The sequence below is a fragment of the Lepisosteus oculatus genome, chromosome 17 (genome assembly GCF_040954835.1).
Source record: "Lepisosteus oculatus isolate fLepOcu1 chromosome 17, fLepOcu1.hap2, whole genome shotgun sequence".
Taxonomy (NCBI): domain Eukaryota; kingdom Metazoa; phylum Chordata; class Actinopteri; order Semionotiformes; family Lepisosteidae; genus Lepisosteus; species Lepisosteus oculatus.
The window spans coordinates 1,271,186-1,556,380 of NC_090712.1; the positions used below are offsets into that span (position 1 = coordinate 1,271,186).

General features: G+C 45.2%; 11 protein-coding genes, 3 long non-coding RNA genes and 2 other non-coding genes across 24 annotated transcripts; 6 read left to right on the forward strand and 10 right to left on the reverse strand.

The window, feature by feature from the left end:
• Positions 1-10,955: 10,955 nt before the first annotated feature.
• On the forward strand, positions 10,956-14,909 carry LOC107079320 (uncharacterized). The gene is made up of 5 exons (XR_011182327.1): positions 10,956-11,050; positions 11,807-12,028; positions 12,674-12,757; positions 13,662-13,852; positions 14,124-14,909. It is a non-coding gene; the product is annotated as an uncharacterized protein (transcript).
• A 319-nt stretch (positions 14,910-15,228) lies between these two features.
• On the reverse strand, positions 15,229-48,684 carry adss2 (adenylosuccinate synthase 2). The gene is made up of 13 exons (XM_069180032.1): positions 48,421-48,684; positions 31,924-32,026; positions 30,796-30,864; positions 30,225-30,275; positions 29,012-29,078; positions 28,070-28,177; positions 27,294-27,375; positions 25,760-25,886; positions 24,107-24,261; positions 22,407-22,531; positions 21,972-22,069; positions 21,699-21,848; positions 15,229-19,711 (listed from the first exon to the last, which is right to left on the reverse strand). Exons 1-13 carry the CDS (start codon positions 48,598-48,600, stop codon positions 19,659-19,661), a joined length of 1,368 nt encoding a protein of 455 aa, XP_069036133.1. The 5' UTR covers positions 48,601-48,684; the 3' UTR covers positions 15,229-19,658.
• A 23-nt stretch (positions 48,685-48,707) lies between these two features.
• Positions 48,708-69,107, forward strand: catspere (catsper channel auxiliary subunit epsilon). 4 transcript variants are annotated; one of them, XM_015362433.2, is made up of 23 exons: positions 48,710-49,014; positions 49,231-49,307; positions 49,525-49,573; positions 50,731-50,804; positions 51,924-51,993; positions 52,287-52,372; positions 52,545-52,569; positions 53,438-53,515; positions 54,225-54,328; positions 54,952-55,453; positions 55,827-56,307; positions 56,445-56,884; positions 57,775-57,833; positions 58,426-58,504; positions 58,858-58,910; positions 59,539-59,592; positions 59,705-59,738; positions 60,510-60,589; positions 61,215-61,314; positions 61,717-61,812; positions 62,062-62,219; positions 67,264-67,317; positions 68,754-69,107. In XM_015362433.2, the coding sequence occupies exons 1-23, from the start codon at positions 48,988-48,990 to the stop codon at positions 68,887-68,889; spliced, it is 2,916 nt and encodes a 971-aa protein (XP_015217919.2). In that variant the 5' UTR covers positions 48,710-48,987; the 3' UTR covers positions 68,890-69,107. The 4 variants fall into 4 exon arrangements, with proteins under 4 accessions (XP_069036132.1, XP_015217919.2, XP_015217920.2 ...); XM_015362434.2 differs by having other exon boundaries at positions 52,287-52,345; XM_015362435.2 differs by lacking the exons at positions 58,858-58,910; positions 59,539-59,592; positions 59,705-59,738.
• Positions 66,513-66,586, reverse strand: trnan-guu (transfer RNA asparagine (anticodon GUU)). The gene has a single exon. It is a non-coding gene; the product is annotated as a tRNA-Asn (tRNA).
• A 1,785-nt stretch (positions 69,108-70,892) lies between the features above and the next one.
• Positions 70,893-104,373, forward strand: desi2 (desumoylating isopeptidase 2). 2 transcript variants are annotated; one of them, XM_069179996.1, is made up of 5 exons: positions 70,893-71,864; positions 92,459-92,531; positions 94,183-94,276; positions 96,641-96,782; positions 103,107-104,373. In XM_069179996.1, exons 1-5 carry the CDS (start codon positions 71,826-71,828, stop codon positions 103,350-103,352), a joined length of 594 nt encoding a protein of 197 aa, XP_069036097.1. In that variant the 5' UTR covers positions 70,893-71,825; the 3' UTR covers positions 103,353-104,373. The 2 variants fall into 2 exon arrangements, with proteins under 2 accessions (XP_069036097.1, XP_069036098.1); XM_069179997.1 differs by lacking the exon at positions 70,893-71,864 and adding an exon at positions 81,324-81,327 and having other exon boundaries at positions 92,458-92,531.
• LOC138223898 (uncharacterized) lies at positions 99,119-110,783 on the reverse strand. The gene is made up of 3 exons (XR_011182321.1): positions 110,624-110,783; positions 101,615-101,682; positions 99,119-99,216 (listed from the first exon to the last, which is right to left on the reverse strand). It is a non-coding gene; the product is annotated as an uncharacterized lncRNA (long non-coding RNA).
• Positions 110,784-111,464: 681 nt separating this feature from the next.
• Positions 111,465-115,066, forward strand: LOC107079318 (sperm acrosome-associated protein 5-like). Its single transcript, XM_015362440.2, has 5 exons — positions 111,465-111,667; positions 112,247-112,564; positions 113,675-113,741; positions 113,901-113,945; positions 114,646-115,066. Exons 1-5 carry the CDS (start codon positions 111,505-111,507, stop codon positions 114,713-114,715), a joined length of 663 nt encoding a protein of 220 aa, XP_015217926.1. The 5' UTR covers positions 111,465-111,504; the 3' UTR covers positions 114,716-115,066.
• LOC107079321 (uncharacterized) lies at positions 114,865-116,365 on the reverse strand. Its single transcript, XR_001480278.2, has 2 exons — positions 116,188-116,365; positions 114,865-115,599 (listed from the first exon to the last, which is right to left on the reverse strand). It is a non-coding gene; the product is annotated as an uncharacterized lncRNA (long non-coding RNA).
• LOC102691238 (zinc finger protein 436-like) lies at positions 115,553-118,549 on the forward strand. Its single transcript, XM_015362439.2, has 2 exons — positions 115,553-115,634; positions 116,781-118,549. The coding sequence occupies exons 1-2, from the start codon at positions 115,616-115,618 to the stop codon at positions 118,178-118,180; spliced, it is 1,419 nt and encodes a 472-aa protein (XP_015217925.2). The 5' UTR covers positions 115,553-115,615; the 3' UTR covers positions 118,181-118,549.
• Positions 118,543-122,703, reverse strand: lhb (luteinizing hormone subunit beta). Of its 2 annotated transcripts, none has more exons than XM_015362445.2 (3): positions 122,621-122,703; positions 121,343-121,600; positions 118,543-119,033 (listed from the first exon to the last, which is right to left on the reverse strand). In XM_015362445.2, the coding sequence occupies exons 2-3, from the start codon at positions 121,571-121,573 to the stop codon at positions 118,794-118,796; spliced, it is 471 nt and encodes a 156-aa protein (XP_015217931.2). In that variant the 5' UTR covers positions 121,574-121,600; positions 122,621-122,703; the 3' UTR covers positions 118,543-118,793. The 2 variants fall into 2 exon arrangements, with proteins under 2 accessions (XP_015217931.2, XP_069036100.1); XM_069179999.1 differs by having other exon boundaries at positions 121,343-121,532; positions 122,621-122,667.
• A 2,524-nt stretch (positions 122,704-125,227) lies between these two features.
• On the forward strand, positions 125,228-129,085 carry cox20 (cytochrome c oxidase assembly factor COX20). The gene is made up of 4 exons (XM_006638441.3): positions 125,228-125,425; positions 125,936-126,050; positions 126,441-126,504; positions 127,256-129,085. Exons 1-4 carry the CDS (start codon positions 125,393-125,395, stop codon positions 127,395-127,397), a joined length of 354 nt encoding a protein of 117 aa, XP_006638504.2. The 5' UTR covers positions 125,228-125,392; the 3' UTR covers positions 127,398-129,085.
• On the reverse strand, positions 129,054-132,692 carry LOC138223897 (small integral membrane protein 28). The gene is made up of 2 exons (XM_069179998.1): positions 132,250-132,692; positions 129,054-130,036 (listed from the first exon to the last, which is right to left on the reverse strand). The coding sequence occupies exons 1-2, from the start codon at positions 132,355-132,357 to the stop codon at positions 129,638-129,640; spliced, it is 507 nt and encodes a 168-aa protein (XP_069036099.1). The 5' UTR covers positions 132,358-132,692; the 3' UTR covers positions 129,054-129,637.
• A 6,080-nt stretch (positions 132,693-138,772) lies between these two features.
• On the reverse strand, positions 138,773-196,746 carry arfgef3 (ARFGEF family member 3). Its single transcript, XM_069179798.1, has 34 exons — positions 196,293-196,746; positions 193,221-193,272; positions 186,324-186,405; positions 185,032-185,163; positions 182,606-182,674; positions 176,825-176,947; positions 175,411-175,456; positions 175,061-175,145; positions 174,511-174,615; positions 173,740-174,064; positions 172,662-172,774; positions 171,150-172,069; positions 168,867-169,033; positions 167,408-167,573; positions 166,755-166,862; positions 165,601-165,816; positions 163,207-163,317; positions 162,367-162,517; positions 161,443-161,736; positions 159,919-160,052; positions 159,628-159,773; positions 158,674-158,853; positions 157,735-157,876; positions 157,453-157,575; positions 156,366-156,469; positions 155,458-155,602; positions 155,160-155,288; positions 154,105-154,281; positions 153,555-153,669; positions 152,982-153,084; positions 150,736-150,867; positions 147,860-147,990; positions 145,080-146,301; positions 138,773-144,696 (listed from the first exon to the last, which is right to left on the reverse strand). Exons 1-34 carry the CDS (start codon positions 196,378-196,380, stop codon positions 144,505-144,507), a joined length of 6,528 nt encoding a protein of 2,175 aa, XP_069035899.1. The 5' UTR covers positions 196,381-196,746; the 3' UTR covers positions 138,773-144,504.
• Positions 196,747-211,945: 15,199 nt separating this feature from the next.
• perp (p53 apoptosis effector related to pmp22) lies at positions 211,946-227,065 on the reverse strand. Of its 2 annotated transcripts, none has more exons than XM_015362517.2 (3): positions 226,763-227,065; positions 216,627-216,767; positions 211,946-213,398 (listed from the first exon to the last, which is right to left on the reverse strand). In XM_015362517.2, exons 1-3 carry the CDS (start codon positions 226,962-226,964, stop codon positions 213,184-213,186), a joined length of 558 nt encoding a protein of 185 aa, XP_015218003.2. In that variant the 5' UTR covers positions 226,965-227,065; the 3' UTR covers positions 211,946-213,183. The 2 variants fall into 2 exon arrangements, with proteins under 2 accessions (XP_015218003.2, XP_015218002.1); XM_015362516.2 differs by lacking the exon at positions 226,763-227,065 and adding an exon at positions 223,042-223,438.
• Positions 227,066-239,246: 12,181 nt separating this feature from the next.
• Positions 239,247-241,822, reverse strand: LOC138223899 (uncharacterized). The gene is made up of 4 exons (XR_011182324.1): positions 241,810-241,822; positions 241,623-241,688; positions 240,326-240,846; positions 239,247-240,075 (listed from the first exon to the last, which is right to left on the reverse strand). It is a non-coding gene; the product is annotated as an uncharacterized lncRNA (long non-coding RNA).
• Positions 241,823-243,235: 1,413 nt separating this feature from the next.
• Positions 243,236-264,599, reverse strand: tnfaip3 (tumor necrosis factor, alpha-induced protein 3). 3 transcript variants are annotated; one of them, XM_069179908.1, is made up of 10 exons: positions 264,518-264,599; positions 262,763-263,975; positions 259,527-259,868; positions 252,026-252,216; positions 250,778-250,919; positions 249,478-249,648; positions 248,620-248,800; positions 247,288-248,138; positions 246,526-246,740; positions 243,236-245,972 (listed from the first exon to the last, which is right to left on the reverse strand). In XM_069179908.1, the coding sequence occupies exons 3-10, from the start codon at positions 259,831-259,833 to the stop codon at positions 245,718-245,720; spliced, it is 2,313 nt and encodes a 770-aa protein (XP_069036009.1). In that variant the 5' UTR covers positions 259,834-259,868; positions 262,763-263,975; positions 264,518-264,599; the 3' UTR covers positions 243,236-245,717. The 3 variants fall into 3 exon arrangements, with proteins under 3 accessions (XP_069036009.1, XP_069036007.1, XP_069036008.1); XM_069179906.1 differs by having other exon boundaries at positions 261,987-263,975; XM_069179907.1 differs by lacking the exon at positions 262,763-263,975 and having other exon boundaries at positions 264,518-264,596.
• Between the last annotated feature and the right edge of the window lie 20,596 nt (positions 264,600-285,195).

Below are 285,195 nucleotides of genomic sequence, written 5' to 3' on the forward strand. Positions count from 1 at the left end.
CAGCAGGCCTGCCCCTGTGAACTGCTGCACTCCGGGCTGAAACGAGAAGTGCTACAGGAACACTATTAGCTGTTTTTAATTTAAACAGAGTTATTATCACATGCATTCCCAAACACACAACGCTGCCCCTTGCAGAAATGCAGCAGCTAGGTTCTGTGGTTGATTGTTCAGAATGTTAAACTCCCTGTGCGGGAAAAGCCTGACATTACTCTAATCCTTCTCTGGGTGTCGGGTTACTTCCTGTTATCTCATCGAAGCCAACTTTGTGCTTCGTGAATGAAAAGTGTAGTATTACCCAGAGGTTCTGTGATTGAACCTGATTTTGCCAATGATCACGTGATGTCAAAACATGATCAATTATTGGTAAAACATTCAATGATGAATGTAGGACAGAGAACGGGAAGCACATATTTACACAAAGAGTTGTGGGGGTATGGAACGAGCTATCCAGCCACGTTTATGAAGCCAAGGCCCTGATGCACTTCAAAACACAAGTGGATGAGTTGCTCAGGTGAACACTATCTACTAACTCACACAGGCTAGATGGGCCAAATAGCCCCCTCTCATCTGTAAACTGTTCTTATTGTGAATTCTTGTGCACTCCTGGTGGGCAGATTAGCAGAGTTTGACTGTGTTCCTTCCATGTGTGTCTCTACGTTTGTTAACGCCGCCCCAGCTGCCTTAATTCCTGCAAAGCAAAGTCTAAAGACCTCTTTAGAATGTCAAACTCATTATGAAGCTAACTCTTGATAATTGAGATCATGAAACTAACGCCTGAACATTGAGCAGATGGGTGCAGATTGGTCACATTTCTAAGAATTAGTCCTGTACCGCAATGTGTTATTCTGTTTAAAGATTGACTGGGTCATTTGCCTGTTTTATAGCAGTGGGACTTTGCAGTAGATCTGACAGAGGCGAAGCTTCCTAAACAGGTCACAGACAGAGGCAGAAGAGTTTGAGAACAGAGACCGGGGGTCCAGGCTTGTCTCTCTCCCTGGGGCAGCGTTTTAATGAGACCCTCCAGGCTGCCAGGATCGGAGCACGATTCCCATGGCTGGGGGACAGCGAGAGTGGCTGCCAGCTCGTGAGGTCGCTGAAACCGGCCTGAGGTTTGCAATAATAACGGCTTCAATAATCCAGCCACCGGCTTCCCAGTCTCAGGAGCGGACACACTTGCTCCAGTTTCGAAGTGTAGCTGCCTGATGTCCAGAGAGCAGCTGCACAGGGGGTGGGGGTGGGGAACAAGCTGCCCAGCCCTGTCATCAGAGCAGAGACCCCGGCTTCTCTCAAGACACAGCTGGATGAGTCCTTCACAGCAATCAGCTAATAACCAAACAAGCTAGACAGGCCAAATGACTTTCTCTTGTCAATAACCTTTATGCACGTATTTCATTACAAACTGCACGTTTGCAGTGCAAATGAAGTGATTAGCTTCCTCCCCCAGATTTAAACAGGTGATGACTCTGCTACCTGTGGCAGGAGGCCGAGGTGTACCCTGCAGTCAGTGCCGCCAGATCCCGTGGTTAATGAGGGGTGGGTGTGGGCATATAGACCTGCATCACACGCAGACTCGCAGCTAGAAACACTAACGACTCTGCTCTCCTCCACACAGCTGCGTGCATCATCGTTACTCCTTCTGCATCTCTGAGGATTGCTGACAAAGTGCACAATACAAACAAACCACCATCAGCTACCACCATATGGACTCCATTCTTAAATTGCTGGGAAAAAAGAAACAATTGTACTAGCATCTGTCACGCAGTGCACAGAAGCTTTCTGTCTTCAGTACTTTTTACTGTAGAAAGTAGGGGAAAAAAGCTTTTTTTGGACAGTAAAAATAGTTCTCTGTGTAGCTCTAATGGAAGTGGCACTTACAATAGAATAGCGGTTCTGTAAAAAACAGCAGAAGAAGGCAACCTTGTGTAAGACAGTGAGTGGAATGGAATCAGAGCCTGAGAGCTGTTTCTTTCAATCAGAAACATCATCAGTTGCTGCCAGTGTTAGCACACACCCCATCTCTTACCCTTACTGGCCGAGAACAGAAGAACGTGGGAGAGGGTACAGACAAGAAGAGGCCATTTTACCCAGATACTTTCATCGGGGGAAGTTTCCATGATAAATTTCCATTTTTTAGTTTTCTTTTTGTATCAGTATTTTGTTTTGTTTTTTCACATTAGAGGTCTATTTGTGAAGAAGGCTGCTTTTCACGATTTCCATCTTAAGAATAGAAAAAAAGACTCTTCTAAATCATAATAGTTCCTGACGTTTCTAGAGCACATTCCAGCCCAAAGATCCCTCAGTGTGTAAAATACTGAGTAAGACACAGCAGTGAGAAGCTGTAGGCCGGCCGGGCTGTTCTTAAGAATCTGGAGAATTAAAGACCTGTAAACCTCTCTGAAGACCATTGGAGAAGCAGGCACATCATGAAGGGCCAGAGACAGAACAGAGCAGCATCCAGCTGCTGGGACCCCTTCGTGACTGACCAGCGCTCCCCTCAGCGTGAAAGGGTTAAAGACGAACACATTGTCAATAGACTGTACCTCCTGTTATTCTCCTCATGCTTATCTCAGTTTTTCCTGGACCACAACAACTTTCTTTGTGTTTGTTTGTTTTTTTTTGTGATTGAATATATTTGTTGTATAAACGGGACTGAACCGACAGCGTTTTTCAATAATTAAAATCAGTTTAAATTACAGCTAGGTATTGTTTCCAGCTGACACCTCTGCGCTGAGCCCGCCTGCAGTGTGTGAGGCTGTAAGCAAATCTGTGGTGGCCGATATGCTGGACACAGGAAGCAAAGTCCCAGAACTCTTTTGCAAACTGAAAAAAAATCAACAGCGGCAGAAGTAAAGTTCTTTGTTTCCCTCTTTGGTGTATTTTAATATTCTCTTGAACACCACTCTGTTCCAGCCCTGTGAAAGGGCAATGTGGAGGTCAGCCCAGAAAACAATACCCAAGCCCCAGTCTGCACACAGAAACCACTCCCGACATCGTCAGGAGGTCACTGGTCAGATGCTCTACCTTGCCCAGTCTCACAGCACCTCAGCTCACGAGGAGACTGACCGGACAGCATGCTGCTTTCAGACGTCATCTTGTCATCTTTGTATTTCTTCATCAGAAAAAAAAACCGTGGCTCACTGTTGGCTCCACATCCCCTTTGTGAAAATTTGTTTTTCTGGGGGGAGCAAACATCATGGTTATTTAAATTCAGGTCGAATATCGGACAAATCTGCTGATACATATACATTTCAAACTCTAAAAAAAACAACAACTGTGATGCAAAAATGTTTGAATAACAGCCCATCGTTAGTTTCACTAAACTATGCATACAAGTGTAACAGATTCAAAAATGAAAAAAAAACATTCATTAATATATTTCTTATTCTCAGTTATAAGAAGGACAACAAAGCTCCCAGCTTTTACTGTGCAGTAGGAAGGCTTGTGAAATATGTCTCCTGGCAGGAGCTGTCTGTGCCTGTGATCTCTGCTTCTCCAGCTGATTACTGGTCGTGAGAAAGGAGTGTGCCACCTGCTCCCCTGGGTCCCAGACACGACCTTCTCCACTGAGCCGCTGGAGATCCCCTTATGGGGATTGTGGGGCCTGTGGGGTCTGTGGGGCCGAACTTTCCAGACCCATTGGGTCTCTGTGCTCTTTATCAGCTCTGACCCCCTTCCATTCCCACACCGTGTTCAGCTGGATTGACAGGGGCACGTGTGTTCAGTGGCCGACAAATACAGAACAGAAAACATAAACTCTCAATATCTTTTATCCAGGTGTTAATCCATGACTGACTCCCAGGGATTAAGACATTTAAACCCAAGTTTAAACCACACTTTGCTTTGTGGTTGAATTGATTGCAAACATAGGGACAAAGCAAAGCCTGTCCCCCCCAGTGTCTGGGCAGATCTGGTGCAGAGGGCTGATGTCTATTCCAGGGACACAGATGTGGCCCGGAAAACTTCACTTCTGTGGTGTTTTTAAAACGGGTGCTTTAAGGCGGCTGTATTCTCTGCCTATTATGAGTCGTGATAACATCAGTTAGAATGCAATCGTGTTGCTTTTAAAAGGAAAATGTTTGCCCACGTGTTTATACAAGACTGCACCAGCAACAGAGAGACAGCAGCCTCCCAACACTAATCTAGTCAGCAGAAAGGGGCTGCAGGGAAGAACAGGAGCTCAGCCCGCGGAGATTCGTTTAGTTCAGGAGCACAGATGACGAGACTAGGGCAAGTAAAGCAGTTTAGGACGGATTCAGCACCCTTTCCCCTGGACAGCTCCGTTGGCAGGAGACTTACAAGACACTGACTCCATATTAAAATGCACACAGACAGCTTCTTCTGAGCACAGTATAATATTGTTACTAATTGTTCTTGTGATTATGATTATTATTATTATGATACGCATTGGTAATCAACAGTGGCGTTGTGGGACACCATTGGGGCTCTGCCCAGATGGGGCCCTGTGGTCCTGTCTTGCGCCTCAGGCACACAGGAGTGGCTCCAGACCAGAGGACCGCTGGCCCAGCGCGCTGCTGCGAGGAGCGTCACTGCCGGCGAGATCGCAGGCGCGGTGGTGACCCTCGACCTGCCCCTCTTACTGCTGTTCAGACGCCTGACCGCCCCCGGGGCTCTCGGGCTCTCTCTGTCCTCGCCTGGCTGGAGAACAGGCGCACACCCCGGCCACAGGGCTGCATCTGTCGGGCGGGCGGGCAGCTGCACAGCCCCGGCCGGACGCGCCCGGCACCTGTCCACAGCGCTCCAGCGCCCGGGCACCGAGCGAGCGAAGACCCGCCGCGCCTCGCCGTCCCTGCGCGTCCGAGAGAGGCGTCAGAGTTTGCTGCGCTTTTAGCTGCCTTTTGGTTTATTTATACTTTATTAATTTTTTATTTGATTGAATAAACCAAATCAACCAAACCAAACAAAACCAGAAGATTGAAGGAACCCATTTTGCGTGCTGCATTATAGTGTGTTTTGTCCGTTTGACGAATGAGCTGAATCGGTGATTGTACATGCCGTTTCTTTGAGCCTAGTTAATTAAAAAAATGACATCTGTACTCCTCACAGGCAGTTTCCAAGTTGGATGAAATGACAAGCTTGCAGATAGCTGGGGGCGTGTTTTATATCCAGACAAGGAACAATGAGTTCACCCCACTGTCAGAAGTGCGTTCTAACGCTTCCGGAGGTTTTGGTCGTTGTTAATTTTAGGAAACTAGTACAGTACAAAGGTTAGTGTAAATGGCTGTTGAATGTGAACATGCATTTCAAGGGAAAGCACTGCTTCAGGTCAGCCTGGGGAAGACTGCTGCGTCCCCCCACCGCCGTCTCCAGAGACGTCAGACTGGCCCTCCACCTCCCTGTCCTCGCCCCCCCTACTGTCAGCTCCACAGCTGCTGCCCCTCCGCCCTCCCTCCCGGGGGGCTCGCAGAAGGGCAGGTCAGGGATCAGCCAGGCCTCGCCTGGTGCAGCAGCTGCTCTCTTTCTCAGGACAGAGGAGGCGACCGCAACAGCCGCCACAGCAGCAACAACATCTGGTCGGACAAGGGGGTTACCAGGCGGCTGCCCGAGCACGTGTGCCGCCCGGACCACACAGGCCCGCGCCGAGCCAGACTGGACTCTTTGTGCGCCGTCAGAGGGGACATCTGTGCGGCCTCGGCAGCGTCTGTCTCACGCCACGGCGTCTCCTGGTGCAGGACGGGTGAAGCCCACAGAAAAACACACCGAGATTTTTAACCATGCTGCCAGTTAAATCGGCGCCCTCGCATCGAAACAGTTATTCAGAGAAATAAAAAGAAACACTGTTTCTGAATCAGTTCACAGTAAAGCTGCCAGGACTGCACACTTACTGCAAATAGCAGGGCGGGTGGGAGCTGTGCTTTGTGGATACTCTGAGTTTATTAAACACTCGTTCCTCTTATTATATTCCGTCAGGGGAAGGTGGAGAAATGAAACCGATTTGTAATGAATTCATTTCCTTGTTTTGCTCCGCAGAAGGAACAGTGTACTAAGAAGAGTAGTGGAATATTAATACAGGTGTCCAAAAATCATACCTAAAAGGGGAAGATAGCTCACAAACCATTTTAATATTCTTGATGAAAACATCTGGTATCACTTTATTTTAAAATCATTATCCTTGTTCCTGCAGGGGAATTTTAATAAGTGTCATACCTGCTGGAAGGCAGCTACAGCCTCCACGTTGCCTGAGGCGCATCATTTCTGCACCCACTATCTGAGCATTATTATTATTAATTATTATTATTATAGCTCTGGTGATCAATGATACCACAACCGGACAATAAGAATGAGGAATTCAGACATTGCCTTTTTTTCCGAGACAGGCCGGCGTGTCGAAGGCCGTGTGGCTCTGACGTGTCACCACACCAGTCTTCCGGGGGTAAACGAGGAGCTGGGACGCGAGCTGGCCTCGGCAGACCCTTCCTCGGGGCGGGTGGGCGGACTCCGGCTCTGGGGCTCGAGTGGTTTCGTGTTGTTTTCCTGTGGTCTTTGCGACAATGGAGCAGTAGCTGGAAAACAATGAGCGCCGGTTAAACACAGCAGGATTCAAATGTGCGGTTAGAGAAATGAACCACACCGGAATACGAGCTCGGGCACAGGCAAATCCTGGCCGGCGGGATCGGAAGAGGCTGTGGATTCCGAAGCTGCTGTCCCAGCTGGATCTGGGAGGAGTCCGGCGGGACTGGCCAGCGCGTTCAGAGCGCAGAGGCCCCGGCTCGCTGTTCTCTCCTCATGGACGCTTATCCATTTCCTTCTGTTTCAACACATTCCAGGACAGCGTGGGGAGGTTGTCTGGGATTATCTTCCCTTGGTAGAGTATTGTAAAGTGCTGAATAAATAACAATGACTAATAATAAGAGGAAGTTCTGTTGAATAGGACTTCATCATGAGACCACCAAGGAGAGAGTTACTCCAGGGTCCTCTTCATTTTCTTGAGTACTAATCTAATGATGGTATCTCTAACCAGGAGTGCCCACCGAGTAAATCACTATATAAGGCACTAACTTCAGGGGGTGTGGTTATTATAAGGGTGAATTATGGCTTTTACCTTAGACACTACAAAGGCCAGGTAAAGTGTGTAGTGTGCTCAGAGCTTATATCACAGCAGCTGCAGTGAGGTCTATGGTGATCGCTTCAACAGGGTGCACTACCTTTATGTCTGTACAGAAGCTTTGTTTGTCCAAAACGGCCATTATTTTAGTTCCTCTTGACACTGTTGTATGTAAATACTGTGAGCTCATTAACCCTGTTACTTATTAAAGTAATACACACCTTGATGCTAAAACAAGGGTTTTTCCTCACTTAACTGTAGTAATCCACTGTAGGTTTTTTTCCCACCCCTGACACAGAATCGAAATTGTTCTGGGAGAGATTGCTAATCACTTGGCTGTCACTGGAGTCTTAGCATGGGACTCGAAGAAGGAAATGGAAAAGCTACAGAAGAGGAGTCCTGGAGAGTGGAGCTCTGCATTCATGTTCCATATCCTGATAATAATGACATAAACAAATGCAACATTATTTACTTTGTTTTCTAATAACTCATTGGACCTGCGGCCTACACTAGCAATCATGCAAGTGTGATAGTTCCATTCCAGGAAGCCGATCCCTGGATAAGAGCCTAGGGCAGACACAGCCCATCCCAGGAGCTCAGGGCTCAGGGTGGGACTCTACCCCTGGATGGGACATCAATCCATCACAGAGCTTCAGTGAAAAGCACAATTTAGAGCAGCCAGTCCACACTGGCCGACTTGTCTTTAGGAAACTGGGGTCTAGAGACAAGACCCACACACATATGAGGAAAACATACAAACTCCACACAGATGGAATACATCTTGGGACCCTGGAGCTATGAGGCCTCCGTGATCCTGTACAACAGTTCAGGTTTAGTGAAGGTCGGCACTTCCAGACCGTCAGGAAGGCTCTCATTTCAGATGCCACTAATTAAGGTCACACTTTCCATCAGCTTCTCAGTGCAGGCAGGGCTGCTGAAACCAGTACAGCCTGAGAGCTGTCTGCAGCCCTGCACAGCTTTGTGGGAAACACACCTCACAGCCAGACCCCTGCACCTCCCAGTCCACTGCACTGCAGAACTGTTACAGCTGCTTGGCTATTTCACTGATGAGCGAAGGCATCAATAGAAGAAAGAATATCTGAAATCTGCTTCATGAAAGCCTTATATTTAAAGATAAATGGAAAGAAAGCATAAAACCCACGAGTCTTGAGTGGATTATGTGAAAGCTCTGCTCTGCTATGTCCACATCCTGAGCAGGGGACGTCGAGGTGTCACATAAAGGTTTTACGAATATTTTTACTGTGGTCTCATTCCTGTCCTTCTGCAATCTGTAATCAGATCTTGGAATGAATGACGCCCTTTGTTCCATTTAGTCCGGATGCCGTGTTATCTCTGAAATTTGTTTTTTATTTTTATTTAGTCAAATGCACAAGACAGGCTTTGCTTTTTGATGAAAATAAGGGGGCGGAGAGTCTGGCTGAGTTCTCACCTGCAGCCGAGCCACTGCTCTGGGCCAGAGGGTCTCAGCTCTGGCCTCCACTGCACAGGGGATTAATTTCAGAGCTCGATGCATTGCTGAAAAACAGATACCGAGTTTCACGGCAGTAGTATCATCATCACAGTTTCAGTCCTTTTCTTAGAAACACCTGCCTCACTCTTCACACAGTTCCCTTTGTAGTGTCTCCAGACTCCCACTTTTTCCTGATCGTGTCCTTGTTTTTGCTCCTCCTGCAACCACATTGTAGCTCGTACGTGCAAGGCTGAGAAACACAGCATCGGGTGTCTTTTTCTGAATCACCACTGCCCCTTTCCCAGCAGGACGCACTGGACCAGCCCACCTCTGGATTCAGACCTGAATTCCAGTCTCTCCTTTCTGAGCCACGCTCTCTGTGCGGGTATTGCAGTGAGCAGTTCTATTCCTGTGTCTGTACACTGAGGCAACACATCTGCTAGCATTGGAATGTGCTTTTACACCTTTTTATGTATTACTTAAATACTAATGCATCTCAGGCTGGTTTGTGTCACAAATTTCTCCCGGTCATAAATCAGATTATTTTGCTATGTAGTACAAATGTAACAAATAAACAACAGAACATTACTTTGGATTTATAAGACCTGTTCTAAGAACGTCCACAAAAACATTAGGAACATAAACCAAAATCAGTTTTTTTTCTACCCCAGAAACATGAATAGCTACGGAACAGAGCGCTTTCTAATGGAGAGCAGATCGTTATTTACAGTAAGATGGCTCCCTCTAGTGTTTAAATGTACAAATTGTCACCAGCGAAAGAAATTGGATTTTATTTAGTTTTTTATCTGTGAAGTGAACCTAGGATGGGAAACGGGTATTCATTTAAATTTTAAAATGAATTAAAAAACTAAGAAGACACAAACACCCACATATAAAATAATTTGATTATCTTTTTAAGCAACCTCATCAATAACCTCACCGACAGTTAAAGAACCCTGCAACTCACAACTGGCAGCCCACTGAAGCTCAGCAGGTGTGACCCTGATCAGTACCTGGTTGGGAGACCTCCTGGGAAAAACTAGTTGCCGCTGGAAGAGGTGTTAGTGGGAGGCGCTCACCCTGCGGTCCATGTGGGTCCTTATGCCCCAGTATAGTGATGGGGACACTATACTATAAACAGGCGCTGTCCTTCGGAAGAGACGTACAGTAAAAGCGAGGTCCTGACTCTCTGTGGTCATTAAAAATCCCAGGGCGTTTCTCGAAAAGAGTAGGGGCCATTGACCCTTATCAATCATGGCCTCCTAATAATCTCCATCTCTGAACTGGCTTCATTACTCGGCTCTCCTCCCCACTGAGAGCTGGTGTGTGGGGAGCGACTGACGCATCATCCAGGTGGGGCTGCACACTGGTGGTGGTGGAGGGGATCCCCATTACCTGTAAAGCGCTTTGAGTGGAGTGTCCAGAAAAGCGCCAAGCACAAAGAATTATTACAACTGTACTGCTGAATTCAGGAGAATGTCCATTAAAACTAGGAATTCTGTGCTAACGTCAGAAACGGACTCTACGTGTAGGCGGCTGTTTTACAGATAATAGATCAAACTGCCTTTCAAAGCTGAACTAATATATGTAAGTTATTAACTGACGTTCGGGAGGGATAACAAGTCAATTTAGCACAGCTGAGCCTGATCATCTTCAATCCGAGACTCGCTGCATAAACTGAGCTCCACCGCCTCCCTTCACATCCCTCCTCCAGCCCATCTCCCCGTGCAGCTGTCCCCCGGCTCACCGAGTCTGAATGGGGATCAGGCCTCCTCGTCCTGTAGCCAGGAGGCTGCCCGTTAACCAGGCGGGCTGAGCCAATCTTTTCTCACCCGGTATTTAAAACCTTCACAAAGCATTTAGTCCTTGCGAGCTGTCGTCCCTAGCGAATTGTAGTAAGGAACCAGAATTGTTTAACCTCAACTGAACATAGTTTTACTAGGAACGAGTAAAGGTTTATTCCATGCTGAAAAAAATAAGAAAACATAACGTTTCGTCCGTGGAGCCTTCTTCAGGTGTGAGGAAGAAGGTTTCACAGCCGAAACGTCGTGTTTCCTTTCTTCTCTTTTCAGCAGGGAATAAACCTTTACTTGTTCCTTTGCAGCCTACGCATGCTGACGCAGCTCCCCACCTGAACTACTATAGTTTTGCTAGAACAACCTAAATGACTGTATGTTTGTGCGTGTTTTGATGCTCTATTATACGTCCGTAAAGATCTGTGGATCAGTGCATGTTGGGTGACCAGTAAAAATCTATAGATGCGCAGATCGGAAGCTTTCTTCACGGCTTTGGACAGAACAGCCGTCTAACACCGACAATAACCCGCTGCCAGCCCGTCCCCGGGGAGGTGACCCACTGAGGCAGCAGATCGGGTTGCTTTTTCGCCGAAACCGAGGCAGCAGAAGTGCTGAGTCACAGGTTCTCACTGGCACCGGAGCACAAGGCGAGCAGGAGGCGGTGAAAGCGATCGATCAGGCTCTTCCTTCGATATGAATCAATGATCTACTAGCAAACAAGTAGGTGGAACGTACCGAATGGTCTCCAGTTCCATGTACCCTTTCTTACATTGGTATATTTTATACCTTTGTTTGGAGTCAAAATTGCTTGATACACCTGTAAATAGCACCGCTCCACTCAGGAACATTAGAAGACATCAGAGTCTGCTTGCAGCTCACGGGTCACGAGTTTAATTGAATTCAGTAGTGGTGTGTGAAGCTGTTTTTATACATCTTTTATAGCACCGGGATAATCTCAAAATCATTATAATCGTTATCTCATGCCTGCACTTTCTGTGTAGCCTAGTGGTGATTCGAACTACTGCTGACCTCGCATCTATAAAAAGTTGTTTAAAACGCTTCTTTTGTTATCAATATGTCCTTGTAATTCTGACACAACCTGTAGACTGCAGGCAGCCACAAACTGTTAAAGAAAACAGTACGTTTTTAGAAAGGCAAAAGTGGAAAGTCATCCAGTTGCTGGATGAGGTGTTTCTCCATAAGAGTAGGGGTGTTATCCCGGCATCCTGGCCACATTTCCCCCTGTTCTTTACCAACCAGTTGCCCTGTGCTTGTGTGCTGGGTTCTGGGTAGCTCTGTGTTCACAGCCCATGTCTGCGCGTCCCAGAGTCGCTGTCCAAACCCCTCTCCAGCCACAGCGCCATTCCTAGACAAACAGGAGATGGCTTCAAACAGCCGGCAGCCATCTGAGCTCAAGTGATGGAATCATATTTATTCTGACTGTTGTGGCAAAGATCCGATTATCCCCCCCTCAAGGAAAACATCAGCTGCTCTTGAAGCCCATCTGGTCGTGCGCCTGTGCGGTCTCATCAGGTAGAGATCCGAAGCAGGATCGCAGGATCTCAGGATCGAAGAGGATTCATTCCAGCAGAGCGATTGTCGATCCTGATCTTGCCTGTCGGTCATGTCCGGACCACGGCTGGCAGGAACCGTCCCAAGCTGTGTGCTTCCTCTGGGACCTGCTGCACCTTCAGCAGGGTAGGCTGAACTTCCAGGTTCTTTTACAGTTCCAAGTACATGAATACTTCGGTTTGTGCACTTCTGTTATTATAATTAAACTTAACATTATACATATTATAAACTATCTGCAATTTCCCTCAGGGGATCAATAAAGCATCTACTAAATATCTGTTGAACTGGGTTCTCATCTCTCCTATGGGCTTTAGCAATTCAGACTGTAGCTTGAACGGCAGCAGGAAGCCTGAAGTGCACAAGAGCTACCAGGGAATTGTGGGATTGCACACTGCTCTGCATTACTTCCATGATATTGATATCAGCCTCATGCATGACTTTCTACAGTGGGTACTGCCTGCTGCACAAGGCCACCTGTTTACTGCTGTTTTGTGTACAATGTTCCAGCTCACTTTGAAGAATTTATTTTTAATATGACAACATTATGTACATTTTTGGTAAGAAAGTCCGCTGTATCTGTATGTGCTAAAGATTGGCTGCAGGACCTCTTGTTTACAGAGAGATGCTTTGCAGACAGTAGGTACTGCTCACATGCACACCTGCCATGCACTGCTCTGGACAGCAGGGGGCAGCGTTCTAACAGTGGACAGGCAAGATCTCATCACTCAACTGTCCCACCGCTGCGTTTTTAGCAGTTAACTTGTTCCGCAGAGCTGGCCGACGTGGGAGAGACGTGGGTGGGCTGTATCCAGGGCAGCTGGGACGGGTCCACACTGAAGCCTCTTGCAAACACAGGTAACTAACACAACAATCATCATCTACATACACCACGCAAACAACAGGTCCCTCTCAGAGTCGCACTCTGCTCTGTCCCCACGTGCTTCATAAGACCAAAATCTCCACACAGGAGCCCTGCTGGTGAACCTCTCACCCCTTCAACAATTCACTTGTGAGCTCAGTGATGCTAAATGTTCTTCACACCAAGACTACAGAAGAAACAGTGCATATACCGTCTAAGGAAGGAACGTTTTCAGTAGAAGTAATTCTTCAGCCATCTCGGTTGCTCAGACCCTTACTGTGCAAGCTCTCCACTGCACTCTTTCTCCTCCTCTCCCTCATCGCTCTGCACAGCTGAAGAGCCTCCACAGCCACAATACCAGTCTGGCTCTTCTGCATGGAGTCAACCTTTCTCCAGGCTCCTTTGTAAATGTTTGTTCGGCAGCTAATTTAAGTTCACTTTATTGGCCATATACAGTTTCTTGCATTAGGAATTTGTCTTTTCACATACCCCAACTTGCTCTCCATGAGACACACAGGCACACAGACGAGGAGAGAGAAGTTGGGGGTCAGAGCGCAGGGTCAGCCATTTATATGGCGCCCCTGGAGCAGTTGGGGTTCAGGGCCTTCCTTGGAGGCCCAACGGAGTAGGATTCCTCTGCCAGCGGGACTTGAATCGGCAACCTTCCACCCACAGGCGCAGATCCTGAGCCACAGTGCCCTTTTTAAAAAAAAATAAATTAAATTTGGTACAGACTTCGCCTGTAAAGTTTTAAAGAGCATTGATTTTGAAACCTGGATGTGACAAAATAAGAGACGACCAAGTCTGTGTGTGAAACTGAATGTTAATTGTTGTATGGTCGTACTGGCTGCCTGGACCTGTGCAGGTCTGGTCTATGCTCACTGTGTCCCACTGGGGCAGATTTCAACCTTCCCGCCCCGACTACACCACCCTGCCCCAGCCTCCTGCAGGAGACCGCAGCCCAGAGAGGAGCTTCGACCAGTGGACCCTACGGCGCCTCCTCCTGGCCCGCCAGAGCAGCAGAGCCCAGGCCCCGCCCACGGCAGCTACAGCCTATCAGGAGGCCCTTGGCTCCCAGTCTCTGCTCTCCTGTGAGTACAGCTCGTCTCCCACTGCTGGAGCCGCCTGGTTACGGCTACAGGGCTCCCAGCACACAGGCCTCCCCGAGCCTCAGACTGCTCCTCCGCGCAGGGGAGGAACCTGGAAGTGCTTCAGTAAAACTCCAGCTGAAAAGCAATGAAGTAAAGCACAGGAACAGTATGTGTTGACTATTATTATCCTGCACAGTGAGGACAAATACAGGAGGAATGACTGGGTATTTAATGCCTCTGAATTTTTTTTCTCAATGACAAACTTCTGCAGACCAGGACGAGAGAAAATACCCCCCCCATCAACCCCTCCTGCACCTGTTGGGGAGCTGCAGAGGCCATCGCAGACCTGCAGGGAGAGACTCCCTCTCCGCCAGTAAAACCACAGCACTTCTCAGCAGACAGGAGAGAGAGCGAGAGGGCTTTGACCTCTCAGTCCCCTGCTTGCTTGGACTTGGGTCATGTCAAAGAAGACTATCAAAAACAAACGTGTGGGCTATCTTCATTTTATCACAGTGATGTATAAACATGACAGACCTCTCCTGAGGCAGTGCAGCAGTGGGCTGGGAGAGCAGGCTGGGGCTTGTGAAAGTGTCGCACTGAGGAGCAGGCAGGGCAGAGGCAGAATACACCAGTTTTCTCATGCTTAATGATAACAGCTTATAACGAAGGGCATGATATCATGTAGAATAATTTATTAGCTGTAAATGGATAGTATATTTTTTACAGCTTCCTCAAGAAAAGTACATCCGTCTCTTCATTACTCCGACTCTTTTACCTGACTAATGGCTATAACAGGGTTTTAAAAATGTACATAGAAAGACACAAACCCCAAATCATCTATAGCTTTTTTTTGGTTTGAAGTTTCTCATTTATTTAAAATAGTTCATTCATTTTGTGTGTGACAGGGTTAGGTCTGAAGCTGGCTGTTGTCAATACCTGACGTATTAAATTGAACAATTACTTTTCCCTTGTGTATTCTGCTGCTTCGCACATGACCCTTTGACTCAAAAAGCACTGAAATTATGAAAACAAGGGTGAAATGTGACTTAAGGAAGGTACAGTATATACACACGTAAGGCCACAGAGTACACCTGTACACATCACCACCAGCTTTTAGAGGGCAGCAGGAACGAGAAGAGGTTTTATATATATATAGAAAATATATTTTATATATACACACACCAGATACAGCAAACTAAAGCAAATGCAAAGCAGGGTAACTTGAAGAGTTGTGTCTTATCTTGCAATAATGAATAATGTTTTCAGGACAGAAGAACAGATTTTCCAAGCTGAGAGGTCACACAAAGATGCTTAAGAGAAGCCCAAGGAGTTTAGAAAAAAACACTCAGACTCGAAACCAAAGCCCACACTTCCACTGAATTCACCCATTTAAACGCTTACATGCCAAAACACATTAAAATACATTCAGGCAGCTACAGGACAAGAAAACAAGGTTTTGCTCTGGAGATAAGTTTTTAGAAGCAAATTGTATACAGGCGCCGGGTGTTTGCTGGACTTACCCACAAATACACATTCAAAGCTGACTTTTGAGAAGCCAAAGTTTTTCATGAAACACAAGGTACAGGGTCCCTTTTTAAATGTATGAAGTTCCAGATTATGACTGGCGATGAATTAAACAGAGCAAATTAAAACATGACATAGCAGAAGTTTTTCACAAAAACAAACCTTGGAAACATTTTATTTCTGCCCCTATTCACATAAAAGCTGTGTGTAAGAGTAAGAATTTTAAAGGGGAACTGCAGTCTCAATTTCTCAGACCGGTTTTTAAAATCTTTGTTAGCAAAACAAATTAATTTAAGTTATCGCAAAATTTTACAAATTAAGCGCAAAGTTGTGAATTTAGTGAAAGTAGTGCATCACTGGCATTGTTGTCACAAACCCCTGGTCTCGCCACGATGAGAGCAGAGCTCACGAGAATTGTGACATGAAGCGGCCCTTCCTGCTCACTAGTCACTGATGACTGATGTACTGTGATTGTACAGCAGAAATTTCACCGCAGAAACGTTCCAGTGTGATCTGCATGTAGAGTTAACAAGTACTTGTCTGCAAAACCGTCTAAGAATCGAGAGCAATATTTCTATTGGATCAAAAGAGATGTATTCACAAGCCTGCTTCTTTACACTGTAATAGAGCCCAACACGTCACCAGAAGTATTTTTGCCTCATTCTGAATCGCAGAATATGGTGCTGCGCATGCCTGTAAATTATTTTATGATGTAAATTGGAGGTTTTACACATCACTGTGTGCATTTTAGTTTCATTGTGGTGTGAAAAGATTCACCAATGCTGAGTCTTTCTAACCCCAAAATATAAAAATAACATTGCAGTTCCCCTTTAAGAAAACACCCTACCCACCCACAAAATTCCAAAACAGCCTGACATTTTTGGTCCCTTCTTACACTTAATTTTAGCCAAAGAGCACAATTTTAAGATTCACATAGAAATGAAGCCAAAGAAAAGAGGGAGAGGTAGTGGAATTCATGGGGACGAGGCCTCGTTTTCTGCAGTTGAATAAGCCATCAGTCCCATCCGGAACTAGAGACCAGGAAAATCACTCCTATCATCTCCTATGAAATTTACTGCTACCACGATAAACAAATATTGTTGAGATTTCAGAATTTGGTGTTTTGGTTAAAGTGACAAAGCAAAATAGTTTATTTTGTTTAAAAGAAGCAATCTGTAAGAAACCATCATTTGGGCAATATCTCAAGGAGACCTGAAGAAAAGAACGGCCTACTTAAAAGCAGCCGGCCACTTGTGTAATGAGACAAATTATCTGACTTGGTCAAATGGAACATCACCAGAATCGGTTAAACAAAATATTTTATTTCACCCAACCTGTAAGGAAACAGTTGTGATCTGAAAACTGCCAGCACATAAATTTCAGGTTAAAAAAAGCTAGACTGCACACTCTCTACCCCCCCAGAACAGATTTTTTTCCCCCAAACTCCTCCTGCAAAACAGTGGTAGTTCCCACAATTCAGAGTTGGGGACTACTCCGGGCTCTGGAGAGGCCCAGTCGATCTTCTTACAGGTTCTTACTAAATCTCCTGTTATCCAAAGACCAGGAACACCTGTTTCAGAACACCTTCGATTCAGCGCATAATGGTTCGGTCAAGGATTCACTGGTCCTTGAGATCCCTACTTAACCGAACATACCACCTGCTCAATTAATGTTGTGAAAATCCCAGGCCTCCTGGAAATGGATTTAAAAGCTGGAACCTAGAAGAACCTGCTGGGGCTCCTCAGGACCAGGGTTGAAGACCCATTGTTTAGAGTATATAAGTCATGCCCTTTAAGAATAATGCATATTTGCCCCACGTACAATATGTTTAAGACATCACGAAAAAGATTAATGAAATTCTGTAGTCCATCAGCCTGTAAAAGCACATCAGACATTCCACGCATATTTTTAATAGACTTAGTACTTGAATAACAGTTCTGTTTATTCAGCTCCTCCGTGACACCTGAGGGAAACTATGGAAATGGACCTGTATAGCACACATCCAAACATGCTGGACCTTGGGGCGATCCATTCAAAACCTCTACACGGACCTTTAACGAGACAAACTTCTAGAGCTACTACAGTACATACAGGTCTTCTCAGGACCACAATGAGGCAGGAATAGCCGTCGTGTCCTGAGTACATAACATCCCCCGGAAAAACTGGCAACAATAACTGAGCCTGAACACTATGAACACAATGTAACAGGAAAGTCAAAACTAGTTGACAACGAGCTGGGCTTTATTCCACAAGCTTTTAAGATGAATACGATCAGCTATTTTTTTAAGAATGATTTTCCGTTGCTACTGAACATCTGACAGAAAAAAAGTTTTAACAGCAACAAGTTCTACAGTCTGTCAGGTTCCACTGGATGAATGCTGTTGTAACTGTTAATTGCAGTGTGCATGGCATGGCTGTGTAAAAAGATTCAGAGTTTAACACGAGGATGGACTGTAATCAACACATGATTCTAACCTTAGACAGGGAAACCATCATTCCCGAGCAGGATTCTAAGCCGTTTTGGTGTGATTTGTTTATTTCTGTGGATGCTGTTTTTGTCGATCAGAAAAAGATGATGATGTGAACTGAAAAGAGCCTTTCCTACAGCACCTTTAGCTTCTCATGATAAACCGATTATTTCCTGACAGGAAAAGAAGTCTGCTGGTAGTGCACACTTGGTTTGTTTGGGAGCAATGGGGGCAAAGTGTCCAAAGAGCTAGAAAACCACATCCCATACAAAACTCACAGAAACAACTGCATAACTTCCCAAAACATCCCTTAATGCGCTTTATTTATGACAATGAATATAACCCAAGGATTTTATTTTGCATTTAAGGCTGCTAATTCCAAGACTCCAATGATATACCACATATAAATATTTTATTCTTAGAAGCAGTGCACTTCTAAAAATAAGAGCATTAGAAATATATTTAAAAAAACATCACCATAAATGGACATCTTTTGTTATGCCAATCCCGACAAACCTCCTCTCTTATAGCCTTAGAGCCTGACATTTTGAACATGGCTGCTTTTCTCTACTACTGCCAATACCAAACTTGGTCAACATCATCACAAGCCTCCAGAACAAGTGAGGCATCAACACCTTTGCCAAAGGGGGTTTGATATCTCATTCCAGGAAACCATATGAAAAATGTTGTACAACTATATGGCTTAATGCTGTCAAACAAGAAACATGGAAGGGGTGAAGGGAGAAAAATCCGAATGCTATAGTATTCCCGATTTCTTGGAAAAAGCAGGTGATGCAGCCCTTGATGAACTAGATGAAGAACAAGAGGCACAACATACAGAAAACATACTCCGCAAACTACATTTAAAAAAATTAACAGCACCTGAAGGTCCCTTAGTGAATCCTTCAGATTTTAAAACCCCTGCAACCTCTTAGTTTATCAGAAATAGTAAGTTTCCCGTTTTTAAAATAGCCCACCTGGGTGCACAGCGATTTCTGGGGAGGGCTCTCCGTTTGGGAAAACGGGAAGTGCGGGCACCAAACACCGCACCCATCGTGAGCGCTGCTGAAGCTCTCGTCTGTCTGCCGAGAGAGGGGACGGACGGCGGCGACACAAAGGCGCGCCGCCCGATGAGAAACAGACACCATTACTGAGAGGCTGCCGGGGGGCCCTGCTCCTGCGAGCCGCCACTTCAGCAAGCTCAGCTCGGAGCACCGAATTGATTCCGGCAAGCGGAGGGCGTCTGTACTGGTGTGATCACTGGCAGTCCCACCCTGGAACGGAACTCCATTTAGAGTCACCTGGTGTCTGCTACAGAGGGGTGGAAATAAGAAACACTGCACAGCAGTTTGATACAGCAGCTCAAGGGCCTGACGTGAATTTTACTGAAGGTGCAGAAAAGCAGCTACATATATAGCTTTGCTCCGTGCCTATCAATGCACTTCACTTAAGGTAAAGAGGAGCTAGCTCAGCACACTTGATCAGGCCCAAACTGCAGTGCAACCGGAGTCTTATTTCAGGCACCCCAGAGAAACCCTCCAGCCCAATCCCGCTCGGTTACCCATCAGGTGATGTTGAAAAGACGCGTCTATGTGTGAAAACAGGTACGCTGCTGCAGGCACACTTGGATCGAGTGCCTGTAGAACGTAGTTGGTGATCTATGATGCTGCTGCTGAAAACTAAGAAGTCCCAACACTGGCGAATGGCGACATGCTGCCAGGCCTGCGTGCCTCTGACCCGGCGGGGTCCGCTGGTCGTGCGCCGCCGTCACCGACTGCGAGCCAGGTCCGGGGAGTGCGTCTCCGTCCCAGTCTTCAGAACAGCTGGACCATCGACTCCCGTGACTGCCCCACTCCGATCCACTTCACTGAGGACAACAGGCCAGAGGAACTGGTTAGCAACAGGGTGGGATGCACACTGTTATGTTTTACACTGACAGATGGCATTGCTACTCCATGCCCCAGCTCAGCTCAATGAGTCAGCACCGGCGTGGGAGGACTGAAGATCTGCAGAACAGACCACGAGTGTCCTTTCAGCCTGCAAGAAAGTTGAGAACAAGGAAAAACTTTTCATGCCCTGTTTGTTTCTTATCAGTCTTGCTAACAGTTAGGTAAGGGACTCGAAAGCCCAAAGAGGAAGAAAGGGGTAAGCACAGCTTTTTTTAAACCCCTGACTAAGTGGAACTCATTTCTCTGATAAAGCTAAGGGAAGGCTGTACTTAGTCATTCCTCTGCAGATTTAGGCTGCTGGGTACATGCATGTCTGTCTGACGCGGTATCTAGCTCCACTTTCCACACACGTCAGACCTGTCACACTGCAAGGAAGAATGACAACGCTGATGATTTCGAATAATGGGCAGACTCTGTGTACCCTGCTGTCACTTGTTAAACTCTAGTGCAAAGGTCACAAAGCCTGTGAACATCAGCCCCCATCATTGCCCTATTTCTTTTCTACAGATTCTGGAACTGCCAATTACTTCGTGCACTCCTTGAATCTGGATTGCCAGACTTGGCCAATCGGTCTCCTCTGACACATGGCACTGTGTCAGCCCGCTGTTGACATGACTCAGGCTGACCTGGAGGCAGCTGGATCGTAGAGCCCGAACTGCGCAGAGCATGTGTCGATTGGCTGAGTGACCTGTGAGCCTGGCCTGACCCTTAAACCTTTTTGTTTTTAAACGGATCTTGCGCTCTCACAAGGCCATTAGTCATAAACTAGGGAAATCTCTTCTCCTAATCAGTACAGGACACAGCTATTCTAGGAAATTCAGACAGCTTTCCCATAATGTGCAGTGCTGGTAAACCACACTTGCCTTGATTTTGGCCTCACTGCTACAATAAGACAACTTTAAAGTAAAGGGGTAAAGTATTTAAAAAAACAGATACAAAATACAGAAGGCAAAATCCTATGACTTCCTCCTTGTAGAAAGAAACTTTTTGGTACCGTAATTAACCGTGACTTAAAAAGTAGCCAACAATTTCATACAACATGTAAATGCCATGCAAAGAAAATAAATTGGCAACCTTGTAAGATGATTAAATCGAAAAATGATTAAATCTACAGAGCTGCCCCTGAACCCGATCTCAGGCAGTTTGATGCCTTATGCCATCCTGCCCTAGGACACAACACTGGTGCCCATGACACACTCGTCACAGGGAGCTTTACTCTTTGCCTTCTCTGCCTCATTTGTTTAAATACATTTACCCTCCTATCACAGACCACTGAACCTCTGTGTACACTCCTACAGTTTAAGAACACATTCCTGTTCTGTTACTTTTTTATTGACTGTTCTGTTCATTTACTGCTCTGTTTCTAGCGCCACAAAGGTATGAGCCCCTCAGCCAGGCTGTCACTGTAAATGGGAATACATTCTCTGCTGACTTATCTGGTGAAATCAAGCGTTATTTAAATGAACTGTCTGCACTTGACTTCAGAAATAAAACGGTCACAAAGCAGCTGGCAGTAACTTAAAAGCATGACTTTCCTCAGGAGTTCTAGAGCGATGAGAAAATGCCTTTACAACTAGCGTGTGTGAGAACTGTGGTCAAAGAGAGATCCTGATCCTTCTGGCTCTGTTGTACTGCGTGAGAATGCAGACCCAAAAAAAGAACAGTCAGCAGCCTTAGATCAATGAGCCCCAGTCATTCAGAAAAACGTGCCTCAGCCTATGCGTCTACCACACAAAGCCACGTCTGCTAACAGAGTACTCCTGTCTTCAGCTATGAGGGTCACAGCTTTACAGAACAAACCCAGGAATCGGGCAAGCCGGTGCAGCAACAACTCGGCGAATGCAAAAATTCACAGCTCTGTTGCAAGGCAGTAAATATAGTCAGACTTGGAACAAAGCCCCTCACCAGGCACACTAAGGTGTTTTTCAACGAAGCGCACATATTTTTGCGCATTTTCCGGCAGCTCCTCGAAGGTCCGGGCCCCAGAAATATCGGTGTTCCAGCCGGGAAAAGTCTCGTACTGCACCTCCACTTTCTGCAAGACTTCCTGGTTCGCTGCAGGAACGGGGAAACAGGGGGAAAACGAGTCAGGGCCGGCTCTCTGCGCAACCTTTATTACACCCCAGTTTCTGATGTAAACTTCATGCGCTAAAGGTCTTAGGTGTCATTTTGACTCACCTGGAAAATGAGGTATTAGTTCGTTGTCTACTTTGTAGGCAACACCAACTTTAATCTCCGGAAACACATCCAAGATGTCCAATTTGGTTAGAGCTAAACTGAGAGACAACAGGGAGAGTAGATGATTAATTATTTAAATGGTAATTTCCTTAATTTCAATACTATTTCAGTATTGCATAATTTTAAACACTATTATCTCAATAATAGATGTAAGTAAGTTATCAGGAAATAACTGAAATCTTGTGCTTCACAGACCTTCACAGAATAGTAAGATATCTTATCTGCAGCTTCAATTTAAAGTTCTAATGCCTTCTTCTTCTTGTATTAAAACATTGTCATTATTTCTTCTGTTGCCTGACTCGGATTATAAACGCGATAGAGCCCTTCACAGTACGTGAACTGGGGTGAATTTGGGCTCCTCTCTTCCAGACTCACGCAGTGAAGCCGTTGATCATGTGGGCGTATTTCAGCAGCACCAGGTCCAGCCAGCCACACCTCCTCTTGCGCCCTGTGGTGACCCCGACCTCCTTCCCCCGTTTCTGAAGCAGCTCGCCCACTTCCTGCAGGGGAAGAATCACCCAGGCCGTCTTCAGCACATGCTGACCACTATGGCTTTTCAACAGGAAAACACAGCTTCCCTTGCACAGTACTGAGCCTGTGACCCACATCTATGACAGATTCTGCAACTACTGACATTTTTAAAACTTAAAGATCTTTTCAGTATCACTTACAATGTATAATTTAGTTTTACTCTTGGTTACTGTAAGCCAATGCCAATGCTGAACTTGTTTTTTTATTTCGCTTGTGCTGCTGTAGGGTACTTTGAACTACCTGAGGAATACTCAAAACATTATGGCTTTCGATATCTCCAATAGGTTAAAGGGGAACTGCAGTCCCAATTTCTCAGAATGGTTATAAACAAAACAAACTAATGTTACAAAATTAATTAAATGTATTTAAAATTAATTAATAAAATTTAAGGTAACAAAATAAATTAATGGAAGGTATTACTAAATTTTACAAATGCCAAATGAAGCACAAAATTGTGAACTTTATGAAAGTATTGCGTGGTCTCCATCTGGTCTCAAGCCCCTGGTCTCGCCACAGCGAGAGCACGATGTGATGCAGATTCCTGCTCACTAGCCACTGTAATGACTAGTGTACTATGAGGTCGTGCAGCAGATATTTCACCGCAGGAATGTTCCAACAGGAGCTGCATGCAGAGTTAACACGTAGTAGTTGTCAGCAAAACTGTTTTGAAGTCGAAAGCAATTTCTATTGGATTAAAAGATATGTACCCACAAGTCTGGATGTTCACAATGTCATATGGCAGCAACACCTCACTGGAGGTTGTTCTGAATTGCAGAACATGGCGCTGCGCATACCTGGAACTTTAATCTGTTTTCTGATGTAAAATGGAGGGTTTTACAAGCTACTGTGTAGATTTTACTGTTATTGTGGTTTGAAATGCACTGATCAATGCTGATTCTTTCTAATCCTGAAATATGAAAATAGCTTTGCTGGTCATTGCGTTAAAGGGGAACTTCAAAGTTAATTGCCCCTTTCGCCACATGGGGGCAGGTTTCCGCCATCCTAACATATCAGCCTGGTGCCTTCTGCAGGAAGCACAGTATATGTCATAGAAAAATACCACAGACATTTCATTACATAAAGAGTTCACATATAGGAGTACACTACTCCCGTACATTTTCCAGTAGAACACACTTACTAAACATTGTATCCTAGCAATGGTAAGGAGGAATAATAACTGCTCATCTTAATACACAGAATATTTGATTACAGCACCGTTTCTCTTATTAAAAGGGATTATTAATAATAAGGGATTATTAAATGTCTTTTAGTCACATATCCCACATTTTTTTGTGAAAATCCTTTATGATGTCAAAGAAAATAAACACTTCTAGAATCCTATTTTTTTGCCGAATGACTCGTGCTCAAACTTGGTGCTTATTGAAATGAATTGGCCAAGCCTATAAAAACAATATTTCACAGGAAGCAAGTAAAAAAAGCTAACTGCAATCCATCTGGTTGGAAAGGGGGTAAGGGGCTAATGAACACGCAAAGCAGGCACACAGGACTCTGAAGCACCACTGAAGTCCGGGCAGTAACCTCACATTGTTCTGCTCCGTAGGGAAGGCCCCAATCCCTACTCTGGTGGTGTAGGCCTTCACCACCCCGTAGACATGGCCCACGTTCTGGGGGGGCATCCCCAGGCCCGTGCACACGCCCCCCACCGTGCAGTTGGAGGACGTCACAAAGGGGTAAGTGCCTGGAACGACAAGCGTCGGAAAAAATCATCACGGCGTTTACCACTCAGCACGGCAGCTGCTTGTCCAGCTCTGCAGCACATCTACACAGGCAGCAGCCTCATTCTGCAATCTGTGGTGCTGCTCGTTACCGGGCTGATTAGCGCAGTGCTGTAACAGACTGGATCAATGAGCAGGCCTGGGTCACAGATACAGATTCCTGATTCCTGTGTGTTCCCAGATACTGTGGCTGGTATTTTTTTTTAACATGCTTTAATAGTTATTTCCAAAGTGGTCCCTTCTCCACAGTCTCATTAAAGGACGCAGGTTTCAAAGAATAAGTCTAATAAAATGACCACCTGTTTTAGAATTGAAGCCTGCCCATGAGCACCAGACAGATTTTTCAGGAATATTTCTAAAGATCGCTGAACCTTTCAAAAGATTAAAAAACCTCAGATCTTTTGTTATGTTCATGCAACAAGTGCTGTGCCTCTTCTTTGGTTGTTTTGGTTAAACCCGGATTCCAGCGCTGCTAGTGGAAATTCTCTCATTTCCTGGAGGGAAGCAGTCTAATTTTAATCTTGGACTGCTCGAGTTCTCAGGCTCTGCAGAATATAATTCGTCTTTACTCTCATCGTGACAATACTGCCCTTTTCCCCCCAAAGTGTTCAGTCCTCAGATTTGCCAGCGATCGATCACTTCACTCCCCCAGGGCCTGTCGTTTTATATTCCTTCACTGTAAGGGTGGAGACATTGTCTGGGCACGCCCACTGTTCTTTACTTCCACCGTGAAAGCGCTAATTAATTTCTTCTTGTCAGCTTGCTAAGGAAGTTCAAGTAGGGAGCTGCGTCAGCATGCGTAGGCTGCAAAAGAACAAGTAAAGGTTTATTCCCTGCTGAAAAGAAAAGAAACAATGTTTCGGCTGTGGAGCCTGAAGAAGGCTCTTTTCTTTTCAGCCTGGGATAAACCTTCACTTGTTACTTTGCAGCTTGTTAAAAGACCAGATTTGGTCACTACAGAGCCCGAGCGTCTGACTGCTCAGGTTATTGCAATCTGCGCTTTCCTGGTATCTATGCAACCAAGTCATGTCCATGTCTTTCCCACTGTGATGGGATATGTATTCTGATAAACAACCACACAGGGAAATCACTTGCTCACAGAACTTCAGTGAAGACAACCAAGAAGCATTAGTGTACTAATCCCCTTCATAAATATGGGAGCAAAATGACTTAAAAATGTTACCCAGCAGCAAGTGGTAACAGTTGTCCATCGAAAAAGCAAGCATGGGTAAGGAGCACTTCAGAAGAGACATATTGTTTAAACAGAGGAAATGTCCCCCTGTTCCTATAGTTAGATCTGCAGCGTTCAGCTCTATACACCTCAACAAAGATCCTCATCCTTTTATTCTTAATGCAGTTATTCAGTACTCCCTACTTCATGGATAGCACGGAGAAGCACTTGGACTCCTCTTACTATGGAGGAGCACTCCGATTAAGGGAGTGAGGGACTTTACCACTTACCGAAGTCTATATCTAGGAGAGCTGCGTTAGCCCCTTCCACCAGGATCTTCTTGGACGGCCCGTGCAGAGCCTGGTACATGAAATACACCCCATCTTGCACCATCGGCTTGATCTTCTCCATGTATATCTGCCAGCCGAACACACAGCACAGTCACAGCCAAACCTCAAGCACGTGTTTACTCCACACTGCACTGGCCAGTTTCACTGGGCTGTTTTGTGGCATGTGAGAATCACCGAGCATTTGTCACCTGATGTCATACCCATTTACAATTACTCATTCTTCACCTACTAGGTTTACTGGTTACGGCGGCACAGGAGAGACAGGGACAACACGCTTGCATCGCCAGGTCAAGCCATGTGTTTCGTTTTCCGTTGCTCGATTTCTGGTCCAGAACATTCACTTCAATTTCAGATCTCATTTTAAGTGCCCTTCTCCAACAGGCTTTGGAAAGGCCAAAATAAAAACTCAAATAAGTGCAGCAGCAGGCTGGCTTGTTAGAAGGGGTGTATGGGATATAATGACACACTACTTGAATTATCCATTAGATCTCAGTGTGTTTCGTCTTGCACAAAAGAAAGTGGCGATTTACCAATTGCTTGTAACTCAGTGGTGCTGCTCTTGAACACCATTTGACACATCTGAAGCCAAAGCAATGCTTTATCAACTATTTCTTCCTTAGCAGCAGCTACAGTATATCTGTGAGATGCAAACTGTGAAAATGTACAAAGCGACATTAAGACTCATCTCACCAGGATAAGATCATTAGAACTAAATGCTTTTACTATAAGACACATACACGTGACTATGCAATAATGAGGGTTGCATCCTAACTAACGCCCAGTATAAATATTTCCTCTAAGAAAAGGACTTAAAAATCCCGAATCTCGACTCCCTAGAGGCTCAACCAATAAAGGCGTGTGCCTGAACCCTAACCGATTGGCTGAGTGCCGCTGTGATGCCAGCGAAGAGCAGTCCCAAAGCGGGCGGGTTCGAGGAATCGGTCTACACCTCCTCGCATCCTGTGACATCCCTGTGTGGGGTTCACAGCCGCCAAGGTGTCAAAAACACTGAACTGGCAATTCCACATCAGGTATGAACATAACAAATATAATGTGAGTCTAAATTAAAAAAAATCACAAACCTTTTATACCAATTTTAATTTTAAAGTCACTGTAACAACTGAAGAACCCTCAAAAGTCCTCCACTTAATTCTAATCACTATTATTTTATATGATTAATTATATTACTAATCATTCCTATAATTAATTGCATCTGTATAGAGCTTTTCATCCCACAGTGTTTGACATGTAAGAGGGGATCCAGCTCAACTACCACTGGAGTGCTGCCACACCTCAGTGATCAGCAGAGACATTGGAATCAATATGCATGCGTTTTCTTTGTGGACAATAATCCAAAATAAATCTGAGCATGACTATCAATTTAAAAATTCACCCCAACACACATTGCTTCTCCAGCATGCTGCTGTTATTCAGGACATTTTCCATGTGCTAACCTGAACCGTGTCAAACTCACCTTCAATTTTGCTAGCTCTCCATCTATATCAATTTCCAGGGTCGGGTACATTGATTTGTACTGCTGGGCTAAGACTTTAAACCTGCAGGGCAGAAACAACAGTGATAAGTTTTGCTCACAGACAGCATGTTTTCAGTAGGTAAGACAGTTGTGACATAAATGCAGGTGCGTAGTTGCTAACCGTACCACACACTGACATAGGACGTTTTCTTTGAGCAAATCAAGATTTCTTCCAGTCTGGCCTAGCATCTAATTATTTCAACCTGTAAAGATGGTTTGTTATCTCAAGAATTGTATTTTCAGATGGAGAAAATGCATGTCAAAAAATATAAACATTCAATTACCTTATTTTCAAATTAATCTTCTCATGACGTATGTTTTTCTAACTACCTGCACATTCTTTTTGCTTCTGTTTAGTGCTACACCAGATGAATGTCATTTACACCAGCAGGGCTCCTTCCTCAAGGAAGGTGATCCTGATTGCCAAAGTTTTCTGTTCTACCACAAGCATGGCGAGTTTTGGGCTGCTGTGGTAAAGGTGCTCTCTCTCCCAGTGCAAGCTGGGCTCCATGATCCAGACGTCACTGGTTCAAGCCTAGGTCACATCAGTAGCTGCCTGCGACTGGGATTGCTAGCTGCACTAGCTGCCTGTGACTGGAATATCCCTAGAGCCAGCTGGTTCCCAGTAACATCAGTAAGGGGCACACCTCTCCTTAAGTCAGGGCTGGTCCTCACTGGGTCCATCCTAGCTTAACTAGGACCCCCAGTGAGATTACCTTTCAGAGAAGTCCCCAAAGTCAGACAACAGGTCGCATATCCTCAGGCCACTGCGAGCAGCTTTGGCGGAGTACACAGGCCCAATGCCCTTTTTCGTTGTTCCCAAGCTGGGAAGGGAAAAAGAATAACACTTTGTTAACAACACATATGAAAAGCGGGACACTCCAGCCCTCTGCTGTTCTCCATCACCGTCACAGAACTTGTGGTTGCATTTGTTCACTTCTTTCATAGGATGAGTGTTTGATCTCTTTTGCACTCAGTATATGTTGCATATTGATGGATAATTCATGTAGCAGAACAGATGTGTTCAAATGCCAGTCAAGGGTTGGCTATAGGTTACTATGAGAAACAGGTAACAGAAACTCACATGGTTAGAAATCAGTTAAATTTAGTAGACTGGTATCATATTGTTAAGCAAATAAATTAAAGCCACAAATTCTGCATTTAAAAGTTTAAGACACTTTTTCTATTTTTCATGTCTCTGAAATCACAATGTAAACTGAAAACCAGGGAGAGGACGTTCAGCTGGCAAGTTATCAGTATGGCTTCCTTTTAACCGATACCTTATGTTGTTGGCTTTTGATAACACTTTGCTTCTCAGTGGTCGATTTGTTTGCAGACTAAATTTCATGACATCAGCAAGCACCCCTTCACAAGCAGCGTAGTGGACTGTTTAACGTGTTTCTTTCAGCTTGTCTTAAATAATAATTTCTTCTTGGATCATATTATTCATTTACACTTGAGACCAAAGCATAGGCTTTTAAGCAGCACTAGCAGGGCTCTGGTCTCTTCATAAAAGGAAAAACCTCGCCTCCTTCCTGCATGTTCTCTCTCTCCGAGCAGTGTGCAGAGTTCAGAACGACCTGCTCGCTGTTGTTCTACTGCCCAGGAAGTGTGGAACAGAAACAGTAAGTGTGTTAGGGGAGCTGGAAGGGACTCACTTCTTCCCTGCTTGCAGCTGTCTCTGCTGCTCCTGGACACCATCAACTGCCTGGTGGAAATCAAACACTGTGGGTAGAAACGGACAAGATCAAGTCAGCCAAGAGCCACCGGGTTCCCAACCTGCACGAGAGTGAAGCCCAGCAAGGCTCTGTCTTGTCGGGCCCTGGGCTCGGTGCAACACTGGAATGACAATTCTTCACACAGCCCTGGCCTTTCTTGCAGATCTCCTAGATCAAGACATCTTTCAAAACACGTTTTTATCTGTAAATAAATGATGACTACAAAAGGTTTCTTAGCTTCTGAAGTCTTTTAAGATATATTTTTGGGAGGACACGATATATTACAACTGAACGCACTGGAGTGAGGTTCTGAATGTTTATTACGAAGGAGGGGGAGATATCTGCCCTCCCAGGACAGCAGTAGCTTCAGGGTAGCTCACACTGGACTGACGGGGTCCTCTCCTTCCTTTTAAATCACATCTTTTTGTCATATACTGTCAAGCTGCGTTTCCCCATGTTTGGTGGGGCACGCTCACAGCAAAGGAATTAAACAAAATCTCACCTGCTTCACAACTCTGTGGAAAATGTTATTCATAGGACAGCAGCAATGGTTCACAGGTGATAAGATTATTGAAAATTGAAAAACCCAAATTTCTTTGCCAGTTTTATCTATAAAACACTCAAGGAAGCCATGGCCACATTCCTTCTAGGAACAGGAATATAATAATATTCTAAATAAGACGAATCTATTAACCGTAATAAAATTCTGTGGTTTAAATTACTGTTGACACCTAAGTTATTAGAGGGGGTTGATATTGTTTGAAAACTCACAAAATAAACAGTTGTAACTGTCTTAATCAATGCTTGCTGCAGTTGTTTTTGTTTGGTTGATAATGACTGCTCTGTGTAACAGCCCCATTTTAGCAGAAGAATTATGTTATCTTGCAGTCTACTGCCCTACATATTCTTATCAAACTGGGTTTGCTGTGGTATACACTGAAAGCTATGCCATTTAATTACACTGACGTCATCTTACATCAGGGATAAATACAGAAAATTTGTATTATAATTTTGTACCATCTCTTAAAGGAGAAACATATTTGTAGAATACCAATCAATTTAAAGAAGGCTTTCCATTCTTTCACAACTCTTATGTTGTGAACTATAGATCTATAGAACTATAGATCATTTCTGGCGATTTGCCCACACTTACCGATATGAGCTCTGTCAGAGATGATAAGTCTCTTCTCCCAGCCTTCCAGACCTACAGAGAGGGAACAAAACATCTCTGTGACACAGCAGACTGCAACTCCCACCCCTCCAATTAACTAATGAAGAGCTTCAGAACGAACCAGTTCTTTTATTGTGAGGCTGACTAAGGTTGCACAGCTTCAGCATCACACTCCCCAAGCTTTCAGACACTCAAATAATAATGTATGATGTAAATGCTAGCTAAACAACAGAGCCAGACCAGACTATCACACGTGTGAACCCGTGTTCTTACCAGAGTGGTCCAGTGCCTCAATCTGACCACTGCAACAAACTGAGGAGAGAACGCTTCTGAAGGATGAACTTACTAAAGCTAAGATACGCCCCTTAACACTTTCAAGCATTGAAAGATTAAAGTGCCAATTTTAAATTATTCCCCCTCTGCTGCAATACCGGCTGTCCTGTTTGAATGCCGCAGTGACAGCCCAGTTCTGAAAGTCCTCTATTGTCCACTATCAAAACACAGAGCTCATTCATGGACAAACCTTTTCGAAGGTCATCAGGAACCAACTCACCTTTTCCCTTTCGGGCATTTTTTTCTGCCTCTTCGAAGAGACCAGGCAAGTGAATCACCACTCCATTGCCTAGGATCAGAAAGGAACAAGAAAACTGGAGCAGTTCTTTTTGGGAGAGTAAACCAAACACCTAGGTAATCCTGTATAAACCTGATGTTTTAGAGGTCCAACTCTGTTTGGCTGCTGGAATACTGAGATTACAGTTGTAAACTTCAAAACCCTGACTGATGAAGGGTTTCTTACAAACAAGGTCACATATTCGCTTTAATTCTGAAATGCATCCAAGCACTAAGTTGAAAATGTCACGAAGCTAAAATAAATCTTCCTCCCATTGTGGTAGAACCTCTTAATAATTAAAGCATTTAAAATTTGGTTCGATGATTTGTAATTCTCTCTGTTATAGCAACCTAGAGTGCACTTTCTTGTTTAAACAGCACCACAGACACAGCCCTGAACTAATGGGACACAGAGGCATACCGGGGACTGTAAATATTCAATTTCCCTTAAGCTACTCCCAATCTAATGACTCACAGGAGCACTGCTTTACAATCGGCTTTAAAGGAAAAGGGTAAATTCTACAAGGCATTAAATAAGAGTGTGTAAGGATTTATTTTGAAAAAAAATTCCAAGCCCTGCAAAACATTTCTTCACTCCGAACGTGTGAGCAACCAAGATTTGCCATGTGATCTCTACTTTGTAAGACATAATAATTACTTATCAAAAGTCCTTCAACTTGTGTGCAAATGTATTTCTACTGATGCACGACTGCTGGACGAGTAGCCAGACTCACTAAGGGTACAGCAGCACGGTTAATAACTCCCTGTTTATAAGGAAATGCAAGACCACGGGCATTTGTTTCACTTTATGCACGCAGACCTATAAATGTAATGCAACCCAACTGAATGAATGAAGTTTCTATTAGGAGTTGGTTATTAACTGAAAATAACAGCTGGTCCAACAACTTCAAAGTGTGCAAAAACAAAGTTAGTTACTAGTGCGCCCTGTAAGACTAAAGCAAGATAAAAACACAGTCCGGCATCAGGTATGGCCATGGGCAGGCCCCGCTGCTCCAGCGGTGTCCGGGGCTGGAGTGGGCGAGGCGCCCGGGCGGCCTGCAGGGCTGCTCACCGATGAAGCCGGTCACGTTGGGGTTGATGATGCCGCTGGGAAGCAGGTGGAAGTCGTACTCCACAGAGTCCACCACCACCGTGTGCCCGGCGTTGTTCCCTCCCTGCGCACACAAAGACGAGGACAGTGAGGCTGGGCCCAGTGGGCATCCTAGTGGACCACCCAATAGACAAGCAACAACATCAGAAGGGCTCTAAAAACTGTTGAGCCTGGACCAATAAACTAAGATGACTTGAATTAGGTGGCTTAAAGGTCAAACTGAATGAGAATCTTCTGCCACCATGGCCCTTGAGAACTAGAGTTGGGTATAAATGTTTCAGCTACACAAAGAGCATGCACATCTACAAGCACACAAAAACAGCTCACATCACTATAGAACACAACAGCACCTAGAAGCGCATACGTCTACAGATACAAGAAAATGCATTTAACTTCTGAGCGATTTCTAAATCAGTTGTGCATCCTTCATAAGATAGCACAAAACAGTCTCAGAAAACACTTCTATCAAGTCTTCATGTAACTACAACTATGCTACAACTATGTTCCAGGGTCTTCTGTACTGCATGACAGAGATACAGAGCATAGTGCAAGTTAAATCTGGCAGAACCACATATTAATCAGTATCAAAGATTAGTGGCAATTCTAACACGTCTGCAGATAATGCTTCTAATTCTTCTGCGTACATCACATTGTGTTTTCAGAATCGCAGCCAGCACAAGTCAACCTTGTTAATGGCACCGACCGAATGCATAATGAAAAGTAAGAACAGCGCGTTCTGACCACCGCCTGCGTCATAAATCAATAGGGGATGCTGTATGTGCTCTGCCTGAGGGAGGGCTATTTCTGCACACTCACATTCCCAGGCCAAGTATAGAGGTGCATAGATGCCTCTCCTTTTTTGCTGCACTTCCAATGTCTGCAACCCAGAGCTGAAATTTAATTACATAACACTCCAATGTTGCTCAAGGGGGTCCAATGTCACAGACTTGCTTTTCACTCAGTGGAAGTGAATTGGAAAAGCCATCAGAGGCGAGCTGTGAATTTTAATCGCAGCACGAGCTGCAAACACTTCAGCTGGCAGTGGAAACGAGACTCCCACTGCACAGCACTGGGAGCCATCTGAGGTTTCACCAGCGGCAGGGTCTTGTAAAGATCACACCGAGGAATCAGAAATGTGCCGCCATGATGAAATATCTGAGTTTAATGTGCCTAACATTGCAACTTTACTCAATAAAAGCCACCAAGATCAAATAAGCAGACACTACAGCAACCCTGGTATTGGAGGGACAGTGTTATCTGCAGGTTTTCATTCCAGCATGACTCTTGATGAGCTAGTTAAGCCGGTTACTTGATTAAATGGACCAGTAATTGAATTAACTAGATCAGGTTTAACAGCTTCTCGCAGCTCATCAGGTGCTGCTGCTTTAGAGAGACCTTGAACACCTGCAGACACAGGGCCCCCCTCCAGGACCAGGCTTAGACACCACTGCACTACGGGTTACAGACAAGTGACTCAAAGACCGAAGGGCCCAAACTGCTAGAACAGCAGCAGACTGAATTTCACCTCTGGCTCTGGTACCAGTCCTCTGATCTGATTCACACTGGGCTGCTCCAGGGGCACCGTATAAATGGCTGACCCTGCGCACTGACCCCAAGCCTCTCTCTCCCTGGCTGTGTGCCTGTGTGTCTCATAGAGAGCAAGCTGGGATATGCGAAAAGATAAATTCCTAATGCAAGAAATTGTATATGGCTAAAAAAAATGTGATCTTATCTTAAGTGATCATTTAGACTACAAAAGCAGGAGGGTTTTTGCTCTGCTATCACAAAACACTCCAGAAGAAGCTCTTTTATACAGAAGAATGAAAGGAATGGATGGTTTAACGTGCTGTGAAAGTGTGCATGAACTTAACAGGTTAATGACATAAAATCCTGCGGCTTATCAACCTTGATAAACATACTGGGGGACATTGAATCACCATCTTCACATCTTCTCATTTAAAAAGACGTTTCTATTTATTTCGAGGATCGAAGGTGTGAAAGCCTGAAGGGAGGCTTGTGGGAAACAAGGGAACTGTGTTCAGAGGAGAAACAGAGCAGGGAGGAGCCAGCAGCAACACAGTGCCCATCGAGAAAGAGGAAGAGATATGGTGATGTCAGGGAAATGTGGTTTCTGTGAAGCTCCTGTTACTATGCTTAGAAAATGTACATAATGATTGTTTTCGTGTGCCCAGCAATGCACTGTATCAGTAGTTTTCCCTAGACACAAAAGGCAGTAAAACGCCAGACCTGAGTGCTAAGAAAACATGGAGAAATACCCAGGACAATACGGACTGCTGGGAGCCTCAAAAGCTCAAAGGTTTGTTTCAGCTTGGCTGGTGTTGCGGAATGAAACAAACATAGCGGTTAAATGTAAGGTCATCAACTTCTTGATACGCTCCCCAAGAGCTACAGGAGATGGGACGCCAAGGATTAACTCCAGTTTGCTAAAATACTGGTACAAAATTCTGCAAGGACAATTTCGGATATCCAGTTGCAGCTGGATGCTCTCTGAGCCCACTGGGAAGCTAGGCAGGGCAAAGTAAATTCCTAAGACAAGACAGAAACATTGTCACTGAAGGAACATGTGTTAGAATGGGCTGGGTAAGGCCAGTGTGAGTGTATAGTAAATACTAGCAATTTCCAAAGAAACAGTGGAACTGGTTGAGGTACTGCCCATCTTGTCTGATCATCTAAACTGCCTCCACTTTGCTCAAAAAAGGAACTACACAACCCTGCACTAAACTACATAACTTTCACATACGTTAACAGATTCAGTGTAACCTAGCATCTGCACAGGTGAAATGCCATCATCTGGTAAAATGTGTTAGCAGAGGAAAATGATATATTTGATTAAACAACATGAGATAACCCCTTTGGGGTGAGAAGTGCTATTCAAATGCAATCAACAGTTATTTCTTAACTCCTGACCTGGAAAAACGAACAGAAAAAAGTGCCATGTGATCACAGTTGCTCCACCTGACCTCGCAGGACCCTGACCTCTGTCCCCCCCACATCCTGAGGGCCTGCAGGTCACGGTGGACACTGCGGACCCACAGGAGCCGTCAATCAGGAGGTGAGGTGGCTGACAGCTGCGACAAGGACCTGACAAACGACTCGCAGATCACTGCTCATTTTTTTCCTTCGCCCCTTTCAAAAACAGAGGAGGGAAACAAAAACTAAAAGAGGCTGTTGATGGGGAAAGACAAGGCTCCTGGGGACCACAGTCCCTTGGTTGAAAAGAGAAAAGGAGTCAGATTGCAGACACCACTACAGACGCAGGTAACCTTTGGATTTTGGACAGTTTTCTCATAAATCAGCCAGGACAGGTGCCTGCCTGCCATCCTGAGATGGGTTTTTAATTGCCATCTCCCCAGGACAGAGCCAGAGAGTGGCGGCAGCTGTGCATTCCCGTTTGAATCTGTCAGATCCGGCCCAGAGCCCCACTGACAGGTGTGAACTGACGCTGTCTGCTCTTCCGTCACAGCTCGTGGAAAAACGTCATCCTGCTGCCAGCTCCCCCACCCCTCGCCCTCCCCAGCCTAGATGCAGTCACAGTGCCTGGTTTGCACGCTGCTCCTCCACAGAACTGGTAAAATCCCCCTTCATCCGCTATTCGATTTGCGGAACACAGGCAGGTGCTCCAAATCCCAGCAGGATCGTGGAAACTAATGAGACTCCTGCTGTGAAGCAATGGCATCCGTCTCGCGTGATGAGCGCTGCCGGCCCTTCCTGGAGCACCTGGAGAACGCCGGCATTCCTCCAGCCAAACCTCTCGGAGGCACGCGTCATCAAGAGGAAGACCACCCAGCACAGGAGAGTGAGGAGATGGCTCACCCAGCTCAGTACTTCCCCACTCCTATTCGCCCCCAACGCAGGAGGCAGGGGGCCTCCGTGTAAGATCACTGACCAAATCCTCACTCCTGGTCTCAGCTGGGGGCCCAGCCGGCCGGCTGGTGTCGGTTTGCCTCATGGGAACACCCGACCCCTCTTCAGAAACGCCCATTTAAGGCGCTCGAGGCTGAGCCGACTCTTCAGGGGCCCGGGTGTCGAATAATACCTCCTCCACAGACCCATGTGCTCGTGCGGAGAGCAAAGGACTGGGATCAGCTTGGAGCTCACAGGCACCGTTTCTACTGGACAGAGAATCCTCTGCTGTCTTGACCTCTGCAGTGTCATGAAGGACGTTCCCAAGAACACTAACATTCACCGAGCATGGTTTATTTCTCCCCCGAAAAATACAGGTCATGTCTTCGAACAAACTTGAAAATCCCCAGCCGATTCAGTAAGTCGAGGACAGAACTTAAATTCTCTTACGTCAGACAGCTATGCATTTCCTCATTATGGGCTGGAGCCTGTACTGTCATTTTTTAAGGAACAAGTAATAGGTTTATTCAAGGCTGAAAAGAGAAAGAAAACACGTTTCGGCTGTGAAGCCTTCTTCAGGTGTGAGAAAGACAGGGCAGACAGCAGAGATTAAATAGCACAGAAGGATAAAAGCTGGGAGAGAGGAGGAGGCAGGAGGGGCAGAGAGGTCACTCAGGAAGTGCAAAGTGCAGAGGGGTGAAGAAAGGTCTGAAGTCAAAACCTGCATGAGAATAGAGATGATCACACAAAAACAAGTCGGTCATTGAGAGAAGGGGGAAGGTGTGAACCTAGTTTCAGGATGAGTTTCGTTTCTGTTGTCTTTCTGCTGTGGGAGTTGAGAAACCCTTCTTTGGGAACAGAGACAGAGAGACCGGTGTGATCATGGTCATCTGAGGTGAAATGAGAAACTACGGGCTTGGAGAAATCTTTCATCTTCACAGGCCTAACATGTTCTCTGAAGAGGTCTCCTTCCGGTTTCCCCAACGTAGATAGCTGCTACGCATGCTGACTCAGCTTCCCATCTGAACAATGTCATTTTTTAGACATCTATCAAGTCTGCAAAAAAACTGCCTCAACGCTGCAGGAGCGTGAGCTGCTTCTCAAGCTGAGCGATAAGGACGATAAATTGCAAAGGCAAAATGGGCCATGAAAACAAACTGATACGTATATTAAGGTGGCAATTTGTATTTACGATACAATCTGTGTGTGAGGGTTGATTTAAAAGCTTACACGGTTGAGTCTAAACTGAGTAGAACTGCAGCAGAGACGCACGAAAATGGGCTTTTTATTTCCCCACGCCAAGTTCAGGCTCACACAGCTGAGCGAAAGGCTCTTTAAGCGTAGACAGGGCATTCATCCACTCAGATCAGAAAGGTAGGAACAAGGCCTTCACAATTTGCTTTCCATCACCAGATTTATGAGGATCGACCTGCTCCTGGCTGAAAGCGCATTAGCGTGGATTGTGAAGCGCAGGGCTCCCCGGCCCTCCCTCCAGGGGGCTGCCGCATGTAAACACGCCGGCGAGCCGGAACGCGATCTCGGCGGGCGCTCGGTCGCTCGGTCGCACAGCGCCGTGGCGGAGGGCACCGGTACAGGTCTATTTTTACCGCGGCGTTACAGGGCTCTGAACCAGATCTGCACACGAGACAAAATCTCTACACGTCCAACTGCTTTCAACACTTCCTGCACGGAAGAGACGGGGAAATAACTCCAGCTCGGTCTCTCCTTAACACTGCAGTATCCAGCTCAGACTGGGAGTGGAAGACACCTGCTACACACAGGAGAGGAGCATACATAGACATCTCTGGCTATTAGTACAGACCAAGGGCCTCAGGGCCTTCTTATTTACCTAACCTTTTAAAATCCAAATTAGCAAATAATTGTTCTTCTTTTCACTCTCGTCCAGTGTCAAGTTAGCAATTCTTCATAAACTCTGCCCCGTAAAGCAACTCGATCTCTCAGGCAGCACTGCCCTGGTCCCAGTCCAGATCTCTACCAGCGATCTCTGGACAACAAGGCCAAGTCTGCTTGGACTGAACTCCCTTACCAATTACTGCCATGAAGAGTCTGCCCTGAACAAAAACACACCGCCGAAATGAGTTTAAAAGCCCTCATCCACAGCAAACACGCAAAAGGGATAAATGGTGCAGAATATTCACACAGGAAATAAGAAGAGTGCTCTACAGGGACTACAGGAGTCCTTGTAGGTGTGCTCATAATCAGCTGCTCTCTGTGCTTGAAAGTTGATCCGATAGGGCTTGCTGCAAAATGTACGTCACATCAACTGACTTTCGTCACTCTTGTCCCAGGTTCTGTAGAGCAGTCAGCATGGTTTACCCAAAATGCGAAATCTTGAATCAATTCTTCTCTCTCTCTCTCCTTGTGTTGCAGATCAATGAAATCCATTCCAGTCATCAAGACTTTTTACTAGTGGTGTAACTCTTAAAAGTGTTGTCGTATTCCCTTAGCCCTGTAAATACAGTATTCGAGCAGAAGTGGGGTATAGGTAGGTGTACTGTATTGGAGGTGGATGACTGATGTGGAGGTGCAGAGACCACGTTTTGGTCACAAGATACAGAATTCTGACCATGTCTTCATTAAAACCTTCACATCATGAACTCCAGGTAGACTTTGGTATGAACAGACTACTGTGATGACAAAATTAAAACAATTTTTGCAACGGAAACAGTCTATGGAGCATGCCCATGTGTCTTTGTTATATATACACTGTAAAGGTATTGTTAGTCTCTGAAAGCCTTGTGTAATTAATGAGTCAGGAGGCATGATAGGTGGGATAGAGAAGAAAGCTTCAGAGGTTTTAAAAATAGGTAAGTCGTTAATATTTTATACAAATATTTGCTCCTGAGGCTCCTTCCATAAAAAGGAATACCTAATTTGGGATACAGTAAATGCGTACTGTTAAAGTAGCCTCTTCTGATCTACACATCACTCAGTTCATTCGTGCCAACTTTCAGAAGGTGTCCCAGTAAGACATCGTCAAAACGACCTACATGTGAGGAGGCGCGGTAGTTAACATTTCTGCCTCACAGCTGCAGGGTCCTGGGATCGATTCCAGCTTGGGAGGTGCATCTGAACCGAGCCTGCTTGCTCTCCGGGTCCATGTGGGTTTTCGGCAGGCAGCTCGGTGCTGTCCCACCCCCCAGAGCTGCGTCGCTGCTCTAAACTGTCCCTTGTCAGGGTGGAGGGTTGGAAGGAGATCTCATACTTTCAGGCTTTGTTGCCAGTGCATCCAGTCCCACCTTTTTGACTCCAGAGAAGCACCATTTAAAAGGGAACTGCAACACTTTTTTATTTCAGGGTTAGAAAATCAATATTGATGAATGCATTTAAAACCACAAAAAAAGTAGAACCCACATAGTAACTTGTAAAACCTCAACATCACAATATAGATTAAATTTCCAGGTATGTACAGCGCCATGTTCTGCAATTCAGAAGAGGCAACAAAACATCCAGTGATATGAAGTGGCTCTATTACACTGTAAACAAGCAGGCTTGCAAAGACATTTCCTTTAATCCAATAGAAATATTGCAATCGATCTTGAGACAGTTTTGTTGACAAACACTACTTGTTAACTCTGCATGGAGATCACATTGAAACATTTCTGAGGTGAAATGTCTGCTGCACAACTTGTACTTAATCATCACAGTGACTAGTGAGCAGGAAGGGCCACATCACATCTCAATTCCTCTGAACCTGAATACGAGTTTCCAATATCAGGCCGACTAACAGCATCACAAAGTTCCAGATTTTGTTTTTCATTCGAAATTTGCCAAATGTTTCTATAATGTGAATGAATTTATTTTGTTACCAAGATTTAATAACGGTCAGCGAAATTTAGACTGCAGTTCCCCTTTAATGAGTGCCATGGAGTTGAATGGCCTGATCTCCTTAAGGTCTTGAGGATGTGAGGTTTCAGGAAACATTGCAAAAGGAGTACTGGTAGGAAAACTGAAACCTAGGACATGCCAAAACCTGCCTGTGGCCACATCACAAACATACAGTCCTAGCAATGCTGTTACTTGAGCTGCTCTGCGTAGAGAAACAATTAACCTGACTAGTCTCAGCTTGTTTGGAAAGGCAGGTCTTGAATGTTGGCTAGAACCATGCATGACAGCTGGAGTAAAACATGTGCATGACTGTTATTCAGTGCTGTCATTATGTGTAAATTCAAAGTGTCCAACTTTGAAATTCAAATATTCAAGTTAGAGATCTTTTCATGACTGCCTTGTGTCTAAAATGTTAATGGACAGGTTTCACCAGTAAACCAAAGGCCATGTGGCATGTCATCCTGAATGCAAAATACACCAGAAACAGCTAACAGAAGGTGACAACTTTGCTGTATGTAAGAACAGTACAAAACAAATAAACACTATTTGATGGTTATAAATGTAAAACCCCCAACAAACACTATAAGAGGATCTGATTCAAGTATTCCAAATCCTCAGAGACTCTGAGGGAATCAACTTAATGGACTACATTCCAAGATGAGCAATGAAATATGGACCCAAAGTCACAAGTGGAAAATTAATTGCATTTAGGACTGAAAATGAACTCAACTCTCTTGGAATCCCTCAAGAAACGACAAGATGTTCTAGGATTGTTTAGCTACAACACCCCAAATTGATGAAGCTCAGCTGAATTACATTATCTCCTCGCATTCAGAAGTGCTTGATGTTCTTAAGGATGGTATGACAGAGGACCCTGTGATCACAGACAGCTGTTGGACAGAGATATTGACTTCAGCAGAAGACACTCATGAGTGCAATGTACTGCTGCTTAAAAGAGCTATGCACCAGAACAAAGTTAAATCTAACCTGCAGTGAGTGTGGGAAATTACCTTTAGATCTCAAGTGTACCTGGTTGTTCTCCTCTGGATGAACAATATATTTTCTATAACATGGTGACCAAAATTGGACACAATATTCTAAAGGAGGCCTTACTAGTTCATTATACTATTTTGACATCATAAAATGCTTTTAGCTATAAATCTCATATTTTATATGCCTTTTTAAATGCTTCCCAATTCCTTCTGTACCCTTGCACCTTTTTTTAAATGTTGCATAAAATTAAGTCCTAAAACTGAAAATCTGAATCTCAGCTTGGGTTGTTCTGTGTGAAAATCAGTGCTTGATAATATGTGCCAGGCAGGGACTGAAGTGCAAACCTTCCCAAATTCCTGTCTAATTTGCTCTGACAAGAGTAAAACTAGCTCAAAGCACAGAGAACAGGACGAGATGTCTCACTTCACATCACCCTCAGTACTATTGTTCTTCTTCAGCCTTGCACACTGCGCTTGCAGACAAACGTGCTGGATTTCAGACACTCCTCCAGTCTGGTCACAGAATGCACACAGAATGAAAATAAGCCACTGAACAGCACCCAAGCACATCCGAGTATAATGTATATACCCAGCTTGTTTGTTGTTGATGTTAAGGACAGTGATCTGAGGCTCAAGCATCCTTTAATTAAAATCTAAAATTAAAATGTTTATATTATACAAGATAACCCACCCAATTTCAATTGGCATGTGCATCTTCATGTCTCAGCTCTCAGACAAAAGATGGTTACCAGGCTCTTCTGGCCCGCCCTCCAACAGAGCCGCTCACTTGACATTACAGGCTCTGCAGAGACGGACAGGAGGAGCATCACCGATTGGAGGGGAGGCATGTCCCTCAATGATGTCATCTCAAGCCAGTAGGCGCCCAGGTGGCTACAGAGGTCCCTGTTTTGTTGGGAGTCAAGAGATCCCCAGCCACTTAATCCCCATGGTTGCATCCTTACCCAACCACAAGATGCTTACCCTTTGCTTCAAATAGATTCAGTTACTACAAATAAGCAATTGCACAGAGAACAGATCCTTATGAAAATAATGTTACTAATTGCACAATAATATCTAGTAACACAGCAAAGGCCAAATGCTTTGGGGAAAGAGCACTCAGCGTGCCTTTATGTCCCAGTGTGCAATATTTCAAACCACTAACACAAATTCCAGAGTTTGCTTTGATTTCAAAGTGGCTTAATCATGTTGATCACCCTAATTTAATTTAAAATAATCTAGCATGACATTTAATAAGCCAGGACAGCATTGAAGCTCTGAGCAAAGAATTTACAACAACACAACTTTCATTTTCTTCCAACAGCTGAGGAACAACCCTGTTAAATAACTACATCTCAGTTTCAGTTTAGGGATTTCACTCAGGGTGAACCAAATGGTCTTCTCTTATCGTTATCACTTATTTAATGGCTGTCTGGCAATAAGAACAATTATGAAGAAGAGAAGACCCTTTGGTTTGTGCATCTCTTTTAATCTCAACAAGACCTTTTTCTGAAGGAAGGCAGGGTATCGGCTTCAACAACGAGCCATCTCTAGCCCCATGAGCACCACACTCTCTCGCCACCCTCTGCCTACATCACCTTCTCCAGCCTCACCTGTTGCCTGTATGCTGTATTAACAGTAATAAAATTATGGCTCGTTCTTTAAGACTAAAAATGAAATCACTCACAGCAAGGAAACTAACACAATAATCATATGAATCATACAACAAAATAATTTAAAATTCATACGTAGTTTTAATATCACCAATAAATAACGTATGTTAAATACGTTATTCATTATAAAGTCTAAGAGTGAATTTATTGGTTGCTATTGGCAATGAAAACACAGGTATGAATAATATTCATTAAATAAAGGAGAACAAAATATACTCTGAAGCACGAGGATTAACAAGGGAAATTAATTCAATGCAATATGATTTTCAGAACACAGATGGCTAAAGATATTAAAGCAAAAACCACCACTATGTGAAACATGCTTTCAATTCAATTCAGTACTTGAGATATAAAAATAAATGGGATTGAACTGACATGCTTTCACAACTAACACCATGACAGACTAACAGCCTGTTTGCAAAGACAGACCACACCTCAAAGGCTTGGGGTGCCAACGGTGACATCTGAGAGCACAATATCTCCAGAAATACAGAACCTTCTTACACCTGGAAGAACTAGATTCTGGATGAAACTTCTGTACTTCTTTACTTATACACCTCACCTGACATTTACGATTACTGTTATGATGAGAGAGGTGTATTTATCGAGGATGGCTGGATTTAGCTGGGCAGACTTACTTCAGCATGTTTGATTTCTCAAGCACTGATAACACTGTGTGCTTTGTCACATGTATAAGTTGACTAAGAGAGGGAATTACTCAAGCTGTGCAGTAATCTTTTTGTTATGTAATAGTGGAATTGCTCGAATGCTAGCAGACTACAATCAATATACGCGCTGAAGACAGGGCTCTGACAGTGTTAAAAATAGACTGTGTGCTAATACAGACCTTGAGTCAGACAAGGCTGAAGCTGCAGGCACAGGGGCCTGTTGGAGATCAGACGGGCGAGTGAGGAATGAGGGATCACAGAGCAAAATCAAAGAGGAAAAAAAGGCTAGAGTTTGAAACCTAAACTGTTAATGTTAATGTACACTGGAACAGGCCAAACAGCCCTGATCCATTTCTGTCAGTGAATATCATGCACCACTGCTCAGTGGAAAGACTGAGCAACAGAACGACGTGCATCGCCTGACGGGTTGGTGGTGAGATTCCCGAAGAGTCCTTCACGACGTGACTCATGCTAAGCAACAGTTCGCAACGCAATTTCACACCTCTTCCCTCCCAAGACTGCAACCATTTTGTTCACTAGATATTTTAGCTGGAATCATCTATTAAAATACGACAGAGCTCTCCATTCTCTATTTTCCACAGCTAAGGTGAGCCTGAACTTTCTTCAGCAACATGCTTATATGTTTCTCCTATTCTGCTGTAGCAGGCAAAGAGGTGGCGGCGGCTTAAGCTTGTGCATAAGAGAACAGGAATACAGCCACAGTCAGGCACCTGCAAACACTCTACTGAGTGGAAACACAGCTACTGCAGGAAACTTCTGAAATCTATAAACCCCCACTGAAACGCAACACACAAAAATAAAGTGAAAAAAACAACCTTTTTAACTCCTAGAAGAAAGATGCTTGGTTCAGAGGAAAATCATGGTAGAGCCAAACTGAAAATGTCTCAAAAGTCTCTAAGCAGGCCTTGATACAGCAAGTTACGTTGCAGTGATGACACCGGGAATCCAGCAGTCCTCTGACAGCAATAAGGCTTGTGGGTGGCCGGGTAGATTATTTAGCTGCCCAAATTTTTCAATTTTACTGAAATAAAAAATAGTGCAGTCTTATTGTTTAATTGCCTCTTAACTATTTGGTACAGCTCTGGGGACAAACCTGTACTGCCCTCTGCAATGACAGCGCCGCCCGCTGGCCCTGCACAGAACAGCACGGCCGCAGTGTCACGGCCCGCCTGCCTGACAGGAGCACTTGTCCTTCGCAACGCGCCACAGCAGGGAGACACGGGCAGCTGGTGGGGGGCGCAGCACTGTAAGCTGATCACAGATCGGAAGAGAACCCCCCCCCCCACAGCTGTGCAGCTGATCGAGGAAGGCCGGGCTGACCAGAGTGTAACGAATCTAAGTTCACAAGTGTCACTGGGCGGAAGGGGGCTCTTCAAAGGCTAACAGCATAGGAAGGGCTGCAACTGCCAACCTGGTTCCATTTATTTCCAATGTTACTTAAGTGCAGGTGCTGTCAAATCCAAAATTCAGCTGCGGCTATTTAAGTCTGCATTAATTCAGTGGATGTTTAATTTCATAGATGTTTCTTATCACCAAGGGTGCAAGAGAGTCCCTTTCACGTATAAAACAAAGGTTAGTCTCATGAAACTGAAGCTCGTACTTTATCAGGTGGAATGAATCAAATGACTCCTGAGAATATATAATTATGGCAAACACACCTGTGTGTCATCGGACTGTGGTGAACGACGGAAGGCCTGCATTTATTCGATGTTATTTTAAAGACGACTAGGCTAATTTGGTCAGTCTACTGCGCCCAAGCTTCACGTTTGAAATGTGAGCGAGCATGCCATCAGCCACTTTTTTACAGACAAGTGACATCTGAAGGGATAACTATTCTTATAGGCAGCAGGCATCCACTGTGCACTGCAGGATTTCTGAGCTGCATGTCTGTACAAACTGTTACAATAAACCACAATGTCAACCAAGTGTGCAGGATACTGAACTGAACTGTTTTAAAACAGGGTGCCGGAAAAGAGCTTGCACCTCATAACTCCTGAACTACAACAAACTGCTTTTCTTGTTTTATTGTACTACATGATGCACTGCTTAATTTATGGCAGAGGGACAGACTGGCTGAAATAAAACCAACAATGTGCATGTGATAAGTGAATACAGTAAGGCAGGTGCCCTTCCTGGCTATGGGGCTCACATATGGTTAAAGAAAACTCAGTCTGCCTTTATACCTGCAACCCCCTATCAAGACTCCTGCCGATTCACAAAGAAGCAAGCACCAGAGGACATGTGCATCTCTCCCCATCCAGTCTCTCCACACTTCTCTGCAAAAAAAGAAAGCTGAACCAGGAGACTTATCTCCTGCTTCCATTTCCTATTTCAATTTCAGTCTCTCGCTTCTGAGGGAAATGAAGTCCACTCAAGCCTTGCAAATGATCAAATGTCGCAGCACGCTGCTTTGCAAAGAAATGTTTTTTGATGTCCTTAGCTTCAATTTGTTTCTGGTTCTGCAAATTAACAAAACAAAAACTGCTTGGGACAAGACATAGCGGTGATGGACAATAAAATGATCTTAAAGAGTTTCACTTTGCATACAAACAAACCAGCACCTGTTTCACCCTAAAGCACATGAGAAGCAGAAAGTGCACAGGGACTAGTTGTGAGCTGTAGCTCATGCCCACTCTAGCCTTTATTGTATTGACACAGTAAGCGTGTAACGACAAAGACGTGGACAGTCTAAAACAACAGTGTTCTCATGTTAGTATGGTTAAGTGGTAACCCCCTGAAATTAACATCCCCTCCTTTTCTAAAAGGCTACTCAGGCTCTTTTGAAGTACTGTGGGATATTAATGCCCTTGGGAATCCTAAAGATCCGGAGATGGAACATGTCACAAAACCACCAACATTTTAGTCCTGTGATTAGCACCCACATCCCCACCAGCAACTGGTCTGTAAAATAAGTCCCACCCGAAATACAAGCACAGCCCCACCCCCAGTGCAGCTCAGTTCCTGCAATCTCGGGAAATTCTCCAAATTCACCAAAATAAAGTGGCGGGCTCTGCACAACAGAGAGAAATGGATAACCACCCAATTGCGACAACTTTGTTTAACACGACAGATAAGACTAGACCATTGGGGTGCCCTCTGGTACAGGAAACGTTACCAACTTCCCTGGGCATTTCAAACACAAGCTTCTTTTCGTTTTGATGTAGGTTTGGTTCCAAAGCGAGTAAAACTCTTTGTGCCACACAGTACTTGGGAAATATTGCAAACAAGAGGAAGCCATTTAACAACGTCTGACTCATTTGGTAACTCAGCGTTGAAGCAAATCAGCAGGCTCTTCCTGGACGAGCCCACAGTCTGAGCTCCTTGTGTCAGTCCTGATCCTGACACAGGCCTGTGTGCTGTCTCAATATGGATCCCTTAGAATCTGAAATACAGGACCTAGACCAAATCACCTCTCAATCTCCTTTATTCTAGACAGAGGTTCTTTAACCTGTATGCATAGAACAATGCCCTGACACAAGCAATCATTCATGCTGCTCTTCTCTGAACTCTTTCCAAGGCTGTGATATCCTTTTTGGATTGTGGTGACTAAATCCAAACAACTTCCCAAGTGAGGTCTTTTCATGACCACATTGTAAAACACCACATTTTATTCTATACCAGGGTTTTCTGTTCACTTTTTGACTGCTTCCCCACATTGTCTAAATAGAAGAGTCGACAAAAAACCCAGATCCCTTTCGTGTGCAACTTCCTACAGTGTTCCTATTGCCAGTGGGAATCCCTTCGCACTTAGATACTGTACTACTGCAAACTGCTTTGGTTGTGTGCTGATCCAATCCATAGCTCTGTCTACATCTTTTTTTGTAGCGGTTTTGCTGCTGGTTGTGTGTGGCTCACTTTTATATCATCTGCAAGTCTAACACTCATTAGAGATGTGAATTTTTTGGAAGAGCTAGGGGCCTAATTAGGAATCCTGCAGCATACCACTGCTTCGGTCTTAGATCCCAGAAAGAGGTTAGACTATACTATATTTGAATTAAACTAACCTTTATCACTCCTAACTGAATTTATCTAGCACATCAAGACCTCATAAACATATAACATATACCACAATAATACAACAACAGTACAAACATTTAACAGAGCTCATCCAGTATTAAACAGGCAGTTAGCTTATAAACGGTCTAAACACAATGATGATAAGAAGATACCTAAATGCAAATAATTTATTTTTCTAAAAAGAGTGGATAAGGCGGGTCATCTAAGATTTGATGTGCGAGATTAATGTCACTCCGTTAGACATGTTTTTGAGTTCAAGGATGTCTCCTTTGAGGTACTGTTTCCTGATAGTTAACCAGTTACCTTGAGGTCCTATGCTTTTAATTTGAGGAGTAATATTTTGTAAAAGACCTTTATGAATGTCATGAAAATTTAAACACGCCATGTTGCTTTAGTGTTATCAATTGTCCTCGCTGCGTGTTGAAAGAATTCCAGTAAGTGTGTTAAACATGACCTTCCCTAGTTGAATCACGACCTTTGCACTAATAACTTTCAAGGGAAGATTTTTCTTGCCGTGAAGAGAAGCCTTAACAAGAAACCTCAAACTGGTCACAGTCCTCTTCAGTTACGAAAAACGTGGAACATTTTTTTTTTTATCCAAAACGCTCACTTCAGGGCATAAATGCTACAATGGTCTGACGCCACTCAAGTCAAGAGTTTTTGACTCCCTGAGAAAGTTAATTAAGTACATTGTACTTAAGGTTAAAGACGAGTCATGTTAATGGGAGAATTACAAAAAAAAAAGGAAAACCGGTAGGTTTAGTTAATCCTTAGCAACATCGACGCAAAAAAACGATCTCCCAGACGACACGCTTGCCAGCCCGGTGTGAGAGTCAAACACAACCTGACACCACCAGCACGCCAATGGGGAAGATTTCACAGCACTTCTAGCGGGCCCGTTCAGGTATGCCCACTCTGCACGCAAGACCCAACTCCGCTCCCCGGTACGGGACTCGGCGAGCTGCGCCCTGCATTCGCGCCAGACCGGCTCCGCTGGCCCGACAGCCCCGCTCCGCAGCGAGCTGGACGAGGCGACACTCGTCTTCTGTGCTGCGACGTGATGTTGCGCCGTTGAAGCTGCGCGCCGCAACACACCGCCGGTCCAGTAAACAAACACAAACACAAACACGGAAACAAGCGTCGAGTCAAGCCCGAAGCGGCGAGCCCAAGGTGACATTAGCAATCAAGCTGCGCTCGCCTGGGGTTTCCCTAACTCATGGCACGCCGTGACCTTCCGATGGAGCGCAGCCACACCGCATTGCTGTTCCCGCAGCCGCCGTGCCGGGGAGCGGGGAAGCCGGACGGGGCTGCACCCTGCCCGGCTCGCCCTTCCTGGCTGCGGCCGGGAGCTCCGGCTCTGCGCACACTACCCCTCACCTGACATCGGCAGACGATATCCGCGTCCTGGGCCAGCAGGTCCACCACCTTGCCCTTGCCCTCGTCGCCCCACTGGGCGCCCAGCACCACCGTCACTTGGTTGCCGACGCCCCGGTTCACCACGCCGGTACCGGCTCCGTTCCGAGCCCCCGCCGAGTCTGCGCTCCCGCCGTCCGACATGCCCGCCCGCCCGTCTGTCTGTCTCGGTCTCCGTCTCCCGGCAGCGAGGCTGTGCGGCAGTGTCGCTCGCGCACGCGCACGCTCGGGAGCGCGCGGGAAGAGCGCCTGCCGGGCGCCCCCCACTGGCACACCCCGGTATCGACGGAATCGCGCCCCCCTGTTTGTTTCGGGTTTTTGCTGCCGTTTCTTTGTGCTGTGCAGCGGCAGAAAGGAGTCTGGATTAAATGACCGACTGTTTGAGCGTCGATTGATGTCGCTGCCGCAAAAACGCCAGAAAACCGCGCATACATGCCCGAACCTCGCCGCGATCTGGCGATCTGAGTCGCAGTCACAGGCGCCCACACATACTGGGAGCTGACAGAACTGCTCCCTTCAGTTTCAGTTAGGATGCGAGAGATGAAGATGTTGAGAAAGGTCCGAGCTGGGGTCCACTTGTGAGACGGCCGTCAAGGCTGCGGGCCTGGCCGTTGTCGTGGCAACAGCGGCGGGCAGGGGCGCCCTCGCGCGGGAAGGGAGCGGGAGAGCGAGTTTCCCCCCGGGGCAGGGAGCAAGCGGCGTGCACGTTTAACACCCGAAAAGAAAGAAAATATTAATTTTCTTCTGTCAGTTAAGCCTTCCTTTGTCTTGTAGACGATGGGGAAGCCAACGATTCTAATGGTTTCCGCGGTGTTGCTTTTGAATGTCGAGTTCAGCCTGGAGGTGTGGAGGTGAGGCAGTTTAAACGGAGGGCCCACAACCTGATAATGACGTAGGAATACATCAAGAACTTCTCCATCTTTTTTTTGAATTTATTTAATTGTATTTTAAATAACCTAGGGATTTTGTGGCATATTAAGGTTTTGGGATATTTTAAATGAGAGTAGCAACGTGCAAAATGGCTCGTTTGTAACAAATTTATTGCTTCAGTGTTTTCTTTCTATGTAGATACAGAAATATCATGGATGATGAACTTTTATTCATAACCAAAGCCTCTGTGAGTATGTGGTATTACGCTATGAGTCGTCACACCAGCCTATACTGTATCTTAAGCCCTGCTCCCTATACAGTCGTTGTACGATATGGATATTCTTCAGTGATTTCTACATCAAATATTGTAAAGTGAGAAGTGAAAAATCTGTCGGATAATGAACCCAAGAACATGAAGGTTACAGATGAGAGGAGGCCCGTCCAGCCCGTTGGGTGGCCAGTAGCTAATTGATCCCAGGACCTCATCCAGCTGAAGGGTATCTGCTGGGCAGCCTGTTCCAGACACCCACAACTCCTTGTGTAAAGACGTGCCTCCCGTTCTCAGTTTTAAATGCACTTCCATGAAGTTTTCACTCGTGTCCCTGGGTTATTTCACTGTTGCTGTTCATCTGAATATTTTCACTGTGTCTGTGCATTCTGAATAAATCCGCTGGCTTGACTTTCTCAGTGCCTTTGAGGGTTTCGAATACTTGTCTCCATTGTACTCTGTTCAAAACAAAGGGTTCAGCCTGTCGGTGGAGGATAACTTCTTTCAATCCCTGGAATGTATCTGGTTGCTGTTCTCTGTACTTCCACAGCAGCAGTATCTTCAATATACAGTTTATGTTTAAGTATACAATATATTCTTATTTGAGTCTAGGGTACATTTCTGATGCAATTTCAAGATCTATACACCAACTCAAAAAAACTTGTCCCACGTTACGGTACAGTACTGCATGATATTTGACTCATGGACGCTAAATCCTTTGTAGTTGTGACAGCAGTGACTTCTGGCGTTTTCCTGTTTGCCTGGCCAATCTTGAAACCCACCCAAGACTAAAAGCCTTTTCAATTCATTCAGCCCATCAGTGAAGGACGCTACTTAACATGTAGAAAAATTCATGGTTTGTTTCAGAGTTAATACTTTATGTCAGACGGTTTTGATATCTTAATGATTTGGGGTTTCCGAATACCCATTATGTGGGACTGAACTTGATTTTAGTCACATAAATCATATTTTGATTTAGCGGTAGTTTGGAAAAAATGAGTAAGAAGCTTTGAAAATCAGTCCCGCAGGTGTTCAAAGACTTATGGTAGAAATCACATAATATACAGTTAATATTATGTTATAATGTTAATATACAGTGTATGTGATAGCATGTAACCTGGATCTGCAATGTCCAGATTCTTCTAGAGTATGAGGGATCCTCCTTCACAGAGTGGAGCTACCCAGAATTCTGTGAAGTGGACAATAAGAAGTAAGCCTTAACTCTGCTTGGCTGTTTGATTTTATTGCCTAGGTGCTGCTGGGGGTATTTAGCACATATACAGGGTTAGTCAAAATGCTGTCGACAACTTTGACACTTTATTACAAATTAATTACATGGGTCTCGTGATAACAGGACAAAATGATTTCTCCACAGGTGATGTCATTGTGGAGACTGTGCGACTGCAGCACCATCTGTGGAGGAGAAAACAAAACTTTAGTAAATTAACTGCCATTTATACTTGTCGACAACATTTTGACTAACTCTGAATATCCTTTGTATCTGTAGCACAGCAAGCACCTGCCAGCTTCCACCAGACAGTTTTACCTTACATGCACAGCAGCAAGACAACTAAGGGAAACAGATCAGTTCAACAATTGAAACTATTCTAGGGTGTGGCACTGATTAGAGAGTCCTGCTGCTCTTAGGGCAGTTGCTCACACTGGGATAATATGGGCTACTGAATCTTCGGGCCTTGAGAAAAAAACCCACTTTGCTATTTGGGAATACTTTTAGTTTTAAAACATTTAATGCAACTGCTGTCTTTTCTTTATGTGTGACTGAAATAGGTGTAATTTGCTTGTCTAGTGTGTAACTAATTAATTAGAGGGGTTGTTCAGAGGTATTAAAAACACAGTAAGAAAGGATAGATGTTTGATCTTTTCACTTTGTGCAAATATTCATTCGTTTGCTGCTTGATGTTTCTCTTTGCAAATGTGACCAGGCAGCTTGGATGTGTTTGGATGTGCTTTGCCATCAGGGTCATTTAATATACTGTAAACTAAAGATTATTAAGACACCAAATACAGGAACCAGTGCACACCAATGCAGGAACAGAACGATTTTCAAACATATTGCTCTGCCACAAAATATACACCACACTTTTTCTAACCTCAAATACTTTTCAAAAAATGTTTAAGTACACATTCGTCTTTCTCTACTTTTAACATCTACTGCTAGATCATTCACCTTTGATCATTTATAACCATTTTATGTACAGACAGGGAGCACAGTTTCCAACAGAGATGTAAAACAATCAATTTAATCTCCCTTTCAGCTAATTTGAATGTGTAAAACGATGAATGAGATATTGTTAATTTCTTTCTGCAGCTCTCCCAAAGCAGTCCTGACATGCAGGATTGCTGGATACCATAAGGTTAAACCATTAGTCTCTGAAAATGTAAGTATTAGTTGTTACTAATACAGATTGAGTAAAGTTTGCAAGATTATTTTGCTATTACAGTATTAAACATTATGTTTAATGATTATGTTTAATTATGCTGGAAGTTTTCTTATGCTGGTAACAAATACATCAGAGCTAAGATAAGTTTAATAAACACGTTTAGATTAGCGTCGTGGCTCATCACAGATAAGGCATGGAGTATCCTGTGTGCATAGTCAAGCAGTTACTTATTTAAACAGTCTGAAACATTCTTAAACAAAGGTTTATAATAGAGTTTGTTACAAATCCAGGCTTTTGAGGAAGAGGAAAGGCACCTTCACATCGGGGACTCCTTTTTTTGTTTTTCATGGTATGTAGCAAAGGCGCCAGACAGCAGGTAGGTGGTCGTTTCCTCAGTTGTTGACACATTGGTGGTGGATGAAGATGACCAGATACAGAAGCCTGGTGGAACGCCAGCTGTAGCCTGTTTGGTCTAAAACACACAAAGTAAATTGTGATGCTTCTGGTTGCCTTCATGATCCTAAATGCTTGTCTTTATCTTGTAACAGCTCAGAAAAAGCAACCCAAATGCAGGTAAGAAAACTGACTCAACAGGATCTCTTCAAGACCTTATTTATAACAATTGTAGCAGATTTTGCATCCCGCAATTAAAAGAGAAAGGATACAAACCACTTAACAAACCTGTACATTCCATCGCTGCACATGTCACTACAAACTGAGCTGAAGTTATATAAGTAACATAAAAAATGCCAAAATGTTTAAACAGGTCCATATATGTGCTTGAATAGGTGAATAATTCATGTAATTATTATTTGTAGAAAGGGGGTAAATAAAATCCATGTCAAAATTCTGCAAAGAATGCCTTTTCATTCAGTGATCTGTGCCTCCAGTTCATGCCACAATGTTCATGTAATCTGGATGGCATGAAGACCTACTTAATAGACAGAATTATTAAGACATACAAGTTAACGCATTAAAACTATAAATTAATGAAAAATAGTTCTGCTGTTTTTCAGCATGCTTCATCGTAGGCCTGGTGCTCTCTTTTCGTGGTGTCATAGATGCCAAAGCCTTCCTGTCCTTCTCAGCACGCCTGGGTCTACCTCTAGATCTGAAAACTGCTCTCTGATGACATGTTGGATGAGGATAAGTGTTATCCAGTGCTGCCATAAACACTTCCTTCTCTGCGCTCTGGTCTAGTCCTGCTCTTCCTCGGCCTCATTATTTGTAACGAAGAACCAAGTCTTCCTAAAATTGCCAGACATAAGCAATGCCCCATTCACTGTCATCACTGGCAAAGGGAAAGGAGCGATGGGTGTGGCCTGTATGCCTTGAATGACATCCTGCCATGGGAGGTGGTATAGGCTGGTATTCATGCAGGGGATGCAGGTAAGAAAGAGTTGTCATGGCTTTAACGAGTCTTGAATGTTTTCTTGTTTAGATACTGAGAGTGTGGGTGATGGATCCCGAGAATGCCGATCCTGCTGAAATCAATCAGACAGCACTTTCCCCCTCAGTAGTAAGCAAAGTCTTTACTGTGTCTTAAAGATGAAGAAATTCCTAAGACTTTTTTATGAGTTGCTACTTCAAACTCAGTGTTTCCCATTTTATATTTATAGTTGTAGCTATCTGCATGTAACACTCTGCAGTCTCTGTGTTAACTGCGGGGTGTTTGCCAAGTCTGGAATTTAGTCTTAAGTATATTTGAGTTTCCCTTGCAGCTTCTACAGTGTTTGATAATCCTCCTAATTTGATGTCAGCTGCAAACCTGACTGATTTAGTTTACAGTGGCAGAACTGAACACAGAACAGTGGACCTGAACCGGTCCCTGTGGTACACCCCATTTTGAACATTCACTCCTTAACTGTGCTTTATTATCCATCCATGAATTAGGAATTCATTCTTAATCCAAAATATGTGCATTAACCAGAATTCCTGCTACCTGTTATTTGAGAACTCTTTATGAAGAACTTTACTAAAAGCCTTCTGAAATCTAAATATTATATGCACTATATTCTATTCTATTGCTGCTGCAGTTTATTCAAAGATCTCAAACAGAAAACATGGTAGGTTATCAAGTTAATATTTCCCCAGGAAACATTGTTACATTCCGTGAAAATTCATTTTAATGTTTCTTTGAAATTAGTTTTTCATGATGCTCTTATTTAAGGGAAGCAGCAGTGAATTCTTTGGGCTTGGGGACTATGAATTTCTTTCTCATCTTGCAGCAATCTTCCTTCATCAGTAAGCAGTTCTTCACCCTGGGGCAGGATCCTATAATTAAATGGTCTCCAACAAAGTCAGTCCAAGGGGATTTTAACTTTGTAAAGGGGTAGGTACTGTAGTAAATTAGTTATTGCTGCCACTGCTGAGCAGGCAGCCAGTGAGATCACACACCACCCAAATGAGCTAAACGTTTCCCTCTGGGGTTTGAAAGCTGCTTGGACATGCCAAAGTCAGTCATGCCAAATTAATAATAATAAATAATTGCTTACACATATATAGCGCTTTTCTGGAGACTCCGCTCAAAGCGCTTTACAGGTAATGGGGATCCCCTCCACCTCCACCAGTGTGCAGCCCCACCTGGATGATGCGACGGCAGCCATAGTGCGCCAGAACGCTCCCCACACATCAGCTCTCAGTGGGGAGGAGAGCAGAATAATGAAGCCAATTCATAGATGGGGATTATTAGGAGGCCATGATTGGTAATTGGTACCATAATAAACCATAATACCATAATAAACTATAATTGGTAAATGTTGATACACTGCTAGAGACAAAGAAAATTCTTTGCTCATATCTGGGTTAAAGTTCTGGGCCAAAACCTGACATTTAATTAGAAGTTGGAAAGGGCAAATATAGTACAATACCGGTAAAAACAAGTCACATTCACTTTTGACTTTTAGAGATGTAAAAGTGAGAGATCATGTGCGGGACTTCTCTCGACTGCTGCAGGTACTGGGAAATCCACCTCACAGACAACGAGGTGCAAAGTTTGCCGAACTTCTGGATTGAGGGGAAGGCGGTGGGCTATCAGAACTGCTTCATCGCCTCCGGCTACCACACCTTCCACGACGTGGAGCCCCTGCTGCCCCCTGGGGGCCGGGAGGTGCCCCTGCGCCTGCCTCGGGGCAGCCAGCTCTCGGTGGCCTGGGAGAGCTGCTCCCTGAGCACCGCGCTGCTCCTCTCGGACTTCGGCACCTTCATCACCCACGACGCCTTCGGCACCCTGGCGGAGATCCTGGTTGCCCCCCACCTGCTGGCTGCCCCTGCCGAGGGGCACTTCACCTTGACAGACGCGGTCATCGTGGAGGGCAGCATCCTCTTCCTCATGGACGGCTCCGTGTACTGGAGGAGCTACGACAGGCTGCTGAGGAAGAGGGAGGAAGACCTGCCCAGCAGCGGAGTGCAGGGGCTGCAGTACAGGCCTACCTGCTGGCAGAGTTATCCGCTTCGGGTGAGGAGAGCATCACTCTTCGGCAACTTATTACAACTGCATTTCTTTCTTTTTGATCATTCAGTTTCCTACATTATTTGGTTTTCTAACATTATTTCCTAATTATATGTTATTCCCTAGTGTTTTTACAGCTTTCAGACAGACTGTACAACACAGTCCCATGTGATAAAATACAAAATGAAACAATTTTCTTTGTCATTTGTAAGGGATCAGACTTTCTACGGTTTTCTTGCCTTAATACCAGCTTTTCTAAGTCAAAGAAATAAAAGTTGAAGCTTAAAGCAACACTGCACATCGACAGTGTTCACAATGATGGGTTATTACTGCTTGTTTTCGTAGCGGATAAAAAAATGCTGTTTTTCTTTTCTTCCAGGACATAGAACTAAGCATCATCGCAGTGTGGACAGAAGACCAGTTGTATCTGGGCAGATCGACTTTTTACAAGAAGGCGGACCGAGCCCTCTTGGCCCAAATCTTGCGCCTTCCCTCTTCCTGTAACGTCACCATTGCCGCTGTAGCTTTTGGGTCCCGCCCTCCTGAGGTTGGTGTGCTGGTGGAGGCCTGTGGCGCGCACGACTCCTCTGATGCCAGGCTGTTCCTCGTCCTCTACGACGAGGAGGCAGGCTCCTGGTTCCAGAGCGCCTTTCTGGGGCGGCTGAAGCCGGGCTCCCTGTCGGGAGGCCCCTTCCGCCTGAGGTTCGTCCAGTCCGCCCTGCCCTCCGTGCTGCTCTGGAACAAGGAGGCCCTCTATTACAGCTCCCGAAACAACAGCGAGTACGGCCTCCTTCGCACCCCCCGCTCAGCGAACCTCACGGCGGAGTCTGGCGGCAGCAGCATCCACCAAGTCATTTTGGGTTAAGTGTGCCACTTCAGCAGCAGGGCTTACCAGGCCAGAGAACAGGAGGCCCTGCATAGGGAGTCCAGGGGAGTTCTCTTTTGTCTAGTCGTGATGCGCACTCATTGATCCCTTTTGCTTGCTCCCTCCCTGCAGATCTGTCCTGGAACGTGGTGGTGAAGATGGAGAACAACGCCCTGTATTTCTGCAAGGTGGGCATGGACGAGCTGGTCAGGCTGCACATGTGGGCGCGGCCCGGCACCAACATGGCCCTCTACCTCGGGCCGAAGGGCCAGATGAAAGTGCTGAGGCAGGTGGAGTCGGCCATTGAGGTCCACATGTACCCTCTCAGCATGGAGGTGAAGAGCGCGGTGCTGGGCACAGCCCACACATGCGCCTACTTCACCTTCCAGCACAGCATGGACATCCCAGCCTATTACCTGGACATGGGGGAGCAGATGGAGCTGTGGGCTCAGATCGTCTACCCCGAAAACATGGGTGTGAACATACAGATCTCTGGGCACAGGCTGGACCTGCTGCACGTAGCCACCCGAACACGCTTCGAGATAGCCAGTCAAGTCTGCACAAAGAACACGGTAAAAGCACAGCGACCAACACTTTCATTGTCCTACTCCTTTCACTTCGTGATAAAACATCCGCCAGGTGTTTGTTCTGTCTTCATTTCTAAATCTTTCTGGGTTTTGTTTACTGCTTCTTCAGTGTTTGCTAATCCTCTGAATTGAGTATCACCTGCAAATTTGATCAGTTTACTAACTATTCTGGCATTGATATAAATCAGTGGGTCTAGTACAGATCCCTGTAGCACTCCACTATCACCCAGTTTTATCTTTTTCATGTGGAAAACAATTATGAAGGGATCTCCTAATGGAGTTTTAGCCAGTTCATTGAAGTTAACAGTTGATCGAACTGTTATTTTGTGACCGAAAAATCGCTTTTTAGATTTATAATAGTGAAGAACACAAATATTAATCACAAGGAACACAAGACAATGTGTCAGTTTAGTTTGATTGGTAAATGTGATGGATTAGCTAGACCAACACTTTTAATTAGTTGCACGTGTAGAGTTTTCCTTGAATAGTAGTGATAAAGCTTTTGAAGACTCTTCTTAGGGTGAACTACAGAATACTCAATGACAAGCTGGGTTTCTTCTCACTGTAAGATGCATCAGTAACACTCAAAATTGCAATAATAGTAGCAAACACTAGTGGAGGCTTTGAGTAGCTCTTGAAACTTGCAAAATGAAGTATGAGTGATAACCATAACATTTTTGACAATATTATCATGAGTAGTTGCAGTAGCATTATAAGAGGCATTTATTATTCTGGGTGATTATGCAAAACACCTATCCATTATTTAATTACTTATGTTTCGTATTTGTATTTATCTAAATTGCTACCTGATGCACTTTTCTTCTTGATTGTTCTGCAATGACAGTGTACTTTTTATGTATTTATTGTTCCCTCAGACAATTAAACTGTACCATTGGCGGGACTACAGCAAATCAGAGAACTACAGAGAAGAAGTGCAAGTCTTTTCTCTTTTGTGTCCTTTTTTTACCTCTGCTCTGTTGCTATAAACACAAATTTAGCTAAAACCCTACAAGGGCGCTGGCTCAAGCTAGGTCTCCATTCTAAATTCCCACTTCACTGCCCCAGAGGAAGCGATGGATGTGACTGTATCTGGCAGACAGATGTGCACAGTCCTTCTCATGCTCAGATGCACATCTGGTATGTCCCCAGTGTCAGATTCTAACTGCCTTGTGTAGCTCTATATGTCAAACCATTTTGCACTCTCCTGCCAGTCCCTTGTTTGCTTTTGAAAATCTTGTGTTGCAGTCTTTAATTTAGTGGGATTTAAAGACAATCACATTGATCAGTCTGAAGAGCTGCAGTTCAACATGTCTGTCCCGAGAGACACCTGCAGCGTAGCACCATATTTTCCTCATTTTCACTCCTGCTGTTCTAAAGGTTTCACATCAGGTGTTCTTCCAAGCAGCACACCTGCGATCACAGGATTCAGACACTGTTTACCATCAAGCCTGTGAGTTGCCAGTGCTGTATGCTGTCAGGGCTCTAGAAACAAATCCTTAGCGGACAATTCTATGTGTTTGTTTCAGAAGCCAAACAAGTGGCATTGTCACTCTGGAGGTGGTGCCAAATTTACCAGGCAACACCTGCAACCTGCCTTCCAACCGGGTGAGTACCACGAGGGGAATGATTTTGCACTGAAACAGAAGAGAGAAATAAATAGTTTTAGAAAGTTAAGTAAAAAAAATTAGAAGGTTTTCAAGTTCCTAGTTTTGAAATCAGAGGTAAGTTATATTTCAGTATGTGTCAGGGCAGAAATTGCACTAATGAATTGATAGTTTCATTGTGTGTTTTACAACTGTAAAACTGAATTGTCAGACATGTGAAACTGAGAGACATTAGTTATAGAGTTAGACTGTGAAATGAAAGCTTACCTCTGTGAACTGAGCGCTTCCAAGAGGACAGAGGTACTGCATCTGAATTCACATGTGCACTGCTTTAAAAGTCCTTTCCATTATCAGATATCACATATTAAAGTTGGCTGTCCTCCAAAAAGACACATACGCATCAGTAGGTAAGTGATTTGTTAGTTTTTTTTAATTGAGCTCTGCATATTTTCTACTTGTATATAAAATACTCTAAGATAAGATCACTTTATTAGCCATATACAATTTCTTGGATTAGGAATTTGTCTTTTCAAATACCCCAGCTTGCTCTCCATGAGACACACAGACAGGGAGAGAGAAGCTTGGGGTCAGAGCGCAGGGTCAGCCATTTATACGGCGCCCCTGGAGCAGTTGGGGTGAAGGGCCCTGCTCAGGGGTCCAACAGAGTAGGATTCCTCTGCTGGCTGCGGCAATTAAGAATTATTTTTTGCTAAACAAGGACCCGAGCCTGAAATATGCTCTCCTTGCTTGAACAGCCCCTTGATAGTACAGTAGATTACTGCACAGAGCACAATGGTCTGTGAAAAAGTGAAATATATTAGTTTCAGTATGCCACTCGAATTTGTGCTGCCTGTTAGCAAGCCATGAATGGTCTCAAAAATCAGTGAAGGCCTTGTAATTCACCTCATGGTGTACAGTTCCAGTAAAGATCAGACCTTGACAACTTAAAAGCTCTTAACTAGTGGAGTTCATTCTTCAGTCTGCGTCACACTCTCTACAGTGGTAAAACTCATATTTATTGAATTTTCTTCTCAGGCCATGGGGAACTCCTTGTGAAAAACTTGATTTAAAAAACTACAGCATTCCTGGGTGAGTAACAATTCCATGTTATGGGCATCTGAGCTCTTTTGAATGATTACCAATCAGCTCTGTGCACTTGCTTGGGTGTTTGAACTACTGTATGCATCTGTGTTTTCTGCAGATCGGTGCTGAGCAATCCACAGGATCAGGATCTCGTAAGATTGATGCTGTGTCTTGATGGGGTCCAGGACGCACAGTTTCACAGTACAATAATCCCTAAATAGAATCTAAATAAAAACAATAACATGTTGTGAAAGAGTTCTTGAATCTCCACTGTCAACATATCATTGAAGGTCATTGCTGAAAAGTCTGAGATTAATCTGATGCCAGAATTAAATCCTATAGGTTCTGGTATAGAAAATACAAAAACAAACTTCATAATGTTGGCATGTTTTCCTAATTTATTAAAATAAATCATTAATAGTTATTATTATGATGATTTTTCAGAAATATAAAAACATATTGGAAGGGAAAAGATTTAAGAATCCTAAAAGCAGTGCTACTTAACTCACACCCCAATCCCCTCCATTACACAGTTTTGCTGCAAACATCTCCTTTTATTACTCAGCTGATAATTAGCATGATGGATCAATACAGGAATTAAGGAGTTGGTTGAATGAAATTACTGCAATAGTTCAGATTGGAAGAGCCACAAGGTGATATAGATAATAAGGATAGAAGAGGGAAGAGTTCCATTTGATCAAAAAAGGCTCATGCTTCAAAAAACAACTTTTTCAACTTGGTTTTGAAAGTAGTAGTTAACTGATCCAAGGATCTTGGCCACCCTTTCCTTCAAGGACCCAGGGTTTTGACTTTATCTGCGTAGCTGGGTTGGGTATTCCAGACTCCTGTTTATGTTCCAACGTTGTTCTGAAGAGGTGCACTGGGTTGATGTTGTCAAGATTAGTGTCTTCTAATTTTTCCAGGTGGTTGACTATGACTGGGAATACCTTGGCTGTTTGTTCAGGATCTACTATGCAACCCCTTTTCTGCCAGGCATAGACCTGTAAGTTGGGAATTCGGACAGTCTGAAAGCCGAGAGAATATAAAAGTACAAAAGACACAAGCCATCTTCTACTGGACTGGAGGACTCCTGTCTGAGGATGGCCAACAGAGAATTTCACTCATCAGCCAGGGTGGAAATGTAGAGAAACGGACGGGCGCACACTGTTCCTGCCATTGACCTCCATTGTGTTATCAGTCTTGCGTCCTGCTACAGTCTTCTGTTTTCCGTTCCAACCTGACAGTTCACTTAATCATTTTCTTATTTATATATATTTCATGTTTCCTGAGCAGTTTACTACTTTAAAAACATTCACTTTGTTAAAGGTACAGGTAACTTAAAAACTCTTAGGGCCCAGTTAGAAGTACTGTATTGGATTTATTCAGTTAATTAAATATTTTGAGCAACTGTAACTGAGACACAGCTGGAACAAAAGCCAGAAGACACTAAACGAGTCTGGTTCCCCTGTTCTGTCCCAGCCACACTCACATACCGGTCCTAAGTGATCTTGTTACAGTCTTTAAAGTCTATAGTCCTAGTAGTCTTTAAATTGCATCATTGTGCCCTCTAGGGGTGACTCCATCGTCCCTTACTCCCTTGATAACAATTTGATTTATTTTGCTTATAGCTATGACGGTGACACCTTTTTAAAAAGTGTTGAAGCCAACTTCATAGTCTGGGAAGAAAATGGCAGAACAGACTACTCCTTCAATGCCTCCATGGAGACGGTACTTCTTGTATTCCCACTCGAGACTTCCTGTAAAATGACAGAGTCTGGATTCATTGAGAAAAGTGAAGCTTTTGACACTCATAAATACCAATTTATACCTAAACTGTGTGCGTATTGGTCAGAGCCGCACCGTTATGGCGTGAAATCTAGTATAGTAAAACAAAGCTAACAACACTGAGTTTTATGCCAGTATATCCTCATTAAAGAGGAGCATGCCATGAGTCACCACCTGAAATGTAGCAGGTACACACGTTTCCTTCATTGGTCTCTAAAAAAGGTCTTCTCCAGAGGGAGATGTCCTTGGCAGTTCCTGGGCCAGAGCAGAGTAGGGCTTGTTCTGAGGTCAGCAGTAACGAACATGTTTGCATGAGCTCTTAGCTCTGTCTTCCTGGTCCTGCAGGTGGGCTGCCTTCGTGAGGCACAGACTTGGAGCTCCATGCTGGCAGGAAACGGCAGTTTCTCATCAAGCACACCAGGAGAAGCCTGGGGACCACATGTAAGGGAACGAAGGGTTGGGTTGAACGCATCAGGGTTAAAATGTTCAGTCATTTCCGCGCCCTGTGCCGTCCTGAAGCCTTGGGAAGAAGGGATAATGATCAGGGAAAATACTGTTCTGTCCTGGGCACACCTGGGCTGCGTGAGACTGCTCTTCTCACTGGCTCTTAAAGTTTCGCCCTCTCTGAGACAGGGGTCTGCAGTCGCCCTGGCCCTACTTCATCTCACTCTGCATTCCTCTCCTCCCCAGAACTACAGGAGCTGTTTTGAGGTGACCCCTGGTGTGCTGGGGGAGCTCAGCCAGCCCTATGAGATCCTCAACAGAAGTGGCAACAACTTCATCACCTGGTCTCAGGTGCAGAGTGGCATCTATGTGTTCAGCGTCAAGATCCTGGATCCAAACTTCAGGTGACTGAGGCTCCTTGCATTTCTTAAAACCTTAAAAAAAAAAACTTTTCTGTTATTACTAAACCTAAATGTTATTGGTAGTTCAGGTGGGTAGCTGCGTCAGCATGCGTAGGCTGCAAAGGGACAAGTAATGGGTTTATTCTATGGTGAAAAAAAGAAGAAAGAAAACACAACATTTCGGCTGTGGAGTCTTGTTCGGGTGTGAGAAAGACAGGGCAGACAGCAAAGATTCAATAGCACAGGAGAACAAAAGCTGGGAGAGTGGCGTAGGCGGGAGCAGGGGAGAGGCCACCCAGGTGGTGCGAAGTGGGGAGAGGTGAAGAGAGGGGTGAAGTCGAAACCTGCATGAGAATAGAGATGATCACACAAAAACAAGTCTGTCGTTGAGAGAAGGGGGAAGGTGTGAACCAAGTTTCAGGATGAGTTTCGTTTCTGTTGTTTTTCTGCTGTGGGAGTTGAGAAACCCTTCTTTGGGAACAGAGACAGAGAGACCGGTGTGATCATGGCCGTCAGAGGTGAAATGAGAAACTATGGGCTCGGAGAAATCTTAAATCTTCACAGCCCTAACATGTTCGCTGAAGCCGTCTCCTAGCCTCCTTCCGGTTTCCCCAACGTAGATGGCTGGGCATTTCCTTCAAGAGGTTTCTGGAGGTATCAGAGGTCGCCAGGGTGATCTGGAATCGTCCTGGGGGGCCTTGAATGAGTGTGGTGTTAGATATGTACTTGCAGGTGTCACAGCGAGCTCTGTTGCAGGGGAAAGTGCCTGGTGTGGATGGTTGCTGAGGACGGTCAAGGGAGCTGTGAACAAGAAGGTTGTGCAGATTAGGTGATCAGCGATATGAGATGATGGGGCGGTCAGAAAAGAGGGCCCCAGTGGAGGGATCATCCTGTAGGATGGAAAAGTTGTCGTTAATGGTTCTGGGGATAGACAGTGTGTTGGGGTGGAAGGGAAGCACCAAAGAAATGCAGTTTTTAGGCCGGGGGTTCCTGATCGAGTTGATGGTCCGGGGGCTGTTATTGGCTCAGATGAGGACCCTGTCAATAATGTGGGTGGGGTATCCTCTGTTGATGAAAAAGGAGTGCATTTTGAGTGCTTGGTTCTGGAAATCCATGTCATCACTGCCGAGTTGTCATAGCCGAAGGAACTGTGAAAAGGGGAGAGAGTTTTTAGTGTGTTTGGGGTGAAATGAGCTGTACAGGAGATAGCTGTGTGAATCTGTGGGTTTGTAATAGACTGAAGTAGAGAGTCGGATGATTAATGGATAGGTTTATGTCTAGAAATGGAAGAGTTGTGGAAGATATGTTAACTGTATATTTGAGGGATGGGTGGAAGTTGGTGAAGTGATGCAGGAAGTGCTCTAACTGGTCATTAGAGCATGTGGCAGCACCAATGCAGTCAGCGATGTTTCGCTTGTAGAGGTCAGAGACAAAGCCAGTGTAGGAAGTGAAAAGACGTTCTTCTACCCAACCAACAAAAATATTGGCATAGCTGGGTCCCATCCTGGTGCCCATGGCAACTCCACTAACCTGCTGTTAAAAAAGGTTTTTGAGGGCTGTAAGATGTTAGAATAAGAATAACTAAATGTTATTAGTAAAACTAAATCATCCTGAAGTAAGGCTAGATCTGTTTGTAAATTTTACTTTATTTTACTATGCAAACTAACTCTTAAAAAACAGGTAAGACGAAAGGTGTGTTATTCAGCAGTTATGTAGACTAAATTACAAGTAGATACAAGCAATAGATTTGTTCCCTGCTAAAAAGAGAAGAAAGGAAACACAACGTTTTGGCTGTAAAACCTTCTTCCTCACACCTGAAGAAGGCTCCACAGCCGAAACGTTGCGTTTTATTTCTTCTCTTTTCAGCAGGGAATAAACCTATTGCTTGTTCCTTTTCAGACTACGCTTGCTGACGCAGCTCCCCACCTGAACTACTTCTACATTACAAGTAGTCAGCTGAGATGAAAAGGGTCATTCCCATTAAGAGTAATATATTTATATGATAATTCTTAACTGCACTACACAGTGGTGACAGGTACAGTATACCGCCACTAAGTTATTACATTAAATTACATTAACTCAATTTATTCTGTCATTGTGAAGAAAGAACAAAAAGCACCTGACATGGCAGATGCACATCTCACTCTGAGTAAAATTATCATCAGATTAAAACGTGCTGAGTCCAAAACAAATCAGATGGTTATGAAAGAAGTGGGATATTAGTGAAAATGAATTAATTTGATCTTTAACGTTTTTCTCCTTAGAGATGACAATTTAAGATCTAAAATGACTGATTTTGAAAGATAAAAAATATATAGAGTAGTTCAGGTGGGGAGCTGCGTCAGCATGCGTAGTCTGCAAAGGAACAAGTAATGGGTTTATTCCCTGCTGAAAAGAGAAGAAAGAAAACGCAACGTTTCGGCTGTGGAGCCTTCTTCAGGTGTGTTGTGCCCATGGCATGTTGGGATAGGTTCTTGTTCCCCTGTGACCCTGTATTGGATGAAGAGGCTAGAAAGTGATTGAATTGAACACCTGAAGAAGACTTCACAGCCGAAACGTTGTGTTTTCTCTCTTCTCTTTTCAGCAGGGAATAAACCCATTACTTGTTCCTATAGATAGAGTAGATACAGTACATAAACAGGTATTCTGTCGATTTTTCTCGGTAAAAACGTTCTGTTGGTGACGCCACAAGGTGGCAGTAGAGTTTTTCTTTAGCGCTAATCACTTTAATGAAGATTAATAATTGATCATGATTTAAACACAGCTGTGATATAGTGACAGCTACCCAGCTATACAAAATAAAGTCCGGCTCAGTTTCTATAGACATTTATTAGCATTGCCTAGACCAGCTTAAAATACATATTGATAAGAGGCAAGTTTTAAAAAAAAGATCTTTTAGATGTAGTTTTTCTCCAATCAATAGGCACATCAGATCAATTAAGCACATCAGATCAGGCCTCCAGGCTTTAAATAAAATGTTCCTCCATTCTCATATTTCTGATTGATTTTATTCTCAAGGCTGAAAAAGGCTAAGGAGTCTGAATTTGCAAGGCTGCAAAGGGAATTTGGAGAAGCTGCCATTATACTGAGTTAATGGATCAGCCCTGTATTTGGTAATGACTGATACCACTGACTCACCCTCCAGGAATTAAGTGGAGCTCTTTGGTCAGTGATATTTAATACTCCAATGATGACATGAAAGCTCCTGTAGCACTTATGGGAGAGGCATTCAGGGAGATGGAGGTGAAAAATAATCAAATTGACCAACAACCCCTGAGGATGTTCAACAAGCAGAGATCGTTAAACCTACTATGTCTGCCTTCGTGGAGACACTGTTAAATGAGGATCAACCCATGGAACTAATTTTTTCCCCTACAAAAATTCAGAAAGGCTTGTTTATGAATTTCTCAGCAGCAGTCTGTGCTGATTTGTGTTTCAAATCTGTTGTCATTTTAGATTAAAGGAATCTCGGGAGCTCTGGATTCCTCCCACAGTCTAAGAACATACACATAGATAAATTGGCTTCTGGGACAATCGGCCCTGGTGCGAGTGTGTGAGTGTTTGTGTCGGTGTGTGCCTTGTGATGGACTGATGTCCCATCCAGGGTGTACCCCGCCTTGTGCCCATGGCTTGCTGGGATAGGTTTTGCTCCCCCGTGACCCTGTGTTGGATGAAGAGGCTAGAAAGTGATCGAATGGACTCTGTGGAGTCAGGACACTTCAGCCTTCTCGTATTCAATTTCTGGACCTGTTTCCCTGTTTGGCTGTCTGGGTCTGTGTACAAAGTACACAACAGTCCGTCAGCATTGTGCATCCAGACTCTCCAGCTGTTCAAACCAAGACCTTGCAATGTTTCAGAACAAGAGACCTTGATCAACTGCTGCAAGATCTTACTTTAGAACTTGAAATGTTAGAAATAATTAATAATTAATTATAATTTCTTACACTTATATAGCACTTTTCTGGACACTCCACTCAAAGCGCTTTACAGGTAATGGGGATCCCCTCCACCACCACCAATGTGCAGCCCCACCTGGATGATGCGACGGCAGCCATAGTGCGCCAGAACGCTCACCACACACCAGCTCTCAGTGCGGAGGAGAGCAGAGTAATGAAGCCAGTTCATAGATGGGGATTATTAGGAGGCCATGATTGATAAGGGCCAATGGGAAATTTGGCCAGGATGCCGGGGTTACACCCCTACTGTTTTCGAGAAAAGCCCAAGGATTTTTAATGACCACAGAGAGTCAGGACCTCGCTTTTACATCTCATCCGAAGGATGGAAAACTGAGACGTGCGTCCCTGGGTGGGCTTGAACCACCAACCTTTCGGTTAACAGCCGAACGCGCTAACTGATTACGCCACAGAGACTGACGTAGACAGTAGATTGCTCCTTGTGTAATCCTGGATGTGTAATCACAGCCAGGAAAAATAGATATGTTTGAAGTAAATCAAAAACCTTAAAGTGTGATAAGATTTCTCACCTGGTGCTGTACTCCTGAAGCGGCTAACAAAGCTAACCTGTTGGATTTTCTGTTGTACTTCAGGGCTCAGTCTTGGGTCTGTTTTAACTCACCAGTTGCAGGCTGCCTCATGCAGTTTTAAAATGGTGGTGCAGGTTACCACTTCTGTGTTGAAGACACTCATGTGTACTGTTGTATATGGGTGCTTGTGAATGTTTCCTGAGTCAAGAACTTCAGGAATTTAGGTTAGTGATTAAATCTGAGCATAGTTTTGAAAGAAAGAAACAGATTTCTTTGACAAGAAAGGTAATGAGTGGATTCACTAGAGACCCTGTGGGAGGTGAAGCAGTCTGCTTTTTCCACTCTGTGAGCAGTGACAGAAGAGACATATTAAGAAAATGAAAGAATGTAACATTTGTGAGACACATCAATTTACATTATTCCATTACACTCTTTACATGACATTTCCAAAGTACCACATTTGTCACAATCAGTGTTTTCTCGCTATTTGCACAGGGTGACCAGTTTTTAATCAGTGGAACTCTGTGTGACTCTTAACGATTTCTGACTCAATTATCTTTTCAGTTTCTGCGACCTGCAAGCTGTATTTGCTGTACAGACCTATGGGGTTGTCACAAGGTAAGAGTGGAAGGAAGATTTCTAAAATATCTAAAACAAATTCAAAAAAAAAAAATCAGACTTGAAGGTTCATCCATTCTGTTTACTTCTCATGTTATTCATGTTCATTGCAGACATTGGGTCCAGAACAGACTCTCTGAGGGGTAATCCATCAGATTAGGCGAAGTTGAATAGGCTTTTTTTTTCAGTTATTTATGAAATAACGTCTGACTGGGCAGGCTGTGTTTTGCAATGTCTGCATGCCCTGTGGCAGTAGCATTCTGACTTGTGACCATACCTCTGTGCATGACTACAGTACACTCTTGTTTTTCACAACAAAACCTGTCTGTAATGCGTTGGTATTGCTGTAAGAGCAGTCCTTTGGAGTGGAATGTTACAGAAAACAAGAAAACGCCACTGAGCAAATTCTTCCGTTTCGCCTTTTGCAAAAAGAAGGCAGCACCACATGACAACAAGAGGCAGACTTACATACATTCTCATGGGATAAGGTGTCTAGATTGCCCACAAGGCAAACTCCCCCACACCCTTTGGGCATGTAATTACACAATGAACACTTAATAAGAAAGCATGAGGAAAGTGTTCACCAGCTGTGGGGGGCGCTGATGGGGCTCGGTGGGCTTGAGCTGGGCAGGGTACACACAGCCCCTTGTGTAACAGTGAGCCCTGGCATGTTCTGGGCACTAGTGGGGTGTCTACACTGAGAGCAGCCATCAGCCCTCCAGTGGTGCTGACTGTCCACTGTGCACAAAGCAGTTTGCAGCCAGTGCCAAGGGTGACTGGCTCAACACAAGGTGCTTGAGAGGTGTTGTGCCAACCCATATTCTCACTGCACTGGCACAGAGTGTGTAACCATACCCTGTGTTCATTCACAACTGGCAAGTCAAATTCGGCAGCAAATAAAATGAGAAACATAACTGTTGATTCCGAATTCATAAAAAGATTTCTTTTTGAATTAGCGGTCTTGTACCAGCAGCAATGCTCGCATTGGAATGTGCACAATCTCTGTTAAAGTTCTTAAGGCCTGCCTCTAAGGTGCATTGATTTTTGTCTGTGTTTCTTTAACATGCTGAAGATGTTGCCACACCCAGACATGTTTGTATAAACCTTGTGGTCCACATGACGTTATGAATTTATTTCAAATGTCATGTTTTTTTCAAATTGCAAACAGGAGGAAGTACCAATACAAATACAAAAATTCAAAATAAGGCCAAAATACAATAAAAGCCAAACTAATCAAATTCTGTAGCTGTGTCTTTATTGTTTTCCTGTTCTTTTCAGTTAGAGTAAGTTATATGATTTCATCAAAGCCCTGTGTGATTGGGGATATAGCTCATCAAGGGTTTTCGGTAATTCCTCCTTTGACCAACAGGGACACAAATGTGGTTTGAATTTTTCTGACAGCTATCTTGATAACTCATGGGTGTTTGTCGTTGCAGCAATTTTGGAGTATTTACCGGAACTACAGCAATGATGGTCACATTGATTGTTACTGGGGTATTGATCTGCACCTACTTTCGATACATAAAAGTTTTTCGGGAAATGTTAAATAACCCAGTTGTAGACAAACAGTAATGTTAAATATCCCACTTAACTGTGTGAAGGCAAACAGTGATGATTAGCTTGTCACTTGAAGGAAATGGATGGATTGTTATTCATAATAAAAAAATGAACATTTCTTCTTATATAGAGATAACTTTGAATGTACAAGAAAGGTTTTCACAAGTGACATGAATTTGTTACAGTTAAGTTGTACATTTAATAGTTCAATAAAGTACTCTTTTCTCCATTAATTTTGTTTTAATGTCTGATTTGCTCTTTTTACACATACATTTCTTAAAGCAAAATGATATAAGAGACTAAGAAAAATCAAGGCAATTTTAACCAAGTTCTACTTAAACTGGGACCATTAATTTGAAAACTTCTGAATGACCAATTGAAAGGTTTACAGAAAATGAGATATACAATCATTCAACTATGACTAAAAGCCTCTTCGAGGAGCTTTCTTAAAAACCCACGTGGCACCCAATCTGCTTTAAAGGAAGGAATATAAATAAGAAGCAAAAATATCTGTCCCGCCTAAACATAGCCGTGCTGTGATTCCTGTGATGTATTTGGTACGCATTGAGCCGAGACTGTCTGGGCAGGACTGAGTCATGTGGTGAGTCAAGGTTTTCAGGGTTTCATCGTGGCCTCATTAAGTCCAGACACGCAAGCCTGGTCGTGGAGCTCAGGAAAACCCACCGACCTGGATCAGCAGAGCTGCTCCTCCAGTACACTGATCCAGGTATCCAGAAACCTCAGAGGTCCGGACAGAGGCAACCCACCGGGCGCCTTCAGAATGAACAGGGCGACAGGGATCCGAGGTCTCAAAACAGAACAGGCGGCACATCCTTACCCAAAGCTGGAACAAGCTTCCCAGCCATGACTTTCAAGCCATCTGGCTTCCTGTCAACAAATGTCTAGAAGATGAACTAGCTACTAGCTACTGTAAAGCCTAACGGCCTCCTCCTGTTTGTAATTATTCTTATGTCTAATGAGTCATTAGCAGCTTCTAAACCCCTTTCTCTTCATGTACAGATCTTTTGTTAGATGTGACAATTATTAGATTCTTTGTTGGTCCAAATCTAAAGAAAATAAAACACTATGGAAGCATTCACTTATAATAAAACTAAAAGAGTATCAGATTCTTCAAACACAAGTGTAACAGAGTTTCTTTGTTAAAAATATATATTTGATTTTACAGCTAGGATACTATTTAAGCCACAGCTGTGCAAATACCACTGCATTTTTTTAGTTAGAACTATTTAATTCATTAGAGGTCCAAATTAGAATATTTTTTATGTGATCTTTTATATAACCAGATAAGTGAATTAACAAATTGCCATTTACAATATAATGACAATGGCAATCCGTCAGTTCACTTTTTGTACTGTACAATGCCAGAACACGTACTTAAATTACTATTTTTTATGAAGAAATAGAAAAGAGTGAAGATCTATTGGCCTTCGGCGGGAGTAAGGTTACCTGTGAAAGAGAAAAACCCATCTTGTAGACAGAATAGTAAGTCATTACCTTATTAATTTAACCAGTGAGCGCAACAAGATTTTTAAACAGACTTTATTCTGGAGCACCGATTGACAATTCAGAATTTAGCAGCAATTACCCGAGGGCAAGAAAATGTTCACAACCATATCTGGAAGTCTGAGAAGGCAAACACACTGGCTCAGCACACTCGGTTAGCGCCAGTCCCGTTTTATCAAAGCAAGCCACCCGGACCAGTGAAATCAGAGTGGTTCCACTTCTGACACGTTTCTGGTTCCCAGTGACAGTGTGGAGTTGGTCTGACCCTACTGCCCCTTTTTCCACACAGTTACCACCTTCTGTCAGCCCAGCTCTGGTCCCGAACGGAGCCTTTTATCCTGTTCTATCCTGCCCAGTGCAAGCTGACGGAGGTGTGAATTTTACTTTCACCCCTTCTGCGTTTATAGAGGACTTCACCTCTAAACAACGGAACAGGTAAGGCTTGAGACGTAAGGCCGAAACACATCTACACGTTACGTCTGCTGTTTTTATTAGATACTTTATTGATCCCGTGAGGGAAATTGCAGTTTACTGAGGTAAGATTCAGATCGACTAACATATAGCAGACAATACGAATTGTCCCCATATATTTTGCTATACGTATTGGAAGTAATTCCCTAACGGCGGTACTTGGAATAGATACCGTTAGCTATTTCGTTTCTGGATACATTTATAGCGAAATGCAAAGTGGGAGTCCGTGAAGAGCCACCCTCACCCACCCCCAGCCTATAGGACGTGAGGGACGCACATCGATCTTGAAACGCAGCGCACTGTTCCAATTTGCGAGCTCACGAGGTACATCCAGGTTTGAAGCAAACTGAATCAGCGCTGCAAACAGGAACTCGGCGAGTTCAGAAGCAACACTTCGGACGCTGAAACTCCACCGCCATTGACGGCGCTCGCTCGCTTCCAGTCCTCCACAGAGAGGGCGGGAATTTCAGGCCAGGGCAGCAGATCGCCGAGCTGCCCACCAGGCCAAACAAACTGATCGCCGATTTCAAGCTCGGGGATTCCAAGAAAAAGCCGCTTCCCACAGCCTCGCGCTGGAGTGGAGCTATTGGGGCGCGTTTCGGCGGAAAGCGCGGCTGAACAACAAAAAAAAAAAGAAATTTTTTTCATATCGAGTCCACCCGACTCCACTTTCGTCGCCGAGCGCGTTTTTTCTGGCGGCTCTGGATGGCAGTACCTAACGGAAAACGTGTATGTTGCTCCGGAAACCCCGTCCCGCGTCGCTCGCCTGTCGCTGTGCCCGGCTGCCTGCTGCCCCGGCTGTAGCCGCCGAGCGCTTCTCCGGCTGGGGCCGCGGGAGCCGCATGCGGGAGCCCGGCGCCGAACTAGGAGGAGTCGGGGTCGGGGAGGAGTGACTGGACGGGAGCGCGGAGGAAGGGGCTGTTTCGGCGCCGCCGGCGATCTCCTTCGGCGGCAGGATGGCCAGCGAGCCGGTGATCCTGAACGTGTACGACATGGTGAGTACGAGCATCGCCCGGCGGAGCTGCCGTGCCCCCCGGCAGAGCTCTCTCCCGCCGGGGCGCCGGCGCTGGAGGCGGTCCGGCCGAGGAACTCGTGCCGGTGGCCGTTCAGAAAACCTCCCCCGTCCCCACGGTCATCTGCCGGCTGTCGGCACCCCACTCCCCACACTGCTGGTTCTTTGCGATCAGGACGAAGTGAGTGACTGCGAAGCCCTGCGTGGAGTGAGGAGGAGGAGGAGGGTATACAGGCAGTGTTCGGTCCTTGTCTGACCTCGCGTGAAGTGTTTAACTAGACAGCCAGCTCGGACGCGCGGCGAGGGGGGTCCCCACCCGTGGAGTGGGGTGGGCGAGTGTCGCAAGTGATGACAGAAGAGTTGCTCTGGCTGGAAACGAGCCTCTGCCGAAGCCGAGGAAAACCCAAGGCGCCTCCGTGGAAACGGGGCTTTGAGATGCGAAACGCAACTTTCTGAAGTCTCCGGCGTGTGTGTACGAGAAGGGCGGCCCACTTCAGGGGGAGGTCGCGGGGTGGGGGATGCGTGTATCGGTCCGGTCACTCCGCCAGTGGGACTTTCAGTGACTCTACCTCTCGTTGCAGTGTTACGGTTCGCCGATCACCGACCTGTGCCGGACATTTTTATTAGGTTGTAAGAAAATGTTCGTCCACCGAGTTTTCCCCCACTCGAGGGAATCCCGTTTGTCAGTGTCGGCTTGTCACGAAGGGGAGAGGAATTCTCACTCCGAAAATCGCGAGTGTTTTTCTGTTCCTTCGGAGCTGGGAGCGTGTGCGTGGCGCTCAGTTTCCGTCCTTTCTAATCTGCAAGGGTCCGGGCTGTTTGACTGCTTAGTCACTCCTGCAGTCTATCAGATGAGCGCTTAGTGTCCAGTCCCACATTTAAGCAGAAATGCGAAAACAGCTGTTTTTGACCGCCATCTGCCCGTGTCGTCGACTTGAAGACAAGTCGTATCTAGGCTCTGCTTTCAACCTCCTGTTGAAATGTCGCTCATTTCACTTTCAGTTAACAAATGCTTAAGTGTGATTGTGATGTCAATGTAAAAAAAAAACAAGGAGGGGTCGTATTCATTAACCTCGGGGCTGTGGGTACTGACCCGAGCCCTCACTGGACCCGGCTGTCTCGGGGCTGTGGGTTCTGACCCGAGCCCTCACTGGACCGGCTGTCTCGGGGGTGTGGGTTCTTACCCGAGCCCTCACTGGACCCGGCTGTCTCGGGGGTGTGGGTTCTTACCCGAGCCCTCACTGGACCCGGCTGTCTCGGGGGTGTGGGTTCTTACCCGAGCCCTCACTGGACCCGGCTGTCTCGGGGGTGTGGGTTCTTACCCGAGCCCTCACTGGACCCGGCTGTCTCGGGGGTGTGGGTTCTGACCCGAGCCCTCACTGGACCGGCTGTCTCGGGGGTGTGGGTTCTGACCCGAGCCCTCACTGGACCCGGCTGTCTCGGGGGTGTGGGTTCTGACCCGAGCCCTCACTGGACCCGGCTGTCTCGGGGGTGTGGGTTCTGACCCGAGCCCTCACTGGACCCGGCTGTCTCGGGGGTGTGGGTTCTGACCCGAGCCCTCACTGGACCCGGCTGTCTCGGGGGTGTGGGTTCTGACCCGAGCCCTCACTGGACCCGGCTGTCTCCGGGGTGTGGGTTCTGACCCGAGCCCTCACTGGACCCGGCTGTCTCGGGGGTGTGGGTTCTGACCCGAGCCCTCACTGGACCCGGCTGTCTCCGGGGTGTGGGTTCTGACCCGAGCCCTCACTGGACCCGGCTGTCTCGGGGCTGTGGGTTCTGACCCGAGCCCTCACTGGACCCGGCTGTGTTTGGTGTGTAGGGTCTGCTTTACTCCCAGGTGAGGCTTGTATTAAGCCCCTGTTTAGAAAGCTGTTGATTTATATATTTTTTTCTTGATCCCTCTGGGCACACAGGGCCTGAAACTTAAACTTCCTCTGTGATGAGTCTGGAGTCTCCGTTTCACCCTTTACTCGTGTTACAGTTCTCGTCATGACCTCTGGCACGATGTTTAGCTGAGCTCAAACCACTGAATGTCAGCCCCCTTTTCTCTCCAGTTCACCTGGACCTCAGAAACACACCTCTGCCAGCACACCTCTGTCGGACAGCCCTGGATGTGTTTGTCTGGGAGGGCAAAAAATTATCATGTTTAATTGCACTTCTAAGCAGGATGAAATACAGTGGAGTCAATCTTGAAAAATCTCTATGAAAGTGACTTCATAGAAAAATACTGAACTTTGACAAATATGAAGGAGCAGTGTAGCCTATCATTAAGTAAGAAGAAAAATCAAATGTGGTTATTTAATTGCTTTTTTTATGAATGCAGTTGCTTGCCCCGTGAGTTGAGATAGCTGCCTGCAGTGTGGCTGACATTGCCGCTGAATTATACAGCGCAGCCTGCGATCGAGAAGTAAGAGCAGGCTGTCCGTCTGCTTTTATTGGAAGAACTGGCAAGTTATCTTCTAGCAGGGGCCCTGTGGGTAAATCTGTGAGATGAGTCACACATCGCGCGCCTGCACAGTGAAGAATCTGTTGGCCTTTTTTTTTTAACAGGAGTCAGGGCCAAGTGTAGCCAGTCCAGTCCTTCAACCACAGCCCACAAACCTGGTCTTGCCACAGAGCTCCCCGTTCCTCTCCTAGTCCTTTCTTGTGGTCGTGTTGCACCTCCAAGACTGGTCTGGGCGGCCTTTTAACGGTTCAGTCTTTTCGAGCGTTGGTCTGGCATTTCCTTATTCTTATATTTTTATGGGCACAAGGCAAAGCCAACAGCATGTCTGTGGGATAAAGTGTTGGTCTGTCGGTCTGTCTGGGCGATCTGAGCCATCGCGTCAGGCGTGGTCTGGAAGCTCGTTTCCTGTAGGCGTGCAGGATAGGAATGAAGTTTGAGAAGAGGGAATTTGATCTATAAGCTATGAAACACTGGGATGTCTGCTTCCCTTCGGTAATTTTAACTCCGGTGTTAGTATTTTCTATTTTGTGCTGTTTATCTATTAGAATTCAGGAGAAACATTTTACTGAAGCCTTTCAAGGTCTGTTTCATGACTAATTTGTGCTTTGCCAATGTCATTGTTGTTTTTTTCCTCATACCGTTCTTCAAATCCCAGCAGCAGTGCCACCAGCAAGTCTGGGCCTGGTCAGTTCTGGGATGGGAGACCTCCTCCAAGGGAATGGTGTGTCATGTAGACAAGTGCTGGGCATTGCAGGCTGGTAGTGAAAAATAAAGCATAAATACAAAATGGGAAATGCTGTGCTAGAAGAGGCTAATTAGGAAAAAGGATTTGGATGTTTATGGTGACATGTCATGTACTGTACATCTGCTTGCTAGACAATGTGCAGAAGAATTGAAAAGTCAAACAAAATGCTAGAACATACAATTATAAGCTTACAATATAAATCAAGGGATCATGCAGTTGTCTTATACACTCAAAAGGCTGCTTCTCATTTAGAGTATTGTGTACAATTTTGGTCCCAGGGTTGTAGAAAACCTATTGCTGCTGTGGAATAATTTCATGAAAGAGCAGCCAGATATATTCTGGAGCTTAAAGGAACATCCCACACAGACCGGCTGAAGGACCTGATCCTTTTAAGTCTTGAACAGAGGCGACTATGTGAGGACCTGACAGAAGCATTCACAATCCTCCAAGACACTGAGAAAGTTAACCCAGCCGATTTATTCAGAATGAAAACTGAAACTCAAACTCGAAGACACAAGTAAAAACCTTGTGGATGTGCACTTGAAACCAAGAACTGGAGGCGCGTCCTTACACAAAGGGGTGTGAGAGTATGGAACAAGCTGCCCAGGCATGTTGATGAAGCCAATACACTGTTTCTCTCAAGAAACTGCTGGATGAAATTCAGGGATCAACTAACTACCAGCTACCAAAACATCCAGATGGGCCAAATAGCCTCCTTTCTTGTACCTGTTCATATATTCTTGTGTTTTCAGTCTAGGCTGTTGGTGGACCAGTAGGTGGTGCTCTCCCCTGTGGACCAGTTTTCCAAACCAGTGCCCCGGCTCGTGACTGGGGACACTGTGCTATTGGAGGTGCCATTTTCCTGATGAGATGTTGAAGACTGGTCGTATTTACCTGCTCGTTAAAGGTCCTGTGGCAACTGTTCAAAAGAGTAGGGGTATTGAACATGGTCATCTGACTGAAGTCCACTCTGGGGTTTGAAGAAGCTGGCCATCTCTAAACCTCCATCAGTTTGGTGGGTGAAACACCTGATCTGCAGTGCAGTGGGGCAGCTGGTGCATCACCGAGGTGGTGCTGCATTTCAAGTGGTTTAGAATCCTTTGGGATGAAAAGCTACATAGATGCAGTTAATTATTGCCATAATCATCCCAAACCACTTCATATATAGGAGGAGACCCACTTCATCCAGCATTAAAGTGTGTCTCTCATTTGTTACTCAGATAAACTGCATCATGTCAGATGCTCACCATAAAATGCAAGTTGAACTGTGGTACATTTCTGTGCTGACTGGGGGCTGATTTTAAACCAGTGGAGAGAGAAGCTTCTGTGAGGGCCCTTCAGTCAGAGTGTGTGTGTGTTTTTTTTTTTCCTTCTCTTGAGCACATAGGAGGCACAACACTAACTAGCTGTCAGACGGGATCTGGGTTTTGTTGCTGCTCGTCAGTGTAAATTGCTGCCTTGGTTGGTTGCTATGGCTTTTCGCCTGTCGTGACTGCTTCAAACCCTGTTTGTTAGCTCAAGTGTGGTAATTAGAGAGCCGGCGTTGATTTCTGCTCCTCTTTGGCTCTGGAACTCCACAAATGGCAAAGAAGCCGAAATATTGTCCAGAACATCCTGTAGACATTTTGTATTTGTTTGACTACAGAGCTTGACAGTGGCTAGTCATGAGGACCTCTGGGCCATATCTTTTTAAATAGCACTTCACTTTTACTGTTGTGTTTAATGTTGTCGTCCCTGGCAGGCATAGGTCTTCGTTCCAAATTTTTGATGTTTCCGAGTTTTTCTTACGTTGAACTTGATTGTACCGGTACAATGGAATTCTTACTAGCAGAAAGTCTCTCGATTGTTAAAAAAGAGGTATAAAATGCGTAGTGCAAACAGTAAACAATGTACAAGTAAACAGTTTGAATGTAAGCAATGCAGACATGTAAACAATGACTGCAGATGTGCAATAAATAAAATTACGATGAGGTAGATGGTGTAGGTGTGGTCCGAGGGGCATGGCCACATGTGTTTGGCAATCGCACTGCTTGTGGGTAGAAGCTATTGAGGAATCTAGTGGTAAGTGTGCGTATGCTCTTATATCTCTTGCCTGAGGGCAGTGGGGTAAAGAGCTCATGCCCGGGGTGGTACTGTCCTCTGTGACGGCCAGAATTCTACCACGGCAGCGGTCCTCATAGAGCTGTTTAATCTCTGTGAGACCACAACCCATGATCTTCTGGGCCACATTCACCACTCTCTGCAGTGACTTCCTCTCTCGAGAAGAGGTGTTGCCGTACCACACGGTGATCCCGTTGGTGAGGATGCTCTCGATGGTGCAGCAGTAGAAGTTCACCAACACGGTTACTGGCATCCCCCATCGCTTGAGGCACCTCAGGAAATAGAGGCGCTGTTGAGCCTTCTTCAAGATAATGTCCGTGTTCACGGTCCAGGTTAGATCATTAGGAAGGTGAATTCCCCAAAACGTAAAGCTGGTGACTGTTTCCACTTCCGTTCCACCAATACTGAGGGGCTGTGAGTGTGTGGCCTGTGTCTCCGAAAGTCCACTATTAGCTCTTTTGTTTTACTCACGATCATGTCCAGGTTATTGCTATGACATCACCTCAGCAGCTGTATGACTTCATCCCTGTAAGTGGACTCGTCATCATCGCTGATCAGGCCTATTATAGTGGTGTCATCCGCAAATGTAATGATGCGGTCGTTGCTGTGTCTTGCTGTGAGTGAATAGGGAGTACAAACTTGACTCAGACAGCAGCCTTGTGGGGTGCCAGTGCTCAGGGTGAGTGGTGTTTTATTACCAATCCCCACCCAATCCGCACCACCTGTGGTCTCTCGATTAGGAAGTCCAGCAGCCAGTTGCACGCGGAGTTGCACAGTCCTAGTCCCCTGAGCGTTGTCACCAGTTGGCTGGGTACGATGGAATTGAACGCTGAACTGATCGGACTCGGTCTACCAGTTTGCGCTTGAGGTGGCTCTGTGGCTCCGGTAGAGAGAGCAACAACCACAGGAAACCTTGTTCTCACTCATGCGAAACGAACAAGACAGCGTGGCAAACCCCTGGTTTCATGTCCTCATCTCCTCGCACCTGAACCCTGATGCCCGGTGCCACGTGCACGTTGTGTTGGTTTTCGCAGCTGTGTAGACGTTCAGAGCTCCGAAGTGCACCAGAATGGATCGCGCTGAGCAAAGCATTTATTCTGTGGCGGGTTTTTTTTTCCTTCCCGGGAGGAAGCCCAATCTATGATTTCGTTTTCTGTGTTGTTCGACATGTAATTGTCTGTCTGTTGCTTCTCCGAAAAAAAAGTCTTTATTCACATCTGCTGCAGAGTCTCCGGCTTAACAAAAGCTTCAAGCTGTGGAGAAACTAAATTAAGTGGTGATCAGACTAAATGTGGGCCTTCAAATATTTAGCAAAGTGTGTTGTAAAATTACTTTCACCTTGACTGGGGTCTGCTTTTATGGACCAGATGACGCCGTAGGCAAACAGCCGGTTGGGGCCCTTCATGAAGAGACGGGGGGCTTCCCCGAGTGTCGGCACACAGCCCTTTCGTTGGTCCAGCCCACCGTTCGCTACGGAGCAGGCTGTCAGAGGAAGGGGCGGCCTGCTGATCTCCAGGGGCTTGTTTCCTTTCACTGAGCCTTTGGAGATCCAGCTGACCAGGCTGCTGTCGGCCTGCGTGGAGGTGAGCTGAAGGATGCTGGCTGGGCTGTCCAGTGTTCCCCCGGGGCAGGAGGATTGCCCGGACACATGGGGAATTTCCATGATGTAATCAAAGGAAGTACTTTTACCTTTCAACTGTCCGTGGTTTTAATTTAAAGGGCCATTTTCATGCTTACTGCGGTCATAGGTGTTTCTTTAGGGTGACATTATGGAATTCCGAAGTAAAAAGCAATCATCTTTGTTTGCGTGAAGGTGGTGCATGTACCTGTGATGAGAATACAGTTGCCCAGCCCAGAAGCACGGGGGGGTAGATCAGTGCTTTTCAGGGCACAGTAGAACATGCTGCAAACATGCATACACCCCACAGAAGGTGCCCAAGTCCAGAATCATATCCAGGACATAAGAGCCTTGGGGCAGCAACACTAATTGTCCCACTACAATGTTGCTGCAATTGTTTGTAACTTCAGTACAGCTTATTTTAAAATTCGAGAAGCCTTTGAACAGCCTCCACCCTGTAGTAAGTAGTTCTTATAGGAACACTCGGGATTAAATATCCATCAAGGTCTTAACTGCAATTGCACATTACCTGTACCATAGAGCTATACTGAATTAAAGACAAGGCCTCTATCCAAACTGCTTAATACTGTGTATTTCAAAGGCTGATCGTAGTGCAAATTGAGAATGATTTCCTTAAATGGAGAGAACTGTAGTTTCTTCATGTCATGTCACACTTCCTAAGGATTTTCAGCTTCTAATAAGCTCGTTAGCGTAGAATTTATTATCTTGCCTAGGTTTACGGCCTGATTTGCATTCCCTGTCTATTGATTTCCCTGGTGATCTAGATACCTGTGAAGGGGAATTAACGAAAATGTCTTTGTGTTTGTAACCTGCAAGCTGAGGCGAAATTGAATGCGTCAGAGCTGTGTCTGTGACCGCAGACCGCCAGGCATGTGGTAGAGGCCGTATTGCTTGTAAACGTGGGTGAGGTTGTGGCCTTAGCTGGGGACAGAGGTTCGTATCCAGCTGGATGGAGACATTACTCTTTCTTTTGAGAGCTGGGTTTGTCTTCAGCTTAAATGAAGTCTGAGTGAAGTAAGTCTTGTGTCTTCTTTCTTGGTTGTAACGCAGATGTGAATGCTGTCAATCCTGGCTGATGTGGGGATAGTAATTTTGTTTTACACGCCTTTATTATTTAAAGCGGCTTGCATCTGACCTCTGGCCTGGGCATGAAGAACACCATGTGTTCTGTACCCTGGGCTACAGCCCTGTGTAGCCAAGAGGTCCCGATGCCCCAGTCAGAGGGAGAGCTCTCTCCCCAGAGCCACTTCTTTCAACCTCCAGGACCCGGTGCAACGTTTAACGATTTTCTTCATAAAAATAACCTTTTACAAATGAAGTTCATTGAATCTTCCTCCATTGTCACCCAGAGGGATTTCTGTATTTAAAAGGCCCACTGGGGAGGACTTCATCTTCACCAGTCCAGCCTGGTATGGATGAGTTATGAGCCATCACCCCAGTGACAAGGACTGAAAGGAGTCTGGGCTGAAATGGCTTCTTACAGCGGATGGAACTCTGGGTATCAGGAAATGGAGAAAATCCTGCTCATTTAGCTGTAATGAGGTCTTGAGGGAAAGGAAGGGGGCTGTGGAATACAGAGGAGAGTGCTTTTGTCACTCCCTCTTGGAGAGGGACAAGTCATACATACAAATCGCACTAATCCCTGTTTCATCCCAGATCAAACCAAGTTACGATAAATCCTCTTATTGTTTAATTATACTCCTGGATTTGACATCACTTTGCTCAGTTCCTATAGAGGTGGAGTAAGAAAATCTTTTCTTTGCATGCTGCAGAAGTAGCATAACATTCCATTAGAACATAAAATGGATTACAAACCAGAGGAAGCCCTTTGATCTCTTTCATCCATTTGGTAGTATGTGGTTGACCCAAGCATCTCATCCAGCTGTTTTTTGAAAGAAGCATCAGCTACATAACAGGGTATCCTCTTCCACACTCCTGTACTCAAATCCTGTGCATAAAGATGTGCCTTCTATCCTCCTGTTTAAAAGCAGTTCCTCATACCTTCCACCGATTTCATTCTGTTCATTTGCATACCCCGGAGATACTTTTTAGACCAGGGGTGCCCAACCTTGTTAATGTAAGATCTACTTTTTCATTTGCCAATCCAGTGCGGTCTACCAGTGTGAATTTGAAGCTCTGATATAGGAAAAACAGACTGTGGACACATCGGGACAATAACGATACCCATCACTAAAATGACAGCAAATAAAAGCAAGTGACTCATGCTACAGTGAACAAGTAATGTTCCCCAGTTTAGAAAAAAGAATATCCTACTATGAGCATTGGCACTGAGAAGCTTACTGGAGAACTCTTGTAATTTTTTTGAACGTGTTGACACTGCTGATCATGTCTCTTGGCAATAACCAAGAGAACGTTCTTGGGTGGCACACACAATAATCTTTATTTAAAGAGCTCCTGTAGCCTTTTTTTCCAGTGTCAGCCAGCACTCAGGGAAGAGACTTTTACAACCCATTCGCCAAGGGTTAAACACACAAGGGCAGTAAAATGTACGACATTACATGCACAGATCTGAATGAATCAAAAAAAGTAGTCAAATAGCCCGTTTATTTTTTGCCAAACCTTCTTGCGATCGATCGACTGGCAAGCTCTCCGATGCGAGCGACTGGCAGGGCACCCCTGCTTTAGACATTCAGACCCTTTCATGTGTAAAACCAGTGAAACAGCCACTGAACGTCACTAATGCGTTTCGCGCTGCGTGAGGTGTGACAGCTGCTTCGCTCACTCAAAAATAACAGCCTTGCTGTTCGAACTCGCAGCATGTTTTTCTTAAGAACACGCCGAGCTGAACTGCTGTCTTTGGGAATCCCCTGCTGCCTTGCTGCAGAAAGGCTGGCTGACAGTGCCGTGCACATCAGTGCTGCTTGTGGGTTCAGTTGCTTTTAAGCAAGTTCCCGGAGATGTGCATCACCCTTTCAGACTGCGAGACAATAGCAGCTATAGCTGCTATAGCAGCTCAGGCTATAGGATATAAATAAAAATGCTTGTGATAGTGGTTTTTTGAGTGTAGCAGAGCACAGCTGCAGAACTAGAAACAGATTGTGGAAGTGAATGAACAGGCGATTTAATTTATAAAGTAAGAGATGTGTTCTCCACTAGGAAATAGCTATTTGAAAAACTACAATATATTTAAGATTATTATCATATTAGGTTCTATGTTTGGAACAAAGCTGTACATTTAGAGCTTGTGTGTATTTGTCGAACTGCCCTTCGGTTCCCGGGTCAGTTGTTTCTGTTCTTGTGAGGCAGAAAGTGCACCTGTTGAGCAATCAGTGTTCTTTTTGAATAGTTTTCTTACACTGTTTTACCTCACTGGCACGTGCAGGTGACTCATTAACATTTGCAGCTGTTTCTGAAGCGATCCTGAATAATTTATCCAGGTGGAAGTATATTAGCTTATTCTAGGTCAGGTGGGGAGCTGCGTCAGCATGTGTAGTCTGCAAAGGAGCAAGTAATGGGTTTATTCCATGCTGAAAAGAGAAGAGAGAAAACGCAACGTTTCGGCTGTGAAGCCTTCTTCAGATGTGAGGGTGACTGTTTAGTGATGGATTCATTTTTCCTGGCTGTGATATCTTTGCCATCTGCATTTCGTAAAGTCGGACCCATGAAGCTGGCTTGTGCTAGCCACCAGCGAAGCCCCTAGGACTCGCCCATCAAAAGCTTGAAAAGCTGAAGCGTCTCTGAACATGACCTCACTAAATCAAGGAACAGTCGCCCTCACACCTGAAGAAGGCTTCACAGCCGAAACGTTGCGTTTTCTCTCTTCTCTTTTCAGCAGGGAATAGACCTATTAGCTTATTCTTGTCAGTCTTCCAAAAGAAGAATTATTTATGAAAATGCATGAAACATATCGGGGGAAAAACGTAATGGAATTATCTTGTGTACCTGGACCTGAACTTGTTTTTCACCCATAGATGTGTCATTAAAAAAGAAAAGCTTTAATAGATTGGCGAATGAGGCTAAAAAACCAGTTCCTGCAGTGACACCTGGACACGCCCTTGAAGGAAGACAATACTGTAACATTGGCAGTGATTTCCTTTGAGTTTGAATTGCTGAGATAATGAAGCGGCCCCAGGGCAGTTCGTTCTCCACCTCGCCTTGTGATTTGGCTCCTCTGTGACGTGGCGGTCTTTCTCTTCCTGTTTGTGGTTTAAACACGGGCTCGGGTTATAACCTGCTTAGCTGGAGCCACAGTTTTTTTGGAGGGGTATTTGTGCTCGTGAAAGAATGTGAACCTTCATTTTCGTTTTGGGAGCTCACTATTCTGCGTGGTGTTTTTTTAATGAGGAAACTGATCTTGAACACTGCTGTCCTGGCCAGTCCTACCTCACCTCAGACTTTGGTTGAACATGCCTCTTGTGCCTGAATAATATGGTAAAGCTCCAGACTTTATAACTGCAGCTTGTGGGGCAGAGCAGAATTTAGGGAGGTGATGTTCATAGAGCCCTGTTGTCCTGTAGTGGCCCATAGTTTGATGTGTGAATAAAGGGGACAAAGCTGAGCTGAATTGTTTTATTTAAGCCAGTGTGGAAACAACCACATTGACTTGTGTGGGTTTATATCTTGATTTTGACTGATTCTTGTTACTGACTCTGCTGGTTTGCATATTGTGGAGGTGCTTTGTGCCAGATTCAGTATGCCACAGAGACCTTCAGTACTTTTTAGATGTGCTCTGTTGAAGGACTTCACTCTGAGATGAGCTCTAGAATACAGACTGGGCTGTAACTGGGCTCTGTTGTCATCAGCCTGGTGCCAGGCCAGTAGGCAGACAGACAGACAGACGCTGCTGCTCAACAGGGCGACGATTCCCAGTTCCCAAGAGGAAGGTCCTGAAGACGAGCACTGGGTTTTTAAACCTCAGCTTCCGCTTTCACAATGAGGCCTGGCTGTTAAAGAAAGGCATTTCAAACTTCTGTCTCTCTGCTAGTTGACCAGACTTAGTCTCAGTTCCCAATCCAAGGTCTTGTGCTGTAGCTGAAAAACGAGAGAGCCATCACTTCCAAAACACCTCCTAGGACCTTAACTCCAGCTGTTACTTTAAAAGAGGGCTGGTAGGAAGTTATTGATCTGATTTACAGGAAGTATTGTTGAGTGAATTATTCACTCTGTTTTCTTAGTCTGGCACTGAAAACGTGTGTGAGGTGTGAATGTTGTAGAATATGGTTACTGTTTTACAGTTCCCAGGTTAATAACAATAATTGCTTACACTTATATAGCACTTTCATGATTGGTAAGTGCCAATGGGAAATTTGGCCAGGACGCCAGGGTTACACACCTACTCTTTTCGAGAAACGCCCTGAGATTTTTAATGACCACAGAGTCATACAGGTTATGCAGGGTCCTGCTATTGGACAAATATTGTAAAATATGGGTCACTGTGTTATTCCCTGTTGTAACTTGTTTTATTAGATTAACAGTGCCTTTGTTAATCTAGTCATTATTCCTTGATAATATGAATAGTTATTAACATGGTTATAATTAGATATTAACAATAATAAAAATATAAATATATATGTGCGGTCTTGACACACAAATCTGGAAGCGTGAAGCAAGGACAAGCGCAGGAGTATGTGGCAGATTTTCCTTGCTGATTATGTGTGGCCTGAAGCAGACAGCTGGTCTTTATTCCACGGGCACAGAAGTATCATGGGGAAACTGGTTGTTTACTGTATGTTAATAAGACAGGTATCTGTAATGTCAGCCTTTTGGAATGTAACTTCTCGAGGTTCAGCTGAGTTTTGTTTTCCCGCTTGTGCGTTAAACCAAGAGAGGCTGATGTGAATTCCTGTTTTCTGGGGATGTGCTCCCAGGTCCACCATAGCTGGGGAGGCCACCTGTCTCGCTGCCTTTAAACCATCCAATACAGAAGGGCAGTGATTGGACAGCACTCTGTTTGACTGCCACTTGAGCCTGTAGACCAGTCCAGGCACCGGCAGAACCGGCGAGCGGGGTCTCGAGCTCGCAGGCCCGGTCCAGGCGCCGACAGAACCAGTGAGGAGGGTCTCGAACTCGTAGTCCGGTTCAGGACCCAGGAGAACCAGTGAGTGAAGTCTCGAATACACGGCCCGGTCCAGGACCCAGCAGAACCAGTGAGCGAGGTCTCGAATACACGGCCCGGTCCAGGACCTGGGAGAACCACTAAGCGGGGTCTCAAGCTTGCAGGCCCAGTCCAGAACCCGGCAGAATCAGTGAGCGGGGTCTCGAACTCGCAGGCCCGTTCCAGGACCCGGCAGAACCAGTGAGCGGGGTCTCGAGCTCGCAGGCCCGGTCCAGAACCCGGCAGAACCAGTGAGCTCTTCAGCTGTAGTGAACTTTGCAAAAGGCACAGATTTGATCGTGTTGTGGAAAGGTCAGAGATGATACAAGCTTTAAATTCAGAGCCATTCGCACACCCTGTGAGTGGGGTGAGCAAAGGGTTGTGTGCCCAGAGTTCCCCTATGAAGTGGACCTGAGCAGAGCGCTAGTTCTGCAGCTGAAGATCTGTCAGGTGCCGTATCCTCTGTGGAAGGATCTGATTACTGATCAATATACATGGCTGCTGAAGGAGCTGATGGCGGATTGGAACTTGACAGGTACCTCCGTCTCTCCATTAAGTAGCCAGCAACACTAGACAGGCGGAGAGCCCTGGAGCTGGAGCTCTGTTGTGCCATTGTTGTATTTAAACTCTTTAGCTGTGCATATATCTTTTAATCTTCAATTTCCATATTTAACATGTAAGGAAACCATTTTGAGCCATGTCCTAAATGGACAGTGTGGGAATAATAAAGGTATTGAAGGTTATCTGATATGCAACAACCAGTCGTGCTTTTGCCATGCAAATGTGCATCTCTGTATGCAAAAGCATGACACTGTACGTTTGATGGTGGAGTTTTTTTTACAATTGGCAGAGGTATACTGGTTTGAAGTGCAGGAGGTGGGAAGGATGTAGCAGGTACAAGAAGGCTGAGTGATGGAACAGCTGTTCCTGTGATCTCAAAGACCAGTGGAGCTTCTGCACGTTTTTGGTGTCTGATTCAGTGTTTGCCTGAAGATAGAAAGCAGTTGATCGTGAATGTATCATATGCAACACTCTACTCGGATGTACCTGCTGAGCAATAGCTCATGTACAGTACAATATGTACTTTAATATGTAGAATAATTCATGAGATTGTAGGGGAGGAAAAGAACAGTTTCTTTGTTGCACAGTGTAACTGCTGTGTGAGAGCACTGGCCAGTTGCTTGGCTGTTATGTGATGGATTTATTTTTCCTGGCTGCGATATCTTCGCCAGCTGCGTTTCGTATAGTCGGACCCGTGAAGCTGGCCTTCGCTAGCCACCAGCGAAGCCCCTAGGACTCGCCCATCAAAAGCTTGAAAAGCTGAAGCGTCTCTGAACATGTCCTCACTAAATCAAAGCACAGGAAGGGCTGAGGCTCCTGGACAAGCCCAGAGCTTCCCAGAGCTCCCAGCAAACTGCTCCGGCTCCCCAAGAAGCCTTCAGGGACTCCCTCTGCCTTTTAAGGTTTTATCAAAGAGGAAGAAGAGGAAAAAAATCTGTTCCTTTCTCTGGGGTTGAGTGTCAGTTGCACAGCAACGTCTTCATCATGAATCTGAGTTAACCTTTCAAGTACTGCAGACAAAGGAGACTCCAAGTCATGGGAGCTGTAATCTACTTAAGAGAATGTACAACATCTCTACAAAGATAGAGCAAATGTAGGAAACGCGACACCCCAGGATTTGGGTCCTGGGTTGAATTTTGGACTCGGATGCCTGTATTTTCTCCTTTTCTCCAGGTGCTCAGGTTTTGTCCCTCTGTTTGATGAGCTGGTCTAAAATGTCACGTTCTCTGTGACCCAGTGACCCAGACCTCAGTCCCGCCTTGTGACTTCTGTCCCTGGGATAAACTCCCCTGTGTCTCAGCCCAACCAGTATCAGCGGCGTCCTGATAAAGGATAGATCGGTGAATCAGATACCTTTCCAGGAATTATTCTGGGTTCTTCTCAGCTACTTTTATTAGTTTCTGTTTCGGTTAAAAAGCTAAAAGAAAAATGGCTGCTTTGTCTGCTGAAGTTTGAAAATTCCCTTAGCAGTTGAAAGATTCCAGCCATCTATGGCCTTTAGGCGCTGTGCTTTTCTTTTAAGTAAAAGTGTTTATAAATGGAGTTAATCTTGGAATTGGCATTCGCAGAGGCTCAGACTTGTGTGAGCCTTGAGATTAAGAGTAAACAGTGAAGAAACAGGATTAGAAAGTGCCGGCACTAGACAGCCAGAGATCAAAGCTTTCTTTAAAACAAACCAAATAAGAAATGAATGGAAATCTGGGACTGTGGAGCCCTTCAGCACAGGAACTGCACCCCTGAGCCCCACACTGAAGTGCTTGTGCTACTGTGTACCTGCACATTTACAGAACGTTACACCGAGTGATGAAGCTTTGAATACCGTGTATGTCTTAAGAGGATCTCTCTCCAAACTTTTTACTCCATCCTTTGACCTCCAAAGAAAATCCACTGGAAATTAGGACTCGTGCACTGTTTCTCTTTTTTGTATGCACACCGTTTGGCTAAAGCATGTCCTTTTAAATTGCTAGTGGTTAAGATCAGTGTGCTCCTTTTTTTTTGTGAGTTTTGATTGACGTTTCTGGATTGGTGTTTCTGTTTCTGTTTTTCATTCCTGCCAAGCAGCCCGATGTTATCAATGTACAGTAATTCAGGTGGGGAGCTGCATCAGTATGCGTAGGCTGCAAAGGAACAAGTAATAGGCTTATTCCATGCCTTTTCAGCATGGAATAATGTTATCAATGCCATTCTCTGCAGAAAGGCTGTGACAATATACATTTCTACACGGAAAGGCATACAGGAATTGCATTACTGCCCCTTTTCTGTTTTACTGTATGAATAGGGAGGCTTTTTCCAGTCCTCGATCTGATTGGTTGGTGGAAAGTTTCATAGACCAGATGTGCAGGTCAAAATCTGAGATTTCAGAGAAGATGGATCTGCTTTATGTTGTAACGGAAACCGAAAGTAAGATACAGTACCGCTGCTCTGAATAACCCTGGTTAAAGCTGTAAGACGCCAATATAAGGGCCCCAGCGTGCCAGTGCTGAAGGGCAGATGCAGATCTTGATTTAAAATGGTCAGGCAAGCAATGTTACATGGAATTATAAACTCAATTTTTTATGCGTCTGTATTACAAATCGCTAATAGTCAAGAAACAAAGCAAGATCTGAAACATCCACTGTAAGACAACGGAATTTGGAATTATAGGATCTTTTACAAGGGCTCCTTTGGGTTTTTCTTTCCTGAATGCAGTAATGGGATTCATGTTAGTAACTACAAACCACCCTTCTGTGGTTGTTGCAAAACAAAGGTTGCATCTCCTCACCATATTACTGTGGATTGGTACATACTGGATTAGGAGAATGAGTGAGGGAGTATCTTATTAGCTCCACAAAGTTGCAGAGGTTGCAGAGTGTGCTATCGATAATACGAGACTTTAAGTATTTTAAAATGTTTATTTCATTTCTCAGAAAAAAATAGCATCAGTGCTCTTTAACAGAATTGGTTTCTCATTTTGAAACATGACATGGCCAAATGATTTGGACTGGACGAGCGGCATTCAGGTCACGAGACAGCTGGATGGGGCCACATTTGCTCTGAGGGGAGAATTTGTTCCATGTTTACTCTAAATGAACTGGAAAGAAAGTCTAATCTTATCTGCAGGCTGCATGGGTGCTCTGTTTCTGGCTAGATTTGAAATTTCAGACAGTTCAGGTTGCGAAATGGAGAGCCCATTCAGTTACGGAAATCTCATTTGAATGTCATGCTCTTATTCTCTTTTATAATTCCCCTTGGTTTGTTTAAGAGTTATTTTATACTTCCTTCAGTTCTACGTTTGGACATTCCTAAGGCTGGCTATCAGATTGTTTTGTTTTGAGAGCACTGAATGCCAATGCAGTCAGGTTACGCATGATGAGGAATTCGCTGGTGTGAATTCTTTTGGCTACCATTTTACAGGTTAAAGTGCCGCAATCAGTAGTAATAATAATAATAATAATAATAATAATAATAATTGCTTACACTTATATAGCGCTTTTCTGGACACTCCACTCAAAGCGCTTTACAGGTAATGGGGATCCCCTCCACCACCACCAGTGTGCAGCATCCACCTAATCAGATCTTCCGAAGTATTCAGAGCAGTTTGCTAAAATTTACTTCTCTGTTCCCCTCAGTTTGTTTGCTTTGAAATTTTGCAGGGGGTTTCCCTCCATCTTTTAGGAGACTTTGCGAGGAGAAGTTTTGTTTTGCCATCAGGACTGTTTGTTGATCTTCCTGCAAACCAGTCTGACCCGCTTCTCCTTAGCCGGAGCCCGAGGGGTGACTGTTGCGGGCTGTGGAGCCGCGGGGTAGCCGTGAGGTCTTCTGTGACGGCGCCGCCTGTCCAGATAGAGTCAGGAAACAGCTGCTTGAGTGCCGGTATCACAGGGGTCTCTGATGCTGACGTCTCTGGAAATCAAGTCAGGAAACAAGACGATTTAATCTACCGGGTCATCCACAGGGGCCGTGACGGTGCCTTTCCAGGGAAGCACGAGCTTCGCCTGAACGGCTCTCGTTTTGAAATGTGCTGTGTCCCAAGCGCGTCAGAAAGGGGGAGCTGGGATGATGTTTCTGATAGGAGATGCGGACCAGAGCTAGTCTCTGTTTAGATTATTTACTGCCACACACGTCTCTTTCGACACTAAGGAACTGCCAGATGGCAGCATGAGCAGATACAGAGCTTTTATCTTCATAAAGTCTCGGCTTATTGTCATGCAAGAACTTGCACATACTGCATACAGATGCTTATGGAAAAAGTTTGTCAGGGACAGATTTCTTGCACTGTCTGTGTTAAAACAAGGGTTCATCGCTTTAGTGACTCACTGATGCTAGATTTACATGTTAAAAGGGATAAAACAGACTCTGCACATCTCAGGTGTTAAAAGAATGGAAAATGATTGAGTGGTCAGAATAATGCAGTTTAAAAAAAATTGTTTTGGGAGCTAGAACAGGCTACCTAGCCATGCTGTTGAAGCCGGGTTCCTGGGTTTCTACAAGAAACAGCTGAATGAGATCTGTAGAACCATTGGCTACAAGCATCCAGAAGCGCAGATGGGTGAAATGACCTTCGCTCAAGTGTATCTTTTGTTTTGTAGTTACGAAATTCCTTCCTTCGTAGAAATTGTCCACTACATTGTGCTTTATTAGTTTGCCTCTTGACACTTGGAGCATAGTTTAGGAAAAGGAGAGCTGTTGGATGATCAAAGGCTAGGACTGATTTTGTTTAATGTCTAACAGGCACAACCCCTTGCTGTCTGTAAACTCAAGTATGGTTTTGACTACATGCTGATGTGACCAGGAATGTGTCACAGGTGAGCGTAGCACTCTTGCACCACACATTGCTCTCAGATTTCCACGCGGATGGCTTTAATCAAGCATAATTTGTCAGTAAGTGTATGAGTCTTTCATCATACCTAGCATTACCGTGCAGGGGCCAAAGATATTTTTCTTTTTGTAAAACTACAGTCCTTTGTTTCCATGGTTACACTGGGGTAGAGGGCTACTGTCTTCTAGTTTCAAACAGCCTGACTGAAGCCAGTGTCTGCAAAACCAGCTCCTTCAGTGGCCCTCTGAGCAGTGTGGTGATCAGGACTCTGTCACACTACAGCAGTATGAGCCCCCGGAGAGACACTATCTGACATTTCTGAATGGTGCTCCCATGAAATGGTCAGTTAACACCCTGAGCTGCGATTACTCTGTCTTTGCAGACAGTCCTCAAGAGGACCACTGTCATCTCTATCCAAGTATCCAAGGGCACTGCTGGCAGGACTGGCGGCTTTTAACAATCACTCGAGCAAGTCTGGACCTCAGACTAGTTTGTCCGCATTGTGTAACTTTTCTCAGGCCTGAATTAGATCAAATATTTCAGCCAATCACGAATTTCAAACTCCGTACCTAATGGCAACTTTTCATGTGTTTGGATTGGATTTAGGAGCAACAGGCAAATGGAAAGGATCGGAGCACTGGTGGAGGTTACAGTTTAATTCTGGGCTGCACATCCGATGATATGACAAGGTATATCGGATTATATACCCACCCATGTAGGGATCGGCAGTTGCCTTAGCTTAACTCTCAGCAGGGACCCCTGTGCAAACAGAGGGCAGAAGAGCAAGGGCAGGCAGGCTCACCCATTGAGACATTAGTCTGCTAGTGCACTGCAAGTTCCATAGAAACGTACAGGAGGACCAGCACTGATCGGAGGAGAGGTGCGCCCCTCACTGATGCATTTAGGGGGGATTCAGTCATAATCCCACAGATGGTAGCTTCGCACCATTGGCTCCTCAGCCAAGCACACGCACCAGATGTCTGAACCTGCGGTTCCTCTCGTACTGAGCAGGATTACTATTGCAGCAACACATCATCAGTAGGGTAAAACTAACCTGTCTCACGACGGTCTAAAGCCAGCTCACGTTCCCTATTAGTGGGTGAACAGTCCAGCGCTTGGTGAATTCTGCCTCACAATGATGGGAAGAGCCGACGTCGAAGGATCAAAAGGCGACGTCGCTGTAAGCGCTTGGCGGCCACGAGCCAGTTAACCCCGCGGTAACTTTTCTGACACCTCCTTCTTCAAGCCCCAAAAGCCAGAGGGAAAGGCTTCCTGGGAAGGCGTCGCTGTTTCATGATGGTGTTCCTCTGAGCTGGCAGCGCCTCCGCTTGGAGAATCCCTGTCACGGGCAGCGAGTGGCGGGACCCAGGCTCGAACCTGCGGCACCTGAATCGGAATGCAAGGGCCTTGAAGGCGACCTGCAGTCCCGATTTCCCAGACCGGTTATTATATCTTGGTCACAAAATAAATTTAATGGACGGTATAGGAAGATGTTACAAATTTCCAATTAAGCACACAATCGTGAACTTTGTGAAAGTAGTGTAAGTCACCATGTCGCAAAACCCAGTCTTGCAAAGAGGTTGCAAGAATTGTGATGTGAAGGGGCCCTTCCTGCTCACTAGTCTCTGTAATGACTAATATATTGGATGTAAAAGCGAATAAGGACATGTTTTGCAGCAGACATTTCACCGCAGGAATGTTCCAATGTGATCTGCTTGCAGAGTTGACAAGTAAGCAGTTATTTGTTGGTAAAACCATCTCGAAATTGAGAGCAATATTTCTATTGGGTTTAAAGAGCTGTATTCACAAGCCTGCTTTGTTTCCAAAGTAATAGGGCCACTTCATGTCACCAGACGTTTTGTTGCGCTTCACATACCTGGAATTTACGCCTATTTTATTATATAAACTGGAGGTTTTACATGTTACTGTGTACATTTTACTTTCTTTGTGGTTTGAAATGCACTCGGCAATGCAGATTCTTTCCAGCCCAGAAATATAAAGATAGTGTTGCAGTTTCCCCTTGAACTGGTTCAAGCTGATCCACTCACAAGCTCCCCCATTGCGAGGAGCTACTGTAATTCTCAAGCAGGTGTTTTTGGTTCTGCAAATTGTCAAAAACTGATACATGACCTGATGTTATAAGGCCTTATCTATTGAACAGTTTCTCGTGTAATTGGTTGCTTCCAGTTTTAGGAGCTCAAAGGTTAACCAGTTTTACTCTGTTTTGTTTCAGTATTGGATCAATGAATTTACTGCTTCTTTGGGAATTGGCGTCTTTCACTCAGGAATAGAAGTCTATGGCAGAGGTAAGAGTTCTTACTGTAATTAATGATGTATTAAAATGAAATGAGTCACTGAGATGAAATAGCGTTCACACTTTTTAAAAACAATGCAATTAAAATCTGTGTTTCTCATTAGTTGAGCGTAGGCAGGTCTCTGGCAGTAGCAGAGGCTTGAAGAAAAGCTGTAATGGCTTTTGCTAAGAGTTCCATCAGTATTATAGTATATATCAGGATGAAAAATGTCCAGAACTTATCTGTGAACAGTGTAATGCTCCATTCAATTGAATTTTTTTGAGATCTGTTTTTTTTAATCTGAGTGTAAATGTAGATGTGTCATATTCAACAGGCACTTTTCTTGCATAAGAATTTGGAGTAGGAGTCCTTGTCTGTGTTTACGGTCATTATCATGAGAAAACAAACAGTTCTCACCCGCAGTTCAGCTTTCTGAGGCTTTTGCCTGCTGAGGAGAAGTGTATTGATATTGATCCTTAACTCTGTCTCCTGTTCGTGCAGCAGTGCAACAGTTCCTGAAACAATCATATTGCAGTGTCTGTGAGGAAAGACCCGTGCAGCTGTTCATGGGCTTTTATCAGTAACTTACCTTTAACTGCAGGAGTGGTAGGAACTGGAGTTCAGTGAGTTTGGTAAAAAAAATACCTTCAATTAAAGTTATTGCCTTTTTTGGCACAGCATCGTTATGTTGAGAACACACAGCCTAAAATTCCATCAGAGGTATGTTTATCACTACAAAGCACAATAATACTTTTAAAGGTTTGGAGAATTAAGACTGCTCTGTCTTGAGTAAAAAAACGTGAGTAGGCCTGTCAACTAATGTGTGAACCGGTGTACTCTGACTGTGGTTGAGTTTGTGTGTGACTTAGTGACGATTTGTATGCGACACACAGTCTGTCCCTGCAGGGACCCTGATTAATTAACACTACTTTCTGACAGGCTAGATTAGTGCACCAGAGGGATATGGCTCTAGAAATTTCAAGCTGTTGAGCTGCAGCACCTCATCAATCAATGCCTCAGATTGTGGACTGTCAGGGGAAGTGGAGTCATTTTAAGAATTAAAGAAGTTGAAGCCCTCTAAATTTTGGGAAGTGTACCTTTCTACTGATTTAGAATGGATAGTAAAACATCATATCACCGTTATCTTTTAGAAAAGCTTGTGAATATAAGAGGAAATTGAATTAATGTATATAGAGGAAAGGATTTTCATTTCTGCCATTGCCTAAGGAGCAGTCTTTCTCATAACTTGCAAGTGACAGGCAGCAGATGCAGAACTGGCCAGCCTTGTGTGTAAGGCAGGGCCTGAAGCAGATGCTGATGTCCTTGCAACAGGAATAGGTGACATTGGGAGCACCTGCATGCGAATTTGAGTGGGAGTGCACTGGACTTCTGCAGTGGAAAAGGCAGTTTGGTTTGAGAGTGGGGAGTGATTCTGTCAAGAGGTTTTTCCTGTGCTGAAGAGTACTCATCCGTAACTTTATTCAAACTTGACATTTTTTTTTTAAACTGAAGTCAGCGGCCTGCCTATCCTTTTGAGCTGCTGAACTTGAACGGGGAATACTGAAAAATGACCCTGCCGCAGTAAAACGCAAAGAACGAAGAGACCTGTTTGAACAAAGAGACCTGTCACTTGCTGCATTGGCCGCCTGTCTTGTCCCTCCAGAATTCGCCTACGGCGGCCACCCCTACCCGTTTTCAGGGATATTTGAAATCACTCCTGGGGATGCGACGGATCTCGGAGACACTTTCAAATTCAAGTGAGTACTGGGAGCAGTGAGTACTGGGAGCAGGGTGGGCTTGAAGGAGAATGTTCGAAAACCGCGCTCTTTAGATCAAATCCCTGCTTTTGTATGCTTGTTTTTTTTTTAATATTAATTAAATGTAAAAAAGTACACTTATTACTAAATCAATTGCTGTGCACATTTGTTGGGGGGGGGTGGTGAATGGCTTTTTTGTCATTATAGAAATTTTATAAACATTGTCATATCAAAATAATGTTTAAATGGGCTTGAAATATTTTTTCTCCACTTAATAGCCTGACTCTAGTGCACCCTACATTATTCTGAAAGTGTTGGTTTCTCTACAGTATGAAATGTGCTAGCAGAGGAGGTCTGCAGTACTGCTCTTTATAGTGGGAAAACTCTTCTCTATGCAAATAAGAGCTGCGTGTTACTGGCACTTCCATGATAAAAGCTGTGCTTTAATGTCCCTGCCAGGACAGAGAGGAGCCAGTGTTCTTCTATTCCAGCTGCAGTATCACTGAGAAGTGCTCCAGCGGGGGCTTCCAGAGCCATTGCTGCTCTCAACAGCAACCAGAAGGTTGAAATGTTAATACTAAAGTAGTTTCTTCAGTAAAGTAAATCAGTGAATGCAAAGGCTGATTCCTGAATCGTGCTGGGAACGACCCAGAGCCAGAAAAAGGGTGAGAATGAATGTTGCACACATTAGAGGGAAGCAACCAATACAGGATAGTGTTTCTTATCTGTGAATAGATCAGATAATAGTTGCGTTGGTGCAGAATTAGTTTTTCATCCCTTCAAATAAACCCCATTTATTTTTCCAGAATTATGTTTTAGTTTGCATGCTGTCTTTTACCTCTTTAAATGCTTACGATAGCTTTCCTAAAACAGGGGGCAAAGCTCTCTTTGGATTAAGTTTGAAGAGCTTGCTTTTGGTCCCAATTATCAAGAGAGACAAAAAAAGTACAAATACTGTTAAATCATTCATTAACAGCAGCTTTTTTCTCTCTCGACTAAATCGATTTTTATCTTCATGCAAACAAGTGCACATAAACCCTATACTCGAGGGAGTGTCCAGGTCAATGTCTGGTCTGGAGGATGGATATATACCAATATATTATTTTTAAAAAGCTGTATATTAACAAAGAGCAGTTTGTTTCTGGTAGGTGGAATCCATCTTTCTTTCCTGTCTGTGCTGTGTGCGTGGTGTTCTGCATCTCTCCCAGACTCAGACCTTGTAACCTCGGGTTTCTGGAGCGTTAAAAAGGAAAAAGGAGAGGAGTTTGGCACGCAGCGCCGAGAATCTGCCCCCTTGTGGTCAGCCAAGGCAGCTGGGTAATTCAGTCAGGCCACGTGAGCGGCCTCGTGCCCTGCTGTGAGGAGTGTGTCCGTGTGTTTCAGGGTTGAGTGGGCTGTTCTTTTTTTTTTTTGTCTGCCCCCGTGGAGATCGAATGTGTTCAAACAGGCACGTGGCATCAGCTTTTATAGTCTGAGTGATCAGGAACTCGACGGTGAGGATGAAAACGATGGATCTGAGCTATAACTTCCAGCACCTGCAGCAGGACAGTCACAGGCAGCCCTGAGGCACTTGGCTGTTTCACTTTTCAGCCCTGGAGACTTGCTGTAAACAAGGGCAAATCAACATTCAAGAACTTTTGTCAGAAAGAAAATTCTTAAGTTATCAGGCCCAATGTGGGTGCCGTCATTATCCCCCGATTGCTCCTCGTGCACTGGGAGCTGAAAGAAAAGGTGAAGTCGGCCCCAGACCCAACAGTGCCTCGATCTAGATTCTGTACTGCTGAGTGGACTATAGCACATGTGACTCTCCCCCCCAGATGAGACCGCAGTCCGTCACAGGGATCGCCTCTCAGCCATACTGGTCCCCAAATATACAGCTGGGTGTCCTGGAGCAACTGGGGTACAATACCTCACTCAAGGCACACCAGCAGCGACCCGAACCCACTCATACCTGTCATTACCTGTCAATAATGAGTCCAAAGGCTCACCCTCTATTCCTGGTGCCTCCATTCTACAGAAAGCCAATTAGAAATATATGAAGGGTCCATGCAGTCATCATTAGTGTCATTCTGCTACACAGAAACTCAGAGCTCTCATCAGAGACCCCTTCCACAGCACTTTGATCTGTTCCACTCTAGACACCTATGCCCAGCAGCAGAAGCATCATGTTTTAAGCTTTCTACTTTATCTGAGGTGCTTTTCTCTGCCTTAACAAGGACATTGTTAACCAGGTTGTTTTTCTGCTTTGCCTGCCCAATTTGCGTGACAGCCTGGGCTGCGAGGGGCTTGAAGCGATCCGGATGCTGTGCACTCGAAGCCTGATGCGTTTTCCTGCTCCCTCTCTTCCGCCTCTGTCTCTCTCAGAGAAGCCATTGTGCTGGGGAGCACCGACTTCACGGAGGATGACATTGAGAAGATTGTGGAAGAGCTGGGGAAAGAGTACAAGGGCAACGCCTACCACCTCATGCACAAGAACTGTAACCACTTCTCCTCGGCTCTCTCGGAGGTAAGTCCCCCCGCCGGCAGCCAGACTGCGTGTCTCCACCGGGCTGGGAGGAAGGAGAGGAAGGCATAGGGACCAGCAGTGCTGTCGGCCAAGACCACTGGACTGTACCGCTGTTTCAGTCCAGATTTAGAAGTGCATTAAGGAACTAGCTCTGTCTCCGGCTGGAGAAAGGCTGGAAAGCAGCAGTACAGTTCTGAACTTTTGCTCCAGCTGTGTTCTGTGGAATTTTCTTGGGAAGCCTGAGGCACTTTTTCCTGCTTTCAGGAGTGCAGGAGTGTGGGAAACCTCTGCGTTTAACAGGGAATTAAGGTGGTCTTATCCAGCAACAGAATGTGCCCTCCCTGCTCTCTTATTAGTCTGAAAGAATAAAGCAAAGTATTTAAACTTCAAATAACATGTTTTACAAAAATTCATTCAAAAAAATTACATTAAAAAAATTTAGTACTATGTGATAAGCGTGTAGGCAGCCTGTCGAAGAGGTGTGTTCCAGTTTGAACTCGTTTTTAGTTCAGCGTTTTAAACAAAAGGCTGCATTTTGTGTCTAACACGGCAGGTATAGGTCACTGGGGATCTTCACTGAAGCAGTGTAAGGCAGTATTACTGAACTGCACACTGGCAGGGAATTTCAGATTAAATCAGTTGTTCGTGTTCAGCAAGTCAATTCAGGTTCATAATTTAAATATCTTATTGGAGAGCAAACTTGATCTTTTTATTTTGGATTTATTTATTGAACATTTCTGTTTAAGACCTTGGTCTCTGGTTTAGACTTGGTTTATTTTTAAGAACTTGAATAGGAATGTATATGTATTATGCATCCACCTTTCTGACTTGGAAGGCATGTGAACCAAGCGATGCCCGTTGCACTGCTGGAATGGCAGATCTGGGTTAATCTCTCTGGCTGTTTGTGTTTGGATTCCTGCTGCAGAGTTAATCACAGGCTTGGCTTGGACACTGCTGGAAAACACCAGGCTTGGGCAGCTCTGGTTAGGGAGAGATGGGTTCTTTATTGTTTCCTCCTCTGGTTTCTGTAGAGAACTGAGGAGAAAGTCTGTTAACCTTTTACACAATTGCATGTGTTTAAACACGTATCTAAACTTAAATGCAAATGCGTCGGTGGTAAATATGATGAAGTGATTTATTGTGTCCCGAGCATGACTCATTTTCATTTAATTAAAATTTAAATAATTTGAAGAAGAGAGATATGGAGTTATGTTCAGTGATGCAACCTATTTCACATAGTAGTACATAGTAGCTTAGGTATAGTGGCTACACTCTGTGTATATGATAAATGAGTGAAAACATTTTAATGTACAGTACCAGGATAGTGAAATACATGCAGGTAGGGGCAGGTGGATTTTCTAAATCAGTTTCACTGCATTGCTGTAACTGACAGGTGTCATCAGATACGGAAGATTAATCTAACCCTGGATTATCAGGTGAGCCGTACGCCTTAGCTGAAAAAAGAGAGAGGTACAAAAGAATGTCCTGAAGCATGCCCAGCTTTGCAGAACCAGACAAGACTGGGATCTCGACACAGTAATCGGCGGGCTGTGATTACACTGCAGACAGGGCCAGGAGAGAGGAGTCTGTGCTGTCTGGCCAGACGACTGTGCTAAATTGGTGCTTACATTTTCTTTGGATCCACCAGTGAGAGCTCTGGAAACTTGTCGTACAGCACTTTCGCATTCCGAGAGGGTTTGTCTTCTGGTATTTGCATTAATAAACATTTTTTAACATACTCCGTATCCGTTTCATGGAGATTGAGGACTTTCAGATGAAGGTAATTATCGGAAAGGCCCTGCTTAGTAACACGAAACTTTGTGTACAGTTCATCTGTACAATTACTTGTCTCTTGGTGTTCTTTTTTTATTGTGTTGTGAAGACGGATAAATATCTGCAGGAAGTTCCCTTACTGTTAGTGATTGTGTCCTATTACTTTGTCCTGGTTAAAAGTGATTAGCTGTGCAAATGCTGAACTTGGTGTGCTTTTATCTAATTTCCATCTTAGTATTTTCATCTCACTGCTCCTCCAGTTGTGTAATTGGGGAATTTCTGACTTTAACTATAGCCTGTATGTGTCCAATACTAAGCTGTTAAAATGTAAAATGTTTTTTTTAATAAGCTTCACTTGTTCCAAAGGGAAGGCAGGAGGCAGTGTACCTGTAATAATAAATAACATAATTGATTTTAAAGGTAACTTTGAAAGGCAGAAGCAAAGCTCAGTCCATTTAAAACATTATTCCTCAGAGCAAATCTTTGCATCACAGATTTACATTACCTGTACTCCTCCAATTAAGAGCATCCCGCCACCGAAAGCACATTCCCAGTGAAGAAATGGAATAAGAGGCCAATTGCTTCTTTGCCTCCTCCAGATCTCGCAATGTCCTCTCGGGGGTTTGTTCCAGTGGCTGCGCTGAGCGTTGCAGTGTGGTTACTGGAGTACAGAATATGGGTACATGACGTTTCATGTAGACAAAGGCAGGGTTTTTCATGAAGAGAGCAATAGGAGAAAATAGAAAACAGAAAACAGTGAGATAGGAGCATTTCTTCTCTTATTTACTTTGTCTAGATGGGCAATTAAAAAAGGCAAGCAAAGTGGTAGGATCTATAATTAAAAGCATAGAATTTAAATCAAGAAAACTTAAAACTATGACACACTAGTAGAGCCGCACTTAGGATATCGTGGACAGTTTTGCTTCCCACGTGATAGAAAAGATATTGCTGCTCTGGAGCAGCCAGATGTGTTCTGGGACTTAGGGGAATGTGCTTCAGGGAGAGGCTGGAGGCGCTGTAGCGTCAGTAATGTTAAATGGAGAAGACCACAAGGGGACCCGTTACACTTCTTCACTTCTTCACCAAAGTCAACCCAGCGACTGCTCGAGAATGAACATGGAAACGTGAAGCAAAGGACCCGAGAGAAAGGAAAGCTACTTTGGAACCAGCTACCCAGCCACGTTGTTGAAGCCGATATCATGGCTTCTTTCATCAAACAGCTGGATCAGAGAGCTGCTAACTTCGAGACACGCTGGGGGGACCGACTGGCTCCTCCTGTTTGTTACCTTTCTTGTGTTCTTACAGATATGAGCAGGTTTCTGATTACAGAAAAAGGCTTAATCCGCATGTCCTAATGTGAAATACCATTCATGTTTTTTTGGTATTTTTTAAATAACTCTATCAAGTTCATATTTAGTATAAACCCCATTTGTGGGAGACAGGTAGCAAATTAAAATTGCAGTCATCTTCATGTGCACAGATTACTTATTCTCTGCAACATCTGTGCTATATTATGCGTTATGCTTGTTTACAGCCATACAGTTCAAAACCTGCTTCCTACTGAGGTTTAAAGGCATCTCAATTGACAGGTGCACAGCTGGGATTTCCTGTGAGGTTCAGGAGCGATTTCTGTTTCGCTGTGCTGTGGGAGTCATGAGCGGACTTGAGAAGGATTAACCCAGAAAGTGAAGTAGAGGGTGTGTGCTGGCAATGTCGTAGCAAGAATACCGTTCAGCAGTCCTCTCACTGGCTCGCACTGGAGTTCTCTGTCAGAAACCCTTCTAACCAACAGGATTCGTTTTTTAAGATTATTCTTCAAAATCTAAAAATATAAGACTGGGACTCGTCTTCCTCTCATTGTGCTTTGTTGTGAAACGTTTCTCAGCAAACTATGAAATCCAAAGCAGAGGGACAGTGAGATCTAACAAGGGGGGAAAGGGAGTTCTTGTATCACAGAATTGTATTTTTTCCATATCTCATCCCCAAATTAAAGTTTTTTAGCTGCGACGAATTATCTCCTGAACGCCCGTGTGTTCAGTCTTGTCCTTTTCTCCCTTATAAGTTTCAGCTTCTTCACCTTGTGAAAAAGCCTAAATATTGATACTTACACTTCAGGTCCACATCTGCTTTTCTTTTACAATGTGTCACATTTTACTCTGATTGTGCTTTGTTTGGATTTACAAACAAGCGGGTGCCTCTCCATGAGGAGTTTCAGAGCAGGGCGTCGCTGAACAGGGGTCTCTGGGGCCACTGTGGGGTCCCTGTGGGGGCTCTTTCGTCTGTGTGCAGGAAACGGCACTGTTCAGGAAAGCACTGCCCGAGACATGGCCAGCCGCAGAAGGCCGTGCTCCCTGGATATCTGACAGTAGAGATGCACTGTGTTACAGCTCTCAAAACACTCAGAAATCATCTGAAGCTTCAAATGTCATAAACACAACATGCCATGTAAATATCCCCTTGGAAACATGGTTAGTGTTAATATTTAGGCTTGTTTCCTTCGGGTATTCACTTGACCTCGAAAATGCTTGGATGCACATCAGGAGAGCAGTATATTCAGGGTAATGCAACTTCAGCCCTTGTTGTTTGCATGGTTGAGGTCTTTGTGTGCAAGAGAGAGTTGTGAGAAGGGAATTTATCCATTGAAGGGATTCTCGCAGAGCATGTGAGATTACCGGAGGAGCCCGACTCTGTGATCACTGCAGGACGCACTGTAGACATGCCTGTGCTCTGCCCTGGTACGTGACAGCACACATCTGCTTCCTTGTACATGTATGTTACTGATGCCACCTTGCCATGTGCAGTGCACAGTTCAGGGTTTTAAATTCTGTGCTCTGCGCAAGCACTGCCTCTGTTATTTAACAGTGTGACATATTTCCTTTTAAAAAAACACAGTAAAAATAGTTTGTCACCAATGAGTCTTTTTCAGTATTCAGTCATCAGCTAGCAACCAGAGAAGAGCAGTGGGTCGAATGGCCAGCTCTTGTTTGTAACCTTCTTTTGTTCTTGGACCGCAATTGCAAGGTTTGCAGTGGAAAGTGTTTTTGGTTTTTGGTACCTACGTTTTGTTCTTGCCTGGAAGATGTTGGTCCGTTCCTCTCTTGTCCTCTCCTCACTCACACCCTGTGCTCTAGGAAAAGAAGGTAGAGCTGGAGCAGAGCTGAGCCCCTCTGGAGCAGCACCAGACCCTGTACTTCTTCTGAAAGTCAGAAACAAGACCAGACCAGCAGAATCCTACAAATTCAACTGATTCCATTCTAAATTCTAATCACTAATCAATTAGAATTACTAATGAGAATTGCTAATTAATTCTGATACAACTTCTCCTACTGGTAGAATTAACAGCAGATCAAAAACGCATACTTGCTCCAGATTAGACATTTGATGTAATAAGAACTTTGGGCACAGTTGATGTGCTTATGAAGCAGTCAGTACAGAGACAGAGTATTAATATTAAGGCTATATAATATTAAAGCTGTGCCCAGGCTGTTTTAACACCTACATAACAGAGAGGACTCCAAGGCACAGCACAGAGTGCAGCTTACATTTCTGATGGATTCGGTCACAAAACCAACATTGCCATTTCATCAGCGCCTTTAGTTTATGTCTGTTTAAACAGCACTAAGGATGATGTTGGAGTTCTTGAAAATGCACGGGTGTATCAAGAGCAGAGGGAGACACTAATGCCTGTCTGGAGTCAACATCACTGCGGGTTTGGATAATGCCAGCTTTGCTACATTAATTACTAGCTCTTTCGCAAAAACCCCAGAACTGTCAGCTTTTTCCTCCGCAGAGTACGGTCATGGGCTTATAAATGTGTTGCTAAGCACCTTTTCTGAAGCGATTCTTCTCATAGAGGAAATACTGTTGTATTGGGTTTTCCTTTCGTTTTTTGGATTTGCGGTGTCACGTGGTTTTTTAACTCAAGTTGACACGTGGAGCCATTGACAGTGAGCTTTCCGAAGCCACAGAGACTCTCAGATCCCAGGAAGTATGCAGTGCACTTTAATCACTGCTGAGGAGTTCCCCAGGGGGACACCCCTTCCCCGGGGCAGAGCTGGGGCGTGGTGTCCGGCGCTTGTGAGACAGAGACGTTCCGAGAGGCCAGATACCACTGCCTGCCATCTGGAGTGACTCCACGAATGGACATTTCCAGGAATAAGTGTGGGATGGGGAAAGGGATGCACTTGATTGCGTGCCGGGTATTGTGTGTTTAGGTATAAGTATAAACTACATGTGGTATACACTTGCATTGTTTAATTTTGTGTGTGTGATTGTACAAAAATGACATTTTGTTTTTGTGCAGAATTAGCTGAAGGGTAATTTGTTTCATTTGGTCCTTTATTTTTGCATAATGTGCGTTGCGTAATATCCTTCCAGCCAGTGTTGTCCGTAAATCGCTGATAGATGGCACAGAATGACCTTTCACCTTTTTTATCTTGGCTCAGCAGGCGGCAGACCCTGTGGGAGGGCGACAGGACTGTGACAGCCGGGCTGCAGCTTGTCGGGAGGTTGTTCTGTTACCGCTACAGGCCTGTGCCCTGTGTGTTTCAGATCCTGTGCGGCAGGGAGATCCCGCGCTGGGTGAACCGGCTGGCCTACTTCAGCTCCTGCATCCCCTTCCTGCAGAGCTGCCTGCCCAAGGAGTGGCTCACGCCCGCCGCCCTGCAGACCAGCGTCAGCCAGGAGCTCCAGGGGGAGCTGGAGGAGGCGGAGGGCGTCGCCGGCGCCGCGGCCCGCCCCTCGCCCTCCAGCTCCGCGGCGGCGCAGCCCCGGCCGGGCCACCACGCCCAGCGGTAGGCCCCGCCCCCCTGGGCGCCGCGGGCTGGACTGAGCGCGGCGCGGTGGGGGCTCGTGCCGCACATTCCCTTTTGTAACGCTGAAAACAGAAACTGTCACTTTTTTAGCTCCTTTGCCTTTCGTTTATATACTCAGGATACTGCTGTTTTAACCCTTATAATCAGTGTTTGGTTTTCTCACGTTGTTTATTTGGAGGTCGAATTCACTCGGTGGTCTGACGTTTTTCACAGCCCGAGAAGTTCAGTGTCCTTTTCTTGGAGAACTGTTGTTTACACCCGACGTATGTAAAGAAAGAAAAGCGGCCGCGCTTCCTGACACTTAACACTCTTTTCTAAAGACAAACACAATGACATCAAACTTGGTGCCTGAAGACTTGATTTCGCTGCCCTGAGCTCTGCACTCCTTCTCTGCCCCCTGCCAGGCAGGAGAAAGACGTTTGTTCAGGTCGGCAGGTTTTTACTGACACAAAGAGCCGACTCCAGCGTTTTACACCAACCGTTTTTTAGGCCATTCTGCATAGGGACCGAACAAGATTTGTATGAGGTGCGAATTTAAAACCGTTTTGTTTTCAAAAGCGAAGGTGAGTATTGTTCACTAGTTGACCTTTTTGACTTTTTTTTTTCTACCAGCGCCAATGTGAGTGCTGTTTTTCACTTTGATACAAAGGGACACACTTTCTACACCGTGATGATGATGGGTTATGTGAACATACTTGAACATGGGCAAAGAGTGTGTGAAAGCCTTTTCGAGGCTGTAGTTTCTGAGACCGCAGTGTCTGGACGTCCACCCCAGTTTCGCGGGACCCTGACATCGCTGGACGTTTAGGGTGGCTGTTGGAGAGACAGGCTAAGGAAAGCCCAGCGGACTGTCAACAGGTTCAGTAAATAGCTGGAGGGCTACGTCTGAGTTTACAATAGTAAACCATTAGCTTTGTCCTACCACGGACAGCACTTTGACTGATGGCGTTATCAGCCTCCCACACTTGTATTTTTGTTAAATAAAGTGTGTTGATTTACTGCAAGTCGTGCAGTGTGTCTGGCTGTTTTCTGTTCCCAGCAAGGGGTTGTTGTTTTTTTGGTGTAGCTGACCGATGCTCTTGCACTCACCCAGATCCACCTGCGCAAAGCAAAATAATTATACCATTTTTACAGTTTCTTCAGACTCCATTGCAGTTTGTCCATCACATCAGATGACGACCATGTTAAAGGCAGCTGGTCGGGACACCGCGGTGAGGGAGGCAGCTTTGTAGGCTTGTGTTGTGCCAGTGAAGCATCGACCCGGCTCAGAATACAGCAGATATGAGCCATCGAGCGTCTGTGTGTACTTGGAGCCACTTCAGGCCAGTTCCCACTTACTCAGTGTATACTGAATCAGTGGTTATGACCGATCTAAGTGACAGACTAGCGTCTTTCACTGCTGGTGCTGAGTAATGAACTAAGCGCATTTCTGCCGCACTCATCCCTCTGTAGTCACCCAGGTTCAGCTGAAGAGGTCTTGTTCTGCAGATGGCTCTGTGGGGACCAAGGCGCACCGCCAACAGATTTGTCCCGAGGCCTGTCTCCTGGCCAGCTCCTCCTCTTCCATCGCGAACGGAGAGAGTGTAGCGGATGGCAGCAGGGGGACGGGACTGAGTCTCCTCTGATCGCCCTCAACTGAACGTGTGCTTTCTGTGACGGGTGCAGCTTGGCGTTGAACACAGTGCTGGACAGAGGGATCACATGTTCTTGCTTTTACATGCACGACAGTTCGGGGTTGTATCTTCAGCCCATTAGTGCGCTGCTTACTTGGCACAGGTACCTTTGGTGCTGCAGAAAGCACTGCAGGATATAACCAGTCGCGCAAGACCAGCTTGCTCATGTTAAAAGCCGAGCAAAAACCAGCAATTGACGTCAGCAGCAGTTTTGTCAAGGCTGGTCTTCTGGCCCATTGGGGACGCAACCAGGTTCAAATAAAGGGGAGGGAGGAGACTCATTCCTCAGACGGGTTTTTCACTCATTGGAAGAGTCTGGCTCATTCCCCCTGAAAGCCTGCCTGCACCAGAGCGGCGGTAATGTCTGGCTGATAGATGGTGGTGAGATCAGCGCCTGTCTGTAGCGCATATTCTCCCTCATTGTGTCTCATGGTGATAAGTGTCAACAAAACATCGTGCTGTTTAGACTTCCGCAGAGTAATATATTTTCACCTCCTTTGCTTTTTAGTGCAGTGCCACAGCCTTGCAAAACACTGTTTTGGGTTGCACATTGTGAACGATTTTTATATTAGCTAAATGTGCTAAAGGAACAAGTAAAGGTTTATTCCATGCTGAAAAGAGCAGAAAAAAAAACGTTTTGGCTGGGGAGCCTTCTTCGAAGAAGACAAGTTATGTTTCTTTTCTTTGTTCCTTTGCAGCCTATGCATGCTGACGCAGCTAACTACTTAAAACGTGTTTTATTCATTAGAAGGATATATCAAGCCGTTAGGCTTCTGGACATCACCCTATATTAAAATAATACAAATTAGCACATTCATTTTGACAACATAAAAGACATTGTGCAGTTTTCAGAGGGCCAGGTTTTTTAGGATTGTAATGGAAACCTGTGAGATTCCCTCTGTTATCCAATATCCACTCATTCCTGAATGTCAACCAGTTTTCTATGGTAAATTGACAATAGCATTGTTTTTTACATAAAGTTACAGTTTGATCAATTGCCTGTATTGCTGTTTATCAGAGCTCCCACAGCCACGAGTGCATGAGTGTGTAACAGCCCCAGTCACACCAGCGGTGTTTCAGAGCTGAAGTGTCGGTTTCTCTGAGGTAGACTGCACTAGCCCCTCCTAAACCTCCCCCTTTTCACATTCCTAGTTCATTTGAACTTTCTGGGTTTCCTCCTCTTTTCAGAAGGAGAGTTTGTGATCTGTGTACTTTATCTGCTTCACACCAGAAGGTCTGCAGGTTTCATCACTGACGGAAAAGGTACCTTCAGTAGCAGGGCTGCATCCATATTGTTGGAATCTGTGTGCCAATTTAATGATGAGCCACAACATTCTCTCCAGCGCAATATTCTACTTCTCCTGACATGAGATGTTAAATGTTAAATTTGGAAGTATTCTGCTCGTGTTTGAAGCTCTGAGAGTACAATGTGCTGTGAGTAATCACTTCTGCACCCGAGCCCTCCCAATTCTTCTCTGTTTCAAGGGCAGGTTGTCATGTGAGAGCTCTCATAAGCGTCTTTCCTTTGTTAGCCAACATAATCCTCTTCTGAGTCATTCCTAAGCTTGTGAAAACTTACAGCGTTCACAGCTTTCCATTAAATCCCCACCTTTTCCTTCAGGAAGACATGGGAAGAAGCAGTTAGGAAGGTTCCCTGATAAGCGGGTTTTTAGCTGGAGGAGACACAGTAAGTAGTTCTGTGTCTGGGAGTGAGATGTGGGGGAAATGCTGTACCTGTCTTTAACGCAGCTAACCTCTGCACTGTAGAGAAAAACAGAGAAGGTGCTTTGAGAAAATTCTCAACATCAAACTGAGATTGTAGTGGGTTTTGAATATCTTTGGTGCACAAATACCAGCACGTGTCTCAATCAGTCTTTTCCAAGTTAACATTCTATAATGTCATTGAATTATTTACTATATTTGATTTGGACTAACATTCTATATCAGTAAATCCTATGATATTAGAAAATTAAGAGCGGACTAATAACAGGTACATAATACTCACAAATTCTACCAAGACATTGCTCTCTATTGATAGTTTTATTCTCTAATCAGGTAGGCTGTGACAGGAGATATGTAATATGTGGTGTTTAGATTGGAAATTGGTTATTAATCAGAAAAGGGAGAGTACAGATAAGGGGTGAACATGGAATACTGCTCTTCTTAATTTATAGAAATCATCTAGATTCCACACAAGCACAGGATTTTGCAGGCCGGTGGCAAAAAGGTCAACTATAAATACTAATTAAATTAATTAATAAAATAGGAAACTCTGAGCTAAAAGAGGCTGCTTATGAAAAGAGCTTAGAAAGCTGTGTTTGCTCGGTCATTTACATCTTCTAGACTTAAGTAAGGAAACTTAAAGAGGTTAACAAAACGCTAGGGTATATAGTTAAAAGTGTAACATTTCAATCAAGGGATTTTAAATTGTACAATGTGCTTGTAAGACCTCATTTAGAATATTGCGTTTTCATTTAGAATACAATTGGATCACCACATGAAAAAGATATTCTGGAATCAGTCGTGAGAAGAGCAACCAGATACATTTTGTGAAGTGATCCTGCTCTGACAGGCTGAAAGTAACGTACAGTTTTCATCTTGAAGAGAGAAGACCACGAAGGGGCCTGATACAAGTTCTCAAAGTCTTCAAAGACACTAAGAGAGTCAGCCAGCAGAATGAACAGTGTAAAGTGAACCAGAGGACACAAGAAGCAACTACGGGGAAGAGCATTTAAACCCAAGAACAGGAGGAACTTGGTTGCCCAAAGAGTTGTGAGGTCTTGAATCAACTGCTTGGTTATATTATTGAATGTGGCGCCTAAACTCCTTTCTGGAAGCAGCTGGAATTAGATCCTGGGATCAATTAACTACTTCTAACCAAGCTGGCTGAATGTCCTTGTCTCACGTGTAACCGTTCCTATGCCCTTACAAATCAAGCACTACAACTACTGTACTTCAGTCCCACTACTCCCTAAAGGTCTAGCACAGTCCTGTTTTTTTTTTATTCAGGCTTGACATTCAACCCACATGTGCAGCATATTGTCAAAAAATCTTTCTATCACCTCAAAAACATCACTAGACTACGTCCTATGTTATCGCTAACTGTGGCTGAAAAGCAGATCAACACATTTGTCTTCTCCCAAATTGACTACTGTAATAATAATAATAATAATAATAATAATAATAATAATTGCTTACACGTATATAGCGCTTTTCTGGACACTCCACTCAAAGTGCTTTACAGGTAATGGGGATCCCCTCCACCACCACCAGTGTGCAGCCCCACCTGGATGATCCGACAGCAGCCATAGTGCACCAGTCCACTCCCCACACACCAGCTCTCAGTGGGGAGGAGAGCAGAGTAATGAAGCCAGTTCATAGATGGGGATTATTAGGAGGCCATGACTGGTAAAGGCCAAGGGGAAATTTGGCCAGGACGCCGGGGTTACACCCCTACTCTTTTCGAGAAATGCCTTGAGATTTTTAATGAGCACAGAATCAGGACCTCGGTTTTACATCTCATCCGAAGGATGGTGCCTTTTTTACAGTATAGTGTCCCCATCACTATACATGAGGCATGAGGACCCACACAGACCGCAGGGTGAGCTCTTCCAGCAGCATCCTTAGTTTTTCCCAGGAGGTCTCCCATCCAGGTACTGACCAGGCTCACACCTGCTGAGCTCCAGTGGGCTGCCAGCTGTGAGTTGCAGAGTGATATGGCTGCTGGTGCTCTACTGTAATGCTCTACTCGCTGGGTATCTAAATCCACATTGAACAAACTCCTAACAAGCCCGTCTACACTCTAGGGGTGACAGGGCCTTCTCCTGTTATGCCCCCAAGCTCTGGAACTTCCTCCCCAAGGATATCAGAGAGTCACCGTCTCTGAACTCCTTCAAATCCAGACTCAAAACCTTCTTCTTTAGAAGAGTCTTTACTGAACTGGTTCTGTTCTTTACCCCTCTACACATCTACACATTCTCATTGTGTTTATCTTGTGTATGTTTTTAACTGTTGTTGTTGCTGTTGTCTTTCTCTAAAGCGCTTTGAGAAGCAACCTTTAAAGGCACTATATAAAATAAAGTTTAATTTTATTATTATTTATATTTTGTTTTGGAGGCCTTGTTTTCCCACCATAATCAATCTCCTAGTTTAACAATATTATAGAGGTAGGTAGTGAGCTTTAAAAGTGTCATGGACAAAAGTTAATGTACACAGTCTTTATAAAAGGAAAAAAGCATGTTAATTAAAATGGGTCTCATATTTGTAACAAGTCACAGGTAGCTTTACAGTGCCATCTAGTGAAATATTTGCAATAGCACAAATCCTCCTCACAGATCGTTGAGTGCTGGGTACTGTTGGAGAAAGCATTTTAAACGTTTTTATTCGGCTGTGATAATTCAGTTTCTGAGAGCTGTGTTCTACATGCAAAAGCTAAAACACCAATATTTTCAGTATGGAACATAAACAACTGCAGGGACTAAAATATAGCCAGCATCTATTCCACCCTGGAACTCACAACTGGCAGCCAACTGAATCTCAGCAGGTGTGAGCCTGGTTAGTACCTAGATGGGAGACCTCTTGGGAAAAGCTAAGGTTGCTGGTGCTAGTGGGACCTGTAAGGGGTGCTCACCCTGGGGTCCATGTGGGTCCTAATACCCTAGTACAGTGACGGGGACACTATACTGTAAAACGGCGCCATCCTTCAAATGAGTCATAAAAGCGAGGTCCTGGCTCTCTGTGGTCTTTAAATATTCCCAGTGTTTCTTGAAAAGAGTAGGGGTGTAACCCCGGCGTCCTGGCCAAATTTCCCCCTGGCCCTTACCAATCATGACCTCCTAATAATCCCCATCTCTGAACTGGCTTCATCACTCTGCTCTCCTCCTCACAGAGCTGGTGTGTGTGGGGGGTGTACTGGCACACTCTGGTGGGGCTGCACACTGGCGCTTTGAGTGGAGTGTCCAGAAAAGTGAAAGGATTATTTATTATTAAAATATACAAAAATCCTGGAAAGACATTTTAAAAGGCAGTAAAAAATAAGGGTAGAGTAAAAAATAAGGGTATCAAAAATTCCTAAATAACATCAAGGTATGAATTCTAGATTATCACTGCGGATCCCTCGGCTGTTGATGCTATTTTCAGTTTGGCAGCTGTGGACTTTACCCGTTCAATCGCAAAATGTGTGTGTGTGTTTTATTTTCAGGAGGGAGGGATTCTAAATGATCACCTCTGAAGTAGAACAAGAATTATTAATTAAAATCACCACAAGCGGTAAACACCGATCAGTTTTGGATGACCATTTCAAAACAGATTCTGAAAGTGTCTCACACTGCACCCTGCAGCTATTGATAAATTGATGTTGATTAAGATAGTTTCTCGGGCGCAGGGTAGGTGACAAATTAACAACACAATGAACCAACTGATCATAGCATTTGTGGTTGACATTTCATAGCTGTTCTGGAATGACAGATATTATAATTTTGGCAAAAAATAAAAATGATAATAATGAAAACCTGTATCTTTCCTGTCTGTCATTAAAATAAAAAAAATAACTGCAGTATAGGTTTGGAAGTATTTTTCCTACCTGTCTTCTGATGTCTCTGGTGAAGTTCATTTCTTGATGACCGGTGTGGGGAGATTTAAGCTGTGTTTCGTGAGCCACATTTTACAGCCTCACTTAACTTCACCTTGAACAGACCTGATCATTATTTCAAATGGAAGAGGTCTGAAAAAAGGTTTTCAAAACCTTCCGTGAGAGAGGAACCCATAGTTCAGACCTTTCTCCTATATGTCTTTATCGTTTGCTTTGTCTTCAGAAAGATCTATTGGTGAAATAAATAGGTTTAGTTTCCTATTGTTAAACCCTCAGAACACTGATGACAATTGGGAATTAAGATCATCAGATTTCATAATAACACTGTGCACTTCACCTTTGCCATGAACAGAAATGTACATTTCTTCACATTACCTTTTGCACACTCCTTGTCATGCAAAAATTCCTAAATAACATCACTTCTGCAACCGTTACGAAACCCAGCTTGGATGACCATGAACACTGTGCAAGATCGTCCACAAAACTGCTTGTTTTGGCCTCAAACTCCTGGATAAGAATAGCTGTTCTCTTGCGCTGATCTCAGATTTCCAGAAGGTGACGTCAGTCCAGTACTTTATGCTCATTCCCGATATTATAGACTTGCATGAACTGTTAGGCAATGCCATGTTCCGAGGGGCTTACAATACACTGGAAAGAGATCTGGTGTAATTACAGGTATTTACCTTTTCACCTGCTCAAATACACTAAATTATACCCTTCAACTGTTATCCCTCCCATTGAAAGATGCCCAAAGGAACTTGATCTTGTGGGCTGGCTCTATGGGGAGATGCATGCCAGGGGGTCTGAGAGTATATTAAGGGTCACAAGTGACAGCGCTGTATCAATCCACAGGAAGACAACAAGGCTGCAAGATGAAGTCTCTCTCTGGTGCAGTGGCACTGGCCCTCCTAGCTGCTGTGACGCTCATGTCACCCACCACCGACGCCAAGGTTTTCACCAAGTGTGAACTCCTGCAGAGGATGAAGCCTGAAATGCCCAAGACCATGCCCAACATCGAGGAGATCATGGCAAAAGGTAGGGTTTGTTTGTCTCTTAACCTACACTGGGGGCTCCCAAGCTATTTAAAACAGAAGCAAACCAATTCAGCATGCAATGATCCCAATGCATGAACTGAAAACTGAATATAAGTGGTTCTACAAGAGAAAGGTTGATAAGTTAGTGTAGCCAGAAAACTTCCACAAATGAACTTTGCTTTACTTAGGAGTCCAGATTAAAGTGTGATTGCAGAGCCTCAGAATAATCAAATACTGTTGCAATTATTTTTAAAAGAGAAGATTCAGTAAAAAAAAACATGTTCAAGAGCTGAATGTACTGCTTTAATAAATATCTACTTGGACAACTCTTGGTATCTTTAAAAACATTATGAAGCTACATTAAAACCATAGGATGGCACAGTGAAAATGAAGATAAAAGAAAAGATACATTTCTATAAAATTCAGAAGAAAGTCAACTCAAAACAGCTGATTCACTATTGCAAACTTTCAAACCATTTACCAAGCACTGGCACTGAAGCAGCAGTCAGGCCCAGCCATGTGTCTGAAGCTGAAGGCTCTGATGCAGAACTCTCTGCCTCCCGATTCCTTCACTTCACAGCTATCTGCAAGGTGGAGAAGACCACTGGCTTCGACACCACCCGTGTCAACCCCTCCAAGACCCTGACCCTGCCTCCCGAGGTGCTGAAGCTGGTGGGCCTGGGCGGAGGACTAGGGGACGGCAGCAGGCAGAACCAGTCAGCGCCAGGCGGGCTGCCGGCCGGACCCCGACCCGGCAGCCCTAACGGGCCCCCCAATCCACCCCCCGGAAACTCCATCAATTTAGGGGACCTGTTCGGGATCTTCCAGCTCAGCAACCGTTTTGCCTGCAGCGACGGAATCACTCCCTCGCACAACGTGTGCAGCATGGACTGCAACAGTAAGTAGCACTTCGGTCCCCCAGCTGTGCCTTTCAGGGTGACCTGACACGTGCTGCAGCTCTGCTCCTGCTGTGGGGGCTGCACTGCATTGCAAGTTCCAGGTGTGGCAGCTGCTGCTGGGCAGTTAAATCTCCCAGTGATGCCTAAGCGGGGTGAAGGCAGGTGGGAGGCGGTTCCCCTCTTCGGGAGACTGGGAAGAGAGTCCGAGTCCAGGCTACAGAGGTAAAACCATCATTAGGCCCTTATTTCAGCTGAACTCAAGGCAGAGTAGCAGAGGAGGAAGAAAACGTTTCTCTCTTTTTCTTTCTCTGTCAGTTTCCCTGGCTGAGCTCACTTCATTCTCACAGCCCCCCCTCATCCAGCAACTGGATGACTTTCCATTCTTGCCTTTCTAAAAACGTACTGTTTTCTTTAACAGTTTGTGGCTGCCTGCAGTCTACAGGGTGTGTCGGAATTCCAAGGATATATTGTTAATAAAAGAAACACAAACAACGTTTCACAGATGTGATGTCATCAGTGTTTCGTATCACTACTAGGCTACGCAGAAAGTGCAGGTTTGAGATTACAACTGTTATGACTATAACGATTTTGAGATTATTATGGTGTTATATACAAGATATATAAAAACAGTTTTTCAGATGAAAGTCCATCATGCTGCTCTGCAACAGCTGCAATGAATAAAGATTGTCCATATCCTCCAGTCCTGGAGAGTTATCTTCCTCACCACACAATATGTACAAGAGTCCACTTTGTACATATTGTGTGTCCACAGTGCACAGTCCACTGTGTCAAACAGAACTTAGTTCACGAGACTTCAGATAAAGTCCACATAATCAGTAAATGAGAAAATCTATCCCTGAAGCTTCCATCTATGATACAAAGAAAAATAAAAGAGAAAAGGTTTCATTAGAAATAAACCAAGATCTTACAGACACTTAAGCCCGAATTTATGATGCTCAATTACAGCCTTTAAACTTGAACTTGGATATCATCAAGCTTCCAGTTTCAGGACAAGAGTGTGGAAGGTTCTTTGCAAGTATCTGACACCACTTGTTTACCCTTCATGTCGCGCCCGTTTAATGCTACAGCAATACTTATTCTGTTTTCAGAGCTGATTGATGATGACATCACCGACGACATCACTTGCACGAAGACGCTCATTACGCTGATGAAGCAGTAAGTATCAGAAGGGGTCAAAGGTCAAGATTGAGTGAAGCAGGCAAGCTAGCACAGACTGGTGTTAATATTGCATGCTGTGAATGATAAGAGGTTACTGCATGTATATTTGCAAACAAGATCACCACGGTAAATTGTTTTTTTTTTAATTTTATTTAGGAAACTACCTAATACTCCCGAGGCCATGAAGACTATGCAGACAATGTAAGTGAACATGCAACAATAGCAGGAAACTTTAGAAAACAGTCTTGTCAAGAGTGAACTCTCCTGAATTTTAACAGTAACAGTAACAGTGTACTGATTTGTCCTCCAGGGCCGGATTTTGGTGTTCGTAGGCCCTAGACACTTTCACTCTGAAATGTGCAAAACGAGGGGTAAAGGCCAATTGAATGACGTCGATTGACATGATGCACTTTAAACTATTCTAATGCTGAACCACGTGATTGATGGAGGGGAGTCGAGCGACCATCACTTTGATACTTCTAGTTTCTAGAACAGCCACTAGAGAGCGTATGAATATTGATTTGGAGCTCCTAGAGTCGATCACAAGCATGTTGTTTCAGCTCGTTTTTTGTCAGTCACTAATGTTTCCCTCCTTCATTGGCCCTAAAAATATTGTAGGCCCTAGGCACTGTGCCAGCAGTGCCTAATGGGAAATCCGGCACTGCTCATAACACTTCATTAGACCCATCTGGAAGGATCTGGCCCACTGAGAAAACAGCGTGGCTTTCCCTTATAATCTCACATCCAGTGTTGTGCACATGTTGGTGGCATTTTGCATTGTTCTGCTTGTCTCATTTAATCATTTCCCTTCTTTGTGTGGAAGCATTATAGTGACTACTATCATTACAGGCATTTTGTTTTAAACTAATAAACACACCTGTACACGGTTTTTCTCTTCCAGGATGGAGTCGATGTTCAGCGAAATTGACTGCCTTACTAAGGACCCGGCTGTCTATTTCGCCGGCTGTTAAGTCAGCCCTCCAAGCAGAGAGGACCCGTAGAAATACAGAGAGAATCAGTAGCGTCCATCTTTATCTCTAATCATACTTATTATGTCTGGGCAAATGCTGTCACTATGTTATGAAAGTATCATACTCAATGAAAACCATTAATATGTCGCGTCACCTTTTTGCCCTGAAGAGAAGACGGACGGAGAAGCCATCATTTCCAACTGCTTTTACCTCACTTAATCACCTCCTTCCATTGTGTTCAAATCAGGTCTGTTCCGTGTTTCATTATAAAGTGACAGCTTCAAGCCTTTCTGCTATAGCCTTTGATGGGACTTTTCTATTTCTTTCAATAAACATTATGTTTAAACATTACACCAGTTGTCTGATTTTTTTTTAATTCTCAAAAGATGGAATTTTCTTCTTTTTGGGGGGAGGGGGGAGAGATTAATCGGGGTTTTTTTCTTGGGAATGAGCAAAAAACAGACTGAAGGTAAAATCGCCTGAAAAGGGTGTGTACACATTTTGTATTTTTGTTTTTAGATTTACGTAACCTTGTACTTTGTAACCTTGGACATTAGAAACTTGTTGAAAAGAGAAAGGCGAACAGGTCAAAAGCGAAAAAGCGCAGAGCGCCGTCAGTCAAAGCCGTAATCTGTTGTGATGCGTCGGTTACTCGGCGGCCGGGTGCCTACAAGGGAGCGGCGGCAGCCTGGGCCGGGAAAAGCCAAGCGAGCGGGGCCACAGCGCACCTCTGCAGGGGTCAGTGTCGCGGACCGATCCCGGACCTCCGTGCGCTTCCCCCGGGCGGAGGAAGTACAAGAGCGTCCCGGCCTGGCCGGCCCAGCCAATGGAAATCCGGAGGGGCGGGCCGTGTCTGAAGTCGCCCGCATCTTTGTTGCTGTTTCCTGAGGCCGGCGGAACATGAACGGATTAAAAGAGGGTGAGTAAATGATATTAAAACCAGATCATTCATGTCGCGGCGCTAATTGGGGGGGAAAAAAAAGAGATGGTTTTACCCGAACCGAACGTAGTGCCGTCGACCCTGTTTGTACCGTTTAGGTTCGGTTCGGCAAAGGGTGAAGAATGCATCGGTGTTGTGTTCTGTTGTCATGAATTGCACACTTTTTTTGAGCCATAAATCAGAAATGTTAGGATTACGATTTTGTAATGCCCCCCACAAAAATACACACATAATGCGCTTTTGTCCGAAATCAGTAACTCGTTTTCTTAAAATAGACACAGTGGATTGGACCTATTCAGGTTTTACGTTTGACTCGCAAATATACTGAATACTTTTCATTTGTGCTCCAAAGTCTGTTCGATTACTGCATGGTAGCAGATGTGCCGACGGACAGACACAGGACCTAAAGCAACAGCGCTTTCGCACAGTTTTGATTGAGGTGAATGACCGCTGCCTCGCCGAGTACTGGCAGCTATTGTTTTAATTCAGGTTGCTTTGAGTGTGAAACAGTCGGAGCATTAGAGAGTATTACCCGTAATCCCCCTGCCAGTCCAAGCGCTTCAATCGTGTGCGAAGTGCCATCCTGTGGAAGATGGCACCTAGAAACGATATTCCCTGGGCACGCCAGATCCTACAGATCAGAGACAGGTCGCCGCAGCAGAAGCTCACAGGGACTGTATCGCAATGGGCGGTTTTAACCGCATGCCCATTCGCTGTTTTGGCACCACAGCCTTCGGTTACACCTGTAACCCTCCGGCTAGCCAGAGCCGGGAGCCGGGAGTCGTGAGTTTGAACGGCGGCTCTCTTGAGCTAATGCGAGGTGCAGGGTGTGTAATTCTTGATCGCCATGGCGTGCTTCTGCCCTTTCACGGACCTGCCTGTGATTTTTAGCTAAACCTCAGTATGTGTTGTGAGGCAGCAGAGGTGTGCCTAGATGTGATCAGGCTCTGCGCCTTGTTTGTGGTTCTGTCTCTTGCAGCGTGTGCAGGTGTTTTCTCTCCTGTGATTCACGCTTCGTGGTGACTGGGGCAGTTTCCTGGAGATGATGAGAATGATCTATTCTTATAAGCAGTCTGTGTGCCTGTGGTGGTTCTTGTAGTGTGAACGGCTTGTTTTTCTTTGTAGGAGAGCAGAGGAGTAAGGAGGAGGCTGGACGTTTGGATAGTATTGGGCCTGCTGGCTGTAAAGAACCGGGCCAGCAGCCGAACGGCACGCCCGTGTCTGTGAAACAGGAGGCGCCGGAGCCGGAGGAACTGGGGTGGAACGGCACCGTGACGGATCGGTGGCACCCTGAGCCGGCCGCGGCTCCCGACCGCCTGCCGATCACGGGCGCCAGGGGGCGGGCCGAGACGCCGCGGGCAGATTCGGGGTCAGGCGGCCCGGCTGAGGCCGAGCTCGGTGTGTCCGTGTCCGAGGGGGAGCCGGGCGACGACTCGGATTCTGGGGCCGAGTCCTCGGACGCCGCGGAGAACGTCTCGGACCTGAGGCTCGTCCTCGTCAAGGAGGAAGAGAGGGGGGACGCCCCCGAGCCCGGCGGGGAGGGCCGGGGGTCGGAGGCTGAGCCGCGGGCCGCGCGCCGGACGCACCCCTGCCAGGACTGCGGCAAGGAGTACCTGCGGTCGGGGGCGCTGGCCGTCCACAGGCGCACCCACACCGGGGAGAAGCCCTACTGCTGCCCCGTCTGCGGCCGGGCCTTCGCCCGCTCCGGAGACCTCACCGCGCACCGCCGCAGGCACACGGGGGAGAAGCCCTACTCCTGCGCCCGCTGCCCCAAGACCTTCAGCCAGCTGGGCACCCTGCAGAAGCACCAGAAGGTGCACGAGGAGAAGCGCTACGCGTGCGAGGCCTGCGGGGAGGCCTTCGACCAGCGCGGCCAGCTGAAGGAGCACCTGGAGGCCCGGCACGGCGGCAGGGAGTACCCTTGCGGGGAGTGCGCCGCCGTCTTCCCGCACCCCACCAACCTGAGGCGGCACCAGAAGAACGCCCACAGCCCCGAGGCGAAGCCCCACGGCTGCCCGGACTGCGGCAAGACCTTCCGGCAGCTGAGCGACCTGAAGAAGCACCGGCGCGTGCACACGGGCGAGAAGCCCTACGCCTGCGGCGAGTGCGGGAAGAGCTTCTGCTGGCTGGAGACGCTGAAGCAGCACCGGCGCACGCACACAGGCGAGACGCCCTTCGAGTGCGCCCACTGCGGCAAGAGCTTCTCCCAGCTGGGCCACCTGCGGCAGCACGAGCTCATCCACTCCGACCAGCGGCCGCACCCCTGCGGCGAGTGCCCCAAGCGCTTCCGCCTGCTGAGCGACCTGAAGAAGCACCTGCGGGTGCACAGCGGCGAGAGGCCCTACCGCTGCCCCCACTGCCCCAAGAGCTTCACCCAGAACGGGGGCCTGAGGCAGCACCAGCGGGCCGCCCACTCCGGGGAGAGGCCCTACATCTGCAAGGAGTGCGGGCGGACCTTCAACATCCTGGGGGACCTGAGGAGACACTTCAAGGGCCAGCACGCCGCGGGGCAGGCTGCGAGCTGAGCCCCCCCACCGAGAGACACGAGTCACGGGTCTCCCTCGCTTGTCGGTTGTTTTGTCCTCGATGTTCTGAGCTGGACACCCGCTGGAAGTCCTGTCCTCATCAGCCCCGCTTGGGGGGCCTGTGAAATAACGGGGAAGGCTCCTTCGGTCCAGGCCGTTCGAACGCATCTTGTTAGCGGGGCTGGAAGTGTCCCAGCCAAGCAGCAGAACTCGGGTGGCTTTTTAAAACAGTGTCTTTGTTGATTTACAAAGCTGAATGAATCAAATGGGTGATGTTTTAATTGATACACTGGACATGTAGTGACTCGTGAAACGACACAAAGAACCACTGGAAAGACACGAGACTGAAATGCAAGTCTAGAAACGTTTTGAAACTGTTTTTATTCACATTGATTAGCAAGGCAGAGGGTCTGCTGACATCAGTAAGACAGAAGGAAAGGTTACAAGTGACAAGAGGCTGTTTGGCCCATCTAACTCGAATGGATGCTGGTGGTGAATCGATCCGATCTGTGACTGCGTGTTTGTGTTGTCAAGGAGATCGCCGGGGAAGGATACAGGAGAGGAGGCCGGGCTGTGCGGGGATCCCACCTGTGGGCGTTGGCGTCCGTCTGCCTCAGTAGGCGGGGAGGCTCGCTCGCTGGCTCATGCAGAAGTCGGGGCTCAGGCTCTCGATGGTGCAGTCGGACGTGTCCATCGTGCACAGGCTGCAGTCGCAGCTCAGGGCCACCGGGTAGGTCACGTGGGGGTCCACGCCAGGGGCGCAGCCCGGCAGCCGGATGGTCTCGTACTTGACGTCCCGGTACGTGCAGACGTGCTGGTAGATCATGGCCAGGGGGCTCTTGTAGACGGGCTCCTGGAAGGCAGGCAGGTGAGGATCATGAGTGTACCCACGCGAATCGGGACAGGCCTTTATAAACCCGCCGTGTGGTTGTGATGTTGATTTTTTTTTCTGGTGGAAAAACAAGTTTCACACTGGTTGCAGACAACAGCCAGGTCTCCTGTAGTTAGAAAGGGTCATAATATTGAGGTTTTCGAAAATTCCGTATTCAGATCCCATGCCAAGTTTGAGTTAGAGATGCAGTTTTGGAACCACGCTTTGATAACACTGCATATGTGTGGCCTTTAGATTTAAGCTTTACCCCGAGCATCTCAGAATTGCAATGACACAATTCTTCCAATGAATGCTGACCTCGCCTGCAGTCATGACATGGATGTTGCCTTTTGTTCTGCCAGGTATGAATTTCTACTGCTGTTCATGCTGCTTATGTGACTGAATTCATAGCTACAATGAGACCTCACTCACAGTTAGCTTCTTGCATGCAGACTGAACCTTCTTACACTTCCCTAAGACAAGACCGAGCTTCTGCTCTTACCCTGCCTTTGAAAAGCTGCTGAGTTTGCTGTTGTTGTCAAAGGTATTGAAATCAGACCTTGATGGAAGAAGCCTTGGTTTTACTTCTGACCTTGTGTCATTTGAAGATCACAAGGTTGTATTTTTTCCACCTGCACAACATTGTTCTGATGTTGAAATATTGATAAAGTCTCTTATTTTGTCACGATTTAACTGCTGCAATGCCTTACTAACTGAGGTATCCTCACAGGTATGAAACGGGCTTCAGTATTTCCAGAATACCGAAGCTCATGCTAACTGGAAGTACTCTGCATCAGCAGATTACTCCCATCCTCTGTAAATTGCACTGGCTGCCTGTAAAATTCAGAAGCTCTCCTGCTCGTGCATAAGACACCGGTGTCCTGTCTTCTAACATGGGTGCAAAGCAGGCTCCACACAGTGGGTGGTAGAGCCTTCTCTTGTGAAGCTCCATGTTATAAGTATAAATAAGGAAATTTCCTTGTACATCTTTTTACTGTAGGCTTTGAGGTTCGTATAATTTACTTTTCATGTTGATTTCACTGGGTCAATTTGCTGTACCTTTTTCTCTTTTACTTTTGCTATGTGTACTATGTGTGGCGGGTGTTTTGAAAAGCGCTCATTAATAAAATTATTATTATTTTATTGTAAAGTTTACTTTTCAACATGTTAAAAACAAGCTTAAGTTTCCTGTGTTTGACGATGCAAGCATCATCAAAATGAATAATAGACAATCTCTCATGTTCCATTTACTGTCACAGTGCTGTTTTCACTCAAGAATCTATTCAAATTGTTCCGGATGACAGACTCGTTCAGCTGCCTGCGCTGTGACAGCGTACTTCCTCACATCGTTTGTGCAGATCAGTCTGTCACCCCTCGTGCCTGAGAACCCCCCTTTCTGTCGGTTTTTGTCATGTATGAGCCTTCTGTCAATTAATAATAACAAGATTGCTAATAAATTCCATGCAATTGTGTTTTGTATCCCAGAGTGCTTCACATGTAAGAGGGAACCCATTTCATCCCCCGCTGTAGTGCAGCCCCACCTGGGTGACACCAGGTGAGGTCTGAACAGCAGATCAGGGGGAGGAGTGAGGCATTGTGTTGTACTATATTCTAGAGAAATGTAACCAGAACCATGCCTTGGGATCTGCAATGACCGAGTAATCAGGACGTTGGTTTGCCCTAATCCAAAACACATCTATGATCATCACACTGGTGGCATTGGTTGGAAAATCCAGTCTAGGGGGAAGAACACCCGGATACTGGAGCCTTAATTAAAATCTTGATGTGCTTAATTAGTCCTTGTTAATGAATGTTCAGTTGCTTGAACAGTTATTAGCAATACATTTCATATATATAAAATGTATGGGGCGGAGTGGTGGCACTGTGGCGCCTGTGGCTGGAAGGTTGCCGGTTCGAATCCTGCTGCCGGCAGAGGAATCCTACTCCGTTGGGCCCCTGAGCAAGGCCCTTCACCCCAACTGCTCCAGGGGCGCCGTATAAATGGCTGACCCTGCACTCTGACCCCCAGCTTCTCTCCCTGTCTGTGTCTCTCAAGGAGAGCAAGATGGGGTATGGGAAAAGACAAATTCCTAATACAAGAAATTGTATATGGCCGATAAAGTGATCTTCTCTTATCGTATATCAAGCATCTCTCTGGGAATTTAGAATAGCTACAAGAATAGGTCAAAGTCAGGAACTGTCATGCGGGAGCTTCCTGAGATGGAGTCCAGCAGGGACTGGGGTCACGTCAGGCGAACGCGCCTGTGGCACTCAGGAAGGCGAGACGCTACCTTGGTGAGGCAGTGGCCGCTGCAGATGGAGGTCCGAAACACCAGGCACTGCGGGCAGCCGTCTTTCTCCACGGAGACGGTCTCGTTCACGGGCTCGCAGGAGCGGAGGGGGGAGGTGGCGGCTGGGCTCGGGAGGCCACACAGGCCCAGCCCCAGGAGCGCGATGCATGCTGGGAAAGCCCTCATCCTTCTGGGAGCAGCAGAGGGTTCGTTCGATTCTTGCGGTTTCATACGAGTGGAACTTTCTTTCCACCTGAACTGAAACACAATCATTGAATATTTCCATAAGATTGTCATTTCGCTTCTCCGAAAGATTGGATGTTTCAGCAGTCCTTAAATCAGAATTTCTAAGCCCAACACCATTTTTATTCAAGGAATCTGGTCTTCCCTTAGAATAATAAATACAGGTTGCATGGATTTACCTGGTCACCAAACTTTGTAAAATAATTAAACTTTATTACCTCTACATATATTAAAGTCCTGTAATCATAAATTGCACATTTTACTCTATTATTGTTTAAATGACCTGTATGTTTCAGTGCACACCCTGCTGCAGGAGAATTCAGAACTGTTCTGAGGGGTGACTGCACATCTTCTTTCAGGCTCGGTGCTCCCTATTATGTTTAGCGTCACAATGTAAATGAGTGTTATGTTAGCAATTGCAGACTAATCCTGAGGTACTTGTGTTAACACTGTTACAAGCATCAGCATTACTGAAGTTCAGATGGGACATTGCTCAGAATGCCTAATGGGATATTTTTTTTTTAATCGTTGCTTTCATTTCACTTATTAATAGTGCATACTGTTATAATCAGATGGCAATTGGCAGTTAAACAGCCACAATGTATTGAGGCATCATATTCCTTATGCAAGTGATCCAAAATGAATATCTGACAACTTTGATATTGTTGTCAAGGTAAATTAACAAAACTTATAAAATGATTCTGACAACATATAGTGAGAGGGGATTAAAATATGCCCCAGACCGTTACTGCAGTAGCTCTCAACAGGGCTTGGTTTTCTGTTTAATAAAGTACAAAGAGCTTCCTTGTTTAGACACTTTTAGTTTTATTCTAATCCTTTGACCACCTGATGACTCATTAATACAGCTGAGTGCTGTTCTTACAAATGTTCTTGCAAATGTCTTAATTACAGGTAATTACACCTGGAATATTAACCTTAAAAATATACAAGTACAAAGAGCTGTCCATCATGCAGCTCAGCTGGATGTTCCTCTGGGTTGCACTGCGATGGACTTTAATAAAAGTTCTGACCTACCTGACTTGACTCTTCAGTTTCGGCTCAGCAGGTTTCGGTGAAGTATTGGTCTACACCGATCACAGCGGGCTTTTATAGCGCAGCAGTGCGATGCCATGGCAGTAGAGCTCAGCCCACTCACTAGTCTTTGCTGGTTGCTCTGAACGTAGCACTAATCCTGGAGTGGATTATTAAAAAGCACTTTGACTCGATAGTGTTCTTGATTCCTGAACAATGCTTGTCTATTTTTATTTAGGGACCTTGTAAGAAAAAACCCATCCCTTGGAATAAATAAAGATAAAGTATATCTCATAATAAAATGAACCATTTTGTACATGTGTTGTACATTCAGGAAGTAACTAAATGTAGGATTTTGATTCGGGTTTTTCGTCCTTTGTATTCTACTAATATTACAATTGTGCTTAAGAGGCAATAATGTGACTGTGCATAAAAGCAGCTTTTATTGTGTTTTTTTTTTGGAACCAGAAAGCATAAACTTGGAAAAGAACAGTTGTCCTACTAAAAAAATACAAGCTAAATTGTTTTTAAAAATCACAAAAAATGAGGTATGTGATTTTTTTTATTTCCACCAGCAAATAAAAATGAATATCCTTCCATTCCGATACATCCATATCACAAAGCTTGATGGGATTATGGTGCATCCACATCGGAAAGTCGCTTATTCCTGGTAAGGGTCCCAGCGGCCTAGAGTCCTGACCCAGGGCACAGGGGCCATGAAGAGGAGCAGGGTGCCTGTCTGCCTCTGGACACCAGCGCACACAGACATAGTTCGGACACAGTGAAGCCAGCCGGCCTGTCTTCGGAATCACCTGGTGGAGGTGCTCCAATCCAGAATCAAACCAGGACCCGAGAGCTGTGAGGCAGCAGAACTAAACACCACTCCTCTACCTCTCTAGTATCCATTTATCTAAAAGGTTTATTTACCCCCAATACTCTGATTCAGACATTGCAGGCAAAGCACTGCTGTTAATTCAGGGTTCTTTATCTTCTACAGTATTACAATGGGTCCTACTAGACTGGACCCAGACAGAACAGATTTAAATACAGTCTTACTGCTTTTCAGGGTTTCATTTCAGCTGGGCTCCCTGGAGTAACTCCTGAGCCACACTTTACCTTTGCTACTCTCAACATTAAGTCTTCTTAAAGCTCTGGTCTTTGTGTAATTTTGACCGGTTTAGAATGCCTACTGGGCACCTACAGGGGAAATCATTTTTCTTTTGGTGTCTTTTATTAATGTTAAATTCCGAAGTGGAGCCTTGTGGTACTCTCTTATTCCAGTGGATACACAATGTGTACTCGTATGTTAGGTACTCACATTTCATGATATTGAGTTTAGCAGCTTTTTTCCTTGAACTGACATCATGCAGAGTTTTAGAAGAAGAGAAAATTAAAATCTGTATGTTGCTTTCAGTAATCCTCAGCGATGTCCAAGGCCTTCACCTCCAGGAAGATGAGAAGGAGCTGAGGTGCTCAGGAAGGACATGCTGGTTTTTCCACTGATCCTGCGCCTCAAGGCTGGAGGGATGGGTACATGCTATCTGATGTCCTCAAGGACTGAGCCAGCACGGCTGAACTGTATTTTGCACAAGTCAACTAGATTTCAGGTCCCTGTGATGAAGGGCTGATGCATGACCTCTGATGAGGTCTGTCATAATCTCCCAGATTAATTATTCACTTACCTGCTTCATCTTTGTCATTATTCCGAGAAATGTGGAAAGGTCAGACATTTAATCCTTGTATATACACTCACTGTTATTATTAATATCACTATTTTTATTTGTTTGTCAGTCCTTTGCATCTGTCCTTCCTGTTGTGGATCCTCAGTGCTGTCCTTGTCTGTCTGTTCCACCAGTGTGTGTCAGGATACAGTGTGTGTCAGCCTCTGGTTACAACGGAGGCTCACCTGTCCATCCGCTGTACTTGAAGCAGTTATCTGTCCTTAGCTGACTGTTGTTAAACCGAAAAAAAAAAAAGTTAAAGCTGGCGAAGATGAAACTCGAAATACGACTGTTTGCTTCTGAAAAAAATCTTTTCTGTTTGTTAAAGGTGCTGTTAGCATTTTTAAAACAATCTAGGAGACGGATCGCTTTTGTTCATTTAAGAGTTTGTTGACTCTGCTAAACACCACTTTCTTTAGATGATGCTTTCACAGAATCTGAAGCTCACTGCCCTGCTTATTTCAAAATAATAATAATAATAATAATAATAATAATAATAATAATAATAATAATAATAATTGCTTACACTTATATAGCGCTTTTCTGGACACTCCACTCAAAGCGCTTTACAGGTAATGGGGATCCCCTCCATCACCACCAATGTGCAGCATCCACCTGCATTAACACACTGTTAGGCTATCTGGCGTTCTGCAAGATCTGCGGTTTTTTATTGTAGTGCTATACACTGTAAACCCGAAACTGATTAATGGACTGACTGCCTTTTGAAGGCGAGTAGAGCGTTTTAGAGTCAGATTTCCGAACAAAACATTCCACACAATACTGCAGTTGCAACTCTTAAAAATCCTGTGTTATTTTTAACAACAACAACAACAACAACAACAACAACAACAACAACAATATAGTTGTTGTTCTGATTCTTTAAATACGTTGGAATTTGCGATAGCATCGAAAAGGGAGGAACTGTATGACCGCAGATAACGTCAAACCCGGTTGATATTGACTGACGGACCGCTGCGGTATATTCGTGTGAGTGGAGGTTATGAAAGAGGACAAGAGAGAAAAGTAACAGAAATTCGCGCAGAAAAATAAAACTATGGCAGGTGAGGGAGAGGAAGAAAAACAAAAAGTAAGTCTGAATTCTTTGACAATTCCCATGCTTAAGGGCCAGCTTGATTTAACAGCTGCCAAGGTTAGGGCTAACTTGCTTAGGAAGGTAGAATTGTGTTTTCTAATTTCCCACTGTTAAACCTTCTTTTTTTACACGATTATTGAAATACCATTTTTACTGCGCGTTTCTCTTAATGGCGCCACTATATGCTTATCGTAATCGTATATATATATATTATCCTGATGTAATATATGTCTACCAGATTCTGTATACTCGGTAGATTCAGTAAACTAAGTAATTAAGTAATTAAAACTGCCTCTGTCTGGTTATGGGTTAGCTAACTTTGTTGTTGCTTGTTATGGTTTATTGATGAGTTGTTATTGGAGAACCCGAGTAATCCTATGATGCTTTCTGTGGTGGCAGATGGGGATTTGTGCACGGTTAGGTGCCGAGACTGAACGTCTCGGTCTCAGCTCACTCCTGGCTATTCCCAAGGATTCCCATACTGTTCCCTCCCTCTCCCGGCAGTCCTTCAAGCTCCTGGGGATCCTGGACATCCAGAACACTCCGTGTGCTCGGGAAGCAGTCCTGCATGGCTCAGTCGGCTCACTCTTCTCTGGGTTGTCCCACTTTTTAGCAACAAGTAAGCCTTTTCTTCTGTTACTTCTTCTGATCGGGATGTGAATCGTGTTCCTCAGAATAGCAACCCGCTGTGCTAAACTGTTACTTCTTCCGGGTGGACAAGCAGCCCGAGTGGTGAAGTAAACAGAAACTCCAGCTGCAGGCTGTACTCCTGCGCCCGGCGCTCGAGTTTGTTACCTTGCTTCAAGGGTGATGGACGGGTCCATCAACAGTCCACAATGAACTCTTTAGGCACCGGTGCACATCAGTCACTTCAGCTTTGATACTGTCAAATCGTGAAGATGTCGGTGAAATTCCTTATTGGTTGGATTGGATTCATATCCTGTTTCAAGCACTAAAAATACTACTGAGGTATTTCCCCCCTTTAAAATTCCTTGGCTTTCCTTTGCAGGCAGAGTCAGGAGATCCTTTGACATTGGCGTAGCTGGCTTCATGCTGATAACTCTAGGATCTTGGTGAGTGAGTGAGTGTGCTTTGTTTCACTTGAACCCAGGGCCTTTCTGACAATGACTTGGTATTACTGTTATTATTATTTTTATTGTTGTCATTTTGTGAAGCTCTTTTTGAGACACTACCTTTAAATGCGCTATATAAAATAAAGTTTTTATTATTATTATTATTACTGGTAAAATTCAGTGTCCAAACACATTCATATCATGAGTGAAAGCAGGTAATTGAAATAACAAATGAATGTAAAGAATATAGTTTTTTAGATAGTAATGGAAAGAAAGGTTTTTGAATGTTTCAGAAATATTCAGGATATACTACGTCGCAAGCTGCTGAGGTGTACAGTTTAATGAATACTGGACCGTGTGCAGTTAACGAGATGTATTATCACATTGTAGTCTTGCATATTGTACACCGCATCCATATTCATTTACATACTAATTACACATACTAATTTAGCTTTAAACTGTTATTAATTGAGCATGTCGTAACTGTTATAACAGTTTATGGGTTATAAACACATCCAGTTTCAGGGCCTCCCTACAATTCTCCTTTAATTGAGCTTCTCTCATCTCCACCTGATCTGCCTCTAAAGTGGAAGCAGCACTTGGGTGCACCTCCTGTGTTAAAGCATTCTGGGATGGAACATGCTCTACAAGTACGGAGAAGTATTATAGCAGTGTTAAGGCCAGGTATTACTACTGCTGTTAGAAAGTGCCTGCTGAAGAGGCGGCTGACTGTTGCTCTGGGCCTGTAAAGGTTCTACTGCAGGTACAGCAACGCGAAGCTTCGTGTACAGCAGAGGCTCATCCAGGATGGCATGAAGAACAAGGTCATGTACGAAGGCACGAGCCTGGACCCGACCCGGAAGCAGAACGGCGAGGACAGGCGCAGCTCCTGACCTGGCCCCCACCCCTCTCGCACTGCCCGGAGAGCAGTTCCTGGTCCTCAACAAGCACAAGAGCCGCATGGAGACGTGAGGTCCATCTGCCACTAATGTTCGGCAAAATTTATTTATATTGTGTCCGCAGACGTCAATCGTGAGACAAAGCATGTGGTATTAAATCCATTTCAGGGGAACAATTTCTTAACTTTTTTGGGCTGTTTTATTGTCAGGTTTTAAGTGATGTGTTTTCCTTCTAAATTTGAAGGGCGATGTTTAAAAATAAAAAGACAATTCTGTGACCATAAATCCAAGTCCTGTGGCAGTAAATTGCTGCTCAGTAGTACGAGATCAGGGGGTTCTGTAAAAGACAGTGGGTGACATGAAAGGATAACCAATGTTTTATATTTCTTCTTCATATTTTGGAAAAGAAAGAGTGGTGTACCTGTAGATCCTCATGGGAAATTAGTCAGAATTTGAATATATTATTCTACCACTAGGTGACACTCTTGTCCATGATTGACATTGTTCTTCTGAAAAGGTCTTTGACACGTAAAAACCAGTGCCAAACAGTTTTTGCCAAAGTGCCAAACAGTTTTTGCCAAAGTGCCAAACAGTGCCCTCACACCTGAAGAGGCTCCATGGCCGAAACGTTGTGTTCTCTTTCTTCTTCTTTTCAGCATGGAATAAACCTATTATTTGTTCCTTTGCACGTAAAACAGTACTGCTGAGATACGTTCAGATATTCTTTTGTGTTTTCGATTGTATCGTTTTATTTGAAAGAAAGAAACAACTCAGAATCCTAATGTTAACACGATCACGTCTCTGGAAAGTGGCTTGTGACTGACTGCCGTAAGAGTGTACTGGCAGACAGTTCTCACCTGAAAGCTGGGACCCCCTGCAGAACAGCACCCTGCTGTCTTCATGGTGCGGCGCTGATTTGTGATTTCTAGTGAAGGAGGAAGAGTGCTACTTATTAGCTCAACAGCTGCAGGATCACCACTGGCTCTCTATCAGACCCCAGCTGTGCTGTCTGAGGTCAGCAGAGATCATGCTTCAGGGAGAGCTGACGGCTTGTGCATTACTGCTGAGGTTAGAAATACTACAGTATAGAGGAGATGCATTGCAACATGGTTTACAGTGAGGAAAATCTTATTTTATTAAAAACCATATTTATATTACAGTAGATATAAACATAGACCAGAAACGAACATACACACAGACAGTATATTACATATATCGTTTTTAAAGTACAGTATAAATACAAAAGGAATAGCACTGGAAGAGAGAAGCCAAAGCACTGAAAGAAAGCTCAGCCAAAAGAGTGCCTTCTGCTGGCAGCCTTTTCAGTTTGTATGTCATTTTGATGCAGTCAGTGTGGTTTGATACCATACGTTTTTAACACGTAATTAGATCTTAGTTCCACCTTTCTGCTGGTGACGAGTACGCCAGCGACTCCTGTGTTAAGTGCTGCTGTGCAGCAGGGTGGGTCAGTTGTGTTGCTCACACCAGTCCCTGGGCTGTTATGTTGATGGTGTGTCTAGCACGTGCTGCCCTGTGGACAACAGGTAACCTTTCAGAGATTCCTTGCACCTGTGTGCTGTTAGAACCTGTGACCGGTGGTTGTAAAGGATTTTTGAAGAGGAGTTTGTCTATATATATATATGTATCTCACAATAATAAAGTTTATTTAAACTTGAATACAAGTGTGTCTTTTTGTAAAAACATACTTCTCTTTCTGAGTGTGATAACACTGGAAAGCTTTATGTTGGTATACTGAGGGTAGCTATGGAACTAAGATAATCATTTGACGTGTGAGTATTACTACTGATTACATGTTATATATGCAGTGTGTCTATTAATTTAACTAACCTAAATTACCTAATGCATATAACATTTTATAGCGACCTATTCATTCAAATAGTTGTATGCAGGGACCTGACAATCAGAAAGTACTTCCTGCAAAGAATTCACAATTTGGTTATGAGTAGTATTTTGCCCCTAGGTTAGGCTAAAGTAACTGGAGTTGCCTGCAAGGCTTTCAGATAGGAGATCTGTTCCTTGACATGGCTTGTAATGAGCAAGCAGGGGAATTCAGAGCTGTGGATTTCTCAGATCTCTCGTTGAGAAGCTTTCCTGGCCCAAATCCGCAGCGCCTGAGCAGCCACGCAGGTCCGGTGGGTGTCGAAGAGGTGGGTGTGGCCCTTGGTCGTTGCGCCTGTTGTTCAAAGTCTGTGGTTCCCTCCAGCAGACCCCCGCTAGGATGTCGCCCCCCCCTCCTCGGCGCTGGCGCGGCTGGCCGCGTCCGCGTCGCGAGAGCTGGAGGAGCTCGCGGCCCGCGTGATCTTGGTCAGGGTCTCCTCGTAGGGGGGCGGCAGGTACACCATCAGGAAAACGCCGTCCGAAAGGTCGGAGCTGGGGGTGGGAAACTGTTCTGCGTCCCAGGTCAGGGAGGAGAGGATCTCGGCGTTACTTTCGGCATCCTGGAAGTCCAGTGTGATGACGTTGGCTGAGCTCAGTTTGCCGCGGGAGTATCTCTTGTACACCAGGAAAGCCAGGATGCCGATGCAGAGAAGGGAGGCTGTGGGGAGGATGATGTAGAATACAGCCTCGGGCTCAGGGTCGTTGACTGAGTTCAGTTCATTCCAGTGATAACTCTGTAGGGGAAAAAAAGAATGCAGTAAACTTTGTGCTCTTTAAGTGTCTGTTAGTACAGGAGGACTTCTCAAAGATTAGGAAAGCGAGAAGGCCATTCTAAACAATCGCACACGTTCGTGTTGCCAATCGCCACGTGGAGCAAAATGGTTCTGCACCCAGGCTATGAGCCTCACTGTTGTGTGTGACCTTCAGCGTCAGGCCCTGCAGGTTCCTCGGGGCCCTGCTTCTAGATGTGTTTTGTGTTTGTGTCTGTCTTAATGAGCCATTTGTCCCTTTGACCACTGCAGTACCCCAGCTTGGAATTCAACCCACAATCCTAGAGCTGCTGATATGAGCACTGTTTTCACTCAAGAAGAACTATTATATTAGCAAGCAACAGTTAAGAAAAATAGCTGACAGATGCATCTGCCAGCCTCTGTAGAAATCATATAATGCTCTTTCTCAGTCATTAAATGCGATTGGATTGGAACGGCTGTGCACTGCCTAGCCCCAGCTCTGTGCCCCTGGTGTGAACTACACACGCAGATTCTCTTTAAGAAACACCATTGAAGCTCTGCTTATTTATTCTTATTACAGCAGCTTCAGCCAAATAATATCCGCCAGCCCTTAGTGATTAAGTATTTATTTTCTTTTTGTCTTTGTGCTCCGAAGAAATCCGTAACACTGTCAACAGAATAAGTTGGATCTTAAGAATGTAACATATCTAACCTGCCAGTAGTAGTCGGCTGGCTAATTTTGAGGAGAAAAATCGATGTCTTTTAAGCTTTGGCTGTGTCGTGCATTAGGAGACCCAATGTACACTGCAGTCAGAGAGCATTCAAGAGGACCCAAAGTAAGTGTAACACATCAATGGATTGTGCTTACTTTTAGCCATATAAGGGCATCAGCAGGTTACAATGGTGAATGGTCTACTGTAACATACAACTTCAGGCAAAGTTCAGAATTTCTCTCTGCCTTGACTTTGGTACAACATAACATGTTAACATCAACTGGAAATATTTTTACATGTGTCATTATTACAGATTCCTGGCATATCCCCATACAGCTGGCTTTAGAGGTCGGGATCTTTAATTTCTCAAAGACCTGGGACGACTTAATTTACGCAGAGATTATTTTATACAAAAATCAGCCCTCAAGGACCAGAGCTGCCTTAACTGAACAAATGACCACCCTGTGTTCCAGATCTGTAAAGAACAAGTCTCTTGTGTTACTACAATCTTCTGAGTCCTTTAAAGAGTCCGTGTCTGTCTATTTAGTGTGAATACAGCATGACTTCCCTAAACATTAGTAGTTCTTCTATATTTAATATATTTATATCAGGAGGATAATTCGATCAGAAAGATCATGAAATAGGAAAACACAGCATCTTCCCAGTGCAGATCTCCTGACTCTCTCGATATTTTGACTCTCTTCATTTAATATTTATATTATATATATTTAATATATAGTGTTTTATTGTTGGGAAAGTCCAGCAGCATGTAAACGATAATAAATAGTTTAACAGAAACACTTCACTGTATTTTAATCATAAACCCAAGAGTCAAAATTTTTGTTTCAAAGTTAAGACTCGGTTTATGGGATGCAGTGATGCTCTTTGTTGGTCAGCAGAATTAACATGCTAATATCGTCACTTGCACGGCATTGCTCCCTGATGCAAAAACCTGATAAACGTCTGCTCTTACCGCCAATATGAAATGCTGAAAGAGCATCCTTACACCCTACCAAAGCACCTGCGACACCCCTCTCTCATGAATAGTCTTATAGATGAGCTGTCGCCATGAGCTGTCTGTTAGTCACAAAGCAAACTAAAACCATGATGTCTCCGACTGGCCTGTCTGAATTGCGCAGCATCAAAAACACACGAAGAAGAGTTCATGTACTGACACGTCAACCGCTGGAAAAAACGAGCAGGTGTAGGTGAAAGAGAGAAAAGCAAGAACAGCAAGAAAGAAGGCTTAAGGATATTAAATGACTGAAAAAAGCATCAATGACTTTTTTAAACTTCCTGAAATAATCTTCTTAAATCTTAATGTAATTTTTGAAAAGTCTTTCAGGTGGTAAGGTATATGCAAAAGTATTCTTACCATGTTCCGATTCACGTTTCAGTCGAAATTAAGAACCTTCCTAGTAGTGAGCTGTAACAGTGTGAGACATCTGGCAGGTCCTGCTGCTGCGTGCTGGCAGATACAGTAGCTGGCCCTGGTGAACTCACCTGTAATTGTTTCTCTATGGAAGTGGGCGGCGCCCCAGTCACCCAGTCATAGGTTCCTCTGCCAGCTGGTCCGAACTTCATCCAGCTGCTCTCCAACAGCCTCCGCATTTTGGGGCGTGTGGCGTGCGCTGGGGCAGCGAAGAGGCGTGGGGGTTCGGAGCCTGGCGACAGCTTTAGAGGTGCCGATTTCCTCCCGCTCCCCGGCTGAGCGCTTCAAGCAGAGTGCTGGCGTGTCCGCGGGGAGGTGGCGATAAACACCCACACGCCGGCCATCCCTGAGCCAATCACAGCGCCGGGCTCGCAAGTGAAAGGCAGTCTCTTTGGGATTTACTGCAGCTGGCCTGTATCAGAGGGAGAGGCAGCAGGGCAGGTGCCAGAGCCCTGCTTTAGTCGGGCGCGCATTGGTTTATAAGGACTGAGCGCAGGGATTCGGCACGCGATGCTGGGAGCACATGGACTCCAGTGAAGGAGGATAATGAAATAGGAAAACACAGCCCCTCCCCAGTGCTGATCCTCTCCTGGCTCTCTCGGTATTTTCTGTCATTTCCTCAAGTGGATTGAGCTCCGCACAGCAAGCAGCTGAATGAAACACCTTGCTGTGAGTTAATAAACAGCTGTGAGTGGGGAAGGGGAAGGGGCTGGGGTGGGGATGAGTTTGTATTATCCCAAGCTCCTAGTCCTGGAGTCTCTTCGCTTCAGTAGGGTTGGATGAGATCAGGTTTGAGACATGGAGAATACAAGCTAGACAAAGGGAACAACGTAGTTCTGAAACCTGTTTTTTTGTAAATTTGCGTTGGGTTTCACATGTTCGCAGAAAGGCCCATTTTTTAAGACCGGTAACTATTGTGGACTTGCATTAACGGCATTTCTCAATTTTTCTGATGCCTGTTGAAATCTTGCTTTTCTTACCACTAAAGGCAAGAGAAAGGTGTGTGTTGTTGGAAAGTTAAAAGAACATCACAAAAAGATTTTTTGTTGGAGCTATGTCACCATTCAATACGACGAGACATGAAGAGGTGATCCTGGCAGGATTACATGTAAGAAATTTTCATTCGCCCAGGATGAAAAGGGGTGGGTGTGACACCAGACTGACAGGAAGTCCTTGCCAGTGTGGGGCGTTATTATAAGAAAGACAGGGAGAGGCTGGCTTTTCAGCAGGGGAGCCAAACAGCATGTCCTCAGCATCGTGCCAGACAAATCCTAATGCGAGCTATAAATGACAATCCCTACTATGATATGCAAGCAAAGGAAGGAAGATTCACAGATTTTACACATCAGACAAATAATAAGTGCTGCACTTCCTAAATCCATCCAGAGATAAGTGATTCCAGGATAAAGTCCCTGTCCTCCTTTCCCCTTCCCAGCTTTCCTCTGATGGAAAGTTATGAGAAGTGATTGGCACATGGACAGGTTGCATGGCAGGGAGTGTTAAAGGCACTCGTCTCTGGTCTTCGTGTGCGGTAGTGCAGAGTCCTTGAACAATCAAGCAATGCCTTAACTGCAGCTTGTCGGTGCACTGTGTTGCCCAGAGATGACAAGGCTACAGTAAAAGAGCCTTAGGCTCATCTCCTTGTGAAATGAAAAGCCCTTCGATGCAATTCCATGCACAAGTAATAAAGTGTTACCCTTTCAAACCTGGAAGGAGAGTAAGAGTGTTCTATCCCAACCCCTGTTGAGGCTGCTTGAGACTTTCCCCGGATACAAACATACACAAAGTAACACAAAAATCAGATCTGATGGGTAAATTGAATAGATCGGTGTTTGGGCATTTCTGAAGGGTAACTGCAACCTAAACACGGGGATTCGCAAAAAATGCTCTTCCTGTTGCAGAAGGATTATTTCAATACTGTATAACCTGGTCTGTCTTGAGGCAGTGACGTTAACTGGGGACAAGGATCCGATCTGCCAAAAATGAAAATGTTGAGGGTGTTTTTGTAGAAAGTGTTGAATCTGTTCCTAATCAGGGTTGCAGGACTGAGTTCTGTAGACAGGTAAGCAGACAGTATACAGTGAGGGACTATGACTATTGACTGTTGACTCTGGGCTGGCTGTTTAATTTTCCTAACGGATCACATGGCAGATTTAATCATGATCCTTCGTGGAGTTGCTGGTAAATTAAATGAGATGCAAACCTGGATGTGTATTTACATTCTGTGACATCACTGGATTGTTATACAGCATGAATCTCTGTCTTTAATGTATTTCTAATTACCCCTGGAGACGATACCCTGGAATGTAATGATGATATAGGGCTGAAAAGTCAAAATAAAAAGAAGAGTGAAAAACGTTGAGGAAGACCTCTGCCTGGTGCTGCTGTGAGTTACAGAGCAGATTCCTCGGTGCTTGCAGGGCTTTGCAAAACTCACCCAGGACCCAGATGGGTTTTCCAGCCACGCTGAGATCAGACATTGTGCTCCATCTCCTTCTTTGCATCTTTGTATGGAATCCTCAAAAACAGTGCGTACCAACTATTAATAGCCATAACCCGGTTTATTAATGTTCACAGGCTGTAATCCTGGGGGACTGTCAAACAGGGTCAGGAAGCACTGTCTGAGAATGGGCTTTGGTGTGTGTCTTCTCCGTGAAATTGCCACTAATTCCAGTCTGAGCAGCCTTTGCAGTTTTTAGGTCAGATAAAACACCACAGAAACAAAAAATAGTTAAGGATGTTTCCCATGCTGGGAAAATTTACAGGCTGGGAAAGTACAGGACATTCATAAGAACGTACAGTAAGAAAGTTTTAAAAGTAAAGGAAGCCAATCACTCCACCTAGCCTGTTTGGTCAAATATTGTCCCTGTCTGATTCAGGTGACTTCTGGTTCTGTGTAATGATGTTCATATATTGCTGCCAAAACAGGCTACAGTTCATGCTCAGGTCCTGGAGGTCTGCTTGCTCTTTATTGTTGCCTAAACTCCCACTTGCTCTAGTTTTTCAAATAACTAGATTAAACACAGATCTGGGTCGGTTTTAAGATGCACCTGAATCAAGCATGTCTGTTATGTTACATTTTAGATGGACTTTTAATTATGTCTAGTTAAACACATAATTAGATCATTTAAGCTGATTGAGACCTAAATTTACTACTTAAAAGGGATTTATAATGTATCATATACTGTATTATTGTGTGAGGTCATTTAACTATTTACATGAGAGCTCAGCCAAAGCTAAGCTGAGAACTCAAGTCCGGGTCTGAACTGCTTAGAGACCAGAGGGAGTCTGGCAGAAGTGTGTTTCCTTTTCCAGCAGGGCGGCGCCCTGGAGCTACCAGAGAAGCATCCAGTTCTGCACCTGTTGTCCACCTGCAGCCCCAGGGTGTGTCTGTTGTAAACGCCCAGCTGGGAAAAGGCAGCTGCTTCAATGTGCACTGTGTCTCCCTGTGTGCCTCTGGAAACACAGCTAACCATGGTGCTTGCTGGGCGTCCCTGTTTGACTTGATGCTTACTGCCTCTGGGGAAATCCTGGTATAATGTTCCACGTCCAAACCAGCCATCTCCGTCTAGTGTTTGAGCTGCTCAGGACCTCCTAAACCTCTTTTGATTTCAGCCTGATCCCAAACCCTGAGGCCCCGCACAGCTGTGCCATGGATCTGTTCCATAAAAGCCACGAGTGGCACGCAAGGGAATTCTGACTGGAATGAGCAAAGGAAGTCTAAATAATGGTGATCTTTTTGTCAGAAAAAGGCAAAAACCGTCTGCTAACTAGACAATGACGAACGCGTTAATGCAATTAATATTAATATTGGTGGCTGACATCACTGCATCTAAACAACCTCAGCCTCCATCTGCAGGGTGAATGCCCTGGGTATAAAAATATAAAATACAGTTTTTGTGAAACCTGCGATTTTTTATTTGGGACATTGACACCTTGACTACTGACAATTTGCAGCATCTTCCTGCCATCAAACCATCGCACGGCCAGTGTTGCCGAGTTGGAATTTATGGGTAAGATCTTGCAGTAGAATTTTCTGTAAGATTTTCGAGATTTCCGGTATTTTGGTCTCATGTTTTTCATTTCTTATCCAGACGGGCAACTTTGCTACCTGCGAGATGGAATTGATGGTTTTTCAGAAGATGGGTGCTGAGGATTTTGAAATGCGGCTTGTTGGATTACAGTGCTCTGGCTTGTGGACCTCAGTGTTTAGAGATCTGTGGTGCCCACTTGAGGCACTGGAGAAAGGTCACAGGTCTTTATTGTGACTGGTTGGAAGTCCCAGCCTGTGAAATCTGTTCGAAGAAAGTGGCTCTCTATAATTACCTCTAGTAACAGATATCTTCATGTGTGGAAGGCAGTTCTTTGTCCCTCCCAGTGCCAGTTAATGACAGAGCTCTCAGAGGCTTGTGTACTGCTTTCACTATCAAACTACGAGCCCGGGGCTGGAGAACTCAGCAGGGGGACGCAGAGGAAAGCAGGAGCAGGGCCACACTCAGCGGTAAGATTACATCTTTATTAAAGAAGCTGATAAAATTGAAGTAGGATTATTATCGATGGTAGGCAGGTTGAATAAGTTAATTCTTGTCCATAGCTGAAAGGCTGCCAGCCCCTGGTCTTTGCGTTAAGTCAGGGCAGTTAGTTTCGTTGTCCAAACTAGTAAACATTTCTCTTGCCAGTGCCTGTGCAAATCTCTACTAATGACAAATCTGCAGATGTTCTAAAAACTGTGACTTGGGGCTGTTACACGTGATTTTCCCCCAGCTGCAGGGTATTTGTTTAATTTTGATTAAAGGGAATAATATCAGTAGCCCAGTGTGTGTGGCTGTGGCCACACTCCGTCTCTTTCTGATTAAATCTGTCTGCAGCCTATATTACCCGGAACGAGGCAGGCACATTTAATCCACCTGCTGTGGCATGCTTGGTCTCTGTTGGAGGTCACTGGGAGATTAAGAAAATAACACAACCATCTGTCTTTTGATTGAGGGTACCGTCCAATAGCATCAACAACTTTATTTCTGAGTGTTGAACAGCTATACGCATATTTAAAAAAAAAACTTTCAGGGATTTTTTTCAAGGTCTTATTAGTTCCAATTTTACCACTCAGTCATTTTAACTGCTTATTAATTTATATTTTTTTGGGCTAAACTAGACTTTTCTAGTTGTTGATAAAAGGAACCTCATCTCAAGATACAGCTGCTATAAAACTCTTCCAGAAATGTACATTTGTTTTTCCAGTGAAATACATAGACTAGTTAATGAAGGTGAATAGGATCTGGGTGGTACAAGACTGTGAAACACATCATACATAGACAGACAGGACTGTCCAATCGAGGGCCAGTGTTCAAATTTTCATTCAATCCATTACTTAAATCACATAATTACTGTATCAATTGGTCTGAGTCTTCAGGCTTGAATAGACCTGGCTATTCCATTGGACTTCACCCTGCCTGCCAGGAACCGTGGACCAGGGGAACAGAGGTCTCTGTATCCTGCAGCAATCTCAAGAAAAAAAAAAAACGACCAGAAATGTGTTGAAATGGAGGATGGGAATTCACATGCAATTCACATGCATATTTCTGCTTGCAGGATTGTTTTTCGTGATCCTGAACCTTGTGTGAGTGGTGATAATGTATCTGCTCTCAAAACACTGATGTGATTGGAAGCTGATTGTAAATCAAATACTGTATGTGTGCAACCTTAAACGTAGTAAATGAGGATTTAGACTTGAGATTATAGAAGATCACTTTATTAGCCACATACAGTTTCTTGCATTAGGAATTTGTCTTTTCGCAGACCCCAGCTTGCTCTCCATGAGACACACAGACGGGGGAGAGAAGCTTGGGGGTCAGAGTGCAGGGTTAGCCATTGTACAGCACCCCTGAAGCAGCTGGGGTTAAGGGCCTTGCTCAGGGGCCCAACGGAGTAGGATTCCTCTGCTGGTCGTGGGATTTGAACCGGCAACCTTCATCCCACAGGCACAGATCCTGAGCCACAGAGCCACCGCTCTGCCCCAGAGAGTAGAAATGATGGTGAAAGGCAGTGACATCATGCAGCTCTGCTTGACTGCTGGACTGTATTGTCTGGGTTAACAGTCTTGGGCTCCTTGAGATTGTTTCAAGATGTCCAGTAGGTTAGGGTGAAGAATACCATATCCAGGTCTCTTGAGGCACAAAGAGCTCGGAGAAGGTGTGAAAGTTTTGATACGCATGAATAAAATGGATATCAGTCTTTTATCTAAAAAATCTTCCATGAGACCTGAAACTGCCCACCTTCGTAACTGAGGATGTGTTCAGGCGAGTACATGTGCTAACACCGTTCAGGCATTTGTGTTTTATTGACTCTTCCTTTCTTTCCTTCACCTGCTTGTTCTCTGTGCCACAGTGGCATGAGTCTGCTGAGGAGATCGCCACTGGAAATCAGAATACTCTGAACGGACTTGGCTGATTAAATAAAGGCCCATCACTACTAGTCCTGGCACAGTGAGAAGGTACAGTAGGTGTAATGACTAATTCCAGCTCTTGTTCTGTATCCTTACAAGAGCTTATCTTGAGAACGTGCACCTACCCATTAAACCAGACGGACACAGAGAGCTTCTTTTGCTTCTTTATTCTACAACACATTCAACATAAATTACAATCAGGACACACTTTGGATTATACAGAATATATTATATTTTTTATTATTTTTTAAACAAAGTACATCAGCCACACAAATGCCTCATTTTCAGCAGCAACAAAACAAAATATTACAAAATAATTAAGTCCCTAGAGCGATCAATGGCAGAAGCTTTGAAATCAGTCCACATGGTTATTGGCCTCTCAGTTATGAAGAAAATGTGTCTCTGTATTGCGCCAGTTTTGCGTGTCATTTTGAGTGTGAGCTGTGGACTGTTACTGTTAAATCTCCTCACAGAATTAGGCAATATGTACATCTTGCTATATTGTATATTTGGTCATATTAAGTGGTAGCGCACAACCAATAGACATGGTTAATGCACCATTTCGAAATACAAATTTCAGTCATTAAAAAGATTCCTGTGGAAAACATTTTTCCATTTCCTAAAGAACACTGGTAATTGTGGAGTGGCAGATGACTCATTTTGGCTGTACACATCCATTGGGCTAAATTTGGAAAAAAAAACTTAACTATCTTTACATATGGTAGATATCAATTTGAAACATGGATATATGGGCTATAAATCAGTGCACATTTCTTTCGGGGGCCTGATCAACAAACCGAGTATTCTATATCCAATCTTATGATACTGCTGCTGAAAATCAACAATCTAGAGGTTAAGCACATTACAAGGTAAATAAATTACTATTTGTTGCGTCCCATATGTCATTTGGTGGTCTTTCAGAAAAAAAACAAGATAATAGTATTGGTCTACAAGACCAATTTTGCTTGACCACAATCAAAACAAAATCAAATAATTAAGCCCTTTTGCACTGTCAAGTCACTAAATTATGAAGGAGATATGGCCGGGGGCCTGACCAATAATTAGTTGTAACGTGGGACAATTAAAAGGAGTTTGGATTTAGAATAAGACAACTTTCCATGTGCCATATCCACATTTATCTTTTAAGAAACCAACGTTTAAAAAGATCGTATTAATTAGCATGCAATATGGTTTAAACACTATCAAAGGCTTTCATGTTTTTTGTAACAGCCAGCAAATTTGTAAAGTACACGTACTGTAGATGACCTCTGTCTAATAATTCAGTTTAGACTTTCTGCATCCTTCTTTAGAACTGTCATTAGCCCCTGTATTTGTCCTTTGTGAAGGAAACCATCCTAGACTATGGCATTACTAGAGAATGAAAAAATAAATCTAGCCTTTTACTAGTACTCCTGAAAATCGAAATAGAAAAATAACCAAGCATATTCAATCCTACAGCAGAGAGAAAGGCTCCTGGATAAGGGCACTGGTCAGTTTGGACCAGCAGGGTTTGACACTCATACAAACCCTGTGCTTGACCAGATCAGCTAGCTGGGCACCAAACCTGAACATGAAGAGCACGTTCTGGGTCATCATCAGTATATGACAGCAGCCGTAGAGCAAAGCCATTGTTTTCATAAGAGGATTGTTCCAGTACAACTGAATGAATGTGCATCAACAGCCACTGCAACAATGACCCCTTGCACTAAAGAAATGTTCTGATATCAATTCAGATGAATGTCCAGGAGACATTGTCATTTCCATCAAAGAAATCAATGGCAGACTTGTGAAACAAACAAAATGTCACTGACCAGAACAGTACCTCAGTGCTAGATCCTTCGCCAGCAGGATTAAGGGTCAGTGGATCTGAGGAGCACTAAGGCTTCAGTGAAAGAACAGGCAGTGCCTGCTCTCGCAAGGCCTTCAGAGAGGAAGAGGAGACACAGGAGTAACCCTTCTGGCTTTGCTAACACCCTCTCTGTTCCCCAAGCCAACGGCTAACCTGTTTTGACCTTTTCTTAACTACAACTCCGAACGCGACTTGGGATTTAAAGAGCAAAATTAAAAAAAAAAACGTACAACAGGACTACTTACACCAACGGCCAAATCTTTGGTCTTTTTTTTCCCCTAACGGATGAGCAAACGAAGGCTAGCCGGAGAATAAAAGGATGCTGGCACAACTGATACAGGTGGGGTAAATACTGAAAACAAGGAATAAAATGTATTTGGACACTGCACGTAAGAAAATATTTACATTGTTTCTCAGGAAAAAAAACAGCTTTACATCCATGTCTCAAATGCAAAAAAGTTCTACTGAGGTCCACACTCATCTTTAAGGGACAACCCCAACAGGCCAGGTTGTGATCGAAGACTTCTGACATCACATCTATGCTGCTGTCGGTGATGCAGTGTTGCTGTGGTAACACACGGTTTAATCACGCAAGCTGCTGTCTTCATCCTTAAGGGTTTCACAGCACGTGAGTAAGCAAGAGCACAATGCTGGCTATCTAACGTTAAAAAAAACTTTAGCAAGATAGACCACCCTCTTCTCTCATATTTGCTTTCAGTTTCACAGAATATGAATGAGGAGATGAATTCACCTGCAGGAAGCCGGACCCACGCTGTTGTAGTAAAGTAAGAGGGTGGTTTGGATCTGCAGAGATTGAAGGGGTGCTAACAAATAGAACTACAGGGGCCAGAGCAGCTCCATTGCCAGACCTGAACCAAGCCTCCTGCTGGTAATTAAAATGACCTTTTTTTGTAGGTAACCTGTGCAAAACTGTGCTGCTATTTTAATCCACCATCAGCCCCTCAAAGGGGTGGTGTGATTCCACTCAGCCTCCAGATGTTGGTGTTGGCCTGGAGCAGCAGGACCGGGCATAAGGGCACTGACTGAGACACAAACAGCGGGACACAGATGGTGTGTCAGGGGCAATGGTCTTTGCTGGGTCGAGCAAGCTCCTGTGTGGAGAATATGATAGACACAAAAGGTTGCTCAAAAACAATACTCACAAAAATTCCCCAATTTAGGTAATTAGATGTAATCAAAAGTATCCAAAAAGCAAGTACTATATGGTATTACTAAAATATTTACCTTTTAATTCTTCTTTATTAAATAAAATGCATTCGTTCCATGTTTCAAATCTGAACTATTTAAAAGGCTTTGGTAATCCCGCAATTAAACAACAGCTGATAAAAATACCACCCCAGCCAAAACCTTCCTGTCAAGTGTAAGTCTTTGTCATTCATCAAAATGTGGCAATAAAGAATGGGACCTGCTGTCTCTGTTGTGTTAGGTTTTGCACTTGCTTCTGCAAAACCTAAATACAGGAGGAGTTATTCCTAATATAGTTCTTATTCTGGCTTTTGCTCTCCATCACAATACTATAGGAATGCATGATGTAATTTCCCCCTCCACTTTTAAAAATGTTTCTACAGATCTACTCTGTAGCATAAACCTTCGAGGTGTTTTAGTTTGGGGAAACTTAGATGGCAAAGCCTCACAATCTAATCTCCCAAAGCTAACTTTCTTGAACTGAAATATCAGCACTGGGCGCTAGACAGTGTTGTAGCGGGCACAGTGCGCGGATGACATACAAGAGGAAAGTGCTTCATAGGCCATGTGAGCAGAAGAGGATTTTAAAACATGCACCGCAAAGCTGTGTAGTTAGTCACAGGAAAGAGGAAGCTGTCCAGCCTGCTGCGATAAACTCTGGGCTGTCTCCTGATCCTGACATTTGCCACTGGCTGATGGGGATGAGGATGAGTCGGGACAAGGAGAAAGTCTTTAATACTTATGAACATGGTTTTAATCCGAAAGCACTGGGGAGCGTGAATCTGTAGTTTTATCAAAGCTTTCAATTTATATGGGACAAAGCAGAGGGTGATCTGATAGAAAGTGGGTTAAGATCATTTGAAGGGGATCTTGTCTGTACAAACAGCTGCACGAACATGCTGAGAAGGAGTGACAGTCTTCTCGCACTGTGACGCTCTGCATGGAGGAAAACAGACCCATGCTGCATCTGGAACGCTGGTGGATTAGCACAAACGCGCACAATAACAGGAACAAACACGCGCAAGGCAGGACAGAAAGTGGACAAGCCCCACACTCTCACGGTCGATGTGTTAACTGAACACTTTCCTGTACCATGACTGCCCACAGGGGGCTGAATAAGAAACTCTAAAATGACTGTGATTATACATGTTCCTCTTACAATAGCAAGTAGTGCACAGTGTCACTCACATGCTGCTGATGATCTCTCCTGACGTTGTCAAATATATACCACAAAATATCGGTGCAGTTTTCAATAATTTAGACAATAAAGGGTTGAATAAGCACAAATTAAAACACTGGTATTTATCAGGTATCATTCATTTTGAAAACAAATGCTCCACCTGGACAAATTTTTGGCGTTTTCACTACTTTTTGCCACCGTGCTCCTGAATGAGATGAAAGCTTTCTCAAACCGTCACACAGTCACAGAGTGAGCTGCAGTTCGACTCCCTTTGTGTTCAGTGTGACATGTTGCCAAGAAATGGTCTTTGCATGCAGGTCTCCGATGTCTTGAGCATTATGTTCAGGCATAACACAATACGTGCTTTGCCTGTAAGAGATTACGAGTCCAGTTTAAAATATTAATCTTTTAAAATGTTTTCAGAGAAAAATATATTAGGTTAGGGTTACCAAGCAAATCTGGCACTGCCACATAAATAAACTGTGCAAATCTGTTAGAAAAAACAATATTAATCTCTCTTATTATTAAGTAGAAAATTCAGTTGCTTTTCAAAACACTGAACATGGACCCAATTTAAAACCAGTAACAGTTTGATATTTCTTAGAAGAATGTATGGGGTCTGTTTGTTGGCTCATGAAATTCTGCCTAATCAGCTTTTTCCCAGATGGAACAGCAATTGGACAGAAATACAGGAGCACCTATACTGATCCCCAGGAGTCCTTTGGATTTTACCAGGCTACTCTTGACTCCTTTTATATATTTAATACTATTAATATGAATCATAATAGAATAGTTACTTTTGCTATACCCTGCCCCTTTGGAAGAGCCAGTTGTGCGTTTTTGCCATTTGGGCTCACCTGTGAACTGTGTGATCACACACGGGGAGAGTGGGGGCCCACAGCAGAGGACCGGCGCTGATTGGAATAGAGGCGCGTCCTTCACTGACAGCACTGCATGCCTGCAGGTCCTCGGGAGGCCACAGGGGGCGCTGTGTCACTGAGAGCTGACCCCACCCTACCCTTGGCAGCACACAGTTCCGCTGCTGCTTGGGGGATCCTGGTCCCAGTCGGTGGGTGACACGACCTAGACCTGAATCTGTGTTCATGGGTCAATCTATGCTTAGCCAAACACCATTAGGGCATTGGGCATGTGTGAGTTGCAGTCAATCAAATTTGCTAACTGCAACCACCTGCTCGGGTTTTCAGGTACAAGGGCTTGGTGTCATGTGCACAACTAATCCAAACTATAGATGAAATGGGAACTTCTCATAAATCTGCACAATATGGTGTGGGAGTCTAAGGGAATTCATTACAGTTTCAAGAAAATATTAAGGTATCCCCTGTCTTTGGCAGGAACACACTTTACTCCATGCAAATGAACATGCCATCCGAGGACCGCAGGGTTCCTTAAAAAATAAACCTCTGATCGAATCAAGCATTGGCACGGCTGTTGGCTGTTTTAGATCCTCTTTAATGGCGTATGATCTCTTGGATTTAGAATCACGGACGTTCCTCCAAAATGGGGAATGACTTTCCAAAGGCCTACGAAGTCACAAGCTCACACCTGAGTCAAAGCTACACACCCAAACCGCTTTCCAAACCCTGGCGAGGTGGAGCTCCAGGTCTCCGCCCTTCAAAGCAGCTCAGGTCTCATGGAATGATCTCGTAGACCCTGCCCAGGCGCCCCAGCCATTCGCGGACGGCCTGGCGGACTCGGGCGTCAGTCACGTGGCAGGTGAGCTGGCTGACGCACGGGAAGACCGCAGGCTGCAGGGCCGTGAACGTGGGGTCCGGCAGGAGCTGGATCTGGTTGAGAATGGTCAACACCATGTTGGTCCACGCCTAGGGCAGAAACACAGGTAAACTCCAGCTGCCAACCGCGCCACCCTGGACAGACTCGGAAACTCTCCTGCACGTTAAAGGACATTTCAGGAAGAGGCTGGATCATGTTTAGACCACACAGCGATGCAGCCGCTGCTGTTCAAAGTGCATAATCAGTGCAGGAAGTTTTGATGACATCTTTATGGTGCAATGAGAAGATTCAAGGTAATGTTCAATCTTAAATATCTTTCCCGAAAAAAATAACAGTGGTAAATCCTGTGCCTACCCATCCATCTATCCTATACAGAGTATTGAAATAAATTTAGAAATTTACAGTATATTAATATTCTGTTTCGCCAGCACTGACCCCTCCACGCCTCCACACTCATGTGCACACAGGGTACCTGTATCTGCACCTCGGAGTCGCGCAGGGAGATGTTGTGAGAGCCGGCGGTGGACCCTGAGCGGGGACGCTTGTCCTGCCTCAGAACCTCGGGCCCGGCGCTGAAGGAGTGCCTCATTGGACCCTGGTCCACCAGCTGCTGGGGCCTCTGTGGGATGGGGGAGTCGGGGCCCCGCAGCGTGACGGGCTCCCCCTTCTTGTCGCATTTGGACTCCTTCACGAAGGTGGTCAGGTTGTGCTGCTGCTTCCTCTTCTTGTACTCGATCATCAGCTTGGTGATGGTCTTATCGGTGGCGATGGTGTACAGCTTGTTTCCGGCGCTCTCCCACCACTCCCTCTTCTTGCTGGGGTCCCTCCGGTCCCCCTTCAAGGGCGGCAGGCAGCCGGCACTCTGCCCGATGCTCGGGGTCTCGTCGGAGGGCGTCTCGGCCGCATGGCACCGGAACCCGTCTTCTGACGGGGTGCCCTTGCCCGAGACGCCCCCCGTGGAAGGCGTCGAGGTCTCAGAAGGGAAGAGTGGGAGGAAGAAGAGGGGGTCCCCCTTGAGCACAGGGGGCTCGTCGCTGTTGCACTCCAGATCCAAGTGCATCTGGATGTAGTTGTTGCAGAGGTCCATGCAGAGCTTGTGCAGACGCTTGACCAGCCAGGCCCAGTCCACGCTGCTCACAGGCTGGCTGCTAAGGGAGGGGATCTTGGCCCTCCACTGCCTCTTCTCCTTGCCCCGCGGGGGGCTGACCTGGGCTGTCTCCTCAAATATGTCTTCATCCTCCGAGGAGCACTGCTGGGAGGAGTCCGAGCTACCCTCCTCTTCCTCGTAGAGGATCTTCTTCACCTGCTCTGCGGTGATGTTCTCCTGATTGGTCAAAATGGCACAGACCAAGGCCTGGAAGTAGATGTTGAAGCTCATGGCAGACTGCCGGTACAGGTTGGCTGCACCACAGACACCAGACACTTTCATCAGCAGGTACTTCAGCCCCGGCCTGGTGTCGAAGTCGCGCGCAGTCCGGTAGGAGTCCAGCAGCAGGTCAAAGATGATGGCCAAGTTCTGCATGGAAATGTAACGCAGGAAGCCAGCTGGCTTGGGCTCTGACACGGGGGTGGCCTTCTCCTGATTGTCCGGCTGGGCAGAGCCCTTCACAGACTCCTCCAGCAGGATGTCATAGAGATTCTGAAGCAGCACTTGATGGGACAACAGGCTCACCACGATGGTGCGGAATGGGATCCTGCACAGAAAATGGTTTTTCTTTTTCAAATAAAGACAATTTGTGATTTCACTTCATATCACAGCGTGATTCTGTGTATCAAGTCAACCAGTGGTGACTAACAACAGCTAATCTAAGCAAGCAAACATCAATATCCAACATGTTCCACAGTCGACCTTTCAAAGAATAAAATCTTATATTTGTTTTTCTTCACTACGCCAAAGTGTGCTTCTTGAATATCATTCTGTTAAAGTAGTTTTAAAAAGTAAAACACTCTTTGTATGGAAACATCAGCACTGACTCAGGAGATATTAGCCATCATGTAAAAGAAGCAGAAATAAGATCTAGATGAAGGATTAGGATTCTCGGATTATCCTTGACCACGGATTTGACAGCGTTGAATGTATTTTGATGCACATGTGAGCATATTTGTCTGACATGAACAAAGATGCAAGAGATGTTTCTTAAGCTAAGACATGATGAAGCAGAGATTATACATACTGGCTCCCCACAGCACCTACGCAAAGCACAGTGAGTGACCTCAGTGTTGGTGTAAATGGTGTTGAAATGCAACCCTGGATGGAAATTAAAAACCATGCTGTTGCGTTTGAATCTTTTTTCCATCTTCCTAACATTTCCAGGTTAGCAGAAATTGCTGCATAGATCGTTATTTCATCATGATCAGGCTACTATAACATCTTGGTTACTGAGGTATCGTTACTAAACAGACTTGAGAACAGTCTCTCCCTTAATCTGGGATCTGCTAATCAAACCTTCACACCTGGCCTAACACAAGGCTCCACACAGTGGGCAGCAACAAGACCTTTGGGGTTTTCCTCTATTTACTTGTTTTGGTTTATTTCTAAGAATACATGCTTCCCCAAGTACAATATTCAAAACGTGCTGATTACAGTCATTTCTTTTTCTTTTTTTGGGTCTGTATGGTATCAGGCCTCACACTTCCAGATGAGTCACACACAACAGCCTGGTTTTCTGTGTAGGGAGAGATTTCAAACTCATGCTCGATCAAAATGGCTAAAAATCAAATTTTTGTGGTCCCAGCTGATCCGTATTTTTAATCCTGGTAAAGATATCTACAAGATGGCCTGGAAAAACAAATTCAAATCAGAGACCTTACCCCACTTTCCTGTTGCATGTTCCGCATGATTGGAAAAAAACAACAACACAACAAATGGTGAAATATTGCGTCGTGAAGGATAAACAACTGTCATCCTATACAACTAACCTTGAGCTACAGGTGTCAAGACAGAGTGATGTAAAAATCCAGTATTTTAAAACACGGATTAAAGGCGATGTGCTCAGTATCTTTATTAAACGCTCCTATGACCTCTTGCATGATGGCAGGAGGTGGCAGCAGTTTCTCCCGCAGCGAAATGATTAACTAGTTTCTCACAGCAAAACTGGAACAGATTCTCCTCTGGGAATCATAAAAAGGAAATGAAAATCTCACAAGATGGAGATAGCCCAGCCTTGAACCACTGAGAGAGCACTTCGCAGAAGAGAACACGCGGCCCCCCGCAGTGCCCTGCAGCCCCCCCACCTGCGTGTGTGCGCTCACCTCTTCTGCGTGTGCCCGTTGGACTGCTGATCTGGGGGCAGCTCGATGATGAGCACGCAGGACTGGGCGTGCTCAAATCCCTCCTTGTTGTTGGGAGTTTTCGGGGAACACTGTGTATCCAGCATGAAGACCTACTCAGCGAGATAAGGAGAAAGCATGGTGAAAACACAGACCCCACACATGCAGTGCACATGCAGGGAAATGATATCGTCACTTAATTAACGCCCGTATCTATCTATTTATGTTCTCTGAAATATTAACTGTTACTGTGCAACTTGAAACTCTGGCCAATAACCCATGACAACCTCTCCAGACACCCTCACTGTATCTACAAATCTACAACAAAACTGAAAGTTGCAGAATATTCATTACTCCTGTGACCGCACACGAGGAGAAGGGGGGAGATTGTAGAGCACAAGGTTGTTTCTGAAAGCAGAAAAGGAAACCGTGAGATATGTGCACCAATCTTCCATGACTGCAAACTGTGAACCTTGGTATATGGGAAGACAGACAAAATCAAATATGCAGGAACTGTCCAAAATGCCCAGACAAAATTCTGTGCTTAAGGAGATTCCCTCAAAGGGTCAGTTGTGTGTCTGAACACAGCCCTGGTGTCCACCTGCTGAGCCCTGGCCTGTATCCTCCAGTACTGAGTGTCTGAACACAGCCCCGGTGTCTACCTGCTGAGCCCTGGCCTGTATCCTCCAGTACTGAGTGTCTGAACACAGCCCTGGTGTCTACCTGCTGAGCCCTGGCCTGTATCCTCCAGTACTGAGTGTCTGAACACAGCCCCGGTGTCTACCTGCTGAGCCCTGGCCTGTATTCTCCAGTACTGAGTGTCTGAACACAGCCCCGGTGTCTACCTGCTGAGCCCTGGCCTGTATCCTCCAGTACTGAGTGTCTGAACACAGCCCCGGTGTCTACCTGCTGAGCCCTGGCCTGTATCCTCCAGTACTGAGTGTCTGAACACAGCCCCGGTGTCTACCTGCTGAGCCCTGGCCTGTATTCTCCAGTACTGGGTGTCTGAACACAGCCCCGGTGTCTACCTGCTGAGCCCTGGCCTGTATCCTCCAGTACTGAGTGTCTGAACACAGCCCTGGTGTCTACCTGCTGGGCCATGGCTCGTATTCTCCAGTACTGAGTGTCTGAACACAGCCCTGGTGTCTACCTGCTGGGCCATGGCTTGTATTCTCCAGTACTGAGTGTCTGAACACAGCCCCGGTGTCTACCTGCTGAGCCCTGGCCTGTATCCTCCAGTACTGAGTGTCTGAACACAGCCCCGGTGTCTACCTGCTGAGCCCTGGCCTGTATCCTCCAGTACTGAGTGTCTGAACACAGCCCCGGTGTCTACCTGCTGAGCCCTGGCCTGTATCCTCCAGTACTGAGTGTCTGAACACAGCCCCGGTGTCTACCTGCTGAGCCCTGGCCTGTATCCTCCAGTACTGAGTGTCTGAACACAGCCCTGGTGTCTACCTGCTGAGCCCTGGCCTGTATCCTCCACTACTGAGTGTCTGAACACAGCCCTGGTGTCTACCTGCTGAGCCCTGGCCTGTATCCTCCAGTACTGAGTGTCTGAACACAGCCCTGGTGTCTACCTGCTGAGCCATGGCTCGTATTCTCCAGTACTGGGTGTCTGAACACAGCCCCGGTGTCTACCTGCTGGGCCATGGCCTGTATCCTCCAGTACTGAGTGTCTGAACACAGCCCCGGTGTCTACCTGCTGAGCCATGGCCTGTATCCTCCAGTACTGAGTGTCTGAACACAGCCCCGGTGTCTACCTGCTGAGCCCTGGCCTGTATCCTCCAGTACTGAGTGTCTGAACACAGCCCCGGTGTCTACCTGCTGGGCCATGGCCTGTATCCTCCAGTACTGAGTGTCTGAACACAGCCCCGGTGTCTACCTGCTGAGCCATGGCCTGTATCCTCCAGTACTGAGTGTCTGAACACAGCCCTGGTGTCTACCTGCTGAGCCATGGCTCGTATTCTCCAGTACTGAGTGTCTGAACACAGCCCCGGTGTCTACCTGCTGAGCCATGGCCTGTATCCTCCAGTACTGAGTGTCTGAACACAGCCCCGGTGTCTACCTGCTGAGCCCTGGCCTGTATCCTCCAGTACTGAGTGTCTGAACACAGCCCCGGTGTCTACCTGTTGAGCCCTGGCCTGTATTCTCCAGTACTGAGTGTCTGAACACAGCCCCGGTGTCTACCTGCTGAGCCCTGGCCTGTATTCTCCAGTACTGAGTGTCTGAACACAGCCCTGGTGTCTACCTGCTGAGCCCTGGCCTGTATCCTCCAGTACTGAGTGTCTGAACACAGCCCTGGTGTCTACCTGCTGAGCCATGGCTCGTATTCTCCAGTACTGAGTGTCTGAACACAGCCCTGGTGTCTACCTGCTGAGCCCTGGCCTGTATCCTCCAGTACTGAGTGTCTGAACACAGCCCCGGTGTCTACCTGCTGGGCCATGGCTCGTATTCTCCAGTACTGAGTGTCTGAACACAGCCCTGGTGTCTACCTGCTGGGCCATGGCTCGTATTCTCCAGTACTGAGTGTCTGAACAAAGCCCTGGTGTCTACCTGCTGAGCCATGGCTCGTATTCTCCAGTACTGAGTGTCTGAACACAGCCCTGGTGTCTACCTGCTGAGCCATGGCTCGTATTCTCCAGTACTGAGTGCCTGAACACAGCCCCGGTGTCTACCTGCTGAGCCCTGGCCTGTATCCTCCAGTACTGAGTGTCTGAACACAGCCCCGGTGTCTACCTGCTGGGCCATGGCTCGTATTCTCCAGTACTGAGTGTCTGAACACAGCCCTGGTGTCTACCTGCTGAGCCCTGGCCTGTATCCTCCAGTACTGAGTGTCTGAACACAGCCCCGGTGTCTACCTGCTGAGCCATGGCTCGTATTCTCCAGTACTCGGCCTCTGCGGAGGCAGAGTGGGATGGAGCCGCCACCTTGACCTCGCAGGCGTCCCCTGTGAAGCTGTCTGAGCCGCTGAGGAAACAGGCCAGCAGGTTCTGCAAGACACAAGCGAGGAGGAGACGCTGAGACTGCGCTGCAGGTCAACCAGCACAGACTGCGACTGGGAACTCTACTTCTCTCCCAAGAGAATCTGTGTAACGGCTCTGCACAGTGATCATGTTCCCAAAGTAATGTCACCCTCTTGAAAAAGGTGAAATACCCTTTGTATTTCGCACTCACTTGCCCTTGTTGCCCCTCACTAGATTCATAGCCATGTACAAAAACTCAGTTTGTACCTTGAACTTTTACGATTAGCGTTCAGGTCCTATTGAAAACTGCCAGCAGTCCTGCTCGTGTATCTCCCTGTCCAGGAAGTAGTGTTCTTTTTCTTAATTTGTTCACATTTAGGAGATGGATATAAATCTGGTATGTTTATTAGAGCATCATATTGTTTTTATTCCGGATGGGCATTTTTTGTCCTGTTGCTAGAGAAACAGCTGCGGGATTAAGATTATAAAAGGATTAGTTTTCACTCACTTCCATTTACCTGGGTGGTGTAGAAAAATACAGGTGCACTTCAAGCAGCACACGAAAAGTATAAGCATTCCCTGCATCTATATAACATTTTGCACCTCAGGGGATCTCAAAACGCTTAACATATAGAAGGCAGAGCATTTAGAATTTATTTCTCTGAAATAAGGAGAATGAGGGAGACCAGATCATAAAAACCTAGAGTTGAATTTAGCTGTTTCATGTTAAATGGCCAGTACTGAAGACCTGGGTTCAATTCCTGGCTGAGACAGCTCCTGTGTAGTCTGCATGTTCTCTGGATCTGCTGGCTGTGCTAACTTGCATTTCTAAATGTTCCCTGTGTGCAAGCCCTGTGATGGGTTAAGTACCCTGTCCAGGGTGTGGGACTCCTTTAAGCCCTATATCAGACCTGGGCAGTCCTACTCCTGCTGGCTGTCAAGGTCTCATCGAAGTACCAGCAATAGTGAAGCCGAAGCTGTTAAACTGATCCCATTAAGCCAATAATAAAAGTGTGCATCGTTAAGTGCCGAGCTGGAATGAAAACCTGCAGACACATTGGTCCTCCAGGATTTTGGTTGCTCATCCCTGCCCTACGCCTCTGGATTAGACTCCGAGCTGCTGGTGTCCTAGCCAGGAATATGTGTTTTTTTGATAAGGGATAGACTCACAATCTCTTCAGCTTCCCCTCTATGGTTCAATATTTACATGTTTCCACTTGTGTCTAAATTACATTCTACGCTGATGACACTCAAATCTATGTCCATACTAAAACTGACACTAAAGTGGCTGTCTCTAACTGCATCTTTGACATAAAAACATGGATGACTCACAATTTCCTTCATTTAAAGTGACAAGACTTGCTTCTCACCACCCTCCATCAACTATGTAAAGCCAATGCAATAATCGTATCTGTGGATGATACTGCACTTGAGTTTCAATCTAAATTGAATAGCTTGCAGGTGATATTTGATCCAGGCTTGACGTTGGACCCCTCTGTGCAATATATTGTAAAAACATCATTCTTCCACCTCAGAAATATTGTCAGACTACATCCGATGCTGTAGCTAACTGTCGCTGAAAAGCTGGACAATACTTTTGTTTTCTCTTGAATTTATTATTGTAATGCTCTACACTCTGGATATCTAAATCCACACTGAACAAACTACAGTATGAGCAGAATTCATCAGCCAGAATCCTGACCAGGTCTAGTGCAAATGATCACAATACTCCTGTCCGGGAGTCCTTACACTGGCTTCCTGTAAGGTTTTATGTCGACTTCAAAATCCTCATGCTCACCTATAAGGCTCTGTATGGCTTGGCACCACAGTTACTGTCTGAGCTACTATCGTCCTACTCCCCACATCACAACTTCTTATTCCAGTATGCCCCAAAGCTCTGGAATTCAATCCCTAAGGATATCAGAGAGTCACCTGCCCTGAGCTCTTCCAATTTAGACTAAAAAAACCTCTTTAGAGGGGCTTTTACTTAACTGGTTCTGTGTCTGCACCTTTGCTTTTCTTCTGGATTCAAACCCTCATTTTCAACTGAGTAACTCTGTTACCTCCTCTCGGGAGCTATATAAAATTACAATGTATTATTAGTATTGAGGGAAACCCATGGGTATAACAGGACTCTTTACCTTGACGGGCTCCAGGGTAGCTGAAAAGGCATCTTGCAGTGCGCAGCAGGCCAGCCTCCACATCTCCTCGGTGAAGACCGGGCCAGCAGTCACCAGGACATACCTGCCACGACACCACAGCTCACCTCTCACACGCACGGGCAGCACCACACACAGGCTTCAGGAAAGAGCTCTTACTACAACAGAAAAAGTCCCTTCCGCTCATTCTGAGCCCTCGTGACATGGCAGAAGAGGCACTTGGGGACTGAGCTTTCTTTTTACAGTATAGACTGTACCCGCTGAAGCAAGAGTGACAAAGCCTCTTTTCTGGGTACACTGGACAATAGCCTTGTTTAAATTTGCTCAAGTACCTAAAAAAAGCAGCACAGCCCTAAAGTGGAGAGACTGAAATGAACTGTCATAATGGCAGAGTGTCCTTCTGGAAGCTCTGCCCATGGTTCTCTTGAGTGGAGAAGCCCATGATGGCTCAGTTTGAGGACGAGCGGTGCTCACAGCACCTGGGTGCTGGTCCTGTGAAGAACTCTGCAAGGCCTGGAGGCAGTAAACTGCTGGTGAACCAGGACATACGCTCACCTGATGCAGGAGCAGCCCACTCTGGAGATGGTCTCTGCTGGCTCAGCCACACAGGCCACCAAGAGCTTGAAGAGGTCCTTCAGCATCAGATTGATCGTGCTTTCATAGCCGATATCTGCGGCGAAAGGAGAGGAGCAGCTCAGGCTAGGCATTGAAAGGCTAATTTCATAATTATTTCCAGTAAATTGGCATTGTGCTAATATTATTTACTCTAGATTCACACTGTTGTGCTTTCCTGCTTCATCAATCTGTATCAAAACCTGCAGTTTTGAAAACTTCAGTTGTGTGCAACTCCTTAGGGCTTTGTTTCTCCTCCAGGTAGGTCAGGAACAAGCTACCCAGGCATGCTGTCAAAGCCAAAAGCACTGTTTCTTTTAACAAACAGCTGGATAAGATTGTCAGATCAGTTAGCTACTAGCAATCAATCAGATGGGCAGAATAGTAACCTTTGTAGTCTTTGGCATGCCGAGTAAGATACAGGGCACACCTGTCAAGAGGCACAATCCTGGGGAGAATATGGATCATATTACATCCTGGAGGAGCTCCTTACCAGAGTGGATGAAGCTGTGAATGTGCTCCACCACCAGCTCGCAGGACAAGCCAATAGCATGCTTGAAGTTGGAGGCAGCCACATCCCAGTAGGAATGGTCGCCGTGGCTACGCTGCAGCCAGAGTGACATCACAGGTAGGAGCAGCTGGATAACTGAGAATATGGCAAACCCTGGTCCTGGAAACAGAACAGAATAGACTTCCGTTCAGAAAACATCTGAAACAGCAAACAGGGCAAGGAAGGGAAAAAAGGCAGCCAGGAGTCGCTCAGCTCCATACTTACAGCTATGAATCACTTGGCTGTTTTTTGTTAACCTATATGATACTGTAATTTTGGAAATCATGCATTGTGCTGTTAATTGCACATTGAATCCTGCACTTGATGGCTGCACTATGCATTTAGCCAATGTAACTATGTACATGTAGCTTCGCGTACGTAATGTGCTGCATCTATAATTTTACAGCCAAGCCAAATGATCTAATTCAAATGAATAATTCTACCTTAAAACTTAACACCTGAGGTAATAAAGAGTGAAAAAAGTTTTTAGCATGTTAAGTCTGAGTTTCTAGTTCAGTAAATACCGTGGCCTTGACGTCCTGGGCGTTCTGCCCTGATCCCGTGTGCGCGACACCTGCACTCTTGTGCGTCTCATTCTTGTACTCGTCCTCTCACGGATCGAGCTCTGCTGCTTAGCAACCCTCACGACAAGAACTTTGTAACCAGCTCGTTATACTATATACATGCTGGGAAGATCCACTGCCGTTTGAGCTCCACTTTGCTATCCCGCCAAGTGCTTGCTCCTACACAATAAACACTCCCGACGGAACCCGAGTCAATTTGCTGATTCTACAATATCCACATCACACTCTGCTTGGCTCGTGATCTCCGAAAGTCATCCGCTGGCCAGAGACGCCCGCCCATTCCCGCAGGTCGCCGAACGCACGACGGGCCCAAGCCCGTTTCCCGACCGGGAAACGACGGGGCACGTCTTGAAAAGCGCCGCCCGCTGAGCCGCGCGGGAGGGCGGCCTGTCCGCTCCCTCGGCCGACACTCGCCTGGGGTCTTGGTCACCTCCCTGAGGAGCTCGAAGAGCAGCTCCAGGGTGGGCGGCTGGTGCTGGCGCGGGCAGTGGGACACCGTGGCCGTCAGCTGCTCCAGCAGGAGGATCCAGACCTGGATCAGCCCTGCAGAGCAAAGCAGGTTCTGTTCAACGTCCCCGTTTCGGGCTGATCGGGTGCTCAGGCGGGAATGAATTCAAAACCGTCCCGCTCTTTCTTGCTGAGACTTTTTCTGGCCCCACCAGAGCCCTGCAGGTGTTAAAATTGCCGAACGGGCAGCTGTGTGTTTCCACACCTGTTTCGTCATCGAACTCCGCGAGGATGGAGTCCATGCCGTCGTCGCTGCCGGCGCATCTCTCCTGCGCCCTCGTAGGGAGGCTGGCCAGCCGGGCGCCCAGGAACACCGGCTTAGAAGGCATCTTGTAGATCTTGGCCAGCAGCTGCAATATTTATTTTTAGTTTTTATTTTTTTCTGGGATTTATTGGGATGGTGAATATCCCTAAGAAATGTCATTCGTGTTTTGTGTTTTAAGGGATGGGTTAGCTGTCCTGGCAGCTGCCTGGCACCCTGCTGATGCGCCCTGCTTGGCGTACTACTGCCTGGTCACACTGCAGGAGCAGGGATCGCAGATCTCGCAGGAGATCTCGGTGGAGGTCACAAAATACAACCCCCCCTTTCAGGTAGGGTCCACGGTGCACGGATTTCAGCTGGACAGCTCCCATGTCGAAAGATATTCATTACGTAGAGCAGAGGTTGAAATAAATCTGCTGGCAAAAAACAGGGTCAGATTTTCCTTGGCTCCGTTATTTTTTTATTTTGGATTTGGAAAATAGAGTTTAGCGCTGATGTGCAATATTTTATTGCCAGGCATTTGCCCTTACAGTTTGCATAGCGGATGCCACGAGGCTCACTGCAGCGAGACCTAGCCAGGTGACCCCTCTCGCCTCCCACTGCCCCCGGTACCCGTCGGGGCGGTTTTCGTCAAAATAAGTGAGTGAGAGAGACCGGCCGTCTGGAAACAGAACTCATCCCGCCACGCCCGGGCCTCCCTCCCCCAATCCCTGGGAGAGCGGTTCACCCTTGCTGCTGGGATCAGGATTACTGCCGTCCGAATCCGCCACAGTGCCGACGGTTCTGCCCGTCTCTCTCAGCTTTCCCCAGATGTGCCGGCGCACACAAATGAAAGGACCCTCTGCCCTTACCTGGGAGCACTTCCGTAAGTAATCCAGCGCCGGAAGGCACAGGTCGGTGGAGCTGTACCCTGAGGCCTGGACACAGTCTCCAATCTCCTTATAGTCCACTTCTCCTGGGAAAAGGGGGGGAACTGGGATTAAGTCAAGTGTCACGTCAGGTATGAAAATCTGCCTGAGCGAATTAGAGCCTGAAGCTATAAATCAGCATTCCTGACAACTGTCACAATTCTCTAACAGTACACCCATCCCTTGATTTAGGAACGCCTGGTATAGACATTTTCACTGTAGCAGGGAATGCATTATCATACCTGTTATTCAGTTACAAAGCTTGCTATAACAAAGGTGTCTCCATTGCAGTCCAACATTAGATACAGTACTCATAGCATGACCACCCACCACACAGTTCCTCAATGTGGTGACTGTGTTCTTAGAATTGTTCCACATTTTATATGTGCTTTCTAGTTATCTTTTTAACCGCTGTACTGGGGTAAACAGAGTAACTACCATAAACCAGCTGTGCTGATCTTTCTTCGATGATTCAGTGCTCTGTTATTGTAAAAGAGATTCTCTAGACCTCACGAATGATCTGGAAAATTTTACATATAAAGTAATGGGAATTTTGGTTGGGTTTAGGAATTTTTTACCTTCCAAACTGCTTTCGAGGAACAAATTACGCTTGTAAAACCGAAGGATGGGTGTACTATCAAGAGCCGTCTCCTTGACAGCTGTGCGTCACATCGAGAGAAGGACAGAAGGTAAATTACTCAGAACTCATCAGAGTGCAGCTACACGGGGACTGTCCTGGACTGGAGTCTCTTTTCCCAGGAGATGGGCCTATCAATTCACAGATAGGATGTGATCCTATCTGTGACTCCAGCTGATCAACAGGCTGGTTGCACTGCATGGTTCTGAACTCCTCTGGGAGCCAGAACATTAAAAGCAGATAAAGAAGTTGTGGACTCTATTATAGGCGATATAAACTAGACAATTCCCTTTTTACAGATGTGGGGGCTCAACACAAGAAACCGCGATCTGCACAGGCCAGGAGGCAGAAACCCTGTGTGCCACCTTGCACGCGTGCACTCATCTTGCTCACCTAAACCTTTGACGAACTTCATAAGGCACATGATATAATCCGTAGCAGCGTTGGCGAACACCTGAATGTTGTCTGTGTTGATGAAAGCTTCAAAGACGTCGAACACTGGAGCCTGGCATTTTCCTGCGAGACAAGAAAGAGGCGTCTGGACAACACGGGCAAAACACAACTGTTGTGAGGATTCATGTCCAGCTAGGTTGCGTGCGGCGATGAGACAGCTGTCGTCCTGTCCCGTTTGTCCAAGTCTTCCACTGGGCGAGACCGGGCGCTCGTTAACCTTACCCATGGAGTACTCTCCCACCAGGTAGTCCTTGATGTCCGTCTTGCTCCCGTGCACAGTCCTCAGCGCGCTGAAGAGGGGCCGCCACCCCGACTGGATCTGGGGGGAGCACACTTCCACCAGCTCGCCTATGGATGTGATCACCTGCCGCAAGATAACAACCCAGGCGTAAGGAAGCTCGTTTATTAAAAATTCATTATTTAAGAGCTTTACTAATGGGACAGACTCCTAAAACATACTGCGTGCAAAAGCAATGTCCAGCTGAATGTGAATGAGCTGAAAAAGAGAAATACAATGCAAAACTAATGCAGCAGCAAAGCCAGTATAACAGACTAAATGAATGGGAGCATTTTACAAAGCTCGTTTTTCCGAACCGAAAAACAACCACAACCGGAGCTTCCTCTCCCCAAGCTTTAAGACTAATGGCTTCTATAAACTGAGGCTCCCTGCCCAGATGTTGATTCCAGGTTTTGGTATTTTGGATGAAAACCTGACCTGAGGTCCTGTTAGCACTGCTGCTACTACAGACCACCTGGTATTTTTCACACGAGCAAGTTGGAGCTAGCCAGCCTCTTTCACAACCACATCCACCACATCTATGAATTGGCTACATTACTCTGCTCTCCTCCCCACTGAGAGCTGGTGTGTGGGGAGCGTTCTGGCGCACTATGGCTGCCGTCGCATCATCCAGGTGGGGCTGCACATTGGTGGTGGTGGAGGAGAGTCCCCATTACCTGTAAAGCGCTTTGAGTGGAGTGTCCAGAAAAGTGCTATATAAGTGTAAGCAATTATTATTATTATTATTATTATTATTATTATTATTACATCCCCAAACGGGAAATAGTCTCGTCTTCCTCTGCCGCGCTCGGATCCTACCTGCCCACCTCCCTTTCGGACAGACAGTCCAGCCAGGCAGGTGTGCAGACGGGCGGGGGATTTACCTGGTCCTGCACGTCCTCGTCGCACAGCTCCAGCTGCATGATGTGCTCAAAGGGCCGGAACAGGGCCTCGTTGAAGTGGAAGTGGGGCAGCTCGGCCCAGGTGGTCAGCACCTCCGTGAGCACGTCGTGGATGAAGGAGACTGCCTTCTGAGAGGCGTGCCTCTCCTTGTGGCACGCGGCCTGCAGTCCAATCACAGGACAGCGACGTGACGCAAACCGAACCCGGAACTGGAAGACCCGTTATTTCAGCAGTGTAAAGCCATGCCAATGGTGCTCTCAACCCAGGAAGAGCTAAGAACTCTAAGAACAGGGCATTATCACATGAATGAAACGGGAAAATGTAAGGAACAGCTGGTGCTGATTTCCACACAGCGATACACTAACAGCACTTGCAGTTTTAGAGCATTTGTCATTTTCATAACAGAGGATGACTGTCGTTGCTCGGGGTAGCATCTCCTGAATACATATGGAGTGACTTAGACAGGCGTCAGCTTTTTTACAGTCTGAAATTGTCTGCTGGTTTCATGGGGTGGTGTGGTGGATCTGCGCCTGTGGCTGGCAGGTTGCCGGTTCAAATCCTGCGGCAGGCAGAGGAATCCTACTTTGTTGGGCCCTTGAGCAAGGCCCTGAACCCCAACTGCTCCAGGGGTGCTGTATGAATGGCTGACCCTGCGCTCTGACCCCAAGCTTCTCTCTCCCTGTTTGTGTCTCTCACTCTTTTTGAACAGTACTGCAATGCATTACAGACTTTATAAGCTGCACGTTTAGAGTAGATCGGCACAGGACTTAAATTCTGAAAAATGGAAGAAATTCTACATTGTAATGCTGATTTTTTTTTTTGCAAAGATCCTACCACTCAAGCAGTCTGAAATAGATCAAACTGTAGTGCAATGAGAGTTGTATCTGAGGGACAATCCTCTGGGGCAGAGTACTGTTGCCAGTCAGCTATCGTACCTCCACCAGGTGTGGCGCCACCACGCTCCAGGCCCTCATCATGTGCAGCAGGGGGCGCGTCTTGTTCCTGACGATCCTCAGCATCGCCTCCCCCAGGCGGAACAGGTGCAGCGCGCTCCGGCGGTCCTGAGTGGACTTGGCCTCCCCTTGAGGGAGAGAGAGCAGCAGACACAGGTGAGAGTCCTGCTCCTGGGTCTAAATGAGGCAGACAGGGATAAACAGACAGGGTGGGCAGAACACCCATTCTATCGCTAAATCCCCTCCAGGGAAAGAAGCACAAGGGTACAGTACCAGGCATGGCTAAGGAGTAGTCCCCTGTCTCTGTGGCCGATTTGAAGAGCTGCGACTGGGAGGCCTTTCTCAGCTGATGAAGAAACCCCACCAGAGCCACGAGGTTAAGCTTGTTTGCAGCATCTTCAAACAACCTAACAAACAAACACAAAGAGATCATCTGTCAGCATCTCCAGCAGGCAGGGACGGGAACGTTCCTTCAAGAAGTCTTGCGTCTGCATTTCAGTGTTGGGTGGGCAGAAAAATTCTGTGTCTTTGAACCTCATGTGGATTGGTTCTCTTATCCCACTACGTCTCCTTATTACATCCCACGAAACACCGGGCAGCGCGGTGGCTCTGTGGCTAAAGATCTGTGCCTGTAGCTGGAAGGCTTCCGGTTTGTATCCTACTCTGTTGGGCCCCTGAGCAAGGCCCTTAACCCCAACTTCTCCAGGGGTGCCGTATAAATGGCTGACCCTGCGATCTGACCCCAAGCTTCTCTCCCTGTCTGTGTGTCTCATGGAGAGCAAGCTGGGGTCTGCGAAAAAGACACATTCCTAATACAAGAAAATTATATATGGCCAATAAAGTGAGCTGATCTTATCTACAGTATAAGTGACTTTATGTTTCTGGCCAGGGCTGAAAGCACGCCAGACCGCAGCTCTGGAGGACCAGAGGTCCCCTCCTGCTCAGCTACAAAATTATTACAAAAGGAAGCACAGTGCCCAGAGCCCAGGGCTCTGCGCTATAGAAGAAAGGGAGAGTCTCCAAATAGGTATTTATGCAGCTTTCACCTCGACAAACGAGCTACAAAATAAACCGAAGCACAAGGCAGCTTGAGAGAGGGCCATTAAACCCCTTCATATTCCAGTAAGTAGTTTAAAATATAAGCCTCAGCAAGGAGCATTATGAGCTCTGGGCTTAACAGAAATGGGCTCTGGCCTAGAATGCCCTGTGTCAATTGCTACCATACCTTACGGTAGATGTGCAGCCATTTATTTACAATAGTCCAAACTGGAGTCGTGGTGAGAAATAATGTGCCTGTGCTACTGTTGCAGAAATATTATGCGTTTGCATTAACTTATCTAAAATCACCCCCTTTCTTCAGTATCTGTGTCGTGTCGGGCAGATGTCAGAGAGATTTCTTTTTGACAGCTGTGTGTGAAGCACAGGCATTCCATCCCAGAAAATGCACAAGCTAATTTAACTCACTAACATAAATCATCCATTTAACATAAATCCAATTTTTCAGATATATATGAAGCTCATTCAGAAGAAATGGTACTGGGTTCCAGTGAAAGAAAATGCTTTGCTGCTACTGGATATTGAAGTCATGTGCCTATTAGCTTGCCCATCAACATGAGAGACTGAAACTGCAAATTCAAGTTACTGTGCTTGGGAAAAGCACACAAAATGAGATCATGTTCCAGTTTCTCGCTTTGTTTTTCCCGTGCCATCGCCTCTGCTTTCCCGTGTTGAGGAGAGAAGCCTGGGGGAAGCCAGTAGTGATGTCTGGGGAGCAGGCCTGGAGGCCCGGGGGATCACCTGTCTGCCTGGGTGGAGAGGGTGCACACGGCCTTGGCAGCGCTGGGCCCGCTCAGCAGGCTGCCCCCCCTCAGCTCGAACACCTTGCCCCTGCTGTTCTCCTTCAGCAGCTCCTGGATGGAGGGGGGCTGGATGACGGGGTGGCCCAGGGGGAGCTCCTGCTCGGGGCTGTGGTCTGCGCCGAGCTCCAGGCCCAGGTCCACGGCCTGCTGGGCCTGCGTGATGGCCAGGGGCGGCTGGCAGGCGCCGTCGCTGAAGTGGCTGTGCTCCAGGGAGCTCACGTACTCACACACTCTGGGGGAGAAACACAGGGCCTCGTCACGCACAACAACCGAGCCTGGCGTTCGTAGAGAGGAGCCCCCTGTCTGTCCCTCCAGAAGCATCACCTGAGTTCTTTCCGTCTTATCTGGAACCTGCTGCCCTGACTAGTACTGCACCACTGCAGAGGCGATGGCTGCAGCTTTCTGCCCCTGCTGGGGCTCGATCCCGGTCACTCCCGGGTTTAGAGCCACACAGCCCCCCTCCCGAGACAACAGCAAACTCTCCTGAGCCAAAAGACTGGCTCTTCCACCGCGGGAGAAACCCGCACCGCCCAGGGTTCAAGGGGGCGGTGTCACTTCGTTGCCCACCGTTCTGTCTACGCTGGACGTAATTGATGCTTCAAAGTTTTGAGAATTTGGGTGAAACGCTGCGAAAGAATGTACCGTAACTGAATTGTAGATCTTGCGGATGAAGCAAACTGATTTTTTTAAGCGCTGTTTTACTGAAGGAAGCGGACCGGGCCGATTGGCGTTCGAGATCGGAGATCGAGATCACGTGTGGCAAAGTGGAGCCACGGGTCAGTACAGCCTCGCAACCCAGCGGCAGTGCTGCTGCTGCACTGCTGCACCCTGAGGCCCGGCCCGGGACAGGGACTGGAGGTACCTGAAGACGTGAGGCCAGCAGTCCGGGTTGTGGCTGCCCATCTCCAGCCCCACGTTGAGGATGGCGTCCATGCAGAGGACGTGAGCCGTGTGCAGCCGGATCCCTGGCGCCCGTCCCATCTGCTCCAGCTTCTGCTCCACCTTCTGCTTCACTGTGTGGAGCCAGAGCCAGACACGGGCCAGTCAGCACTCTCCAGCCCTTCACGAGCACACGCACTGCACACCTGAGAAACGCACTAGGGGGCTCGTTTCTCACTCACAGAGTCATGATTGGATCCATGGATAGAAAATCCGACTCTGGCCTGGGGTCATTACTCCTTGAGGGAATTTCTAAACAGACACCTGCTCTGTTGCACGGGACACCTCTGGAATAGCTGAAAGGTGGGATAACATCATCAGGAATAGCCACTGAGCCATAAGTGGGAGTGTAATGGTCACTCAAACACCCACTCATGGCAATAATATAGGGTGGCCATGGCTGAACCCGGACTATAAGCCCTCTGCAACACTGTTATAATTTGGGGCATTGTGGGAAATAATATCTCTTCCCAGTGTTCTCCAGAAGTGGCCGTTTTCATCACAGTTTAACTCATCTCAAACCTTCACCGGACTGCGCTGCGACTCCTTGCATCCCCACACATTTTATTGGACCCACCTACTCCTCAGCAACACTCCATCAAACAACATCTGGTCCTTGGTCTGTAATGTGCTGCATCCCCCCAGATCAAGACTACATCCCAACACAATCAGGCTAACTGGGACGGAGTTGGGAAAAATAAATCGCGGTTCCCTTCATTGTCGCTTTGTCAGATTGCCTGCTCAGGTCATCCCGGGACAATACCTTGTGCTATTGTGTCTCCGGATTCGGGAACCTCCCGCTCCTCCTTCTCCTCCTGGACGCAGGAGGCGGCTGCCATCTGGGCCAGAGCGGAGGCACAGTTTGCAGCCACTCCTGTGGGCGGCAGAAGGAGGGAGGGTTACGTCAGAGATGGCTCGTGGACACGGGACCTCTCCAGCCAACACAGCCCACAGTGCAACACAACCGGAGAATCGCTTTGCACCCTCCTCTTCCAGCAGGTTTAAAGGGCAGAGCTGGGCCTGGTCAGTCTTGGGACGGGAGACCTCTAAGGAAATCCAGGTTGCTGCTGCAAGTGTTGTCGGTGGACCAGTAGGGGGCGATCTTCCCTCTAAATCAGAATTTTCTTAGCCGCCATATCACCCTGCAACTCACAACTGGCAGCCCACTGAAGCTCAGTGGGTGTGAGCCTGGTCAGTACCAGGATGGGAGACCTCCTGGGAAAAACTAAGGTTGCTGCCGGAAGAGATGTTAGTTGGGACAGCTCGCCATGTGGTCTATGTGGGTCCTAATGCCCCAGTATAGTGACGGGACACTATACTGTAAAAATTGCGCTGTCCTTCGGATGAGACATAGAACCGAGGTCCTGACTTTAAAAATTAAAAATCCCAGGGCGTTTCTCGAAAAGAGTAGGGGTGTAACCCCGGCGTCCTGGCCAAATTTCCCATTGGCCCTTACCAATCATGGCCTCCTAATAATCCCCATCTCTGTACTGGCTTCATTACTCTGCTCTCCTCCCCACTGAGAGCTGGTGTGTGGGGAGCGTTCTGGCGCACTATGGCAGCCGTCGCATCATCCAGGTTGGGCTGCACACTGGTGGTGGAGGGGATCCCCATTACCTGTAAAGCACTTTGAGTGGAGTGTCCAGAAAAGCGCTATATAAGGTGTAAGCAAGTATTAATTATTATTATTATTATTGATTTCCAAACCAGTGCCTCAGTGTGTGACCCCACCTTGCTGTAGAGAGTGCCACCCTTTGGATGAGATGTTGAACTGAGCTCCGAACTACTTGATCTCTGAAAAGTTTTCCGTTAATTCAAACGGTAAAGTAATCTCTCACTTCTGCACCTATTGTACCACCCAGAACAAAATCTCAGTTAGTTTAACAGAACTGAAGACTGTCAGCTGCATCACAGTGCACAGTGTGTGGCTCTACAACTGTAAAACCCCCATGTGCTCAGTGTCTGTGTTCTACAGGTCCAGGAAAGGAGGGAGACGCAATTTAACAGCAAATGGTGAAGAGGAACTGCTCCACCTACTGGTTGTAATAAACTAGTGCAGGGAGACGGAAACATGCAGCGGACAGATTTCGTTACCCCTGAAGAAGTGTCAGCCAATAGGTAAACCCTCTGTACATCTTCATTTAGACAACTGGTCTGGGGCTAACTGGGAAAATACATGCTCATTTCTATAGTAGTGCTTTTTCCCCCAGTACGGACCAGGTATAAATGATTCATTTGAACCTCTGCATGAGCTCCTTTGCCATGTGCCAGTAGCTTTCAGTAGATAAGACTGATCACTCATCTGTTTTGTCCAGTCGATTACAACATGAAGATCTTACAAAGACCTATCTTGACAAATTAATTAGGCAGAATATTACATCTATTTTCAGCGGAGCATAAATATTTAATCATATCATTAGAGTGCTTTGACATCACGGCTTCTCAGATTTTTATCTGTGCAGAGAACTACTTAACTAGCTGAGATACCAGAACCCAAGCAGTTTTAACTATTAGTGGGAATTTCGTGCTCATGAAAGGTGAGTGATATCACACTGGCTTCTCTCAGATTTCTACATTAGGAAATGTCCCAGCCTCCTGCATCACAAGGCTGCAGATCAGACAATTTTTTTCCCCAAAGTTAACTTGCAATTTCTGACCTTTAGAAAACTCCAGATAAAAAAACTGGACAGAATATTTTAGGAGAGTGGTGCAGTGGAGGTGGTGATCATGGCACACCCTGAGATGGACTGGTCTGTCTCATCCTGAGTGTACTCTCACTTTCCACCCTGTGCCTGCTGGGTTCAGCTGTATCTCCCAGTGACTCCCAGTGGACCGAGTCAAAAACACACCGATTGAAGACCCTGTGTTCAGAACCGCATGGTGCTTTAAACATGTTTTACAAGTGCAAAGGCAGAAATGTTCCATCCATTAAGGCAGAATGAACCTTATTCCACCTTAATAAGGGCTTAGAAGGCAAAGAATGGGGTTTTTTCACAGGAGTGTTCACAGCTCAAGACAGATCCCTTGGTGCCTCCAGAAGATGTTCACTCTCTCTGCTGGCAGGGAACACCCCCCTGCGCCCCACAGGCTCTCCCCGCCCGGACTGCCACCCTCCGCAGGGGGGTATTCACAGCTGCCCCTGCCCCTGCCCTGTTACCTAGGGCACAGCTGAGTCCCGCTGCCTTCCTCAGGCCATCCAGACTCAGGCAGATGGTGTCCCTCTCCTTCTGGTTCTGCTCCTTCACCCCCTCGGCACCCAGGATGAAGGCCAGGCCCTTGGAGCTGCCAGCCATGCGGCCCGTGAGGGGGGTGGACAGGGTGTCAATCAGGTTCTTCCAGCAGCCAATCAGGATGTAGCGTGCGAAGACCACACCTACAAGAAGAAGCAGGGCCCGAGGCCCTGAGGTCAAGCGCAGGTCTGTGCTACAGCCCTTCCCAGAAGGGTATTTTGCTCTCTATGAGAAAAACAATTCCCACGAGTCACATTTAAAAAACCGAATTACATCCGGTACACGTGAAACTGAACTGATGAAACAAGGGATTCCTCATTACAAGGGTACCAGATAAAAAAAGCATTTATAAGAAGGCCCTTTGTCCCGTCTGCAACAAAACAGCTCAATGAATGTGTGTAAATGTAGTCCCCCCCACTGCCTGTTTATTTATCCATTTATTTATATAGCACATACTGTTGTTGTGATTTCATGTACGGTATGTGATTTTATTTTATGTTTTGCTTGTGAGTTTGGCTTCTCCCATAAAAATACAAAAGCCAAATTTCCACAGTAGTGGACAAAAAAGTACCCATCAGAAAACTGACAACTGCCATGGACTTTTAGGACTTGTAATGCCAGTCCTGGTCCCGGAGGGAAAGTGTGTCTGCAGTTCTCAGTCCAGAGTCCAGGCTCTTAAATGCCAGTTAACTGGCTTAACTGCACAAGCCCATCAGTTTCTCCCACGCTGATGCAGACAGTGTCCCTCCAGGAACAGGACTGGACCCCAGAAAACAGAAGATACGCCTACATGCAGGATATATTGTAAAAATGAAACAATTCTCTGTGAACCTTCGCGTTTTGTAAGTGCTTGGCTCTTAACACTGAACAAAAAGGCCGAGCAGCACCATGAATACAGAACGAGGTAAAGAGGGCTGGCTGCTATGGCAACAGAGTGGCTCAACTGCGTTCGGTTATTTTTACGAGCTGTCTTTTCCGGGGCGGGGGGGTTAAAAGATGCGTTTCAGCTCTCGTTCTGCACGACGAGAGCGGGTGATTTGCGATGTCGGCTGCCTGAAGTAGAAACTCGAAGAGCGAGTACCTGCCAGGACGGTGTTGTCTGTGCTCCTGTCGCAGGAGAGGGGCGACTGCAGGGAGGCCTTGCGGATCAGCTGGCCGCCCACAGCGCTGCTGCCCAGGCCGTCCATGTCTGCAGATGGACAACAAGATATCCGCACTCAGGAGTGCGAGATACGCCGAGCTCAGATCCTCGCCTTGTCCTGCTTTGTCAGCCCATGAGCGACCCTGCCGCGCTTCTCCATGACCCCTGGAGAGACACCGCCCACACTGGCACAGCTGCTGGTTATCCTGCGCCTGGTTTTGTGCTCACGGTGCTTTCCTGCCTCCCCCTGTTTTCTGCAGGGGTTTTTAAGCATGACCTGCCTTTCAATTAGCCATAAACTAAGATGTAAAGAAAGAGAAAGGAAGCAAGTTGTCTTATGGCAAATAGCAAAAACTGGAGGCCCTTCTTTACTCAAAGGGTAGTGAGAGACTGGAACAAGGGACCATTCCATAACAGTCAATTAACAACCAACTACCAAATAGGCTACATGGGCTGAATGACCACTTTCATTGACTTGCAGTTGTTCTTGTGGTTTTCATGCTCCGAGAATCAGCTGATCTGCTCACCCCTGTGTTTCTGAGGGTGCGAGGCTCCCGCAGGGCGCGGTGCAGGCGCCTGCCTCTTTAGCCTACCTGTCAGCATGGTGATGAGGGGGAGGGAGTGCTCCTCCGGCGTGCCCCAGTAGCCCGCCTCCCCCAGCAGGTTCCTGTCCAGGACCTGGCAGTACAGCTCCTCGATCCAGGCTTGGGACAGGACCACCAGCACCCCGCTGCTCTGGATCTGCCGCACAAACTCCTTCTGCAGGGGAGAAAGCAGCAGGACAGCCGGTCTTTCGCGCAGCACGACGGAGACCTGCTGCACCACAGCCTGCTGGGAAGAGGAAAATCCCACCTCCAACAGGCCTTGTCTTAGTCATCTGGCCCTGGACAAGACAGATGCCTGGAGCTACACAGTAAAGCATACGCGGCAGCGAATTTACTTTATTAGACGTCACTGTCACTGCCCTGGCCGATGTCTAGACTGAAAGGGAGGACAGGTTCGGGGTACTGTAATGAGGAACAGGCAGGGGAAATCAAGAGATACAGGAATAGAGGACATCTTCCTCCGTCTGCATTTCAATCTCAGTGGCTCTCTGACCATGTGCAATGAAACCGATATGCTCATAAATCACCAAGGAGACTGCAGGGTTAGTCTAGCAAGGCTGAAGTACCACATGATCACACCTGGATAAAAGGCCTTGAAAAATGTCACACTGCTTGAATGATTACGACACACTCACACTGCTCTAAGTCTGCCGAAACTGTACTTTTCTTAAGGACAAGACTGAACCTTTCTTACTCTACACTTGCCATGTTTCACAGCGAACAGGGCTGGCTGATTCCCTGCGCCGCTGGCTGTAGGAGTATTCTCATTTTACTCTCATGCTGTTTAAAGTCCACAGGGAATCGATCTTCGTAGAAAGCAAGCACTCAGCTCCACCCCCAGTGTGATGAGCCGTGTGGTATTTTATATTACACAGTAGTGGACAAAGCAGATGCATTACTAACTGTAGGCTGCTTTAGAATGAGTAATGAATAATTTATAATAATGATTGTAATAAAATTGTATGCAAAACCGTTTTTGAGTGTTATGGATTCTGGATGAGAGACAGAAACAGTTTCCTGAGGCGGATGCGTGTTTCAAATGTTTGATTGGCAAAGTTTTAAATAAAGAAATACATCTCTAGTTGTGCAAGAGAAGAGTCCGCAGCTCCACGGTTTTTCTCACGCGATAAAGATACTCTTGACATCACAGGAGCTTGGCCAGTGAGCTGCGTTCAGGTAATTGTTATTCCTCCTCTGTTATTCAAATTTCCAGACCTTCAAGGTACAGCACACTGAGAGCATCCACACTTTTGTTCCCCATTTTCTGAAATGTGCTGTAAGAAGCACAATTCCCAGGAGACAACAGAGATGCAAAGAGGCTTTCTTCCACTTATTCATGCACAGTGTTACAATTTCTTGGAGCTACGAGAAGCCAGTTCCCTAACAGAAAGTGGTGAGGTCAGCTCCAGCCCACTGTGACCGCAGGGAGAAAAGTGCGTTTGCTCACCAGGCTGACAAACACCGGAGCCGGCTTCCTCCTGTAGTAGTCACAGCAGCAGAGCTTGAGGTTGAGCAGCAGAGCATAGTAAGACACCAGGTACAGACCATCTGCGTTCATTAGGGCCTGACAGCTCAGATTCCCACTGCCTTCGAACCCGGGAGAGTGAATCCCACCTGCGCCAGCCAGAGGACATCAGGAAAAAAAGCATTCAGTCATTGTCAAATCATACTGCATGTGGTCAAGTGCTGGTTAAAGTGAAGACAACAGATTCCTAATTTATGGCTGGCAGTAAAGCTTATTTAAAAAATAAGTTAGTTTCCCCTAACGTCAAACTAAATATTAGTCAAATCTGCCGTTGGATAGCGGCTTTTTTAAAAGGCAAGCAGGAATGGAAGACGCGAAGCGAAAGAGAAAAAAAATCTAGATTCTGCGATATTCTGGATTCCTTATTAAAGTCCTTGCAGGCTTACAAGAATCTAGGGTTCATATCAGATCTTATTCAGCAAAACTGTGGTATTGAAAAGCAAAAGGATAAGTAAAAAAAGTCCCCGATATGAAATCCTAGCCAGTCACTATCAGCAGAATTGTTGGTAATCAGGCAAACAATGTAAAAATCTTCAGCTGTTTTAATATTTGACTTGCTGTAATTTCCTGCAAACCTGCCCTTAGTATACAACACTCTCCCACTTCTACAGCGCTAATGACTCTTGAACGCACCAGTTAGCAAGAGCGTTTAGTCTGATCTGTGGTGTAAGCTGTTCCTCTTGACAGGTCAGGTAAACTGGACGTGCGAAGAAACATCTGCTGTTTCTGACATTTGCCAAGCAGCAGCAGGGCACTTGGCAGTTACTGGTGATGAACATTAACCTCATGCTTTTTGAGGCCATTTAGACACTCCTGACAGATGCTCGCTTTTCAGCTACACAGCAGTGAGGGCAGTGTCTTCAATGGACATAAGTGTCTCCTCACAAACACACATAGCTCCAGTTGCAATACAACCACTGAATATGAAAAAAATCACCTTCAATCACCTTCTTCCAACAGGAAAAAGAGTTAACATATGATAAACAGGACTAGCACATCATCACATTTCTGTATTCCACATGAAATCTGGTCAAAAGTCTGACAGAGTGATCATCAAAGCTTCTGAACTGAACTGATGCTATTTCATGTAAACAAGATTCCAAGTTCCTAGCTTTTGTTTCCAACTCTGTCATCTCTTGTTACATTTGCACCAGCTTGGATGAAAGACAAATTGCTAAGAAATCAGAAAAAAAGTAGTATCGTATCATAATGTAAACTCAAGTTACTTCCAACAACTGGGGCGTAGGTTCTGCACTTGACCCAGTAGAATTTTGAACGTTTACCCTGCTTAGAGCATCGACCTTCGACCTTCAACATTCAACCTACTGTAACCAATCGGACTGATCTGAACCGGGGCTGCAGTGTCTTTGCCCAGCTGGAGCCAGGACTACCTGAACAGCAGCGTGCGCCTGCATCAATGCCCGGCATACTGCGCGCTGACGGCGCTGGGCTGCAGGCTCCTGGCTAGCTCGGTTCAGGAAGGAGACTCGGAGACCGCTTCAGAGAACATGTTTCTCATTTCACCTCCAATGGGCACGATCACACTGATCTCTCCGTCTGCATTCTCAAAGATGGGTTTCTCAACTCCTATTGCAGAAAGACATCCAGAACCAAAATTATCCTGAAACTAGGATCACACCTTCCCCCTTCTCTCAACGACAGACTTGTTTCCTTCTAATCCTCTCTATTCTTTTGAAGGTTTTTGACTTCACACCTCTCTTCACCTCTCTCTCGACTTCACACCACCTGAGTGCCCACTCTGCCTCCCTCCTGCTCTCGCCTCTCCACTCCCGGCTCTTGTTCTCCCCTGCTTTACCAGCTGCTGACTTTCCTCTCTTTCTCACACCTGAAGAAGGCTCCACAGCCGAAACGTCGTGTCCCTTTTCTTCTCTTTTCAGCGTGGATGTAATGCAAGTTACTCCCAACAGTGGGGAGCAGGTCCTGAACTTGATCCAGAAGAATTCTGAATGTTTACCCTGCTGTGCTTAGAGCATCAACCTTCAACACTCAACCTTCAACCTACTGTAACCAATCGGACTGATCTGAACCGGGGCAGCTTCTTTGCCCCTCTGCGTCAACGCCAGGCATAGTGCTGGGCTGCAGGCTCCTGGCTAGCTTGGAGACTGTACTTCTCCACTGCAGTCTGCTCCTGCTCTTCTACAGTGCATTGTAAGCTGGGCGACAAGCCATGTCAACGCCTCTTACCCGCCTGCAGGCCGGAGCAGAAGGTGGAGGAGAAGTTCTGCAGGGACAGGTCCACCTCCTCGGTGGTCTGCAGCCCCAGCAGGCGGGGCAGCAGGCCGGCCAGCGACTGCACGAAGAGCCTGGCGCTCTGCTGGTCCGCCTCCTGGTTCTTGAGCAGTTTCAAGGACAGGGCCGCCGTGCGGAGGGAGCGGTGGCCCGGGCAGTCCTTGGGCGTCTGCTCCTCATCGGCCAGGGAGCAGTTGTCGGAGCCCATGTCGGACACGTCGGAGCGCCCCGAGTCCTTCTCGGCCGCCATGGAGTACTGGTCGCAGGAGTCGAACTCGGTCCTGGACAGGTCCTGCTCGTCCACGCTGAAGTTGCTCTCACTGTAGCGGGAGCCGTGCGACCGGGTCCGGCACTCCACCGACAGGAAGTTGGTGATGTCGGGGTAGGCCAGGGCGTGGCTGCGCTGGATGACGTCCGGCTGCTCGCCGCCCTCCAGCTCGGCCCCCCGGCCGCGGGCCTCCCCGCGCTCCGCCGCGCCGGTGGGGGACGGCAGCCGGGGCTCGTCGGCGCTCTCCTCGGGGGTGGTCTGGCCCAGGTCCCCCTCCAGCGTGGTCTGGCCGGTGTCCGTGGTGACGCTGATGCTGATGTCGGGGCTGCGCTCGCTGCCGGGCTCCCAGGGCGTGTGCTCGGAGGACAGCACCCGCCGCTGCCAGCGGAAGTCGGCCTCGTTGATCTCCACGGACTCGCGCGCCGACTCCGGCCCCTCCTTCAGCTCGTCCAGACGCTGCAGCAGCAGCCGGGCCTGCTCGGGACGCAGCCCCCGGCCCTGGCTGAGCTGCTCCAGCGCCCCCAGCAGGGCGCAGACGCAGGACACCGCCGAGAAGCAGGCCTCGATGCCGCCCTTCACGCAGGCCTCCGTCATCCCATCCATCACCCTGCGGAGCAGACCGGGATCAGAGAGCGCTCTCGGGGGTGGGCTACTGCTCAAGGCGCCATGGGCTTCCCCAGCACGTCGTCTCAGTGCCCACCGCGCGAGCTCTCTACTCCAACGCTCAGTTCTGAACGATGAGTTATCGTCAGTGATTTCAAAAGCGCTGGAACCCTGACTGCAAGGCTAAGGACACCCAAGCACTTTCTGCTCGTTTGCGTTTCTCCAAATCATTCGAGTTGCAGACAAAAAGTAAGATCGGATAAAGAAATAAACTGGTTAACTAAGACTCAGGACAATGGGAAAAACAAAAGCTACTATTAAATTCAAGTGACAATGACTTTTTTCGCACACGGTCGAAGCTGTTGGGAGTGCGAGCCTTGAGGCTTTAAAAAAAAAAAAATTAGAAAACATGTAGCCGACATGTAAAAACAAAAGTGCACAGTCAGATTTATACCCTCACTGGTTTGTCCAAGCTTTCTGTGGTCTTGTACACAAATGCAAGGCGGGCGAGTGTAATGGCCCTGAAACCCCAGCCATCGTTTACAAGACCCCAATTCCACACGCTGGAGGCAGTCAACAAGGGTCGGCTGACTCACAGCTTCAGGAGGTCCAGGTGAGATTTCCTCTTGGAAAAGGACCGCTTCCGGGATTCTGACTCCGAGACGGGCGGTCCTGCTAGGTCAAAGAGGCGCTGTGAGCTGCCCAGAATCTGCTCGCAGGCGACGCCACCACCCAGGGGAGCAAAACAAAGAACCATGAAATTGGTAAAACAGCCTTCACCAATCCCCTCAAACCACATCGCCTTTCTCCAGGTCCTTGCGGACGGGGAGACAATTCCAGCTTTCTGTTATTTCAAGGCTGCCATCCTGTTTCTAGGAGGTCAGAGAGTCAATACAAACAAAGTGGGGTTATAAATCTAGACAACAGTTTCCACCTGTTGCTACGTCCTACGTCTGAAAGCGTCCCTGTCCTGAGAGCTGGAATGGACAGCATAACACTCAACATCCCTTCTGCTCTATTCACAATTTCCACCTTCCCACCCCTTCGGGAAGACCAGCTACCATTAACCGAATGCCAGGAAATCCATTTTCTGCTTTCAAAGCAGCCCTCTGATATTCTTACTGGGTGCAACGAACTGGCTCAAAACAACAGCCCCAGGACCAGCACAGAGCCCAAGCACGCTGTGCGGACAGCCTCCGGAAAAGACAAGATAAACTTCACTGTCCCCCAGCGGAAAACCTTCACAGACACACAGTGCGCCTGTACATCGGAATACATCACATCTATTAGCTGACACAACGTGATCAGTTTCTGCTGGCTCGACTGGGTTTACCCTTCCCATTTATTTGTATTGATTGCCTCAATAGATGAGGGAACAATGAATATCTGTACTCATCTGATCTCCATTTGGGCAACCTAAAAAGTTTGCCAGAGGGAAGAAGCTGGTAATTCAGAATTCGGAAATCTGAAAATCTTTTTTTTTCCCAGCAGTCTAATCGCAGATTGTTCAATGATTGCCCAGTGCCGCCCAGGTGACTACCCTTCCACAGTTAATTATTTTATCAAGGCAAAAAAAAAATAGAGCACGAAATATTTCTCTTAAGATTCCCTATGATTAAAGATCCATTGCCCAACGCTGTCGAGAACGCCCCAGTGGGGCCCCCGCGGCCTCACCTCCTTCATGATCCGGATGGCCTCCACTCGGTGCTGCGGCGGGGGGTACAGCAGGATGCGGTGGTACAGCGACTGCAGCACCGGCTTCATGGACTCCACGCAGCCCACCAGGCGCACCAGCTCCGCCCCCATGTAGTAGATGGTCCGCGCCACGGGGCCAATCAGGGCCGGCGGGCTGGAGGAGCAGCCCGAGCCCCGCCCCTGGTCGGAGACCCCCGCCGACGGGGGGTCCGTCTCCTGGGTGACCCCGCCGTGGGCCGACGTGATGGTCTTGTCGTTCATGGGGTTCCCCAGGATCACAATCAGCGCTGGGCAGAGCTGCTTCCTAATCAAAGGGTTTGGGGGAAAGGCAGGCAAGGCCTTCAGTCGACTCGCTACAGGGCCGTGTTCGTTTGCAGTAGGGGTGGCCCCCATCCCAGCAGACAAGAGAGTAAAAGCTCTGGGCTCTCTTACAGCTGACTGAGTGACTTTTTTTCAGCAAAGGGAAGGAAAAGCACAGGAGCACAAGCATTTCTGGCAGCGTATACGTTTGCATACTCTGGTCACAGAGCTCTCTGGGTTTTCTCGCAAATTATCTGCTGAACTGGCAAAGTTTAATTATCAGCCTTTGGTCACTGATAATTAAAGAGTAACCACAGAACTGTCCGTCTTCCAACGGACAATGAAATGTCTAATACTCACAGAACCCTTACAAAGTTTCAGATTGCTTCAAGGTTTGGCTCTGTCGCCATAAAGAGGAAATAAAAGGCTCAGGCTTGAGCATGCCCTTACCACACCAGGTCAGTGAAGCCCCTGTGGACGTGCATGCTCAGGGGACAGCTGCTCAGCATGGAGAGGATGCACTCCAGGTAGAGGAGCTGCAGCTGCTGGTTCTCACTGTGGAAATGAGAAGAAATAGTTTCTAATTAGGGGTGTTGCTCCTGTGTCCTGGCCAAATTTCCCCCTGGCCTTTACCAATCAAGGCCTCCTAATAAGCCCCATCTATGCTGCTGCATCTTTCAGGTGGGGCTGCACATTGGTGGTGGCAGTGGGATTCCCCATTACCTGTAAAGCTCTTTGAGTGGAGTGTCCAGAAAGGTGCTGTATAAGTGTAAGGACATTAATATTAGAAGTAGTTGTGGTAGTGGGGAGCAGTCCATGCTAGTGACTAATTCAGACAAGATCATTTACCCCACATGTGCAAAGAAAATGTCAAAGGATTAAATATTCCAAGTAGTTTCGGATACATTTACAGGAGGGTTATTTTAGTTGAACAAATCTGAGATACTGTGTAAAAACAAAATGCACAAAAAATGGAGCAAAGCTTGTGCACAGTACTCACTTAATGATTCCTTGCAGCTTCTCGCAGAAGACAGTGAGGACGGTCACAACGTCTTCACACAGAGACTCTGTCGTAGGGGAAATGTCTAGAGACATGAGAGCATTTCCGTGAGAGGTGAATCAAGAGGCTAACAAAAACAACTGACTCAAGACAACATCCTGAAAGCTCCTCTCTTTTCTCCTTCAGAAAAGCAGATGCCTGCAATGCAAGTGACACAGTGTCAGGCTATATACTGTACACCAACCCTGCCCCACGGGCCATGATCTCTCCTGTTCCCAGTTGTCCTGTTTCCACGCCCAGACACATGACTGCAGCAATATGATGAGGACGATGTCGTGTTCGGGACATACCTCTGTGCTGAGAGAATGGCATCAGCTCTTCCTCACCCTCTGACGCCTGAAGGGTCACAATCAGAGAAGAGAACGTTAAACTGCTCCTGCTGACCGACGCTAGTGAACAGCTCTCTACTGACACACACCATGTCATTTTAAGGTGGAATTAAACCTGCAAGCACTCGCTATCAACTCCAGTAGCTGTGGCAGCAGCTATTCTCCAGGCAAAGATGAATATCAAGCTTGGTCCTTCCAGCTTGCAACAGACCAAGAACGGCACACAAACTGACACCAGTATCGCATGTCTTTTATAAACTGGGAATGCTTAATACTTAATGTCAGTCAGTCATTTAGTGTTGGGTTTTAAAACATCACCAAACATTTGCCAGGACCAGTGCTGTGACAAAATTCTTTTATGGTTGCCGTTTTCTTGTTTAATCTAATATTTTACTTACATTATATATACTCCAAGTAAATCAGACATTTTATCCGATTATCACCATTTGAGCTTGCTAATATTAGCAATATATAGCCAGTTTGTCCTTTAGCACTCAGCTGTGTTGTCACATCGCAACAAATTATAAAACTAAACATCTCTCTAAAAATTTTCCTTATGACTAATTAAAGATACTTAAAAAGATACTGGCAAAAACCAGACAATGCAGAGAACTACCCAGTCGAGTTTCAGTTAGGACTGGATTAGTTTATAAGGGAAAAGAAATGTTTCAGCCGTTCAGGACAACAAAGTACATTGCGCTCTGACAATCAGAGTACACAGCAGACTAACCTATACTGGGATTCTCTTTATGAAATAAAAATTCAGTAACTTTGTCTAGCTCACAAGTAAAACACGTTACAATTTATTCACCAGCAGGGCAACATTACAGCAATAGAGAAATGACCGTGCTGAGCACCGAGGCCCAGGCAGACCTGTCCCACGCACACAGCTCTGCTCACGGCTGTGAACCCACGAACCACTGCTGCCCCAGCAGCAGGGGACTGCAGCCTATCCTTTAACATATGGATCTGGAATTGGAGAGCAGGGCCAGCGAGCGCCTGTGCGTGAGTTCACTTCTACAGACGGCAGTAAGGAAGAGTCCACACTCTGACCATTTCACCTTTGGTTAGTATCAGAAAAGGTCACGTTTCAGGGTCCCCTGCGCCTTGAAGCAACCCTTTCACTGCCAGAACTCTGGAGCCCCCAGCTCTTTCTGGCACAGGAAGAAAACGTACAGCTTGGAGGAAGCAAAGAAGCCATGTTAGAAACGGCTATTAAAAAAGAAAGCGGTCCAATCATTTCTTCCTCCTCAAACTGCCAAGCGGAATAAGTTCCATGTGCCGAATCGCAAGCCAGAGGTCTGCCTGCGGCCCGTTCTGGACGGGGGTTGTTTCGGGAGCAGGCCCGACCCGAGACGCTCGCTCGCTCGCTCACCGGAGAGTCCTGCCTCTGCCGCAGCTGCAGGGTCAGGTCGCTCAGCATCTGGCTGAGGGTGGCGCGCACGGCCGTGTTGATGCTGCGCTGGTGGCAGCTGGCCTTGTACGTCTCGATGCACACCTGGGGGACACACCAGGAGAGACCATCAGGGGCAAGAACATTTGGACCCCCCCCACCTGATACAGGAGAACCTGAGAGTTTCATTCTTTATCAGGGAAAAGAGGTTCATTCCGCTCTCCCCCAGACAGGACACTCGGGGTGTTAGTGTGTGTGGTCTCAACATTTACGTACCCGCAGAAACAACTCCACTCAACGTTGACTGAGGAATAAATAAACAGACTTCAATTAACAGGTCTCAGTTAGTGGTCTTAGTTAGAGCCTCAGATTAGACGAATTACCCTGGTTTCTTGAAGAGATAACCTTAAATATGCAAAACCTTTCACATTTGTACAAACTACTCATATCTATAAGAAGAGGCCTGTCACTCTGGCATCGCCCTGCTCAGATGTCCCCTTGTGGGGAAGTGGTTATGGGACAGCGAGGAAACACAACACAGCTGGAAGTGGGAATTTCAGCAGCTCAAACTGCACCATCGCAAACGGGAGCTGAGCTGAGGGCTTAAACCAGTTCAGCCAGCCGTCCCAAGGGCAGCCGTGAGAAATGCTGGCATCGGCTCCTGCCATGAATACAGAACATCACAGAGGCAGAGATTAGAAACATGCCGCTGACCAGGAAACTGCTCTATAGGATTCTTTGATAATCGGCTCCTAGCCACCAATTCTACTCATTCTAAGCTTCAAGTGAGCTAGACGGGTTGAATGGTCTCCTCTAGTGTTTTCACCTTATGATCTTAAAACAGGAAAAAAAAGCAACCGATTCCTTCTTCAATGCCTCTGTGTGAACAGAACAGCCCATCTAAAATCAGAACCAGGCCGTCAATATCTGTGCTTTTGCAAATATATTATTTTTACTACACCCAGGGTCATTAGTACACGTAAGACTCTATTGATCTGTAACATATCCCACTTAAGCCTCCTTCATAAATCACTTCATAGTGTTTTGTCTAACAGTTCAAGCATGGTGTCCTCTTAAGCTTCAAGTCTGATTCAAGACTCACAAACTTCAAATTTTCCATCTCCAAAAGGTACTATGAAGATCTTTATCGCTTCTAAAAGGGGTTTGAATCTCATCACATAAGCCAGTAAAGGACTTTCTTCCCATTGACTGCATGCCAAACTGAACTTTTTAACAATATTTTTATTTATGATCTGTATTTACTGTATATTGTTCAATCAAACTCAAACAAATATTAGTGGCTTAGTAATGGAAGCCAGCCCAATTAGCAATCGGACCCGAGACGCCTACAGCTTTCACTAGGAAGAGAGCTTGAGGAATTTAAAGTGATGAGGAGGAGGAGAGCGTTCAACTTCTACATCACCCTGATATTCAGTGTTGAATAACACTGTACTATACAAATACAACCACAAATGTTCCCCAAACATAACATTTTAGTAATTGGAATTATCCTAATGTACATGCATCCACATATTCTCAGTGGTAAAGAATATCAGTGAGGACCTGCCTCACATAAATAGGGATATTTTTTTCTATCGTCTGTCTATTTTTCCTCTCTTTAGGTGGGTAGGAACCGGGTGTGCAAACACAGATGTGCCTTTTTGTTGTCACGGCCACAGGTGCCATGGAGACCACTTGAAGTGGCGCCGGGAACAGAGCACCTTGGAATTTGTTTTATTAATACGGATTGATCTGAAAGGGCGGATTAGCCTGCTGGAGAGACTCTACGCTGCTCCCTACGTCAGCCCTGTCCCCAGCCCACGCAGCCTGAGCCACACACTGCGAGACCGTGGAGCAGCAGGGTCCAAGGGTTAACACCCGGACACATCAGCACCAGTGACGCAGGATCTGGGCAGCACACACTTTCCCCAGCTCCTGCATCCGCGGGGATCCAGGAGAGAGAGAGCAGCCACACGAAGCTGCAGGGCAAGAGCAGGTACTCAGGAGTACCAGAGGTGCTGGGTAAACACCAACCTCACACAGGCCATTAGCAACAGAGACAACAAACTGCTGCGGCACATTTCTCACCTCAGATTGCCTAGACCAGCTTTGCACATATCCCTGTAACATGAAAAAACGAGGGTCCCCTCCATATATCTCTGGGGCGGAGCGGTGGCTCTGGGGCTAAGGATCTGAGCCTGTGACTGGAAGGTTGCCAGTTCAAATCCCGCGGCCAGCAGAGGAATCCTACTCTGTTGGGCCCCTGAGCAAGGCCCTTCACCCCAACTGTTCCAGGGGCGCCGTATAAATGGCTAACCCTGCACTCTGACCCCCAGCTTCTCTCTCCCTGTCTGTGTGCCTCATGGAGAGCAAGTTGGGGTATGTGAAAAGATGAATTCCTAATGCAAGAACTTGTATATGGCTAATAAAGTGATCTTATCTTATCTATATATGCAACTATATAGAGAAATGGAGGGTGGGGGGAAGGCAGGTTGTAGCCATTTGATCGTGCTAAAAGGAACGTGGCCAGTTTATATGAGAGAATCGCACAATATCAGAGGAAGACTAAAGTGAGCGTCCTGCTGTGGTGTAGGAAACCAAAGGCTGCTGCAGCAAAACAACATCTAAGAAGATGTTTCGTCTTATTAGACATGCAGGGTGTCACAACAGTGCCGAAATGAAATCCATCAGGATAATAAAAGGTCTCGTTATCCTGTCCATGTGGTAATGGATAACGAGAATCTGCTCATGGATAATAATAACTCTGAAAGCAAAGAGCGAGCTCCTGTACATCCTGGGAAAATAATGAAGTAGAAAAGGGACCTAGCCTAATTATTATATCATTCAGTTCCGCCTAATTCAGTCCCAAACAATAGATCATCATAAATCCTTTAAGTGTTAATCAGCTTAGAAGGTCATTGTTTAACTTGGGTTTTTTTCAGGTGGCTTGTCCTGCACATTTTCCCCTATGATAACACATACCTCTGAAGATATTAAAGATATGACATATGATGTTGAAGAATACAGTAGAATTATATTGTATTATGAAGATATTAAGTTGTCTCAGAACTCAATGCAACTTTGCACTACACACTTTTTGCATGGACTACCACGTGTTTTTCACTACCACATATTCATCGCTCTCTCCAGCTGTTTATTATTAATCATCTATTGTTATCATTTATTATGTTTGCAATGTACTGTCTACACTGTGTGGTGTTGTCTGTTGTACTGTGTATGTCCTGAGAGATCGGCGCGATTAAGAATTCCAATGTACATGTACAGTACATATGACAATAAACTCCTCTACTACTACTCCACTGTTGATAACTAATATTAATCTTCTAGAGAGTTCAGATGTATGAGTATCGCATACATTTGAAATATATCCAAGATGATTAGAACATGAACACTATCAGAAAAACAACAGGGATAATTTCTCCAATCTGCTCTGCTAAAGTCGGTGAAACTGCACGTCTGTGATTTAGGTGATATATTGCTCCCTAAAATGCTTAAATAATCTTGGAAAAACCGCCCAAGCATTCCAAAGTTATGCTGTGAGGAAGACCAGGGGTATTCCTTATAGTAAGGTATTCATTGTTTTGCATTGTTCACTTCTTAATATTCTGTGCTCTACTGTGCAAGATTAGTTCATGAGAGCATTTAAATGTTACACGAAAAAAATATCTTAAACCAAATTCATTATAAATGAGATGGATTCATGACTGAAATGGGCATCAGCTGAATAATTCAAAGACAGCATAAAACTGGTGGCAGTGGCAGCTGACATTTTCAGGAAAAGGCCCAACTGTTTTTTTTACACAGAGAAGGCTGCTGGGGCAGATTTCAAATGGTGTCCCAAGCAGCAGAAGAGTGTCAGACTGCTATTTAAAAGAGCAAGCTCATAATGAGAGCATTGCAAAAACTACCACAGCACAGGCTGGGAATGACGACCAGCTCCCAGGAACCTTACACCTCATGGGGAATTAATACAGACTCGTGAACAACAGCAAAAGAGTTGACCTTTAAAAAAAATGCATTTTACCTTAAAGGTCCTACTGCCTTACTGCAGAAAAAAATAAGTATAATTACTTAATATATTGTTTTTCTATTTTGCTTTGTCTGTGAAAAATACTACGCTTCGATGTTCAGTTCAGAATCGTCATGACGGATGTAAGTGTGCCCTTCTTCAGCACTGCAGTGGTGAATGCCACAACTGGGGGGCAGCAGAGGAAGGCTTCTCTGAGCTGGGCCGCACTGAGCAAGGTCCATTCGAAGCCTGTGTCCCACAATACGAGTTCTCAAAAACATGACCTAGGACAAATAAATTAACGATAATATTTTTATCCCAAGTCTGACTAAGATCTTAAAATAAGGCCCTTTGGTGAGACTCCCTTTAGCCTGTGCATTACCATAGACTTTGCACCTGACCTGTATTCACATGCCTTTATGGGATACATGCCACCAATATGCCTTTGATCAAGCCTGTTTCACCAGCGCTAAAATGGCTGCCAATCACAGTCCTTACACTACCATTCCTGAAGGGACAATTTTATATCTGTCTATAAAGACACAGGCATTTATATAAAGGCAGAAATTGTTCTTTTTTGACTCAAACCACGGCTGCGCTGAGCATCAATAAAACTATGATTTATACAGAACGCGTTCTTCAGTGGATGAAGGAATTCACACTCTTTCTCAGCCTGGCATTTTCCCCATGAGCAATAATCTAGGGCAAGCAGCACGAGGAATCCGCACTATCCTAATTCCCAAACCCTGTCCATGATCACTGCATACAACAGAGCCATCCCATAACTTTCCTCCTGCCTCAGTTTCATTCCTCCAAGCTCTTCCATTAGGGAAGAAGCTCAGGCAGTTTTAAACCACAACAATTAACATAAACACGTCTTGATCGTCTCAGGATTTACCCTCCCCGAGGACTCAGCCCAGGGTAATGAAAGAGCTCTCAGACAGTGCACTTGAAAGGCTGGAATCTTTGCTCGTGTTCTTTATAATAATCCGGGCTGCTCCTCGAAGGACACTGTCATGTCCGTTTCCTTTCCTCCCAGATGAATGGGCGATCTTGACTGCAGCCCTCAATATTTTGAGGAATTTTAAGTTCATTACTAAAGACGCACCTGCTCCTGAGCCTGTCAATGTGTCTGTTGTCTCAATCAAAACACCAAGGAAAACAATAATATCAATATTACTCATTTAAAAAGAACAGATGGAAATGGCGGAGGAACAGGAAGCAGTCATGACACCAGCACCTGTCAAGGTACAGAGGAGAATACAACTGGGGGGTCTACTCTCAGCTCTGGCAGCTACACCTCATCGCTCGTTTCACAAACTGACAGCAGAAAAATCGAACAAACAGCAAAGAAGCAGCTGGGAGAAAAACTGGGTTAGCAAATAAGTAAAGACATTAAGAAAATCGAAAGCAATATGATATTTCAGAGCGACACAAACTCCAGCACAATTTCTTTTAACCTGGAGAGTGCGAAGGGTCTTATTTGAAGTTCTCCCCATTAACGACAACTAGCTTTTGGCTGAAACAAGCACTGCAATCTGCTGGGCGTACTTTTAAAGTTTTCACCACCCACCCACCCCAGTTCTACTGAACACCTGGAAGTTGGATATCCAAGGACGTGTGATATTAGAAGGGTTCTTGCTAAAGACATTCCACACCACTCTGTGCGTCAGGCAAGAAGCATTCAGATTCCACACAACTGTCCCTTCAACGCCATCTCATGACAGACTCACCTCTGCAATTCTCAGTATGGAGTCCCCATTGATCTCAAAGGTAGAGGAATATGTTATGCACAGCAGGACCTGCAGGAATAATGACAGCCAGAGGTCAGATGATAAGCAGATGACGTTGTGAGCCCTGCCTGTGTGGGTTTGAGAAGTAACAGGTAAAAAAACCCTAAAGACTGCTTCCTTAATTCAGCATCTTGCTTGCTATACCTACAGAAAATTTCAAAAGCTTCTTCTGTGCTACTGTTTTCAGGCTCAGGGTTGTACAGAATGCCTGGCTGTGCTGCTTTCAAAAGCAGATGGAAAAAAACAAGAGCGGTACAGCCTGATTTTAACAAGTACATGTCACAAGCAATGCTGATGAGAGTTTCACAGCTTCGTCAACACGCTAATTTACAGTCAGCGCAAGGATAAACTTCAAGGCTCCTGTCAACACTGATAGTATTACTATTAATGTAGAAACAAAATCAGAGGAGTGGTCTCCTGTGCACCATGTTCTCTGAAACTCCAGTTTCTATCACTGTCAGTACAAGTGCTACTTTAGGTCTCAGTATACTACGTGCAGAGGCTAAAATAACTACCCCATTTTGTCCAGTAAATTCTTGACTTTCTGGCTTATTAGCACTTTTGGAGGGTGGTTTGTAGCCATATACTACAAAAACTGGTTTGCTCTTGTGGCAGACTCGCTCCAGGAAAGGGTTGGAAAAGCTAGTTAAAAATTTCATTTTACAGCTTCTGGAAATGACTTTCCAGTCACAAGGAGCTTTGCAAAATATCTGTTAAGCAACAGATGAATTTCGTAGGACATCCCTTTTAAGAGGGCAGAAAAAAAAGGGTTCAACAGAGTCTGGTACGCGTTTCAGACAACCAAGGCTCCGATAATATCAAAGCTTAGCCAGCGTGCAAAAGGCAGCCGTGCAAAACAAGTTATAGCAAAAAAAGAGGCTTCAAAGCTCGCCCATCTGTCATTGTAGTTAGAGAAATGTACAGAAATGTGTGTCCTGTACATGTGTCACAATGACACTTGATGTAAGCATTACTGGATCAGAAAGGGTGCATCCCTGCTGGGCGGACATGGCTGGCTGGCATGAAGTCTCAGGTCAATGGCATGGTGCCCAGCGCTCACAACAACTGTGCCACTGGCTGAACCATCTATAGCTCAACGATTGAGCAGGCTGGAGTCTGGCTGTCACAGGGCTTGGAGACAGTCCAGAGCTCTTCCATTATTCACTAAGGGCAGCAATGCATTGAAGAGTCCTGGCAGAACAGGATAACGCAACACTGAATGCCAGGCTGCAACAATGTAACTGCTTAGGATTTTATAATATTAGGGACAAACTGTTAACTAGTTTGATTAATTAAAGGGAATGGACATCAGCCAGGAGTGTGGATGCTCCAGAATAAAGTCTGCTGCCCATTTTCTAAACTATACTCTCCAACATTTGAAAGAAGGAGACCGAGCAAGAGACAGTAGGCCAGTGTAAGTTCTGAAAAGATGAACAGATTTCATTTGATACACACAACTGAGTTCTGTTGTACTGGATTTACATACTGTGCTGCTTAACACAGAAAGCTGTTAAAACGAATTTTACAATGGAACAAACAGCTTTGAAGGTCTGTAATCAGCAGTAATTTGTTGGAAACTAACTTTGTGTGGTAAAGTCCAAGGTAAGTAGTAAAGACAGGAAGTACCCAGTGCACTCTGCCAGCACGACAATCCGTTTTACAAAGCATGCACAGCGAGGGAAATGAGGACTGATGGCACCTACATTGGCAGTGTTTCAAACCGTGTGCCTGTGGCACCAAGTCAATTATCACTTAAGACCTGTCAGCGAGTCGTCACTAATTGTCTATGTTTCCATGACACCATAACGTTAAAATATTTCAGAAACTGCAAGAAACTCCTGAAAAAACAACAACAACTTCCTCCACTGTAAATCAATGGATTCTCTCATCCAGTACACTTCTAAGGAGTTAAACTATTCTAGCAAGGGAAGGGACTTAGCAAGGTGCAAACTGAACGGAGAGTAGTTTTCTAAAAGTTTGTGACATTATGGCAGCGCAGATATTAATAAATACATCACTGAGTGAGGAATTCAAGAGGATATTACTAACTAGCTGGAAATGTCCCATTCCTACAGTATACGATGTGGAAGTATGAGCATACAGTGCTGTATTTCCAGTGATTCAATACTGGAGTTTCAAAGCTCCTGTTGTACATATATTCTCAGTGCAGAGCACCCATGTGTGCATGCACAGACCTGTATACGTCTACATAGCATAGACGCTGAAGACTGCCACCTACTGGTGTGTCGACATCCCTTTCAGGATTCACTTCATTTCCTAGCTATCTCCCATCCTAGTATGAGCCCGTCGATCCTGACTGCGTAACATCCAGCGGTTTTCCCTGTTAAGTGCTGGGCAGCCCTTACCTTCATGACTTCCACCTGCAGGTCCTCATGGAGGAAGGGCGTCACTCTCACAGCGTCCAGCGTCTGAGCCAACAGCTGCTTCTCCGCGGCCTCCGTCTCCATGGAGACAAACCTCTCCTCACTCAGAATCTTCTGCGCAAAGCCAGGACAACAGCACGTCACTGGGCTTCCTCGACGGGCTGCCACATCACGTTCCCGACACACATCAAGTTACCTTTCCCCTCCGTCTGTCCACCCATCCTACCTCAGTGCAGCTGTCCTGGTGAGGGCAGCCAAGGCCACTACATTTAAAACAGACTTTAAACCTCTCTTTTGTGGTTGTTTAATGGCCACAGACAAGTTGGAAATACCTGGGTACTGACATCACGCTTGAGATTTCCATTTGTAAAATTAATAAAAAAAATAAAAAAGAAATCTTTATGTGGAGAATTAATGTTACTTTTCCATCAGAATTAAGGAACAGAGCAACAGGCGTGAATGCTGTCATTGTTGGCTTTCACTTAATTACAGTCATTACATAAACACACGGAGACAAATGGAATCTTAATTAGCACAACTGTAAAGATGCTTTATGATGTGCAAGATCTTTCCTCTGTATTCTCTTAGATAAATTACCAAGAAAACTATAAATGGCATTATGTAAGACCAGTTTTTTTTCTGCATATATACAGAATATACAAAGTTGAGGCAAGGACCTAAAGACTGAAATATATTCCTATATGTATGAAGCTTTATCTTCATGGCCATGTCTTGTATTGTATGTATTGCACTATTATTATATAATTTGTTACACTGCGGCTGTGTTGTCTGTGTTAAGCTGCTGTTGCACTGCAATTTCCCTCACGGGATCAATAAAGTATCTATCTATCTATGTTATGTTACAAGATCAGTTCTCCTGCTATAATACAACTTCATATCTACACTGTAGAGGCCACATTTCATATCACCATGTTCACACAAAGTACCGATGCCTCAAGCAGAGCCCAGGCACAGAGAGAAACGAGCCAGGCACAACTTACTGTACCAATCTATAGTGTTTTTTTTTTAAAATGATAGTGATCCACATTACCAGAGAAAGGAATGAGAAAAAAAGTTTCTAGTTTTTTAGTTTCTAGAAGTGACAGTGTCTCCGCACTCCTACAACACTACACTAATCACACAGAGGCACGAGGAATCTTCATTTTTCTCTGCACCATTACAAGGGTGGCTGATGGGTGTCAACACGATCACACTCCCAGTGCAGCCTGACGTGGCGCGGTTTCCCCTGAGATAAAACCATTTGAAATGGGCACCTGCATTCCTGCGAGGGCGCTCTGGGCCAGCCTGACATTCCTCGACTCCAGGGCCAGCCTGAGAGGGAGCAGGCATCTCTCTCTAAGGGACCAGAACAGAGAACACACTTAGAGACCTGGGAACAGCTCACTCTCATCCCCACTGCCCCAAAGAGCTCAGGCCAGGCGATGTGGACTGCGGCTTCCTGCCATGAGCACAAAAACTTGATCTTATATGAAAAACAAAAGTCATCACCAGGAAGCAAAAATCAAATAATGATAATAAGCCCATCCCAGTCCTCTCCAACCTCCCAGTAGCAGAGAAAGTACACGTTTCAACCATCTATTGAACATTTTTCTAAAATGAACACTGCACTCTGCATTCATTAATTCAATTGAGACAATGGAAAACGATGCAATTAATTCATTATTATTAAAGGAAATGATTGATGGGTCAGCTGGCTCACAAGCTATAAAAGATACTTATTTCTTAAGTTTGGGAGTGAGCAATATCACTGGAAACTGCATTAAATCAAGTCTTTGAAGGAGGAACGGCTCTCGCACTGTGCCGAACCCAGAGGGTTCCCTGTGCACAACACCCAGGGTCTCTGCAAGGCAAACATGAATCAGAGCACAAACCCACCCACTTACCCAAACCGTGGAGGCAAGATGGTTGACGTGGTCGGTCTAGCCGTTAATCGTGAGCTACTGTCTGACTTTTTATGTGGTTCAGCTGCAAACACTGGCTGTGCTCCCTGGGAAAGGAACTGCTTTCCTCGGATCAGGAAAACACTCTTGCTCTGACCCTCTTTCCCACCAGGAAAGGAGCAGAAATTATCCCGCGTTTTCCAACTGTAAATACACATCTTATCTTATAAACAAAAACCGCACTCTTGAGTTGGCTCTTCCAAATTAAAACCGGTTACTTCTAGACAGGCATGTTTAAAGCTTTCTTAAATTCCTTTAAACTAGTTAGCGGAGGAAAAAAACAAACTTTGCGAATAAAACTCCCTCTGTCACTTTTAGACCAGCCAGAGATAGAGGAGGTGGTGAGACAGGAATAGTAGAGGGCACCAGTGAGTTCTCTGCCATCCTCCCTTGTGTGTGGGGTGTAGTGGTGGGATGAATGCAGCATGGAAAGAGTGGGAGTCAAAAAAACAGAAAAGGGAAAATTGCACATATTTGTTCTGTGTTGAAAAAACAAGGGTTAAGAAAGTCCAGAAGCAAAGCTGTAACCGTGAAGGTTACAGACCAGGGTTTCCCAACTCTTGAAGTTATAAAAACTCTTCCTCCTTGGAGAAGCATTAAATTGGGCTAGTTAAGGCTGAGTGATATTCTATGAGACAGGTTTCACACCTCAGCTCAGTGTTATCCTGCTGATGAGACAGAGACCTGGGACACCTTAGCAGGTCCCCATTCATTGCCCTGCCTGACTCTCCAGCCCTACTGCCTCTCCCTTCCTGCACAGCTGCCACTCACTGCCTCTCATCGCTGATGCCTCTCCCGCTCATAACGAAGCTGCCCAGAGGAGATCAGGAGAGAGGCTGCCTGGGGGAAACCTTAACTGGCGACAGGAAAGGCAAAAGAAATTGAGACTTCAACCTCAAGCCCTTAATTGATAAAATAGAGCATCCTCATAATTCCTTCTGCATTCTGATGTGATGGTTTTCATCCCCCAAAAGTGCCTTATTAAACACCCTTGCAAACCTGACATTAATTCGGTCATGAATGAAGGATGCAAAAATGCCTAATTAGGGCCAATATGCATTGCAGCCACTCTTTGTCGAGGTCTAGTCCTTGTACATAATTAAATACCAGATGTAAGACCGTGCACACATCAAAACAACACTCAATTACACAAACCGCTTTAAGCTGACACTAATGGACTAGACAGGCTATCTCATATCAACAGGCAAAGAGAGTATCAGAGGGAGGAGGAGAAATTAAGCTTGGATCGGTCGTGGGAAATGATTTCCTTAATGCCAGAAGAATCCAGCTGGGGTGACCACATGGCCGCCATCTCGGGAACTCTCTTCCTGACAATGAACTGGGTCTTAGACTGTGAGCCTACTTCACATCAGGCACAGCAAGCCGCCTCTGATGGAACACTACTGCTTTGCACTTCAGGATAAAATACTAATAAAGTACAATGTTTGCTCACCGACCATGAGGTGTCAGCTGCAACGATGCAGTCAGATAAAGAGATGAGAGGAAAGTGAAAATTATTGGGTTAAATAATTTTGGGGGCGGTAGGGTGGCTCTGTGGCTCAGGATCTCTGCCTGTGGCTGGAAGGTTCTGGTTCGTATCCCACAGCCGGCAGAGGAATCCTACTCCGTTGGGCCCCTGAGCAAGGCCCTTAACCCCAGCTGCTGCAGGGGCGTCATATAAACGGCTGACCCTGCACTCTGACCCCAAGCGTCTCTCTCCCTGTCTGTGTGTCTCATGGAGAGCAAGCTGTGAAAAGACAAATTCCTAATGCAAAAAATTGTATATGGCCGATAAAGTGATCTTAAAAAGTGTGCTTTGGAAGTGACGAGATTTAAAAAAAAAACGGGGTGAAGCTTGACCTTTGATCCCAAGGGAAAGTGGGGAGAATTTCCCAATATGATCTAAAAATGCCAGACCTTTTCAACCTCTGGCAGCTGCTGTAAGCACATCAAACAGTCTGTCAGGATTGAGCAAGGATTCGGCAGAGAGACGGAGAGGTCTGGCAGATAACTCCTCTCTTGGCGTAAGTAAGGATGACACCACAGCTCAGATGAATCGATCAGTAAAACTATCATGTGGCTGCTCACTGTTGCTCTGTCTGAGCAGAAAGTCAAGAAGGACAAAAGAAAGGTTGTGAACGAGAGGAGTTAATTTGGCCCATCTAGCCTGTTTGGTAGTTAGTATTCAATTGATTCCAGGAGCTCATCCAGCAGTGTCCTGGGCAGCTTGTTCCACACCCCCACAGCCTAGTATAAGAGGCCACATCTCCACTGGGTAACAAGCTCTAGGAAGCTAAAAGCTGCCATTAAACAGCGTTTACAGGTTCTGTAAACAGCAATTTGTGGTAGAGATTTCTGTCCTCTCACACTAAAGAACAAACATTTTTATGAAATATTCTGATATCTTTCTATTCCAGAACATGTCAACTGAACAAGATGGAGTCCTGTGGGCCGCAGGCATCACTATCATCTCTCTGCGGAGCTGCAGTCTGACATGACGTTTGCCCCCTCACACACACGCACACAAGCTCCCAGCGCCCCCCCGAACGAGAGGCCAGGGACCCCCTGCCACCGGGCCCGACCGACCCGATGTCCCTGTGTCACCTCGTGCTGTGAGGCAGCAGGAGACCGGGCCACTCGCGAGAGAAGATTCACAGATCAGAAGATTCGTCAGCAGCTCGGAAGAGTGACTCAGCTGCCTCCGCAGGACTCATTTCTGGCAGCTCTGGGGGGAATCTGCCTCTGTGGCTTCCCACGTACCTCCATGAATAACAGCAAAAAACAACTCGGAGAACAGGCGTCTCCAGGGGACCCTCTTCACTGTGCACTTCATGACAAAAATGAGGAACATGGATACCGTGATAAAATACGTAAGAACATACATATCTACATATACATAGCTTACAAAAAAAAGGCTAAGTGAATTCACTTTGATGCCGACACTAAGGTAAAAAAAAAAACTGTAAAAAAACTGTACCAGTGTGTCTCGACTGCAATGGTGTGTCCAGAAGTGTTTTTCCTCATCTGACCCATGTGCCACTCAGAAGGAAAATTTAAGACACCCTTTCTACTTTTCACATCACGCAGCTGTCTGCCTCACAGACCCTGGCTCAGCGGGGCTCTGAGTCAGGTAGCTCACCAGGGTGAGAAACGCCGACTCTGGTGTTTTAAGCGTCACTGAAATATGGCAAACGAACTGGAGCGTGCACCCAGCGGCGTGTGCCGTGCGTGACTACGGCAGGCGAGAATGGAATCCCTTTTCCACTGCCATGGAGACTCGCAGCTTTCAAAGAACAAATGGCACAGGTGCCAAAGAGGAAAAATAAAGGCTTCTGTTGATGGGAGGCCCAGAGCTCACACTGCACTGAATTCCAGGGTCGTGCATGTTACAGGGAAGGCAGTGACAGGGGATCACCAGAGCAATTTCCTTTTTCCTCTTATCAGTCATTCTGCATTTGGAAGCAGTGGGAGTTAATGTCTTGACGTTTCTGCTCCTGGCTGCCAAAGCAGAAAATGTTTCCTGCCATGCAGGACTTAAATTCTCCCTTTTGGTTGTTGTGCTATGGGAGAATGCATTACCCGCTTCTGCAACAATCAATGATTACAAATAAAAGCTAGAAAGCAAAAATTCTTAATAGATAAAAGGGAAGGGTGCTGGAGTAAAAAAACTGATATCCCATATGCCACCCACAACTGCTTTTGTGTATTTAGATAGAGCAGCTGAAAAGCAGGATTATGCGCCTCAGCTTGAATATTTATCTTGAGAACGGGACTTGCTCAGCAGGATGCTTTGCAAAATCCCATCATGCCCTTGTTCACCCATCTCTGGCAGAGTAGGCGTCTGTGTGGGTGGGATCTGTGGGAAGCACAATCCTCTTCTGCGATGAGCAATGTTCAAAAACGGTGCTTAATGTCAATGGACATCTCTTTGTTTCTTCTGGTCTTCCAGCATTTCAGAGAGTTTCATATCAACATACCAATGCATGCTATTACTCACTTTTTTATCACAAATATTCATGTAGGTAGTTTTTAGAATCCCTTTTTTCCCTTCATAACCCAACATCATACTATAGCTTCCCATGCAAGGAAGCATGTAGCACGTTTATGAAACAGCTCGTCACAGGAGACAGAAACAGAACAGCACTAACTATTCAGAAGGCCAGTCCAGGCACTGTTGACTTAGAACCCATCTGGTGCTTGTGCCCTTGGGTGTAATAAGTCTGCTGACGCTCCTGGATATTGCAACTGATCAGACTTTCAGATTGCCCTGAATCTGGCTGCTGCAGTTTCCAGTGGACACTGAAAAGGGGAGTATCCAGCATGCAGTCAGCAGCAACCTCTCTTACGAAAGGATGTCTTTGTCTTCATCAGACAATCTATGGCAATCTATGGTGTTACGAAGGACTGTCTGATGTTCATCTATTCTCCTGAATATGGACAAGTGAATCTCAGCCCCCCACACTCATGATGTGGCTTACAAAGGCTACGTCTATGTGATGGGAAATGTAGATAGAACAAGCATTCCTTTTAGTATCTAAGCCCCTGTTCACTTGGTGTATCTCTCTGCTGTGTAGGCAGTATATTTTGTTTTCTCTTATTCATATATACAATCAAGGAATTAACACTTAAGACATTTTAAGCACACATTTCACAACACAGGCAATTACTGTACCTGCACAGTGAAAGTCACCTGGTGGTTATAACCTCTGTGCTGCTAGCCATGGCCATATTGCCAGGTTTTCTATTGCCCTGTAGTGTTTCTGTTCCTAGGAGCAGATATATTAACTAACTGATCGCAAGAATGGATAGAGAAAACAGAATTGCATGCAAAGCTATGGATTAAAATGCAACACCTCTAGTGCCCAGCCAAATCATTAAATCGTGTTAATTAAAGTAATTAATGCAAGCAGCACCTCAAGCAATAGATTTAATCTCAGTTGCAGGCAGATCCATTGAGTTACGCTGGGAGCCTCTGCTTAAACGCCATCGCCTAAAGTCTTTACACAAAAGACAAAAACAATTCCCAGGTTTGACTGTTGCTAGTCAAAAGCAACAATACAATATATGGACATGCCAATGCCCTGCCACAGCATTAATGAAACAACACATTTCATTTTGCTAAAGTCTTTCACAGGTTCCTGTTGCTTGTAGCTTCCCTCAGTCATGCTAGCTAGTGGCCTGGAGGCTGCTGATTGCTGACCGGGCTCTGTCACAGCCTCACAGAGCTGAAAATTGATGAGTGTTCTCCAACCTTGTAGTCAGGTCACCTGACTAGCTTAATTAAGAGATACTAATGAGGCATGGAAAGCACAAGGACAGTGTGCATCGGCCTGGCAGGGAACAGACTTCTGCGCTGTGGTGTATTCAACTGATCAGCCCACACTGGACCCTCTCACTGCCACCCTTCTTCAGCTGCCACCCACAGGACCAGCAGCTGCTGGGCAACAGAACTGCCACCCCTGTTCATGAGCAGAGCTTGCGGGAAGGTCCCACTCACGAGCAGCAACAGCTTCTTCAAAAACGGGTTCCCTTGGTCATGCACAGACAAATCTCAACTGATCTGTGAAGCTCTGCCAGGAGATAAACGGCTTTTATAGCAGGAGTTTGGGAGCAGAAGGTTAGATCCTACTCTCGCACACTTCCACTCGCCTGCATATATAAGTCTCGCACCCAGGTCTTCCCTGCACGCCTCTCTCTCACACCCCAGACCCCCCCAGCTCCCCACTGACTGCCTTGCACCATCTCCCCAGCTCACTCGTCTCAGCAGCGAGGAGGGAGAGGGGTTAGCAGCCTGCCCAGCCTCAGACAGGGGAGCCATGCTAAATGCAAACAAAGTACGAAACACCGGATGTGTTTTTATGCCAATTTCTCCCTCAATTCCACTATGAGTAGCAAACCTGAACACAAAGTGCACAAACTCTTACTCTAGAAAAAACACTTAGCGAGTCTTTTGTCTCTCTAAACACTGCTACGGAAGCAAATTAAACATCTTTAAACATATCAGCTCATTTGCAGCTTATTTCAAGTTCGCTCATTAGAATATTTGACTGTGATACTATTATCATCAGTTTCCAGCGCAAGAGCTCCCTGAAAACATCACACATTACAAGCAGGCCGTGCTCAGAGCTCACTACAGCAAAACTACACCGGCAGACACATAACAGCGCTGTGCACTGTCCTTCAACACTGTCGAGGTCTCCGTTGTCTTACCTTAGCTGAGATGGCTGAACTTTGACCGATCCATTATGAGCTTCAAGCGTTTCTGTAGGGTTACAGAAAGAAAAACACAAATGCGTTATACTGATGCGTGTTAGGGAGACATACTGACATCTCACCCTTTTTATTTGGGAAAAGCCAGCCCGTTAACAACACACACACAGCTCTCAGCCCAGCAGGGGCGGGGTGAGCACAATGTACACTCTTCCACTGATGTAAACAACCGGCTTCTCTTCACACTGTGGGCACACTGAGGGAAAGACTGATGCATATCTCACTGCCAGCTCACTGGCACCCAGCAAACCACTGGACAGAAGATATAAGAAAAGGAAAAGTGCATTTAACTTATTGGATTGCTAGTGCCTCATTCCTTTAAGAACCTGATCTAGACATTTCACAAAGGAATCTAGGGCAACATCTTCAACAGCAGGGCTACCTAGCCCGTTACAGTCTCCCACATGTCCTTGTGTAATCAATTAACGTTACTCCTGTAGAATCGTGTTTGCAGCTTGCTCATCCCAGCCCACATGTAAAACAGAAATCACATGACACCAAAACCAGGCCTGCACTCTGAACGGGGTCCTGTACCGATTCAGCATCCCTTCAGATGGAAACCGATGTGCAGGAATCAGATCCTTCTACGAGTGGACCCAGTGGATTCCTGGTAGCAAAACCTTCACAGCAAAGACTTTTTGCACTTGTGTTGCCAACCACCAGAGTCGTAAACACAGGCGACGCAGTAAGAGAGCTGGTCTTTACGGTGATTAATGGAGGAAGACACTCAGAATATTTCTGGGAAATTTCCACTGCGAGGATTCTAGACTCCGAGTCCACAAAGGTATTCAGGGAGCAATGTACAGCACCACACGAAAAAGGATTTTGTTGTGAGTTTTTTTAAATGTCAGAGAGCATTTTCAAGCTCCTAAATGGACATCCCCCACAAATCAAATAATACTCATGATAATATGCTGAGGGAAGAAAACTCCTTTGGCACATGTTGTCATTATCTGACCAAAGACGTAGATGACAAGAAGCTGTATGAACTGTAAATAACTGCCCATCACACTCTGTACACATTGCGATCTGTCATGGTGGAACCACTATACCTTACCCTTTGACTAAGAACATTTCCGTGTGACATTTTGAAAGCAATACCACGTTCCAAAATTGACAGAAGGCAGTTTCCCTTTTTATTCAACATTACAGCTCCAAACTGATTGCTTGCTTATCTCAAAGTAACCCCTTGCTCTAATCCTGGGCCGAAGAGATAAGACAGGTCACCAGTTACCATCGCACTTTACTGGCACGCTGCTGACAGACACTTGTGGCACCGGATTGCTGAAAGAAATTCCAGAAATATTTAACACTTAGAAATGGTGTCCAGTCAGTGAACAGCTAGATGTTTAACAGGACTGTGCTTTTGTGACAAAGCTTATTTTGGGCAGAGCGGTGGCTCTGTGGCTCAGGATCTCCACCTGTGGCTTGAAGGTTGCCGGTTCAAATCCTGTGGCCAGCAGAGGAATCTTCCTCCCTTGGACCGCTGAGCAAGGCCCTTAACCCCAGCTGCTCCAGGGGCGCTGTATAAATCTCTGACCCCAAGCTTCTCTCTCCCTGTCTGTATGCCTGTGTGCCTCATGGAGAGCAAGCTGGGGTATGTGAAAATAAATTCCTAATGCAAAAAATTGTAAAGGGCCAATAAAGTGATCTTATCTTTACTACTACCTTCAGCCTGAAGTCAGTTTTTGAATGGAAGAGACAGGCAATCGGGAAATTCCACTTAATATTCAAGCTCTGTGCTACAACTCTGTTTAAGGAATGTAAAGTCTACATCCCGTCTCACAACACACGCGGGTTGACACTACAGCACAGAAGGGGAGAGAGGAGTGACCATCAGTATATTATATCAGTGTGGCAGGCTTGTTAATCAGCAGGCAGCTGTTTGTATACAATGACCTCATCGTGGGCTTTTCACATCTTGAATATAGTACAACCAACCACTTATTTTTTATAGCAATGTATTTTTTTTTTAATGCTAAAGGGTGTCCAGACGATGAAATTCTGGAACACCGCCCACAGCGTATTGGGGAGACTCACAGGCTTGGGTGAAAGCCTCAGACTAACTTGCCTTGTCTATCACAGCTTATATCGTTAGGTATTCTGAGGTTCAGGGTGAAGTGGTCATTTAGGACTGGTTTCCCACACCCCAGGAGCAGACCTGCACTGTCTCACATAAATTAACAGCAAGCGGTCCAAGACTGGCGCTAGTGAGTGAATGCGCTCCTGCTGTTGATGCAATCCACTGACAGAACTGCTATCCGCCGGATATTATTTAAAATTCAACTCTAAATATTTACCATTTCACTTTAGGTAATACAAAGACACAACTTTTTCTTCACTTTTGCGACAAGATGAAACCATTATAAAGATTTGTTTTCAGCTCAATAGCAGCGCCCCGAATCTCTAGTATGAGACGAAATACCGCGTCAATATATTGGTTCGTTTTTCCAAAAAGAGGAAAATCGTTGAATACAAGATCTACTTTGCACGCAGCTCCCTGGAGTGCACCTGAAAATCAGTCTGAAAATTGTTAGGTGAACAACATTCTGTAAAGTATTGAGGGAAGAATAAAACCGTATTAGGCATTTAATCTGAAGGAACATACAGACAGTGCATATTTTATATAGCATATAAATGACAGAAATGTACAGTTTTATCTATATTATGTTTATACGGGGTTTACATTACAGCAAGACTGTGGGGGGAGGGGCGGAGTTCTGTAATACAGGTATCATTCTTGCTCTGCTGGGTAATTTGCGTTAACGTCCCTTTCCACTCAATTGCTTTCCTTTGCCCAAACTGTCGTGGTGTGACATGTCCACATTCCAGTCAAGACAATTAAACAGCTGGTGAAGACAGAGAAACATGAGCACGCCTGTGCTTCCGCGATACGGCGTCTGGACCGACCGTGGAGTGACACGGAGCGAGAGGCTGTGTTTATCTCGCAGGCAGCGGCTCCACATTTCTGGGCTCAACCGGAGCAGGACAGGTGCGCCGCGCATTACTTACCGCAGGCTAGAGCGCAGGCGTCTCTGATCGCCTTGTGCTTATTTCCCGAGGCGTCCTTCTGTAGTTTCCGCAATATTTCCTCCATCATGCAGAACTCAAGGATTTCCGAGAAACCTCGTCTTTTCAAATCGCTGTGATGGTACAGCTATGTGCGCAGCATCCCGGCTCCAGCGATGATTCACTCCAAGGCCAGTGATGTAACGCGGCACGTCAATGCCGTGGAGAGGAAGGAGCGGCGCCGTGACTCGCCGGCTGAGCGAGTTAAGTCTGGGAGGGGGGGAGGCTGTCGAATCGCGTCCAAAATGGACGGGAAACGGTGTGCGACTTGTTTACGTGGGGGATAGGTGGAAATCCTAATTACACGCACTCCCCCCCCTCTCCCACTCCCGAGACTGTTTCCCCACTGTTGCCTGTGGAATCTTTGAAACACGTAAAACGCGGCCATGGAGCTCCGTGGATCGGACACGTTCATTTTTTTTTCCCTGACACCTGAGCTCCCCGGGTGAGGCGGCTGGAAACTACAGTGCAGGTGCGGAGGCAGGGGGGTAGAGATCAGTTTATGATATGACTTTGTTGTAAATGTCTGTACAATTTATTTAATTTGTATTTTTTTGTTTTGTTTCATGCTAATTGTATTTTTATTTGCTTTGGGTAACACTGATTGTACGCATCGGTCATGCCAATAAAGCGTCTTGAATTGAATTGAACCGATAGCGGGGTCGTTTGTCCAGGCACACGTTTGTCCGGTGCGCATGATTTCGCGATCCTTAAACGCCTGCGTTGTTTTTAAAAGGTACCCATTTTGTTTACTGAGCAAACAGTGCTGTGTCCACAAATAACAATACGTGTGTGTGTGTGCGCGCAATCAAGGGAGGAGTTGGGTTTTAACTCCGGTACACAAATCCAAGCATGAAAGTAACGCCACAGAGACTCCCGATCCCTGCAGGCGACTCCATCCACGTCATTCCTTCTCGCTTGCCCGGGGCTCCGGCGGCCGGGCGACACGGTAACCGAGCGCATTCAGCGCTGGAGAGGCGCTCGTCCGGCGGGCAGTGTCGCTGCGGAGGCCTCTCTCCTGCAGTCGCCTGGGAATGAAGACATGGGGCAGTAAACGCCATGTAACGCAGTTCCCCACTCTAACCTGATTCCTTTTTTTGTTATTTATGCGTAAACAATAACAAAAAAGTACAATACAAACAAGAGTACATTTAACATTTCAAGACAAAAATATCGTCAGGGGTGCATATTACAAAATAAATTCAAATTATGAAAAAAGTTTAAACAAATTAAGTAGTCTGTAGATATTCCTTTACATCCATTTTAAAATGCTCAAACATAGGATTCTTCCCAGACCGCTTCATTTTATGTATATAATAATGTGCCATCATAATAATTAAATTTATGACAAACGATATTTTAGTATTGTTTTCGATGGGGCCGAAACTTAACATAACATCTTTTTCTTCAAAACAAATATCAGTATTGGTCTCTTTTTTTCTAACCTGATTACTGATGGTAACAGTAATGTACGAGTATTGTGTTTCTTTCACACGATTGTGTTGTAACGTTGAATACCAGTGCAAATAAAAAACAAACCCCTTTGTGATAGGATAAGCGGAATTCATTATTTTAACCTCAAAATCGAATCTAAGGTTGTTTTCGGTTTTCAACTTTATATAAACCTGTATCTGGGGGATGCCTTAGCCCGTGTTGGGACTTTAATTCATCGATTGTTTGCTTGATGGCTGCAATCGATCACCTCGTTAGAAAGTCAACAGGTGGCGCTAACTGAACATTTTTTGTGACATAACAATTATCTGCATTTATATAATCTCGAAAGGTCCTAAAGCACTTTAACATATGCACTGCACTGTAGTCCCACCTGGGTGATACCCAGACAGCAGAAGACGTGAGAAATTGATTCACTAAATGGATTAAGAGGAAATTTGAGGAAGGCCAGATATTACAAGTCCTAAGTGGACTTTAGCCAGCACAGTGGAGTTAACTCTTACACCAGGCTTGGGATCTTTAATGTCCAAGGGGTCAGATAGTCTCAGCCGTCAGAGAAAGGTGTATCTTGCGAGCATCCCAATAAAATGCTTGGTATTTTCAGACGAGTTCAAGCTTTGAATTTCAATGTCCCCTTTTCGATTCTTTATTCGGCTGGTTTCATTTTTCTGCTCCGCTGTGAATTTCGCTAGCGGTCAGCTTTAATATGAGCCTTAAAACCAATCGCAGGAAAAAAAATGCATACTACGGATAATAAAAGGTTAAAGAATGTGGCATATACTGTATAGTGGTCCAGTCGGTCACAACAACAAAACAGTGACACGAAAACCGAAGATGGAGAGAAATTGAGCGACATGCGAATCGGGAGGTGTCAAGCAGGTGGCGCATTTCGCGCTGAGATGCAATACTCTTGGTCTGCACGCTGGTGGGGCAGATGAGCTGTTGCCCACTTGTAAGATCCTTAAAAAGTAACCGTCTCAAAATTCGGCTCTTTTTATTTTGCACTGCAGGGCCACAGTGAGCTATCGAACACATATACAGAAAATACGTCGATATTTGTGATTTCGCCAATTGGTGACCACATTTTCCGCATTCACATTTCCTCATTAATGGAAAAATACTCGATCTGACCGTACTGATTACAGGTACCGTAAAAACATCGACGTAAAAAACTGAGCCTCGTTTCCCTAACCGCATTTGAAAGGGAGCTGCGAGTGTGCTGCTTCAGCGCTAGGGGGCGCCCTCGCTCTTCTTTCCGAAGCCGACGCCTCACCTCCAGAGCTAGTGCTCCACAGAATGGTTTTGTTTTTGCTAGTGCACCCAGGAATATGTAGTTCTGTAAGCCTTTATCCTTAAATCTCTTCGGTGATTTCATAATAGAATTGATGGACAGTTCATCAAGTTATGCTGACGTCGGCCAGTCATATCTGAGGGTCAAAGGCCATGCAAGTGTGTCAATGTATTGATTCTAGTTACAGGTTACATGCAAAGCTCTTCACATTTTTGTTCCACACTGCTGTATCCACCTTCATTTATGTAAGCATGTTATTTTCCTTGATAGGGTCACAAGGCAGAGTAGTTTTATTTCTGGACAGAAGGACAGAGGGGGCTTTAGTTCCAAACTAAACTTTATTGTTTAAGTCAGTTTGTGGCTGATTGTGAGGAATGTGGTAACGTGCTCTCAAAACACACAGCTGAAACGCTGGAAATTCACAGAGTTTCATTTCAGACCAGACAGAAACATCTGCCTGGGGGCGTGTCAGAGGTTCTTCTTTCAATATTATGTTTTTAACCTTGACAAGTCATATCAAAGGAAACAGCTGAAGAAGAGGCTGGAGAATGCAGAAGTGTATGATGAAGAATTGGATATTTGCACCCACAGTTTTGCACAAAAGGTATGCATTTCATAAATGCAAAACTTTTGTCTTGCAGCTTCTTAAGAAGTAGTTCAGGTGGGTAGCTTGTGCTTCACAGCCGAAACATTGTGTTTTCTCTCTTCTCTTTTCAGCAGGGAATAAACCTATTACTTGCTCCTTTGCAGCTTCTTAAGAATCCTCATTTCTCTCAATGCTTTGTGGCATCTGTGAAATGAAACCAAAATGAAAACAAAACCTTCTTATCTGGGGAAAAATTAAAAAGCGGAACTCTAATCACACTTGTGGTGCCTTCTCAAGTTGCTCTTGATGTTTGTGTTAGCCACAAACCTAATAAAGCTTCTGGCTGGTGTGTTGTGGAGCAGTGGTCAGTACTCTGGACTCTTGAGTAAGAAGGTTGTGGGTTCAAATCCTAGTTGTGCCACTGCTGTTGTCCTTCATCTGAGTTGATCCAGTAAAGTTCCCAGCTGTAGCAATGGGTGTAAGTTAATGCACTTTGCAAATAAGTGCCACATCTTTTAAAAAAATGTGTTTAGCACACACTAAAACAGAATAATATGGTCTAGTGACTTCAATATAGTCTAACTACCTTTTATCTGTGTGAAGAAAAAAAAATCTTCTTTTTGTTTTTGATACCATGATGACAAATGTCTACGGACAGAATAAAGTTGCACGGTGGTTCATTCTGTTTAGGGTGATGACTTAAGACTGGATTCTTGGAGTGCAGTCATCACGTGCCCACTGTCCACAAACAACACACTCACCTGCTGTGTGAACTGGGAGAGACACAGACAAGACATGGGGCATCTTCCTCTGCTCTGGATGACCTTACCATGGGCTTTCCTCCACCTTCGTACATTCTTCTGTGGTCATCGGCAATTCCTTCATGCTCAAGACCTGTCTGCTTGTCCTGCTTTCTCAACTATGCTGTTTTTTAGTGTTATATACATCAGTCACAAATAAACTGTATCCGGTGATAAAGAGTCAGTTGGATCATTACTCCTACTGTATTATACAGCTCAGAGGAATATGTAGGGCAGTATGTACAGTGCCTATAGAAAGTCTACACCCCCCCCTTGGACTTTTCACATTTTAATGTGTATTTATGTATTGATGTATTTAACTGAGAATTTATGCCACTTATCAACACAAAGTACTCTAAAATGTCCAAGTGAAAATAAATCCAGACATTTTACTAAATTAATTTAATTAATTTAAATTAATTAATTTTGCTCTCATCAGACCATTGAATCTTCCTCCAAATTGTTGAGTCTCTCATGTGCCTTTGGGCAAACTCCAGCTGAGATGTGATATAGGTTTTTCCCAACAAAGGCTTCCTTCCTGCCACCCTTCCACACAAGCCAGATTCATGAAGTGCGCTATCGTTGTCTCCTGCAGTTTCTCCCGTCTCTGTCATGGAGGACTGTAACTCCTTTAGAGTTGCCGTAGGCCTCTTGGTGGCCTCCCTTACTATGGCCCTTCTTGCCTGGATACTCAGTTTTGGAGGATGGCCAGTTCTGGACAGATTCACACTTGTTCCCTATTTTCTTTAATGATGGCCTTCACTGTGCTTTGAGGTATATTCAGTGCCTTGGAAATTTTTGATATCCTTTCCCTGAATTGTATTTTTCAAGAAACTTGTCTCGGATCTGCTTGGAATGTTCCTTGGTCTTCATGGGGTAGTGTTTCCTTGCAAATGCACTAAGTGGGGAAGCTCCCAGACACAGGTGTATTTATTCTGATTTCATGTGAAACACCTCAGCTGCACACAGGCGGACTCCAGTCAAGTAATTATGTGACTTGGACAAGAGAGTTGGTCACTTCAGAGGTAATTTAGGTGTGTCAAAGCTAGGGGGTGAATACTTATGCATTCAACTATTTCTGTTTATTATTTTTAATTTAGTAAAATGTCTGGATTTTTTTTCACTTTGACATTATAGAGTACTTTGTTGTTGATGAGTGTCAAATATTCTCAGTTAAATCCATCATGCTGTAACACAGTAAAACATGAAAAAGTCCAAGGGGGGTGTAGACTTTCTATAGGCACTGTAAGGAAGTAAACAGATGAGAGAGGCCATTTGGAGCATCTGCTTGTTTTGGGGCTGTGTCTAAGCAAGCTGGCGATCTTGTCCAGCTGTCTCAGTATACAAGTCAGGGTCTTGGCCACAGGGCTGGGCAGACTGTTCCACACTCTCACAACCCACGCCTCCGTGTCTTCTGCTTTCACATTTGATTCTAGAGAAATCTGTGGAGTTGGCTTTATCAGCGTGCTTTAGGATTTTGAACACTTCAATCAGGGCTGCCTGTCTTTTTTAAGATTGAACAATACCTTTAGTCTGTCAGTGTAAGAATTCCTTTAAGCCCTGAAACCTGTGAGGTCATTCTTCTCTGGACTGATGTCAGAGCAGCACTAACACTGTGATCAAAGCTAAACACAATATTCTAAATAAGATTTCACTAGTGTGTTGTACAATTTATACCTAACATGCCTCGATTTAAATATTTTACTTTAACTGTATATGCTTACATTCTGTGTCCCATTCCCACATTGTCCCATATATGCCTGTGCCTTTTTTTCAAAGATAGCATGGAACTTACAGCGTTAGCTATTATCTTATTACATGCCATCTGCATGTAACACCTTGCATGTCTGCGTGAAATCATCTCTGACTTGGACTAGTTGATTAACCATATCCTCCAGATCCAGAGTAGGAAGAGCAGAAGTCCTGTGGTCCTGCACTAATATCACCCAAGCTTGAGTATTCACCTCTTATCTGTGCTCTCTTTTACCGGCCTCTTAACCAGCTCTCAATCCAAATACACAAACCTTGAATGTAAGATACATGAAATTCTTAAACAGAATAAAATAATGCAATCAGATACTTTCATGCAACTGCTTTTTCTAAGAAGAATGACATATTAACATGCCAAATGATCTCGCCATCACATGCATTTTAAACAGTTAATCAGCAGCTCATTATCTCTGGAAGTGTAGTTCCTTCAAGTTATGACATGTCCCTCTGGTTTACTGAAAGTGCACCCCACTGCTGGGGTGGGAAGGTTGCTCTCCTGACTCCTCCTCTTACCTTCTTGCCTTTGCAGACACAAGCTGGGCCAGCAGGTCTTCCAGCACCTCTCTCATGCCCCTGAGCAAATTTCAAGCTGCTTCTTCTCTCTTCTGCCATCGACCGTCTTCAGTCTTTTCGGCTTGTGCTTTTCAAAGGGGAACTGCTACTCTTTTTTATATTTCGGGGTTGGAAAGAATTGGCATTACTGAGTACATTTCAAACCACAAGGAAGGCAAATGTATATAGTTACTAGTAAAAAAAAAATTTACATCACAAAATAGATTAAATATCCAGGTATGTGCAGCAAAATGTTCTGCAATTCAAAAGGGGGCGACAAACCAGCCAGCAGCCATATCACCCTGCAACTCACTACTGGCAGCCCACTGAAGCTCAGCAGGTGTGAGCCTGGTCCGTACCTGGATGAGAGACCTCCTGGGAAAAACTAAGGTTGCTGCTGGAAGAGGTGTTAGTGGGGGCCAGCAGGGGGCGTACACCCTGAGGTGTGTGTGACTCCTAATGCCCCAGTAAAGTGATACTGTAAAAAGGTGCCACCCTTTGGGAGAGATGTGAAACTGAGGTCCTGATTCTCTGTGGTCATTAAAAATCCCAGGGTGTTTCTCAAAAAGAGTAGGGGTGTTACCCTGGTGTCCTGGCCACATTTCCCATAGGCCCTTACCAATCATGGCCTCCTAATAATCCCCATCAATAAATTAGTTTAATCACTCTGCTCTTCTCCCCACTCATGCTCTTTGAACAGAGCTAGTCTGGGTGCAGTTTTTTTTTCCTATACCATCAATAAATTTGTTTTGTTACTTAGATTTCATAACGAGTCTGTGAAATTAGGACCTTAGCTTGCCTTCAATGGCAGAAGAGAGGGCTAATGCTTAGGGCTCTGGCCAGAAAGCCACAGGCTTGAACGCAAGGCGGGGCGCAGAATGCTCCAGTAGGATGACCTGGTGCAGAAATGGGTGCTCTCCAGGCTGTCATTGTACATGACATGTTTCATGTAACATATCTACTTTGATAAAGGATTAAATAAAACAATATTACATTTTAGATGCAAAAATAACAGTTGGAGGTAGTCTGGTATGGGGTCAGTTGTAATATGACCTAAAACAGACCCGGCCCTAGAGAGCAGTTACTAACCTTCCTGTATCTTGGTTAGGATCATGGCCCTTGGACACCTGGACTTGTCCAGCTAGAGCTAGAGGAACATCATGTCCCATGAGCCATCTTCTATACAGTATATCTGGCAGTACTACCTCTAAATTAGAGTGCTTGTGGTTGTGAAACTAAGGTCTGAGTCCAGAAAAAAACTTGAAGTAGCAGACGTTCTGAAAGATCTCTTTCAATTTAGAGTTGGTTCAGTTAAGTTTAGTACTCATAGGAAATTCCCTCCATTGAACAATGACTTACTTGATTTGTGTGCAGCAGGAAAACTTCATCAGCATAATAAAAAAGTATTAAGCAATTCTTTGGTCTGTAAAAAAACTCTCAGTCTTGTTTCACTGATTTAAAGTGTTCATGTAATTTATAAGTGCAAATGTCTTTAGATGTTCATTTTTAATTTTTTTAAAATTTGAACTTTTGCCTGAGACATACTGTATATACAGTACATATTGTGCTGATATAAGCTGCCAGTCCTGGGCTGGTTTCACAGCTGAAGAGAGACCAGTGTTTGATCAATATTGTCTGGCTGTCTGAGTGTTCGCTGAATTCTGCAACCTCTTGGATGTTTAGTCCAGACCTCTTACAGCTTTTTAGAAAGATCAATTTTAGTATAAAATAATAAAGAAAACAAAACAAAGCAAGATAATCATTTATATTTAACACATGCAATTGAGCTTTAGTAAAGAAAAGTTGTGTAATTATGACACTATAGTACTGTAAAAGTAATCTGAAAGATCATATTACTTCAAAATCAGTCCTCCTTAATTATAAAGTTCTACTTAATCAAGTTTAAAGTATTTGCTAAGGCTCTGTGACTGGGATTCCCCAAGCACTGGTGCTGTTCCCGGTGGGCAGGGCGGGGTGGGATTAGCTGTCCGGGTGACCCATCCGCAGATTGAGCCTGCTGGCGAGGGCTGTGTCTCTCCTCCACGTGGTCCGGGCCAGTGCCGCCTGAGATGGGAGAGGAGAGGGGGGGAGTCCTGCCTGCTCTTCCTCGCCCTCCCCTGTGTTGCGGGCGTGGGGGCTGCAGCCAAGCCGAACCGGGCAGAACCGAGCTGAGCTGAGCCAAGCCCAGGTGTGAGGAACACACCCTGGGCCATTTCAAACTGGGAGGATGTAGTCAAAATAAATTCAAACTTCATGGAAAAAAAGATCATGGGAATGGGTATATTTTATATTACTGATGTGCAATTATGGACAGCATATGAAAGCTTATACTTTTTATATAATAATGCTTAAATTATATTATATAAAAGAGATAAGATTACTTTATAGGAATTTGTCTTTTCGCATACCCCACCTTGCTCTTTAGGAGACACACAGACGGGGAGAGAAGTTTGGGGTCAGAGCACAGGGCCAGCCATTTATACAGCACCCCTGGAGCAGCTAGGGTTAAGGGCCTTGCTCAGGGGCCCAACGGAGTAGGATTGCTCTGCTGGCTGCAGGATACGAACTGGCAACCGGCAACCTTCCAGCCACAGACGCAGATCCTTAACCGCAGAGCCACCACACCACCCCCATATAATGTACTGTACCATAGTTTACCACAGTACAGACTACGGTACTGCATTGCTGGTAATTACCACGGGCCAGAAGTTCGTGTATTCAGTTGTGTCAGCACGGGTCGTCCGCAAAAGAGCAGGTACAGGTTTATTCCCTGCTGAAAGGTAAAGAGGAGTCACAACATGTCAGATCTGAAAAGGGCTCTACAACCGAAAACATTGGCCCTCTTTTCTTGTGCTTTCAGCCTGGAAAGAACTACCTGTTCCAGTGATCTCTGTGTTTCGTTTGATAGGATTTATTATAATAAAGTAAAGTGATCATTATTGCACCATACGTGTAAACATTTGTCACGGCAGATGTTTTCTTCTGACCTCAAGACACTTCTTTACGGACTCGATAGGTTAGGTGAAGGAATGCTGTCCAGCAAGGTCTGAAGGGCAGGAAGTGGGAAACAGCACACTGAGGCCTTGTGTTTATTGAGCATGTGGATCAGCCTGACCAGAATTCTCAGGTGAGTCACCTTGACACTTTACCAGTAGTTGCTAGGCAATAAACCAGGAGGACAAATCATTGGCCAGAAGCAGTAAACAATTCAGTTGAAACACAGGAAGCCTTTGATGAACTTCAGTATTTATTTAAACAAACTAGTCTTAGTTAGCCTTATCTAAAGTAGTGACCAGGAGACAACAATAGAAATATTCTCATTTTCATTCCCCCGAGAACCTAATGCTTTCACACTTGTGAAGATCTTGAGCTTGTGTTGTTTGCATTCTGAAAGTGTGCCAATCTCACTGAAACAAGGTGAAAATTGGCAGTTCTAAATGGCCACTGAGATTCGTTCAGGGTGTTCAGAAATGTGCTATAGCCATGACAACTTGTGAATTGTGTTCCTATAAAAAGGTTCAGTCAAAGGAGTAACACAGCTAACTAACATTCTTTATCCAGCGAATGAACATCTGAAAAGAAATATCCCCCTGGAGTCCGATTCTTCCTTTTCCAGAACCGAATTCGCGGTGCAGAGTTTAAGAGGATGGGCGGAAACAGAACAGTCTAATTACACTCAAGATGTGTGAAGCCATTGTCCAGAGTTATCTCATAAAGAAAAGAACTCTTTGGTTCCCACTCACTGTGGGAACATTTTGATCCATCGCCTCTGTCCTGTGTTTTGTAGACATGCCAGATTAGTTTAAGGAGGGTGGGGCTGAAGAAAAGTACAGCAGCAGGTAAGGAAAAGAGAGTTACATTCATGGGAGCCTGACTGGGGTGGGGCTCTGATGTATTGTTCTCAGAGATCTTGATTGCTAAGCCAAGAATTTTCTGAATGTGATCAAGAGCTCTTGCCAATAAATGAGGTCATGGGCAGGCAGGGTTCTTGGGAACTGCATACTGACTCAGACTGATGAGCTCTTGGCTGGGCGTGTGATGAGTGCACACCTGTCCTGCGGTGACCAGGAGGGGTGACACAGCTGTCCCAGGAGGCAAGGTGGGAGTATCTGTGCCATGTGGTTAACAACACCTCTCCTCTGCAAGGTGTTGCTTTGGCAGGGAAAGACTTCAGAATAAGCTGTGGAAAATGAGCTCTGGGCGTCTGTGCAGACAAAACAGGAGGCACAGTGACATAGTGGTAAACACTACTGTCTCATAGCTTCAGCGTCCTGGGTTAGATTCTGGGATAAAGTGTCTGTCTGTGTGGAGTCTGCATGCTCTCTTTGGGTTTGTGCTATGAGTTCTGGTTTCCTCTCAGCTTCCAGAGCCATGCAAGTTTTCTAATTCAGTGAAGTTCAATCAAGTATCTACGATCAAAGAACAAATGAAAATTAGAAATCCATGTTGTCTTGATGGACTGAAATGGCCTTTTCTGTTTTCAAGTGGTCCTTCTGGAAAAGACAAACAGGCAGACTGTGGGCTTTGTGGATCACAGGACCCATGTTCACTTCAACAGTGAGATCAGATTCCAGGTCAAATGGTTATAACTGGCTAAGAGGAACAGAGGGGCCTTTGGTTATACTGAGAGATTGAAATCTAAAGCACTGTCAACAGTGTTCTGCATCGTGTGTTATCTACAAAACACACAGTGGGAAGTCAAAGAAAATGTCACTTGTGCATTTAGAAGCAGTCCTATACCTGTCACAGCCTTTTCCCGTGAAGAGAATTTATGGTTATTTCAGAGAAAATTATGTATGATTATATGGTATACAGATAACAGGTAGAACAGCTTTCAGGATTCATTGTTTTCCACTTTGAAAAACGTATATAACACTTCATCGTTTACTTTAGTTAATCACAAAACAGGTGGAATGAGGTGGAGAAAAGGAAATATTTGAAGATATACAGCTTAAGAAAAAGAAATGAAATAATTGCATTCTAAATATAAGGACCGACCCCTGTACAGCCTTTAGATTTTAGTACTGAAATAGCCTTCAGAGCTGTTTTAACTGTGAGCGATTCAGAGGCGTTATAACATAGTCTTACAGTCTTTTTCGTTCCTCCACTATGACGATGCCAGTAGCAATAGGAAGAATCAGGAAAACCTGCAAGTCGTTCATAAGGAAAAGTTTATTTTCCGGGAGTTCGGGTAAACGGACAATTCCCGGAAATCTCGTTTTGAAGTAGACCGATTACTGCAGCGGTGATGTAAAGTAATTCTGCTGAAATTTGAATTTGTCACTGGCGTTTTGTCTGTACATGCTTGAAGCTTTTTGCTGGAAAGGAGGAAGGCGTGACCGATACCACCCAAGGCGGAGATCGGGGTGGAGGTCTTGCGCGTGTCATTGTTTTGTTCGGACTAGTCTGCGGTAACTAAAGAGCTTGCGTGTACGGGGTCCATGAGAAAACACCTAGACTTTGAGGTCAGTCCCCAGAAGAGCAATATTGGAAAAAGAGAAATTATATAAAGTGCATTATGAAAATGCATTCATATATTGCATCGTCACAGACAACCTCAGCAGATTAAATGCTGCAATCCTAAAATGTCCAGTAGGTGGCGCCACCGTGTTAAACCTGTACTAGTGCTATTTACAACCGGTGCCTACCAGCCGTTTGCTTTTCATGCGTGTGAGTCTTTCATTAGTTACAATTAACTGCAGCATATCATATTTCTGCCGTTTATGAAATCTTTCAAAGGTACAAATGCATTAACAGCAAAAGTAAAAAAAAAACAATCACCAAATTGCTTTCACTGTTTTAAATCCACCATTTTCAGACTGCTTTATGCAATACAGGGTAGCTTGGGAAACTGAGCCTAACCTGGCAAGCAACAGGTGCAAGGTGGGACACACCCTAGATAGTCCACCGATCTATAACAGGACAAAGACAGACACACTCACTTTTCACTCACTGGGACAATTCACAAGGAAACATATTGACCTCCCACCATGTCTTCGGACTGTGGGAGGAAACCCACATGAACACGAGGAGAACATACAAACTCCACGCAGATAGCACACAGGAATGGAACCCAGGGCCCAAGCAGCAACAACTGCTCGTGTTTCGAATTACTTTGTACAATTGTATCATTGCCCACTAACTGACCGAAACAGCAGGACATCGGTTAAGAAGCCCATGTAGTGAGGGAGAAAGCCTGGCTGTCTCTTCACTCAGGAGAGCTTGTGAGTCCCCAGCACTAGTGCGAGGGGCAGTGCGACTGTTCGTACTACTGACATCACTCCTCGTGCGCAGAACCAGCTCAGGTGAGGGCTTTGTGGATCACGGGACCCATGTTCACTTCAACTGGGACTAAGAACAGCTGAGATCAGATTCCAGGTCAAATGGTTATAACTGGCTAAGAGGAACAGAGGGGCCTTTGGTTATACTGAGAGATTGAAATCTACAGCACTGTCAACAGTGTGCTGCATCGTGTGTTATCTACAAAACACACAGCGGGAAGTCAAAGAAAATGTCACTTGTGCATTTAGAAGCAGTCCTATACCTGTCACAGCCTTTTCCCGTGAAGAGAATTTCTGGTTATTTCAGAGAAAAGGATGTATGATTATATGGTATACAGATAACAGGTAGAACAGCTTTCAGGATTCATTGTTTTCCACTTTGAAAAACGTATATAACACTTCATCGTTTACTTTAGTTAATCACAAAACAGGTGGAATGAGGTGGGGAAAAGGAAATATTTGAAGATATACAGCTTAAGAAAAAGAAATGAAATAATTGCATTCTAAATATAAGGACCGACCACTGTACAGTCTTTAGATTTTAGTACTGAAATAGCCTTCAGAGCTGTTTTAACTGTGAGCGATTCAGAGGCGTTATACAACAGTCTTATTACATAGTCTTTTCGTTCCTCCACTATGACGATGCCAGTAGCAATAGGAAGAATCAGGAAAACCTGCAAGTCGTTCATAAGGAAAAGTTTATTTTCCGGGAGTTCGGGTAAACGGACAATTCCCGGAAATCTCGTTTTGAAGTAGACCGATTACTGCAGCGGTGATGTAAAGTAATTCTGCTGAAATTTGAATCTGTCACTGGCGTTTTGTCTGTACATGCTTGAAGCTTTTTGCTGGAAAGGAGGAAGGCGTGACCGATAGCACCCAAGGCGGAGATCGGGGTGGAGGTGTTGCGTGTGTCATTGTTTTGTTCGGACTAGTCTGCATTAACTAAAGAGCTTGTGTGTACGGGGTCCATGAGAAAACACCTAGACTTTGAGGTCAGTCCCCAGAAGAGCAATATTGGAAAAAGAGAAATTATATAAAGTGCATTATGAAAATGCATTCATATCTTGCATCGTCACAGACAACCTCAGCAGATAAAATTCTGCAATCCTAAAATGTCCAGTAGGTGGCGCCACCGTGTTAAACCTGTACTAGTGCTATTTACAACCGGTGCCTACCAGCCGTTTGCTTTTCATGCGTGTGTGTCTTTTATTAGTTACAATTAACTGCAGCATATCATATTTCCAAGAGTTCTGCTGTTTATGAAATTTTTCAAAGGTACAAATGCATTAACAGCAAAAGCAACAAAAAAAAAACAATCACCGAATTGCTTTTACTGTTTTAAATCCACCATTTTCAAACTGCTTAATGCAATACAGGGTAGCTTGGGAAACTGAGCCTATCCTGGCAAGCAACAGGTGCAAGGTGGGACACACCCTAGATAGTCCACCGATCTATAACAGGACAAAGACAGACACAAACTCCACGCAGATAGCGCACAGGAATGGAACCCAGGGCCCAAGCAGCAACAACTGCTCGTGTTTCGAATTACTTTGTACAATTGTATCATTGCCCACTAACTGACCGAAACAGCAGGACATCGGTTAAGAAGCCCATGTAGTGAGGGAGAACGCCTGGCTGTCTCTTCACTCAGGAGAGCTTGTGAGTCCCCAACACTAGTGCGAGGGGCAGTGCGACTGTTCGCACTACTGACATCACCCCTCGTGCGCAGAACCAGCTCAGGTGAGGCTAAATGCGCCACATCATTCCCCATCAGGTGGGCGACGAGAAGACACAAGAAACTCACTTCTTTAAGAAAACTACAGCCTCACAGCCCCACTGACAGAAGCAGAGATTGGAAAAACCTGTGTATATTTTTCAAAAACCAACGCATCAGTGTTATTTAAAAGACTCGTTTATTTAGAATGACAAGGTTCTGTTTAAAGGTTTTTCAAATTTCATTGCTACAGGTCTTGCTTATAAACTTCAAATGGAGCACCAGAGTAAGTGAATGTACTGTATGTTTTTTAATATTTATTAAAATACACACTTTTTAACCCAGATCTCTTTACAGAGTTGGAAACAATTATTTCACATGTTAAACTGAAACCTCTACAACAGGACTGAAATCTGGGAAATAAAAATGAATTAGTGAAATAAGAAATTGAGTACAAATTTGCTAAAATTTGATAGATAAATACTTTATTGATCCCGTGAGGGAAATTGCAGAATATAATACACAGCATGGATTAGTATTTAACCAGTAATTAAAACTTCAAAGATTATTAACTTGCCATTTACAGTTAATCACTGCAAGGCAAAATCTTAAAACAAATAGTCTAAACATACTTTATGTATTCATTTAAAACAAGTAGAAAATGATTTTAAGACTATACAACAGAGGTCTGAAAATGCTCCCCATCAACAATATTTTCAAAAGAGAAAATGTGTGTAATGATTCACAAGCTACGTGCCTTAATAGATTTCAGGGTTCATTACATGAAGATCTGTTGCCTTATACTGGTAATTCTCCAGGGTCCCAGCCCCAGTATTCCTGTTTCACTGGCAGGTTCAATGCGACTCCATAGTTTACGCCTCAGCATAAAAAAAACACTTGTAGATTTTAGTGCAGTTCTGTATCATACAGATCATCCTCACGTCACTGAATTATATACTGCCAGTTTTAAACTGCTTTCCCTGTATCTAACTTTGTTTCAGAAAGAGATGTGTAATTTAATTTCAACAATTAACTTTCATACACCCAAAGAAGACTCCCTAGCTGAAACGTTTCTTTTCTTCTCTTTTCAGCCAGGAATAAACCTTTACTTGTTAATTTCAACAATTTGCATAGTACTTACAAACAGTACAGGGGCTGTAAAACACTTGGCAGCAGAAATACTGCAGAAACTGTTCATTGTTTCTGGGGAGTCCAGAGTCAGGGAAACACTACATGCTTCCGAAGTGATTTTACCTCCTCTGAAGATGATTCAGCTTGGTTGCCACATCCCAATTCCTTAGAGTCAGACTCGGAAAATCAGTGCAGGGTCTCATATCAGCTAAAACCAACTGGAGATAAAATTAACTTCACTCCTACTAATGCAGCCAAACTTGATTTTATTTCTTTTTAATGTTCAAAGACTATTGGCATGCCTGGAAACCTACAGTATATCATTTTTCAGACCACAGACAAAAAACAAAACCCCAAACTAATAAAAGCTTTTATTCTATAACCCCGGAATACATTAAAAAACACTTTAGTAACTACAACATTCTTTAGGAAATGAGTACAAAAGCCTTGTGTATAAAAAGCAGTAATATCTAAGCCTTTGTGGCAAATATTCAAAAAACTCGCAATGCTCTAAGATATGAGAATGCGTAGCACAACGTTATCAGTATGGCCTTGTACAGCCCGTTTTAGAAAACAGATAAAAATACTCTTATTAAAATGTTTATTGTTCAAATGAATCTCATCTACAGAATAAGAACATTCCAAACAATTTGTTTACACTGATTGACCCTGTGGATGAAAGAAAACCGTTTCATTTAATTGTAAAATTATTATACGCGATATGTACCCAGCCAATTCATTTGCCAAGAGTGGGTGCATTTTTTGACAGCACACCATAGGGAAATTGTATTACTCTTCACACCCTCTTCAGCTTTGTAGTCACCTCCCTGTACAGTATAAAGGATTTATTTAGCGTTATTCTGGTTTTCCCAGTGTGCTTGTTCGATGTCAGGTTCTAAGTAAAACAGCCACACACAGCGAGACTATTTATAAAAATGTAAAAAAGCACATTCTTCCAAATGCAAAAGTTTCATTTGTTTTCCACTTCCAAGGAAAAATAAAGTCCTGTATAGAGATGTAAATAGCAGAAAGAATACTGTTTTCTACTTCCAAACACCAGCTTGTGCGGTTTCATAAACTGTACAGCTAAAAAAAAAAGAACAACTCTGTAGTCTTCCAAGGAACTGAAGACCGAAGCCGGGAGCAGACACTACGCATTCCTCTGGAGTGAAAAGACACGAGAAGTGGAAAACAAACTCCGCCCACACGTCGGTGTGAAGAGAGGGGGGCGCCCAGCAGAGTTCAGGCTCGGGGCCTCTACGAGCTCTCGTAGAGGTACTTGGTCTTGGCGATGCCGGACAGCTCGTCCTCGTAGCGCGGCAGGCAGCAGAAGAGGATCCCGCAGCCGATCATGAGCACGGTGGCGCCCCAGCCGAAGCCGTAGGCCCAGGTGTAGTCGTAGTGGCCCTCGTAGATGAACTGCTCGCTGAACTTGCAGGGGTAGACGATCAGGGCGATGAACTGCAGGATCACTGTTGGGAAGGGTGGAAACGCTCGTCACGAGCAGCACCAGAGAGAGCCCGGTGCTGACCCCCGGCCCCGATTCGCCACAGAAAGACAACAGACCCACATTTTGTGTGAGTGAGAGATTAACGTTATGAAGCACACTGGTAATTTTTTTCAGCGATAGCATTTTTTCATGCTTGATGGCTGTTTACTTGGATTTCTTTAGTAGTAAAAAAATTAAGACAGATCTTGCTGATTAACAGCAGGAAAAGATATTTCTACAGCTGCCAGCCGCTAACTCCATAACTTGGTCAGGCTGATTGAAACGCTCTAGTACTGTGCAAAGTCTACAGCTGCGGGAGATGTCCAGTACTGTGGCTAATATATAGAAGGCAATTCTTATTTAACAGTAAATCCAGACAACACATTTTCTGGAGAATAAAAAGATAGCAGTGTTGCTCTTATTCAAGGCTATGCGGCTGTCCCTGAAGGACTGCAACTGCTGTTATTTTGGGATTCACACATCAGTGTTACTGACATTCTTGCTACCAGCTGACAGGCGTGTGTGAGGCCAAGGGAGTCCAGCACAGATTCCTCATGACAGCACTGAGGGCCTCCCAGCAAGGCTGATCCAGCACAGGCAGCCTCCTGGTACGGACATTTCAGGAATGGAGACACAGGTCAGTACTGGGGGCGGAGTAAGAGCCACCAGATTCTTCGGATTCCTAAAGGGATGCTTTATCACTGCTGCCTGTTGATGTCTCCTACGCAAAGTGGGAGACCTGTTTTCTTCTTCTTTCTTTTAGTGTTCAATGTGAGAAATAAAAAGCATTAGTGCTATGAGCGCATCATTTCACACTTGTAGCTTTAAAAACCCCGATGGAGAAGCCATGAGGAAATTAAAAGTGGAAACCAAGATGAACACATTGTACTATTCCACTAGTCTGGAGTGGGTGCCTAGCCGGCTCTGGCCAATATCAAACTCATCTATCCATGGGAGCAGAAGAAGCTCGGTTTTACGATAAGGCAGAGCGCTTATCACACAGTCAAATCAGTTGGTCTGTTTGTTGCTTTAACTTGTGGACATGAATCACTCCAGATCACCCCTGCACACTCACACACTTTTCCATTGCGACACCAAATCAAATCAGGTTTCGCTCTGCGGGATGAAGACAACTGTAGCTCCTTTTGACTCACACCCTTCAATTCCAGGAACTCACTGCTCACCCTAGATAAGAAAAAACTGTAGGTGTCTGGAGAGACAGGCGTGGTGCACTCGCGGTGAAATCGCAGTCATCTACAGTGTCGGTCAGAGTCTGTCGCGAACCCAGGCTCACACCTGGCAGGACAGGACCTCTTCGAGGTAGTACTGTAGTGCCCATAGACATGGAGTTTCTAATACGACTTCAGAAACATCCTGTCTAGTAGATGATATCTGATCCATGTGCCAGATTCTTATTCTTTTTAAGTGTGGTGGAAGATGACTGAGTTTAACGTCCAGACTAGTAATTAAAAACGGTGAAGATACAAGCTGTGTTGGGGTTATAGTGCTAGAACTACACAGTACTCCACATATACCTGCTACTGTGCCCCAACAAGAAATGCTGATACAGCTTATAGAGATGATGGAAATGAAAAAATGTTTTCTATGTGACAGAGGGATTATACAATTTTGTCATCTGCATTTTGTACTGAGAAGATGAAGATGACAGCGTGCTGGCCACACACACACCAGAGTTTTGAATTGGGTGGTGCTGATAAGATAATATCACTTTATTAGCCATATACAATTTCTTGTACTAGGAATTTATCTTTTCGCACACCCCAGCTTGCTCTCCACGAAACTGAAATGGAAATCTAATAAGTAAATTGATTCTTAAAATGTAAGGAGCCTTAGGAAAATATATAACAAAAATGTAACTGCTGTGCTATATGCAGATTGTCAGAAGACAGTTTTGTCAAGACAGGACGTCCTATCTAGATTACCAAATTAGCTGAATGCAATTGCTGAGCTTTGCAAAAATATGTTCTGGCGCTTCCTTTTTGTCTCTATTATTGTTTCTATGTTGTATCTTTCTTGTCCTAAGGAAAGGGGAAGTTTTAGAAAGTGCTGTATTTTTCCACTGCATTACAACATCTTTATAAAAAGCCTTTGCTGTCTGTAGCAAGTTGAGTCTCTGACGCACTCTGCAGAGTGACAGCAGGGCTCCCAAGATTGCAATATTGAAATAAAGACTCAGGTGAGAACTCTCTCTCGTGGATTCCTTGATAGGTATATTACCATGACAAAACACACAGGCACACAGACAGGGAGAGAGAAGCTTGGGGTCAGAGCGCAGGGTCAGCCATTTATACGGCACCCTTGGAGCAGTTGGGGAGAAGGGCCTTGCTCAGGGGCCCAACGGAGTAGGATTCCTCTGCCGGCTGCAGGATACGAACCGGCAACCTTCCAGCCACAGCCTAAGCCACAGAGCCACTGCTCCGCCCCAAATTCACACAAATCCAACTGATCCATCAAAGACCAGGATTAGAAGCAGAAAAACCCCACAGTGGTCTGTCCATCAGATTATAAAAGCACTGTGAGTGATGGTTACCTGGTCAGGGCCATCAAATAATTTCACACGCTCTGGGAGTGTGGAACAAGATACCTAACCACGCTGTCAAAACAGAAACCCCATATTTCTTTCTAGAAACTCTGGGATGAGTCAAGTCCAATGAAATCCAATATCATGTTTAGGAATACAATTATGTGAGAAAGGACAGTTTAAAAGTCACACTCTCAGCATTGCTATTTGTCTGTTTCTGTGTACTTTCACATCTCATGTCCCTTCTTGTGCTGTGCAATTGGTTGCAACTCGATAATAAATATACAAAAGTCCATCTCGGGAATTCCAATCCAGCTGAGCTCCACCAAGAGGCTTTGCAGAATGCCTCAGCATGTCTGCTCTGGTTTGCGTCCTTCAAGCATTTTTAATATTTTAACTTCTTCCGTCCTGAGGCAATCTGTTTTTAATTGGAATCACTGAACCACACCAAGCGGAGGCAGCCCCTGGTTCTGTGATGCCAGAGACACCATACTGGTAGGAAACCATCCACATAATTAACTGTGAACTTGTGGGAATGACACTGCAGCGCTTTCCATATGTAGGAATAATAATTCGATTGCTTCTCACATGGTCGTCCAGTGTGGCTGTACAGCGCAAGTCCAGATAGCCCTGCTCAATGCCCCATGAACATGCGGTGACAGAACTTACCGGCGAGGAAGAGGAGGGTGCCCACGACCGGGAGAAGGCCGACGATCAGGTTGCAGCAGAGCGCCATGCAGGATATGATGAAGGCCACGATCAGCACGATCAGTCCAATGATCATCAGGGCTGCCACTGCCTTGGCCCAGGCTGCAAACACACAGGACAGGAGAGACGCCGGGTCAGTGGGGAGGCCGAGCAGACTTGTCAACAGTATCCTTTCCCGTGTTTAGGACAAACACAGCCTGCACACAAGACCGGGCCGGACCGTGTCATGGAGCAGACTAAAGATCAGACAGCTGTACAGGCAGGAATGCCGCCGTAATCGCGCTCTTGAAGGAAGAGATGTTTTCGGTGGCCGATACACATCGAGGTCAAACACATCACTATTTCCACAGAACCTGTCACGATCCCATCCCAGCGCTGTTGGCACGGGCCTCTGTTAACTGAGTCTGCCCAGCGCAGGCCTACTGGAAGGAATAACGGACGATTAGAATTAGCGGCCGAGGAGAGAGATTTAGAAACTCCCCAGTCCGAATTCAGGCTCCGACTGCCCACTCACTGCGTCCCTCTGAAGAAACCACTGACCCCCTCGTGGCCTGTCCTAGAAACACAGGGCCATGCCAGGCTGGGATGCGACTCAAGAGCAGCAGCTTGAGAGCTCTTTATTAATGCACAGTTCAATCCCTAGTCCCTTAAAACTGACTTATAATGGTCTGCAAAATCACCTACGCATATTAAGAAAAATCAAAATAATTAAGACTTGTGAAATAGCACATTGACCCATCCCTTACATTTAAATGATACAAGGAGAGACCAGGAGCAAAGTAACAACAGCTCAAGAGGCAACATGTTTAGTAAAGGAAAGCAGCTCCTGGGTATCTGAGCTGCCCAGGGGTTTGCAGTTGGTTACTTGGATAACTCGGGAAGGAGCATTTTTGTTAATCATCCAAGATCTCGCGGTCAGGGTTCTTGTCTTTGTTTAAATTGCTTTCACGGTGTGGAATTGGAACCATGAGTCTTGAATTATTCGTCAGATCAGGGGGGAGACACAAACCCGTTGTCTTGCCCGAGTGACACAGGCACAGCTCTTCCCATAGAGAAATGAAAAGCCCAGGGGTGACATGGGTTTGCTGCCAGATTATATATTATCATATTGTCATATGATATATTATTTGATTATATATTATCAAGTATGATTACAAAGCTAAATGAGCAACAATAATTGTATGTATAATATAATAGATAATGTTGTGAATACTGTATTTAAGAGTTGTGTTACTGTTTTTAGGCAGTAGGATTAATTGACACACAACTTTACCTTTCCATACTAATATGCCTTAGATAGCCATTTTAAAAACTAATTGGAAAAATGCCTTCAGGTTTAACACCTCTGTATGTTCAATGCTGATCCTCCTATAAGTTAAGAAACATTCTGCTGCTGTCTTCAACAAGAATATAATGACAATAACCAACCTTATAGGTTTGCTTAATTCTTGCTTTTTGTACATTAGTTACAGTTCTAGCACTGGCTGTTGAGTTATATCAGTTCTAAAAAAGTAAAGAAAACATTAGAAACAAACTAAAACCCAGCCTTCGCCAACTGAATTTCATGTCAAGATAAAATACTATTTTTAAAATGTACTTAAGAATTATGTACACTCTTTTAAAATACATTTATTTAATTATATCAAATTAAGTAGTGTTTAATGAGTGGTTAGTGTACATTTCCTCCCCCCACCAAAGTCAGGCACAGAATCAGGAATTGGAAACATAATTCCATTTTCTTTTCCGTTTTTAATATCATGGAACAGGAATTGGATTGAAGAGAGATCTGTAATTGACCAACTGGAATTGACTCCCATCCTGCATCACTATTTCTAGTCTTGTCTAACCTTAGTGTAGAATGTGTTTCTATTCTCATAACATGTCCATCCATTATTTAATCAAGAGTCCACACATGGGAAGTATTAACTGTAATAAATACAGAGCTAGCAGCACCAGGTTAGAGCGCTACTCACATATGGACAATAGGCAAAGGTTTTCCCACAATGTCAGAAAACGGGGGAAAGCTGAACAAACTTCTGCTTATTTTCTTTTGAGGAAGAACAGTTTGCATTATTGACAATGTGTTTTCTCCAAATGGAGCAGTATTTTTGGCATGACATTCCAAGGGGTTGCTTTTTGAGGGCACTCCTCTGTGATGATTAGTCTTACCATCAGCTCTCATCATAAAAACCTGATTTTGGCACAGCATGTCAAGTCCTGTCCCATCATCTTGCTCTGCATCAGCAGTTTGCTGTTTGTGGTTGTCCCATCATTAACATATATTTTATGTTTCGATGCAAAGTGTCCCTGTTTCCTCATACTCATATATTCCTAAACAAAACACTTCCTGCCTTTCCTTTTCAAACCATACATGTTGCAACTTCTACCCCTCATCTGGTTGTGAGATTTAATCTCTTGTAAGATGTTTTCCAGAACCATGCAGTAGACTGCAAACTTAAAAAGCTACTGGTCACGGAGCCTGTGTTGCACTGGGCAGCCTGAACTATGTCTCCTCTATGGGAAGAAGAGTCTCCAAGGTTACTATGATGGAGCCTGTAGGATTCTCAGGGTCCATGCTCTGGCATTGTGCCGCCATCATCAAGCAAGGAATGGAGGAAAGCAGAAAGCAATACTCATTGAAAATGCTCTCAGGGTGCGTCTCTAAATTTGTCCTCCAGAACAAATGCCCCCCACTTTTCAAAACCCCAAATAAACCCTATTTTTCCTAATCTATGTTTCATTAAAATTGAACGTGCACAATATGTATAGAGTTATGCCTTTAAACTATGCAGGCTGATTTATAATATTAAAAAAAGAAAAAAAAGCAATTTTCTTTATAGCTTATTTTATTCCAGTAAGGTCTGTACTGTTCTACCCTCATTGCAAATGATCAGATCTTGATATGCCTGACCTGAAAAATAAACTGCAGAAAATTAAATCTTAATTATTAACCTCTAAGCCACTTTGGTCTGTTCACTAAAGAAACTTACTTGGCTTAACAAGATTTAAAAAAAAAATCTGGCAAGTCAATAGAACTTAATTTCTCATTTGCAATGACCCAGAGATCCATCTAGAGAGCAGGGCATTTACTGGAGTGAAATAAATGAAGTCCGTGGCTCAGGGGTTCAACAGCAGTGTCCCTTCCAGGGCCTGAGCCCCCAGTCTACACCCCCACACTGTGCCCTAACTCTGCGGGGCTGCTTTTCATCACACCCTGCCATCTGTCTCCAGGCTCGTTTCTCTCGCTGTTTTGCAGTAGTGCCAAGTTTTTCCGAAAGACAGCTCTAAATTTAGCAGCAGATACCGTCACTTCTGGAGAAAGTGGTTGAAAGAGAGTTTGTTACAGCTCATGACTGACTGGAGAACAAGATGTTACTTACAGCTGTCTCTCCTGCCCAGAGATATGGAAATATCACAAGCTTGAGAGGTTATTTTCTTTATTGCGTTTCCTCTTGGAAATCATATAATAGTGTTTTTGTCTTCACACATATTCCCCCTAAAAAATATAGTTTAACGAAAGCAGACAAAATGACCACTTTGTCAGTGGTCTGGTTTTCCCCAGTGGGACTGGTGATATTCTATGAACTCACAGATACATGTTTGCCTCCCTCTCAGATTCACACGTCCCGATATTTTCTTCCAGCTCCCAGATCTACTTTGGGTCTCTTTACCTCCGCAGAGCAAACGTCTTTACAATTGTGAGAAAACCCAGCTGTGTATCGGCAGGCTGCTATCAGGGCACAGGAATGGAAACGCTGTTGAGTGCGTTCCACTGTCTTGGCCAATGGAAACAAGCACCTGGAATCAATTAAAGTTAAGTTCAGGTGTTTCCTTGTAGTAGACGAATGATCACCTGTTCTCTTGTTAGGTAGGGACGTCCCTTTTCAGGCCATAAGGGCCCATGGGGGGGGGGATGGGGGGCAAGGGCCACCCGTTTTCTCAACCATCTGACTCTGGAGGTGGAGGTGATGTGGTCAGCATCAGGCTCCGGCCGGCCTGTGACCCCCAGAAGGATTAACTACCCCTGTACTCATTTGGACAGCAGGCTGAGTGGACCTGGGAGCCGTCTGGAAGGAACTAGAGCTACATCACTTGCCCCTACCTGGGATTGAACCCGGGACCCTCCGGTCAGGAGCTAGACACCCTTGCTGTCTGAGCTACCACAGCTCCGTTCTCTTGTGATCCAATGAGTTTTTTCAAATCACGTACTCTGCAGACTTCAAGACGGCTAAAAGCCTGTGAACCACTTAGCTGACCTGCTGTTCTGTGGGGCAGTCCCAGCACTGCGCCGCTCTGTGTGTGTGTGTGTCTGATCAATGAAGTGCCCGTGCCTGCGTCCATACAAATCCCAAAAGAGAAACGAATGCTTCAAATCAAACAGCAAAGGCTTTATCAGCCACAGAATGCAATCAGAGAAAGGGGATTTTTTTTTAATTAGAAAGGGAGACAGAAGGCATCGTTCTCTTGCCATGCTCCGAAATCAAATGCGATCGCGCTTCTTCTCTCATACCATGTTAAAGAGTGACAGGCCACAGAAAGGTTTTTTGCTGGGTGGATAAATCAAAAGGTACTATCAGGTACTGTGTCATCTAATTGCTTTCCAGCTGAGGCCTGTTCCTTATAGTGGGGAAAAAAAACACTCTTTTCTCCTCACACCGCAAACACCACAGTATTGTAACTGTGATAGTTGTTACATTATTCAGCGACCTGGTTTGAAAATCCCCCCTCACTGCCACTCCACCCTGTTCACACCAGCCACTGAACTGACACACAGGAGACAGATCCTCAAAGAAACAAATATTCTACCAGCCCAGCCGTGATATGTTGCTATTTGCGTCACCTTTCAGTCTTGCAGCGTTTTTTTTTTCTTAGCAAAGACTAGCAATGTTCCAACACGTTTGATGTTGTCGGATAGCCTCCCTTCCCAAGATTTTCACTCTGGAATGAGTGCGCCCGGAGACCATTCTCCCAGTGCAGCTCTGCTTCCTGCAGTCTCGGCCGAAACCTTACGAAAGGCTCAGAAACCCGCAGATTTAAATCCATGAACATCCCGCGCAGTTTTGAGAATTTTAAATGGTACTTTCCAGCAATTCAGTTCCCGAGCTTGTTAAATGTCTTTTAAAACGTGATTCGTTTTGGGAACCACTTACAACCCTACCCATCGCCGTCTGAATTTAAAAATTAAAATATTCTAACAAGTAATAGGTTTATTCCATGCTGAAAAGAGAAGAAAGAAAACACAACGTTTCGGCCGCGGAGCCTTCTTCAGGTGACTCCACGGCCGAAAAGTTGTGTTTTTTCTTCTCTTTTCAGCATGGAACAAACCTATTACTTGTTCCCTTGCAGCCAACTTCGCTGACGCAGTTACCCACTTAAAATATTATAGTCCAGAAATGGCAGGTTTTTAAAATAACAAATGCGCTTTGGTTCCCCTTTTCAACCGATAGGCGAGACAAACAGGTCGCAGTGAATAAGAAGACTGTTAGACGTTATCATTTCATCTGAAGAGTTGTATGCGGGTCGTGTCCGCACCTTTAACTAAACTAAGCGGTGGGAAGGCGCGGCACGGAGCGATCAAGGTCCAGGCGAGCGCAGATCACCCGGCCTTTGTCCAGCTTCATGCACTGGCAGTCAGTCTTATTTACACAGTCTAGTCAATCGCTTTCTTTGTTCAACGACATAATGTTAAAAAATGACAAATCGTTTTGCCGATACTAGTAGCACAGCGGTTTACTGTACATTAAGTCCACGTAGAAGGAGCAGAAACTGCTCAGTACATACACCTTGCTGGGAATGTGTCGGAAATAGGATTCCAAGCAGAAATCTGATACAAGGACAGAATAGATTCCCCCCGCGACCGAAACAGTTTAAAAAGTTAAAGAGACAGCATGCCTATCTTAACGACGAACGCGTCCGATTTCCCCCTACATTTTAAACCGGACCAGCATAGACTATGATCCCCTAAACCAGTAGATGATGGATTTTAAAAGTTTCTTAAAAGGTCACATTTCGAGAGAAACACATCACACAAAATGGTTACTAGTGTTGCCATATTATCTCCACCCTCACCTGAAGACTGATCCGGCTGACACAGACCCCAGCAAAATGGCTACACAGTTAGTCCGCCAACTGCAGGACTAAAAACGATGTTTTTAAAAAAACAAAAGGCAGACGATGTTCTAAAAACAGTTTTGTTTAAGTAATTAAAACATGATCCATTTCAACTTTTGGTCTTGAGTATACCTGTTAGGGACGTCGTATGTCTGTTCGTTTTCTTTTTTTGCGTTTCACAACAGTACATTTAGAAGTTTTAATTATTATCACCATCGTTGTTGTTGTTGTTGTTATTATTATTGACAATAATATTATTACTTACACTCTGCCATGAGAGACTTGCACTCCCACTCTTTGTTTCGGCCTATTGGTCGGCACTGCTTCCACATACTAGCATAGTGAGTCTCGGCTTCGTCTTCCACCCAGCCGGACGCGGCGCAGATGGCGATGAGGTCGAATATAATGGCAAAGAGCAACATCAGGGGCAGGATCCACCTGCACCGGGGGTACGCAATCCCGCAGCGGAACATCTTCAGCGCACAGCCGCAAGAGCACACTTCTCAAAGAGCCGCAGAAAAGCTGTCAGGGGAAACTCCGTCTGCTTCGCCTGGCACCTCAGGGGCGAGATACTCCGGCTTCTGTGGTGTGTGTGTGTGTCTGCCTCGCCCCGGCGCGCAACCTGCCGGAGACCCGCAGGACAAGTCTGGGCTGGGCCGACACACCCCAAGCGTCATCCGCTGCATAATCACCTCGGCTCCGCAGACCCGCCGCTAGACGAGGGGCAGGGCTCAGGTTACATGGAGGCTGGTTTGGGTAACCCTTCCACCGCCAGTTTGTCAAGTTAATTTATTGTAAATACCCTGGTAAAATGAGCAAATCATGCTCTAAAAATCTACCAAACAGAATTTAAACGTATTACGGGCTGATATTTATTTTTTAAATTCTTATTATGGACGCTTCTTTTTTTTCTAATTCCACTTCTGAATTGTTGACAGCTTTCCAAACGTGTACTGTATCGCTTACATACGAAGAAGCGCCAGGCCGTGTAACTAAAGCTTATCAATGTTGTTTCCAACAGGAAGGCGGAGGAATGAGGTTGCTATGGTGCTCTGAGTAATCATTAGACAATGAGCAAACTGATCGCAGCAAAAAATGACATACAGTATGCTAACAGCAAAGGAACTAGTTTTATTTTTTACCTTGTCTTTTCTCAATACTTTCATGGCAAGAGCATATAATTGGGGGGATTTTAAAACGTGTTTTAAAACATGAACTTTAAATCCAGGATTGATCGCTTGTCTCTCGCTACGGGGAAATTAAATTGTACGGAAGTACTTATCTTCAGTAGTCTAAAAAGTATTAACCTAAACATTATTTTTTATACCATGCTATACATAAAAAAATGTAACATAACGCTCTGCCACCTAATTGGGATAAACTGTTCAAGACGCACAAAGGTTTGGGGGAAAATGATGTTTTTATTTTACACCGAATAATTGTCAGTTTTGTAGCAGATGTGCAATGTACACAATGGTTTTGGGGGGAGGGAAACGCAAAGTTAGAATTAATTGTACATTTTGATTCCGTCTAAATACAATGATTGTGTTCATAAATTCTCAATTGCAGTATCACAAACAGCAGATTAATAACTTTCCTGGTTCCCGAACCTCCAGACAGACATTTCAGTAAGTCCCAGACTTTTCCGCTCTCTTAGTAATAATTTCTTACTTACAGGTGTGCTGATTTAACCGATGGGTATTTTGGTAGTGCGTTTCTAAAAAAAGTATAACACAGATTGGTCTGGTTTTACATTACATATGTTTTACAGCTTGTTTTTGTTTTGCGTAGACAGTAAAATTAAGACACTCAGAGACCCGTACCGCCGGTACTCTTCGGATCAGATAGCTCCTAGCAGCAAAGCGAGCCCCAGATCTCTAATGGTCTCCTTGTGTTTGTAACCCTCGTGTTATTGATGATGGGAAAAAGCCAGATCTAGCCCAGCTCTGTACTGACAGCACTCAATCCCGCAGGCTGCTTGTGGAGAACGGCGATTTAAGAGCAGCATTTTCATATGCTAACGCGGAAACGCTAGAGGGTAGTTTGGGATTCCCATCCACCCACCCCAAATATTTAGAAATGAATGTTGTTATTATTAACATTTTTGGTAATGTAACTACAATATGCACATATTCCTTGGCAAAAATATTTTTGCACACTGTTTACGCGAGTTGGTATTTACTTCTCAAATCAAAAAATCAAATCATATCAAAGATTATTTATCAAATGCACAGCAATACAGTGCAGCAGTAGTTGCTGGGAATGAAATGTCTTTTCTGCGAGCTCAAAAGAATCCCAAAAATCACAAGAATCACAAAAATCACAAAATTAAGGTTACGAAAATAAGGTTACATGATAATAGATAATAATGTAATAGAAATGGAATAAAACTCAATATGAATGGAGCTGCTATGTGTCCAGGGTGTATGCAATATATTATGTCCACGTAGTGCAGTATGCTGAATACAATGAAAACTGTATGTCCATTTTATTCTCTAAAACGTCGCCGAAGCTTGGTTAAAATGTAAATTACTGTTTTGAAACCATGTCATCAGGACACCCACAAAAAAGTTGGAAGTATTTTTCCCAAGAAGAATACACTGCTCGCAGTGTAGATTTCTTAACGGGACGCTGAATTCACTCCATGTTTATATAAAAAAGTAGATTCCATTGCGTTCCTTGATAATGGTTTAAAGTAGGTCACATAGGCTGACCTAAGATAGACTGAAAAAATAGTGTTGTTTGTCTTTGTCAGTAAATACTTTTTTTTGCTATATTCATAAATTCACATATTCAAAGCACAACACATCAGAAATAAAGACATAAATATATTGAAAAAAGGAAAAGTCTTGATTGCATAATTCAAATACTCCGCTGTGGAAAAACTAAATTAATGCAGGTGCACATAATTACGTGAATCAGCCTGAATCAGCCACACAGTTAGTTGAGTGGCCTCTCTGCAATAATAATGGTTCACATGATTTCACAATAAATGCACCTGTTGCTCTAAGCGCAGATCAGAAGAAATCTATAAAAAATCTATAAAAAATGTAAAAAAACAGATATCCTTTTGAGGACAGTGAAGTTGATCATTAAGAAGTGGAAATATACCACCCACACACTGCCTAGATCTGGCTGTTCCTCCTAAACGCACAGTTGGACAAGGAGTAAACTGGTTAGGGAGGCAACAGTGAGCCCAACAGTGACTTTGAAAGAGCTAGAGTTCAATGACTGAGATGGGACAAATATGCTTCAATCAGCAATATCTTGGTCACAGCACAATCTGACCATCTCCAATCCTGCAACAGAGCACCTATGTTCACTACGGTTCAGCTGTGTTAGCCTTCTTCAGGTGTAGAAGAAGAAGGCTCCACCTTCAAAATGTTGTGTTTCTTTTCTTCTCTTTTCAGCATGGAATAAACCTTTACTTGTTCCTTGGCAGCCTACGTTTGCTGACACGGCTACCTACTTGAACTCCCTATGAAAAACCCCAAACCTGTAGCACAATTGGGACTTTGTGGTCTAAATGCAAAGAGTCACGTTGGACTCAGACTCAACAGTGTTTCACCCAGTCAACACCCTCCCCACTGTGGTGGTGTCAGTGTTATGATATACTTCTGCTTCTCATCACCTTTCACCCAAAGCATAAGGCCAAAGCTACACTGGAGTGGCTTAAGAATGTGATGAGTTTTCTTGAGGCTCAAAGACATGGGTCAAATCCTGTTGAGAGTCTATAAAGACTTGGGAACTGCTGCCTGTACATGATTCTCAAGCATCTGGAGAGACCTTGAGCAAATCTGTCACGAAGCATGGGCAAACAATTCACCAAGCCGACCTACCCAATAAGGCCAGTGGCTGCCAAAGGTGCTGCCACTAAATATGGCACTCAGGGGTCTGAATCCAAGCAACATTTTTCATCTTCATTTTCATCTTGTCTGACACATCTTTCATTCTCCTGCCGTAGTACCTCAACGTGTTGTACTTACATTCTGACATCAGAGATTTGCAGTCATAATTGTTGTTCTGACCTCGGCACCGGCTCCACATGTTGGTGTAGTCGGTGCCGGAGTCGTTTTCGACCCAGCCGGACTTGGCGCAGATGGCGATGAGGTCGAATATAATGGCGAAGAGCAACAGGAGGGGCAGGATCCACCTGCACCGGGGGTACGCAATCCCGCAGCGGAACATCTTCAGCGAAACACAGCCGCAAGAGCACACTTCTCAAAGAACTCCGGTCGTGAGCCTGTCTCCGCCTGGCACCTGTGTCGTCTGATGCCCTCGTCTCCGAGTGCCTCACCTGAGCATGTAAAATGAAATATAAGCAGAAAACCTGCCTGGTACCTGCAGGGCTGGGCTTGGGCTGACATTCTCCAAAGCGTCATTGGCCACAGAAATCTCTCTTCTTCTCCCCTGCCCAGGATCCAAGTGAGAGGCGAGGTTCAGGTGGCACCTAGTCAGACCGATTCACGTAACTCTTTGTTTGCCAGCCTGTGTGGTGATGGAATGGAAAGGAATTGGACATGGACATGGTCGTGCGCCGCAGAGCATGGGACTTTCTACAGCCTGCAGGGGTTCAGAGGCGCGTCGTTCCTACGTGTTCCTACACGAAGTAAACTACAGTTGGAGAAGTTTGCACTGTGGGTTAGTCTGACAGCTGAATGGGAACTGGTACAGGATCAATATTGCTTGGTGGGCTCTGAAGGCAGTCCTGCAGAAAAGTGAGTGCTATAAATCTATCTACTTTGTTGACTGTAAGAATGAACACTGAAACCCAAACCAGAGAACACATGCAGAAACTACTGGAAAGTGGAAGTTAAACCTGAGCACGGGAGGCACGTCTTCACATCAGCTGCCCAGCCGTGCTGTTAAATCCGACATCCCAGCCCCTCTGAAGAAACAACTGGATGAGATCCAGGGATTTAATTAGCAACTGGCAAGCAAATGAGCTCAAAGCGCTGAGCACTCTCCTTTTCTCTGAAAATATTCTTAGATTCTTATTTTAATCACGTCCAGTCTGATCTGATCTCAATGTAGGACTGAAAAGAATTTGAAGATAAAAATGTAATGATCCTGTCTACAAGTCAAACCCAGATGCTTCTCCAGGCTAGGAACTTCCAATAAAAGGAAGAAAATCTGTGTTGCGCCCGTATCAGAAATGTAATGATGAAGTCTCGTTAAAATAGCACTACCTGCTGCTCTGGGGGGGCCTCACTTCAGCTGTGAAAGAAAGGGGTATAATGTCTAATTCACAGGGTTACAGCGCTGGCTGTATTAAGAAACTGCCATCTGTTTCAGCTCAACATTTTTCGAAGCCAGGTTTCTTAACAATGGGTGAGAGTAGCAACTGTTAATGTAGGATAACAAACAGGTCTTGAGAAGCCTGCAGGCTTCCAGCCACACCCAGCTCAGTGCTGTCAAACCGGTCAGATCTGCTTTGGGCGTAGACCTAAGTGAGGCTTGTAGGGGTTTTCAATCAAGTCAGCCCAGGCAGACTGCTCCAAACACTGCGACAGATCTTCTTTCCATTTCTCTGTGTGCTTTCTCTCCTGTGTCTATGAGAAGACACGATTAAACTCTCGACTTCTTCTCCCTCGATGAGTGTTTACGTAATATAAATGTTTACTTTGGAAATTCCCCAGGAATAATCAGAGAATGTTGGGACGTTGAGTGTTTACCACTATCTAATCGATTTCAAATAAAAACAGGAAGATCTTTTTCTATATTTCGCTAAGGGGCATAGAAAGGCGTGGCTGGTGATCTCGGATTAGAGGCTTTTGATGTCTTAAAGATGTTTGTGTTAGAAACCAATAGGTGTCAGGACATGTGTGGTAAAAACAACAAAATAATTGTGTAACAGGAGGAATGGCTCCTAGATTATTCAGAAGACAGAAGCTTCACACCCTTTATCCCCTCTTTTCATTCTATACACGAATTTCGAAATTCACGGAAATTATTTAACAAAGATCGGCAATTCTTTTGCAAATAACCAAACAGTTCTAGTGATTCCCCTTTAAAAGTAAATTAATGCTCAAGAATCTGTTGAGAATCTGACTTTGTTTGAATACAAATAACATTTTTTAGTTTCAGAATGTTTGACCTGTTTTATAATTATATCTTAAACATACCCGTCCTTATACACTGTAACAGTTACGCACGTGATGAAACGAAGACAAATCGAAGCCAGCGAATGAAACAAGTTGGTTACTTCAATGTGAACATGCTGGACCCCAGCATATCTGAGCGGGGGCTCTGTGGCTCAGGATCTGCGCCTGTGACTGGAAGGTTGCTGGTTCAAATCCCGCAGCTGGCAGAGGAATCCTACTCTGTTGGGCCCCTGAGCAAGACGCTTAACCCCAACTGCTCCAGGGGCGCTGTATAAATGACAGACCCTGCACTCTGACCCCAAGCTTCTCTCCCTGTCTGTGTCTCATGGAGAGCAAGCTGGGATATGTGAAAAGATTAATTCCTAATGCAAGAAACTGTATATGGCCAATAAAGCAACATTACATTACATATCTAGATCTGATTTTTTTTTAATTTCTTCTATTTCACTTGCGAATGTGATGAATTCGGAGCAATTTTCACCACATCTGCTTTACCCCGTGTTTCTGAAGTCATCAATCTCGTCTACACCCACTTCACACCTACTGTGCGTGTAAACGTGTCTATTTTAATTAAATATAAAGTGACAAATTCTGTTTCAGAATAATCACTCAAAAACAAGCCAAGGAGAACGCGACAGTTAGCTTGTGATCCAGACACAGTAGCTCCCTCTTGTGGTGAAATAATCTGCTTAGCAGCTAGAAGCGAGTTGCAGTTATAATGATTATAATTAATAATTCCTTACACTTATATAGCGCTTTTCTGGACACTCCACTCAAAGCGCTTTACAGGTAATGGGGATCCCCTCCACCACCACCATTGTGCAGCCCCACCTGGATGGTAAGATGGCAGCCATAGTGCGCCAGAACGCTCACCACACACCAGCTCTCAGTGAGGAAGAGAGCAGAGTGATGAAGCCAGTTCAGAGATGGGGATTATCAGGAGGCCATGATTGATAAGGGTCAATGGGAAATATGGCCAGGACACTTCTTACCCCTTAGGGGTTACACCCCTAGTCTTTTCGAGAAACACCCTGGGATTTTTAATGACCACAGAGTCAGTCTCATCTGAAGGACGGTGCCTGTTTGTGGTTCAGTGTCCCCGTCACTATACTGGGGCATTAGGGCCCACAGAGACCGCAGGGTGAGCGCCCCCTGCTGGTCCCACTAACACCTCTTCCAGCAGCAACCTTAGTTTTTCGGTTGATTGTTTCCTTGAAAATAACTCCCTTGCATCTTATACGGCGCTTTTCATCCCACAAGAACTGAAAGTTCTTCACAAACAGGAGGAGGCTGTGAAGTGGGTGATACGGTTATCTACCAGCAGGCCCTCTGCACAGCAGACCAGGCAGACAACTAAAAACTCCAGCAACTGAATTAAGGCCGGGATGCTACAGAGACCTGGTTGTGCAAGTGCAGAGACTGCCCCCTACTGGACAACCAATGCCACTTACAGCAGCAACCTGGGTTTCCTGCTGGGCTCTTTGATCTCCGTTACTGTTAAGGCATTTGACCCTTACGTAAATTAGTCTAGAATTTCTGGGTTGATGTCCACAACAAGGACTTGAAACAGCATGTAGCGCCACGCAGGGCGCTTTAGCCATACGCACGCATAAGGCGGGCTGAGAACAGTGCCTACGGGACTGTATATAGTGGGGCGGAGGCTGGGAGACAGCCTCTCCCCTTCGTGTTTGTGTGTGTTTGTGTGTGTGTAGCGCTGTAACCCCTGTCCCTGTGTGTGTACCTTTCCCTGGTTCGAGTTAATAAATGTGTTGTTCAACCCCATTCCCTGAGTCCCATGCCTGCTCTATTCCGTACCGAAACCCGTGGTCGTTACAGTAAACTCAATTTGTAGACGCAAATTTAGATTTACATGAACCATACCTATACCGACATAGAAATACAATCGTCCTGAGGGGGGGGTGTTATTTAGCTGCGCATGACACTCAGAACAGTAACCCCATGAGAACTGCACTGTGCAGCAAATGTCGTTACACGGCACTGTGAGGACGGGGCACGTGTGGCCAGCCCAAGCAGCGGTCACCAGAAACACTGGGAACAGTGCGTCATCGGGGGAACATGCTACAGGCACCGGGGGGCGTCATGCTCATGAGTTTAGTGTTGCAAAATAGCAATGAGAATGTAGGGGAAATCTACAAATGAGACGAGTCCATCTATCCCATGTTGTTTGCCTGTTCACTTGTGACTAATTCATCTGAGTATCCCCTCCAGCTGCTTCCTGACAGATCTGAAGGAATCAGTTCTAGCAGCTGGGCAGCTCGTTCCACTCACCCACAACCCTTCGTGCACCGAAGTGCTTTTCATTCAAATTCTTCATTCCCCTTTGTGCACCCTGGTCCTTGTTTAATTGCTGATCCGGAAGTATTCCGTCCCCTTTTGGCATTTTTCCTTTTGGCCCGAGTAGTTTTATCATGTGTTCCTATTTGCCCCCCTTGGTTTAAGACTGGAGTGAAGAGAAGAGACTGTGTTCTTGAAACCTGTCTATGTGAGAGTGGGGGGAATTCTGAAAACAGCTGAACGTGTTGGGAAAATGCGCACTGAACGATGCTGTACTAGTTAAAAACCACTAGGTGGCAATAGAGCACGTGTAAACACCACTAGGCGGCACTATAGCATTTGTAATGAAGGGCATCTGTATTTTCTGCTTCTTGCTTTTTCCTTCCGGGTCAACACTTGTTAACTCTAGATAAGAACTCTTCGCACATCCTTTCTAAAAAGAAACTCTCAGCACCACTCTGTCACACTCACTAGACCCTTACATCATCATCATAATAACAAATTTGTTTTATATGGCACCTTTTTATATAGCACAAGTCAGAAAATGGAGTAGACACGGACACTAAGTGAAACCTAGATTGGAGTCTAGATTTCAATGCAGTCAGGGAAGCTGTTTCCTGATATCCTTGGGAATATAATTCCAGAACTTTTGGGGGCACAGCAAGGGGGCACCATTACCCCCAAGAGAACAATAAATATCGAAAAATAAAAAAAAAAACAGAAAGCTCAACTGAACCGGTGAGAAGAGCTGCAGCAGAAATGTCCCACCGTTCCCCCACCACTGGAAGACATCTTAGAGCCGCGCACTGTGATTGAGAAGACAGCCTGACGGCTTTGCCTCTTTCGTGCGATCTACAGTTGCAGTCCTGGAGGGACACAGTCCAGCGGCCGATCAGCAGCTGGCTTCTCGAATCCACTCCACCGTACTGCTTCACTGCAGTCAGCATGTCGACCGATCGGCAGTGTTATATCAGATATCGTTTAAAGAGACGAGGAGCAGGTTGTTGCTGACATTTCCTACAGCGTGAATTAGAAAAGGCACAGGCCATGCATTTTTGTATTTAACCCTTTACTTAATCGCGTAACTCGGTGACGATCTAATTCGCATGTGCAGTGATGACCTGGAGTTCCATTTATAGAGCAGGGCCTTTTATGGAGGTGATTCTGAGTGGAGTTTCTTACTCAAGTGTAGGACAGCAGTTTATCACCTGGGATTTGAGTCCACAATTTCTTGGCCTGGATTCCAGAACACTAAACACCACTGCTGTTGCTTAAAAGCCATGGGAATGTAGCCTTTGGCCACCTGCACAGCTACCTTCTACATCTTTAGCCACACGACACACAAGTGGGATCTTCATTTCTGTACATAAGCTGTTCATCTGCCTATGGCCCATGACAGCACTTCATACTGATCATACATTGCTTGTACTGAAATACATTCATGGATGGACATCATGACCTGAGTGCACATATTCTAACAGGCGTGGTGTCACGGGAGTCTGACCCGGCTGTTGCGTTGTTAAAGCCCCTATGCGAGAAGGATAATCTGGAAGTGACTGGAGTTGGGCATCAGGGAAGAGACAGCAGGATCAGGGCGGGTAGAAACACAGTGGTGATCTGGTGCATGGGGGGAGCGCAGGCGAACCAGTCCAACAGGAAGTCCAGTGGGGGGAATCAGGGCGCAGTCCAAGGTCCAGGGAGATCCATCCGAGACGAACACAGGGAAAAGGGAACTAGGAATATGGATAGTTAAAAGCATGACGGGACAAGGCGCTCCGAGCCCCGGACTCAGTAGGTCAGGACGTCTGGGGATAAGGCCCTGCCCTTGGACTGCTCTTGAGCCCAGTGGATTGGCGGGCCTTCAGACGTCCGTCTTCCAAAGCTGAGCCCAGAACTACGGAGACGCCGGGCTTGAATAGGGAAAAGACACAGCTGGGAGAAATAAAACTGGAAACACAACGAAAAAGGTAGGAGCGCCCTCTAGAGGAGGGGCGAGGACGGTGACACATGGTAGAAGTGAAAAAGAGCTCAGATGGAACAAAAAAAGTTGTAAAAATCTAGTACTTTTGGGCAAATGCAACCGTCACACCTATAATGACAGAACAAATAGTTGGTTGCTAGGCCCTTCAGGTGCTGAGCCAGTATCAGTTTTCACGGTGGTGTCCGAGGTCTGGGTCCTGCTTTAACTAGAACAGATAATTCCTTGTGGTGGTATGAACAAGGAGAGTTAAATGGTATTAAGTTCTTAGCATTTCCACCACACGTAATGTCATTTAACTCTCCTTGTTCATTCCACCACAACAAATTATCTGATCTAGTTAAAGCAGGACCCAGACCTCGGACACCACCGTGAAAACTGATACTGGCTCAGCACCTGAAGGGCCTAGCGACCAAGTGTTTGTTCTGTCATTATGGGTGTGACGGTTGCGTTTTTCTGCGCTAGAACAGAATGTCGTGTACAGGCTGGTACAGGCCGGCGCTGTGCGCTGGAGAGCTGCCTGCGTCTCGTGTGCGTCACACTCTGCTGTCTCTCCTGCGGGCCCTAGTTACACATGTACAGCACACTTTCTGCTCAGAAGCCCTTCCTGCTAAGACAAGATACCCTCACTTCCTTTGGAATAAGGAAGAAGGTGTGGCCGAACCAGAAGGGATCATGAGTGGTGGTGCCCATGAGAACTCCTCAGCTGGGAATTAGAAAGATTATATTGCCACTCATGTCTTCATTGTGGTGTCATTAATTAATTTGGTTGATATGGTTATACAAGGTTACAAACATAATATATGATGCCTTACGTACTGCATACAAAATAATATTCTATAACAAGATAAATCTACTAAGTTGCATAATACCACATGGAGACAGTTAATTATACATTTTTTCTCAAGAAAAAAAAATTACATAGAAATTCATAGTGTGTTATGACTAAAGGGGTTTAGTTTTCATTCGGGCAGACTGCCCATTTCTTTCATTCACTGTGTGGGCTGCTTGCACACTGGTTGCCCACAGGGAAAACAAGGGGTTTAGTGTCAGAACGATGTTAATAATATAAACACGCTGCCACACAGCTTATCAAGATTATGAAAAATTAACGACAAAATGCCTGTTACTAGGGCATCTCGGTTGCGGGAAGCTACTTCTCACAAACACATTCAAATGCTCATAAAGGGGAAAGAGTTGTGTCTCCTTCAGCAGTGTGTCATTTTCAAGGGACAACCCCTTCTGTCAAAATTTACGGGGCATATTCGGGCAGAAAAAGAACTGCCTAAAACCGACGAATCCTAATTGATATAAGTTTTTTTTACCAAGCTTCAGATTTACTGGAGCTGTCCAGCAGGTAACTTTCCTAGAATGAGTCAGTGCAAGGTTTAGATTGCTGAGAAGGCAACATGTTCGAATACCAGCATGCAAATGACGTGTGTTTTCTCTTCCTTGAGTTTCGTGTCAGGTCTCCATGTGACCGGCTTTCAGTTTTGCTCTTTCAAAATGTCGTTTCTGATAAGGATCTCTAAGGACTGGAGCGTAGCTATTGCTGTAACATTTCCTTTTGTCTTTTATGAACTATTTTGAGAGATGACTTTAAAAATAATCCCAAGGCAATTTCTGTAGACTTTTCAGCAGGGTTTTTTCTCTCTCTTCTTTAACGGCACAGTCCAGTGAATTCTAGAACTGTGGTGGTTTCCAGGGGCTCAGTTCTAGAACTCATTTGGAATATTAGGACATTTCCCTGCGTCGGGGCAAGATCTCGTAACTGGAAGTAGATCTTTTCTCATGTTATCAAGAGGAATGGCCAGAAGGAAGTACCTGAGTGTCATTTAAGGAGAAGAATGTCTCCCATAAGTGGTTTTTTGTAAGACAGGGATTGTAGAAATTCCAGTGCCAGTAAAGAAAGGACCAGGGTATTATTCTTACTCGTTTAGATTAATCCCATCATTTCATCATGTTTATTTTTGTGGAGAGAGTGGGAGTGTGGGCTGAGAACATGCCTGCAGTCTGCTTAGAAGTATTTCTGGGAAAAATAAACCATCCTGGGCCCTGTTTCAGAACTACCAGAGGCCTTAAAGGATTGAATATCATGGGGTATATTCAAATTCCGTTCCATCTATGTTGTACTGTGTGTTTCACTTGATATATACATACAGTAATCTGCAGTATAGATGGGTGGCATTGTGCAGTCTCTCTGCTGTTGTACATCAAAGATCCCTGGCCTGTTCTGTTCTTGGGAAACCCGTTGGTTTATAGCTTAACACTGCATCCATCGTGTACAGAGGAAAACTCTGTGTAAAAGTATAGGTAAACAGGATCATTTATCTCTGATTGGAAAAAAGATTAGCTGCATTTCCCCCTCATGAGACGTGTTTTATGGTTTGGGTCATGACATTTTCCTGCCTGTTTCCTTATAAGTTACATATATCTGCTTGAGCATCGACACAATGTTAATGAATCAGCTTTCATTTCCAGAAAAATATCCATGGTGTAGGACTGTCCAGCACTGCACCTTGCTATAAACCATTATTACTCCCTGCTACCTGGTTCTGATTTAATGCAGTTATTGTGTAAGTATGTCTCTGGTTCCGGAACTACAGTAGTGTATACTGTGGCCAAATACTACAGTCCAAAGGGCGTCTGTTTCTGTTCTACTGCAGCTCTAAATGACTTAATTAAATCAATAATTAAGATATGACCTCAGAAAAGCCATCAAAATAGCTAAATACAACTATAGAGTTAAATTAGAGTCATATGATCACGGCTGTAATTCCCGTGGGGTACTCACCATTACAGACTATAAAGGTCAACCCAGCCACATTACACAACAGTCTGCCTTTCTTCCTGATGAGCTAAATTCATTCTATGCTCGGTCTGAGGTCAATAACACAGAACCAGTAAATATAACAGAACATAATACCTTGTATACAACCTGGACACATAGTCATTCTATTCATATTGAGTTTTATTTTTTTCTTATTTTATTCAATCCTTATTGTGTTGTTTTATTATGTAAGTTTATATCGTAACCTTTATATTCTATTTCCTCTGCTGAGCTTGCAGAAAAAAACCTTCCATTGCCAGCAATGACTGCTGTACGCTGTTTTGATGTACATTTGATAAATAAACTTTGAACTTTAATGGGCTCAGTTGCTGCGGCTGGTTGTTAAAATACCTGTAACATCTGAAATGAAGTTTTAAAAAGAAGTTTCAAGAATAAGAATTAGACCTTTGCATATAATACAGGATCCACTTCCCACTCTATCCTCTTCTGAAGTCTAGTACCAAGCTAGCGGACACCATTACACACCACAGCCCCACTACTTGACCGATCGGAGCACTGAGAGATCATTGTACTACTGAATTTAGAGGGAACTTTAGGAAGGCCTGTGCAAGCTGGGGTGACCACTCCTACTCTTACGAATGGTGCAGTGGGGTCTTCGGGGACCCCAATCACCTTTCTGGGGGACTGGTTTGGAAATTCTAATCCAGAGAGAACAGCGCCGCCTACTGAGCTTGGGGCGGAGCAGTGGCTCTGTGGCTCAGGATCTGCGCCTGTGGTTAGAAGGTTGCTGGTTAAAATCCCGCAGCCGGCAGAGGAATCCTCCTCCGTGGGGCCCCTGAGCAAGGCCCTTCACCCCAGCTGCTCCAGGGGTGCTGTACAATGGCTGACGCTGTGCTCTGACCCCAGGCTTCTCTCCCTGTCTGTGTGTCTCATGGAGAGCAAGCTGGGGTATGCGAAAAGACGAATTCCTAATGCAAGAAATTGTATAGGACTAATAAAGTCATGTTATGTTATGATACACCAGCACCACTTAGGGAAGGAGGAACCAGGTTAAAGAAAGGGTCCACATGCCATTCTTCAAAGAGAAGTGTTCACTGGAAGTGATCAGGGCCTCTATTCTCACCATGCAATCTAAAGCTTACTGTTGAAGAGAGAGGAGCGAGACATGGAGAGTGGAGTGGAGTAAAGGCCTTGCAGAAAGTTAAGAAATAGTCGTGGCATGGGCTTGCTCAGTTTCGTCTGGTGATATTCTTCCCAGGCCTCTTCCTCCTCTGCCTCTCTCAGAGCGGGTGGCTGGCTTAGCGCTGGGCGTTCATCCCCGTAGAAGTAGTTTCACCATCATTGCCAGTGCTAGGATTGGAGGGTAGCAGCCGGGATATCCCCAAAGGTGAGGCAGACCGGAGACAGCAGTGAAGAAATGTCTTCCTTTATATCCTGATTCTCGGTGTGCACAACAGGAGTTCCACAAACACCAGTAATCTCAGGGAATAGGAGCAAGCACGAGCACATTTAATACACTTTCAGGTGGGTGTGGCTGGGTAATTAGTCCCCACTTCTACCTTTCTAATCGTAATTAGCTAATAAGTTGCACAGAGCAATCAATAATTATCATTTAGCCATCCCACCTACCCTACCAGATATACCACCCCATAATACTTCCCCTCTAGCCTTCTCTTCTTCATCACAGGAACTTATGACCAAATAAGGACGTTTCTATGGCACCCTCCCCGGCACTCATGGACAGTGACTTTGGTGTCCTCTGCTTGACCTCGAGTGGGTGGGACACCTCCTAGATGTTTTTAACAAAACCAGCCTCTACCAGCCCTTATCTATGTGCTGGGGTGCACTACCAAATTCCCTCGGTCAAGTCTGAGATATGTCTTTCGTGACGATTTGAGTAACATCTTCCCAGACGATCTGGTGAGGAATGTGGGCTGTCAGCTTCATATATCTTATAGAGTAATACATACATAAGAACATCATAGTTAGCAATAACAAGATAATCAAACAGATCAAACTGCTAATCAACAGTAATCAATCGGCAAATCAACGTCAGTGGTGATATCAATACCGACTATAAGTGCTATTAGATTAATTCAGTCCCTTCCCTCAAACTGAAAGCAGGCTCAATTCACTATTCACTATTAGTGAATTAAATGAATTCAAGTCAGGAATGGCCAACCATAGACTCTGAATACTGCAGGGTGCTGAATTTCACATTTTCAAACAACCTGTGGATGGAATAAAACACCTAGGAGGTCAAAACTGACTGGTTCCAGCCAGCAGGCCCACCTTTTTCCTTACATGAAAACGAGATAAATCTGCACTTGCCCGAAAGCTCAATATTTTCGATGAAAAGACTGGAATTGACATCAGAGAGAATGCAAGAAAAGTAAAGTAAAGCTGTGGTCTGATGGGCATCCACAGATACTACATTAGAATGGAGCCAGATCTGAAACCTTTCTAAGTATGCAAAGCTGAGTCACACACACTGCTTGGGGTGCGAGAGCCCCAGGGTGCACGTGGATAAATCCCACATCACTTGGGGGCACGCTCTGAGAGGGGAGAAGTCAAATATCAGGAGAGAAATGCGAACAGTGCATCTGAAAGAGATGTTCACCTGTATCTTCAAGTGAAGATATCACGGGAATGTTTTAGGCACTTACTTAAGGTACTAATGAGTGTAAATTCCTGTTCAAAGTGGATTTGACAGAATTCTGACATTCTGGCTTTCCAGCACAGAGGGTTACAGAGGAAGCCGCTGGTATCCGAGAGAGATGAGTTTTGTGCAGTGCAGCGTGTGGAGTATCAGTATCCGACACGGTGTGCCGAGTGATGGTCCTCGCGCAGTAAGAGAGAAATGCCTTTCTTCAAGACTTGATCCAACGAGGTGTCTGCGTCTGGGGTTTTCTCACAAGCAGCGGAGTACCTGAACAGGCCGGGCTCTGGAATACACTCCCCTGCACTGAAGGAAAGCAGAAATCTCGAGAGACTTGTGTGTTGGAACTGAAATGAAAGTTTCAACGCTTCTGTGACCCGTGGAAAGACAAACTCCACACAGGCGAGTTAAAACCTCTCTTGCTCTGCGTGAAGATGTGCAATCACAATTACCTTGTACACAGATTTCTGCCGTAGGAAGAGCCAGCTACCAGAAATGATGACAGAGAGGGAAATGCTAACGAGTATCATAAAACGGTTATTCTAGAGCAGAAGTCTACAGTCTGCATAACACACCAGGATACACTTGTGCAACTTCCTGTTTTCATAACAGCTGTAGATTTTTAGTGCCGTCATTGAAAGAATTGTGGGAGTACATCATTATTTAACACAATTATTTCATTGCAATGACACATTAATTACACAATTCACACATCGAGTGCTCGATTTCTGCAACTCTTTTTGCTGTGTGGAAACACTTTTCTCAGTAAGCTGCAATGTGTCCAAACCTCTGCAGTTCTTCTAGCTCACACCAGACCCTGGCAGCAGTTCACTCCTGCACTCAAATCTCTACTTTGGCTGTCTGTAAAGTCGCATCACAGGAGTGCTATTTAACACTTAATAAAACTACAAATGAGTGTCGCTTTTTGTTCAAAGTGGATTTGACAGTAGTCTGACATCCTCGCATTCCAGCACTCAGGGTTACAACTAAACACACGTCTCTGAACTCACTGTCCGTCAGTCACTGTACTAAAGTCACGGGCTAAATATCAGATTGTTGTTGGCCAGGCATTTTTCTGTTGCTGTTCCATTGTTATGGATCTCCCATACAGTTTATCCTGTATGTGCTTTCATTTTTTTTTTACTCTTTATTATTTTTGTCGCTTTTTCTTCTTTATCACTATGTAAAGGCACTTTATAAATCACCAATTAACAGAACAGAACAGAAAACGCCCTGCCCCCACCTGTGGGAGGAGTTTAGGAGACATTTTCCAGTCCACTGTGGGACCAGGGAGGCCTACAGATGCCATTGCTGAGCTCACATGGCCAGAGGTCAAATATCTTAGATCTTAGCATCACTGATGCCTCTATTTCAGGCAGGGTCGCTGTCAATAAAACCACACACCTGCCATGTGTGTGGCTCACTGCAGGCTTCTTTTGCAGTGTTTGTTGCTTTAGTGAATTCAAACGCACCTGCAAAGAGGAAAACATGTCTTGGTTACTGTGAGCAGTCCTACTTACAAAAACAAAAGAGAATTGCAGTACTTTTTAAACATGGCAAAATATCAGTAGGAATCAACTGTGCCCCATCGTCTATGAAAGTTAAGAAAATAATTATGGGATTACATTTGGACCTACTGTATATAGAATTTTTTTCATTTACATTCTAACTCAACATTAATGCCTTTTGTGGTTTATGTAGTTCAGATCTTCCTATAAATACCTGAGGGGGTGTGACTGCAATTAGCAATTATCTACGATATTGTGCAGATGATCCCAAATCGTAGCCAAACTCTCTCGCCTGTGTCTGTTTGGTTAATGTCGATCTGTAGCCGGTGCCTTTTCCCTGGCAGAGAATTATGCAAATCTGCCGGCGTTTCACCTGTCAGCACAGGGCTCTTTCCTGTCACTGCAGCGCTGTGAGGAAGAGTGGACGTGTCAAGGCGAATCCAGAAAGAACCACTTATCGGCGCAAAATGCGGGTGACGTCATGAGAAACTCCCAGACCCCATTCAAACCTTTTTGATTTTAGTTGTTTGTGTTGTTGTTGAAACCCAGGACAGAACTGGAGATGAATTTTCCAGGGCGAGGGGCCGGGTGCAAGAAAGGTGGCGTTTGCACCTTCCTCTCTAAGGTCAAGCCGGCGGTTGAAGCGTTCAATTTGCTCCAGACTGCCGGCTGCGCCGCCCGGCTCACATTTCCTCCGTCGGGAAGAGCTCCCGCCTCGACTGCAGGTGACGGTTACTGTCGACAGAGACGGAAGCCCCAGGAAGCTCTTTGTTGTTTTTTTTTCGACAAGCCTAAATCAGCAGCCGCCCCCAGGAGCACAGCTCCTCCTCCTCCGCAGAGCTCAAATGTCACAGTTCCCACCACCACAAATACCCCCACCCTCGGGTGGCAGAGCCTGACTGTTAGTCTGAGAAAGACTTTCCTTTCTGCGACGTGATTCAACTCTTTCGGATGGGGAGGGGGGTTGCCTGTTTTCAAATGATTTTAGTAAAATTTCAAAAATCGTGGGCTGGCTCTCGCTATGACATGGAGAAAGAATTTTTTTAAAAAAAGCAGAAAATGTCAGAGGGGCCCCAGCCAGCATGCTTTTCTCAAAAGTGAAATCTGAACTCCTGGATGTTTTGGTCTTCTGTTCTCAAAGTTAGTGCCCCTTTATCCACCCCCAGCCAGCCTCTTGTAATTGTCTTGAGAGATGAGTGATGCCTCTATTACTGCTGTGCATGCTTAGCCTTAACACAAACCCTTTGCCTGACAATTAATCCTGGTCTTTCTTACTGAAGATCAGCATATCAAATTGTGCTGACAGGTCAGATGAGCCTGAAATGTTGCCTGTCTGATGCTGAAGGGGAACTATCCTGAAACCCATTTGCATATATTGGGTCACTCTGTGAGTATCTGTGCCAGGCCCTGCAGAATACACAAGACCAGGCTACTGGACAGTGTTGTGTTTGTGCCTGCTCTGTTTTATTCTAGGTGTTGTGTTCCACGCATCTAGCCGCAGAGCTACTTACCAGATGTCTTCGTATGCAACGTTTTCCAAACATCCAGCGATCGAGAGTTATGGTTGGAATTTCCACCTGAGAAGTAAAAATATTTATGTAATCTCAAGACAAAATGTAATGACTGCCAACTTAGCATGCTATTTGACCTGCTGAGCAGAATTCAGCTTTGTCTCTTCTCCAGATGGTGCACACTTACAGAGCTGCTGTTTCATAGCCTGGATCTCATTTAGCAGAGACAGAACCTCTGCAGCTCTTCAGTTTAGCCCTGAGTGTCACATGATGTGGGGGGTGATTATCTCTCCCCTGACAGATTAAAGTCTATCCAGTGCTTATCAAAAATGAGTTTCCATTCCTCTAGTTTCAATATTATTTCTTACAGATTGATTACTCAGGATTGAATTTGTAGCACACTATAATTCCACTGATATACTGGCACACTTTTAATCTCTCAATATTTTCTTTCTGCTCGAAATACCAAACACGGGTTGCCCTAAGATCTGCAGACCACACTTTAAGCTACTGAAGTCAGGAGCAAGTGGGCAGCACTGGCTATTTAATAGATCACACTAAGACGTTCCGGGAGCGTTGTCACAAAAGATCCAGTTCCCCTCGAGTGATCCTGGTACACTCTGCGAAGGGATTGCAAGTCCTCACTTGGTGTAGAATGAAAAAGAAAAATGAAGAGCAAACCTATGGACAGGAAGACACTGTAAGGAAACAGAGGGGCAGTTTAATACATGATGCTTTAAAAGAGTCTGAGACTCCTGCCCAAATTGAGGCCTTTCGCATGATATTATTATGGATTTCTTTTTAAGATAACAGCTAGCAAAGATAGTGCCTGTACGATGGTTAGTACACTTACGGGTAATATTTAATCAAGGCCACTCATGCCTCAACTCTGCCTACAGTCGCTCAAATTCTGTTGGAGCTAAAGGCCAGGACTCCTGCCATGGGAGAGTTCGGCATTACCCAGCCCTCAGGGGTGCAGCATCATTGTACTGGTGAGCCCAGCTACTCAATGGAGGCCTCACCCGATGTGACAAATTCTCCAGACTTCCAGTATGGAGAATGAACCAGGCTGCACCACTGTCACCGATTTCCCATTGAAATTGTTTCTTCCAGACGATGAAAGATGGGAAATAACCATTGTCTGCAGGAGCCAGGATGTAGTGATGTAACTGTGCTGTGCAACCCCTTTTCAAGCACTTTTGCAGAGAGGAGCACATTTTGAAGCAACGCAGAGAAATCCTTGTGAAAAGTCCACACAATCATAAATCCACCCTTCTCCCTAATTCATCTGATACACAAGGTTTCTCTACGAAATGCATCAGGATTATAAAACCATCATCCCCTTTGTAGTCTTAGTTCTTCACTTTCATCTGTAGTGCAGTTGCACTAGTCTCTCATTAAGCTAAAATCCCAGAGTGAATCAAGATAACTCATATAAAACCCAGCTTTGTACACATTGTGTTCACATCCAATAAACAGGGTATAAAAAAGAGCCACATATCAGCGTCTTGTAATTGGCCCCATTTTGAGTGAATGGGCAAAAAGACAAAACCACTACCACCGAAAACTGCCACATACAGTCAATGAACACAAGGAGAGAAAGAGGCAGCACGTATTCAAAATAATTTATTTCTTGACGATGTGCATAAATAAATTGTATTCATAATCTAAGTAATCTCTATTTTCCCAATGAATAAATACATGAAGGACAACAAAATAATAGCTTCAATGTTTCCTAACATAGCTCCTAACAGAGCTTGACAGAAAGGTTTAGCAAAATGTCATCAAACTTCATCCTTCTCTAGGATTTGCCAAAAGCACAGAAAGTACCATATTTGTCGGAATATGAACAGTTTGCTTCCTAAGCAACATCAGTTTTAAATATTTACATTGGGTTTTTTTTACAGAACAGCTTATTGAAGTATTGTGCAATTCTGCTTCATTGAATCCAGATCCAGGCAGATCTTTTTGAAAAGAAAAACCTTCCCTTTTTAGAGAGAGCTTACAAAGATCAAGATGGTCAGAAAGACCAAGAAGGTTTTTTTTTTCCCCCCACTATTTCCACGACTTGTTGCAAATTCCACACTGGTTTCAGAAGAAATCCCTTTGGTCCCTGTTGAACTGCAGGTCTAGATCAGAACAGATTTCAAGGGGAAAGACAAGGCCTAACCAAATAGGCCGTGATGCTAATAATGGTCAAAATGGCTTATTGTTTTTATGGTGAAAGCATATCAACATGATATTGCACAAAATTCACAGTTGCAAAATGCCCACAAAAACCAACCCATCAGAAAAACAAGGGTGTTGGCGCAACTTGAAGTCAAACAGGAACCGGCTCTGACTGTGAAAAGCAACTAGCCCAGAGCAGCGCAAAGGCAGGTTGTACACAAGGTGAGGAATCCCTGCCTGAGGCCTGCAGAACTTCAGAGCAGGAAAACAGCTTCTGCGTGTTTGATCTGCGGATGTCGAGCTTCCTGTGAGGTGTCCGTGTATGACTGGCAGTTTTCCAGGCCCAAAAGCCGTTCTGAGGGTTTATAATTGCTGGGTAAAATGTTTTATACACAAACTCTGCCACAGCCATGATTATTGGCACCCACTGTCTTCAACATTATCCTAATGTTCAAATAAAATAAACTATAATTTTTTGAATATAACGTGTTACTGTTAGAACCACACTTAACTTGACAAGCAGTCCCTTCTAAATTCCCTTTACTTGGGCGAAGAACTCTGCTGCAGCAAGTGATGGGTTGGATTTCTAGTGAATCTAAACCTTGGTTCTCTTTACCCGTACTCACAATCAAGGTTTATAATTCTCAGGAGAACAATAACACATTTATCATGAGTAAAACAAGTGGGAGATGATGGGAGTTTTGTAAACTAAAAATTTTCAATCGGGACATCCAGCTCCTGACTGGAAATCATCAGTGAATAATGAGGACTGCCTTTTAATTTGGGGCATAATACTATTAATCATTCCACCATCCTTTGGACAAGCTGCTTTACTAAAACTGCAGAGAAACTATAGTGATGAGTCACAGACACTTGTCAGGTCTGTATTGTCAGTTATCACCATGTGTCTGCAATTACTTATTATTTTCACTACACCAGGGCTACTGGCTACTTGACACACAGGTTTTCCACTCTACAACAGGGCAGCACATTGACTGATCCTGTAAACTATCATTTAAAGCAATGATAAGCACAATCACCAACAGAGGACTGGAGGAAATGCAGGGTTAAGTAACTCTGCACTACAGGGTCAGTGAAAGACTCCAGCATGCTTCCAGAGGTTTGTGACTGACTGGCTTCTTGCAGAATTAATTAGGGCAGCTCTCAGACTTTATGCAACTCGTGGACTTTATGCCAATTCTAGCAGGTCAAACCGATTCAGATATGACCAAGTGAACACTTCTTTCAGGCCTCCAAAGTCACTTTGTGAAATGACATAAAAATACAAGTTTTTAATCATTATTGTGCTGTCAAACAGCCCATCGAGAGATTTAAGCACACATCTACGGGGGTGAAGGTTAGGGTTAAATGCAAACCTTACCTATGAAAATTGATCCAGTATTGCAAAAAAAAAATGGTTTGAATATTTTAGTGTATATTTAGCACCTTCTTCCGACAAAACCGATCCAGACTTATGCTTTATCAGACACATTCTTGCTATCGTGGAGCTAACATTCCCAAGTAGCAGGATAACAAGTAGCAGCTTGTGTTTGATAAGTGACTCGGCACAGAGCTTAGCCTTACCCAGGTTAACTTCCCAGCTGACCGCTGTTAGATATACCCAGAAAGCAGAGTCTGCATTTTCACTTGCAGTGACGAATGTTAAACAGCTTTAGAGTGTGAATGTTACACAGGGATTAATCCCAATAGTATTGCCTAATGAAACACCGTCAACACAGGTGAACATTATCACAAAGGACGAAACGTCAAGTGTCTGCTGTGCTTCGGCAAGCTCAGTCATTTCTACACCACGAGCTGCGTCGAGCCGTCAGGCTGCTCTTGAGAGACAGAGGTGTTTGCCTCCTGATCACGTGAATGTTAAAGATAACAAGATAATAAGGCTCGGGAGTCCAAGGTGCCTTCACTTTAACCCCTGTAGATCTGCTTAAAGTGGTCACACTCGTTGCAGTAGCCTTGCTTCTCCTGATTGGCGTAGTGGTCACAACCTTGGGTCCTGCATCGCTGTTTAGGCATCTCCTCAGCTGCCTGTCCCCTGCGGTGGCCCCTCACATCCCTGGAGTGGCACTCCGGACACATCTGCCCCCTGACTGACGTGACGTTGTTGCAGCTGCTGCGGCTGCATTTCACAGGGCTGTGCTGCTCCCTCTGCTGTGTTGCTCTCTGGATATTTCCGCACATAAGGAGAGGAATAAAACAACTGTCAATAAACGTCTCCATTTCTTTCCTTTCTTTTGCACATTTTCAGATATCCCTACATTAGATGGTTTAGTTCTTTGTAAAGGGTGAGTTACTATTTGGAGTCTGGGACCAAAGGCTCACTAAGTGAAGGCATTTGAAAAAAAATCAACGCAAGGTGGATTATACTTAAACACGTTACGGGGAAACCAGTTTCCAACACGTCCTGTTGAAGTGCCGGGACAGTCCCTTAACACACAGTTAGCTTTTTTTGAAAAAAAATAAAAAAAACCTCAAGAAACATCAAATGCTCACATCTGGTCAAACTCCAGATAAATCATTTCCCTTCCCCTGTTAAGGTTTCTTTAACGATAACACCTCAAACATTCAAGATCAGGTGAAGGAGAGGAACAGTGAGCCCTAGCGTGTGGGAGCCTTGGCACACGCCAGGCTCCTGTCCACACACAGAGGCCCGGCGGACTCGGCTGGCGGCGGCGGCAGGGTGGCGTGACCCGGCGCGGAAGACAGGGGCTCTCACCATGATCAGAGCCGGGCTGGGCTGTCTGGCTTCTCTCAGCCTCTCGTTCTGCTCCTTCACAAAGCACTTCTGGCAGTAGCCCTCGAACATGGAGCTGCCCACGTGGCTGCAGCTGTGGCCCAGGCACCGGGAGGAGTTCTGGAAGACCGGGGCTTCCGAACGGGCCTGGCCCGGAGACGGAGACCTTCTCTGGAGGGCCACGAGAGGCTCCTCTCCTGCAAAGGCAGACAGCTCTTTAAGACTCGCACCCTCATCGCAACACCGGTATCCCCCCAGACTCTGGCTAGCCCAGCTGATGTTCTTTTCAATGAGTGGATTCGTGGTGCTAACTAACTGTGTCTCCTGTGCTCCAAACTCGTGGAGTTCTAGACTGATGCACCAGAAACTTTCCATATCAAGGAAAGTAGTTTTTTTTTGGGGGGGTTCCTTCTTACGGAAGCTGAACACAGCTTTCCCCTGACAAGACCTGCATATGCTGGCGGAACAAAGGCTCCGTAGCGGGCGAGATTCACTTCCTGTCGCTAAAATGGCCAAGCCATGTCAGCATTACAGTGACCGTTACCACAGGTGTGAAAGAGGCCTTACGTTATAGTCCAGAGGCCAAAGACTTTAATAACTCTTCAGAGGCAGTTTACTATAATTCTGGCCCACAGTGTCTACTTTGATCAGTCAAGACTTTAACAGGAGCCTCTGAGATCTACCACTTATGCAACTGCGAAAGGGCATGAAAGACATTTTTAAGCCTCTCCTAAGTTCACTCACTGCAGTTGGTCTCGTACTCCAGGAAACACAGGGTGCAGAATCCCAGTTTCTCTTCTGTTCCAAAGTACTGGCAGCCCCGCTTCTTGCACGGCTGTGCCGCTGGGCCGGGGGCCGGAGGGCCAGCTTCCTCGGCGCTGGACACTGCGCCAGAAAGCTGGGGCCACGCCCACCCGGCTTGCGCCGCGTCTAGCCTGGACACCTGGTGGCGCGGCAGAGCCACCCCCTGGCTCCCAGTCCTTTGCGCGCAGGAGGGGCACAGCCCGTTAAACCCCCAGAAGGCCTCCTGCTGGCAGAGGCTGCACCGCGCGCCCTGCGGCGGGAGGTCGCGAGGGGCTGCGGGGGCGCCCCGGCCGGCCTGCCTGGCGCCGAAGCAGCGCTCGCAGAGTCCGTTCAGCTCCACGCTCAGGGTGAACAGGCAGCCCGGCGTCTTGCACTTCATGGCGTGGGTTTCGCTGTAGAGGCTGAGGCTGGGGGCTGTGGGCGGGGCGGCGCGGGGGCTGGGGAGAGCGGCGCCGCCCGGCGACCCGGCCCGGCCCCTGCTCTCGGGCTCCGACCCCGCCAGCGGGCTCTGGCTCCTGGGCCGGACCTCCGGCCTCCCGCCCGCCCGCTGCTTCTCGAAGCACTCGTGGCAGAAGGGCTGGGTGTTGACGGAGGCGTAGAAGGCGCACCTGTTGGTGGCGCACTTGGCCTCGATGAGGGACAGCTGGGATACGGAGAAGTCTGGGGCGGCCCTGGGCCGGGGCTGCCGGGCGGGCTCCGAGTTCTCCCGCCAGCGCTTGTACTCGTGGTTCACAAGCTGCAGGTAGTCCTCCATCAGGTCCATGTCCTCCGGCAGGTTACCTTCGTCCAGCCTGCGGACACCAACCAGAAACGGGCTGTGAGCTGAGCACCCTGGGAGGTCAGATATGGCGACACTCTGCACCTCGTGCTGCAATACAGCGCATCAGATGCTTTCCACAGCCCCAGGAATGCAACACAAGAGGGTGGTTTTATGGTTTTTTTTTGTCTCCTTTCAGCTTACAGTAAAGTTACAACGGTCAGAAAGTCAAACATAGCACACGACTGACGACTGACAAGTACTTTGCCTCTGATTTCCTCTCGGGGACAAAGTTGCAATTTCTCTAGAAGTTATGAAACAATATCAAGGAACAGCTGGTGTTGATCACTAAGTTAAACTTCTATATTTTTTTCTGGACTTTTATTAAGACGTCAGTCTGTTAGGTTTTGCGCATAATGCCATTTGTTTCCTAAAGGAAATACATAACATGATCTAAACAATGGTGAAGCTGTAGCCTCACTGGAAACATCTCTGCATGGAGAAGCTTCACTCACCTTGCTGCATTGATAATGTGCGTGGTATCATAGCCAAAGCCTTGCACGGGTATTTCGATGAGTGTCAAGTAATCCTTGATCAATTTATCCTTTTCCTCTTTCTCAGAATTGATGAGGAAATGCACTCTGAGGTCCTCAAAGACACCCCGTCCCGGATACGCTAATGGAACGGCTCGAATTTCTGCAAAGACACGCATGTTCAATGAGTTAATGGGGAGGTGGCTCAAGGGGAGGTGTGCACGCTGACTTCGCTGGACTGCTCTTCGTCTTAGCACACCGCCAGGCACTGCTCTAACAAACTCTTATCAGACCAAACCACACACTAAAGAATGGGCATAAACCAGGGTCTCCAACCATGATTCTGGAGACCCCCATTTCCACAAAATCCTCGATTTCTTCAGAGCTGGAGCACTCAATCTATGATCAATTAAACAGCTGATTGGCTAAATTACTAAATGTGTTTTAATGGAATGTAAAACCGATCATGTGTGTAGCACTAAGCAATGCAAACATGTAGTGTAGGTGGTACAGAGGATGTGGAACAATGAAATAAACAACCAAAATGCACTTTGGATAACAGAACTTGAACTTGAGGACGTGCTCTTTGCGTGCACAATCTTTCACGCTTTGCTCAGATCTCAGCAATGTTCATCTAGAGCTCTTCACAATGCATGCAGTAAAAAGACATCAATTCACGATGCAGTTTGCATCTAAACATAATGCATTTGAAAATGTTGATTAACCTTGTGCAGGTTTTTCCATGAGCTGGACCTCATATAGCAGTTAGGAATGCTAAATCGAACTATATAAACTGCTTAGGAATATACAAGAGAGTTAGATGCAGTTAGATGTTCGCACCTGGACCGCTGTCTTTTATGGTGATGAGGGGAGCAAAGTGCTGGGAGTCGTAGCCGAGGACGACGGGATACTTGTAGCACTCCTCCGGAGGCCAGTGAAGAGGCAGGTAAATGCCTCCAACATGGAGAGGGGAGAAGGCCGTACCAGACTTCATGCTCCTCAAGACCTGATCTGTTGAATGAAAAAGAAGCACCTGACATATTAACCCCACATATGAGCCTGAGACTTCAGGGCTTGACAGAGGAGCCAGAGCTAAAACAATCTTGACTGCTGACAGCAGTCATTCAGTCATAAAAAAAACATAGAATTCATCCACTCTCTTCCTTCACAGTGTGCTTACAGAGAAACCCTGATGCCGACTCTAAAAGTCTACCAAGGTTCAGCCCTGAGTCTGAATTGTTTCTGTTCTACTCCCCGTTATCAGTCTTTCTCAATTGTTTCATTATGCTCAGGAATGGGACAAGGCATCTGAAATAACACCCAAGGTCAACATGAATACTGCATGTTGATATTTAGAGTCAAAACAGAATCCAGGGCCTTTCACAACACTTTCACAAGTGTCAAGAGTCCAGAGCTGAAGTCTTTCCAGTTCTTAACCACTTAAACCTGTGCCGATGACTTTCCCAAGAAGCAGCAATCTTGAATTTCTAAAGGCAATAACTATATCAGGTTCAAGACATAGTGGAGAATTTGATCTCTAAAGGATTATTCAGTGCAAACACTGAGCTGTGCTAAAAACAGAAGAAAAGAAGTAAACATTGTCATCTCTCGGGTGAAATGCTACAGCCCGAGCTCGGCATTTCCATGAGCCGTCCGTCAAAGGCAGCCCACACACGCTCGAAGACAAAAATGAAAGCTGACCAGAATTTCCAGACTGTGACTGCTTTCCCCTAACCCTTCGGCAAGATTCAAAAACATCTGGATCTCCAGCACTCATAAAACAACAGCTCTTTCTCCCCTTCAGATGCTGAATGACTCCTCTACCACTCTGGGCTTCCTACACCCTACACTGTCACACTTTTGGTGTCCCAACACTCTTCTTAGAAATTCCCAGACAAACCTGGGCCCAACTTTTCTCTTTTATGGACATGACAGTAACTGGAAAACACTGCCTTTGAGCCTTAATCTGGAAGGAATCAAATTAGCCTCTTTGGCTGTGTCAGGCAAGACAAAGCTTAGCACAAACCTTTTTACCTGGGTAAATAAGTCCCATGTGTTTTCTCAGTACAATTTTGGAAAAAAAAGTGAAAACATCGGGACACAAACCACCGCACAAGTTCCTGTTTCATTCTGTTCGTACCTGCGATGATTATGAACGGCCTGCGAAGGATGTTGGCCAGAACAAATATGTGGATGTCCTCCAGCGAATCGTACTGAAGGCCGGTGCGACTGGACACTGGAGAGGCCATCTCCACCACTTTCTCCCACTCCTCTTCCCAGTTCTGTGAAGGAGAATGAGAATTCAGGCCTGGGTGTGCCGGAGAGACTATGGCATATGAACTGCTCATTGCCGATTCACTGCATCATTAAACAAACTAGATGGAACACTTTCAATCTGACAAGCAGCAATAACAACACACAACTGGTGACTTTGATTGCACTGCATATCTGTTAAACTCATCCCTGCAAGAACTTTAGTGACAGGTGACGTTTTCCCTAGGGTGTCAGTCAGGTAGTTAAGGGATCTCAAAAGGAAATCTAGAAGCCACTTCTCCTGATCTGCAGCTCCTGATCATTGAATTGATCACCTTTCCGTGAGCAGTGCTGGAATCTGTACATAATTCTTTCGTGATATTGAGCAACAACAATAAAATACACTTCCGGTATTGCCAAGGTTACATAGCCTGTGACGACACAGACGATTTGAGGATGTATTATGAACAAGAGAACAAATCTGCTGACGCATGTGCTAAATTGTCTGAACACAGGTCTCAGGCTTTAAGTGCAGCTCTGCCATCATCTACCAAGCAGAGCTACATTTAGATGCAGCTTTGTGCTCTTCACTGAACCTTCCTGATTATGAGAACCTCACAGCTCTATTTCCTTCTGTGAAGAACAGTGCAGATTCAATACTTTGTGAAGATGGGTCTGAGTGTCACGCTTTCCAAAACCATAACACTATGCACCAGCCACTGCAAAGATGTTAATTTTCTGACACCCTTACGTCCAGGTATGAAGAACACTTTTCAGTTTCAATCTTACACTGACCAATTCTCAACTTACAATGTTTCTAAAAGCAAAACTAACAGTTAAAAAAGCAGCCTGTCGAGTGCCGACACCCTAATAACACCTGTTTTTTTTTTCCTCATACAAGAAAATACCACAAAAATCGTAGGGTGGCGACACAAACCTTTCTAATTTAAGATTAGCTAAAAGATAATCACCCTCTTGTTTACTATTATAGCGTAAGAACAGGAGCATGCATTTTCTATGTCCAAGCTTTAGAAACACAGCTGTTTCGTCTTCGCACTCCAGGGCCTGGCCCATTCTGTGCAGGGAGTGCACAGGGGGAGGCCTGTCGTGAGGAGAGAACAGCTAACGGACTCACTAGTGTGTTGTAGCGCAGGCCTGTCTGCGTGAACTCCTGCGACTGCAGCAGCTCCATCTGAAAGCGCACTTTGAAGTTGCGGGTGTCCGTCTCCTTGAGAGCGCCATACAGGGCCTTCCGCAGCACGAGGTCTGTGTCCTGGACCCCCAGCATGTACTGGGAAGCGGCGTGGAGCAGACAGTTCCCATCACCTGAAAACGGCAAACCAGTCTTCAGTGAGATTCGGCAGCGAGCTCTGCAGGGATCAGACATGTGCAGGGAGAGCCCTGTCTTTGAGGATCACAACATACACTTGCAAACATGTTATATGCTAATAATAATTCCTTATATACTTGAATAGGGCTCTGGTCATTCTCCTTAAAGCGCTTCACAGGTGATGGGGACTCCATAATGGGGACACCACCACCAGTGTGCAGCCCCACCAGGATGATGTAACAGCAGCCACAGTGCACCAGTACGCTCACCACACACCAGCTCTCAGTGGGGAGGAGAGCAGAGTGATGAAGCCAGTTCAGAGATGGGGATTATAAGGAGGCCATGACTGGTAAAGGCCAATGGGAAATTTGGCCAGGACATCAGGGTAACACCTCTACTCTTTTCGAGAAAAGCCCTGGGATTTTTAATGACCACAGAGAGCCAGGATCGCGGTTTTACTAGGGCATGAGCACACCGCAGGGCACACCGCAGGGTGAGCGCCCCCTACTGGCCCCTCTAATACCTCTTCCAGCAGCAGCCTTAGTTTTTCCCAGGAGGTCTCCCATCCAGGAAATGACCAGGCTCACACCTTCTGTGCTTCAGTAGGTTGCCAATAGTAAGTTGCAGGGTAACATAACTGCTGGCATGTTAGACATTTTCAGTCCACTTCCAGAAAATACTTGATGTGATTTGTTTTCATGGAGTACAATCTGACCCGAGGCTGCAGTATTTGCTATTATACAATGATCTGTAAGTTATCATTGTGGTGGAAGCTATTGCTTATAGTCTTTGAACCTTACAGATTTGGAAGAATCAAACAAAAAACCCCTTCCAGTCTATGAAAACCAGGACATTCCCAGGACATTTGTTTTCCTTTCCATTTCACGTGAAACAAAATGAAAAATGCATTTCACCACGTACGAGGAGCCAGATCGACACCCTTTCATTTTTGTCTTTTGAAAAGTCCTGGCTGTGCTCTTTCTGGACTTACACAATGTTGTGACCCCAAAGGAATAAGAAAAAAAACAACACCAGCCTCCCCAGAATAAAACAAAATTGAAAAAATAAAAACTGATAACAAAGTGTGTAAAAAAAGAAGAAGAAATATTGAGGGAATTTCCACAGCCCTTCTACAGCTGTTTTAATGTGTCTGTGTGCGTCTATTAGCCCCTTAAAACAGGAACTGAGGCGGAACTTGGTGATGTTAATAAATTACTGAACACAGCAAGTCTTAACTACATTTCCCACTTGACCACTACAACAGTCCAAGGCCCAAGCCCTGAATGTCTGAGCACACAAGACAAAAGCATTGAAGTTATTTATTCACAGGCAACATCTCTGCTCCCACTGCTATCAGGAATATCAGAAAGTGTATGGAGGCCTGGAATCGCAAGAAAGCTCAGGTCAATTCAGTGCTGTTTCCAACTGCCAGGCCCACAGTTTAAAACGTTTTACATGGGCAACTAATTTTCTCTGAATTTGTAGCGTTGGATGGGATGGAGTTACACTACGAAAATCTGCTTTTGTTTCAGGTAATCTTTTCTTTTTCCAGAACATTTGAGAATTAGCCTAATCTTGCTAGCTTAAACACGCACACGTGCACTATTAAAGCAAAGGTGAGGCTCCATCTGATTTCTCCAGACAAACCAGCCCTGACAGAAATACACTTGACTTACAGACGAATCAGTTTTCATGTTCTTTTTAATCACCCAAGATTGAGACCAAAGACCCAGAAGCTCGCTTTTCAGTGACTATTCACGCCTGTAGGGTTGATCGCTTTCCCTCTCATCATATAACTGGTAACCATTAACTCCGAGGCAGATGGCACAACCTTTGCACTGAGCTTCATCGCAGGCAAGGACTCACTTCCTCATTGTGCAATGAAAGACAAATGGTCTGAGCGCAACACACAGCAGCAGCGATGGAGAAGTGTTCATATGAAATACCCTGAACAGCAAAAAAGGAATTTCCCAGTGAGCTGTTCTGACTAAGTGCTGGGTGGTAGTCATTGTACTTTTTTTTGTTTCCCTCATCTTATTTGAGACATAAGAACCATGAATTAGCACTGGACTTTCCAAGGAGGCGTGGCTTTGGCGCTGTTGGAATGGCTGTTTTTTTAAAGCAAATTCTCATGAGCCAATAAAGAGTTTTTTTTCTCTAAAAAGGGGAAGTTTCAGTTCTTACCGAACACCTACTGCCTTCCTCATTCTGTTCCGTTCCCCTGTCTGGACCAAGAGCAGACCGGCTGAGGCGAGTCAGAGCAAGCGGAATTTTTAACTGCTCAGAGAGCAGGGCACAGACACCTGTTGCCAGCACAGGCAGGCGGCAGAACGAGAGGAAAATACCCTACAATCTGACATAGTACCGAGGCTTGGCTGTGGTGGCCCACCCAGTGCGAGTTCAAAGGGACTTGCAGAAACCCTGACTGACAGGCGGAGAGACAAAGCAAAATAAAAAAAACACCGTTTGACGCAGAAAATTTTGAAGCGGGCAGCAAATTCACCCCTGACTCGTAGTTCCTCAAATATCACACCATTATCAAACTTTCTCACCAATAAAATGGAAAATAATTCATTTTTAGTATTTTCAAAAGTTAAGACATTTCCATTAAATAATTCTATGACTCTTTTAGTGTTTTGACCGGCAGTCTCCTGGGACACAGTGATGGGCTGTGCATACTGTATTTTTTATCTGCTACCACTGAAAAGGAAGGCAAACCCAGTCCACACATCTTTAATAATCTGAGAACCAAAACAAATTGAAAATTGAGGCACAAAACAACCTCTGAGACTCTTTTTCTATGTATAAAAATGTTCCCTTGTGTTTTGGTGGGAAAAGACAGAAAAATCTGCTCATACGTTTGCTGCTTTTCTGTATTTTATAAAAAAGATCCATCACAAGATGCGAGTAAACATATTGAATCAATATTAATAAAGGTATAAAAAAAGGTTGTTTGGAAGGTTCTGTTTTTCTTTTTTGCACAAGAAATTAGAGTCTGCACATTTATCTGCACATATCTGAACAGATCCTCTTTATGGCCCACTGTGCATTTAAGAAGACACTCTATGTTGTCTTCCAACTGACTGCCTTTGGGCTTGATGGATTTCATGGTCTACTCATGATAGAAGATAGAGCTCAAGACGCTCTCTAAGAGGTGTTAAAGTAAAAGATATTACACTGAATAGAAATCATGTGTATTCTCTGCCAGAGCAAACGGTTCTAACCAGCATTTATTCACTTTTTGCAAGTTGCCTATGCTGTGTGATAAATGAAGTAAAATCCCGTATGAGTTTTAATTTAAGAAATCTGGACATTCCCCAGCAGAGAAACAGTGACTGAAATGCTGCGAGTGTTCAAGGGCAGAGAAGTAATGGGACATTCAAATTCTTGGGGGTAAAAAATTCACAGCTACAGATTACACATCCAAATACTCATAACAATAACACAGAATTGATGATGTAACATGCGGGAAATAGAAATAATCCAATTCTTACGTGGAGCACAAAGCACTGAAATGTGGGTGCAGCCATCCTGAAATCTCCACACCTGTGAAAAACCTCGAAATCCAAGGTGAGGCTTATCCCACAGCGCATCTGTGCAGCCCAGCTGTTGCCGACCGGGTGACGTACTTTCAGGTTTATCTGGTATATTTCACCATCAGACATTCCTATCAACATGTCTTGGATCAACTCCCAACTATCAGGTGATGCGCTGTTTCATTATTCACTGGTATATTATAATATGAGGTAATATTTCTGCGTCATGCGTGCAAGCTATTGGCCCACTTCAAACTGAGAACAATTTTGATCACAATTATGTCAGGATGGTGGTGTTCTTTATTTTGTTGATATTGTTCATCTCAATGCAATTCTTTAGTTAAGTAGCCTGGATTAAGTAGCACACATTACTGGAAAAGTTTTTGCATGTACCAAAAGTTAGTTTTAACGTGGGCCTAGAATCTAAATAATGGGAGAATTCTTGCTTTTAAGTTGTATCATATTTAGATTTTTAAATAACCACAGATCGCTGTGTCTGTTTTCTTTCTCCAAACGAATAAGGCACGAACACGTGACTTGAAGGAGTAGTGTCACAACTCCTTCATATGCACTACATGACCTGACAAAACATCAAGCCTTAAAAACATGTAGCAGAATAAACTTTCACCTCAACACGCCTGGGCTACAGTTACTGAGCTGCATCTGCAGAAAGTCCCCGTCTGCTCTCAAGTCTTCCACTTAAGACCCAAGACTGGGTCTTGCATCATCTTCAACCTACTTCTCTACACCCTGCTCTGTCCTGCTCCTAGCTTTCAGCTGACACTGAGTCTTGTTATGAACCAATATGAATTATCACAAGCCTGCAATAAAGTTTGTACAAATGGCTGTAAAGGATGGAGTGGTGTTGTGTTATTGTGTAGTGTAGCACCTGTGTAGACCTTCCGACAGTGGTCTTAAGTTTCAGTCTATTAAAAGCATTATTGCTACGTCCACTGGGAGATATGAAGAGTATGCTGCTACCCTGTTAAATCAACTCTGGTGGAACCAATTCTGTCTTGGCTCAAACTCTTCCAACAGGAGCACCATCAAAAAAATTGTTTTTTTTGCCAGCAAAGGAACTCGATCACCACAGGTGTGCTTCGACTGTCTTGAACTAAACGAGCAAGCAAGCAAAGCATTTGATTTTAATTAAACTACAGATGTGAAAAGCACTTGGAAACTGACTGGTAGTCGTTTCTTTTTGCCGTCTGGTGTAATTGGAGAAGAGAGAATGTGTCAACATCAAAAACCATTAAGTCAAGCCTCATCAAGTGTCCGTCACTAATCGGCACACTGCAACACTTAATAATAATAATAATAATAATAATAATAATAATAATAATAATAATAATTGCTTACACTTATATAGCGCTTTTCTGGACACTCCACTCAAAGCGCTTTACAGGTAATGGGGATCCCCTCCACCACCACCAATGTGCAGCCCCACCTGGATTACACACTCAATTCAGCCACAGATAGCATTTCAGGCAGTCACAAGGGAAGACTCATGTCTAATGCCCAGGTGTGCCTGATAGCTGCAGTGCCGAGTGCCGTGAAGCAAGAAATCCCACATTACTGCACTTCTCCTCCAGTCCAGTCTACACAAGCACAGAACACCGAATTCAAGGGCTCCATTGCTACCCTTACTAATGCCACCTGTATAGAAAACACAGGACTAGGGCTCCATGCAATGAGCTCTGGGCTCCTGCTCTGTTCTTGTGTCTGAAGAACTGTGCCTCTCCTGCGTCTCCTGACTGTAACACTAATTCCACAGCATGAGGGTTCTGTGATGCAGAGTCCTTGAGTCATTCCTTAACACTGGGCCGGGGGGTTTGGGGGTGGTGCTAACTCTGACCCACAAAAAAGTCAAAAGCTTAAGACTAGAACAGGGCAGAACAGATTTAAAATCAGTTATGTTATGGGGCTAATTTTACTTCTGGAAACAACTGTGGGCGAATAGAGTTCACCCACTCTATAATTATATACTGTAGAGTGGGCAATAAAAAGCTCAGATCTGTCCCACAGATACATGTATTAATTGGCATGATCTTTGTCTTCCTGTGCTTACTGCAGAGTCATGTGATAAGAAGCTTTCCCATTAGTCATGGTGCTATTGTCCAGTGGCGGGAATGAGCTCCATTGTCTGTCACCAGTCTGCGTCACTTCCATACAGAGCTCTTTCTTAAAACAATCCCTGCTCTGTCATTCTGAGCTCAGACAAGAAATTCCCTGGAAAAACAGAACTATTAACTATGCCGAGTCAGGGATTTTGCTTGTGACAGGAAGTCAAAAAGTCCATCTTCCTGGTAAAACAAAAGCAACCAGGGCCACTGGGAACACTTGAGGTCAAAAAGGTTAAAAATCTAGCACTGAACTGAAAGTGCCAGATCACCGCTAAAGACTGACCCCAAAATCCACCTCTTTTCACAAGTTCCCCAAAGAAATCCAAACATCAGATTGACTATTCTCAAGATGTGTCTAAACGAGATCTCTCTTAAAACATTGCCTCGTTGTGTATTGCTGGATTTTCATACCTTAAGCAAACATGACTGGGTTGTTGATTAATGTAGCCTTTATGGACGGCGATTCAAATTTTGTGGCCTAAATTTGTCCTGACGACTGGAAGCGGTATTGCGTACATTACCAGCTTGTCAGCACGTATTAAATGCCCCAGGGCTTACTGGAAAGGAAATGCCCGAACCAGGGGACAGCACTGACGTCCCTACCAGTAGCTCACAGAAGAATGTGAGCACTCAAAGCTCTAAATGTCTCTGCAGACGCACTCTAGTCCTCACACCCCTTCCATCCAGCGCAGAAGTCCTCTTCGCCGGGGGGGGGGGGGAGGTGTAAAATGACGTCACTGGATTTTCCAGCGAATGGGGACGAACTGCAGAGATGACACAGAAAGCTGCTCCATGTGGCCCCTGCAGCCGTGACGTCAAGGTGGTACCCAAGTGACTCAGCCCGTCTTTCTCCGGACCCCTTCTGACTCAAGCCACGAGCGAGACTCGCGCCCCGCGGTACCGCCGGCCCTTTCCAGTCTGCACGAATGGAATGAGCTCTTCCACAGTGCCCCGTCAGCCTGCTTTCGCTTTTCCCTCTGGGAAGAGCTGAGCTCACGCCCCCTTGCAAGGGACAACGCAGACAGCAGCTCCAAGTCCACCCCTCACTCAAACTCCCAGATTCAGGTCTGTCTTTCTGCCAGACCATGTCGGTTTGCTGCTGTGCGGACCAAGTCCTGCTGGAGCCCACATTTCTGGAGACAATCTGGCCTACAAGAGAGGCTTTACTTTACTGGCCACTGATTCAGAATGCCAAAGGCATCGCCGTGATGAAATCCCTTAACACTTATAAGGTGCATTATATTTCTGAGTAATATTCCCCTGCTGGGATGCTGACAACATGAATACCTGCTTTAGACAGGACCCTTCAATCAAATGAGTAGCTGTGAGCAACACTCAAAGATAGGACCTCTATCCATGAACTTGTTCTAGAAGACAGGGGACCATACAGGTGAGAATTCCTCTGGAGGTGCTGTGTCACCTGGGAGATACAGAAAGGCAGAACTTTGATGCCAGAGAAGGGGGGGACATTCAAGGCTTTCATGCTGGTGGTATCTGGCTGGGGAGAGTTAAATCCCACTCTCGAGTATGAAATCTCTCGACTGAACTCAGAACCCCGTGAATGCACACATGCTTCAGACCCACACCACTGAACCCCCCCACCACCACCACCGCCAGCGCCGGACGGCAGACGGGATGCCCTCTTACCGTTCGTCCGGAGAGGGACGAGCCTCTTGACCTCCCGGCACCAGTTCAGCTTCTTCTCCCGCTCCAGGGACGTCTGCATGGCCTGGTCCAGGAACGCGGCCTGGATGACCTCCCGGAATCTCTGGGGGAACTGGCTGGTGCGGAACATCTCCAGGGTGTACCTGTGCATGCTCCGCAGGTGGTGGATGATCCGGAGAGGGGGAGTGGGCTTGACCACATCGTCGGGCACCCGCTCGCGGATCTTCACGGTCTTCAGAAGGTTGCTCACAAACAGGAACTTGGGCAGAAAGTTCTGGTCCTGGGACATCTTTTTCCCCCCCAATAAATAATAATAATACAAATCTGCAAAGAAGAAGCGCACTTATTAATCATCGGTCTTAAGGTAACAACCTACAACAAGAACATTTAGATGCACAAAGGGCTCCTGGAGGCCGGCAATGTATCTTTTCCTCCCTTAATTTAGAGTCCCAGTTAGAAATGACACTCTGGATATCTGTCGGCCCCTTGGGAAGGACCTCCTGTTACTTGACCCACAGTGCATTGCCACCCTGCACTGGCCTGACCGGGAGACAGGAAGACGGCGCGCGCACAAACCACACACAACCGGCCTCTCTCTTGAATCCCGCAGCTGCACCTGGGTGCCAAGCGGCGCACTGACGCAGGTCCGACCTGTCACAACGTTCAGGCGCAGAGACCACAAGACCAGGATTACTGGCGCCAGCAGAGTCACTGGTAACTACATGCAGTATTCCAAACCAAAATCACACCCCAGATCCTTTCCCCATCCACCCGCACCCCAGCCAGACCTTCCCTTCACATATTTATGTACCTCGACCGGCAGCTCTGGTTGTTGTGCTGGCAACGACCCTGTGAGCTTTACTGGGCTCAGGCCCAGAATTCTCCAGTCCTAGCCCATCCCGAGCGCGGGACCAGCGTCAGCTGACCTCTAGACGGGCACCTGACCGCGCCTGCGCCAGAACGCAGGTTGTCAAAACGGGACCAATCCTAACAGTCGCTGCCAGTCAAAACTGACCAATCGGACGAAACGTTTGACCCTTCAAGCCGCCTCACAAAATTCGAAACAGAACTACGGAGGTTATCAATCGACATTGCAGAGAGCCTCTGGAAAAAAGTCATCAGACTTTTCTGATTTTAATTACTGAAGCAAAGGTGTATTTATTGAATTGAAAATATGTGAAAGAAGGTGAGACTAAAACGCGCGCATGTTTTAAAGAATATTTCACACAGAATATCCATGTAAGATTCAGGTTATTTTATTGTACATTATCACTGTAAACTGGAATACAAAAGCCCAGTGACTGAGACATTACATTTTTATTAGCCTCCGGTAAAGAAATTGATTCCATATAATTGCTAGAATTCCAGCCGACGTTTTGAACAAATCATAGATTGAGAAGCCGTGTGGAGGAAAAGATTCTGTGGCCCCAGAGGTACTGCACAGTGCTAACTAGCGTGTCTTCACTCATACGGTGCTCTGCTGCACATGATTAGGCGACTTTAACACAGGGCACGAGCAAAGAAGCCCCAAAAAGGCAGACGGCACCCCAGACACAGTACCGTGTACGGTATGGGTCTACACACGGGGGAGAGACGGCGCTCGTAAAATAGAGGCCAGATTAAAATGACTGGTCGATAATTAGGTGCACGTTTTGTTGTCATACATTTGAGATTTCTACGCATTTTCATAACTTTCCCCAAGGCCGATCGTCAGATTTTAATATACCAAAATATTCCAAACAAAAACCATCAGAAAGACGCAACAGCGTTCACGATGCCAGAATCGTTTTAGCAGTCCGCCCGGCAGAGCTGCTGATCGCCAGAGCGACAACACTCCACTGCAGTCTAGCGATCAAGTCCGTTCATCTCCCGGTCTGCTGGGGAGCAGGTCAGTGTGCTGTGGACTGCAAGGATGCGCGGTTTATAGCGCCCACTGTCCGTCAAATGCACTCAAGTCAGAATCCTAGGAGCCTTTCGGTAGTTAAAGGACCGCAACATTTTTTTCAACACAACTAGCCATAATCCGAAGAAGTCTTTATGGTTATAGCAATCGGTTCTGAACTAGTGACAGCAGGCACCAGAAAGTGTGCCGCACGATGTGCACGCGTGGAAACGCACTGATCTACATGATCCTATAAGGGTTATATATAAAAATGCAATTGTAGCAATCTTCCCTTACAGCCCGGTTCACAGACCACGTCTTTCATAAAACGCACTCGTGTCTGGGGTTTAACTGCAGACTGAAGTTTGTGAACAGAACTGGCGTTATCGCTCCGGTGCGTTTAAAAAAATCAGACAAACATTCACATATATGGATAAGAACTGTGCCGGACTGACAACACTTAACACCATTAACACAAGTAACCGCGACCAAGAGCGCAGTTTCAACGGCAACGAACGAATGAACTGGAACAGAATATTTTAAAAGCTACCAAAACTTACCTTTACAATGTATCTAGGACAGACAAAACTCCTCGATGCTGTACTGTACAAAAAGGTAACCCTGAACCCCAAGCTCTAGACTGTATAACCCACAGTCCCAAACGCCATTAAACCTTCATATCCCTTGGGTAGTATGATTGCTTCTTGGTTCAGGCTCCACTCACTCAGGCTAGAGACTTGTCAACTAAACAAGAAAAAAAAACGACCTCTAGATAAGTTAGAGACTTTTTTTTTTCACATGGAAAAGCCCGGGTGGGGATTTCCAGTATGAGGGACTTTCCACTTAAGCTTGCACAATTTTAGAGGTACTAAAATACGCTCATCGAACGCTAGGGGGAGAAAGAGACAGACACTCTGGAAAGCTGGTCTGTTGTCATAAAGAAACCTTACATAAGGACACGATCAGACCATTCATAGACCAACGCATGATCTCAGATCTTGAAGTCCCTGCTCATTTTTAAGGGAATGTTATGACCTAAAGTATCGCCCAGCGGTAAAGAAAAACACATTATTCTTAATAGTATAAACTGCATGCGTAATGTATCTGTAAAGGAAAAAACCCCACTAATGGTGTCTTTTCCCTTTGAAAGTTTGATGTTTTATAAAAAAGTCAAATATTTTAGCACCCTGATATTCTAGGCATTAAAAGACCGCTTGCTTTGTAAAGCACAAAAACAAAATGACATTTTCCCGGCAAAAGTGTTCCTATCCATCCAACGGTCTTCCTTAAAACAGAAGTCAAGCAACATTTGTATATTCAGAAGGGTAATACGTACAAACTGTATATTTCACTTTTACTTCGGGTGAGCGTGTACGAATTTGGCAGCAGTGAAAGGTAACGAAAAAGACAGCTGATCACACACGCATACTGTACTATTAGATCAGTATCAGCAACTTGTTCTGCTCCTTTAGAAGCGGGGGAGGGCATCAGAAGGCAGAACCCACAAGCCCTCAGGACATCACTCAATCTGTCTCCTCCCAGACGCGACTCCTACTGGCTGGCTAGTCACCAGGATTCTGCCAGGCGGATTCAGACATCCTTGTAAATACCCGAGCTTTAAAAAAAAAAATCCAGTAGGCCTCCACACTCTGGCGTAAATACCAGAAAAAAAACACACTGCGTTTTTGGGGAGATCTGGAGTTGTATTTCTGTCTTGCTGCACCAGAGTGGCGAGCATGCGCTTCTGCAGTGTGGTGCTTTCAGGAGTTAGGCTGAGGGAAATTATTTTATGATCTGTACAGAAAGGGACGTCCCAGACTGAAGATGAAATGTGTCAGGGTCTTTCAGACTCTGCGGGGGATGAGTGTTACTCCACAGCCCCCATCTGAAGGAGAAGCTTGAAGTCAATAAAGTGCCAGTGAACTTCCTCCAGTTTTTGAAAACAGCCAGGCCCCCTGTTCTCTCTTTCGGGTTCAGCTTCAGTCTTCTTCAATGCCTGGAGGGCTCACTGAGCTCCTCCTAGCAGATGGTCACTTGATCTCCGAGGAGTGATGATCAGAGGAAAAGCACCTTGTGGACAGAGGCCCTTGTGCCTGCTGTGAGTGTTGATGAACTCATCTCCAGCCACTTTCACACCTCACACAGGATATTGTGTAACACAGAGAGAATCCTTATCTCCCTTTTGGGTTTGCATTCTAATAGCTAGACTTGAACATAAGAAAACAATGAGAATAGGCCATAAGGCATGTCTAGTTCTTTAGTATCTAATTGATCTGAATTGATCTAATTGATTTAATGATCTGAGAATCTCAATCCACCATTTTTTTACAGAAGCCAGGACATCAAGATTCAACAAAAGAGCTAATAGACATCTTGTTCCAGACCCTCACCACCCTTAGTGTAAAGAACGGCATTCTTTCCTCAGTTTTAAAAGTACTTTCCCTTTCTCCTGTGGGTTTGGGGTTGTGTTTTTCTGGCAGAAATAATGCCATGATTTAAGGGACTGCCAGGGGGAGAATTCTGCTTTGTTCTTGATTTGTGGAAAGTTTCTATAAAAAGAAGATTTCAGTCAGGCAGAAGCTTACACAACAAAACAACAAAACAACTTTTTTTTTTCCATGAAATGATCATTTTAATTTTAAAACAAATTCTATTCCGAGAGAGAAAAAATCAGCAACCTGTTCGCCGAGGTAAAGTGTCTCTGTAGGAGCTGTGTGGCAGTTTCTTTCTGTTGCAATGTGACATAACCAGGGGTGTGACTGTTTAAAACGCGATCTTTCAACACAGGCAGGTTCAGGCCAACAAAACACACAAAAACACCCAGCTGTAACGTTTAAAGGCCCGAGTTGCAATTTATTTTACGAGGCGGGGAAACGCCTAACACCATCACCTAAAAACAAAAGCAAAACAGTCTCAGCTCTTCATCGAGCTTCTGCTTAAAATTCTTCATGAAGCCCCCGTCTAATATAAGCCGAGCAGCTACACTGCTGACCGGCCACTAACACAGAAAATTCTCAAACACGGTCCCTCCAACACTCTACACAAAATTTCCAAAAATCCACAAAATTCGGTTTCGTTTCCCTGAACTCACAAAGTCGCTCTGCTCCCTGCTCGGTCCTTCCGCTGGCGAGACGTACAGTACGCGCAGGGGCTGTCCTGGAGCAGCAGACAGCCACGCCCACAGACAGCCTCCGAGAGCTTCCTGTTCCTGTTTTGTAGTCACCTGCCTTCCTGCGGCTGGTCAGGTGACTGTGCGAGCAGCCCCTTCCCCAGAGGGGTCTGCGGAATGTGGTCCCTGCTGGGGCGGTGCTCTTACAACGTGTTTCATCCCAAGACCGTAGCCAGGCAACAATGAAGCCTGAACTCAGTCCCTTCGGGTGTTTATTGGTGTCCCTGCAGAGGAACAGGAGCTGTGCTGCCTCAGGCTCAACATCACAAATCAATGTAAAGTGGGACATGTTAATATTGCACGTACATGTATCCACCATTGCAGTATTACTACTTAACCACACCATGGAAAGTATTGCTGGGATCTGTTAATTTAGCCTTCACCAAAGGTTATGCTAAGATACAATAAAGCTGGCTTGCTTGAGCAACTTGCGCTGCATAACAAAGCATAACAAAATGCAGGACCAACAGCCATAAACGTACCATAAACAGGATAAAGCAGATCAATGCCTGCTGGATATCAAAGGACAGGACAAAGTAGTTCAACATAAACTATTTATTAAAGGACAGGTCTGTTTTGCACTGCAGACCCAACGATTGTGTTGCTGTCCTTATTGTGGAAGACCGAGTCAGAAAGTCAAGACAGTGACTATGCGTGGGAAAGGTTTTCTGTTCGCACCTAAGACCACTGTCTTAGGTGCAAACTAAAGCCTGTGATTCCTCACACCCATTCAACCAGAGAGAAGTGAAACAGACTGCAGGATGCCAAATGCCATCTTCCTGTCCTGGTTGTTTGACTTCTGACACTGCCCCTTTCCCTGTATGTTCCTTTGATATGTTAAAGTCTTGCCTACTTTTAATGTATAAAAAGGAAAGTATAACTTCAGTAAAGTGAGCATGTCTTGAGTGCTAGGGGGAACCCTTTCTCTGTGATATGCTCCCCTTCAGCTGATTGTATTAAAGATCTGTGTTTGACAATCTCCTAACCTGAGTGAAGACTGAGTTTTCTTCGACATTATTGAGCTCTAAAAAACTGAATCTGCACTGGACTGCGTCCTGCTCCTTTGATGAACATCCTGCTCCTTTGATGAACAATTTCCCACAACAACTTCGTAATCAAGGGTTGCTCACAGCTGTCCAACGGGAGTTCAGCAATGATTCACTGGGTGTGGGGGGCGTGGGCTCTCCCAACACCCTGGGTGGGCCTGGATGCTTGGACACACCCCCACACGCAGTGTGCGCAGGGAGGCATGCCGTTGCCCTGAGCCGACTCCTGCTGCGCTGCTGGGACAGGGTCAGGAAGTCATCGGAAACGCGGGATAAAAAAAAACAGACGGATTTCTGAATGATGACTAATGTACTGAATAATGTTCTTCTCCCCTAGACCAATGGCTGTGTAACATCAAGAAAGTTTTGTATACTCCCACTTCTGCAAAGTGTCCAAGCAATCTAAATGGGCTCTTCTCCTTTGTAACCTATCTTATAATCAAAGCCAGATCCACACTTACATCAGCCAATTACAGTGACTCCAGACCTCAGCTACCACACAGGAGGTGTTAGTTTCCCTGGATTCTGGAAATAAATTAATATCTGGCTGCAAACAGTACATCTGTAGTGCATCTATTTGACTGGCTTTGTGAGTGGAAAGTGTTGCATACCTGCTTACAAAACATTGTGAAAGGTGGAAGGAATTGTGGTGAGAAGTTAGGGCAGGGACTTCAAAGGTACAGGCTGACTGAAACTTCCCTTGTCACGTTGCTATCGCATCAGTATTGTTCCATTTTCATTTTAAAGTTAGACAAAGCAAGGTGGTGACAGGAAATGAAGATTCTGGGCTTTGAACTATTTATTCCTCTGAGCAACACTAAGCGAATAGTTCAGTCTTTGTCATGAAAGTCAACAAAAAGGAAATAATGTTAAATTACAATTGTGTGCTGTCCCTGTATCTCCCTTATAAAATGTATTTTTGTTTTTGCTTATAATATGCATAGGCATTTTCATCAGATAGGAAAAATTCCATCAAATTGAAAAACATTTGTCTTGTTTGACATCTTTATCTTGCATATTTTATAGATAAACATTGACTGAATATCCACCTCAGGGGCTACAACATAATCATGGTTCATGAATGATTAATGAATAAAATTGACATTTAAAAGGGTTGTAAAGATTTTTGTGTCTACAAAAAACAAATATGTCTAAGATATAAAATTCACAATGCTTGTCATAAGATCTTGTAACTCCACATATGGCCTTGTCTGCACACATCTCTCAACCTTGCAGATGAGGTCTGGAATCTGCAGTCTTCTTTCAATGCCAAAAATGTTCAGCTTCCTTGAATGCCCTTGAATGTATCTGGTGTTGCTCTTCAATGGACTGATTACAGACTGGATTGCAGCTCCAGACTCAACCAAACAGTCTTTGATTTAAATTCTCCACTTTTAACACTTGAACGTATCCTAGTGTTTTGCTTGCTGTTTCTACAGCTTCCCCACATTGTCAAGAGAAGATGCAAATTATGTGTCAACATAAATACCTCAGTCTTTGTCATAAGAAGCCCCTTCAGCTCAGTATTTCTCACTTTATGTTTGTAGTTTATGTTTCTGCTTCCTGCTTTTAATACCCTATACTTCTCTGTGTTAAATGTCTTGTGCCAGGTGTCTGACCAGTCTTGAATGTCATCTTTTTGCATGTCAGTTGTTGCTCCTGTAGTATTTGCCTATAGTAGTCACTTACCCACCAATACAATAGCCACTATATGCAGTAGTAGTTCAGGTGGGGAGCTGCGTCAGCATGCGTAGGCTGCAAAGGAACAAGTAATAGGTTTATTCCATGCTGGAAAAAAAGAAGAAAGAAAACACAACGTTTCGGCTGTGGTGCCTTCTTCAGGTGTTAGGGTATGCAGTAAATATGCAGTATGAGTGCACGATACCCATGTGCTGAAGATTTCTTCAGTCAGTAGAGGTCAGTGTACTTGTCAGTGACATTAGTGTGCCTTTCAACAGAATGGGTGCTGTAAGAGTATTTTACTGTTGAAAGAGCAGCAGAAGTAGGGCCCACAAACTGACTTTCTTCATTTCTTCAAACAAACCAGAACCCAATGGCACAAAAAGCACAGCACCTACTCCAGAGAAGCCTCAGCACCTCAGGCATTGCAAAGCGCTGTTCTGGGGATTTCCTGCAGCTGCCTGCCTGCCTGCAATTCAGCCTCGTACACTGAATGGCAGGGACTTTGACACAACTGTCCCCGGCATTCTGATTCACAGGTAGAGTGGAGTTTGAGTTTTTAAAGGAAGTGAAAGAAGACAGAAAACATTAATGACAGGGAGGAAAAGTAAATTATGTGAATAAAAACGTACGTTATTCCTGGGTTTCTCAAGGTGAGACACTGAACTCGTTTATGCACCTATGCTGTTATCTAAGGCATATCTAAAGGGATGTGGTGATGCTATCTTAAGCCATTGTGAGATGTAGTATGCAATCACACTTAGACGCAGCTATTAGAAGGTACTATCAACTCTATTTCCTCTTTCTCTGTGGTTTCTTCTGTTCCCCTTATCATTGCATCACCGTCCTGCTTTTACTGCTTCTGAATAGAGAAACCATTTCCTTGGGGGCTCTCTGCAGTGCTGATTGCTCCCTTTCTTGCACCGTATTTGAATGTCAGGGATTTCCCTTCCCGCTAATTCATTCTCTAAATAATTCAAGCTGAACACTATCCATGAGAGATCCAGGACAAACCAGCAGCCATATCACCCTGCAACTCCCAGCTGGCACCCCACTGAAGCTCAGCTGGTGTGAGCCTGGTTAGTACCTGGATGGGAGACCTCCTGGGGAAAACTAAGGTTGGTGCTGGAAGAGGTGTTAGTGGGGCCAGCAGGGGGTGCTCACCCTGCGGTCCATGTGGGTCCTCATGCCCCAGTATAGTGACGGGGACACTATACTGTAAACAGGCACCGTCCTTCGGATGAGACATAAAACCGAGGTCCTGACTCTCTGTGGTCATTAAAAATCCTGGGGTGTTTCTCGAAAAGAGTAGGGGTGTAACCCTGGTGTCCTGGCCAAAGTTCCCATTATCCCTTACCAATCATGGCCTCCTAATAATTCCCATCTCTGAACTGGCTTCATTACTCTGCTCTCCTCCCCACTGAGAGCTGATGTGTGGTGAGAGTACTGGCGCACTATGGCTGCCGTCGCATCATCCAGGTGGGGCTGCACATTGGTGGTGATGGAGGAGAGTCCCCATTACCTGTAAAGCGCTTTGAGTGGAGTGTCCAGAAAAGCGCTATATAAGTGTAAGCAATTATTATTATTATTATTATTATTATAAACGTGGCTTCTCCCAGAAAACTGCAGCTTTTGATGTCTGTTTCAGAAATCATAGCATTTTCTGGTCACATAGAGAAATGCACTTCCCATGTAGGAACCAGTGGGATGCAAAGTGAGTTTTACTTTCTGCACCTAAACACTCCAGAGACGCTTTCCAGTGTTTTCTAAGAAACATCTGCACACTGGTGCATCTGTTGGTGATCTGTTGCTCTGTACCATCCAAGGCTTAGATGTATTCAGTGTCCTCTAGAACTGTAAAACAAGGTGACTGTACCTTGTGAACGTGTTACAAATATAGCACCGTCTGGTTTATAGTTAGCATTGTTGCTTTAGGGGTGTGATTAGTGGTTTAATATTAGCTCTGACACCAGTTTAGGTACAAACAAATTATAGCCCCTCACAGGCCAGGAATACTGAGCAAAGTCTTGTGATGTCTTTAATATTGGGTGAACAATCTGGCGTACAAGAAATAAATAAGCAAGTATTCTTTAAACTAAATCTAATCAATACATAATGCCACATGGCTTTTGCTTTTTAAGACAAGCGCCAGAGAAAAAAACAACCAAGATACCAGGATTTCTGCAACTGCACTAGTATCTACTATCCAGATATTGAAGCAGGTAACCATTAAAACATGATGTGTTTGTAGACTAGGTACATTTGTTCTCAGCTAACTAATAAAATCAAACCCAGAGCTTGGATTCAATCATGATTTTGACTTACCTCCCAGCCAGCAAATTCCATAAACATTTTAAACAGAGAGCTGTGAACCCTCAAGTATCATGGCCCTGGAGTCCCAGTCTGTTTCAGCTTGTTTCCCTTGAAAAGTGGGCTTGGGTGCAGTCAAGATGGCACAACCCCTGTGAGCTCAAGCTGTAGTGTTGTCTGAATTAGAGATGTATTGTGCATGAAATTCAGCTTCTTTAAACCTGTGTGCTGCTTAAGACCACAGCTAAATTCATTATCTACATTGTGGCACACTGAGGAGAAAGATCACAGGAGGCAAGTGCAACTCCAGCTGGCAGCTGAGGGAGATAGAGATGAGAACAGCTTTTGGGAACTACAAGTCCCAGAATGCATAGTGCCCAGAAGAGGAAATGAGCCCCAGCTGAATGGACACTTCAATGCTGTGGTGATCAGCACATCGTCATAGAAGGCCACCACTGACTTTGGCATTGACTTGGATGGAGTTTCATTTTGTAGAATTCTTTTAGTCTTGGGAGGAGAACCTGAACTGGATTTTTCCCGAATGCTGGTGATGTCCTCGGAGGCGCCAGGCTGCTTGGCGAGCTAGCTGTTTTCCGGCAGCCTGTTACGTCATTGTCATCCTGTCTCCCTGCGGCGGTTGCCACGGCAACAAGTCACCTGGAGACTGAGAGCACCTGTTGTCGGTTCACGAGCGTGCCCACCCCTGGTGCTCTTGAACACGAATACTCAGACCTGACAGAGCATGGGGCTCTGTCACTAAGTTTCAACCCTGAGCGTTGTCTCTGTGTTTCCCTCGCTTGTTCCAGAGTAATGGTTCACTGGTACACTGACCTCTGCTCTCTCATTACCACCCAGATCGCCCCTCGACTTGGTTTGTTTCCAGTGTGTTGCTCGGCTCTGACCCTTGCTCATCTCTCAGATTCCCTACGGCTTGTTACCACCAGCGTCTGTGGACTCAGACTGATACTTGGCTGTGACTCTTGGATTCGTCCTCGCAGCGGACTGAGCTACCCGGCTGTCACGGATGTCGGAAAGGACCAACCGTGGAATGGCAGGAGAGCGAAAAGACCCTATGCGTAGTGGTGAGACGGGGGTTAGCCCGGGCTCAGCTGTTCAGGGAATGCCGTATAGAAACCTTTGCCCTCAGGTAGCGGACATGGGGAGACCTGGTGCTAGGCGGGTCTCAGGACATCCGAACATCAATGCTGAGCCAAGCAGAATAAGTGACCCGGAAATATATAGCCCCAGAAAGAGAGACACCGGAAGGAGAGCAAAGGACAGGAAACTAGGGACAGGACAGAGTAGGAGCACCCTCTGGCTGCAGAGGGCGTGACACCGTCTCCCTCGCTGCCCACAGTGCCATGTCGGTCTGTGTGGGTTCCCTGTTCCCTCCAGGTCCAGTCACACACAGCTCCGGGCTGTTCTCAGCTGCCTCTCGCCCAGCAGGTGGGGGTGGGTTCTCCCTCGCTCCAGGATCGAGCTAGGAGTCCCACCTCAGAGGTTCGCCATCCCAGTATCGGGCTATTCTGGGTTTGTTAAAGCAAGAGATCGGCTCTTCACCATCACATTACACAAAGAGCAAACTCCGTAAAGGGAGACCCTGGTATTTGTTTTAATTTCTAGACTTGACTGCTACACCTGCATTTGTGGTTCATTTACGAAAGAGCCGGGGAAAGATCTTTGGCTATATTTCATTGCTGTGGTTTCCTCAGGGTTGCAGACGCCCTGTCTGGAAAAGGCACCCTGACACCTGGCACGCCCTCCCCCAGTGGGTAACAGCAGCAGTCTTGTGTGGTATGATGGAGCCATGCGTAATAATAATGGGTCCATTTCTGGCAACAGTTAGCAGTGGTGATCAAGGGCGCAGTTGGAACAAAACCCAGTGGACCTGACAGGTGCTCCCGAACCAGAACCATAGTCGTAGAATCACGTGCATAGAGGTCCAGTTCATGGACGGGCTGCACCGCAGCTGGGTGAGAACTAACTTCTCATAACCCTGGTTCCACCGCTTGTGCCACTGAGGTGTTTCTGGCCACAATAAAACAAAGGTGAGAACTACCTCCATTCAGAGCAAATGAGTTACACAAAGGGGGTGTCTGCCTTGTGAGCTGATTTTTATGACTCTGCTGACAGCTTCAGACTAGTGTCTGCAAACACTTGGCAAAGAAGGAAAATAGTCCAGGTAAAAAAAAGTCCACTCCAAACATCCTTGAAAAGATTTCTAATACACAAATGTCACAATAAAGTCATTTGTACATGCCTATCACTAAGGAAAACAAAGTTCGGATTCCTGACAGACATTAGTGAGAATCTGTGAAATATAAAACCAGAATGTATGTCTAGGAATTAGGCTCGAAAAGGTTAGACCACAAAAATTCTGTTGTTGACGTTTGAAGTGTAGAGCCCATGCTGTGAGGACTCCGGCACAAGCTGCTGAAGCCCGTGAGAAGCCCTCAGAAACCAGCCGTGCCGCCCAGCCCGCTGAGAGACCGCGGGCCTCAGGCGCTGCTTTTATTTCATGAATGGCGCAACCACAGAAGAATCCTGGAAAAAACCGATACAACCTGTAGTACCATTTTTTTTTTCAAAAGGAAAAGGGCTGATCGAGGTCTGTGTGACTCACACTTGCTTTGTGCTTTTTTTTTTTGGAAGGGGAAGTACAGGCGGACTTTTCAAACAATCATTTTTGAAACAGAAATCACAGGGCTCAAGGGGCTCGTGCTTTTGTGTTACGCTGTCACTCGTTCTGTGTCTGCGCGGGCAGCAGAGAGTCACTGGCCGAGACATCATGTTATTACGGGGCTGTCTAATATCAGACAGCCTCTGATGAGGGTAGCGTCTTACTCCTGAGTGATGCAGGGAAACACCAGGAGTACCCAGCACTGGGCTTGACGAAGACCTTGACCACATTTGAGTTTGCTCACCGTTTATGTAGTAATGTCTCCATTTGATTGGAACAAGCTGCCTCGTCACTTAATCAGCATTAATAGTGGCTGACACACTGGGAATATCACATAGTTTTTCTGAACTGGTCATTTGATCAATTAACGGCCTGCTCTAGTTTTGTTAACATTTCCCTTGGACTGAAGATTACGTACATCATTCTTTTTGATGTCAGGAACTGAAATTAATTAAAAGCACTTTATGAGAACCAGAATTAAAAAACAATGTACACATTAAAACGTTTTGTGAAAAGGCAGAGCTTTGAGTGAGTTTTACAATGCTGAAACTCTCAGTCACTAATGGGATAGTGTACCACAACTGCAGTGCTGCACAGGGTCTATCACCCACTCTATGGAGCCTCATATTTGGCAGGATGTTTAAAGTCAGGTCTGGACTATACTAAAGCTGTACTGGAAGACCATTCAGCACCTTCTGTGTGAGCAGAAGAAGCTTACAGTTCGTTTTACACTTCATAGGTAGCCAGTGCAATTTAATGAGGACTGAAATTGCATGCTGAAGCAGAAGATGTGCAGTAAGTACACAGATTGCAGAATTCGAGGCTCAATGGGGCTTGTTTAGTACCATAGAAGATACTGTAGTAAGTAAGGCATTACATGTACAGTAGCCTATTCCTGATGAAATAAAGGCTTGTGAGGTGTCGTTATTCTAGCATCAGACAGAGAGCAAGGCTCTTAACCGAACAAAGTTTTGCAGATGGAAGACAGATGCACGGCAAAAAAAGTACCAAACGTTGCACTTGTGTCCAAAAGTATAAAATGCAAGCAAAACACCCAAAGATTTACAGTAAGCCATTTATGACATAATCCTAACCAATCATATAAGCAGACAGTCTGTGTCCGCAATTAGTCTCATCATTTCAGCACAGATGCTCTTCCATATGTGTCTCCTGATACTTGCAAAGCCCCTAATATTGAAATGTTTGCTACCACTAATACTTTTCTTCCAGCAAATAGCAAAGAAGATATTAAAAAGACTAAGCTCAAGTTTGAGATCCTTTTGATAGAGCTGTCCAGGGATCAGATCTATTGAGCCTATCAGGTGAGATCTTGGTGATCTGGTGACACCTTCATTAGGCCAGCTTATTTGTTTAACAAAGGTTCCATGCTGAATCACGCATTGAGCTCACCATTTCTTCATCTGACTAAAAGAAATTTCTGACAGTAGGAGTCGAAAAGGATGCTTAGAAGAAGAATTACGGATATTGAAAGTGATGTCTCATACCATTATAGTGGTACTATCAGGGAAGAGAGTTTAAAAATTACATGGGTAAATTTTGGAAATCCAATGTAGAACATGAAAATACAGAATTCAGTAAAGGTACCCATAAATATGTCCATTTGATGCATTTAAATACATTCTAAAAGTTTGTATACAACGTGGGTCCAAAGAATGCATAGTGTATATCAGAGATTAATGCTCACTGATAAAACAATTTCAAATTGTTAAATCATTCTGTGGAAGTATAACTGTATTTGTCTATAATTCTAGTAATGTTTTGGAGAGGTAAAAATGGAGAAATCAAAACTGTTCAGCCATTTTCACATTACATTTAACCTTCTGACATTGTGAACAGTAGCATTGATAACTGCTGTGCAAATACATTAAGGAGATTGTTGTGATCTACATTGTAGTCTCAGTTATTAATGGGAGATCCCATTGTGCTCTAAAGGTGTACATTCAATCAAAGCTGTTTCCAAACGGTTTGTGTGTGGAGACTATGAATGTTCTGGGCAACACAGCTGAGTAACTGTAATTTGAGCTATTTTAAAATGAGTCGATTGCACTGGACTCACAATACTAATTGGTTAGTATGAATGTGCCAGAATCTTGTCATTTTAGTCGGTCAGACCTCTCTGATTAGTTTCTTACACCCATTTAAGAAATCATTGTTATTGTAGTCACCACAATTACATCACTTGCTATACAAGTAGTGCATGAGGTCTGAGCTTTTTCATAGTGAGAACACTCCGAATGGTTTCCTGTTCATGTAGCTAAATCCGAAGAAAAAAAAAACAAGACTTGTGATGCAATGGATGAATAACTGATCTGTATGTTTACAGTTGTATACATAAATGATCAAAAATGAAAACCAGCTTCAACCAGAAACTCAGAGCTGAGATATGAGAACCTTCAGTGCTTCACCAGTTTTTTTTAAGTTAATTCTCCACCCTAGTGCTCATTTTGTATGCTAAAGATATGCCTTTGCCACTCCGGTTAAAGCAGTCCCAGATCTCTCTGCACTGCAGAAACAAACTGCTGCCCAGTGAGCACCAAATCAACAGCAGAAAATAAATGTGAGTTCGATGTCTGTGACGTACCAATACCAATGGGACGTTCTTTGAGAAAGAAGCACTGAAAACAGGAAAATACCTAATATAACAGTGAAGAACATGTGTTTCTATACCCTACTGCAGGCTTTGAGTACAGCTGAATATTAGAAGTAAAAACTGCTTTAGTTGTGCGATATGTGATAGGAGTGATGTGAAATCAAAGTAACAAAGCACACTTTTCCACTGCTTAGTTACAAGAGCTGGGTGAGCATTACATTTTTCACACCAAGAGATCTCAAGCACTCTTTTACACAGGAAGAAAACAGAGCCTGACAGATGGGTATATGGACCAGTTTGGAACATTGTCCATGAAGTAGGAATAAAGTGTCCAGTGAGTAAACAAACATCTAAAATACTGTCAAATGAAAAAGGTAACCCAAAAAAGGCTCTACAGCTGAGATGTTGAGTTTCTTTTCTTCTCTTTTCAGCGTGGAATAAACCTTTACTTGTTCCTTTGCAGCCTACGCATGCTGATGCAGCTACCTACTTGAACTCCTTCAGTCTCTCTGTATTCCTATTTCAGAAGATTTTAAAGCTTTTTAAGAACACAAAAGGCAGCAGATGCACTACAAAGTATATTCAAATTTTAACATGAATAAGTACAAGGGGTGGGAATACACTTTTAATACAGTATTCCCATGACAGATCTGTAAATGAAAGTATGACAGCAGGTATTGTCTGGGAGTATTTCCCAATACACCCATGGACATCACCAATGAGGCCGGGCAAATGTAAATCTGTAACCAGACCAACTTCAATTCAGGAGCGCAAAAGTCCATCTCTCAGTGGGTTTCCTTCTCTAACCACTTTTTAGCTGCAAAAATCTGAATGATTCTTTTCAAAGATAATGTCCAGAAGAGAGGGAGTCATTATTTTTCGGAGTGTTTGGATTCCTGTTTATGGGCATCAGTTAGATCAAGGTATCAAAAACAGTCTCTGGCTCTTTCCCAGCTTGGCTGGCCTGACTCTGACTGAACCGGTCTCATGACAATGAAATCAGCATTTTGTGAGCTACTGCCAACCATGATAAATTCCAAGTAAAATTATTTCTCAAAACCCTTTTTTTTTTTTTACACAATTCTACACAGAGACCGGATGGGCTGGAATATCATTAGGCCAGAAATCTCTGGCAAGAGAGGTCCAATAATCCTCTTAAGTATAATTTCCAGACGAATTTCAAAGAAAAACCTTTTGATTTTATTATTTCCTTTCACCCCCAGGCATATAATTGTATTGCTGGTGTGTCAGTGAAACGAGACACAGGCGTTTTCAAGGGCTTCCTGACCCACAAGAAATTCCAGGTCTGCAGCGCCACCCAGTGGCTAAGGTTAAAGAGTACAGTTTGTCTTTGCACCGCGGAGGCTGGTCTTACAAGCTTTCAAATCAAGTTGAGGTTTCAAATTTATTATCATTATACTCATACACAGGTATATGGAATAACGAAATGCTATTCAGCTAGCTCTCAGATGGTAAGTAGAACAACAAAATCCCCAACAATACAATTGTAAGAAAAGAAAGACAGAGACAACAGGAAATGTGCAAAACAACAACAGGAAACAGGTAATGTGCAAAACAACATCAGTTGTGCAAAATCATTCATCAACAGAATGAAATAAAGGATAGAAATTTCTGGGGAGTGAGCTTCTAGACATGTGAGGTAGAGGTAGATTTCAATGTGTGTTTGAGTTTTGATAAAGAGAGAAGGCACTGTGAGGGTTCAGATCGTGGGTGAGAGAGGCTGGGAAAATGACCTAGTCATAATAATAATGTCATAATAATAATAAATTCCATTTACAGGCAATGGGGATCCCCTCCACCACCAGTGTACAGCCCCACCTGGATGATGTGACGGCAGCCATAGTGCACCAGTACACTCCCCACACACCAGCTCTCAGTGGGGAGGAGAACAGAGTGATGAAGCCAGAGATGGGGATTATTAGGAGGCCAAGGTTGGTAAAGTCCAGGCGGAAATTTGGCCAGGACGTCACAATCTATGTAATCACTCTAATCTGATGTAATCGATAATTTATTCTGGTGGTCCAGAATAATTTAATTTGAACAATAATGAACCAAACACCCAGTTTCCCCTCAGTCTGCTCCCTCTGCCTGCTGGTGACTACACGTCAGTGGAGGACACAGTGGGTTCCCTCTTACAGGACCAGAGGGTTGGGATCCATTGGCACTGTGGTGGAGGTGGAGGAAATGATTATTATTGCCACAGACTTTTCCAGCAGAAATCAGTGGCTGCTTATTCACAATCTGGAACCACAGCTAAACACACAGTGTTAATATATCTGATCCAGCACCAACTGGGAGTGAAGCGAATGGTCTCAGCATCAGAGTAGTACCAAAGATTATCGTATTATTTGATTACTTGTAAAGTAAATAATTAGAAATTACTGGTACCATATCCTTATTTAGGATTAACATATACTGCACTTTGTTATGGACAAATCTGAGTTAACTGTTCGTTTTAGATTTTATGAATGGTCTGATTTTAAGGTTTTCAGTATCTTTCGCTTTTTCTGTACTCAAGAGACTCGGGTACTAACGCATATTCGGCGTTGTGCCCAAATTTCCCATTGGCCCTTACCAACGACGGCCTCCTAATAATCCCCATCTCTGAACTGGCTTCATTACTCTGCTCTCCTCCCCACTGATAGCTGGTGTGTGGGGAGCGTTCTGGCGCACTATGGCTGCCGTCACATCATCCAGGTGGGGCTGCACACTGGTGGTGGTGGAGGGGATCCCCATTACCTGTAAAGCTCTTTGAGTGGATTGTCCAGAAAAGCGCTATATAAGTGTAAGCAATTATTAATTATTATTATAATTATATTTTCGGAGAAGTGAAGTCGCAATGGCGAGGTTTGTCCATAGGGTGGCACTGTAGCTCCGTTCTCGGCAGTCAGTCCGAGAGGGAAGTGAAGGCGAGCTCTCCACATGGCTTTCTCTCACTGGCCTCTCTCCTGTTTCCTCCTCTCTGCTGTCCATGATAGGATCTTCGACAGGACAGGCTTTGTCTTTGGGATCTAGACCCTCATAAGGATTTACAGCACGGTGTTTCTGCAAACTCCCTAAAATCCCCAGCGCTCCTTGGTGGCTTGCAATTGCTCTCCCACTTTTAACACAACACTCTGTGGTTAAATTGCCTCTCTGCTTTACCGTGCCAGGCTGCGCTCAGAACAGCCAGTGATGCAAATGAAGGCACACAAAGAAAGAGCCGAGCACGGGCCCTGTGTGGCATAACGCTGGTGGTGTCGGCCCCTGATGCACAACTTCATGGCAGCTCGTGGCGGCTGAGAGTACGAATGGGTGGATATTGCAGCTGAGTTCAATCATTTCTTCTGCTGTAAGAACTGCACAGCAGGCACAGAGATACACATCAGGGAGCCACAGGTCTCTCATTGCAGCTCTTCGGGTTGAAAGTGGTACCCCTTTCTTGCCCTGTGAGCCCACAGGTGCGTGCCAATCCCAGATTGCACTGAGCTGCAGCTCCTGAGTGCATTTGGAGGAAACAGTGGCTGCAGAGTACCTGTCACTGACCAGGCATTGGCCACTGTGCCCTCCTGAATAGCCAGTTGTGTCCATGACAGGCTGCCACTCCAGAGCCACCACAAGAGAGAGACTTTCCAGCCTCTGCCTTAGGCCACACGGGCACAGTCACCCCCAACGTTTCATTGCTTCAGCAGTCAGGACCTGTGGAAAGTTCTGGATAACTGCTATATAACTCCTACAGTATGCCACTGGTGGTGTAGGCCTACCGGAGCTCAGACTCCTATAGCAGGCGGCCCTGTCCATCCAAGAACCTCACAGTGAGAATACACAGTCCCCCTATTTTCCTCACAGTGCGGAAGGACCCCTGACGAAAGTAATTCTTATTCACAATTTATTAATTTATTAATTTATTAATTTATTGACCTCTCTGAGGTCAGGTGTTTACACAGCAGAGCGCTGTTTCCCATCAGACAAGCGACAGTCACACTGCAGCCTTCTCGTATTGAATGTCAGCTTCCCCAGCACACAGAACGGTGTTATACACCATGTGCAGGCAGGCACAGGGAAAAGTGTGGCGTTTCCTTGGAGGACTAGTAAGTTCTTTCTTTTGTTTCCTTTCTCTAAGGAGGTGATCTTCACTTCTTCTCCCAGAGCGTTTTCTGTCAAGCTAAGCTCTCAGTGATTTTCTCAGCTCTGATTTTGACAGAATGGATCTTAATTACAACTGTAGCTCAGGTACAAACTGCAGAAGGTAATCCAGCTGAGAATTTACAGCACTGCAGGCACCTGACGTACTAGATGACGTACTAGATGAACCCCATCGAAGATGATCTTTTCACTCCTCAGCTCTGCTTGGGAAAATCTATCAGTTACCCAGCTGTTGGCAGATTTGAGGGTGAGAGAAGACCCAAAATAATCTCCTTCTGCAATGGGTGGGTGAGGAAAAGTTAACCAACCGCCTGTGAGCTGGTGGAAGACCTGCACGCCTGATAGGACATGACAAGACAAAGGTGAGGGCTATGTTGATTGAAAAAGAAAACCCAAAACATTAAAACACCGCAAGCAGCAGTGAAAGTAAAAAAATCCATTATCCAGAATACATCACGTCAAAAAAGGCAGCTGAAAATGGGGTCAATTTTAAGAAATGTCCATCAAATCAATCTGACTACTTAAGGGTTTCACATTCTTGGGTACTTCCTCCAGTAAGAATGCTACATGTAGAAATTACAATCCATCAATTACTGATCAATAGTGTTGACAGGCCCTAATGCTGGTGCCAAATGTTCTGGTTTTCAACAGGCTGGGCCCCGACAGGAGCTGAGGAGTTAAAGAATGTCCTCTCCCTTTTGGTTCTGTGCTGCTGTACATCTGCAATTAATGGTGCAAACACTGCATTGTGCACTTCAGCCACAGTAACGAAAGCTGCTGCAGAGAGAGAGGTGCAGATTGCTCTCCTGCCTCAACAAAGGCAAAGCTGCATTCTTTATCAAAGCCTGGGAAGTCTCTAAAAATCAGCGCCTGATCTCCTCACCATCATTTTACCACTAAAACATTTTTATAATCAGACTTTATTGTTCATTCTCTCCTTGGAGGAGATGCTCACATATTCATTTTTTAAAAGGGCAAATCAACCATAATTCAGTTTATAAACTGCGGAGCTGGTTGAGAATGCCTGGATGAATATTCATTAGTATCCCTTAATCTGCCATCCAGTGTGATTCATTAGGCATATGTAAATATCACTCACTTTAATTGCCCCTAAACTGACTCAACATAATGTTGTCATTAGCAAATTATTACTTATTTGTGTAACTAATGGTACATTATGGCATGCATGCTAAATCCCCACATATATGATTACAATTATAATCCTTTTTTTGCTACGTTCTTGTTTTATGCACGCTGTTTATAATCTCCTGATGGATTATGTGTGAGGTCAGAATTAAGAGAGCGCCCAAGAATAGGAAGGTGGTCTGTTCTTTTGCCTCCTGCACTAATACATAAACAACTGAACCCGCCACTGCCTAGATGAACTTCCGTCCCTGTCTGGCTCCTGCCTAGACAAAACTGCTGCTTATATGCGACATTTGGTGCTGATTTTACACGCTGCTAATTGCGCAGGATTCAATTAATAATTAGCAAACAAGAGGAGTAACATGGGAAAAGAGCCTCCTCTACCTGATGTCCTGCAGCAGCTGTTTTGCAAGGGCTGAACCTTTCAATAAAATCTTGCAAACACAAGAACTAGCAGCCAGGATCTTAAACGAGTCTGCTCTCGTTTAACATCACTGGCTTGTTAAGTTAACATCTTAACTACCAGCTGCTAGGATGACTGAGTGGTCAATAAACTTGGAAGAGGACAAATTAGGGCAGTTTTAAAAAATAGTCCGTTCCATTCGACAAGCCGGTGAAAAGCAGAGTTTCATATAGAAATTCCAAATAATAATGTCTAGAGTTGTAGAGATCTTCGGGAGCATAATGATAAATCTGTACTTGCCTAATCAAATCAGTTCTGCAATTAATATCAATCGCTCTTCAGGACCAGGGACAATAAAACACACAGGAGTTTTAGGCCTTGTTTATTAAATAAGCCATTTATACACATCATGAGTGCAAAGAAACAAGACAGTGATATTCCTAGCCATTTATTCATTCAGTTTCTGTGCCATTCTGTGGAGTCTTCTTGTCTGTTCATGAGTCTAGCAGTTTCTTCTTTCTTCTTCAATCACAGCTCATCTGCTTGTCTGTTTACTGTGCTGTTGTAGGAAGCAAGGAGCCCTAAACATCTCCTGTTAGTAACTCAGTTTATTTCTGTCAAATGCTTAAAGGACAGAAAAATCCTAGCTGGGAAAAAAAAGCAGTTCAGGCCATGAATTCTGAAGAAAATAGTTCTGAGTCTCTGTGTTTTTGCGATGGCTTAGTGCGAAGGCAGGCAATTCTAATTATGTCTTTAGCACCAGTGCAAGGTAGTGAAATGCTGCTTTGCTCTGCTGTGATGGAATGGGCAGAGGTCTCAGGGGACAGTTCTGGCCAGGCGGGTTAAACTCTGAAGTGTTTCGCTTTCCAACCTGAGCTCCCTGCTCCCAGTGCCGATCGAATTCTGGGCTCGGCTGCATGTATCCAGCGTTGTTATAAGATCCTTTAAATTTCTTGCTGGGAGAGACACATTTCAGTCAAGATAGCCCAACAAAGCTACTTACACTAACGCCTGGATGAAAGCATTTTGTCGGTCGATTAAAAAACTGGCTCCGGTGCGGTAAGGGAGGCATTTGTATGGACTTGTATGGAAGAGGAGGCTCTGTGAGGCCTGAGCTTGACAGTCTTGGTTTAGGTCCCTCAGCTTTCCAAATCTCTCAAGGCTGTAGCTTCACGTAGCTTCCTGTGGCCGCAGGAAATTCCTGCGCTGGTGGGCACGGCTTGTGCCCGTCTGAGCTACGTCCTGCACCTCCATCGGGGATCTGTGCTCACCGCCACCCTGAAAGCCAGCTCTGCAAACTCCCCAAGCCCAGTGCCACAAACATGCAAATGTTTACAACCCAGCAATTAAGCTGTTTCGAGGTTTTACAAGGCCAGTTGTGGCGTAGCACAACGTCCATGACAAAAAAAAGGGGGCCAGAGAAAAGGAGAGGCAGCTCATAAAGCAACGTGATGGATGAGAGTCTTTCCCCAAAGGGTTCGACACCATGTAAATTGGCCGAGACAATGCATTATGGATAAGCCGGTTGAGATTATTGCTAGTTAATGTGTCCTTTGCGGGCTGCCTTCCCCCCCGCCCCCCACCCCATGCAATGCCTCATCGGCTCCCGTCCTCCGACGGCACCGACACGGTCGGCTCATTGTTGGGGCACGCCGGTCTTCGGGTGCAGATGGGCGCGAGGCGGCTCGCGCAATCTGCTGCGCGCTTGTGTGTGAAAGCCGGAGCAGCGGAGCGAGGCGTGTGTCAGGGACAAGCTGAAGGAGGGCTTGCGGTGAGGCGGCTTGTCAGCAGGGGACAGAGCTGCTGCCATATGCCTCTGTTCTACTTCCGTCTGTCGCCGGCCAGACACAGAGCTACCCCTTCTGTCAGGGGACCGTTCAGAGCTGCCAGGCAGCCGCTGTGTTTATGTGGCGTTTAAGCCGGTAAACGTGCGCGCATCAGTGTTGCAATAACGCACTTAACTCGAGACGCCCTTTTTTCTTGTTGTCTGACGTGGGGTGCACCCCGAACCGCATCACAAATGCATGTTTCACGATACGTAATTTGTTTAGTCCCGGACAGAAGCATGCGGATTGAAGGTGTTACAGTGAACGCGGCCGAAGAACATCTTCATACACGCCGCTCACTGCACTGGCTTCGGGCTCGGTGGGCGTGAAGCGCTCAGCAGATTCACTCACCCACCGCTTTGGCTGCAGGACAGATCTCGTCAAACACACACAGTAGTTGTCTAGGGGTCTGAAAGGGGAAGCCAGGAGACAAAACTGTGTAAAAGATTTTTTGCTATTGCCCCAGCTCTTAGTGACATTTTTTTTTTTTCATCCACGGATGACTGATTAAAGCAGGTGAAATCACTGGTTTGAAACAAGTCGACATCGATTTCGCGGTCGGCAAAAATGAAGAAAAAAAAAAAGTTACATAACGAAAAAAATTTGTCATAATTAACACGACGTGCGAAACCCCGAAACAGGCATTTTACAAACTTTCTTTGGTGCGTGAAATTTGAAATCTAAAATATATTAAAACATCCGAGGAGCCTCGGCGTCGGCAGTCCGCGAGCGGTGATCAGTCGCGATCCAGGCTAATCGATGATAGGGATTTGTATTCAAAACCAGCTAATCAGCAAGGTGGTTGAACAACCGCCGTGACTTGATATTTTAATATAGGCTAGAAAAGAGTTTTGTGACCGGAGTAAAAGGGCGCGTTTTTAAAACAGTCGCACAAAGATCGCACTCTGTGCTGAGGGAGTGCAGCGCTGCGGAGTTTGGCAGGCAGACGCATCTCTCGGGCCGAAGATTTCAAACCCGTGTCCCGGAGCGAGCATGCTGGTGTTAAGTGCCTACAACACCTAGCAGCTATTTAAAGAAATAACAATAGCTCTCGAGAATATTTTTATTAAATAACTCCCGCATTCCTAGGTTGAAAGCACTCAATCATTATTACCTCGTTTTTAGCCCCACTTAAACAGTGCAGGTCTGGAATATCCAGGCAGTTCGGTATTCTTGGTGAAGGTGGCGACACTAGGTGTGAGGCTGTGTGCCATCCGTTTTGATACAATTAAAGGTAAAAAAACAATCAGTTACTTTTTTTCCCCTCAAGGAATGGATTCCCCGAGAACAGTCGCTGAGGAAAAAAGGTTAATCGATGAAAGTGTGGCGTTCACTCGCAGTTCAACGATCTGCACAGGCGTGCGCTTAGCGAGGTAGTAATTAAATAAGATAAGATGCCAGAAGTCACCTAGACATAACGGAGAAGGTGTTTTAGAAGCATTGATTGGTGAGAAGACCAGCTGTGATGTTTCTACTGTTTGCTTCAGTTTCGTTTGTAGATTTGTCAGTAGAGTTGGAGAAAATCTTTAGTTGTTGGAAGCAAGAAGGTGCCTCGTATTTGTAGTTTAAGGCTTCTAGAAAGAAGGATGTCTTTCTGCTTAAAGGTGTTATTCTGGTTAAAAAGTGCCATCTGAGAGACACTTGTATGTAGTGCTGAATGCAAAGTTGTGGCTTTGAAGGACATTCATTAAAAGAGAGACCGGGTTAAAGGGGTGTACAGCGTAGATCGCTACAAATGAGAAGTTGACCCAACTTGTAGCAACACATCGAAGCGTCTAACGTTTGCGAAACAACGTGCTAGCGTTTTTAAAAATAAATAATAATTGACAGTTCATCACACTGAAGACCTGATAGACACGACACACAGAGAGGGTTTGCAAGTAATCTTCCCAAATGAAATAATTTCCCGACCTGTTTATGTGAAATAAAATTGCCATATGGCCAATTCCTGTATTTTTACGTCAGAAAGAAGACTGTTATTAGTAAATCGTTAAAGGGGCAATTTTGCTGTATTATTTTGCATCGTAAAAGGTTTATTTATATAGCGGTTTAAACACCACTCCGCATCTCCTGACACCTCAGGATAGCGATGGGATTGTGCTAATTTAAAGGATTTCATGCACCATATGCTGCTAAAGCTAGATGCCTTCAATTACCCGTAGAAGTTACTGACGCGGGCCTTAATGGAGACATTATTTTAACTTGTTTATCTAATGTGACTGTAAATGTAATTTATAGCGCAGATAAAAAACGTACCGTGTTGTACCACCACTGAATGTAAAGGAGAAGGCTGTAAGATATGCTAATAACAATGTCTGCCCAACTTTTCAGTACTAAAAAAAATTTGCATTCGATACAGCACATAATAAACGGTTTATTAGCATTTTAAATACGTCTCAGAAAGCAAAAAAAAAAAACCGCACTGCCTTAAATTTCATCACTGTTTCTTTTATCTCCCCAAACAACACCTATCAATTTAACCGCTCCCGGGGTCTTGAAGCTATTGCCTCCAGTGCAGTATCTACAGCCTGGTTTTGTCAAGAGGCGTAAAAAGTGGTGTAAATGTGGTGTACATCTGGGAGCCTTGAGTCACATCCACCTCGGAGCCACAGCCTCATCCAGCACACCTGCGTTTTCTTATCAGTGCGACGAGGTGAACATACTGCAGAGTGAAAAAAAGAACATTGCATTCTCTTACTGAACTTTGCTCGTCGTTATGTACGATTTCCCTTTTCTGAAATAAAATAAAACG

What these genes read in the sequence shown, in the direction of transcription:
- catspere (XM_015362433.2), top strand. Translation starts at nt 48,988, where the DNA reads ATGCGAGAGATGAAGATGTTGAGAAAG. An exon ending in GCAACCTGCCTTCCAACCGG is followed by an intron (nt 58,505 to 58,857) that starts GTGAGTACCACG and finishes TTCCATTATCAG; the next exon opens with ATATCACATATTAAAGTTGG. An exon ending in TTTCTGCCAGGCATAGACCT is followed by an intron (nt 60,590 to 61,214) that starts GTAAGTTGGGAA and finishes TTTTGCTTATAG; the next exon opens with CTATGACGGTGACACCTTTT.
- cox20 (XM_006638441.3), top strand. Translation starts at nt 125,393, where the DNA reads ATGGCAGGTGAGGGAGAGGAAGAAAAACAAAAA. An exon ending in GAGAGGAAGAAAAACAAAAA is followed by an intron (nt 125,426 to 125,935) that starts GTAAGTCTGAAT and finishes CTCTCCCGGCAG; the next exon opens with TCCTTCAAGCTCCTGGGGAT. An exon ending in CTGATAACTCTAGGATCTTG is followed by an intron (nt 126,505 to 127,255) that starts GTGAGTGAGTGA and finishes GGGCCTGTAAAG; the next exon opens with GTTCTACTGCAGGTACAGCA.
- LOC107079318 (XM_015362440.2), top strand. Translation starts at nt 111,505, where the DNA reads ATGAAGTCTCTCTCTGGTGCAGTGGCACTGGCCCTCCTAGCTGCTGTG. An exon ending in GTGCAGCATGGACTGCAACA is followed by an intron (nt 112,565 to 113,674) that starts GTAAGTAGCACT and finishes TTCTGTTTTCAG; the next exon opens with AGCTGATTGATGATGACATC. An exon ending in CTCATTACGCTGATGAAGCA is followed by an intron (nt 113,742 to 113,900) that starts GTAAGTATCAGA and finishes AATTTTATTTAG; the next exon opens with GAAACTACCTAATACTCCCG.
- LOC138223897 (XM_069179998.1), bottom strand. Translation starts at nt 132,357, where the DNA reads ATGCGGAGGCTGTTGGAGAGCAGCTGGATGAAGTTCGGACCAGCTGGC. An exon ending in CCATAGAGAAACAATTACAG is followed by an intron (nt 130,037 to 132,249) that starts GTGAGTTCACCA and finishes TTTCCCCTACAG; the next exon opens with AGTTATCACTGGAATGAACT.
- arfgef3 (XM_069179798.1), bottom strand. Translation starts at nt 196,380, where the DNA reads ATGATGGAGGAAATATTGCGGAAACTACAGAAGGACGCCTCGGGAAAT. An exon ending in CCATCCGGATCATGAAGGAG is followed by an intron (nt 172,775 to 173,739) that starts GTGAGGCCGCGG and finishes GCCTGCGAGCAG; the next exon opens with ATTCTGGGCAGCTCACAGCG. An exon ending in CTACCCTGGAGCCCGTCAAG is followed by an intron (nt 150,868 to 152,981) that starts GTAAAGAGTCCT and finishes TGTGTCTTGCAG; the next exon opens with AACCTGCTGGCCTGTTTCCT.
- perp (XM_015362516.2), bottom strand. Translation starts at nt 223,249, where the DNA reads ATGTTCCGCTGCGGGATTGCGTACCCCCGGTGCAGGTGGATCCTGCCC. An exon ending in CAAGTCTCTCATGGCAGAGT is followed by an intron (nt 216,768 to 223,041) that starts GTAAGTAATAAT and finishes GTGTGTTTGCAG; the next exon opens with CCTGGGCCAAGGCAGTGGCA. An exon ending in CACCCTCCTCTTCCTCGCCG is followed by an intron (nt 213,399 to 216,626) that starts GTAAGTTCTGTC and finishes CCTTCCCAACAG; the next exon opens with TGATCCTGCAGTTCATCGCC.
- lhb (XM_015362445.2), bottom strand. Translation starts at nt 121,573, where the DNA reads ATGAAACCGCAAGAATCGAACGAACCCTCTGCTGCTCCCAGAAGGATG. An exon ending in GCGGCCACTGCCTCACCAAG is followed by an intron (nt 119,034 to 121,342) that starts GTAGCGTCTCGC and finishes CCTGCCTTCCAG; the next exon opens with GAGCCCGTCTACAAGAGCCC.
- desi2 (XM_069179996.1), top strand. Translation starts at nt 71,826, where the DNA reads ATGGCCAGCGAGCCGGTGATCCTGAACGTGTACGACATG. An exon ending in TCCTGAACGTGTACGACATG is followed by an intron (nt 71,865 to 92,458) that starts GTGAGTACGAGC and finishes GTTTTGTTTCAG; the next exon opens with TATTGGATCAATGAATTTAC. An exon ending in AATAGAAGTCTATGGCAGAG is followed by an intron (nt 92,532 to 94,182) that starts GTAAGAGTTCTT and finishes TTGTCCCTCCAG; the next exon opens with AATTCGCCTACGGCGGCCAC.
- adss2 (XM_069180032.1), bottom strand. Translation starts at nt 48,600, where the DNA reads ATGTCGGACGGCGGGAGCGCAGACTCGGCGGGGGCTCGGAACGGAGCC. An exon ending in CAACGTGACCGGCTTCATCG is followed by an intron (nt 30,865 to 31,923) that starts GTGAGCAGCCCT and finishes TTCTGATCCTAG; the next exon opens with GCAATGGAGTGGTGATTCAC. An exon ending in AAAACACCTTAGTGTGCCTG is followed by an intron (nt 19,712 to 21,698) that starts GTGAGGGGCTTT and finishes TGTTGTCCTCAG; the next exon opens with TGAAGTGGATCGGAGTGGGG.
- tnfaip3 (XM_069179908.1), bottom strand. Translation starts at nt 259,833, where the DNA reads ATGTCCCAGGACCAGAACTTTCTGCCCAAGTTCCTGTTTGTGAGCAAC. An exon ending in CGTCCCTCTCCGGACGAACG is followed by an intron (nt 252,217 to 259,526) that starts GTAAGAGGGCAT and finishes TGCCGTTTTCAG; the next exon opens with GTGATGGGAACTGTCTGCTC. An exon ending in GCCTGCGCTACAACACACTA is followed by an intron (nt 250,920 to 252,025) that starts GTGAGTCCGTTA and finishes TCTCCTTCACAG; the next exon opens with AACTGGGAAGAGGAGTGGGA.